Genomic DNA, 288,358 nt, shown 5'->3' with positions numbered 1-288,358 from the left:
TTCAGAGCAGGAAGAAAGCAGAGCGTGGGCCAAGTACAAGGGGAAAAATGGGAATAAAACCAGCTTTTCCCAGGGAGCGCAGAGCTTTGAAGGAGTAAAAATGTAATGTGCACTGGTAATGCTGTAGCCTGCAAGTTATAATATGGAGCAAATCCACAATACCCACAGTAGGAAGCTCAGCGCATTACGGTGGAATTAATGTACATTTCTGTGGTCAAAGCATGGGGCATGCTGAATAGCAGCTAAATCGTCTGGGAAGAGCCTGGCCAGACTCCCTGTATTCCTGTGGAGCTCTTGTTCTGACGGCTTGTCCTCTCCCTTCCGGCTCCAAGGAGCAGCAAAAGAAAAGCTTCCCAGCTCCTGCGCCCTGGGCAGGACGGATGTCCATCTTGGTCACGCCAGCTCTGTGCTTTGAGAGGCTGCTGTGTTCTCAGGTCACTGAGATTCCTCCTCTGCAGAGACCCTGACCTGAGGGCACTGAGTGGTGGTCAAAGGTGAGGAAGAAATAGCATCCTTTGTTTGCTGGCAGGCATTGTGTGGCTATTGTGTTCAGTGCTCATAGCTGTGACTGGTATTCAAAGAAGTCACCGCAGGTGTCACTACCTGGGACAGCCTCCCAAAGTATCTGTAGCTCTCTGCTGCACAGAGAGGAGAGATGATGCTGGGAGAAAATTTTATATAATATAGTATTTCTGATCATAGCAATCTGTCCGTGCCTGCTGTGAAGTGTGCAGGAGAGGTGCCACAGGGATGTCTGCAACCTGCACAGGGGATGGGCACCCCTTCCCTGCGGGGTCCGTGCAGTAAACTGAGTTTGCGATACAGTAGGAATAAATTAAATCGGAGAAGATGTTGCCTTTGGGTTATTGGGATACATAGGAAGGAGGAAAAAAGGTTAATTTCAAGTAGGATACCGGGAGTACAGTGATGAGTTTCTGTACTACGGAGCACTCATGGATTTCTGTGCTGCCTCTCCGGCCCCAAACTAGCGGCTCTGTTGTGTCGATAGGTGGTGCAAGTTTGCTACGGCTTCTGGAGAGCTGGAGCAGCTTTTCAAAGATTGCAGTCCATGTGAGGCTACAGGGATTGGAGAAGGAAAAGCTGAGCCCTGTGCCAGCTGAAAGTAAAAGCTAAATCTTAAATATAATGGCTCTCAATATCTAGCTAGTACCAAAACAACAGAGGCAGTGTCCTGTCATGTGTGTCACATCCATGGGCACTCGAGGTTGTGCCCAGGAGGTGGCATTTAGAGAGGTTGTGTTGCAGAGGGATGCCCCAGGGTAATGACCAGGTCGGTGAGAGCCCCGGGTTTGCTGCAAGAGGGGTGAGCTGTGCTCGCTCAAAATGAGCTCTGGAGAAAACAGGGGAGGACAGCAAAGCAATCAGACTGTTGGTCTCCATGTTCTGCATGCCATTAAATGGTTATGACGGAAAGTGAAAACCTTGCCCATGCTGAACAGAAGTGACAAAGCCCCTGGTGTCAGCTAAAGGAGCTATGACTGCTAAAAATAAAGGAAAAAGAGGATTTAAACCAAAGCTGGGTGTCTAAGAAGTCCTTGCATGCTGAATGTACAATAGCATAGTTTGCCAATCAGACTGTAAATGTATCCTTTAAGGTTTGTGAATGGTTGTGTTGCCAGTTGGGGAAATCTGGTATAAATCAGAGGCAGAATTAATAGTGTGCAGGAGCACAAGGCCATCAGGATCTCCACTGCCAGAGGAACTCTGTCCTAGTGTTTCCAGTGGTTAACTGTGTGGTTGTGGAGTCTAAATTTATTATATGGAGGTATTTGGCTTAGCTTTTTCTTCCAAAGAGGTCCCTATGGGTAGTTGTTAGTAGGTCCACCCAACAGAAGAAATTAATGCTTATAGGCACCCCAATGTAAGGAGACTATGAAGCTGAGGAGCAAGAAACTTAAGTGGTGCAGTCTGGCTGCGGGAATATTTTCTATGAGGGTTTGTTTCCGTGCCTTTTAGCTGGCAGTCACCCTGTCCTAGCTGTCCAGGGAATGACGATTTCTCTTTGCTGCAGCTTTCAAAGTTTTTAGCTGCGTCTGTTTCACATTGAAGCAAAAACTATTTTGGACTGTTTTCATCAAAGTGGAAACATCTGGTTTGGGTGTAAAAATAGCCAGGTGTGTGGTGTTCTCAAGGCAGAGCACATTTTGCTTCTGCTTGTCGTGTTCTGCAAGAGCATTAGGTGCAACCACTAGCTTCCCCCATGGTCACTGTGGCACTGATTGGCTGAACCCATAGTGTGTGTGTGTGCCTGCTTGCCCCCTGTCCAGCCTTCCTGCCTGCTCTCCTGAGCAGTTTTAACTGAAAGCAGTATATCTGCAAGCAGAAGTGCTTTCTGGAAAAGCAGTGTGCTTCAGGAATATGTCACTTGGTTAAACAGGTCTCAAGCAGCAAGAACATTGCTTGTGGTAGAAGTGGAGATAATGGGGTTTGGACAGCTTTTCTACTATGCTATTACTTTGCCAGGTTTGTGGATTAATCAAGGCCTTCCTCAGGTTGGAAGAGAAAAGTTAAGGTAGATCTGGTATTTCTGCCATTTGTTCTCTCCCTTCCCAGCTTCCCTCCCTGCGCAGCACAGTGTTGAAGTCAAGCCACAGGAAAAAGTGGCAGTGATCTCCAGTCACTGTAGCCAAGGAGCAGACCTTGCCCTGGTCCCCAGCTTCTCTGCTGGCTCTGGCCCACCACACAACCTGCTCTGCCAAGCAGGAGGGGTCTCTTCACTTTATATTGTGTGATTCTCCGGTTGCCGATTTCGGGGGTTCACTTTCCAGTGAAACACAGAGTGCACTGAGATCTCTTGCTAATAATCCTTGATTAATGTGGTCATACTGTTCTTGTTAAAGGCTGTCGCTGGACAGGATTAAGGAAGAAAGACCTGTGAGAAGCAGGATTGGTTCTGAGCTATCTTCTTGTATCTTTTAATCTTTCATGTGCTACTGCCTGATGTTTTCAAGTCTTCCTTTTGAAATGGCAGATAGAAACATATTACTGCTGTCTAGAACCTGTAATCTTCAAATGAAAATAAGCTTTTCTTGCAAAAGTAGGCTGCTTTTTCAGATGCTTTCAGAAATGCTGATGTTGTGCCTTGGTTGATCTGGCTAATTAAAAATGAGCTTCTGTCAGTCAAAACTATTACTATAATCGTAATGGCAAAAATGCAAAGTGCAGCTCTGGTAAATCAGTGTTAGAAATGTGCCTTATTTATTCTGTCTGATTCACTCAGTGAGAACTGAAATTTTTGTGAGTTTTGATATTCACAGACTCTTCTGTTACAAATTTTACCCTTTTAATTCCTGTTGTCTGCTTAGATGACGAAGTGTTTATTCAAAATGCTTTATTACCTACTTAAAGTTCGTGAAGGGTGTGGCCTCAAGGTTTCTGCTGGTCTGAGTCCAGCTGGGTTTGAGTCTCCTCTTCCTTCTCCTCCCCCTTGTACTGACTGCACCCTGTCCCCCTGGGAACACCTTGCTTTAGCAGACACTACATTCTGCTCCATGTAAAAATGGGCAGAACTGAGCACACAGTCCAAGGTTTTCTATCCTGCTGTCGGTCCCTGAGTTATGACATTCCCCAGGGTTTGTTTGCTGTCCTAGATGTTCAGAAAACTCACCCTGATGATGCTGAATCCTACTCTGAAGAGGCCCATCTCACTGGCTATGACAGCCTGAGAAGGCTCCCTGATTAAGCACGTATGGACAGGAAAGTATTTTTACTCCCTCACATCCTTTGTAGTGTATTTGGCTTTTAAAAATCTATTTCTGCACCAAATAGATGAGTAGTTACAGTGAAAGATGTTCCGAGTATACAGTTTGACTTAGAAGTGCACACATGAAATGCTTATAAAGATACCTGATTGTCAAGGTTTGAAGGTTATAAGCATGCAGTGTTACAAGCATGCGGGATGATGTTAGATCTGCCCCGGCTTTGTTTTCAGCAAAGACACAAACCAAAGCACCAAAGCAAACCTGCCTTTATATATTGAATCTCTCAAATGTCATTACAAAGACTCCAGGTGCCTTAATGATTAATTAGACTCAAAATGGCAAATATGACCGCCTAGCAGCAAAAACTAATTATAAGCAAATAGTGAATTAAATTCAACCCGAGGTAACTCAAAAGATCACAAAGCAGCTCAAGGATTTTAAGAAGTATTTCTTATCCATCCCCCCCTCCCGCCCACCAAATGCAAGGAGCTTGACCTTCCTCAAAGCAGCCTTGTATAGAAAGACTCTGACTTTCCCTTCTTTTCCTGTATTTGCTAACCCCCAGTATCTCTCTTTGTCACTTAAACTTTCCAGTGGTGAAGTCCTCCTGCTTCTGTCTGACCCGAGCTCCTTCCCCTGCTGACTCCTGTTATCTCTGGCTCAGCCGTTCCTGTCCCTCCCATCATTTTGAAATAATACTCTTTTGTTCTGCCTGTGCGCATGTTCTTGCATCCCACAGTCCAATAGCACTTTCCTGGTTCCTCAGCTACTGCCTCATCCCTCTTTTCCATTCTTGCCTTAGGCGTTTCTCCTGCCTGTCTGCAACCCCACTGAACTGTGAGCTAAAAATCCCCACCTGGGAAGATGCAACTGGGGCAATTTAATAGCAGGCCTGAATGCATCAGGACAGGCTACCTCAGGTTCAATACCTTTTCCCAGGTGTTGTAAAAGTCAGTCCTCCCTATTACTTTCACTGTTCTTCAGATTTAGTTTGACACTAAATCTGCATGGTGGCACCAGTTTACTTCAGGAGGTCCTACTTTAGCCTGTGTCCGTGTGGGAGACCTGGAAGTTTGCAGGGATCTGTGACAAGGAAGAGCTGACATCGATTCTGGACACATTTGCAGCAGACCCTCTTGCCTTCCCAAGGTGGAGGCCTCAAAGAAAGTGTCTGCTAGGATATTCCAGTGCTCTTACACTCCTAATTACGTTCTCATGACTAAATAATAAGCTGCCTTTTGCTCAGGTCTGCTTGTAGCATCTTCCTCTTTTCTGCTTCTGACGCGCAGGCTTTCCCTTTAATGTAGCAGCTGTTCAGCTCCTCTCCGAGTGATGGGTTTGAAATACCTGCAGACAAGCAGAGGCTCTTTCAAATTCCTTTTGAAATACACCTGGAAATTGCAAATTCAGTTCTCAGATGGAAAGCTGAACTGCCTGCCACCTGAGGGGAGAAGCCAGGCACGTGCTTCCTGCACAAACACGCAAGTGGCATGGATAGGAAACACAGCCTCTATGTTTAAAGACCTCTCCCCTTCACAATTCACCCCTCTTCCATTGCAAGGCAGTCTCATGATGGTCAGTATTTTCCTCAGGCCTCAAGATTCCAGTCTTGTGATCAGATTGCTTTCATCAAATAAAATTGGCCTGAAAGCCTGGGGGTGTTCAATGGGGGTGGGCATCTGGCTTGAAAACCACAAGGCAAAGATACATAACCCCTCATTATAAAGCTTTTTGGCTTTAGAGGCCATGATTTCTTTGGAGGAAACCAGAGTGATAATATTGGAGTGCTATTGGCAACTACTCCCAGCTGTCTTTTATTTTTAAGGTGGCACATGAAGGAATGTTTTCCCCTGGATTTGCCTCTTTGAGATATAGCTCAAGGTGAAAAGGACCATTCTAAAAAGTCTTTTTGTTTTGTATGACTTCTACATTTTAAATACTGGGGGGTTTTTTTAGACTGGAAGGCATGGATTTTTAGCCAAGCTGTTTTGGCCAGGGCTGTTGACTCATGCACATTGAGAAGAGTTCACCTTGGTTAAAGTGTGCTACCAGTGAAGGTGGAAGGCAGCCTTTTATCTTTCTGGTCATGGTCATGTGTGTGCTGAAGTAATTTTTCCTTTGGATGATGTAAGCACACAAGGAACAAATTAAAACACATCATCCTTTGTGCTCTGTTGGGTCCCCTCAAGACTTGATTTTTTGATAGTAAGAAAAGAGAATGTGTCCAAGTGAGGGGAAAAAATATACCAGTATATAGCAGCCCTAAGTTAGGATGAAAAATGCATAGAAAAAGCACCCTTTATTTCTCTCAGGTCCTGCAGCAAAGCTGGGAATGATCTGCCTTATCTAAGGTAAAAATAAGATTTACTTTTAAAACAAGTTTCTAGAGTGTTTAAATTAAAAAATAAAATTCAACCGAGTTACAAAACAAATCACACACTGGTTACCTTTATCATCTATTTAATGAAAACTGAAAGAAATCTATGGCCAAAGTAAAAGGCTAAGGTCTAGCAGAATTCTGGCAATAAATTTGGGAGCTCCGAAATCTTGAGAACTGTGTATTTGGATCATGCTTTCATCTAGTGACAAAAAGAAAGATAAATCTCCAGAGTCACCTTCCTAACCCTTTGCTGTATGTGATACATTTGTCTTTCTAATGCATACTGCGAATTCACCTGACTCACATCTATGCACAAATAAACATTATAATGAGAAGGAATTACTGCTGCCACCAGTGGATGTGGCTGGCTGGCTGCCAGGGAGTTCACTGATTGCTGGGGAGATGCCAGTGCTTATGAAAAACGAGTATTCTTTCAAATCACAAAATTGTTTTTGATTGAGGGTGAATTATGAATAGCCGCTGTCTCTGCCATGGCCAAATAAGTTTACTTGGAAATCAGTGCTCGGGGCTCTGATTGGCAAATGGCTCCACAGCTATTGATGTTTTTGGGCCTAATTTTCTGGTGTGCAGAGCGCTGCCAGTTGGGACCACGCTTGCACAAAGTGGGTCTGGTCCTCAAAACCCTTTGCTGGTGACTGGCTGCTCATCTCTGGACTGTCTGATGGCCCTTCCTGAGCTGGCTCCTGCTGCTAATGAGAAGTGGGAAAAAACCTTTGGTCTGGAGGATGTCTAGGAAGAGTCTGTATTTCCTTTAGTTGGTCCTGATACCTTCTCCCCTTCCCCACGTGTGATCCTGCCTCCGTTTGGCTGTTTTACTGTGGTCTACTGTAGTTTGGTTAGGCTCGCTTTGCCCTCCTGTGGCTGACAGCAGATATTCAAGAGGTCTGTACGGTGGCTGCTCCGGGGAGACTGAGCCCTGCCATCAGGCTGGACTTACCCACAAGCCAACCCTTCTGCTCAAAGCAGCTCCTTGATGATGGTGCTCAGTGTTTAGGACTTGTTTTTAAGGGCAAACTCAAATGTCTTATCATTGCCTATATTGTTTTGAACATCTCTGACTGGACTAGCTAATAGATATGTCCGGTTTAGGATTTATTTATTCACCCTGAAATACAACCAAAATTTTAAAAAGAGAAGTGCACTGCTGGTTCTTCTTTGTCTGGATCCAAATAATTATAACTTCATACAAAAGAATTCACAGTAACAAAAGCTTTTTTGGTAAGAGATGAAGCATTCAAAATCACTTCCTGAAATATATAATTAATAAAAATTTAAAATAATATTCATATTATTAGCCTCCTGCAGAACTGTTGCATCTTCAGACCTGTGGCTACTTCAGCCTGTTGGCGTTGATTCCTTTGTTGGTCTATTTTCAGCTCCCGATTTGTTTTCAGAAGGTACTAAAATATGTATAGGGAGGGCTAAGACTGGGGAAATGTTTACTGGCTCTGTGCATTGTTGCCTTCTCAGGCACTGCAGAGACAGGCTGTGTCAGCAGCGTGCAGGGTGGCCTGGGCAGATGTGTGGCAGTGCAGCACCTTGTGTGCTGGCACGTGGCTCTCCCCACCTGTCTCACACAGGCATGGGGGGCCATCTCCTGTCTCAGGTGGAGCAGCTGGGGCTGCAGGATGGTGTTTGACTTCATTCTGAGAAACTGGAGGTGTCACGTGTGACAGTGGGAAATGGCTTCCGAATTTAGAGCTGTTGCATGTCAAGGTGACTTTACTCACTGGAAGGGGATTTTTTCTCATTGTCAGGTAGGATTTTTAAAGTGAAGACAAAACCCCCCATGTTTTAATAGTTGTGAAGAGAAAATTACTGAAATAAGGGAAGCTGTTGATGTTTGCATCTGCCCTAGGAGGGCTCAGCAGGTACTCACTGGCTGTGTTTCCAGTTTCAGCATGGTTCATGGATATCCTTGGGATATTTTGATTTCTAGGTGGAGAAATGAGAGGACAGCATAAACACACATAAAATAAAGCTTTCTTAAGAAATACATCTTTACTATACTATAAATGGGTTTGTAATTAACTTGTACTTCATTTAAAATAGCTGAAATCTAAGTAGCTTAGGTCAGGTAAGGGTTTTTATTCTCTGGTACATGTGTGGTTCCCTATAGATCTCTTAACTGTTTGTAAGGTTTATGAAGATGAATGAGGGAAAGGAGAGCAAACTTGATGCTGTATGAATTGCAGCCCTCTAAAATAAACCACCTGAGATAAACTCAGTAGACTAAGGAAAGCCAACTGATAATCCAAGGAAAACCAGTCATTAAAGCAAGCGGGAGCTCTTCCTTTTCCTGCTGTGGACATGCTGCTACCCTGGGTAAGCTGGCCCAACGCATGTGCTCCATAGTAATAGGGTAACATTTTTAGTGAGTCCCTTTCTCCTATTTTTGAGCATTAATTAATATTGCAAGCATCTGTTACTGGCTGTGCATCCTCCTGGCTAAATTCCCAAAATGTGCTCTTACAGTTTGTGGAGGATGAACTCTGGGAAAAATTGGGAATTCCAGTTTGAAGCATGTGTTTGATGCATTTTGCGTCAAAAAAAGTACGAAGAGTTTGGGTGTAAAATTGATTTTTCCTGTTCTACTAGAAGAGTAGGTAACAAATTCTTATCCCTCTTAGAGCATAGTTGTCCTGTCCCTAAGCTCTGAAAAATCCAGCATTCTTTCAGAGAGACAGTAACAAAATCTCTCCATTTGATGCTAGAACACTGTTCCTTTTTTTGCACCTCCATTAATTAAAGAGGCTGTTGAGGATTCTGCACCACAGTCTGTTGCAGCCAGAAGTCCAGGTGCAGGAGCTGGTGCATTCAGATGGTGAGGTGTCAGTCCCTTGACTGTGGCAATGATTCCACACGGCTTACCCAGAGATGTGTGCTGTGCGTTGGGAGATATGTCCCTGCCTGCAGCCATGAAATTGCCAAAGCAGGGCTGGGACCCGAATGTGATTATAATGTGAGTCAGAATGTAATTACGAATGCAGGAGGGGATGTGGGAGTGCAAACTCTTGTTTGATATGGTAAAATCTTCAGTGTGCTGTAGTTCTCAGCCTGAAGTTCTGCACCTATTGAAGATTTCTAAAGTTAGAGCTTTGGAGTTGCTTTAATGTGAAATATTTATTTTTACATTACAAAGAAAATAATGGTTTGGGGGAAAAAAAATCTAGGGAAAGTGTTCACAAAACACCAAGATTAGGACTGTGAAAAATTGCATAGAAAATTGCTTTCAGGTCGACATTTCAGAGCCAAAGTGGCATGAGTTCTCAGATGTGACAAGCAATCATCATCTCTTCTTAGATGCTCCAGGAGCTGCTGAGTGCTCAGTGTGTGTTTGAAAATGAGGCCACTGATTTAGGCTTCTGTGTAGGGACTTAATGGCCTGATCTGAGGCATCCGCTTCAGAAAGTTCTGACTGGATTCGCATAAACCCTTCAAGTCAGAATATACAATTTTGTATTTCCTGTGGCCAGTCGGAGACTTAACTCCAGGTTTACATTTCATATGTCGAGATTGTTTATAGCCCCGGGAGGGAGGGAGGTATTTTAAGCAGCGCTGTTCGGAGGACTGGTTAGTCTCTTAAAACTGCCTGGTGTTTCCATTCCTGCAGGCAGAGGGTAGCAGAAAGCTGAGTGGATGCTTGATGTGACTTGGGGAGGCTTGACTCAGCAACGCCCTCACTTCCACCCTTGCCAGAGAACAGAACTGGAGCCTCAGTGCTGCAAGGGTCTGGTCTCACCACCTCGGCCAGCTACAAGTACGTCATTCCTAGCGGAGGTTTGTCCAACGTGCTTTAACTAGCAGCTGATGATGGTGGCTCCTCAGCCTCCCCAAGCAATCTCACTAGAGCTTCGTGGTGGCTGCGGCTAAAGAGCATCCCCTCACCTCTTCTGATGTTCACTCTAACTCTCACTACTGACATCTTAAGTCATTACTTTTCCCCCTTGCTTTTGGGAGGTAATACCTAGATGATTCCTTCCTAGTTTTGGAAGGTTCTCCTTGTACCTGACAGCTAGTTATGTTTTCATTCAATCTGCACTTCGTGCAGGATGGCTGAAAGAATTATAACAAATGCATCATTGTCATAGTTTCTGTTCCTTTGATACTCTTGGCTCTCTCCATCTGGCCTGTAGCTCTGTAAGGGCAGTATTTCAGCCAAGGGCTAAGGACTGTTGGCTCTTCTGTTATTTTTGCTCCATAGGGATTTCTTACAGATACTGCATTTTATGATCTAAATCTTTTTGAATTAATATAACTTTGACACATCTTAAAGATTCCTTACAAACATCCCAGAAACATTCCTGTGCCGTTGCCTTGCCCTCATTTCACACAGGTGCTTATCTTTACTAAATGTAGACCACTGCATTTTTCTTCACTGGATTACATTTTTAAAACTATTTGTTCTTCTGCTTTATCAAAATCATGTTCGTTCTGTTGTCAAATTTCCTTAAAGCTTTTGTCATCTGCAGGATTAGTAAGCATGCTCTTCTCCATCATCCAGATTATTTGTGAAAGTGTTCAAGTCACCCAAGACAGATCATCATGGAAAATATCCTTTCAATTTAACAGTGAACCACTGATGTTGCTTTCTGAGAACAGAATTTCTTCCGTAGTCTAGGTCGTGTTTCCTCCTTTTTTTTAATGATTATGTCTGCAAAGAAAGCCTTCCTGAAGGCAAAATATGTATCATCACCCCTATTTTAAAAAGAAGCACCAGATGATCATGGATACTCATGCAAGTTTTGTCCAGTCCTACTATACGATCCTGTTAAAGCAGGGACAAACTTGATGGACAGGCCAAGGAGGAAGAAATGGGCACAGGGGAATTTCCTTTCCATATTTATTTTCCTCTGAGCTCTCTGGGATCTGGATGACCCGAGCTTAGACAGGTTCCTTCGGTGTGGTCCTGCGCTGCCTCCTGGCCAGGCTGCCTGCACACACCCCCCGCACGGACGTGCTGGCTGGACATGCTCTCGCTTCGCCCTGCCAGCCCTGACCTCCCGAACAAGGGCTGGCCCTCGGGAGCACAGCACCACAGCACCAGCTTTAATTGCTTTCAACCAGGGCTTGAGGTGCAGCCAGAAAACGAACCAGCTCTGAAAGCTACTGTCTCAGCAGGGCTGTGTTGACAGGAGGCTTAATGAGGGGAATGCAGATGGGTGGATGGGTGCTGGAGAGCTGGTTTGTGCCCTTTTAGCGCCTGCCATGGTAAGAGGGGCTTCTGCCCTGCCAGACTGCAGCCTGAGGGAGACAGGGAGGGCTGAGGAAGAGATCCTGCGTGGAATGCAGCTGGGTGATCTGCCCTGGCCCCTCTCTGGGGTTGTGCCAGCCTGTAAGGGCAGCTGTTGTTGGGGAAGGCTTGGGCAATGGGAGCAAGCAGCCTGGTGCTGTGGAGATGTTCTCTCAAATTAGATTCTTTCCCCCGGTGAGCAAGAGGCCAATCCACACAGAGATTTGAGATACTTGATTTATTTGCAGTTCTGCACAGAAAGGGGAGCTGGGTGGCAGATCCCCAAAGCCAGCACAACTACCGAAACTTTTCACTATTTATACGCTTTAGCAAACAAAAGCCTCAATGTTCATTGGCTACAACTTACCTAGTTCTCTTATTAATTAGTATTATATCTTCCATTGGTTCATTAATCTCTTGCTTCCCATGCTAATTGGTCCATATGCTCAGTCTTTCTCTTCTTTTGGCTTGGGGCATTTTTTGGGTGAGTGGCCATGAGTTGGTGGTTGTGATGTGTCCCTGCAAGAACTACCTTTTAGGCAGCTGGAGCTGATTCAGCCCAGTTCTGTGGTGGCTTTTTTATTTTCATCCTTATCTTAGGGGTTCTGCCAGATGTCCTTGTGGCCTGTAAATTCTGCATTTTTTGTGTGCACTATCAAGGATACATCCTTCTTCCCAAGCTTTGGTAACCTCTGCCTGGGTCGGAGATCATTGAAACATGTGAAGCCCTAAACCTTAACAGGGCAATTCTGCCCACAAGTAATTTGTCTTTCTAACACTTGGGCATCACCCAGAGCTTGCCTGCTAGCTGCTGTCTCACAGAGATTATATCTCCCTTCTTGTTGATTGGGCTTGAAAGTATACAAAGCTCAAACAACAAAGAACATTCTTGAGAAAGCTTTTACATATTCCACGCTTTGCAACAGAGCGGCCGTGTTTGGGCTCCCATCGCTGTGGGGACAGAGCGAGTGCCGGTCCTGAGGCACAGCCGTGGCTGCCACCCCTCAATGTCACGGTGTGGGGAGCTTGCGTTTGAGCAGGCTGGCTTCTGCCGGAGTCCGTGGGCTCAGGAGGAGAGATGGCAGTGCTGGCCAGCCTGGAGCTGGGCGAGGAGTGGCCTCATGGGGGCCAGGCTATCCCAGGTGTGGGAGCTGGGCACTGCCTGCCTGCAAAATGGCTGCACCAGGACTTTGTGCTGCTGGGCATGCAATAAATATTCTTTAAAAAAGACGCATGCACTGGACATACTGTAACTTTAAGCACAAGATCTTGTGGAAGGAAAATACAGCTTTTGCGTGAACACACACTGACTCATGCTAAATTTTGCGGGTCCAGAAAATTCCTGTCCTGAGGCGTTTGCAGCCTGAGCTGTCCTGAGGAGATAGCACTGACCCGCCCTCAGCTGGGGTGAACTGTGGGTTTTCCCAGAGCATTTCCAAACCACGTTCCCTGTCGGATAAGCAACCTTGAAGATCTATAATGTCAGAGGAAGGGGAAATCCTGTGAACTGAGCCCCACCTATATGCAGAACAGAAAATGCGTCTGTGTGTCCTTGGGTTTCGCCTGTGCTACGCGGCATCCTACATAAATTAGTGATGAATCATAACACAGTGACAAACTCCAGTCCCCGCCACTACCTCTCTTCCCTTCCTTATCTTCTGGCTGCTGCCTTGCTTTGTGCTAAGCAGGTCACCAGACCATAATAGTTCAGTAATTCTTGCATAGATGACTTGAAAGTATGGGCTGGGGAAGGAAAAAAAACCCCAGTGCTAAGTATTAAAAACATGTCATAACTCTGGTGCTGTAATAAGGAGATATTTCATACCGTAAATGTTAGTCACTGCTAATGGGATGCATCATATATAAATAACAGTCCCATCTGGTTAAATATTTTCCACTGGAAGGGAATTCCCAACTACACACTTTTTCCTGAAGCAGACACTGTCTCCTGCTTTGGCCTGATGCTTAGCCATGCAGGCATGCAGTGCAGTGATATTAGGTAGTGAGGCATGTTAAGCCTTTAGTACCACAGTCTTATCTTAATTGAAATTCATAACACTCTGACACTTTGATGGGGAGGGGAGGAGAAGACAGAGCTGTGACTTAAAACACCTGTGTATGTGAGGCATATAGAGAAAGTTGATTTCTTATAGTTTCATCCTGTGGGGTATGATACAAGCTAAGCTGGAGAAAATGCTAGTTGTTTCATCTCCCGAGGCACCCGAGTTACCTTTGTGTTATGGGAGGGCAGATTTTCAGTTGAATTGAAGTGCAATAGTGGAACTAGCAATAATAATAATTCTTGCTTTTGTATTGTTTCAGTAAGTGGTGCTAAGGACCTGTTCCTTGGTGCCCTCTCCAGTGCTTTCAGGGTGAGTTAGATGGATCTGACATTCACAGCTTGTTAATCACCAGAACCCCAGGTAAAAATAACTGGATACTTTAAGTGCTGTAACATTTTCAATTGAAATTCAATAGCACCCTGGATGTTTTTCTTAGCTCTTGTACTGTCTGTACATTGTAGGAGTTTCATCATCACAACATAAACGTATCTGCAGCCACATTGAGATGGAGTAGGAAATGGGGGGGAGGAGGTTTGAAGCTGCCACAATGTTTTTTTGTTAAGTTTGGCAATTTCATTTCAAACCGTTTTATTTGTCTTATTGTGAGTGGGTAAAAAATGTCCTTGAGAGTGGTTCAAGCCATACAAAAAGATGCTGTGCTGCAAGGAGCATTATGGACTTCAGAGCCTCATACCACTCCTTTTTTCAGGAAAGGACAAATGACATGTACCTCTTGTGTGTTTACTCTTAGATGCTGTTCCTGTTTTGACATCAGGGACACAGTTGCATTCATGCGATGTTTTCATTTTGAATTGATGTTCTCATACCAAGAAGAATGTGCTTTGGAAACAGTGAATTTCAGAGGGTGGGATTGCTGTAGATCAAAGGACTGTAATATTGAAGAAGAGGAAGATGGTCTTTAATATGTTTTTGTTAAACAATATTTTTGACACTAAAGTAAAAAATTGCATAGTCTGATTTCTGCCATTTGTATTCAGGGTGCTCTTGTCCCTAAACAGAACAAAGCCCAGATAAAATAGGAAGGCTCTGTGCCCTTTCTTCTGGGGAGCAGCTAAGAAATCTCAATGGCTGTCGTAAGTTTTTTTAATGTTAGCTGGGGTCACAGAGCATTGTTTGTCAGGTGATATTCTCATTGTCATAGATGTGATAAGCACCTGCCAGAATCCGACTGGCATCCAGCTCACGGACCCAGATTAAACAGAGAGGGATTTGTTGTTAAATGCTTGTTGGAGTTCCCACCTGGAAATTCAGGACAATTAAACCAAACTACCTGATGCCTAATAAGCTAATTTTCCTCCCTTGCAAACACAAATCAATTGTCTTAACAAGCAATACATTATTAAAGAGAATTAAGTTCCCCTAGCTGGTGCTGCTTTCTGCCCATATTACCCCAGACAGCAGATGCTTGTCTTTGGTTTTGCCACAGATGCAGCATTTTTGCTTGCCTGAAGCCCCCAGAGTACCCATAAATGCTGATTATCATCTGGTGGGAGATGCTGCTGCCTCAGGTGCTCACCACTGTGGGCGAAGGATGCCTGATCAGAGCCCTATTTGTCTGAATTAGGGAAATTCATGATCTCCTGGCCTTTTTTGGGTCTCTACTAGCGACCCCTTCATATTGCGTAGCTTCCTTTACACAAAGTGTTAGGACAGGATTCCTAATAAGAGTTGACTTGGAGCTCTAAAGCACTGGAAAATACTGCAGGCCTTGTCCATGCATGGTTTATTGCATTCCTTACATTGATACTGTGTGACATAAATTTGTTCCTGGACATGCAAACTCTGTCCTTGTGCTAGCTCTAGGTAGCGTGTATATTGCAGGGAGCGATTTACATGTCAGGCACATCTTTGAATCACAGAGCACCCCAATATTGATAGTTCCAGGTTTTAATGTTGCTGTGACAGTTTGCTGAAAACAGATGCATGTATCCTCACGAACACTGATACATGAAAACTCTGCTGTAAGCTGAGGAAAGGGTCCAATTTATTTTTGCTTTGTGTTCGTGCCTTTTGGCGTCATGAGCAGCACTGCTGGCCACAACTAATGTCACAGAGTCCATGGCTAACGAGCAGGAAAGAAAAATCAGTGTTTTCACAGCCTTGTAATGCCCTATTTATTTATGTAATAGATTGAATGTCATGTAAAGTTTGAATCTGCACTTAGCTTTTCTCAGCTCCCTTGATCTGTCTCACAGCTGCGGTAGATGGTTCTCTCAGCTGCTGCCGCTGCCTCTCTAATCTGCACTTTGGTTCTGTAGGCATTTCTTATCTGCTGGCTGTGGTCTGTTTGACATGTCCAGCTATGAAAGGAAAAACAGACTGTTGAGAACTCGTGTGATAATACTTCTGCCTCGGTACAAAGGAACTTTATGTTCTTTGCAAACTTGCCATATGCATGTAAAGCAGCGCGTCTTAAAAAATTCTTACAAGCACCAAGTTATTCAATGCCAGTGTTACCCCAATTCATTTTGTGCTTGATTTTCAGTGGGTATGAGCTGATGTATCAGCGGAGCTGTATGTGCTTTTCGAGAAAAATTCAGAGCTGCAGAGTTCCTGGAGCTTTATGATGACCTGGTTTTACTAAATCTGCTCCTGATGATTAATCTTTTTGCCTGTCTGTATCACAAGGGCTGTCCCTGGAGACAAAACTCTGGGGTCAGAAGCCCCACTGGACAATGTGGGAGCCAGATGAGTGAACACAGGCAGTGGCTTAGTGAAAGAACTGCCCAGGGTGGTGCTGCCTCCCCGCAGCTGGTACAGGCTGGGGTGGGTTACAGCGTGTGCTGTGCCATAGCCAGGCTAAAGTTCATCCTGAGCAACAGCGTTGGCTCTGTGACATGGCCCTGGCACTGGAGCCTCGTGTAACTCAGGGGAAGCTTGTGTGTTGTGAGGCACATCTGTGCACCAACCCTCTCTCCACAGTGCAGAATCTGTCTTACCTAGGCTCGTGCTGTTTTTTAGTACATAAGTTTATTTTACTATGTGTGCAAATCACGGTCATTTAAAAATTAAAATTACATATGCAGGCTTAAAATTTGTCTTCTTTGGTCTGCTTCTAGTTCCATTTGGGAAGCCAGCCACCAATGCCCACTCTGACTGCCATTTTGTCCTCTGACCTGAAAAAGCCGGTGTAAAAGAAAATAAGCTGCCTCTGCTTGCCTCCTACTTTCCTGTGGTCTCAATGACAGAAACCTGCTCCTTCAGTGGCATAAGGCTATGGGTAAGTGTGTTGCTGGAGCTGTGATATACGTAACCAGCTGTTCATCTTCTCTAAGTAGGGAAGAAAGTCACCCAGAGGAGCAATGGTTGTCCCTGAGGCAGCAGCTGATGTGGATTTATGAGCCTGTAGCAGACATAATCAACCTATTTTGTTTTCCCAAAGCAGGAAGTGAAGCTCTCCTGTGGGAACAGACCTTCTTTACCCTTGAGCAAAATAGATCTTGCTTCCTGGGTGATTCTGTTCGATGGGAGCCAAAAGCTGGGTGTTGTGTCGCTTCAGCTGTGGGAAGCTTATTTACCTGCTTGTGGAACAAGAGCTGCTGAGGATGCTTGGGGCTTTATATCACCTGGCAGGTATCACCGTCTATCCTAAACCTTTGGAAATAGCTTTCTAATGGATGCTTGCCTGCCTGGGGAAAAGCCAGTACTCATCCTTGCTTTCTCACTGCTTTAGGCTCCAGTTAGTGCCAGTCTTTCTGAAACACTTTTGTTTGGTCACCTCAGCAATGACCTGAGTAGACAGCAATGCCCAGGTACAGCTAATGCTGTTGAACCTGGGGCTGGTTAGAGAGAGAGAGAGAGAGCGCACATCAAATCTATGGCAAACAGTGCACAAGTGAGCTGTGCTGTTTCCTACTCTGGTGCTTTCTCCTTTGAATTGTTTGAGGGCAGGGCAGACTGAGCGACCAGGGCCAGGGGCAAGCCAGGGCTCAGGGAAGTGTGCGTTCCTAACTGTGGCTCTTGAGAGGGAAATCTTCTCCTTTACCTCTCCTGAGACTGGGGAACACAGGAACTCTTCTGAGAGCAGCGCCGTCTGTGCCTCTGATTGTTTGGATCATCGCTTATCGCTGTGAGGCAAGTGCCTGGATGCAATCCTCCCGGGGGAAACCTGGTGTTGTTTCCACTATTTACTCTTTATTGTGGTAGTATCTAAGAGCCACAGTCACAGTTCAGAGCCCCCTTGTGCAGGGAATTGATTATGAGCAGGACTGGGATGAAAGGCGACAGTTCCTCAGGGACTGGCTGAAGTTTGGTATTTTTCTCAAATTTTATGGAAAAACACATTTGTTCTTAGATGAGTGGTGGAGCTGTTGGTATTTATGGCCAATCTGAGCAATATAACCCCTTTCAGCATTTTCCTTCATGATGTGAGCAGCAGAAGGCTGAGACCTGGGAAAAGGAGTCTGTAAGCCAAATTCCAAAAGTGTTGTTGAATTCAGGTGGCACGTTTTGGTGGCAAGTTCTGGCGTTTTTAGGCAGTACCAGTGTTTTCAGAAAAATCTGAGGCAAAAAACAGGTTTGAGAAGATGTAGGAGTCATCTTCAAGGGGGAGACTGTTTGCTATCTGTTAGAAGATCTGGTAAGAATGTGTTTAAACATTTGCATGGTGCAGAGTAAGGAAGCTGGTAAATGCCTGTGGAAACTTTCATTGTTTTCTGTTAAGTGTGACCTTTACTTACCCTCCTTTTTCTATTTTATTTTGTTGGCTGAGTTTGGATTTGTTTTTGTTTTTAAATCAAAAGAACTCCCTGGGAATTGCTGTAGATCTTCTTCAAAATTCCTTTGTAAAACACTGGATATTTTGCTTGTCTAATTCATGTTGAGAAGTAGTGTAGCCCACAGGAAGCACCATTAATTTTCATGAGCCAATCAGCTTTAGTAAGGCTATTAGTTGAGATTATTAGGTGAGAGTTTGTGCAATATTGAAAGTGCCAAGCTTTTACCAAATTTTACATCGATTTTTCCAACTGTCATATTTTTTGACAAGTGTTTTAATTGTTTACTGGAAAAGGAAATGAGTGTTCATGTTCCTTCTTTTGCTGCCTCTCTGTTTTAGAGAGAGGAGTAATTAATTATCTTACAGATAGAAAACAATTAAAGTGTTGTTTCCTTCATGACTGCATGATAATGGAGTAACAAAACGGCGCCTCAGACCCGTAGCTCTTACCAGAGTTCTTGGGAGGGAGATGAGTACTGTGTGCAGCTGAGCTGGCACCAGAAATGTCTCATTTCTTGTGTGCTGGGGGTGATTGAAATCTCCCTGCAAGCTACTCTATTAAATATGCTTATGCACTACTGAAAAAGATGCAGGCGGTGGAAGAAAATACCACTGCAAGCACACCCTGAATATAGTAATACTTAATTTGTAGGCAGAGCTTCACTTACCTGGCTGAGAGCCAGTTTTTTATGATACAGGCATCAGTGTTTGTTTAATGTGTCCCTTATCAAATCCCAAAGCTAATATTTGCATTAGTCCTCTATGAAGATAAACAGGAACTGTTTGAGTCAGAATTAAGATATTGTGTATCATACTCCTCAGAGCTGTATCTGGGTACTTTACCTTGAATCCAAAGAAATGTCCTGTGGATGTGTATTCACTCTGTGTTCAGAGCAGGCTCCCTTTAAAGCTAGTTTATGTAGTTAAAGTATTTGGGGAGGGCATAGCAATGAGGGAGATCTTGGTTTTCATCAAATGCAAAGCATTCTGGAGTTGGTTTGAATCCATCAACTGCCTTCCAGGTCAAGCTTTTAGTCCTGAAGGTAGTAAAGAGATGGTATTTTGAAGAAACTCGAACAGGACTCCTGTATTCCTGCAAAGAGAAGTTCTGCAATCCCAGCCTGGCTGTGCAGGGAAATCTGGTTCATGTTTATCTCCTCTGCTACACAGCACAGGCAGAGCTTACACAGCCCCCCTTGCTTTCAGCGCATTCATTCCAAAACTGCATCCATGTATACAAAAGTAGAATTAATCTCCCCATACAAACTCAGATTTGAAGACAAGCAGCAACATGAGGACTCTTATTTGACTGGTCAGGGTAAAGGTAAATAAGTGGATGGTAAAACAAATGATTCCTGGATGCTGTTGCTGATCCATGTCAGGACCCCACCTTCCCCATTACCGCCCCTTCAAAAAAACCAGGTGGGTGGCTGCAGCACCACTCTGTAAAAGCCTATGAAAAACCATCTGGTACTGCAAATCATGGTGGTAATGGTAGTGAAACGTGGATAGGGGGGAAAAAGAGTGAGGAACTTAGAAGACAGAGTCACAGCAATGCAACTGGGCAAAGGAACAACAACAAATGATCACTGTATTAAAATAATATGTAGTATGTTTTTCTTCACCAGGCAGTATTCATGTAGTATTCAAAGCTGAACAGGAAAATCTGAAAATATCGTGATGCTATGGAAGGAAGATTCTTGTGCAAAAAGAAATTTGTAGTAATGAGGAAAAATAGCATTTCATACTAAGGGCAAGTTTAACTATTGAGATAAGAACAATAGCAACTGTTAATGCTTATAATCATGAACATTTGAGGTTTTCAGATTCTTGCCATCTCACCACATGCTTTGTCAAGCTAAGTGCTGGGAGGAAGCAACGTAGCTGGAACTTGCTAGAATGCATTAGGTGGAGAAGAGGAAACCTTGTTTCCTGACAAATAACTTTTTCAGCTAATGCTTTTCTTGCAGTTTTTGGCCAGCTGCACTGTTGAGTGAAAATAATATTTGGAGAAAGACAGCAGAATGCAATGAATAATATACAACCTTAAAGAATAAATTGTCTCCATCCCAGTGGGGATACAGGAGTAGGCTAAAGTCTCTTCATTACCTACATAAAGTAATTATTCTGTGGATCTCGGGAATGTCAGAAAAACATCTTTCCGTTTCTTCCACCTCAGGCCCCTGTGTTCCTGTGGATGGCAGAGCCACAGCAGGAGAGCTGCTGCTGGTGATAAACGTGACTGTGAGCTTTGCTCAGGGCCCCAGAGGATGGGGCTGTGTGCCACGGAGGGGCAGGCACATGCCTTGCTACTGAGCCCACAGGCAATATTTCATGTGACTTTCCCTGGAGGATTTAGGCTAGAAGAAAACCCCTGCAGAGTTTAGCTGATCCCTCCCTTACTCATATTAAGCCTTGTACAAAGAAATGAGAGCAGACACCAAGTGCTGATTGTAGGGTGATGATTAGGATCTACAAAACCAAAATAATGTTTCAGTTTGCTCTAGTAGGATGGCATCAGAGAGGGATTTTTGCCACGCTTTCTGCTATAACAAGCAAATCAGCTGAGTTCTGAGTAGACATTTTTACCTCTGGCTTCAGTACTTACTACATTTACCAGATTTCTTTGTTCTATTTTAAATTATAGTCTGAAGATTCATTTTAGTCCAATACTTGGGGTAGATGAGGCATTAACCAAGCAACAGTGGATTAACACCCCCTGCAACTGCATTGTTCGTGCAGGCAAAACTCCCTGTCTGCATTGCCTAGGAGTATTGCAGAGGCAGAGATGATCTCACCCTGTCTGCATTTTGAGCTGACCAGGCACCATATGGATGCAGTTAGTGCAGTGCCCTAATGAGAGACGTGGCATATTAGCTTGGGGCAACATCTGACATTTACCATGTCTTCCAGTTGGCTTGAAGCATGGGCAGAGTGAGCTGGTGTCTGCCTCAGTGTGAACATTGCCTCTGCCTGAAAAATATTGCGCAAAACTGGGCGTGAAAGACTTGCAAAGTGATTTTGTGAAATCGTTATAAAGTGAAACACTCTCAGTAATATGAAATTACTCCTATTAGAGCTGCAGCTTGAGTAGGTTATATATGATCAAGAAGACCAATTCAAGTTCTCTTGTCCCTGATTTTCTATAAACACTGATTTTGTTAGTCTTCCAATGCTGGCATAGATTTTGACTGCTGTTACATTGTGCAAAAGGGAACTGTCTGAAATAGTTTCATTTTCAGGCTGGATGCTGAATACTGAGATAGCATAGGTACTTTTAAAAAATATCAGGAGGAAAACTTTTGGGGGTCTTTGTCTTTACTAGTTTATAGAATGAGGTATAAGTGTGCAGATGTCTTCAAAATTAAGGAGACCTGGATGCCAAATATTTTTTGTAGGGTTTAGAACATTAAACATTATATTAAATAGTAAGGATGGATATGAAGGTGAGCATATAGAGGTATCTTCCCCTTCCTCTCTTCTGTAGAAGAAGACTTTCAGGCACTGAAATTTGACAGCAGCAAACAAATAGGTGTGAGAAGACATTTTCCACTTGAAGATTAGAACCCTAATCCAGGTTTTTCCTTCTGTTGTTTCCAAAGCTTGTCATTGTTTTGTCCCCATGTCTTCTTCTGCACAGGAAATGATCCATGTATGGCAATTATGAAATCCCCTGTATCTGTTAACCTGCATCCTGTAAGCCATTAACAAGAATTCATAGTACAGCCTTCCATTTTATGAGAGAGTTATATAGCAAACTGAGAGTTTCTGAAAAAGTACAATAAAATGTTGGGCAACAACCTAGGAGATGTTAGGAGTGGAGCAGGAGAGAGCAGCTGCTTTATTTTTTGAGGAATGCAAGGTAGGAAGGGGACTTGGGCAGGTCTGTTCTGGAGTTGGAGCAGAACCTGGCTTCCACTGTGTGAAGTGGCAGCACTAAATAAAGAAACTGAGGAAAGCCAGAAAGAACAAGCTGTTTCTCAGCAGATACGTGAGAATGGAGCAACTCCCATGGGAGGCCAACCATGAAGGAAAAATGGCCCAGCCAGCATGGCTGCCTCATATCTTAATATAGCCCAGCTTCTTGGCAAAGCTAGGGGGTGAGGCCTGGTGGAGGAGGAGAGCTGGGTTTCCTTTCCCAAAAACCTGTTTGCAATAGGAAAGAAATCCCACTGGCTGTGTTACAGTGACGCATTGGGATTCAGCGATCTGCCAGTGAAATCCAGCTGTTGGGGGTGCATTCCTCAGTGCTTCCAGCACATCCTGCCTGCCCCTTGTCTGCAGGAGGTCTGTACTCAGTGGGGAATTACCTAAATGTCTGGACATGGGGAGACCCCATCCTGCTGTTTGCAGCACCTCTCCTCTTCCCCCTGACCTCTCTCCCCCAAGCCTTGGAAGCAAGTAGACATGGCAAACGTGGTCTGGGAGCTTGCACTGCAGGCCTGACACGGTGCTATCAACATCATGGGTTTCTGCAGGCTCAGGCTGAGCTATTTTGATGTGTGTAAGATGTTGCATTTGCCTATTCCAGACTAACTTTTCTCATCCAAAACAAAAAACAAAAATGCTAAGCAAAATAAAAATGATTGACCACATTGCACAGTAAAAATCACTTCTAGACCTAATCCTGGGCATTGCCTCTGCAATACATTTTGGCAGGTAGAGAGATGATAAATATTGAGCTCTTTGCTCTGTTGCTGTCTCTTACATGGCAGCTGTCCCACAGTAATTTCTGATTCCCTACTCTCTCTTCCATCCTTTTGAACAATAGACCTTATTGATCCTTGTTTTTCCTTTTTCCCATTTTTGTTGGTGCTTCTTGGTTCTGTCCCAGCCTTTGTTCTGGGCACTCTGCTGGTGTTTCTCAGTAGCCTTTCAGCTCCTTCCTCCAGTTCCCCACCCTTCCTAGCGACTCCTTCCCTCACACATTCCCTTCTCTCATGCACACCCCACTGTTCATTTCTTATCCACATTTTCCTACTTCTTCCTCCTCCTACACACTTCTTGTTTAATGCCTCTCTCCACTTCTGGCTGCACGTCAACTATTGTACCATTAAGAAGTACTGAGAACTAATTAAAAAAAAAAATCTGTGGTGCATTGTTTTTTAGGACTAGATTTGTAGGATCCTATGAGTCTATTTCCTTTTTAGCAAAAGAATATACAGCCACTTCAAAATCCATCAAAACCTTTCCAGGTTTTCACCTTATTTGAAACTGCTTGTCATATATATTACATATCTATGACATACATAATGTTTAATAGCTACAGCATAACGTGATCTCGTTTCAATTGCGATCTCTGTGCTGTTCAGCCTAACCCAGGAGTGCATATATTTCCATGTCCTGCAGTTTTATTTCCTTTGAAGAGTTGGTCAGTGACATAGGTATTCTTCTAAAGAGCTTATGCCTGAATATGCCAAAAGAAACCTCCTTCTTTTCAATTTTACTCGTGACCTATTTACACAGGTCTTGAATGACATATCACCCTTCAGCTCTCAGTCATAACCTGCTCTCTGACTTTCAATCTCCAGCTATTGCCAGCAGTAGGATGGTGAGCCTTGCAGGGAAATGAAGGTTACTTAGAAGTAGCCACACAGTGCTTACAGCTTTCACTGTGGCCGTGTGGAAGTGACAATTGACTGCAAATCTAGGCAACTTCCATGTGTTCATATAATTTGTTTACCACTCTTCAGATGTTCTCAGTGTCCCTTCCTCCATGTCTCTGGCAGCGCTGTGTTGAGTTGCAGTGATTCAGGGACCAGGCAGCTGGTTAATGCAACTCATGTTGCCACCCTCACGGGGCTCGTTTGCCTACAGGCATGTCAGAAGGAACAAGTAATATAAGGGTATATATAACTGTAGCTGGCAGCATACTGAAAAGATGCTGAAACTCCCTTGCAATGACTAGTGTAGGACATCAGGAGCTAAGTAGCTGAGGAATAAGATAAATTTTCTTTAACAGTGCTGTGTTTCTGTAGTTAGGCTGTGCTTGGTACTTGATCTAAACGAGTATGTGTATGTGGTGTGCAGTGTCGACATCCCTCATGTGCTATTTGTTCCTAACACTGTCTTGCACATTTCCAGTATCCATCACAGTTCACATCACCTGCACTTCTACACAGCTCAAGCCTGATGGGAAGGAGTAAAGAAGGCAAAGCCAGAGTCTCCTCACTGCAGATAATGGCATAGAGGTTACAGTGACTTTCTGCTCCCTATGTTCAGAAATTTGAAGGTTCAGGGTGTTTTTCCATAAACCTTCAGGGAGGAGTAGAGGAGCCTGTAGTGTGATTGATGCTATATTAGTTGATGTTCTGCTCTTTCACGGTGTGCCTGCACAAGCCTGAGCCTGCATGTGCAGCTTCGTACTGGAAAGGCCAAGAGCAAACCACGTGTCCCTTCTGTTGGTGCAGTCTGGGCTTGGTTTAGCTGCTGGGCATCACACTGCGGAGCAGGGACAGATGCAAGCTTGTTCTGTCTCTCCACTGTGGTTTATGGCTGTTGACTGAATGTGTGTGTCCTTGAATTTGCTAATTGTGTTTTTCTAATTATTCTCCTGCAACAGGCACTACAGGTTTCCTGAGCACTTTGCACCAGTACACAGCAGACTGCGTAGTAAGGGAAATGTAGGACAACCACACACACACACAAAGTCATGTAATCTCTTGTGATGAACCAATGTGATTATCTGCTGAGATATTCTGGGGAGCTGTATGGATAAGTTGTTCCAAAGCCAGATTTTCACTGAAGGGAGTAAAGGTATCACCATTATTACTGAATTTGGACAGTGTATTGCAGCTGTGTTCTGAAGGAGAGGAAATGTTGGAGATTTTAAACCCATTGACTGCCAGAGGAGCGCAATGCTAGTGTGCAACATTGCTGCCACCCAGAATAATACTGTTTCCAGTTTGGATCAATTCCAGCTCTCAGACCCCAATTTACTAACCATGGTGGGAAGGACATGAGTTTTCTTTTAGAAGGTCAGTATTATTTAAGGTTATTGAAAGTGAGTAAACCTGTTCCACCTTTATTAAGAAAATATTGCTGTGGAGTTTTTAGGAGCCACACAGTTATAATGAATAATGAATATATGATACTTTGTGTGGTGTTTAGCTCAGCCTGAGAGAGAGAAAATAATGGAAGTCTCTTCTTTCTGCCTGGGTGTTAAAATGAAGGAAAATCAAAGCTGTTATACCAGAGCTATATATCAGCTAACGTATTTTAGGAACTGTGGAATGATCATAATTACAAAAAAGTCCTCCAGAGAGAAATTATGAGTCATAGTTTATGTTCTCTTTAGTGTTGCTATGGAAAAAGAGGTTATTGCCAATGGTCATACAGCAATATTAATCTCTGATCTGAAAGAAAAATAAATAACAATCTCTTGCTTAACTCAAAGCAGATTTATTCTCAGTTACTGCAGCACACTCCATTAAAGGAGATAACCATGTAAGAAAAATTAAAGATGACATTGATTATCAGTTCTCAACATGCAGTTAGGGAGAGTTCCTTATGGGAATTAGTGTGCACTTCAGACTCCTGCAAATGACTTGGTGGAGTGAGAGGAAGGGGAAAAAGGCATTTTGATCAAAATGAGGGCAGGAAAGATCAGCCACCAATGACAGCTGCAAGTATGCTGATTAAAATTTCTTTATGCATGCAGTTAGACTCAGCCCGGGGTGGATGCTGGTTCAAATGTAAATCCTGAAACAAAACCCTGGCAACGGGCAGTTTGGAGTGGTGGAAAGCGGTTCTCAGCCTTTTTCCGTTTATTTGGGAAAGCCAGGGCCGTGAGTCAGGGAGCGGTGGATACTTGGGTGCTGAGTCAGCACCTCCAGGGCTCTGCCAGTTGTTCCCTGCCCCTTGTTTCCTTGCCGAGGCAAAACCCTGACTAATACCAGGGCCAAACAGCTGCGTGCTTGCTTCGCTTTGCTATGGGTGAATCTTTCCCTCTGCCTGCAGGAAGACGATGTGACACCTTCCCCTTGACACCCAGAGTGGGTGTGTGTCTTAGTGGGTCACAGTAAAACTTTTCCACCTGCGTGACGTTTCCAGGAGTTGTAGCTACACCCACTCCCTCACAGGCAGAGCCCGACAGCAAAGACCTTGCAGTCAGAACTTAGCTTGACATTTTGCTCACAATGCACCCTGCAAAGCAGGGCAGAGCCTTCCTTTCTGCCACACCGCTGCATCTGCTGTGCTGATGGCAGGAAAACTTTTTGTTCGGGTGATGAGCTAAGCAGATAGGATAGGGGAGATACACGGATCTCATGTCCTGCATCTGTGCACACAGCTTACTGATGATCACAGGAGCTGTACGTGTGGCCCAAAATCATTGTACGGCTCAAAGGGTCTTTTGAGCCAGATGAAGGCTTTTCACTGACTTTCAGGGTTGGACTGGCCCCTTGTGAACAGTTTGACCTCTAACAAATTGCCATTACTTCACTAATTCTTCTGAGCTTACCTCTTTTTTAAGTGTGTGACTATCAGTCATCAGTTGTGTGGCTGTTTGGCATTACAACCTACAACAAAGGGTTTTCACTGCATCAGTGTAAAGGGCTATCAGGTGTATTTTACCTTCTGATCCTTTTCTTCTCTGCTTTCTTCTGTCTGTTAAAGAGACAGAACACACTTCAGTCAGGCCTGTGTGATGGCTTTCACTACACTCTCTTATTTAACAGTGAAATGGTCCAGAAAACCCGTATCTGTGCCTTTTCACAGAGGAGCCGGCTCGTGGATTAGCACGTGGGGGTCAACGGGATGCTCTTTGCTCTTTCCCCTAAAAGGGGACAGAAATGTCAGCTGGTTTTCTGTCATTGAAAATGGAGTATCAGCAGCTGCTGAGTGCTGCTAGTTTAAATATTTATACCATAAGGGCTTTATCACACCCTTTTTCTTTGTGCAAAGCTCCCACCGATTCCGGTGGAGGTCAAACTCTGAATCTGTGCAGCAGCTCACAGGTCAGGTGTTCAAAGGAATAATGGTACAAGTGGAGCTCACTGTTACTGTGTCAGGAAGTGTAAACAAGCAGTTTTTAAAAACAGTAATTATGTAGGCAAACCTGTCAGCACAATCGTGGAATACTCGTGCATATGCTTGACATCTGCCAGCCTGACAAGATCCAGGCACATACTTGAGATACTTGAAAGAATACAGTGCTGCTGGTCCCACAGTCTGTCTCCTCCCTCAAACAGTAAGTTCTGCAGGCTGATGTTTTCAGTCAGGCCTTGAGAATGGAAGGCAAGGGGAAGAAACAGCTTGGGGGACATCTTGAGAGGCTGAGCTTGCTTCCTCCTCTGGTTTATAAAACAGCACAAGAGCAGACATTCACAACTTGAGTAAACATTTTCCTCTCGTGTAAAGCATGCTTTCTTTTGTTTCTTAGGATTACAGACCCACCTGTCCCTGCAAATGTGCAATTGTGATGGAGAAAACATTTAATTCTTGTCCTGCAACTGATGGCCGTGTGCGTGCCATATTCTGAAGTGGGTATTTGAGTTAATTCTCCCAGATGCTCAGTATCTGCATTTCCAATGGTTTTACTGGATAGCATTGTAATGCTCTTAGAACAGTGTGCATGGGATTCATTTCAGCATCTCTAAAACTGGATAAAGCACGGCCAGGGGTATTGTTTGAATTAAAGCTTAGCAGGACAAACAAACCAGCATATCCGAAAGCAAAATGTAAACATGATGCTGGGGCTCCTGGTTAGCACTTGGTGACTGTGGGAGGTTGACAGCTGCTACATAAAGGTTAGAAGTGCTTTCTTTGGTCTGTCAGTAAAATTAAGCCTGCTAAAGACTATGTGGCACTCCAGAAGACACGAGTTTATCTGTGTGCATAAACAGAACACAGACTTCAATATAAATATGCTTTCAGGACTATTTAGAGTATTAGGAGTATGCCGCAGTCCAATAAAAAGATGCAGATTGAGCCAGCAGATTTTGGAAAGTGCCTGAGTACATTTAGATGGGCTAGAAATCTGACAAGTATCTGGAAAGTAAAGCACTGGTGTTTGCATTGCTAAATAACAGCACAGGATGAGAAAGAAAATGGTATAGGTACAACAGGGACATGAACTGAAGTAATAAACACTTGACCTTTAAATTTCATCTTTGCCAGCTTCTCAGACTGCTTCTCCCAAAGACTGACATGGCTGTGTTTTATATTATGCTTTTATTTGTCATATTCATAGTTAGTTACAAGTAAAAATTATTGAAATCCATTGTAGTTAATACAAAATAAAAATATAGCTGCACGAGTTATGCCATGATTTTTCTTAGAAACAGTATCTTCTATATGATACCATGCACTTAAGAGCTTAACTCTTAATAGTACTCGCCTACACTAAGCTCTGACTAACTAACTTCCAGTGTGATTTGCTGGTTACAGATATTATCCCTGTGGAGTAATACCTGTTAATTATTTCATAATGGTACTTCTGCTGTAGCTTTTATTTCCCCTGTAATTTGTGATTCTAAACACAAAAGGAAGCAACCTTTTAGTGCAATGTTAAGTATCAGTAGAATTTATATATATATATAAAAAAATAAAAATAACCCACTGCATAAACAACCAAGGATGTAAGGGAACTGTTGTGGGTATTGTACTTCCCTTTCCTCCCTTGCCCCTTACCTTTGTTAAGTGACAGGAATGAACATTCATAGTGAACAAACTACCTTGTAACCTCTCATTTTCAATTAATTTTGAAAAATTACAGACTACTAATTTTGAGAGCAGGTAGGTGACTTTGATCAAAGTTATTAGCAGAGAACCAAATCCTGTGGCTTTGCAGGCGCATACTTACGTAAACTCATCCCTGCCATGAAGTTCAATGCACAACACATTGTTCCCTTTGGACATGCCTGAAAGAGTATTTCACCTTTTTAAAGAAATTGTCCTTACATCCCTGTAATTATCTAACTCTGTGTAGATATAGCTCTATATATGAAATAATCTGTAAAAAGATAAATTATGCTATTTGCAAAATACTCTGAGATACAAAGTTGTGCAGGTGCAAAGTTTGATAGTATATTGCTATAAAGACTATGAATTAATTTGTGTTATCTGAGTATATATACTTTAAGCTGGGAGTATAGATTGAATATTGTGGGGGGTTATTTTTGCTTTTTTTACATTTCATAGCATTTCATATTTTCTTCAGGCTACCTTTATGTTCCTATGAAACACCTATTTTTTCCTTTTCAATTTCTGAACCCTTAAAGGTGCAGTAACTGATCACACATTCATGCTTGTCATTAATGTATTTCCATAACTCTGTTAGATTGAAAAATACCTTTCCCTCCCCGCCCCCCCAACCTAAACACAGTCATTTCTTCTAAATGAATAGCAAGTGACTAATGGCAAAAATCTTTCCCCCACTGAAATGGATGGAACTGAGTTTTCAGCTTCGCCCTCTAACTGCTCTGCTCTTTTAGTCCTACAGCGCTGTGGAGCAAAGCCCCAAACAAACTATACATGTGTGCAGAGTTACTGAGGCTGTTATTATTCATGGAGCATGGCAAGGCAACTGAGATCAAATGTTCTCATTGGTATTCCTACATTTACATACAGAACTACTCACAGTGCTGTGAAATGCTGGGGGAAGAAAAGACAACAGAAATGCTTGGGTGTCTTGACTACTCTCCATGCATTCCTCTGACCTAAGAAAGCCAGCTGACCAGCTTGCTTCTACCAGACGTACTCTCTTCCTGCTAGTCTCTTACACCAGTTGGCAGCATCTCTAAAATTCATGACCACCAGTGACTTGGCCTAAACCAGAGCACGCTGCAGCCTAAGTCATTGACCTTGTCCACTCTGCATTCCAACACGGTGCAATAAATTATCACTGCAGAGCAAAGGATGAAAGAGGCTTAGTCGCTTTTCCTGCCTGTGCAGCTGAAACCAGTTCCTTGCCTAAGGAAAACCGTGCGTGTCTGGCAGGCGAAGGAGGGCTTGGGACGCTTACGCGGTTTGGTCCACCTGCAGGACGGCTGCTTGGGTCGTTTCTTCATCAGACTGTTCCATTTCCCCACCAACTGGGTTGTTTCTCTCATCGTACAGTTTCTGGCTAGAAACTTCTAGAGGCATCCCGTACTCTTCATCATCTTCCACAATGGATAGCTCAATATTGTTGTTTATCATGGCCTTCCCTTCCACTTTGGCCTCCTTCTCTAGAGAGTCGACAGCTGCTTTGCCCTCCTCGGTCAGGGAGGTGCTGGGTGTCATATCTGAGTGCATGTCGGTGAAGGACATTTCATCCTCGTTCTCAGCCTGCTCGTTGCTTGCAGTTTCTGATGGTCTGTCCTCAGCTTCTGCAGGGCTTTCTCCTTCACGGCCTTTCTTTGTGCTGAATGTGAGGGGAGAAACTTTGAAACCCGAGCCCTTTGAAGAGGAGGATTTCTGGTGATGCACAGTAAGTGATTTCTTGATCTTTTCTCTCCGTTCAGGTGACACAATCTTTGTGCTGATCTTGTTCATCTTCTTCTCAATATTTTGGCGGGAAAATGCTTTTTTGAGGCTGTCCACCTTCTTGAGGCTGGATCTTTTAAGTTTCTCAGCTCTTGATTCTTCTGTTTTCTCCTCTGCACTGTCATCCAAGTCATCTCCCTCATGAAACATTTCATCATCTGAACCCAACTCCACTGTGTGTAAGGTTTCTTCCAGTGTTTTGTTCTCATCCACAGGCTCCTCTTTTCCTTCTGTAATGCTGGGAATGGGCTCTTTTGCGAAAACACTGGCAGGGATCTCATTTTCCTCCTGAAAGAATTGACAATATTTGAGTTTCATAGTTCACAGGACACAAATTTAATAAACAAAGCACAACCCTGAACAATTATTTCTTTCCCCCCCAATGATGAGATGAATGTTTATTGTTTTATTCAATACACTTAACCAGTAACAAAGCACTCAAAGACCACTGAACCATTATCTGGTAAAGTTTAAGACTTATGAGCTGTCAGCTGTAAGACTACTCTTTCAAAGTGACTTGGAATGTATGCAGAATGGAAATCCTGTTCTTTGTCATTTATTTTAGATACTCTTGAATGAGAGTCTAGCTGTTAGGTTGTACAGCTGGGGAGAAAGCAGAGTGTGGTGGGGAGGGAGGTTGTACTGCAGACCACTGTGCAGACCTCCAGAAGGCACAGAACCCCACAGAGCTCTCAGTTTCTCGAGCCAAAGACTGAGAATATCCCTGCAGAGGTGTTGGTTGCAGCTGGGAAGTACCTCAAATGGCAAATGCAGTTAGCACTTCCGCCGTATTCCTGGAAAATGTATATTGCTGTTAAAAACGGATTGTTGATGTTGAGAAACCATGCAGTTCATGATGGTTAGAGTATATCCTGTTTTACAGCTATACAGAAAAAAAACCCTAATAAATTTGGTTGGTAAATATTAAAATGTGGACAGGACAACTCCTTGAAATGTAAGAATAAAAATTCATGGTATACAAAAATAAAAAGACATTATACTGCATAGAAAAGAGGAGCTTCTAGCTAAAAGGAAAAGTATTGCTTTTTAGAAACAAAACCAAGAAAGGACACAGAAAGAAAGAAGGTATCTGAAAACAAAACAGGCTGAGCAAGGGCAAAAGCTGCAGGTCGTAACGAGGGATGTCTGTGACCACTGAGCGCAGAAGCTCTGCAACCCCGAGCAGCTCAGAGGCAGCACAATGAACATTCTGTTCTGTGGGAGGTTTTGCAGGCATCTACCCCTGCAAAGAAAATGAGGCTCCTTGCACACTCCCTTCTCCTCTCAGCACTTTGAACCTTAAATCTGCATAGTCTCTATTAATTACCTTTTTTATCACTTCCAGACAGAGTACATGCAATTGCACTTCCTCACATGCATTGGAAGGATTTTCCTTTCCCTCCTCCCTCCATATTTATCTTAAGATACAAAAAAGCAGTAAGTGCTGAGTGAAATGGTTTTAATAGTCTCAGATCTGTCCCTAGTGGGCCTGAGTGCACAGTTAAGGGGAAAAAAGGCCACATACACTTCCAAGTTCATGCTCATTATTTCAGGACTGAGCATACAGTTGTGATCACTGCAGAGAATAGTGCCTTGGGTTAAATTTGCTGTCGAGGCTGTTGTATGTGGTTGTTGTTTAGCCTGGAGAAGAGGAGGCTCAGGGCTGACCTTATTGTTCTCTACAACTCCCTGAAAGGAGGTTGTGGCCAGGTGAGGGTCAGGCTCTTCTCCCAGGCAACCAGTGATAGGACAAGAGGACACTTAAACTGTGTGTCAGGGAGGTTGAGGTTGGACATTAGGAAGAATTTCTTCACAGGAAGAGTGATTAGACACTGGAATGGGCTGCCCAGGAAGGTGGTGGAGTCACTGTCCCTGGAGGTGCTTAAGAGAAGACTGGACATGACACTTAGTGCCATGATCTGGTTGACACGGTGGTGTTGGGTCATAGGCTGGACTCAATGATCTCAAGGGGTCATTTCCAACCTAATTGTTTCTGTTATTCTGTGATTCTATTAAAAACAAGGGCTACTTTGTAGCCCTCCTGGAACTCAAGAATATGCCATATAGAAGGGCAGAATAATTTTATACTGTGTCTATACAGTGATTCAGGTATGCTGGTTAATATCCCTTGAGGATATAAAAATGGAAAGTATAAAAGAAATGGATGCTGGTTTGACAGTTTGTATATGCTTTATTCCTACGGTTTCTGCACACCTTTCTGGCCCAGTGGCCTCAGTCAGATACACTGCCACAAAGCTTTACAAGCCCTCTGCCTGCAGTGAACATTTCATAAAGCCCACACTCTTCTCCTGACTCCTGTAATGTTGTTGCAACTATCAGCAACAGTGACCAAGATAACAAAACAAAGGAAACCTGCACCAGCTTTAAGTGAAACCAACTATTAACTGCTGTACAAATATTTGTATTTTCTCTCCACTGCAGTTAATGAAATGTGGATTACATGAGTGGGTGCAGCATTGAATTATTCCCCAGAGCATGAGAACTCAGTATAAAGCACAGTTTTCATGTCTAGTTAATTCTTTCCAAACCTAGGTAATCACACACAGTTTTAGACATCTGAACTTTCAGGTCTAAGTGCCTGAATGGTATAGAAAATTCTGATTTTAATGAGTAGCGAGGTGGGTTGTTACTTTTTAAGTATTTTATCTAGGAAAGTGGTGTCATATGAGTTTGATCACAGCACAGTGTGAGCCAGAGATGGGTCTGAGAGGTCCTTCTCAAGGTCAGTTTAGCTCTGGCTGCAGTATTCATATTAAACTGAAGTACTGCATGCAATCCCTAGAAGAATGTAGACATAGATTTGATTTCAATTTTTATCAAATTTCTGAGTAGAAGAGAGATTGTCAAACTACTCATATTTAGAAAGAAAAAAAACCACCTCCAAACAAAAATATACTGCATATAATAATGAGCTAAGGATTCAATTAAAAGCACGTCCTTGGTGGTGTTTGGCTATCAGGCAGTACTGGCATTCAAGTGATCACCCCTCTGTCTAAGCTTCCTGCATGGTTCTGGAAAACATCAGCCTCTGGGCATCTATTTGTGTGCTTATAAAATGGGAATGACACGCTTTCCTATGTCATGTTTCCGAAAGACCTCAGGATTACAGGAACTATTAAAATACAAATGAAAATAAATTAAGTAAAATGCTTTGAAAACACGAGGGTGGTATAGCAGGAATGCTCTGTGGTGGAGCAGACATTTCTATTTCAAACATGGTTAGTGATCACACATTTTAAGTGGGCTATTGATAACTTTTTGGTCTTACAAGTTTATATGACAGCTATATTTTGTTTTGATACATTTTTAAGCAGTCTGCTATTTCATTTAGGAAGACTAGAACAATACACTGAAAAATACCAGCTGCTACAAACTGCATAACTATTTTCCATGCCAAAAGAAGTAAAACTTTGATCTTTTCTTCTTGATCTAATCTAAAATTCTAAGAAAGCAATACATCTTTGTATTTTCCACATCTGAGTTCAAAAACACCCCTTGCATTTTTTTCTCAGATGGGCTTGACTGTAGGTAGCTAGCTCCTCTGAATTTTATTTTTCCATGTAGGAGATGAATAGAATAGGGGAAGTTCTGTGCATAAAACAGCTCTTGCTAACACTAGTAATACTTGCATAGTTAAAATCAGTGCCTTCCTTGTGGCTTTGATCAGCCATTCTTCATAACTTTCTGTAGGTCGTAATTTCATCCTTATCTTTTACAAAAAAGGAATAAGACCTGTAACAGTGTACTACCAAACTGGGTGGCCTGAGTGAACAGGCAGTTAATTTACTGAAGACCTGCTGAATCTCTGATGCTGCAGGAGGGAAATCAATCTGCTTTGGTTTGGTTTTTTGTTACATTTGCTGTATGAGGCCATGACCTTCAAGAAGGAGAGATGGCATTTTCCCAGTCCAGGCTCCTCTTGTACGTTGCTGTTATATGCCTAAATGATCACTAGCCTAAAACTTGCTTTGCTACACAAAATAGGTAAAAACATGACAAATCCTTCTGAAGCCAGCTCCAGCTCCACCTACTTTCCTTTCTCACAAATACATGCTCTTCAGACTTGGATGTCACCGTGGGGAGGGAGGGCAGGGAGCAGGAAAGTGCCACCCACCCATTTGCCCGTCCTGTGCAGGCTGGGGCGGTGACTGCGCCGTCCCCCTGACCTCCCCCAGCACAGCTGGTCCAAGTCCAAAGAGCTGTGGGAGGTATTTTTGTCATTAATATAAGAGTATTCTCTCTGCAAGGCTCCAGTGGGAACTACAGCATTATTGACTTGTAATTCTTCTGGTTCCCTCACTCGTTTGTTTTTGAGTTTGAAGTTGCTTTTTCAAAGATTACTGCAGTGATCCATACAAGAAGATACAATCAAATGGCTAATTTTCTGTGCCCTCCTCTTGCTTCATTTTAGGATGAAGGATTTACCAACAGCAGCATCTGAAAGAGACTTGAATATTAGTGTGCTTGACCCCAAGCTGCAATTCTGACTTATTTTATCTGTCCTATTTGCATGACATTTAACCAGTAAACATGACATTTAATTGAAAAATTAAACATGAGCCTTTTTTTATCTTCCATTTTGCTCTTGCAGCTAAAAAAGCAAACAAAACCCCCACCAAACCAGAACCAAAAAGCTGGTCATGGGGCAAGAACAAAATAGAGGGGAACAATGCCAAAGCTTAACAAGGATTTTTGAAACAGTCACTTCAGTGTTTTGCTGAATTGCTGTGTCATTTAGAACAACTTTTGCATCCCCAAATTCTTGGAATGGAGCTCCCTTAAAATATGCCACCAATTAAAGAAATATATGCAGACATTCTAGAGAGAGAAAACTAAGAGCATTTTAATGGAAAATATGTAAATAACTGAACTTTTCTAAACACAGTTCATTCTCAGTGCATATGCAGGGGGAAAGCTGGTGCTGGCGAGTGGCAGCACAATTTCATAAAATGCAGAGCTAGAGCTCAGTCGTGTGTTTTGGCTATGCTCAGTGCTCCCACCAAGTATTAGGGAGTTTAGGGTATGTGGTGAAAGCAGAACTGAATCACAAATGTGAATTATTGTTTTCATATTGAGCTGTCTCCCTAAGCTGGAGAAGCTGGTTCTAATGAGAAACATGCTCCCTGAAGTTTGGCATTGCTTTTTTCAGTGGAAAAGAAGGATCCCCCAGCTGAAGAGGAGTCTCATACATCCAGGTTTCCCTTTGTTTTCACAGAAATCTGGCGTCAATATGGCTTCATTACTGTGACTTCTCCTTCCTGCAATTGTTTTTCCATGGATTCCTGTGCAAGGCAGGACAGAAACCCAGCCAGCCTGCTGTTTTTTCCCTTGTACAATTATCCTAGCAAGGCACTGGCCCTGCTGACTACCAGATTGTCCCTCCTCCAGCCTGAAAGAAGATCCTGCTGGGAGATTTCAAGGAGGTGGGCATGCAGGTACAGCCTGGGCACAGCCTGTGTGGGCACAGCCTGGCCACCCCTCTGGCTGCAGCCACTTCTCAGTGGAAAATCCCAGCTCCTGCCAAACTCCACTGGAGAAAGCCCTGGGTGCTGCCTGCCCCAGTCACCTTCTCATGCCCCCAAGGAGCTCTGATGACCATCCCGGCTTTCCAGACAGCCATGCCGCCATTTAACTGCAGGCCCCTGCCAGGAGCAATTCCCAGCTGACAGCTGATTTTTTTTTTTTTAGTGAATTTTTAACTGCAGTTTTTCTTTTTTAAGTTTTGTGTTCCTGATCTGCATAGGCTTGGGACTGGTTAAGTTCATCATCCTGCACTGTGATGACATATTTTCTGGTGAGAGATGGGAACAGAGTCAACTAAATCCCTGTAAAAGCTGTGGAGAACAGACCTGCTGTCCAAAGGCACCAGCCCAGTGACAGGCAGTGGATTTTGTTTATCTGTTGTATGGGGACATGGAGCTGCATTGTTTGCTTTTGGTTTGTGCAGTGTTAAGGAAAGGTTCAGAGGTTTAAACAGGCCTTAGCTTTACAACACTATTTAGTGCCAGGAAATGAGCCAGCAGGACACTGCTTTACCCCTCAAACTTGGTGATTTTCACTGTTGCTTTCACCCAGTCCCTGCAAATTACTGCCAGTGGAAGATCCCTGCCCGAGGTAATGTCAACTGTCCTGCACACAAAGAGCTCTGTTTGTCTTTCCTTTCTGCATTATGTCATCCTAAAATAGTAAATATTGAGTTCTCTGGAGGAAGACGCTTGTTGCAACAGCGTCATGCTCAGAGGTATGAGCAATGTTAAAAATTACCTTCCCCCAGGCCTTGCTGATGCACCCACCCCACAGGACGTTTTCTAGGTCTAGGTCTGAGCCTGGAGGCAGGAGCCAGTCATTATCTAACAGGGCCTGGGAGATGGCACTGTTTTGACATACAGTAATGGATCTTAAATTACTTGCAGAACTGCAGAGAACATGTGTCTTTTAATTTACCCAGTCTCTGGAATAATTTCCACATTCCTTCTCGGGTGGAAACATGCCGCAGCTCCTCCTCTTCTGGCCTGACAAGCCTGGACTGTAATTTGGGACAACAATAAGCAGGGAGGTGGGGGCTTCCTTTCTGGGGGAATTGCCTGTGCACTAACCAGGCCTGCTAGCTTTTTAGAATCAAGTACCACTCTCTTATTTTGGGATGGTTTAAATAGGAAGAAACCCCAACAACCCAAGGAGCAGAGTTAGTGGCTGACAGAGGTAACGCCCAGCTGCCAAGTTCAGCATGAGGCACTGGTGAAGTGCCCGAGCTGTGACTACCCCAGCCCAGCATTTGCTCTCCTGCCCTCCCCTCAGTGATTTGTGGAGGCCTGTATTTTTTTAAATATGTGAAAGTCACGTCCTGTGTTTAGTTAAAGCTCACGGCGTGTTCTAGCCAGACCATTGCTTAAAAAGGGGAAAATATGCAAACTGCTGCTATCACTGGATGGACTCCCGGCAAGCTGCGTTTTTAAGCTCAATTTTCAGCTCATCCCTGAATGGGCCAAATCCGCCCTGCAGAGCGAAGCAGGGCATGAGGAGACAGGGAGCTGCAGCCCTGCCCCTCTCCTGCGTCCCAGGGCAGATGCAGTGGCAGTTTTTAGGGACATTTCTACTGCAGTTTTGCAAAATGGACTCTTTCCTCAAGTTTGCCAAGAGTTTGGAAAAACACAAGGGCCCTTCAAGTTTACTTAAAAAAACCCCCAAAACACACAGTGGAGCAAACCTTTCCCCACATATGCTAGTTAGTAAAATATGGCTCTTTCCCCTTGTTTGCAGAGAATAAAAGGTGGCAGTTTTCTCAGGCATGCTAAGAGTTAGCAAAACAAGGTCTCTTTCCTCAGGTTCACTAGGAGTTAAAAGACACCTTTATCTCTAAGATTGCAGGAGTTAAGGAGGGCTCTTTCCCAACGTTTGCTAAAAGTTTCAAAAAAAAAAAAAAAAAAAGGCTTTTCCCTCAAGTTTGCAAGAGTAAAAAAGAAAGACAGCTCTTTTCCTAGGTTTCCTAAAAGTTAGAAAACATGTTTTCCCCACGTCCACCGAGAGGCAAAGTGGGCGTTACTCCTGAATTTGCTAAAAGTAAAAGAGGGCACTTTCCCCAAGCTTAAGAGTTAGCAAAAGACTACTCTTTCCCCAAGTTTGCTAAGGTGAAAAGGTTTTTCTTCCACATTTGCCAAGTTAGCAAAGAGGTATCTCTGGTTTCCAAGTTTGCTAAGAGTTAGTAACCAGCGAGCTCTTCTCCCGAGTTCGCGAGGAGTTAGCAGCAAGGTGCTGTTCCCTCGGCGTCGGGAGCAGGCTCGGGTGGCCGGGAGAGGGTGGTGCGCAGGGCTCTCACCTGGAAGATGAGCACCTTGAAGCGGTCCCGGCGGAGCAGCTGGGCGTGGTGCTGCTCCAGGCGCCGCACCTGGTCGCACTGCCTGTCCAGGCGCTCCCGCACGGCGCGGGTGTTGGCGCACACCTTCCGCGACTTCTCCAGCAGCTTCTCCACCGCCTCCCCCGTGGCGCCGTGGCTGCGGCACAGCTTTACCAGGTCTCCCTGAATGCTCCGCACGGCCCCTTCCAAGCCCCGCTGCCTCTGATCCATCTGCCGCTGGTGGCCTTCCACCGCCTCCAGCATGGAGACCAGCTTCTCCAGCAGGGCCAGCACGGTCAGCGCGTTCACCTGCCCGCCGACCGCCTCCGCGGCCGGGAGCGGGGGCACCGCGCTGCCTCCCGCCGCCTCCCCCATGGCTGCCCCGGGACGGCACCGCGCTGCGGGGCCGCTATTAAGGGCTGCGCCTCCCCCCTCCCCCGGGGAGGTTTCGGGCAGAGCCCGGCCCCGGCCCGCCCCGGGCAGCAGGCTGTGACCGCCCCGGGACGGCGGTGCCTCTCCCCACCCCGTCTGGAGCAGCCGGCGGGGAATTCTCGCCCCGCGCTCGGCCAAACGCGCTCGTTGCCTCCTCGCAAGCATCAGTAGATGGCAGGAGATACCGCGGAATGCAGCCCCTCAGAAGGGGCTGGCGAAAGAAAGAGAAGGAAAATGTGTTGGTGATGGTCCGGGAGAGAGATTGTGGGTGTAGACTGTCGTATAATCTGGAGGCCTTAAATTAATAAGAATAATTAAAAGTGTTTAAATTATTGCTATAATTAATATCACAATTATAACAATTGTATATTGATATGCTTTTAAAAAGTAAATTACTGCTGTAATAAATACATCAATTATTACATTAATGACGTATTGATGTGCTCTGACAACATACAATGATATAGTATCAGTAAATTTATTATTATATTAGTATCCTGATGATGATTTATAATTGTCATAATAATTAACACACTTATAAAACATTCACACGTAATACATCAAATCTCCCATAACTCCTTCCACCAAGTGAACACCCCATGCAACACTAGACTGGGGTTTGGGGTTTTTTTTACTAATAATGTTCATGTTTTTCCTCCTCATTGTTATTATTGTTATTATTACAGGGCTTCTAAAAGTATTTTAGGTGATGATTATTCTATTCTATTCTATTCTATTCTATTCTATTCTATTCTATTCTATTCTATTCTATTCTATTCTTCTTGGTTTTGTTAGTAAAAAATTCCAAATAAAGAACAGTGTGGTGTTGCATGGGGTGCTTACTTGGTGGAAGGAGTGCCAGGAGCTTGGATTCACTGCTTGGGATGTGGAGGTTAGCTGGGCACTCTAGTTGTCCTGCCTGGATTCTCCTGTGTTTCTTCAGTAAGAAAGAATGATAAGGTTTAGCATAGCTGTTTTGGGGGAATAGTGATAAACTGGGTGTGGTGGCAAAGGCACTCTGTTCCCAAGCACCAAAAGGAGCTATGTGGCAGGAAGAAGTACCAAGCTGTTTATTTAGAATTAGTGCATAACTGTTCCCAGGACGGACCCAAAGCTGTTATCACCACAGAAAATGTTGCAAAGTTCCATGGACTTGGGTGGCTCATCCTGTACTGATGTTCTCAAGCAGTCAATGTCTGTCTTCTGTCCTTTACATTTGCTTGGAAACAGGACTTCTTGCTGCAACACAGATGTTTCTAATGCTTTGGTTTATAAAATTCTAATATTTGGGTAGCTGAAATATAACATTTTATAATATTTGGCCAAGTATACTTCATTATTTCCCTGCATCCTGCAGATTAAAAACAACTATTTGGAGTCCAAGTGACCATGATCCCTACCCTTTCCTTTGTACACAGAAAGAAAACAAAGCATTTTACCATGAAAAGGAATAAAAATTAATAACTGAAGAACCATGCAAATGAGTTACATGTTTCAAACACTGTGTGCTTGAGCCCCTGAATGTTCTGCAATGTTACCTTTTTTAGATCCTTGCTTTTTTTTTTTCCTCAGGCTGCAACTTCTATTCTTCAAGTTGTGGGAGCTTGAAAAATGCATTTGTGAGTGAGTTCACTTCAGAAAAAAAAATCACCGAGTCTGCCAGAGCTATCCACAGGGGAAACTATGCTGAGACTGTAAAATATGCAGGCTGAGAGGGGAGTGGACATATTTTAAATGCACAACCTAAACAAAACTGTTCTGTTTCCATGAGCTCTCCCTGGCAGCACTACCTGATACGCCCTTCCCTAGGAAGGACGTGTTTGTGTTTCCAGAGGGCTGCCAGTGTCTGCCCCTCTCAGCACAGGATCCTGCCCACCTTGCTTCCTCTCTCCCTCACTTCATTTTGGCTGGGGCCATGGAGCTGAGGCAAGGAGGAGGAATTTTTGCAGAGAGCAGTAGCTCACCTTGCCCTGGCAGGGAGCAACTAGTGTCCGTGCCCAGCTACATATCTTTCCTGTGGCAAAACATCTTTTTAATTTTGTAAATTAATTTTTTCTTCAGTTTTGCTGGGTTGTGTCGAAGCCTGAGGCAATGCTGTAGGGAAAGGAGGGGTGATGAGAACGGGAGAAAAGATGGCCCCAAACTGGTACCTCTCCCAGTCTGCTGCTAAATTCCAGCTGTGGGTTTTGACACCAGCTGTTAGCTCTGATTACCTGTCACTTTTGTAACAACACTGTCAGGTTGCTGGGCTGCCAGTGCTTGGAGGAATTGGAGAATTTTTATTCAGGTTTGTTTTTTTTTTAATTTTATCGATTAATTTGGCAGAGTAGTGGAGGAGGTTTTTTGCCAAGTTTCGATACAGATTTTACTGGTGAGAAACTTTCCAGAGGAAAACATTTTGCATTTATTTAGAAAGAAGAAGCATTAAAGAGATTAAATTTATCAGGGTCATCCGATGTAAGTCAAGAGTTCTTTTCATGTAAAATCAATATGTGTGAATTATACGGACAAAACTTGGAGGTTAACTCACTCATTACTCACGTGGTGCTCTGGATAATAAATGTTTGATGCTGGAGCATTACTGATAATTTATTAGGCATGGAGTAATAGGTAAAATAATATGGCAGGAAAGGATGGAGAAGGGAATTAATAGGGGAGGGAAGAACATCAGGGACCATACAGGTCATCATCATCTTACTGAATTTTGTGTCCAAGCTGCCAGTGACTTTAAAGAGAAGGTGTGAGGCCATCTAACTGCTAAGGTGAAGGGCTGGCTAATGGGAAGAGCTGTGGAGGGCGTGGGAGGAGAGCCCAGCATGGGAGGGCTGGTGCCTCGTGGGGGCTGTTGTCGGCTCCAGTCAGACAGGGGAGAAAAGAGAATATGGATGGGACATGGGTCAGGAGGAAGTGATGCTGCATCTAATGCACCAGGGCCAGCAGTGTCTGCACCCAGCGAGGGCTGAAGACATGAAATCTGGTTGCCTGTTGCTGAAGAGCTTCTCTGATGACTGGGTTACAGTGACATTTCCCTCCTGTCAGCCTGCTCCATCTGTCACAGTGACGCTTGTCGTGCCGTTGCCACCTCTGCCACTCAGCCAGGGCTGTTTGACACTGGTCAGAAGCTTCTGGGGAAAGGGAGGCTGGACTGGCTGGTTTGTTAAACGTGTGATGACTGAGTGGGGTTTGTGTTGTTAGGCAGGGAGACTAGCAATGTTGATGGGACTTATTCCAGTGGAAGGCATTTCCCCTCTCAGCACAGGTTGCTCCTTCCAGGGACACAGCCCAGAGAAATTAGTCCATGAACTAATGTTGCCTTTTGATGCTTTTTTAAAAAAAAAGTATTATGTTTGTTATGAGTCAGTCACAGTTTGTGTTGTGCTCTGAAAGCATTAGAGAAGAAATATAATGGGTTAGAGAAGCAGAGACTGATTTCCTGCATTGTTGTTGGCACCAAGCAGCCAGTCTGGGCAGGTACAACTCACCCAACCATGCTGATGGGTGCCAGTAACTGCAGTGGATTGTGGACAGGCTTTCCTTTAGCAGCAGTTACTAGCCCTTACATTTTGGGAAGGTATCAGTATCTCAGATGTGATGTAGTATTTTGTGTAGAGGAGCAAGCACTGAGCTGGGGAGGAGAAACCTCTCACTGCTCCACAGCTCCCGAGGCAAGGGATTCAACCCAGGAGGCTGCACACAGCCTGGCAGGTACATGGAATATTTAGCATGAGGTGAGCAAGGGGAATCCCACCACCCATGTACAAGGTGGGTTGGGATCTGGGCAGCATGTGGGCCCTGGGGCTTCTGCTGGAAGGGAGGGAGGTTGGTGAAACAGGAGCTGTAGAAGGAGGATGCAGCAGCATCCTTGGCACACCAGCAGTGAGAGCCTTTGAGAAGCAGAGAGAGACTCTGGGTGAGGCAGTGGTGGAAGAGGCTCTGGGAAGACACCAGCTCTCCTGCAGCACTGTCCCTGCGGTGTGCAGGGCAGCAGGGCGTTGGGCCCGCCCTGCAAGGGACCTGTTTGTCCCACGGCCACCCAGCCTGCTCCCTGCAGGAGGGAACCCCAGCGCCTGGCTCCCAGCTGGCACCTCTGTGCTCACAAGAGTAACTGTCTTTGGAGAGCCAATATGCAAGAACGGGAAATTTGGAGAGTCGCTGCTGGGAGAAATTTTAATATTTGGGGAAAGAGAGAGATGTAGCTGTCTGACAGGAAATGTATCAGCATAGAAGATCATGAAACTGCAATTTTGCTCTCTTGTGCAAATGGTATCCAGCAGAACTTAATATGCAATGAAGAAATCCACTTCCACTTTATCGGCCAGACTAAATCAAGTTGTGCACAGGAGACTTCCTTTTGCTGTGTGCCAAATAGTAATGATTCTTTGCATACTTGCAGACAAGGGAAAAAAATAAGCCACATAAAAATACCATATGTGCCAGGCATTTTCTGTGTATTTCCTCAGACCTTCGAGGAGCACAATAATAAACTACTTGCTTTTTTTTTTTTTTTCCCTTTGAAAAGCAAATTAAGTTTTGTGAAGGGGGGAAAATAGTTTCCTTAGCTTCAGATAAAAGAGAATATTTCAGCTGCTCAGTTGGACTTTTCTGCAGCTCGGACAAAAGCGAGGTCAGGACACCAGCAGTTACAAATTGAAGAGCATATGGCCGCTCAGCCCGGACCTGCCAGTGCATTGTATTCCTCTAGCGGATATGTGGGGCACGGAGCAGGAGGAGCAGCTCCATTAAAAAATGATACAGAGGTGATATTAAAAGGATGTGAAAAATGGCAGGATCTGCAGGTTGGCCCGTGGTTACCTACAGGGAACAAGCTCTGCTTTTGGAGCAGAGAACCGGCTTCGTCCTCGACACCTGCTCCCTCAGCCAAGCCTTTGTGGTGGCTGTGAGGATCTGCAAGGTCGCAGAGACCAGGCAGCTGGAGCTTCAGGGAAGGGGTTTTGTTGTTTTTGGTAAAAGCCCTTTCCAAATGGAAGATGGGCTTTTAGGAAGTGTGATTGAAATGCTCACCAATGTTTTAACTTCCTTCAAAAGTGCTATGTTCATTGGAAGAAAATGCTATTTGTTTTTCCCAGTTTCAGATCAGAAGCTATATATGGAAACAGAGGTACTTTTCCCTTTCATTTTTGGATATTTCTGGAAAAAGGGGACATAGTTTTCAGTGAAAGGCAGGATAACCTGTCTTCTTTTTCTTTCCATCTTCAATAAAAGAGAGTAAAAATGAGAAAGCTTTTAATAACTTGAAACTGAATACATACCGATGCTTTCTTCTAGGATGCTTTTCATTACAATGTGTTCTCAATGATTTATTGTTTTCTGAAATTTCTTGAGGAACATTTAAGAAAACAACCTTCTTCAAAAGGACAAGAATGGGCTGCTCCTGTGAAGACTGACAGAATGTTCTCCATAGAGTGTTGCTCTATGGAGATTACTTGAGGTGATGCCTCTGTAGCAGAAGGGAGATTTTCTAGCAGTAAATAAGGGATTATGATGAGTATTGTGCTTAAAAGGAATTGTGCCTTTATCCACAATTTTTATTGTTGCTAAAAAGCTGAAAGAACAGATTTCCCTACTTTGTAATCAGGTTGTTTGGAATAAGATGATAATGAAATAACATTTAAAGGAAGAAAATAGAGCATTAATTATGCGGAAAGCAGGTGAACAGAGATCTGTTTTCTGCAGATAACTGGGGAGACTTGAGTCACTTTTGGCCTGCAGACACACCATCATTCATATCCTTTGAATCTTTTATTTGAGAGGAGCTATAATGGACTTGGAATCTAGAGAGTGTCTTTCCTTCATTGCTGAGGCATCTGTCATGTTGTGCCATGCGGCTTCATGTTGTTCTGATGACATGGCTGAAGATAACAGTGCAGTGCAAAGCCAAGCATGACAAATATGACATGGCATGTCCAAAACAATACTAGCTTTTAGTAGATCAGTTATCCTTTAAAAGCTAGTATTTAGGTTTGTCCTCAGATAATTCAATAGCTCCCATCTCTGGTAGGAATGATGTCAACCTGAGTTACTGTTTGTGACGAGCAGTGCTGATGGGACATGATGGCATGAAAAGGATGAAAGAGCAGCAGGCTCTGGGTGCACATCCCAGAGCTCAATCCTGAGTACCTGGTCAGGGCCAGGTTCACGGGACTGGGCATGACAACAGTGAGAAAGAGTCGGACAGGATCTGTCACAGGCCAGCTGGCCTCAGTGACAATGACAGCCTCTGCCCACCACAGCACTTTGGGTTTTAATTTATCCTTTTACAGAGGTCACCAGTAGCATGCCTATATTAAGGTAGTGAAAGAAGAAGGAAAGAAGTGAAACTCCCCAAAAATATGGAAAATTGTGTGAACTGGTTAAATGAGGAACTAAAATAAAATTATTAAAACCCAAAGTTGGACGTAAATCTTGCCCAGCCAGTTTGTCATGCAAGCTGCATCAGTGTGACCTGACAGGGCTCCGGGGAGAAGCCAGCCCCAGCTCCCTGGGAGAGACAGGGTCAGAGACCCTCCAAAAAGTGGAGTGCATCCTGGACCTCCAGTGTTACTTCCTCTTCACAGAGGAATATTTTGAAACCTGTTTATTCTTATATGTGAAAAGCAGAAATCTAGACTGGAAGAATCTGAGGTATTTGACAGTATCTTCTCTCTTGTTCTCCCTCTCTCTAACCTGCACTCTCCCCTTGCTGGCTTTTATATGCCCTATGCATACTACTGTCTGTTCATGATACTAGTTACTTTCAGTGATTGAAAAGACTTACCAACTTAGTTATAAAAAAAATTGCATATTTCTCAGAGCCCCTGTTGAGATTAGAAGAAGAAAAAGAAGGTTAAATCAGATACTGAGCATCCATGGTGCACAGTATTAATAGCTTATTTATTACTTGACAGGCATTAAGCATTTTTATTCTGAAGTATTGAATAAGCAGAAAGTCATCTACATAGGACACGGCTAAAATGTCAGGCTGCAAATGAGTTTGTTTACGCAGCAAGCACTGAGGGTTTCACACTTGCTCTCTTGCGTGCTGCCGTGCTCTGGGTTACAGGCGGTGAACCCGCTTTCAAATCACAGCCACGAGTGGCCTGAACTTGGTTTTTAACCCAAGCACAGTTCACCAGGAGTTATTTACATGTGCTGGCTGCAGAACTGAACCCGTGGTGCTGCTCAGGGTTTCAGATGACCGCTTGCTGGTGCCCTGCAGCAGCCTGTAACCCACCCCAGAGCTGTGAACCTCCTCCTCTGCCATCTGAGAGAATCTCCCATTGCCTGCACCAGGTGCACCCGGAGGCTGCTGCAGCCCTTGAACGGGTGTATGTATGTCTTGGTTTTATATTAGCTCATGGGTCTTTAACTACTAAAGCCTGACTCTGTCCGCTGGCTCCAGGCTGTCTTGCCAGCCTTTCTGGAGTTCTCTCAGACAATTCATTGCAGCCACATAAAGGTTATTCCTGCTGTGAGAAAGGATGGTGAAGGGGTTGCAGTGGGTGCACCCTGCTACTCTTGATCCTTTGCCACAGTCCATTCTGTTTTGCAGTGTTGGATGTGTTTGAGCAAGCTCGTGGAAGAGGATTCTGTTCTCTGGGTGGCAGGGAAGCTGGTGGGGTAGCCTATCATCCAGGCTGGCCTCTTGCTGTGCATCAAATCAGCCCTGAGATCTCTGATTACACTGCCAACGCAAAGATCAATTAGTCCCTGCCATGCAGGGTACCCCAAGGAGCAGCCCAGTGCCCTGCAAACTGGTCTGGACCTGCAGAGCATTTCCTGTCTGCCATCAAGGAGCTATCAAAGAGTAATGACCTTGTTGCTAGTATGCAGCTGAGATGGATGTGAAACCATGACCCAGATGTGTAAGACTCTGTCCCATAATTACTCCTCCAAACCAAGCAGCTGCTGGGCCATTGCTTTTCAACTGGCTCTCACCTTGATCTCATACTCACATGGTGCTACTTGAATCATTTCACTAAAAATTCTCTTAAGTGACGCACAAATAAATCTGTGGCAACTGTACTTATCCCTGTCTGCACAATGCCAGCTGCAGGCAGGTCCCCGGGTCCCCCAGCTTCCCCCGTGAGTGGAGATTCATCTCTTCTGCTCTTCATCTCTTAGAAAGGGAGGACAGGGGGAGCTTGGGGATTTAGGGCACAGGAAGAGTACATGGGAATCTCACATACCTTAGAGTTTTCCTCAGCATAGGATTTTGATTTTTGGTAATGCAAACCTATTGTAAAGGCACCTCATCTCTCAAAAAAGCAACCCAAAACAAACACCAAAGTATTTTTCTCTCTGACAATCTTCTGACAGCATTGCAGATTGCTGAAAGAAGGGTTGAGAAAATCAATCTTCATCCGGGAAGGGCTTTTTCTCCTAGCATGCTTTTTCCGTGGAATCTCCCTTTCCAGATTCTTCATTGCCTGCCAGGAGCAGTAGGCACAAATCCAATACTGAATGGGAGCAAGGAACGCCATAGCAGGGGAAAGCTGTAATCGAAGAAATAAAGCAGCATGTTTTTGCTTTTGGTGGTTTTCTTTTCCTTAGATAAACTCCCTTTCATAAAACATATAGGCCCCCCCCAATAAATATTTTTTTCCATTGGCATTTTGCTTTAATAAAATTTGTCCTAAAAAGTACAGAAGAACAAAACAAGCCTGGTCCCTCACTGCCAAACATGTTTGCCCAACCTCAGAGCTTCACTAATAACTCTGTTTCTTAGCACTAGACATCACAGCAACTATTCTACAGTGTACTATACAGTGCTACAGTGGGTTGGTTTGTTTGTTTCTGAGTTAAGGCAAGCACGGGGTTAGGGCAAGCAAGATGCTTTTAACCTTCATGCACAGATAGAAAAAAGCTGGCTGCTCTAAATGAGCTACATGTAAATCCAAGGACTAATATGAACGGGGATCCTGGCTTCTGTAGTTGACTTGAGTTGAAAAGTACCATCTAACTGACTCAGAAAAATATCTTGTCCTCTTGGACAACACCCAGCTGAATGGGAGGTAAATTTAATGCTAAATTCTGCATTAAAACACAGCACTCTTTCCATCCTCTCTTTTTTCTTTTTAATGCTGATAAATATTTTTCCCCTGTTTATCATCACATCAATCAACGGCTTTGTGTAGTGTGACAGCACGTAGTTCAAGGGAGCAAGCAGCATTCTTTAAAGCTGTGTATTTTCCCAGATTCAACATCGTTGTGCCAGACAGCAGGGCTGCACCTTCTGATGCTCTAATGAGCTTTGAGAGGACCAGGCAGACAGAACAGAGTGTTGCTCTCCACCTGAATCCTCTCTACGTCATTTGCCGGATCCGCATTTGTGAGAGTCCTGTGTCCATGAGAACTCTCCATCTTGAGATGTAAGAGTGTGGGTGTTAATAAAAAGGAAGTGGTTTAAAAATAAAAAAGAGGAAAAAACCCCCTGCTTCTGGCCAAGTTGCACTCAAGGTATGTGCCATAGGGATGATGCAGGATGTTTGCAGTGAGTTGTTGGATGATTTGAGAAAAGCAGATCCAGACTAAAAAAAAAAAATTAAAAAAAAAAAAAAATCAAATTTTCTTCACTTTATACCTTCAGCAAATCATTTCACATCTTCTCCTGTTACTAAATATGGTAATATTTAAAGTATTAAGAGCTGATCATAGGAGCATATGAAGTAGAAGTTTGTGGGAGGTTAAAGAAGTCTTTTGAAGTCCAACTTCCCGAATAATCTTCCTCTTGCAAAAAATTGATTGCCTTTCAAACAACCCTGTTCAGGATGCGTTTGCTGATCGTCATCCCGCGGGCTCACACCCTGTAATGGACCTTCCCTGCCGCTGTCGCTCGGAGCGCGGTGCTTCTGGGCCGGGCAGGCTCCGGGGCTGTGCCCCGTGTGCCGGGGCGGTGTCCCAGCTCCGCCTCACCCCCTCTCCTGACATCAGCTCCTGTCCCTCCTCTCCTGCTGCTTTTAAAGGACAGCTAAAGTATTTCAAGGGCTGAAATCCCCATCTCACTGAAATTGCTCTCAACTGGCTGATTTCCTTTGCCTTGCAACTGGAAATTAATTAGGAAAAGGTTAATTCTGAGCCTTCCAGAACTTACTCTCCAATATTATTCAGACCGTGGTTATTTTCCCTTTCTCCCTCTTTCTTCTGTCTCTCCTGTAAGACTGGCTTTTTAGGATTAGTCGGTTTCTGATCTTGGCATTTTTGTCTGTTGCCTTGCACATCTCTATTTAACAGCATATTACCGGTGTCACTTCATGTGCAATCCATGTAATTATTTTTTAGGTTTGAAGGGTTTTTGCTTTTAAAGGGCAAACAACAGTTTTCAGCAGTCTTTCCAGGTGCATTAAGACACGTGGGAATTTCCAAACACAGTGGGAGGAGAAGTTTCACCATCAGCAGTGTCTAGAAGTGCTAGCTGGTGTCCCTTGACACTTTCTTTGTGGAGGATGATGGTTGTCTGCAGAGGCTTTTCAGCAGCTAATTTTAAGAGCAGCTTAAATAAATCTCTCCTTTAGTTACAAAGAGAGAATACCAGGTAGGGACAAAATGTCTAAAATCTATTGTGTGTGCCCTTCTGGAAAAATTCAAGGTGAGAAAACCAAGTTTGAGAAAACGTCAAGGCCTCTTTCAAAATATTTATTTCTGGATCCAGGGTTTTCTTTCCTCATCAAAAGTATTTACCAAATTCAGCATGATGTCACCAGTTGACCAGATCAGTCTTAGATGTCACCAAAGGCTATTTGCTGTCCCCAAATTCTGTCCAGCAAAATCAGGGGCAGTGATGTGTTCTTCCTTTGCAAATCCTTGTCCTGCAGTGTTAGTATTATTAATTTTCTTTGTGCCAGGAGCACTGGGGAGCAGTGTGGTGCAGTTAGTGGTGCTCAGTTAGGGGCAGGACACCAAACCCTGGCTGATGGCCAGAGCATCGTTGCTGTCACAAAACATCTTCTGACATATTTGCTCTTTGTGAGCTGCTGTCTTTCTGCCACTCCCTTCAGAGAACGACTGCAAAAAAGGCCACAGAAATGGGGATAATCCATGTTTGAGACTCTTCTGGTGGGACCAGAGGTTTCACATAGGAGGGTAGTCCTATTGGACTGGTGAAGGATAGTGCTGTGTGACACTGTTGGTTTTGCTGCTTCACCCTGCTATGATTGACATGTTTTGTCATCAGGATTTGTTGATATGCCCAAGAAAAAAAAAATCTCATCTAGAAACACTAAACACATACATGGAGCAACCAAAGGTATGGGGACATGGGAGAGCAGGTGAAACCAGTGAGAGGATCATATCTAGCACTTGTGGGGGCTTTGGGGGTTCCAGTGACTCACAGGGAGGTGATGCTGTTTCCAGTGATGTGGGTGAATGTGATGATGTGGAAGTTGTGGCAGTGTAACACAGAGTACCTGTGTAATAGGTGACATACAAATACATTCTGCATCCATTAGACCAGCCTTTAATGATCTGCCGTGTAAAGCACACAACTCTCCCCCAGCCCTCTAGTCCCTGGAGTCCTCACAAGGGTGAGATGAGGACATGGTCAAGAGGTTCCTTCACTCTCTTCCTATTTTTGACAGGAGAGGGTTGGAAGTACTTCAGCTTGGTTGCTGAACTCCTGGTTTTGAGCTTACTATTTCTTAGTATTCTTGTTTTTTCTTACTTTATTCAAATACTAATTACAACGTCAGTATACCCCAATTTTAATACTGACTAAACATGTACCATTTGTGAAGACATGGGAGGAAGAGAGAGGGGAGACGAGGTCCCCCTTGCTGTTACTGCACAAAGCAGGGTGGGCCATCCAGTGCAGCATTTGTCCACCCCAAAGTCCCCAGGCTGCCCTTCCCCAGTGTTGATCCATTGGCATTGATGGAAGAGGGCCTGCAGGTGACTGCTAGAAGGCAGCAGCAGTGCATGTTCATCAGGGCAGCCCTGCTGAGGGACACAGCGTGCTGAGGGACACAACCTTCCTCTGCTATTGACCGCAGCCAGGGGCCAGGAGCTGGGCTGGCTGGACCTTTCATGTGCCCTGGTGTGAGGGGCCCTGTGTTCCTCGTGTGGCCTCTGGCACAGCAGCTGTGGCTGCCTCAGCAGGTGGTGTGTGTTGAGATGAAGAAATTCGGCTCCCTGGGGGAGAAATGGCATTGATCACTTGCAGCCAGGCGTTTAAGTGCCATTTGGTAGAAGAAGTGCATTTAAAAAATAATATTTTTGAAACAACAGAGGTGTAGATATTGTATTCCTGTCCTCCAAGGATGATTTTTCTCCTAACTTTGAGGAGAGCAGGGCCAACCCACACAGCTGTCCTACAGGCATGGCCCCAGCTCCACGTGCTCTCTGCAGCACGCCCTAAATGCCACTCACCCTCTTCTGAAATTACTTTTTCACTTTTAGGCATGGGATTGTTTTTTGACCTTCAGGCTTCCACCTCCAGCACAACAAGACTTGTCGGCTTCTGGGACATGGGCTGTAGACAGCTCCAAGCTGAAAGGCTGCCCACTTGTCTTTTGATCTCGTGCTAGGCTGTCCTTCGGGTTAGGGCTGGGCTCCAGCAACTGCAGCACAGGCAAACCAAGTGATGGCTGGGGTTTGCAGAGACCACAGGGCTCTTGTTGATGAGCAGGCTCGGTAAGAGCGGTCCTACACGAACCTGAAAGGCAAGGGGATAAATCTAACCTCCGGGGGTTAATTTCTTTATGCTATTTCCAACCAACATTGTTTCCTCACTCTCTTTGTGCTGCCTGTGATTTTAATGCTGCCTGCCTGCAGTCTCAGGGATAATTGCCCAGAAGCAGAGAGGGTGTGAAATAAAGGCGAAAAGAGGAGATCTGAGCCCTCCAGCCTTTGTTGGTGGAGGGCACAGCGGTCGGTGTGTGTGAGCTATGAAAAAGCACTGCAGATCAGCGCCGAGCACGCTCACCCTCGCCCTCCTGACCATTCCTCTGTGGGGGTTTCCTCCGCAGCAGCCCTTGCGGTGAACGCCGGTGTTGTTTTTAACATCGGTGGGGTCTCTGTCATTGTGGCAGTCCCGCATGGGCCCTGCTTCTCCAAATCGCTGGGGCAGGCTGGCCCCCGCCGGCCCTGCCAGCTCCATCAGCCTAATTGGGGCTCCCGGCAGGGCTCTGCTGCGTGGAGCAGCTGGTGCAGACGGGGCATCCTCGGCAGCAGTCGCTGCTCTTAATGAGTTTGTTGCTGTTTCATTAATGAGTGAATGGCTGGGATTTCATTTTCCCCCTGTACTGGTTTTCCAGACCCCTTCTTGAGAAAGCAGACCAAATTCAGACAAAAGCGACACTACAGTTTTCTAGATTAAGTTACTTCCATTGTTTTCTTTCTGATTTCCTCTAAACCAGAGCAGAGTCTCTGAAGGTATCAAAATTGATACTTTTTGCATATACAGTGCTACTGCATTTGAAACTATTTGCCCCTATTAACTAACATTAACATATCTTTAAAAGTCATGGTTATTCCTGATTGAGTATTATCACATATTTCTAGGGAGAATTTGGATTTTGAGGAGGGGAGGGCTTTATGCTCCCAGAACCTAATACACACAAACCCCACCACCTGAACTACATGTGTTTCTTTGAATGCATTTTCCACAGACTTCTGCAAGGTCTGTTGTGAAGGGAGCAGTAGCCAGAGACTGGCTTCATGCACCACAAATGTCAGGAAGTCAATCTAGGGCAGCAAAATATTTCCCTCCTTGGAAAGTGGGGATGCTTTCCTTCCCAGCCCTGGAGAGGCACACATGGCACAGCCAAGAGAGGGGTGAGCAAACTGCTGAGCTGGGCTGCAGAGCAAGGGCGACCTGCAGTCCCAGGGAGCCTGGGGTCTCATGGGATTAGCCTGCTTATCTGCTTTTCTGGCTTTCAGTTAGGATTTAGTTAAGAATTTCCTGCATCTGCATCAGCAAGAAGAAATGGCTGTTCCCGGGATTCGGAAAGGTCAGCAATAGGCCAAAGATATTTAAGCACAGAGTTGGAGAATTTTAAGGAATGGAAATGCATAGGCTGGAGCCAAATCCTAAAAGTAGGTCCTTGGCATAAGGAAGGAATCTTCTAGCAAGGACTGCCTTGCTGTGTCTCTGTGCGCTTGTAAGCAGCAGGAGATGTTCCCGCTCCATTTTGTGCTGGCTGTTTGTCCCTCCACACCAAACCTGCAGCAAAGCTCCCACGGGCTCGGGTGCTCCCAGATCTCACTGGGTGCGTGGCATTTGGGAGACCATCCTCTCCATGCTGCAGAGCTCAGGGCCCTGACTTTTGCCACCCCATCTGTGCTTTGCCCACCAGCCAGCATCTGGTAGGTGCTTGCTCTGAAGCATTACTCCTCTGCAGGCAGAAAAAGCCCCTCAGATTAATGGTCTGCCTAAAAGCTAAAGAGAAAAAAAAAAAAAGAGAAATAATTTTAAGTATCACATTAAAATGCCACTCCACATCTGAAAGGATCCATTAAAACTTTTATAGAGCTTTTTACAATTGTTTCCCCTCTTTTATATTTTGTTCTGATTCAGGCACTTCTCTCTTATAATTCTCCTATGTAATAAACATTTTCGCCTCAGTTGGCTCTGCTGTAAGAGGGAGGGACTATTTTTGGTGCAGAGGAAAATGTGGGGCTTTTGATAGAATAGTTTTTGTTTCCAAAATCTCCATTTGCAAGGATCCAGCCTGGGCAGGAGCCTTGGGCTAGCTCCCTGTGTGTGTTCCTGCACAATCTTTCTTAAAAATGTTGTATTTTTTTAAGGGATTTGGAGAATGCACCTAGGCTTCACCCTCTGGTTCTTCTCTTTCTTAGAAGGAAAGGTTTCTAGGGTCCAGCAGAAATCCCTGAAAACATTCAAGGCCAGGCTGGACTGGCCTCTGAGGAGTCTGGTCTAGTTGAGGATGTTCCTGCTCATTGCAGGGGGTTCAACTAGATGACCTTTAAAAGGTCCCTTCCAACTCAAACCATTCTATGACTCTATGACTGGGCTAATTGGGCAGGTGGCTCCCTCCTCAGGACTGTGGGCAAAAAATAGAGCTTTCACCTGCTTAGCCTTTGTAATTACTTTTAAAAATATTTTAATTCCTAAGTGCTGGAGGGGTGTTGACACAGGCCCTGCTGTCTGCAGGGGAAGCCAGGAGCTGCAGGCCGTGTCCTGCACCCTGCCCAGCCTGTCCCCTCTCTCTGGGCTGGGGACATGCTCACTGTCCCACCTGCCTGCCCAGGGCAGAGCAGCCTCTCCTGGTGAAACCTGCTTCTCATGGCACACTGTGCATGGGGAACTGGTGGTGCCAATGTGTTACTCGGAAAATAATTTTAAGACCTCAAATTTAGATTAGGCTCAAGTGTGCCCATAGGAAAAAGCCAGCAGCTTACCAGGTTAGTCACAAACAATCCCAGGGAGCAAGTTGTGCCATGTATTGCCCTTTCCTTGCCTTGCCTTTCCTCCTTCTCCTGTGTCCATGACATTGCAGATCCTGCCAGATGAAATCCCACTCGCTGCTTCCCCGTACTTCCTGACTGGGGGAATTGACAGTGTATTATTTAACCCTTCATCTTGTCTCTAGTCCATGGTCCTACCCTTTACATGGAGATGCATTTTTTGAATGTTAAATGCTTGAAACAAAGCATCTCAGTGCACTGGGAAGAGTGTGGCCACCCCAGTGGGCATTTCTAAGGACCAATAAGGGTTTAACATCAGCATTGCCAAGCTCCTTGCAGGGCTCCTCTTCTCTCTGTACTGCCTTGTTGCTGTACCTGCTGCTCGGGTTTTCCTGCCCTTCCTCTGCCTGCTTGGCATCAGCACACCCAAGCCTTGCAGAGGGCTGACTTCAGGAATGCAAATAATGTTCCCTGTGCATCCAAACCATGTTTCTAAAAACCTTTTCGTCTTGTTCCTTGTTGCCCTGGAGGATAATTACTTCAAAGAGAAGCCCTGTTGCCTGGTATTTCAGTTTATCTCATTACCATTGTGTTTGCCAAGCCAGCCAGCTTTGCCAAAAACAGAATCAAGGTTGCTGGCAGTGCTGGCTGGCTCACATCTTCACCCTCTCTGCTGGCGGAGATGCTAATTTCCCCTTGATTGCAAACCCTGCATTCATCTTTTGTGAGTAAGCCGTGCCTACAGTCACGGCATAATGGCTTTAAAAAACTTGGGCTCAAGCCTGTGGGCCCCTCTGCTTGGGCCATCCAAGACAGGGCTAATGGATGCTGTTACATTATTTACTTGCCAGTCTTTTATCCCAGGGTGGCAGCTGGCTGGCACCCACCGCTGGCTGAGGGCAGGCAGGAGCGTCACGGTGGAGAGCTGCTTGGCAGGCAGAGTGCCCAGGGGAGGAACTGGAGGAGGCACAGCAGGATGGATGGATGGATGGATGGATGGACAGACAGTGGGTGGGCGCAGGAATGCACGCGCCACTCAAAGGTCATTTGTCACAGCAGGGGCTGGTCGCAAGAAAAGAGACGAGAGCTGACAGCTTCTGGCTCTAGGGGCTTCCCTGGGCTTCAGGAAGACTGGAAGAGCCTCAGGATATCCTCACGATGGTTTTAATATAATCTGATTTCCCTCTTGTCATCTTGAGTTGATTGCAACAAACTGTGTGTAAATTTTTTAAAAGTCTCCAGTGCAGAATGCTGAGCTGGCAGTAGCACAGCACAACCTGAGCAGCTCATGCTCATGCTGACTTGGGTTGTCATTGCCAACAAGATCAGAATAGGACAATAAGCTTTGGGTTGCTGCTTAAAGTCAGTTTAATGGCTGAGGATTGTTTGATTGTTTTTAAGATCCCTAAAATGAAACACATCTCAGAGGGAAAAAAAAAAAGAAAAAAAAGAAAAAAAAGAAAAAAGAAAATTAAAAACTCCTGGCTCTATTAAGCAGGTGTGAGCAGCACTTGCAGGGATAGGTGAGAGCGGTGGACAGCCACATCCCTGGGCTTTACATTCCTGTTTAGGATAAACCTGCCCCAAGCAATGCTATGGCTGTTGCTAAGCAACAAGTGATGCTTGCTATAGCCAATATTGCCCTCTTAAAGGTACGTTTGCAAGGAGCAATCTACTGTGTGCATGAAATTAATTTGCAGATGTATGGATTTGTATTAGTTAGTGGCAATAAACTTTGGCAATGCTTCAGCGTGGTGTTCAAATGGAATACAATGTGGCATGAAGATATTGTGCAGCAAAAGCATTAAGCCCTCCCCTTTAATTAACTGGAACTTAAAGCTGGGATATCTTACTCACCAAAATAAATTAACAGTAAATCAGGTTACAGAATAAATTAACAAATTAAATTGGGTTAGTTGGAAAGTTTAAAAACGAGAAGCATCTGTGAGCTGCTTGCCTGACAAATACAGTTACAAAACCTTGAGCTGGAAGGGAAGACTCACAAAGAAACATGTAACTGTCCCAGTGCTGTTTGATTTCCAGTCTTTATCAGCAAAAGACTGGACCTGCTCTAAACATGGATTAAAACTCAGTCACGGTATAACACTGACCAAAGTCAAAGCACCCACACCAAGAAAGGCTTTTGGCTTCTTGTCTTCTTCTGGTTTTGTGAATAGTTGCCAGAAATTTGCAGACGATAGAGCTCTTTTCATGGGACGTCACAAACTCCCTTTTTCATTTTCTTAAGCATCTTTTCCTTCACTTGCTTTTCCCCGCCAGCCAGCACCTCACTTTATCTCCTGGAGCTGAAAAAGATTATCCCACCCCTTGCTTGCTCCCCAGGAACATACCCCTGGTCCTACCTGTGGATGCAGTGGCTCTCCTCACCCCTTAACCTTGGCCAGCACAGTGACTTTGGACATGCACAAAGCCATTTGCAAGGCCTGGGCTGAGGTGCTGCTGGCTCTCAGGGCCTCCAGGAGGGACTGGAGTGCTGGTCTTGCCATGCCACAGAACTTGCCTGTGCTCCTTCAGTCACCCTGGGCTCGCTCTGCTGCCACGACAAGGCTTAGGAAACTCTAATCTGACGGCAGCGGTGCAAAGGGGAACTGTGGCAAGGTATTTTAACTGCATTACTTTCAGGTGGTTGCCACATCTTTTCTAATTAATATAAAATCATCTTAGGACTCCTGAAATGAATATTTGGTATAATAGACTCAGAAAGTGATGAAAATGTTTTCATTAAATAGTGAGAGAGGGAGAGAGACCCTGCAAGGCATAGCATTTTATCTCAGCTCTCTAATAACATTAATAAACTCTTTAATCTTTGTCACGTTTATGACTTAATGGCAATCCTTAAAGACATGGCAGACAAGTTAGAGCTGCCAGGTTCCTTTAACCTATAAGCATTCATATTCTTTGCAGTATTTTGATTAAGTGGAAAATTCCTCTGCAACGGCCTTTATTCTCCTTGTAAATCTGTGCTCTGCACTCATGTGAGAGGCGGAGGATGCTCAGGTGGGACCTGGTCATATTGTGGGATGGGGGTATCACCAGGGGCCAGGTGAGTGCTGGGGGTACTTAGTGTCAGCCCTGGTATGAGCAGCCCTGGCTGTTCCCCTTCTCCCACCCGGGCACTGACCTGGCGCTGCTGATGGAGTTTGCTCCGTCGCTCACCTGGGGGACTTCAGCTCTCCTCTCTCCTCTCCATGAAAACTGTGTTTAGAGTGACTGAGGGCTGGCTGTGTGGTGTGCCCTCCTCTCCCTCTGGGCCAAAGAGCACTGAGAATCCCCACCCCTGTGCCTTTGCTCACACACACGGGGCTGTGGCAGTCTGGTTTTGCACAAGCGATATTTGCTAAGAAACAGCATTGAGAGAGCGTCATTTGGTTGCAAGCTCAACACTCCAGTTGTGGGTGCTGAGAGCTGCCAAGCCCAGACTTCACTCTGCCCCAGTGTGCCATAGTATGCGTGTGGTCCAAAGAGGCAGATATCCAGGGGGAAAATAGTATGGATCATGTAATTAGGGAGCTGCACAACAAGACAGGCACAGCTGGGGGCTCACTCCAGCCTTGGGATTTTCCTTTTTATTTTCCCAGCAATCTGGCATTTTCTGACCATCAAGCTTCTGACTATAAAAGCTAATTAATATTCCTTTAATATAAGGTTTTTGCATTTAATCTCCCTTATTTATTTTGTTTTGTTTTGTTAATGTTACATGAAAGTGCAGCCTTTTTTTCCTCTGTTGGTGGGATTTGGACCCAGAACATCCATTTCTGCAGCTGCCACCCCACTGTTTCCAGCTGGAAGTAGAGGGATGCTCCAAGGGTCATCAGTGGCAGCTTGGTCCCCCTGGGGACCCTGCACCTTTGGGAGGGCTGTGGCAGCCACATCCCTTCCCCTGAGGCATCTGCAGTGCCCAAACCCAAAGATCTCCACATGGTACAGGTGTTCTTTCATCCAGATTTGGTTCACTGTTATCTGCTGCACACACAAGTACCAGCTCGGTAAATTCACTCTTGTAAATGATAAGCTGAAGCCTCTTTAATTGTTTCTCAGTCACATGCCAGCAATAAAATGAAAAATCACCATTAACCCCCTCTTTTATTTGCATAATTTTGATGCTGTCAAAAAAAAAGACAATACTCACGTAGCATAAGGAGAATTTTTAAATAGAAGCATTACATTTTAAAACCCTAATAAAGATAAAAGCAAAATAAACACTGGAACTTGGATTTAGAGAATGAGAGAAGAAAGATTAGGCTGTGCTGGTGAAGTAATGAAGGTAGTGGCTGGTAACCATTTTCAATAGCACATTAATGCTGAATTACTTTGGAATTTGCGCAGGAGTCGAGATGACATCCACATAAACACCAAATGAATTCCAAATGATTGGTATTATCATAAAGAGCACCAAATGAATTAATAATGATGGAACACTTAAACTAAAATGTTATCTTCTCTAATCTGTTTTCTCTTTTACGCACTGCGCAATTCATTTTTAGCCAACTATGACCCTTTCTTTCATTTGTCTTTACATTTAAAAATGTATATATTTATTTTTGCGTGGATGTTCTGCTCCTGCACTGTTTGAAGTGGGACTTGGACTAGTCTGTCTTCACAACAGTTTTGTGTTGGCATCAGAAAATTTAGGCGATGGATGGGAAGACATCTGGACACGAGACTTATCGCTGGGAAAATGACTATGACTAATAAGAACAATAATAATAACGATTCCCTCTTGATGGTCCCACATGTGCACAGACCTCAGGGCACTCTGAACAGCGTTTAATAAGCTAAATGGCTCACGTTACTGCAAGGCAATATGTCTCGCCCCCCCATGGAGAAGCCCAACAGGAGAGGAAGCCTGAGCTCTCAGTCTGTGTAGATGAGCCTAAAAAGATCAGTAAACAGGAAGCTGGGGCTGGTTTTAGGTGTCCCAGGGAGGACCTGAGCCCCAGCACTGTTGCTACACGAGTGTGTGGCTCTTTGGGGTTCCCCCATCCCTGTCACATGGGGGCTCCTTGGCACAGCCTGGGCAGGGGACACCAGCACAGATCGCTGTCTGTGGGCAGTGCTGGCCCTGGTCACTGCAGGTCCCTCCCCACAGCCGGGCTGGGTGTGCACACTGACATATTAGCAGTCAAATGACATTTAGAGAGAACAAGTCTCACTCTCTCCTGCAGGCCAAGTAAATATCATTAGTAATGATATTAAATCTCAAATTGTGCTCCTGCACTATGGCAACCACTCAGCAATTTGCTATTGCAGCTTGTTCCTAACAATTACTTTCATAGACTTTATTTCTTAGAAAACTATTATTGACCATAATCCTCCACATGGCATGCCATGAAAAGAAATAGTATTAATAATAAATAAATTTTAAAAAAAGTCACCCCAGCTTTCAGAGTGAGGGTGCAATGCTGCCATGAGGCTGGCATGGCAGGTTTTGGTTTTGTTAGGAAGGTGGCAGAGCTGGGAGCTGCACAGGGAGCTGGGCAGGGCACAGCTCCTCTGGCCTCTTATTCTTTGTGGCTTTGATGCAGCACGTGCTGCAGGGCAGTCAGCTTGCTCTTCTCTACAGTAACCATCACACAAATATAATTTTGTTTTTCTATATAAAATGATATTTTTGTGTGTGTGTGTATTTATTACATGTGTGAGTATGCAGGTATATCCATGTGTGTATATGAGTGTGTATATAGGGCACACGTGTGTATACACACACGTAGGTGCATATATGTGTCCATGTATGCATTTATAGATCCCAACGTGTCCATATCCGTGTGTACACACACACAGAGCCCCTGAGCTCTTGGCTGCTCCCCACTGCAGCAGCGCTGGCTGGGCTGTGGCACTGGCAGGCCGCTGGCCCAACACACGTGCTACGCTTCTGTGACAGAAGCAACATATAATTATATTACAAATTAACTTGCAAATGCTGGTGGTGATGTACTCCACCAAAAAAAAAAAAAAAAAAAAAAAAAAAAAAAAAAAAAATCATCGGTTTCATCTTCTCTCGTGTCTTGTAGCTGGTCCCTCCAGCATGGTCTGCATCTGTCAGGATCCATGCCCTGGGAGCACTAATCATTTTTATTAACCATTAAACAAGAAGATCTTTTTTAATTTGAAAATGTAAAACATGCAGGAAGCACTATCTATAGCCGCTAATTCAGGTCACATTACACGGCTCTCGCTCACCCCTGTGCTCATCCCTGCTCTGCTGAAAGCTCCGCCGTAGAACCAGCGCTGCCGTCGGGGCTGATGGGCTGTCGCCGCGTTTGCATTTAGAGGCCGGATCTTACCCTGAATAATTACACTTCTTTTCTGAGTGACCCCATGTAAACCAAGCCCCTTTTAAAGCTTCTCTCATGGCAAGTTTATGAGGTGTTAACTACATTTTCTTAACATCTTTCACCTTCCGATGGTTTTGACTTCACGGTTGGGCGGTGAGCCCCGCAAAGCGAGGCGGAGGTGGCGGTGGCCGCGGTCACTTCGGTGTCCATGGGGCTGGGGCACTGCTGGGATGACACCCCGCCGCGCTGGCCCATGGCTCCCACAGCCCGGGGAATATCAAATGGAAGAGGGACTGACACAAGGCTCCTCCCTGGGTGTCCGTGCTCCCTGAACTGAGCAAAATGGGCCTCCCATTTTATTGACAAAGCGGTGGTGGCGGGTGCCACCTCGTTAGCATTATAGAGCAGATTCCTCACATGCTTTTTTTATTCTGCAGCTTGGCTGCTGCTGTGTGAGACTGCGGAATATTTTACTGCCTTGTGGCTCGCATTCAATACGGCAAATAAAAAAAAAAAAAACGAGGAAAAGTTGACAAAAATCCTGCCTTTTTTTTTTTCTTTCTTTTTACATGCATCTCTGTTTTTAACAGCCCTCCTGCTGTGACAAAACTGTTAATTAAACTGAAACTAAAATAAAGTAAGCCCACCTAATATGACAAACATTTGAAGGCAAAGCATCAGTCCAAGGGCTGGCAGGGTAGGAGCTGCTGTGCCCGTTCCTTCTGCCCCTCCTGCCCCCCTGCCCCTCCTGCTTGCAGGTGCCAGCAGAGGCTGCATTGGTGGCACTGTCAGGGGGCAGCACCCCAGGTGCCGTGTGGCAGGGGTGGCAAAAAAAAGAGAGATTTTTGGCTTCCATGTCAGACAGAGCACAGTGTAAGAGGCTGTGGCCCGTTGAGACCAGAAATATAGAAAAAATATTAATATTATTAATATTATTATTAATAATAATTTTAAATTACTCTAAAAGCTTAATGTGTAATGGCGCAGTGTTTCTTCATTTCCCTTCCAGTTTAGTTGAGGTTGTTGAATAATCTGGAAAAGCCCCCCCAGCAGCACTAGACACCCTCAGCTTGCCTTAAAACAAACCTGTGGGGGCTGTAGACGCCTTACAAGCAGAGCCGCAGCCTGGCCATGCACCCATAAATTAAAGAAAGGGCCAGGCTGGCTGAGGCACAGTGCCAGCTTTGATGTGCAGTAATGAACTTCGCTTTTAATTCGGGGTTGTAACTTCCATGCCGACGCAAAACTGGGAGCTGGGAAAAGCTGCATGCATAATCAGGGGTGAAAGCAAGGATGCGGCGTGCGATGTGTCTGATGTTGGATGAGAAGGAAGATAGCCTTTAATCATTTTGTTTTCAAAGAAGCTTTAGAAAGCTCTTTGAAGATGAGGCTTTTTTGAGGACTGCTTCTGGAAAATAGGAGGCAGCGATAGACGGCACCCACATCCACCTGCCCGCTCGGTTAACCTGTGCACGGGACACACCCGGGCATCCCTGGCACCAGCACAGGTTCCCCACAGCCGGCACCCAGAGAACTCTTGCAAAGCTGAGCTGCCCAGAGCTGCCCATGCTGGTGACATCCTGATGGAGGAGGAACTGCCCCAGTGTCTTTGCTGTTGAGGTGATCCCCATTCCTCAGTGTGCAGAGCAAGACAAGCAGTTAGAATAGGGTGTGCAGCCTCCCTTCATTAATTATAATATACTTGTAATGATAATGTTCCGTAAATCATGTCTCATTATCTTTGGATGAAAGGAAATGATAATGAACACCTGATCAGACTTTATTTTAAGGAGAAGCATCATGATGGTGAGGCGTGGGGCTGTGCCTGTCCTCTAATACAGCATTTGGGGTGGGGAAAGGTGAGATGTGTGTCACACACCCCTCCACAACGCCCACCACTGCAATCCATCAGGGTGGTAGCTACAGGTGACAGATCCAGCCCAGCATCCGAAGGCACAAAGGTGTTGGACAGCATCTGCCTATCCCAGGTGGGGGAGGGTGAGGGGCTCTGCCAATAGCATGCCTGGCTGTATTTTGAGGACTGAGGTCAGGATGCTGTTGTGATAAATGCATCATATACAAAATAAGGACATGGTTTCTTGCTCCAGAAATCTTACAGGCTGTTCCTTAAGGAATGGGTGTACCAACAGTCCTATTTTTACCTCTTCTTACCTTTTATACTTTTGGTATGGCTTGTGGTAAAACAACAGCCAGGCCAGCAAGTGACTGCAGGCAGCTGGGTAATGTCTGCTGCCCCAAAGCAATCACATTGAGTGTGGTATTACTGGTCTTTTCAGTGGTTTTTGTACATTCACTCATTTAGTGTGGTTTTTAAAGTAGGTGAGCGCTGGTAGTTGAGATTATTTACAGTTGCTATAGTGCCATGACAAAAAACCAGCCAAAATGGATGAATTACTGCCCTCCCCAAGGACTGAGTCGATCTCCATGGGCATCATGAGGGACCTTGCTCATGCTGCTGCAATTGTGCACTGAAAAGAGGACAAACAGCAACACATTTTCACCCCTCTGTGTGACTCCAGGTGGAGGAGCTGGGCTTTGCCTTGGTGCATGGCACAATCCCCACGGCTGTGGCTTTGCCTGGCCGGGTCCTTATGTGACCAGTCCACCTCCCTGCATCTTCTGTTAAACTGCACAGAGATTGCCATGTCTCGAGTTCTGGCCAGCATAGGGATCTAACAAACACGCACTTTCCAGACCCTTCCGAAAAGGAAAAAGCAACCCCAAATCCACATCTCCAAATTTGCTGCTGCATTTTGTACAATTTCTGCAAATGTCTTTGGTAGAAATCTCTGTTTCTGTACGTACAACCTGAGGACACCATTACTGTCAGAAGGTGTGCCCATGCCAGCATGTTGAAGGTTAAATTTTAAACACCTAAAGAGGTGGGACCTGCCCCCTGTGTGTTAAAACGAAAACTCCTTTCCCCTCTCTGCCCTCCTATCTGCAGCAGGTATTTAAGCACTGGCCTTGTTGGGGAGGTGTGAGGCTTTGTGACAGGCCCTGCCGCTGGGGATGCAGCTAATGACACCTGGCAAACGCAGGCTGTTTGGGGATTAAATGTGCCACTGCTCGGTAAAAGCCAGGCTCATAATGTCGGGAAGTTTGGAGACAGCGTGTCGGACTCCTGTTTTCACTCTTGTCCTATTTTTGTCCAGGCCAAACCTTGCCTTTTTTAATTAGGTTTACTGCTCTAGCTACATGATGATGTGTATGTGCTAACGTTTGTTTTTGTATCTAACGTAAGCGACCGAAATAAACAATCCAGACCTGATAGTCCCAGTGGGGGGACTGACATTTGGAATTGGCTTAAAATATGCGTTTTTGACACTTGTTAGACTCCAACACTTCTCCCAGGAAGCACAAAGCACGGGAAGGTGTCTGCAGGGTAGGGCTACGTTTGCCTCCTTCAGCCTAATCCTCAACCTGCTGCTGAAGTGCTCCTCAGAGGAGCTCGCTGCTGTCGCTGTGTCAGGTGTAGCAATGGAGGGGTCTGAGGGGGGAACATTGTAATGCCACTGGGGCATGAATTACCAGAGCTTGCAAAGTCTCCCTGGAGGGCATCTTGTGCCACCAAAACTGTGCAGCGCTGCTGTGCCTGGGCTGCGCTCCCTATCAGACCACCACTGCTGAGCCTGAGCGTGGGACACAAATCCAGCAAGGACTGGGACAGAGAGGAGTATTTTCCAGTGGGTTTGAGCATGGAAACATCCCTGTGGTGTAGTCAGCCAGGATCACACCTGCTCGCAGCCTCTGCTGTGCACTCCTGCCCCACACCATCACTCTTCCCATCTGAAAACAAGGCTCCAAGATTGGAGAGCTGGGGCGAGGGCTGAGGAGCAAGGGGGTGGCTGTACAGCCCCCTCTCCTTCTGCCTCGGCCCAGCCTACGGCTCCAGGAAGCAGAAGGTCCCTGCAAGGCCAGCACCGGAGAGCTGCCCTGTGCCAGAGAGCTGCCCTGTGCAATCATCTGCCCCTCTGCCTGTGCAAGCACCACACTCCCACTCCCATCAATCAGCACAGACCAGGTGTCTGGAAGCATCTCTTGCCAATCACCTTTTATTACCTTTAAAAAGCCAAGAAACCCAGAACAAGACAAAAACTGAGACCGTGTGAACATCATGCAATGGATTCACTTCAAAGCAGGCTGGAGTAGGGAGGGGGAAGACCAAAAGTCGTGTTAGAGTAGACGTATCGCTGCACCCGTGTCTGAAGGCCAGACTGGGTGGGCTGTCACTGGTGGGGTTGGTGGTGACTGTTGTGAGTGACCAGACGGATGCTGAAGTAGGAAATGGAAACACACTCATGAGACATCATCCCAGGTAAGCCCAGGTCTTACTCTGACATGGTGATGACAGTGAAAAATACTCCTAACTCTTGTCTTGGGTATGTTCTGCCTGGGCAAAGTCTCTTTGGAGAGGAGCAGCACAGGGACTGCTGCTACAAGGGCTCTTTAGCTCAGTTGTGCTACTCACTGGGACTAGAGCTGGGGCACTCAATTAGTGGAGTGGATGTTATGCAGCAGCAGTGATGTTACCCCACTCTGCCCTTCAGTCTCGCTCTGCTGTCTTCAAAATTCATAGCACAAACTAGAGCAGAATTACCTTCTCGAAAGGGTGTGTTTTGGAGAGTTTCAGCTATCATGGAAATAACTCTGCATCTTGTCCATCATGTGGATGTGACAAAACACATGCCCTTATTTTCCTGAGGTATAGCCAACATTTGGGTTCATTACATTTAATGGAGTAGGGTCACCCATAAAGTTATTCATAAGGTATTTTCTGAGTGGTTTTCACCTTCTCTTAGAAAAAGTAAATTATATCAGCATGTTCACGAGGTACAAATGGGACTGGCATTTCAGCTGTTATTATGTTATTAACTTTTTTAACCTAGTAATTTTCAATCAAGAGTGAGAAGCAATTTTCACTCACTCCAGTGACCAGAGTTGGAGATTCTGCGAAGTGTTCTCGTAGGGTTCACCTTGACAGACACCTAATTCCATCCCAAATGGAAACATTACCCCCGACACTCTCATTGCGGTTACCGAGAATTTCCATTTCCCCTTCGGTTAGGATTTAATTTAGAAGGCAAAGACTTCCTAAACTACGGGAGAGTAAAGATAGATGGTATGGGAGAAGAAGGCTGATGAAATGTAGTTGACTCCGGATCTGAAATATTTTATCCCTCCTCAATGTAGGTTAAATTATTCTTCACCTTTCCCACATCCATAATTGTCGCTGATCTTGGACCAACTCAAAACCCTACTACTGAGTTCAGTAGACTCAAAATTGCCACTAGAACTGGAAAAAGAAAAAAAAAGAGATTTGTTAGTGTCCATATACAATATCCCAAGACTATACACAGCTATGAGATACAGCAAATTTAAGAAAGGCAATTTTTTTCTCATCACTGAGTATTTATTATATATAACAAATACATGAAAAAGAAAAAACTATATTGTGTGATATAAATAGTTTATTTACATTACAGAAAAACATCAAGACAATGTATACTATTTCAAATATATCCATACATAATCAAATATAGCTGTAGTACATGTTCTCATTGGTGTAGATTACCACAAATGCAAGGCAACATGTGTAGATCTTGTCTTAATCTTTTGTCTATAATACTGTATTTTGTAGTCCAAGCTCTCTGCAGTTAGTTTTGCCATTGTGGAAACATGCGCTCTTTAAATTAACCTTGTCGATGCTCTTGTTGTGTTGTCTGAACTGTAGTGCCCTGTGTTTTGCTTCTGTCTGTGGATTCTGTTGCTCCTGGGACATTTCCTGGAAAAGAGAGTTGTGAGAATACACGGCTCTTAGCAACACATCTGCTGAAGAGGTGGCGGGGGCAGCAGGGATGCGAGGGCGAGAGGTGCATCCTCCAGCCCTCAGCGTGCTTCCTCCTCAATGAAATGGACTGTGCAAGCTAATGGCAATGGCATCACAAAAAAAGCCACAACCCCCCCAAAACATACTGTGAACAAAATTATGGCAAGGGAGACTTTCAGATTCCTGAACACTGGCCACTCTTGCTGCATCACAAGGGTCCCAACTGCACCACATTGCTCAGCTTTAAATAATGCGTTTATTTTGAGCGAGGCACAGGTGGAAGACCCAGGACGGTCTCATGCTCACCTGGTCAGCGTCCCAGGTCTGTGATGTGTTTACAAAGTGGCTGCAGGGGCTGCCTTTCCAAGGCCCTAAGTGTCTGCAGTCCCTCTTAGCCTCCATGGAAATGCTCCATGCTTCAGCCCATGAGCAAACAGCTACTTTACTTAGAGGTGCCTGCACCATGCCATGGCTGCTTGGCTTGGTGTGGAAAGCAACTGTGCTGGAAAGCCCCAAATCTGAGATCTCTTTGGACAGCTGCAGAGGCTGTCCTCAGGACCTATGGTGCTCCTCAGTGAGAGCACATTTCAATCTTTCACCTGCAGCAACACCAGCTGTGGGGATGCCACATTTCCCCCTAATGGAAAGCTAATGGTGTGTTTCTGGTTCCCTCCCATGGAAAGGCACCCTCAGGCAGAAAGCACGGAGAAGTTTAATCCCGGGTGGAGGCCACAGGAAGTCCTAAGCAGCTGGAAGCCAAGGGTGGTTATGGTAGAAACTGGGCAGCTGCACAACAGAGACTGAAACACCCTCTTGGAGTGCCACAAGAAGAGGCCTCAGAGTACTCCAGACCATGCTGATATGGAAAAACATTCCCTTTGTATGGGGCTGGCTTGTTCTTCTGTTACAGGAGGGCTTCCAGCAACACCGTGTGAAACCCTATGGGTTACGCACCTTCTCAGTGCAGTGGGAGCTTAAAGCACTTGCCTGAAGCTCTGTGTCAAATAACTAAGAGCACAACAGAGTGAAATAGATTTTTATTGACCCCTTAAAGTAAAAAAGGTCATTTTCCCCCCCGTTGAATGGAAGTGATGTTATAATTTTGTGACGTCAACTGAAAGGCTAAACAAGAGCCTAAGAACTTGGGAAGCATTTAAAAAAATGCTGGAATACAATTATGTAAGCGTCTAGCAAAATATGGGTCAGACTGTCCTGACTTGCCTCACTTTTAAGCCACCAGGACCACCCCCTCATGAGAAGCTGTATGGCTGTGGGCTATATTTTGCCTCGTTCCTTCCTGGGAAGCAGTGAAGTAGGCTGCTATCATTACTCCAGGAAAAACCAGCCTGTGTCTCCTGTGCTCTTAGGGGTCACGGCAGAGCTTTCATTACAGAACTAAGGCAGACTTTAGCTGGTCTGTGATCTCATGACAAACTCATTATTCCCTTCGAGTTCCCTGAAAAGGCGCTCAAACTTTGGGAGTGAGTCAGGGAGCTGTTGTTAGCAAACACAGGGCTGATTCACTGCTGGCGTGCCATGTGCACCAAGCGCTTCCTGCCCGCTGTCCCCGCGCGGCCTCTCCTGCCCGGCCGGCCAGGGATGCACAGCAGGGCCCCGTGGGCTCTGCAGGACACGGCCAGGGACACCTCCACGAGCTGAGACAGCCCCACCAACGCCCGCGGCCACACAGTGCAGCCCAGCTTCCAGGTCCTGCCGAGCCTCCAGCATCAGGAGTTACAACCCTGCTTTGCCCCAGTGCTCAGCCATGCGAAGCAGGATTAGGGAACCAGGGCACAGTGGGCACAACCAGACTGATTTTCTATGAAACACGGAGGAGCCAGGTGGCTGGGGGATGATCAGGATGGTCAGCAATCCCATGGTGGACACTAACTGCTCCAGCTGGAAGCAAGGAGATGAACAGGCACTTTCTTCAAACCAACACTGACAGTATCTATGCAGTCGCTTACTTCAAGGTCGAGAGAAATCAATTCAAGTGTAGAGATTACTCCAATTAAGATGATGAAAAAGCATCTTTGAACCAAAAATGCCCATGTTTCAACTGTACATTACCAATGTCTGGGAGCTTGGGAAGGCCCCAGGGCCCAGCACCAACACCGCGGCTGCTTACATGCAGTGCAATTGCATTTACAGGTGGGCCGTGTCTGAAGTGCAGCAGGGATTCTTAAGAGGGGCACTGGCATTTAACCAGCTTTTTAGACTTAATCATCTGCTAAAACGGAGTGATAGGTTTTCCTTGGTCCTCAACTCTTTAATCACAAGTCCTTTGTAGTGCACTGTGTGGGGGATGCATTCACTTCCGAACACAGCAGTTACATCGATGTAAACCAAGTACTGGAGCACAGGCTGCCCTCCCTCTCTCCCTCCACTGAAGCTTTGCTCAAAAGCTCGAGTTACTCACAATGTGATTCATAGCAGGTAAAACACGTTATGCATTCATTTTTAATCAAGTTATTTCTTCACATAAATAAGCTGCTGTGACTAAACATTAGGGAAGCACTAGAAATGCAAAGCTGTAAAGAAAACTGCTGAGAATCATTATAACACTAGGCCATATCTATATTATTTGCCATCCTCCTTCACTTTTATCACTGCTTCCTTTTTTGCCTTATCTCCAAGCTAGAAGTCCTTGGGTAGACTGTGCCTCACTGTTTCACCTCCTGGCCTCTGGTTCTCTACTCCTCCACCCCAGAAGCTTATTCCCATTGCTGGCACTAGTGATGAGTAGTCAAGCAGCCGACCTCTTCCAGGAACTGAGTCAGTAAAACCTCAATCATCACTTCTGTTGGTTTCATTTTCAGCTGAGTCCATCCCCTGACTGCGTTGTTTGCGTGGCTAAAGAAATGGTAATGGTGGCAACAGAGCATTGGAGGGACAAGTGCCCAGGAGGCAGAGGAAGGGGCAAACCTCAGCTGTCAGCAGCCCATTTATTCAATTAAAGTGTCTGTGCAACAATGGCCCTAAAAGCAATGGAGGGTACCCCCACAGATTTGCACCACTTGTACAGGTAAGATTTTAAGAGCAACAATAGTAATGATAGCTGGAAGATTACAGTGGTAGTTTTGTGCAGCTCAAATGAACACAGTGCACCAAACTCACTTGATAAATTAATTAGGTGAAGTTGCACTGAAATGAGCAGCAAAGAATTTGGCCGCAGTGGCCTCTGAGTAAAGTTTCCCTTCTTTCTCCCAGGAACTTGGCAAGGTGTTTTCAGCACTTTCAAGAACTCAGGGTGTGGAGTTCAAACCAGTACAGTCAGGTTCTCCAAAGCAGACAACTTCATAAACTCAATTGCTTATGCATATGCTGCCACAACACTCCCTTGTCATGAGGATTTCTCTTAGGCCACTTAAGAGCACCCTTTTGCAAATGTATCTCAAATCATTATGCTGGGATGGAGGATGCTCTGCAGTAATTACATGCATTACAGAAAAAAGTCAAAAGATCATAAATTGACTTGGTTACTAAGTGTGGGGGAAAAGGTACTGTCTCTGTATGAAAACAGTGTGATGGGTAATTTGCATTACAGCACCAGATCACTCAGAGCTCCCTGTCTTCATTCTTCAGAATAAAGTACTTTGCTCACTGCATCAAGGTGACAAAACCAGTCACTTCACAAAACAATACCCATTTGTTCCATTATCAGCTACTTCACCACCTTCTTTCCTCATTACATGCTATATTTTTGGTCCTTTGAATTACCTCTGTGAATACCACCTCCTGTAATCTCCTGACTCATTCCGTAGCTGCCATTCAGGTGATGAACTCAGTTTGGCCAAAATAGGTTTTGTTTTGTGCCTTTAGGCCAGAGAAGGATTTATGAATTTTTTTTTTCTGTCTTTTCCAGGAACAAATGCTCTACACTTGTTTTCCCACCAAGTAGTGCAACATAGGGACTGAAATAAAGTAGATTTTATTTTATATGGAGGTATGATACCTGGCCTTTTTTTTTTTTTTATTTTAAAAAGAAAATAATTTGTAAAAGAGTGATTTATTGGTGCTGCTAGCTGACTTAATTTAACCTTGTGATTTCTAAGAGAAGCCCGTAGATGTTTGACATGGGGTAAGTTCATTTCAGAATTTACCCCAAGCTCTCCCAGAGACAGTAACACAGTCAAGTGGGGGAGTAGAGCAACACATGGAGGGGAAGGATTGCATTTACCCCTCTCATTCTGAACTACCCTGGGGCTGTCTTTTCCATTCACACAACCCTCTGCTCCTCACTAAAGAAAAAAACCCCAAGTACATCATATATGGAAGACCCTAAAACATGTGCAGTGCCTTTGAACATGCACTCAAGCCTAATGAAATCATTTAATCAGCAGGGTTGCAAACAGGCTTAAAAGTTTGTCTGCTTTGCCTGATTAGGACTAAGGGAATGGGCCCTTAAGGAAACCAGATGGAGATATGATTAGTTTTATTAAGTGTTGATCCAGCTGCTGTATTTATATTCCCCTTATTTATATGAACAATATTTGTCCAAGCATCTGAATACAAAATAGAGAACTTCGCTTGCTGTAGGCACTGTTGCTCCCTAAGTTTGATTAAGATGGAAGTAAAAATTCAGTCATAATAACGAAGGAGCACTGGCTGGCTGGACCAGATGATATGTTGTGTTTGTTGGTGAATTAAATAGCATTTGTTATCAGTAGTGTCACTGCAGAAATCGGTATAATCAGCGCACATTGCAGGAAAAACAAAAGTCTTTTCTCTTTCTACTGTAAAGTACCAGAGATACTGACCTTGTAATACAGAGGACTACAACACAGATGATAGCAATCTGGATAGTTCCAATCACAGCTGCTATTAAGACATACTGAAATCGTACTGGACCTGGAACCACATATAAAACGCTGTAGTCCTTTTTTTCACAGTGTTGTCCAGTATAGCCGGCATCACATCTGAAACAAAACATATTTTTTTCTCGTTATACCTGCTGCTTTCAAGGAATGCTGGGAAAATTGTATCTGGAAAAAAATTAGTGGCTGAAGCATAAGCTTATGTGTTTTTTTTTTTTGTTTTCCAGAATGGACTCCCACAGAGAGAGTACCAGTGAGTGCTCAACTTCTCAGAGGGAAGACTTCTGGTCCTCAGTGTCACCAAGGTCTGTGAGAGTGAACAACACTGTGAGAGTGCCAGGAGGTGCCCAGGGGACCGAGACATAACTGGCTTCAAGTGGAACTAGTTGCACGTTGTGATGAGAACTCATTTAGTTCCTTGCACAACATACTTTAGACTTCTCCCTTTCTTTGGGGAGGTGGGGGAGGGTGAAAAGCCCTCGAGTTGTGGTTCCTTATGCAGATTACCCCTAAGGAGGTGATAAGCAATCATCCAGGCTCCATATGAAATGTGATTAGATGCTCCTGAAAGTGGATACATCATTTACATTTCATCTGGTTGCTATAAAAAACCCCTCTATTGATGCTGCAGCCATCCACCCCGATCCTGCTTGTTGCACTGCTCACCAGTTCCCATCCTGCAGCCTGACATCTCCACTCTGCTCTGTGACTTTGGGGCCAAGCAGTGTTTTTACAGTTTCAGCCCTTGTCCTGTTTCCCCTTAATTGGCCAAGCAAGATATGAAAATCCAGGTCAGTGGCAGCAGCAACTGTCAGGGACTGAGACAGACGGCCTGGGTTCCTCTCATGTGTGTTAGTGGAGCACTAATCCTGATAGGTTAAGCCTTGAGCTTCCTCCCTTTTCTTCTGCACTCCCACAGCTGCCAGCACCTTGAGGAAAGGACATTTTCCAGCTGAATGGAGCACCTAAAATGCAGCAGCTGCAAAGAGCAAAACGTGCCCTGGCTGTTTGTGTGAGCCCGGAGAAGCTGGCTTAAGGTTCTGCCCTGGGGAGAAAGTCTGTTCTCTATCTTTGTGCTCCCATTCCAGTGTCCCAGGAAATGGTGCTTCACGTGTAATAGTCCTTTTCCAGCCACCTGGCCACTGTGTGGACTTCAGAAGTAATATCTGCACCTGTGCAGGGAGGCATTCACTGTGGGAGCACTACAGTGCTTTCACTAGATCCCTCCTGTCTGCCCAAACCTCCTCCAAAATCACCCCCCCGCTGAAGCAGCCACCTCTGCCCCAGCCAGCTGCCCCACAAGCATCACTCCTGCCACAGCAGGGACACATCCTCTCCCTCAGGCTGAGGAGGGTACCTAGCGTGGTCTGAGCGCTTTGTGAAGGGCTTTTAAAAACACATCTAAATAGAACTGGAGCTTACTGGATGGCTTTACAGTCAATTAACATTGTTCATAACTCAATAACACTTTTGGGACTTCGTTGAATAATTTAAGTCTGATGGATTTTGTAGCACAAAGGGCCATGGTTGCCATTATTTTCCACAGCTGATCTAGACAAAATGTTTCTGTAAGTCAGTATTTCCCTGTGTGTAGCCTTCCCTTGCTGGTAGGAGAAGGGTTACCTGCAAGACGGTTCCAGCATGTTTGTGGAGTGCTCACACTTGCCATGCATGCAGAAGCCATTGTAATGCTCTGGACAAGGGATGTAGATCCCTCTTGCACTTTCTTCCAGTTTGTTTGCATTCTCTGTGAACACAGGTGAAGGGAACGTTAACCGGGCCACGTAAGATAAGGTGAAATGATGGGAAGAACTCAACATATGAAAGAAAGGAAAATCAGAAGAACAAGATGTGAAAGATGTTGTTCATGGGAAGCAAGAGTAAGGGTTTGCCCCTTCAAACAGGTTGGTTGATGTGAAGATTTGCAAGGTTTTATCTCATTCTTTTATAATTCCTGTCAAGTTGCAGCAAATGAGATACCAGAGAAAATAACGTGACTATTCAAAAACTTATGACAGAATAGCACAGGCAAAATACCTGATTAATTCTGCTATACTTTATGGACTGTCTCCTCAAACTGAGACAAGGTTAGGAGAGAGACTCTAAACATTTGCATGTAATACACATTACAGTACTTTAGGTCATTCAACAGAACATATACAGAAAGATAATTTTATGGCTGAAGTAGAGCGGGAGTCCAGAGCTGAAGTTTAGCATCAGTGCTGTGTGCCCGTGCCCCAAAGCCCAGTGGCCTCCTCCACATCCCACAGCATCCAGCACTTTAAACTAGTTTGACTTTCTGCAGCAGTTAAAGAGTCACTGAGACTGCATGGAGGCTTCATTTAGTTTTGAAACAGGTATGTGCTCAACTTCACAGGATGAAGCAGAGTGTCACCACCATGAACTCACATGAATTTTGTAGGCCACCAAGGTATTAATTAATCTGGGTAATTTTGGCAAATTCTTCCACTTAACCAATACTTATGATACCTCAAATGGTAACCCTCCTTTTTCTGTGACAGTATCTTCTAGTCATGATTAATTAAAAACAGAAGAAAGAAATCTTGTGATGGATGTCTGAGGAAATGTAGTTTGCACACAAATAAGTTGAAGCATTTTTATCTTCCAAAGGAAGTCCCCCAGTGTTATAAAACAATTGCAATTTGTGTTCTGCCTCCAAGCCAGCCATGCCGGCAGCAGGCATGCTTAGGTATTATCCCACCTCTGGGAAAAGTGTGTGCAGCAGATCCAAGAGTCAGATTTTCATAATGAATTTCTTTTCTGTCGCTGCTGTCCAAGGAGAGTTGTAAGAGTCTCTAACCACTTGCACTAATACAGTTGGTTATATTGTCCTTATGTGGAAACAGGCGAGGACCAGCTCCCAGCAAATGAGAATGACAGGCAACCTCTACATCCCTGCTGACAGCATTAGCTTCTCTTTCATCCTTAGGATTTTCACTATGGATCCCTATTGCATCTTTTCAAATGCACGTATGCTGAACACAAGCCCGTGTGCCTCCCCCTGTTCCCTGATTACATTGGGATACCTGGAGGCTGGGGGAGGCTCTTATGGACCATGCAGTGCAGAAGCATCAGGGGCAGGGAGAATTCCTGGGCTGGGGGCTGACAGCTGTCTCTGGGACAGCACAGACAGGATGTGCTGACAGGAGGCAGGTTAGAGGTATGGTATAACCTCCTTTGACAGCTTGCCCAGGAATTGGTGCTATCAGAAAGTGTGGGAACACAAGGTCCATTTGGTCTGGCACTAAACATTTTTGGCTGCCTATCATCCTCTAAGTGAGACACTGGCTACCAACACATGAAATATATACACAGAGTTATCACCCCACCAGGACTCCATGCATGTTCCTTTATGCCCCTGGCAATCCTCCCAGACAGAATAAACGTGTGTGATGTGTCAGCTATCCGTGGACTTGCTCATGGCACACACACAGATCCCGATGTGCTCAGGACTTGTGGGACTCCATACCCATATAGTGACCACCTATGCACTGTGCCTGATGGATTCTGGCTGTGCTGGACCTCTGCTATGGCCCACATTCAAATCTATTTCTGTCCAGGAAACTGCAGCGAGAAATATGGGATCCTTATTAATACACATTTTTTTCTGTTGTGGAGAACATAATGCCATTTCCTTCAAATCCTCCATTACCAAAGGAAATTTGCTTCCTCTCTGAAGAACAGGAGACTGCTCTGTGTGCACACACCCATGTGTGTGTTTATCTCTGATTGTTCCTTCTCAGGTACTGAGGTATCTCTGCCATGTCTGTGCACCACCACTCAGTGCAAGAATCCCTCCTCTCTCAGATCAGCCAGCAGTGTGGTTAAAACAGTACGAAATCATTTGTGTGGTTTTTTTTTGTTTTTTTTTTAAAGGCACACTTCAAGATGGAGGAGAATTGTAACTTTCAGAACAGACTAATCTAGGACTTGAAAGGGGGACCAGGACCTATCTGGACGTGCAGATGCTCTCACTGTGTGTAGGCTGTAGGCCTAGCAATCATGTGGGTAGAAACCATGTTTTCTTTAACAAGGTCTCTAGCACACTTTAAAGTAAATCTAGGATCATGCAGAACTTGTAATTACACCTCTAAGCATAATGTTGTGATGGAAAATGCTTTACTGAATCTAAAATGAGACGGCCCAAGCTTTGCTAGCATTTGTAGGATAAACACTTCATAGGGTAAACACTTCATACAGGAACACTTGTCACCTGGCTCAGAAGAGCCCACAAAACTTAGACACAAATTATCTGTATCTCTATCTCATTTTGACTGATGACTCCTCTGAAAGAGTCAGGGATTTAATATAAAGGCAGAGAGGGGGAAAAGCTCATATTTAGTTTGATCTGCCGTTTTGGTTACTCAAAATACAGACCACAATAAAAACATCATTTCATTCAGACTGAGAAGTTCTCCCTCTCAGCACATTTTGAACGCACACAAAATATTTCCCTGCCTCAAACCAGGTTATTTTTCCCATTACAAAACCCATCTTTTCAGAGCCAATGTAGAGACCCAAACACCCAGGCATGCTTTGAAAAGTCCGTTCATGTTAAAACTGACTGCTCCCATTTCTGGAAGGACGTGAGCACCATTCAGCAATCCAGCTGTTGATGAGATACCAAGCCTTATGAACGCATCACAGGGTTTACATCACCATGAAACAAGAACTATAAATTGATTCTAAAAATAAAACCATGTTGAGGTTATAAAGCAAACAAGAACTGTACATATCTTAAAAAATTAAACCTGAATTAAATAAATTAAGACTTCCACCCTTATTATAACTTTGGATTATTTATAAATTCAGTATTGGATGCAATTGCACTAATCAAACTGCAGTATCACTATACTAAGGAGCCCCTCTACCACACCCACCTCACACCTGCAGAGAGCAAAGCTAAATACAGAGTAACCCACTTTTTTCCAAGCACAGCAGATCTGTATGCATAAAGCAATGACAAAGACCAAATTCAAAGTTACTCAGGTTTCAGTAATGTTAAATTCAGTAGCTGCTCTTCACACACTAGACTTACTGCATTGTTATTGGCAACAATGTGGGAAAGTTTTATTTGTGTCAGAAGGACAGACTTGTACCTCTTTGTGATGGACAGGATTTGAGGCAGAAGCCAGCTGTAAAGACTAGAGGTAAAAATTGGACTGACTGGGTCAGTCTCTCCTATCTCTGGACAAAAGAAATTCCTGCCATGTTTCTCAAAATGCTTGTCCTTTTCATTTCAAAAAAGAAATACACCCTCACCCTCCAGAACAATTGTATTCAGAAATCTTGAGGCGCTTTTCTGATCGAAAAAGTCACTTTGATGAAGCCAACATCTTTTGCATTTCTGCAGCATTTTTTGCATCTTTAGCCTAACATGACATTTCATATTGTTCGCATCTCTTGTTAGTGCCAGCACATGACATGATAGCCTATCAAATAAGACACACTAGTCAAAACACATTATTTTTAAGTGTGTGGAGGCCAGATGCTACTTTGTGTAGCCTGAAACAGTTTATCATCTCTCTTACTGGAAAAAATCTCCCAGCTGAACTCTTGTTCTCCAACCTCTCTGTGGATGGCAGGGAGATGCTGAGATGATGAGCTATTTCTCTGGGATAAACTGGATCCTAAAAAGATATCCAGTGTGACTGACCACCCACACAGTGATCTTGCATTTCTTGATGGATTGTCTTCTGAAATGTTCAATAAATTATTTAAAGCCATCTTGTCTAAATTAATATCTGTGCCTGTTCCTGTCTTTCATTAAGAAGGAGCAGAAGAATTATTTCAAATATATCTTGTATCATTCTGAATTTCATTTCTAGTTTGGCTACATGGCTTTCCTTCAGTCTTCGGAAGTTGAATGTACACCCTTCAGATCCTCAAGTAACTGTATCAGTGAAAGCAGATATCTGGAACAGTCTGCCTGGTTGCAGGATGTGACTCTGCAAGTGATGAAAACAAAGCAGCCAGACTCTTCTCTGGGCAGCCCTCACTGGTCCCCAGCTCCCATCTGAGCTAATGTGGAGCTTCTGTTCCACAACCAAACATGTGCAGTAGTGCTGCTGACAAAGGAATAAATCCATTAGTGCCCTTGATGAGGATTATATGAAGTACTGTCTGGAGTGCCCAGAAAATTCTTTCCAGACATAAGGTCCTACAATCCACTTTAGAGGAATTAAAATAAAAATCTAGGCAAAAATAGGATTCTTGCATCCAAGAATTGACTGCCAGGCACTTAACAATTAGTTCTGCAGGGCTGATAATTCTGTCATTCTTCATGTGTGAATTGGTGAGACTTTCTAGGTGATTTCAAGCAAGCAAAGTAGAGAGCCACAGCCTGTAAATTCTGATATTAGCATTTTAGCTGATGTACAGCAGGTAATGTGGGAGCTTTGGAAATAATAACTATTAGGCTATGCCCATATGAGAAAATATTGGCTTGTGTACAGTGTTAACACCTAGTGTAAAGTCATCCCTAGACCAAGGGAAGTCCTGAAAATCCATATATACACATATATTTCATCAAATAAGGGATGAGACAGTGAATGATGTGCAGCAGAAGCTATTTTGACACCTATCTCGTTGGAAAAAGTGGTTAAGGAGAATTGACTTACATAATAATTTAATCTTTTAATACTGCTGAGGTCAGTCAAACTTGCAGACGGAAGCTCTTGCTGATATTGAAGTAGTGACTCCTCACACACCACATTATCAGAGGACATATGAAGGGAAAAAGGGTTTCTTGGATCAGATGTATGTCTTTAACCTTCTCAGCCCCTTTTGGAAGCATACCCCCCTCACTCCTTTCACCTCCCTGCTGGCTCTCCCAAAGAGATGCTGTGGAGCATAGCATTAGAAACTTTCTTAAGAAAGCTCTTCTGCTCTGGGTGAAAGATGCTTCATGTGCAATTCTTGCTTGAAATCAAAACAAACATCTAGAGAGTATCCACCTGTGGAGCAAAGGCAGGGATGCCCTGCCTTTTGGGAAAGAGCTTCAGCTGATTGACTACAGGTGGGAATCTGAACCCTGTGCATAAGCCTAGGGATAGTTTATGTTACTCATCTTCAGTCTTCACAGAGTCAGCAACTGCTGCTCTTTTGATGTAAAACAGAACTTTCTCAGGCCACAAACATCTGCAGGAGTGGTTCAAAGGCCCAGGAGGAGGATGGTAATGGTGCTGTTCTCTCCAAAAGTGCAGAATTGCTTTAGCAGGTTTGCTGGTACTTCCCCCCCTCTTCAATAGCATCCAACAGTAAATGAGGTCCCACAGCAACTTAGGGATGAAGTCCTTAGGCAGGCTTCCTAATCACTTGTAATGAAGAACTGCCATGATAAATCCCAGTTCAGACCCAGCTCTGATGAGAGAAAAGAGATTCCTCCTGGGTCTTTGCTGACCAGCTCCAAGGCAGAGCATCCTTGGCAAACCTGCCCTGCTGCACGGCCACACTGTGCTGCTGCCAGCTGCTCAGGGCAGCCTGGGGAGCACCTTCACCCCGCATGTTCCCTCCCCTGAAACCTTGCTTTTACAATTATAGAGCGCCTCTTAACAACAAAGAAAATGTGTGCAAGCAGCTTGCCTGAAAATCACTGTTTGGGTGGGCGTTGAGTGAGAATTCCGAAGGAAGTGCTTGCTGCTGCTCAAGAGGGAGCTCACCAGCCCACTCTCCCTGAGAGCAAGTGGAAAATGAGACACCAAATGTCAGCTGAAAACGTCTGGCACCACTATGCTGCAGCCTGAGCCTAAATTCCTCCTGCAGCCACTCCAAGTACAAACTTGAAGCTAGTTTTTCTACATCAACTGCACAAAAAATACCCTTCCCATATTAGCTGCTTCACCAAGGGGAAAAAAAGAGATGGAACATGGTGAAATAAATTACATTCACTTCTTTTCTCAGGCACAAAATAGGCTTGCTGAACACAGTAATTTATTAATTTTAAATGTCCCTATGCAAATCAGTTCCCTGGAATAAGATAAAATCCACTTTCCTTTTTAAAAATAATCTAGGGCTTTTTATGTTTGAGATGATGGCAAGATGTCCTAGTGCACTTTGAAAAAAAATACTGTGCTCTGTCTTTGCAGCAATGCATCGTAATTATTCAGCCTGCTGCCATAATTAATAATAGAAACCAATGAATTAAGACACTAATAATCCCCAGATGTTCAAATGGAGAACTAAATACTTTCAGCTTGTCAGCATATATATGGGGGCTATGCTATATATGTTAAAGCTGTTGCTGAACTTTGGAAATCAAGAAGCACTTTTTTTTACAACATCTGTGAATATATCTTCCCTCTTTGAGAAAACTGATTGAAATCAAGCAACTTGTTAATCATTTTCCTGCATACATAACAAGACTGTCTACTCAAAACTAAACAGGACTGTTTTTCTTATTTTTTTTCCCCTTGTTTTCACAGTATCTGTTGTCCCCTTGAATTCACACATGCCTTACCCTAGAGATTGTACAGGCTCCTCAAAGCAAGGCTCCTGCACACACAAGGAGGTGCTACCAAGTAGTTACTGCAACACAAGGTGCAATACAACCCAAAATTGCACAGTGATGCAAGTACATGGCAGCAGCCATTGCTCGCACTTCTGAATGGGAACACCCAGCAATATAAGCTAAACTGAAAGGGGAAAAACCTCACAGGAGCTAATGTGTTGTTCCAAAGCAGCATTTTCTCCATGTCCAGGTGCTCGCATTAGACTCAACTCCCCCCTGGGGTGATTGTTTCATTCAGGGAGGTAAGGCAGGCTGCAGCCTCCCCTTGTCCAGCCTCCTCTGCTTCCCTGCCACCCCGTTTCATCCTCTCAGCCTGACTGAGGCCACCCCTAAAAGCAGAAGTCACTGCTCCTGGATGCTGCTCTCCACAGCTGATTCCAGGACATCAAGAGGAGGATGCTGCACTGAGCTCTCCCTCCAGCAGCTCCACAGAGCAGCTCACCCCACGTGCCAGCAGCACCTGCCACTTCCCAGGCCAGCAGACTGGCGAGGTCTCTGGCTCCTCGTGCTGTCTCTGTGTCAGCTGTCCCCAAGCCATCTCTCCATAGTTTTGTGGATGAAATAACACATAGCTCTTTAAGGCAGCCACTACGGGGGCCAGTCTTGAGGGCTGCAGTCATTCCTAGGGTTGTGATTTAATGATGTGGGGCTGTACTGTGGATTTATCAAAGCCCTGGGTAAAGAGGCCCTTACAATTTGTGCTGCCTTCTTTTGTGTCAGGATTGAATAAATCTGTGCTAACTCCATTCTTAGAATAGATTAAATCCCTCTTTGTGCTAACTCAGCTACTCTTTGTTTTTGGCAAGCTGCTGACGTTCCCTTCACTTAGATTCTCCTGCCTAAGAGAGATGCCACCAGCCCTGTGGGAGCAGCATCCTCCCCCTTCAGAATCCAGCAGTGTAAAGAAATAAAGTCATAGTTTATCTCCTTGCATATGATCTCCTTAGGCAGCTCATGACAGAGCCCTTAGAGGATGAGTTAACCTTATTATTATTGTAATTCTGTGTTGAAAAAGAGTTGATGTCAGTTTAGAGATTTGTGAGGTTCCCTCCAATTAGGCTGCGTGCCTGAAGGCAGAGGGGCGAGTGCTGGATCCATCACACGCGCACTGTGCGAGCGGAGCGGGTGTCACCCTCTGTGAGAAATTCCTCCCAACAGCTGAGCCAAAGGCTTGTTTTCTCTCCCATCCACCTCTCCTCCAGCTACTCATTAGTGCTGGTGCTGGAAGGGGTAAAAAATGGACAGGAACAACCAGATCAGGGCTCCTCTATGTCCTCCCCTGTGAAAAAGTACGCTTGAGAATTTCAATTTACTGTTTAATACCAGATTAAATAGAGATGGAAATACCACCCCAGTATGTGGATGTTAGCAGCACAAGATGCTTCTTTATACAACCAAATGGTGTCTACTTCAGAGAAAGCAGGCATGGATCTGCAGAGGAGGCAGAGAGTGGCTAGGAGGGACACTGCCAGAGGAACATATCTGTGTGCAGCACTATCTTTTGGGGCACAGGAGACAAACCACCATCCCTACACTGCACAGCCCCAGCAGTGCACACACATGATTCTCACTAACCAGCAGCTCTTCACAACCCTTCCCAGCCTAGCACAGCAGTGACACAGCAATATTAGTTAACTTAGTTAAGTGATGATAAAGGAACAAAACTCCCCGAACTTGACCAAGTGGCGTCCTGCTGTTTCTGCTTTGTGTGCTACTATGCAATTTCTATATCAAAGCAGCCTGGCTAGTGCAGCACTCCAGAGCAGCTTATTTATATGTAGATGTGGCTATATGACATTTCCAAATGCCATACATTTGCATATGAAGGTTCCACTTTTTTTTCCCCACTTCAAGTAAACAGAGTGCTTCGATTCCAAAGCAGTGCTTTCACTCACTTGGAGCTGACTGAGAACCATCCTCCTTAAGCAGCTTAAAAAACCCCTGAAACATCTAATTTTCACAATTCGGCAACCTTGGCTATCAGTAGTGTCTCTGGGTGGGTCTTGTGATTTATAGCTGTACCTTTGATACCAAACCAAGCTCGGAGAGCAGAACTGCAAGACCTTAAGATTTCATATGAAATGGCTACAGCTAATCTGCAATACCAATCAATATTTGCAAATAGGCTCCGGACATATGATGGAAGCTTGTGGTCATCCTAAAAAAGCCTGTGGGTCACATTCATTATAGCTATGAAGATGGTATTGATTTTTGTCACTGATGCTCCACTTGAAAACAAGAGCAGGAGCATGTTGCAGGAGCCGCTGAGGAGCTCCGAAACTGCAGACCTAACACAAAACCACAACCTTATGTAACACCAGGAAAGCCAAGTGGACATTATATATTCAGCTTTCTTGTCAAGGGAAGATAAGGCTGAAGCAGATGGTATGTGGGCAAAGTTTCAACCTGAATACATTGCCTTCTAAAAACCAACAGTGCTATGAAAACAGCCCAATTTTGTGGCATGAGGCTGATGAACATGTTACCTGCACATTAAAGAGCTGCCTGATGCCAGGCCTTGAGGTATGTGCTACAGAGGAGCTGGAAGAGTTTCCCGTTAGCAACGTGTGCATGGAAAAACACGGCTCTCAGCACTTCTCCTGTACCACCTTGCATGTGCAGTATGAATTATGCATAACACACAGACAGCCCCATCCTCGTGCACATTGGAGCTGGGATGCACAGCCAGGGTGTGCGCTGAGGGAAGCAGCCCTTTGGCATCCATTACCAGGCGGTGTGGGAGGGCTGGTGGGCGGCAGCGTGGATGGTGGTCACCAGACATCAGCTCTCCTCCTCTCCCATAGCTCAGCCCTGCTCCCTGGCTGAGCTCCCTGCTCCCTCCACATCCCCCTGGGCTGGGAAACACCGAGGTGAGGGTGAGCCGCTCCTGTGAGCCCTGAGGCTCTGTCTGCTCTCAGAAGACCATGAGAGGCACTTCCTGACTGTGACATCAGGCACAACAACTCCCAGGAGTCACCCTCACTGTGTCTCAGCTTATGGAGTTTCATCCACCCTCCACTGCATTTCCAGAGCACCTCATCCTCCACTGCCAACTAGTAGATAGCATCAACTATGACAAATGGGATGACGTGCCAGAAAGCTGATAAATACTTTTGATATGGCTCTAAAAATAGTGAAGGGATATTTGTATCCTTCTGACATTTTTGAAAAGTAGATGGATATGCATGACCTAAGTTTTAAGACGGGTGTCAGGAATATTGATGTGTGGAGGGAGCAGGATCGTTTGGCTGGCGTTGCCCCAGGGGACAGTCGCATGACTAATGATGTCTCCATCTCCCAGCTGAGGGTGTACTTGGAAGGGGCTCAAGCAGAAAGATAGGAGCCGATCCAGAAATAAAACAGGATTCATCCTGTCTACCTAGGCCATATCTTTTCCTCCATGGGGATGATGAAATGGGAGAAAGGGGGTGCAAGTGCTCTCAGAGCAGCCTTGCTGTGCCCTAAGTTATGCCCTCGCAATTCCTGCCAGGTTAACTCCTGTACTATGTATGATTGAGCCTGATGTGTTCCCGGGATCACAGCTGTAAATTTAATCTGGTATTTCTAGCCCCCCTCTGGAAATGTGGAAGTCAAATACAGTTTCTTCCTCTTCCCTCCAGTCTACAGAACAATACAGACTCCAAAGCTCTCCAATTTGCACATCCAATCCCAGATGTCCTGAGGTTTCCCCTTCTTTGGCACCTATGCAGGTGGGCTCCAGGAATTTAAGTACTGGTGCAACTAGCAGCGCTTCCAGATTTTAAGGACTACACTGATAGAAATCGCTTTTAAGCAATTAAACTGCAGATTAACAAAGCATGCTTCCAGTTTGAATGGAGATACATTTACAACCTGTATCCACCTGATCGTACCCAGAGAACAGGCACGTCTTACATAACACAGAGCTGCATTTTCCATCCATCCTTGCCCCTTCAGCTATGTGTGTAGCTTTTACCGGCAGAACGATCAGCCAGGCAATCAATGAAACAAAGCAGGAACTTCCTTTTGAGAAACTGCCGCACATTAAAAGCACACCCTAATCCAATTACCAGGCTGCCCCCTAATTTCCAGTAGGAACTCCAGGTCTGAATAGATTGTTTTCCACAGAGAAGCAGTGTTTGAAAAGGTCTCTGACTTAATATTTATGTCTGCCAGCATGGCATTATGAGACTTTACTTTCTGGTTGCACACTTCAAACAAACTAAAAAAATTACAACTGAAAGCAAGTATGAATAGCAAAATTGTCAGAGAGGTTTGAAGGAAGGCACGGCAATGAAAAGGTTACCCAAGGTACGTGACAGCGCGGACAAGTAGGTCAGGGATGTCATTTTGGCTACAAGGCGTTTCCTTCAGTCCTTTTGATAATCTGAGGGTTTTACAGTCATAGTTTTGCACTGATTTTATATTCAGTTTTGATTACTAAAAGCAGTCCTTCTTTTTCCTTTTTTTTGGGGCACATGTTGGCAAGATGCTGCCAAGCTGAAGTGTGACACCCATTTGGCTCCCTTCCCTCCTTTCTTTTTTTCCAAGGTAGCATCTGTGCTTGTAAAAACATGCTCCCTGAGAGGATTCATCCAGGAAACTAAAGAAAGAGCTGCAGAATTTGGGGGGGAGTGTGTGTGAGAAAATAGGAGACTGAAATAAAAATACTTGACTCCTATATGTGGTATTTTTGTACACTTCCTGAATCACATGCCTGGCAAATCCCCTGTGAATATCCTGGATATTTTAGTTGCCAGAGCATGACCCTGAATGGCTGTGACTACTCAGAGATATGTCTGCTGTTAGCTAAAAGCATGGTTTCAGCCATACTTTTCACTGTTTTGTTCAGGCTATTCAGAAAAGTTTTGTTATGCTCAGAAACATTTTATTGGCATGTTGCAAACTCGTGATCACTCCTCCGTACAAATCAAATGCTACACTTGCTGAGGGATGAATCCTGCGTGGCTTGATGCTATTTTTACTCACCCCTCTGCCCTGAGTCCTGCATTGTAAAACTGTGATGGCAATGGGTTCACACAGCCTACAACCTTGCTTTTTGTATCAGTCCAGCTGTATTGTTAAAATCTTTTGTGGCTGCTCAGAGGGTTGGCTTTAAGCAGACTATATGTTTGAAATTCCTACCTGGAAAACAGGAGCATACCAAGCAGTGTGCTTGCTTTCCCATGCCTGGAGCTGGAGAGATATCCCTTACTACTCCCAATTTTAAGTGTAGGAGAAAATGGTAAAACAATATAAAATGCCACTGCAGCAAAACCTGCTACATTCCTTTACCTATTTTACCAAAGATACACTTTCCAATCTGTCATGAAACCCCGCGATGGACAGACAGAGCCAATACCTTTCCGTGCTCTTGGGTTTGCATCAAAAGGGTACAATGTCACCACACAATTTAAGCTTTTTGCCTATTACTCCAGTGCCAAAGGTCTATCTGGCAGTAGCTGACCTCTGAGCTGCAGAGAGGAGCCCACCCAAGGCTGCAGAACACACTTAGTGCCTCTCACAGCCTGAGGGGCTGCGAAAGACCCCTCCAGGGCACACTCACGCTGAAGACACCGCTGTGGAGCTGTCCCTCTCCTTGTCTGCTGACTGCAAACTCTTCCACAAGCACAGTGTCCTTGAGCTGACTTCCCCACGGACCCAGCCCAGACTCTGCCTGCTGAAATATGCCAACAGCAGACTGGGTCTGGTTGCCTATCTCCCACCAAACCCTTCCATGCAGACCCATGGCTCTCCCTGTGTGATGGGACAGAAAGCAAGCACAGAGCTCGCCCTGCAATTTCCTTCTATAAAGAGTGGAACAGCTTCTCTACGCCACAGAGGTCCTGGGAGTCATCACCAGTCACACAGCTCATTTTGAAGCACAGACAGAAAAGTCTATTAAGAACATCTTTTTTTTTTTTTTTATAAATGAATACCTGCGTTTACTATTTTTATACACCTGTTATTATTGTCTTACAGCAGTGCCACAGAAGTGAGCTATAAAGATGGCATTTGTGAAAATAAAGGGTTTGGTATTTTAACTCTGCACTCACTTCTAGAGCGAATATTGAAAGCGGGAGAAGCTGCATGGAAAAGAAAGGGCAATTCTGGGAAATGGAAAATTTACTAAGAATAAAAATGGACAAAAAAGCCATACAGAGAAATCTCAAAGCCATTAAACTCAATGGCCATTCTCCCACTACTTTCAGCAAGGCTGGAATTTTACCTACTGCCTCTTTAAATCTTATTGACTCTTATAACAGTATTTTAAACCAAACAGCTGACATCCTGCTGCCCAGCCAAGGCCTTTTAAATCACTGAAATGCAGGATGGAAAAAAATCTGCAGTGCCAGATGTGTCTAAAAACAGTCACAGTTCTTGTTGAGGCAATCTGTAGAGGAAAATGTTTAGCATTTATCATGCCTGACAAAACACTAATAGTTTATCAGTTTTGATATTATAGACTAATAACAAGCTTTTCCATGGCTACTTCATTTGCAGAGCTACACTACTGTTACTTGATTTTAGAACAGTGCTTTTCATTTAATCCTTTTCCATCCTAGCTGGATGGAAGTACACTTCCATTATTAAATGAAATTGTAAGCTAAATACTCTAGGGAAGGGGTGTTTTTGATGTATACCTGACACAGCTTTGAACCACAGATAAAATAAGAGGAAGACTAAAACCACAGGGAGAGTTTTAATTTTTTTTCCCCCTGAAAAATATTTTGCCATTATGTAATGCTGTCTAAAATGGCTAAGGCTTGTGGTAGCAGCAGTAGGCAAAGCAGTGCATTTTGATTCAGTGTTGATTATATTCTGACATGCACTGCCACGGGTACTCTAATAGCACATTTTGTTTACAGCCGTTGTATTTCCAAGAAGAGAGTTTCACAGCTCATGGGTACAAGGTAATATGACAGCCCAAGTGTGTAAGAAGTCACCTTTCTAGGCAGGTAAATGTTGCTTTTCAAACCTGAGTTATTAAGAGCACTTCTGCTTGCTCGGTGATACAGAGGTGCTCCTTAAACTGCCAAGGCTGGGTTTATCCTGAATGCAGAGCAATGTTTCTATGGACAGAAGTATGGGAGAAGGCAAAGCTTATATTCAAAATGCTGCATCTCATGCTAAAATTCATACTTTCTCTAAACCTTTTCCATTTTCCTTCAGAAACAAGTTTCTGTCGCTCATGGTTTCATACACTAAATGTTAATATGAAAAGAATACTTGTGTTGCATTGCTTGAAAAATCAGTGCACAGTGTGGCTTTTAGCAGGTGTGTTCAATGGAAAAGGTAAATACACCCTTTAGCAGGTGTATTCAATTTAGCAGGTGTATTCAATGGAAAGAAGTGGAACCATCAGCCAAGTGAAACTCTTGAGGCAAAATATTTGTCTGTGTTTACTTTCTTTACTCAAATCTACTAAACCAGGCAAAATTTGCCCCTTGTCTCCATCTAACCTAATTCTGAAGGTCTATTAAAAATAAATACACAGTTCCTTCTTTTCCTCCCCAACCATATTTCCTTTAATTCCACCAGATGTGTTTATACTCCTGAATCCAGGTGAAAGCCTTTGTTATCTTAAGGCTCAGGTTACCACTGCACGTGTCTAAGTGATCAAATTATCTCGTGTTTGTATTGCAATTTGACATGATGATACTCCTTCTACAAAAGAGGATGTTTCAGTCAGCTCTAAGTAGCAACTTTCCTCACGGTTACAACTTACTTATTACAACTGTCATATGCTTTCATCTCATGGTATTTTGATATCTAACATTTCATAAAGAATGCCAAAACATCCCATGAAACAAAATTCTGAGGAAATTCAGTTCTATGAATATTTCAAAATAAATTTTTTTTAACATTTCAGACTAGATCAAACACAAATATTTAAATGTTGATGTTTCCTGAAAATGGATAGTCTAGCATCTCATTATACTTTTAACTCTCAAATCCTTGGAAAGGTTCTGTAATTCCTAACAGAAAATTTACAGAAACTAGGCCTAAAACAGAGCTGCTGGGCATAAAAATACACTGTGGTACTCCTTAATATCTATCAACTAATTCAAATTAGTGTAGTGGATGGCAAGCAGCTGCTGTGCACCATCTTGAACAGTATCCTTCAAGGATGACTCTTGAGATATCAAAGTGCCTGGAGCCAAAGGAAGGATGGAACCAAGGGTGAGGAAAATTCCTCCCCAAATCCAGAAAACAGGATTAATTTTCCACCCTAGTCCTTGGGGAAGATTTATAGAGTCTTGTCTCAGTTCCCTTTTTTTTTTTTTTTTTTTACTTTCTTTTCTTGTAGGGGAAGCAGGGGAGTTGAGAAAGGCAAGAAGATGCTATCAAGAGGGAAACGCCTTCAGGGTGTCAGAATGCCAAAGACAGTTGGTATCTACCATCCTCCTGGCACTGGATGAAGTGCTGGGGATTACAGACTGGTACCTAGAACAGCAGCACAGCTGATACGGTGTGAAACACAGGCACCACAGCAGAGTCCCCCAGGAGTCACATGTGCCACCACCCTGCGTCACCCTAAGTGTCAGATTGTTGGCCCTACAGAGGAACCTGGCTGCACAGTCCTTCTAGATCCCAAAGGGAGAAGGACTTAAGCTTCCCTGTGACTTCTGGTGTGCAGTAGGTCTGGGGCTGTCTGCAGTAAATTTAGGTACAGATCTGTGAAGCCACTTTGTGGCCTGCATTGTTAGATGGAGTTCATACTGAACTCTCCTCTTTAACGCTGATCTACCTCAAAGGAGGGGCCTGAAAAGTGGCAAAGACGCAGTATTAACTAGGTGCTACAACGTGATTTAGTCAGATATAAAAAGACTTTTTTGGGTAACTGTAAACCCTTTCACAGTGGTGGGGGCTGCAGCCAGGAATTACGGTGCATATTCCATATATCCATGGCAGATGAACACTGGCTATAGATCATGTTGCTTCATTCCCATAAACCTCTGAAAACAAAGGTTAGCAAAAACAAGTTTTGGGAGTTGCTTTAACTAGAGCATGACAACTAGCATGATTACAAACCATAAAAGTGATTTTCCAAGGGTCCCTACCCTTGCAATTAGAGGTCCTTTTTAAGCAGTAGGTATCCGGTTAAAGACAGCTTGAGAAATCAGGCACAATTCAGCTTGGGCTGAGTTTTGGGGATCACACTTTTATGTGTGAGCAGGAAGGTGTCTTTCTTTTCTGCCAGCTTTACCTGCTTTTGAGCTTACCCATTCCTCTGATCAAAACACAGATACAGAGCAGAGGACCAAAAGGATCAGCAAGTACTGAAAGGTTCAGGTTTGCTCGTGAAGATGGGTTCTTGTGCTCCAAATAACACCAAACTTATGTAAATGAAACGTTATGTGTTTATGGACTGGGACACAAATGGAAGAATCTGTAGAAATGCCTACATGAACTCAGGTCTGCTCATCTCTATTGCACTTAGAATTTCTGTTTTTATCCATAACCTTTAAGAGAACAAAATGTTACAGAAGACTGCTAACATGACAGCAGAAGGGGAAAACCAACAAGTAAGGCACACAGTCTTGGGCAAGCAGAAGAAGTGTTTGGAGCAAGTTTCATAAATTTCTCACAGTTCTGATGGAAATCCCAGATGAAAAAATATACTTGGATTACAACTTCCACCCTCACCCCATATCTTAAGGAAGCTTTACACCTGAATTCATTTCCAGGAGTTAAATGCTTCAGGGATGCTGACAACTGTAAAACAGCCTGGTCTGATTTTGTATCTTTTAGGCTGCCCATGCCAATGCTGGTGTTGCAAGTTGGAACTTGTTTTTCCCGTTTGTTTCCTACAGATCAAATTCTTAGCCTGGATTTACTGAACTTTCAGGCTACCAAGCTTTAATGCAAATCAAATGGCTTTCTTTATAATGTTCACTCGCAACAATACTGAATTTGTTTATTATGGGAAGAAAGCACAAACAAATTCTGCAACTTTTGATTCACATTCATTAGTGACTGAATTAAGGGCTAAGCTTTAGAGGCACAAATGGAAATGTTCTTCCTCCTTGAGCTACATCATTCTACGTAAAGAGATGTCTAGCAGTTCACCTGAGACCTAATTTAAGTTTTAATGCTAACAATTACAGGTTCCATGAACATGACACTGGGAAATCATAAGTAATGAAAAGGCACAATTTATCTCATTATAAAACCACAAACCCCCCAGAAATCCAAAATAACCAAGGCACATTTTACCAAGCTTAGTGCATGCAATTCAAAGTTAGAAGAGAACTCCCATAAAAAGTGAGGTATTCTCTTGAGGCTGGCAGATTAAATGAGCAATATTTCTCTCTCCCTCTTGCTTGTTTTTAAAATCTCCATAAGCCTGTTTTTATTTTGCATGCTCCTCAGGAAGAGACTGTTAGGAGTAAGCGCTGTTAAATCACATGGCACAGTGCTCTGGAGTGCTGCAGCTTCCTTCCTGGCAGGGGGCTTGTTTGTGAGGCTATTATGTGACCCCTACAACAGTGTCTGTCTCCCATTCAAAAAAAAATTATGTCGATTTCAGCAAGATAGGGCCAAGCAGGATCTGAAGGTAAAATTCAGAGGGTTCTACAGAAGAAAAGCACTTGGGGTAGCCTGTGCTGCAGTGCCCATTGCAAGACAACTGCATTATTGCCCCAGTCTTTCCTATTTTAGAAATAAAGCATCCAGCCTTCCTCATGAAAAATGCTGGAGTGGGACTTTCCACACTCCACCTTTTACAGCCCTGGAGTTAAAAAGAAGCAGCTGCAAATTTTCATTTCAAAAACACCCAGGACAAGTGGAGTGTGTGAGGGCCAAGAGAGTCATTGGGACTGACTCTGTTGGCTACTCAGACTTGAGTTCAGAATTAGCTGGCAGTAAGATTTATTGACTTACCAGGTGGTATCTATCTCTGCCTTTTAGATTTTCTTCTGTATATCAAAAACACTGGAGGAGATGCAAGGCAGCAGAAGGGCTGGAGACCATCAGGCTACCAGAACACAGTAATCTATCTCTTGTGTTTGAGAGATAGAATTCTCAGAAGAATCTAGGCTCTTTTTTCTCCTGTGTTTTGCAGAGCTCATCTACCACCTTTTGAGGACCTTAAATATATTTTCATAAAACCTTGCAAACAAATGCAGATAGCAATTTGTAAATGCAAATACAATTCAAGCAACATTTAAAAGCTTCCCATTTAAAAAAAAACTGTACTAATTGTACCATTCTTGTTCGTCCACAGGTCAGTGTGTGTGTGTCTGTGTGCGTGTGACCGCAGGTGGAGGCCGTAGCTAGAAAGCATTCATACTGCCACACAGCTGTCAAAATATTAAAATCTAGTTTTTTTCAATTTTAAAGTGGTTTGATGGAATAGCAGGAACGCTTTCTATATAATCTATTTGTTTAGTGTGACAAACTCTGACTCCAAGTCTGAGGAATCGAAAGCCAAGCAAATCTGCATATGCAAGGATGTAATTTCCCCCACATTCTTACAACGCGGCAGATGAGAAATAGTTTCTCTCTAGCCGTGATGGTTGCACAGTGTTCAGCTTTGTGTCTCACTTGCTAATTCCATTAAGAAGAAAGGAAAGCCTGGTTTACAAAGGCATAGCAAAAATGCACCATAGTTTATATCCCATAGCTAAGCTCCGGGGCTTTATTATTCTTCAGCAGTTGAGCAAATGGCTGACATAGTAGTAGACACAAAATTTAATTTAAATGGACAATGTCAAGTGGTTTAGACTCCAAACTGAACCTACTTTGAAAATATTATGATAGGGAGAAGGAATCTAGTCTGAAGTTCTCATATTTTAGTCCAGGGGGGAAAAGAAAATTAGAAAACAGTCACTATAGAAATTCAGCACTGCTGTTCTGATTCCTGGCCACTCTCCAGGCCTGTTACACACAACGAAGATGGCTGTGACTGAATTGCGTTTATTTTGGAGTCCAAGACTCCTGGACTTTTGAGGAGACTCATTGAAGAGTCCGAGACTCTCCTTTATCCTTGTAATGTGTGATGGCTCTCATGGCCCTCATCCCACAGCCATGTCCCAGCCAAGGGAAGATGATGTGTTGACACAGATGGATTTTGCCGTTTTTGGTGGAGCTCTGAGTTTGCTTGGGCAACACAGCCATCTGCCGGATTACTCGCCCAAGCACCCCTGGGAGTGCCAGGACAGCCCTGGTGCCAGAAAGCGGTCTGAAAAAGATCCAAGACTGTCATGTATGTTTGAAATCCCATGGGAACCCAGGAGGGTGAGCAGGGAACAGAGCAGCCATGTGAAGACGTGCAGCATTTTGTGCTCATTATCGGTTCCGGGCACAGAAACAGCTCTGGCAAGACAGGCCAAGACACTGCCTGCAGGAGAGTTTACTGCCACTGAGAACCCAAAAATACAGCTCCAACTGACCACTCGAGGATGCACATTTTTCACCAGAGGAGACTATTTGGGCTGAAAATGCCTCCTTCCCTCTTCCATCAGCTTCTCTGCGCTGCTGGCATTCAGCTGCTGAGACTTGATCTAATCAATGCTCATATGGGGAGGTTTGTCTGGCCTGGAAGATGATATTATGGAATAGGTCTATCAAATTTGTCAGTGTCTTCACTGACAATTTTCATGAATATATAACACTGAAATATGGCACATCCATACTGGCTTATTCCTTATAGTGCTCAAAATGGCTTGGAAAAAAACCTCTGTAATTTGATAATGAGAAAGGATAAAATCATTAGGGGGATAATTGCTAATATCCAGATCTTAAGAAGAGAATATAAATATTGAAGAATATAAATAAATAGGCAAGTGGATTAACAAGATGAGAACTCCTTGATTGCCTGGACTCTGAATTCCAAAATGCCACCAAAACAGCCTTATTTATGCATATAATGGGGAAATTCAAGAAAACATCGATCACAGGACTTTCAGCTCAGACACTACATTCTAAAACATACATTACACTTAAAATGCTCAAAAATGCTCTTTCATGGAAATTGCAAGGTAAAGCGTATTTCTATTGGATTTGAGGGAAAAATCGCACCCATTCATTTATTCACTAAAACCAAATCTCACCACACAAACTTGATCAAGGTCAACAGTCTGCCATTTGTTGAGGAGAGTGAAAATCTCCCCAAGTCTGATAAATACCTTGGGGTTTCAGAAAAAGAAGAGGCCAGAACCGCACAGAGGCACAAATGCACACGTGTGCAGACACCGTGCTGACGTGGATGGCACAGGCAGCCAGGGCAAGGGCGGACTGGTGACCCTGGAGAGGCGGGACAGGGTCAGAGAAGGGCCTCCTACAGCTCACTCTTCTCAGGTTTGCTTTGTTGAAAAAGGGGTACTGCTTTTTGGGGGCCTCTGATATTAGTCAGGCATTTACAGTGCTGGCATAAATCTTGCCTGTGTAAAGCAAGAGCCCTTAAGAACCGAAGCGATGCAAACCTAAGGCAAAGATTTACCCCCCAAAGGAACGAGTACCCTCAGCTTTGCAAACGGAAAGATTCTGCATTGCTGGTGAGTATCAGCAGGCTTGCCAGAACAGGAGGGAGCAGAGATGCTGATTGAACAGACGGTTTGAATAGTTTGGTATGGAAAAACTCAGCTGGGTGTTGGGACTTGTGGCTGTTCGCAGAGCTGCCGCTTTCCCGGGCCCCCATGATGGGCGTGCGGGGGTGGTTATGGAAAAACCCGCACTGCTCAGCCACCACAGTCCCTGCAAAGAGCATTTGGCACAGCTGCATTGGCGTAATTGACAACATCAATTATGCCCACTGCTATATTCTCCCCTGGGAAAGTCTGTCCATACAAGTCAATGTTTTTAAAAGCGTGTGGTGTTCACGGTCTCGGTGATTTTTAGTGCCATTAAATGGTAGAGAACAAAGGTATTCTCTAGAAAGCCGCAGGCTCAGGGAAATTGCTTCAGAGGCTGAGGAACTCTTGCTTTTCCCATGGTTAGGAACATTTCCTGTCTGAGGAGATGAGAAGGTGGGAAGAAAGTAGCACATGCCACATTCTTATAACAGCCTTCACCATCAAATGTTTCTGCAGCTGAAAGAACATGAGGATGGCACAGAGTTTCCTGTGTGGCAAATGCATGAATGTTCACTGAGCCTCAGTTATACTGCTGTCTTCCTTTTCCCTGATTAATTCTGAAAGGCTGGAGTTGTTGCAGCTTTTTGATACAGCAGTCCCTTTCCTGACGGGGTTATGCCACAAACATTTGGGGACACTGGAGGAATGTAGATTGCCCCGCATGAACTAGCAATTTCACCCTACATACTGTTACTGTACGTAAAAAAGAAAACATAAAGCCAGAGCAATAGTTAGGTACACACAAAAAAGACATCAGCTGGCACAGGTGACTGTGGCTGAGGTTCAGTCAATGGACAGTACCTGATGAGACCCGCCCAGATGACACAGTCACCACCCTTGAGAAGCCCACTGGGGCCTGAGCCACACCAGAAGCCCCAAGAAGTGGCTTTCTAAGGTGCAATGATGGTGTCTTCCTATGCCAGAGGTACCTACTGGACTTCACTGCTGATTCAGGATACCTCCATCACTCCCATGGCTGTAGGGAAGGGAGGTGCCCTGTCTCCTTTCCACAGGTCTCTGTCATCTCTCACTGGACCATCTATTCCCACACTCCTTCTGATCTCTTAGCGCTTGGAGACCATCTCCACTACAGGCCTGCTCTTCTGTGCCATGGTTCTGCTCTCCCTGCCCAGTAACCCAGTTCCCTCCTGAGTTCCCTCCTTGGCTCCCAATCCCTGACAACCTTTTGCTGCAATCAATTTTCTTCATCCCACCTCTCCTCTTGAGTGTGGGCTGAAATATCATCTCTCTCCCGAGCAACAGCTGTTCTCGTCCTCCTGCTCACTTGAGCTCAAGGTGCCTTCTGTGCTCCTCTTCCTCCATGACCCATGACGTGGCTTTCTCTTGTCACCACTGCGATCTCCTCCTCATCCCTAATCCCCAACCTGCCTTTCCTCCCTTCTTGTTACAACTCAGTTGCTTCATGCTTAACTGTGCTGTCTCCTCTCTAGCTGACGTGGGTCACTGCCATCCTAAAGCAAATCCACCAGACAGCAGCAGCAGCATAGGACAGGCTGCACACTGAAAATGGGCTCCAGGCCTTCATCTTGGCTTGGGGAAGCCAGCACTCTCAGCTCTCCAGCAAGAAAGAGAAGGGATTTAATATAACATTACTTGGCCTTGTTTCTAACTTAAAATAAGTAATTTTGGCCTACTTGGCCCTATCTCCTGCCCGTCACCAGATACCACCTCAGCCTTTCGAGCATTTTAAGAAAACTGGCTACTTCCTCCCACAAAAAGCTGAGGGTAATCAGGAGTTTGGAGGAAAGACACTGAAGACTGTTTTCTCTTTGCATGTCCCTGTCTTCACCAGTGAAGGGCTCCTTGACAGTAGGAAATACTTGGACCATGGCTCACCCTTGATCTTTTAGAAATTCATCCCAGCATTTTCTTTCCATGGCAACTTCTACCCTCCCTGCTTCATGCTGCAGCAACCCCTAACACCTCGCACTGTTCTGCCTCACTGAGACATCATTTATTCAGAGCTCTATGTTTTAATCAGAGCTCTATGTTTCAATCATCATGCACTGTTTTAAGTAGGAACAGAACAATTGTTTCTAAGGCTGGGTACCCCACTGTCACAGGGATGGCACAGAGGACCCTCACAGAAGATGACCAGCTGAATTAATTACTGCCTCAGGACTCTCGCAGCAAGAAGTGTTAACACCTGTGAAACCGTCAACTAGATTTCACCCAAGCCATGCAGCTCAGGCAAACCCAGGGATCCACACCTACTCTCTCCAAACACTTTAAAACCACAGAAATATCATGAAACTGAAGCAATGAATGCATCACCTGACCCATTTTCACCAGACCTTCCCAGAGGGTTTCATTCTCAGTGTGAGCTGTGAACATTTGCATGCACGTGTGCGCGCACACACACATTCAATTTCTAAATCAATCCTCCCAGGCAAAGGGTGTAAAAAATGTCTCCCAAACCTCACTAGTATTTACATGTTTTTAATTTCAAGTGCCATATAGGGCTATTCAGCCATTATATTTTACTGTAGCTTCTAAATAAATTAAACCCATTTATCATTTAAACCCCTCGCACTTTAAGAACCTGATTAACTTCATAGTTAAACACCGACAGGTAATATCTATTATGGCAGTGTTTCATGGTATCCCAACAGTGCTATGCACTGGATTTTCATGTCCTTAAACCTGTATATCATGACAAAAATATGCACAATCTAGTGCACTGATTCTATAATTTTCAATAATGTCTCCTAATTCTGGCAAATAATTTACAGTACTTATTTCCTCTGTCAGAACAGGTGTTTTATGGCCAGAGTATCTGTAGGTTGACAAAAATAGAAGCAGCCCATTTATTAAGAAGAGAGTTTGTAGCAAAAGAAAGAGTAATGAAAATACAGTGTTTTCTTAAAGTAAACCAGGAAAACCATACTAGAAGATGAGGACACTTCAACTTAGCAAATGAAGGAGAAAAGAGACTTACACATATCCTGTGAATTGTGATTCTCACAGAATAGGAACCGTACCTGCATAATCTGTTCTTGCATAATGCCCATCTTCTGACTTTGTAGTTGTTGTGGTATTGTCTGTGTGAAAAGAAATGTGTTGAGTTGCCTGGGGAGCCTGGACTCGATACAGCCAAGCCCTGGCCGCAGTGCCCAGGCAGAGCTAACTTCACTTGCACACACATCATCTCTGCTGGCTGCAAGGCTCTCCCAGGCCTGCCAGGTGAAAACAGCAGGATCTTTTTTCTAACAATATGTGGTAACAGATTGCAGTTGGGATAAATATATCAGTCTGAAGCAGGAGTTGTCATTTCTGCTCTACTTGAAGTAATCGGGGAGTTTTAATATGTACCCTGAAATGAACTGCCACTTAGGGTGGTTAACTTTAAAGAGCTAGGAATAAACTGGAATGTGTTTAATACACCTGTATACTATGGCCTTGTAAGTAGATGTACTGAGGATTTATGGGTCAGAAGCTAAGGAAAAAAGCTATTGAGAGTCTGAGCCTCAGTAGACACTTTATTTACAGGAGCTATTTAAAGGCAAATTTTCTTCATTTTTATTTTAGAGAAAAACAGGGTTTTTAAAGTCAGCTCAAGGGTTACAGGTGTAGTAGCTCAAGAGCTGGGCACAGAGAAGCATTGTATTTATGGGGAAAGAGGGAAAGCCTTGAGCCACGATTCGAAAACTTCTTTCTAGGCACCTTGGGCATCCTGGGGCTCAGTGCAGGTCACTCAAAGAACCAGCCCAAGCACTGCGTTTGGGAGCACATCTTTGGGGAGTCTCCCGAGACTGCCTCATGATGCTCCAGTTAAGGGAGCACCAAAAAATCCACCCTGGGTGGCAAAATGTATCTGAGGGGCATTCCTGCTGTCTGGCTCCAACTGCTGCCTGGAAGACAGAGCTCTGGGCAAGCTGCTCTGGGTGGAGACTGGTGACTGATGCTGAAACCAGAGCAGGGCTGGGCAGTCCCCTGCTGCTGCTGCTGTGGGCAGGCCAAGGGCAGGGTTAGGAGTGGTGCCCTCCTCACGCGTCACTGCATCTGCACCATGGAGGGCTCTGCCTCTCCGCACAGCCTGTGCTCTACAGTATAAACTGCAATGTAACAATTGCCAAGTAAGAACCCAGCCCTGGTTCTTTTTTTTCTCCCTGAACAAAAACTGAAAACATTCTTTGAAATGAGTTTTGTTATGAGAGTTACCTTGACATCGACCCAAAGACATGACTTCAATTTTCTCCTGTTTCTGGCATGATGCCTCTTTGATTTGACATGCATTATCATAAGATTTCCCATCGGAAGCACAAAGAGGATTGAAGTTGGTTTGAGAACAGTCAATGTTGCACACACACCTGAAACGATACAGAAAGAGAAAAAAGAAGAGGCTAATATGAGAAACTTTTTTCATGACATCATAAATACATCTCAGAAATGTGTTTGTATTATCCTGACTGTACAATGCAAATCAATATAAGGAAAGTGGAAAGTTCTGTTGAGAGGTCATTTGTATTTCTCAATGGAAATGAGATGTGGGGAGAGGGAAGAGGCACATAAAAGCAAGCAAAAAGAAAGATAAAAGAAGTGTGTTTTACATGGAGAACTGTGCCACAGCATTACCACTTGTAATCTCTTGTAAACCAAAGAGATACGCAGATAAAGCAAGCCGCTGAGCCTTCCTGCAAACTAAGGGAGCCACAAAATTCTCCTCTGTTCAGGAGCTGTCCATTGTATGTAACAACATATAAATGTGGGTTTATATTGATTTATGATTTGATTCTGAAAATAATTACAGGGACTAGAGGCACTCTGACTGTAACAGAAGATGTGATACTGAAGCCTCACTTCACCTCCCTGGAATAAAACCACCTGCCAAGACGAAGACTGAAGCAGGGATGTGACCACACTCTCTCTGTGCCTCAGGCTGGTGGGATCTCCCCAGCTCCTGGACACAGAGAGGCTACTCACTATTAAAACCAGCAGAGTGCTGTTTTAGGGAAGACGTTGTGCACAAGCACTTTCTGAAGCACTTGGATAACTCAGCAACCAAAAAGCCTTACCCAGGTGTTACTCAGGAAGGTCAGTGCCCACTGCTGGCTGGGTGTCGTGCTCTGTGCAGGGTGAAGGCTCCCACGTCCAAGAGCACAGTGTGGGCACATGCAGGCAGGGCAGTGGTAGCCCTGTTCTCAGATTGCTTAGGGCCACCTCCAGAGACCACAGCTTGTGAACTCCTGGGCTGCCCTGAGATGTGAACCAGCGCACAGGGAGGGATTCACTTCCGAAGTCTGCTCTGGATCTGAACTAATGCACTAATGTGGACAAGTACTGATCCCAGCAAGCCTTGCCATTGCTTCTAAGATGGAGAAACCTAATTATTTCCATCAACAGCAGGCTGCAGACTCTTTTCTTTAGGTTTCTCCTATTTCATTATCATTAGCAATGTCAGACACCCTTGGGCATCAGCAGAGCATAGGCACGCTAATCGTCTGTCCCCCAACTGTGCCGTGTAACAGACAGCTCAGCCTCAGCAAACCCAACGTGATCTTGCTTGGGGACAAAGCCAGAGGTCTAACCTGGCAGCTGCTCCAGCTCTTCTGAGCACATAATTGTGCACATGCTGCTATCTAAACTCTTCCCGGCTCCTTCTGACATTCAGGCAAAGTAATGCAATTGATGCTCTATCTCCAGCCCACCGGTTGTGCTGAACCTCACGGCGCCAGCTCCACAGCTCTCCCTTTGGAAAGCTAACTAATGGAAATGTCAAGCCTCTAGCCTCGCTGCTTGATTTAAGAAAGTGTTTAAAAGTCAGTCCACCTCCCATTTTCAGCAGACATCTGGACACCTTTGACTACTGGAGGTGTAGAGGGATATACACAAAACTTTGGTGGAAAGAGGAAGAAGGAAATTAGAGTGTGGGTCAAATCCCTCTATCACCCCGTCTGGCCTCTGGCGTCCAGGAATGTGACCAGGGTGATGGGAGACAGTGGAACCAGTAGTTGTGCTCTTTCAGAATTTTTTTTTACACTGGGTAGGTCTATTTACCCCAAATGTTCACAAAACACAGGAATCTTCAGTTCAAAAAGAGGCCAGTGGTGAAAAGCTGTGGTTATAAATTAAATTACATGATTTCATAACCCGAAGAAAAGCGTCTAGCTCCCTGTGTGTAGCAATTTCCCCGCACTGATAAACATACAGAATATAAGAAAAAAACTCCAGCACATTTCCTAAGAATCTCCTTATCAGCAGAATAAGAATGTTCTGCTCCACTGAAATATTAACCATCATCATTTCTTTCCGCAGCCATTTCCAGCTTCCCACCTTAGTCAAACTCACTTCATTAGGAAACATTTACTGCTCAAGTAATAGCAATTCTTTCCACGTAGCTCCACCATTTGCATTTCAGATGGGACACAATCAGCCATATGCTCCCTTTTTTTGTAATAAACCAGTTAAGAAACAGCTTCACTTCTCTACATTTTGCTACAAAAAATGAGTGAAGGTTAATATATATTATGTCTCAAGTCAAGAGAAAATTAAGCCAACAGGAAAATTACAACCAAAGGGTGCTCTTTAGGGGAAATCTTAGCAACTTTGGATGCAATTTCAAAAATACCTAGGGGATGCAGGAACCTATGCTCAGAGTTAGACGCTTTAGAGACATATTTTTAAAGGTGTTTAAATGCTTAAGGATGCATGCAAACACTTTGTGTGGGATTTTTGGTATCTCTGAGACCTATCTCCCACTGATTTCAAAGAGCTTCCGAGCCCACCAGGCATTTATTTACATCTTTTGATACCTTCCAAAACACAAAGATCCAAAATTACTTTCCTGACCTGTTCCAGCAGAAGTGAGAACTAATGTTTTTCTGAACCCCATTTTAAAATCTCTACTGCAAGACCAGCCTTTCTTTCCAAGCAAACCTCTGCAGCAGCCACACAAAGAGGACGCGCCACGTGAGCACCACAAACCACACGCGGCTTGTGCTGGGGTCAGATCGCTCGTGTGCCAGGGAGAGCAGAAAGGGACACCCCCAGGATGACACCGTATGCTCCAGAGCCTTATAGGATCTCCTGTGTGAAGCCTGATTCTCAGGGCCAACTAGATGGATGCTGAAAAAACACCAAACTTGTTGCCCCAATCTCCTTGCTGCAAGGATCTGTGCGTCATCCACCCCTTGCACAGTTTTCAGCAGACAACTTCTAGCTTGCTTCTGCAGTTTATTACTGCTTTTGCACTTATCTACTCAAATCCTACTTTAAGGCTGCACAATTAAGTTGACATCAAATATAATGTCAGGAAATGTGAAAGGTAGGACTCCATCAGGAAGATTAATGTGCCTGTGTTGCTGACTCTTTAATTTCTAGTGCTCCTCTTATCAGGGAAAATGACGGTATTCAAACACATTTTTTCAAACTGGAGGAAGAAACAGTCTGCCATTTGGACCACTCCACCAAATTCCAGAAGGGCAAATTGCAGGGAAAGAGGTGAGGCATGTACTCCAAACGTGTGTGCCTAGGCAAATGCAGCCTCTGAGAATGCCTCAGACTTGAGTGGGATCCACCAGTGAGGTAATAAATACATAATGAACAGCACTTAATACATTTGATTGAATGAAATGCTGTAAAGGTGCCTTCACTTTTTGAAGCATTATAAAATGCAGAAGTGGGACTCTCTTGTATTAAACAAGAACCACCCTGTGACATCCCCGCTTGGCCCCGCAGTGCATGTTAGGCAAGAGTACCAACGGTGTTCAAGACTTCAGCTCTTGGGGGACACAGAAGTCCCCTACCCTGAAGAGAGCCTTCCCTGACACCTGTCATGCACAGGGCTGGCAGCACCCATCCCACTGCCATGCGTGTGTCCAATGGGTTAGCTGGCTGCCTGCAGCTTCCCAGTCCCTGAGGCACTCCAGGAGGCCTCGAATTTTGAGTAATTTGACCATTTGACCACGTTAACATCCTGCCTATGACTTCTGATTATAGTTCTACCAATAAATCTATTTGGTTTCTGTGTTCCCAAGTGTAGCACTGAAGAAAGCCTGGCAATAGAAAGGCTGACTCAGTGTTCCTGGGGCTCAAGATACCGTGGGAAGGTCAATGAGGTCTCCTAGGGGGGTCACAGGATGAAACTGTACCCAAGAACATATACAAAATGCATGTGTAGGATTTAACCATGCCTTCTGCAGTCAGAAACAGAGCTTTAAAAGCCTCTGTGAGGAAGGTGAGCCTCCAAGACGTCAGCAGACACCCCAGTTGCTCTGACAAAGGAAGAAATGGTGGTCCACAGGCCCTGCACATCTTCAAGTAATGGGCTCACACACTAATTGATTAAAATTTGGGCTGCTACTATAAACAATCATTAAACAAGGCTCATTTTCTTATGTCCTTTCTTCCAGGTCATTGTGATAGTCTCCAATGAATTCCCTTTATTTTATAGGCTTTATTTTATTCCATTTCATTTCATGTGATGATAATCTTGGAGGAACTGAACATCCAGCAATCTGTGTGGTTACTTTGGGGATTGTGGAAGCAAAAAACACCAAAGCAAACTAAAAAGACTGTCCAAGGGGCAAGCCTGGGCACCTCCTGAGGGGATTTTGGGCTAACTCCCCATGGTGCATTTTGCAGCACTGCTTGATGACTTTGCTGGACCCTGTCATAGGAATGTCACACCCGGGATGAACCAGACGGTGTCTGCAGGAAGAGGTGCAGCTCTGCAGATAAGATGCAGGAGAGGCCCAGGAGGACGCCTGGGGGAGAGCTGGCAGAACTGAGCTTAGCCTGAGGCAGGTGAGATGCTGACAGGCACCTCCTTGTGGGCTGTGTGTTGCTGCACTCCGGTCTGTGAGCTTTGGGAGCTTCTGTCAAGGGAGGAACTGCAAAGAGGGTGCTCAACAGCACAAAGGAACCCACGGGCATTTTGGGAGTGATCATCACTATTTCACCTGTTTAACATGCTTCTCCCCTCCCCAGAGAAATGAGAGAAAAGCACAAAGAACTCCTTTCCAGCCCAGATCCTGAAGAAATGCTGCCCAGCCCTCAGTCTGGTCTATGTGCCAGCAGTGGTGGTGATGGGCTGCACCAGGCTGCTTGGCCAAGCTGGAACAGCCAACTGGGCTTTCTGTTGAATCAGTCTCCATAAAAATTAATGGGGTCAATAAACCAGGCACAGGTGAGTGCACAGTCTCGTAAGTCCCTACACTTCTGCAAATAACATATGGTATTATTTTCTGGGCACAGAGAATACCTTTGCCTGCAGAGAGCAAGATACTGAAGAGAGGAGTCACGGCTATGAAGAACTGTCCCTGGAAGGAGGAACTGCATTTTAAGGAGGAGTCTCAATAAAATGAGAGAATGCTTCTTTGCCCATGAAAGGTAGGGGAATGCTGTAATTCTATTTCCTTAGTTCATGAACAGAATATAATCATTAGTGACACAGTGATGACAAAAAGAAACGCACTCCATGCTTTATCTTTACTCCTATAAGAACAACTATTGGGTCTTTGTTTCCAGCAATGTATTACTGAAAAATAATTAAAAAAAAAATGACTATGCAATATCTGCACGTAGTATGAGGAAGGTTTCCCACGTAGCTCTGATGGGAAGCAACGAGGATAAATGAGACAATGCTTCCAAAAGAGCGGTTTCACTGGGAACAGATGCAGGCACATTTCTGTCATTGTGAGATGCCAATGGCAGTTCTTCCCCATTCAGCGTCTTTTAATTAGCCCTCTGCTGTTTGGAAACCTGAGAGCATTGTTGGTACTACCTCTGTTTATTAAAGATTCATATTTAGACTTTGCTGGCCATGGGTCATTTGCTTTTTGGAACCAGAGCAACAGAAAATTGTGCCTGAGATATCTGAATGAGAAGTACTTAATGAAATGACTAACGTCTTCAGCCAAGTGTCTAGTTGATTACAGGGCCCAAACAGCAGAACAGCAATAAATCTGCCACAAAGAGAATTGTCAGTCAAGAAAAAAGGCATAAAACCAAAGAGACAGGGAAGCAAGAGCTAAAAATGTGAAAATGCAAATCTAGTGTTATTTTTACTAGTCAGAGCTCATATGCTAATTTGGTCAAGTGTGAGATCCCACCATGTCTCAGAGAGCACTATTTTACAGGGAAGGTGAAGTTCCATTCTGCAGTCATTTTAAACGTTATACACTTTCTCCAGGAAAAAAAGAAATAAAAAAAGCAATGAAAAACCCAACAACATTTTGCAGCATAAAAATGCCCAAAGCCTTTCCTTTGCCACAAAACAGTGTATACATAAAAACACAGTTGTACATTTATGATATTTCCACCAGAGACATTTCTTATCTTCCTCTGCTCTGACTAGAAAGTGGTGATCAGAAACTCAAATTTTTGGATGTCAGCATAGTCCTCTGCAAGCCCCCTGCCCCTCCGAGTACGACAATAAGTGCCCATTTAAAGCAAACCTGGCAGTATACGGCTGCATAAAGAGCCTGGCAATCAGTCCCAAATGCCTTCTCTATCATTTGGATTCCTGCAAGGTTTTTCTTTCTGGTACACAGGGCATCTTTGTTGACACTACCAGCAGGCAAGCTGAAATGAAGCCAGGCTTAACATTACGCCTTGACACTGGAACAGGCATTGTAGCACGGTTCAGCTGTGTGTCAGGAGGCTGGTGGGAGATCTCATGTACCCAGGCAGCTTTGGGGGTGTTTAATGCCTCAACACACCATGCAGAGACACTTGAACAAGCCCTAGGCAGGGACTGGGCAAGGTGAGCCTCTGGGAGCTCAGGTAGCCTGTTCAGACTAGCATCACACCTTGTTCAAACACACAGCCTGTGATAGCCCTTCACTGGCAAGCAGTGACAGCCACCTCTGTACCCACCTCAGCACACCACCCACCCACAAAGCCACCCGCACACACGGGCAGCTAAACTGGATTGCTCCGGGGGGCTTGGACACACCTCTGTTTTGACGTGAGTGTCAAAAGGACCCCATAAATCCGAGCTTCTGCCGCTGCCCCTCAGCCCATTTCCAAGCCCACCAGTGAGCTCTACAGTGATCTCAGACAGCCCTACAGCAGCAATGGCCTGGCATCTTTACACCCCTTTAACAGAGAGTTAAACAGGATGTTTCAAAGTCCTGACACCCTCAAGGCAGGGTCAACAGAGACTTTTGGTAGTCTGGCCAAACTCAGGTACCCCACGGTGGTCTCTGCAGCACGTGGAACACAGCCCAAGAGGATGGCACCCAACGGATGACAAAACTGCCTGGCATCATTGCCTGCTTTGGCATGCACTGAACATCAGGTATGCTGACATACATATATATCAAATATATTCATCATGCACACTGGCACACAGTGTTTTACACTTTCTATGAATCATACCCTACAACCTGTCTGTGCTTGCCAGGAGACTGAAATCCTATCACTGCACTCTTAAGAACATCATTAAGAGGCTTAAAGAATAGAGACTCGGCGTGTCTCCTTCAAAACAAATTTTGCTGTAATTTTTGAGGTTGATGCAAAACTTTAGCTGCAGTGCAGAACAATAAACAATACATATTTTATAATGGCAGCACAAAAATAGCATGCAGTATTTCTTTTCTGGGCCTGCTAGTGCTTCTCTTCTGCTTTAAGATCACAAGAGAAGAAAAGCATGGCTTATTTCGAGTGCCTTCCATTCACTGGTTGTTATTTATTTATTTATTTATCTAATTTATTTTTCCTTTTTGTCCTTTGTAGCCCTGCTTCTGCACTAAGGGCTTTAGCATGTCTACTTTGCGCGGTGGCTTCCCTGGGATATTTTACCTCTATCAACTGTTCAAATGTTTATCTTCACCAGGAGTAAAAGGAGAAAAGCTTGATTCCCTCAGGGTGATGCAATGTTTCTGCATGGCATTTCAATAGCATCCTGTTATTCAAACAATTAGAAATCACAGAGACCATGCACAGAATTATCAGCATACTGCATGGAGATTTTTATTATTATGTAGTGCATAATGAAAATGATTTGAAGGACCCCAAAGCATCATAACAGAAGGAAGCACTGAATAATCAGGTGATTTTTTTTTTTTTTACTGCAAGAGCCCAAAATATTGTTTACTGGACATATGTCAAGCTAAAATGCGCTAAAGTGGTGAATATATTTACTGATGGCCTTCCTTGCATACCAAATTCACTACTCTAGGAGTGTAGCTGGAGACAGAGCCAGGAGCCTGGGCTACAGCTGCCACGCTGCTGCTGCTGCATAGCAGGGACTGACTGGCAGTGCTTAAAAATACACACGGATTTGTCAGAGCACGTTTTTCATGGCAGCTTGGGGAAGATGTTTCAAAACCATGGACTGCTCCTGGAGACACCTTGCTGTACCGCCATGAGGAGAGTCCCTGGGCACTGGCTGCTTCCCAGAGCTCAGTGAGGAGCTTGTCTCATGCTCCTCCAGTTTTCAAGAAGTCATCCTGGAGACTGCAGCTCATGAAAAATGCTTTAATCTGCAGTGCAGGACAATGCAACTTGAGTCCTAATTCCCCTTTAATTTTTGACCTGTACCTTTTTTTACTAAATTTTTGACAAAAAATATAACAAACTTCTCCTTTGCTTCCTTCTTACAATTCCCAGCACCAATTATAGTACAACCTTCACCTAGCTTCCCAATGCCTCTGGTGCCCTCAACAGTACATTGAGTTGTATGCTAACAACTTCAGAGCAAAACAAATGTCTCTTTTTTTTTTTCCTGTCCTTCTAAATATAATTTCTATTTAGAAAGTAATAAGTTGTATAAAGCAATCTTTGCTACACTGGACACTTTAAAGCCAAACAGAGAATCACAAGGCTGATGACTGGGTTTGAAGAGTCATGGAAAAACCCTCCTGCTAGCTGTGTGACCAGAGAAGAAAATTCTAATTCTGTGCACATGCCAGTTCAAGTGTCTGCAGGTATCTAATGGGTGAAGTTTATTTCAAACTCATAGAATAAAATACATGCCCTTTTATGGTTTGCCTACCACTGGTGTCCTTCACGTCTCTGTGGTCTGTGCTAAAACAAAGCTTTGCTGAGTCTTTGCGTAAACATGTGAGGCTGTCCTTCATGAACGGTTTATTGCTGTGCGCCTCAGACTGCTGATATTGTTCACTCCTATCTTGAAGCCAGCAGAAGAACGAAAATTGTTTCCACAAATCCCAGAGCTTCACCCCAGACTGAACAACCAGTGGGAATATTGCAATGTCCAGTGGGAAGCATGGGACACTTAACTAGCTGCAGGTCCTGGCATGGACCTGCCATGCAGGAAGGATCCTTCTGCTCATAAAAAACTGCAGCACTTTCTGGGACCAATGGCAAATTTCTGCTAAAACCTTTGTTAACAACACTAGAAGTTATTCCTGAAAGTGGAAAGTGGACTGATTTATCAGTGAAAGTAAAGGGATGATGGCTTTTTGGCTAGCAGAGACCAGTGTGCTGCTAGCCCCCTCCCTTCCAGCACATGAGCCATCCGCTGCTGGTGGGGAAGGGAAGTGGGGACCTTTCTAAAATGAGTGAAAACGGTGGTAAAGAAATTCCTCAATGTAAAGTCTGCCTCCACATGTGCAAACCCAGACCAGCTCTCCCCACAAACCTCTCTGCATCCTTAAACATGTGTGCCTCCCGCTTCCTCACAGATTCACGGGTACTCTGAGGTGTAAGAGACCCGCAAAGATCGTCTTCAGTAAACAGCCCACGCAGGGGTTGGACCCACAGCCTTGGTGCTGTTAGCACCAGGCTCTAACTGGGGATAGCTGCCTGATGCAGCACCATCTGAACTGGCCACACACTCCAGGCTACCCTGCTTGGTCAGCTGCCTTCAATGACAAAACAAAATCCAGTCTAGCTATTTAATGAAATTTTGGCGGGATACTTCCAGGCTTTCCTTCACTCATTGTTGGCACGTCCTGCACAGAAATAAGGCAGGATAACCTCATGTTATCCTGCCCAGCAGTGAAATGAGATCTCAGCCCCCCGGTATGAGCCTGGGACCCAAGCAAATCACTGCATTTGCAATAAGGAGGGTGCAGTAGTAACCCTCTTTTCCTCAAAGCATCCAGGTCTGTAGGTGAAAGCTGCTGTACAAAACTAGGCATTAGTGCTGGCTGGGGATCTGCCTCTTCTCTTGCTGCCTCATGCTGACCACAGTGGCTGCCTGCTTTTGGGATCAAGCCCCAAGGGACAGTCCACTGCCAGGGAAAGGAAGACAGACAAATGACTGCAATGTGCCATCCCAAGGACATGTCCTTGCCAGCAAACTAATGGGATGAGAATAATCTTCTTCAGGTCTGGGACACAGATCAGTGGAATGCATCTGCAGCTCCTTGAAAGGAGCAAGTGCTGTGCACTGGTCAGGACAGATGTCCCCGGGGCACCTGTGCTGTTCCACAGGAGAGAGCTCTGTTACAAAATGGGCAGGCTGAGACATAGCAATTAAATCTGTACGTCTGGGGACATCTCACACAGGCTTTTAGCTGCAGCCTGCACGCAGGAAGGGACTGGGGCAGAAGATGGGCTCTGTGAAGAAGGGACACCTGCCACTTGGCAGGGGCTGTGAGAGCTGAGGTCAGCCCTGTGCGTCAGCTCCTATTGAGTTTTCCTCAGGCTCATATTTAATGCATGGGATGTATTTTTAATGGTTTAGATGTGTGAACAAACCGTGGCCTTGATGTTCCTACATGGGTGTGTGAAGGAGCCTTCGACCTTCTGCAATGGATGCAGTTCTATTTTAATAGTTAACATAAAGTGGGATGGAAGAGATGAAGCATTCTATTAAGACATTTGATAATAAATTGGTAAGTGCTTTCCCAGTGTTTTACATAGTTATTCTCTCTGCTGATCTATTTAGCCAACACATGTAATTCTGAGCTACAAAGTTGTATTCCTGCTTTCGTAAACATACTTACATAAAACTCAATAACAACACAGTCTATTTATTGCTAAAACGCTAGTAGGAAATTGGAAAAGGTATAAATACAATTCATTGCTGGTGATCTCCTCCCCCCTGAAGGCACTGTCGGGCTCCAAATCTTGCTCAGTTCACAGCATCATAAAACCGAAGCAATAAATGTCACTCCTTTCTTGATTGCGCATTAGGCCAATCGGCTTTTTATTGCCACTAAATAGGCCGTCAGGAAGGCACCGCTCGCTTTACTGCTAGGGGATGACTTTGGCTAAATGGGGGGCCAGGGAGGGAGAAAGCTTACTTTTAAATAACAAGGCTAAGAGAAAACGGGGAAAAAGAAGGTGCAAAAGCACGTTGCCCTGCAAGGCCTTTGCACTTGCTCTTTCACGCTGTAATGCCTTGATGTACGCAGACGATTACGTGTCAATGTACATTAATATCTGATGTGCATTACCATATTATCATCCCTTATGTGCACTTTCACAGCCTGGTGAGCCCAGGCTCTCCCAGCCACAGGGTTACACAACCAACGTCACTGTGGGGGTACAAACTCAGTCTCGCACAGCTCTGGGGAGCACCAGCGCACAGCTCTGCCCTTGCAGGGCCCAAAGGGACCCTCCTGAGTCCCTCTCACAAAGCAGCAGGAGCTGGGCATGATCTTTACAACACTCTGTATTACAGCAAGAACACAAAACAGTGTGCCAAAACCATTCCTTCCAGTGCAAATAAAGCCATGTGCTCAGAAGGCTAGGACACTTTCCTACCCAGGACTGAAAACCACCAGAGAGTAAAAAAAAAAAAACCCAGACCCTGGGTTCATTTGCTGACTTGCTGAACTGTGCACATGGAATGGTTCTCTCCACCATGCTGTCACATGTATGTGTTGTATGCTGACATTGCCTGAAAAGACAGGGGGATGCTGCTGCTGTCCCACACAACGCTGAGCCACACATGTGCACCCTTGAAACAGGTACGGGTCGGTGTTAACGCAGTCCCACAGCCACACCACCTCGATGCTGCCGCCGCGCCACATCCTCCAGCTGCCCCGTCACATAAACGTTTAATTCAGCTGTTCATGCTGGATGAGCCTTTCCAGCCTCCCAGCAGGCAGAAGGAAGGCAGGAGAGGATAACCTCCCTCCCACCCTTGGGTAGTGTTCCCAAAACCCTCCCCGAGCCCCTGAATGTTGGCAGCCACTGCAGTTCCTCCCCACTCTCCAGCAAACAGTCGACTGGACTAGCTGCAAGTCAGCTTTACATTTCCTCCCTGCTTCCACAGTCCTCTGTCCCTCCAGCCTTCTCTGCCATGACCACCCATCCCTCCATGCCTCCTGTCCACACACTGCATAGACGCATCTTGGCCATGGAAACCTAACAGGAAAATTGGTCTATGTTGAGCCACGCTTTTAAAATTATTGGAGCTTTTTTCCCCCAACTCTAATGTTGACTGACTCCTAATTGCAAAGACAAATGATGACCGTGTCTCTTACAAGCCTTCCTATCCCTGAATTTCAGAATAATTTGTGCCTTGCTCCTACAAGAGCATGGCACGGTAAGACATGAAAACCCCCCAAAATCTCAGACGCTATTTTTGGCTTTTGACAAATCAATATTTCCTCTGAAGCAATTGAAGCAGTCAGTAAGGCAAATTCTGCTTTTATCATCACAATTTCCAAGTTATTCCTTTGCACTGTGTGACTGACAGAGCATTCACACTCCAACTGAGTTTGTTCTCCCTTCTACCAGCAAAAGGCTCCACAGGCTACTGAGAAGTTACTCCATAGTTATCAAACTGGGAGAGAACTTTTGTTTCACTGAAGTCAGTGGGATAACTTTCATTGACTTCCCTAAGTTGGAAGTTCACCTTCTGAACTGAAAACCAAGTTTGGGCGAGCATCTGAAAAGAGGAGCTTAAGGAAAAAAAAAATCTGTAAGCTTTATGACTGTATAGAGTATTATTCCCTGGACACACAGCAGGTTTTGCTGTAATTGCAAAAGATAAAAAATGCCTTTTTTATTACAAAACCAAATGTTAGGGATTCTAGTTTTTTGGATAAGAGATGGATGTGTCATATGGGGTCCTTAAAAACCCAGTTGGGTGAGTAGTACAGATGGAATACAATGTGGGTTTGCATTTATCTGAGAACATTTAGACCCATGATATATAGTCTACACGACAGACTTCCTCGATGTATAGAGAAAATATAGCCAATTTCTTTGTGTAGGCTGAATTATTTACCAGAGTGTTCCAAAGTGTACTGGTAATAAAACACTATGAAGTATAAGTAACTCCAGACAATCTTGGCTTATGTTAAAACAAGTTTCTTTTCTTTTTTTTTTTTTAAAGAATGTTATTAAGAAAATAAATCCTGAGAATCTGGAAAGGCAGGACTTACTCAAATGAACGTAAGCCTCTGAAGGATTGTGTTGACTCAATGGGTAGAAAGGTCAAAGTCTCCCAACCATCATCCTAAAGGAGTTGGGAATCAGTCTCACTTCAAAATTAAATAGCCTATTTTGGCACAGGATGAAGGATGCAGAGATGGTAAAGTGATTCTGTGAAACTCACCTGACTGGGAAAAATGGCTGGTTTTAACTAAACCCAAATAATATATATATATATAGAGAGAGAGAGAGAGTAAAACAACTTCACCAGATGGCCAAACAAGCCATCATTTTTCCAAGCTTTAACTTTCTAGCATGGCCACTAGTAGTGCAATCAGTTTAGAAACACAAAGTGCTCATTCCTTCATCCTCGTCTGGAGAACTGGACCACAAGCTTTTCTTGGAGCTGCTGAAGATAAAGCTGTTTTTTCCACACCTTTCCTGGCTCCTTCTGCAGACTCCTGAGAAAGAGGAAACCCACTTACTTTTGGATTGACTTAGGGTCTTTTTGAAGTCTGCGGGGATCTTTCCCTGTTTATGGTTGGGTACAAAGTCACTTTTACACCTAGGCCAGTTTAGGTTGGAATTGCCCTCTGAAAGAGTCCTACAGTATCTCAGCAGCTTGACAGAGAGAAACCTGACAGGAACCGTGGCATTTGTGCAATGCTTACCTGGGGATCTTATATCCTGACCCTAACATGATGTCTAGACACTGGTTTCTAATGAGCCAAATCTTTCACCTAAGCTGGAGCTGCTGCAACATTGTTCTTGTTTGTGCTGTGGACAGCAACTCAAGCTACAATTTTGTATTTTGCTAGTTTTCCCACTTTTGTGTCCGTTCATGTGGCATTTTTTTTCCAAGTCCCAAATGGAGAAACAGGGCTGGGTTGTCTGTTCAGCTCTCATACTCCAGGCAGCAGGATCTGGCTGACCAGCCTCCTATAAAAGCCTCCAACCTGGCCCTTTCTCAGAGAAGGCTTTGTAATTAAAACATAACATACAGACAGGTAGGCGTCATCTCGCTTTTTCTAATATTCCTCATGTTTTGTCTTTCATGGCAAACCCTTCATTGACTAATTTCCAGTTGCTCAGGCTACACTTTTTCCAGTATTGCTGACTCCTAGCCCTGCACAGTGTCTCTACACTTACCTCAACATGTCATCTCAACAGTTTCCCTGGAAGTCAGCGGCTTTCCTTTTATTTCAAAATCTTTTAACCATAGCACGTGCACCAAATGAAACATTACCAGTTAACAGAGACAGCAGTGGGCTCATTTCTGGGCAGGCACTGGAGGTAGCTCTGCTATCAGGTTGAGGCTAAGATAAGTGATACGGGTGTGAGAAGGTGCAACCTGCTTGGTCATCTGCTGCTGTGCAGTGCAGAGATTGTGCTGCAGTGCCTTTACTTCCCTCTGCAAACCCTTTCCTGGACTCTTACTAGACATGACTACTGAGCTCCATGTGAAGATTTATGCAGCAGCATCTTCACTTCATGCCTTAGGTATGATCTCAAGTTAAAGAGAGAAATTCAAGTTTTTGCAGAATTGTGTATTTTTAAGGATTTGATTCCATTCCTCTGTTTATTTGAAGCACAAGTCCAATGTGTATGTTTAAGTGTTATGCCTAGGTATGAGCAAAGATCTACTTTTTCTCTAGAAGAGAAAGAAAAGCAGCAGAAAACAGCAATGTATCTACTGTATAATGCTTGGGACATTGCAGATGTTAAAGCAGCTCATTGTTTCTGCATCTGGAACAAGTAGGTCACACATAGTTATTATACACACTGCTGAACACGAAGCAGCCAATACCCGTGTAATGTATGTGAGACTTCAAACTACCTTTTAGTACTTTTATAGCAGTACAGCATCTTGTTTGCAAATCCTCTGCTTGAGAGCAACTGATGGAAGGGGGAAGAGACTCAAAGCTGACTGACCTAATTGCTGTGTGGATCGAGAAGCTGGCAAAATCATTAGTTTCTTTTGCATGTTTTCTTTCTATACTATAATAAAGATAAATATTGATTGTTAGGGCAGTATGGATTGCAGGGGTCGCTGCAGATGGCAGCTGCATGATTTGCACAGATACATCCCATGTACAGAGCCACTTATTTGCATGAGAATGCAGTTTCACCCTCCTCGTGCTGCTGACTGTTCGCTTGCCTTATAGGAGCATTTACCCACACTAAATGCACCGGTGATTAGCAGTAAAATATGAAATGAGGGACTGAAATGGTTCATCTTCGTAATATCTTTTGTATGTGTATGTGCCTGCCTGCTGCGGGTAAGTGGAGTTTATTGTCCCAGCCGTGTGGACAGAAGCACAGGACACAGGGGACCTGCTGTAATTATGCTGCAGTGTCACCACCTCACCCGGGAATGCCGCCCAGCTGCACAGCACTGGGGCCAGCGCTCCTTCCTTCCCCACCGACCCACACACTGAACAAGCCAAGCTCCTTCCTCCAAGCTCCCAGCCTGGGGTCATCAGTGTCCTTGCAGAAGGGCTTCAGCATCTTCTCCTGAGCTGAACCTGCCCAGTGGGATCCTTGTGCACTCACAAGGAAGGAAAAGGCCCCTCCAATGTGGGCCAGGCTCATGAGGAGGGAGGAAAGTTGCCTACCATGACTATGGTGTCTATTGCAGAGCATGACATCTCACACCCAGCCAAGAAGGAGTCCTTGGGGTGAGTGGGACCATGTTGCAGGAAGCAGCAGGGGCATTTAGACCCCTTTTGTCACTGACCCCACTTTTTTGTCACAACCCTCAAGTGACCCGTCTCAGGGTTAGGCAACCTCCTCCCAGGGAACTGCTGCCTCTCTCCTCCACCTGCAGCCTCCCACAGGGAGAAAGGGCCAGGCAGAGGAGCACTCTGGAGGTGGCCTCCTCACCTCCTTGGACACTGCTAGGCTGCAGGGGAAGCACTCTGAGAGCACACCACACACCTCTGTGTGTCTGCCTTCCAGCTAGCAACCTGCATCTTACTGTGGGCAGTGCTGCACTTCCACACTGCTGCTGGCTGACCTGCTGATACTGGAATTCAAAGCGAAAGTATGCATATTTAACCCCAATTCATCATCTTGATTTTGATTAACTCTGCAAGTCAGAGGTTTGCAGGATTTAATCTTGTTTTAAGAAAATACTCCTGTCCTCTCCATTGTCAGCATTTTCCAACAGGAAACTCAACCAAAGGATCTTTCTTATTATATATCTCCTGCCACTTTGGACATATTGGTGGACCTCTGAAATAGCTGCCCAGTATTTATCCAAACCACAGCTTGTCCAGTGTAGGGAGTGCTCTTATTTCCTCAGTGGCCCATAAGGAGGAGATTAATGCTGGAACCCAGGTTTCTTACGTGGTTCTGCACTGACACTAAGCCACTCCAGCAGAGAGCAGGCACTCCACTTGGTGAGCACTATTTATGTACAGAGAGTGTTTCATAGAGGCTTTTTGGAAGATCTGAGCAATACACCACTGTTCAAAATGTTACGCCTCATTCTTCAATTCCTTTTAAGTGTATCTCTCGGGGTGTTATGTTGAGTAGCCCCGTCTTACAAAATCAATTATTCCTTAGCCAGCTCAGAAATAAAACCCAAAGCAAGCAACACCGAATGTCTGATTTACCAATAGATTGCAACCCCGTGCTAAAGAGCGCAGCCACTGCCCTGCTTTAAATATTCATGAAGCCCACTGGTGCAAAATGCATTAAAGGTGGGAATAATGCCAGTAATACACGATCCTCTTAGTGACAAGAAGCTTTCACATATTAAAGCAGCAAGATGTTAAAGACTTTCAAGTGAACAGTCTTTGTTTTTAACTTAGAGAAAGAGATTCACTAATGGAATGCCAAATTGCATTCACTCTCATGCTACTTGACTGCAGAATAGGATAATAACACATGTGTGCTTCTGCATGCCATGGAAAACCTGTTATTACAGAGGTTTCTTTCCTGCCTTTTCTCTGTACTTTCTAGAAAATGTTCACACAAATCTTCCCCCTTCAAGTAATCTTCTGGGTGCCAATCCCCCATTAGAATCCCAGGAGTCTAGCCATTAACAGATTCGTTTAACGCAAATAAAGAGATTTAAAAATAAAGGTGACACAGTACAATAGCACAATTTAAATGAGTGACAACTGGCAATGAATAACCAAAAAAAAAAAAAGGGACAAAAAAAATTAAACCAGAGATAACGGTCCACAAAATATAGACTGTGACAACGCAGAATAATGTCAATTGTCACTGTAAATCATCAGCAGCCCAACCACATCTGCTATCACACCTGTGCTCTCTTTTCTGATCTGCTCTGGCACCCTAGAAATAGAAGGCGAATAGCCAGCCTCACATTTCCAGCTCCCTGAAGTCTGGCACTGCTACCAGCCTGCATTCCTCTCAACCTGGAGTGGATCAGGCACTCACCCTGCACCCTCAAACTGTTCCTGACTGATAGGGATTCGCTGCTGGTGCTGGGATTATCATCCTGCAGTAACAGTCCCAGGACCACCAGGGACCCTGTTTGGATTTTACAAACCTCATCAGTCAGGTGAGATAGGTAAAGGAGCCCTGCTTACATCTGATACCCAATCCACAGAAAAATAGTGATTAAATAATAAACTGGCATTTCTTGTCAAGGAGGGTGGGGCAATATGCATCTCTGGTGCCAAACATGAAAATTCAATTAACATATATTTGAAAGAGGGATCTAGAACCTCTGTACATAGTGCACTTTTATTCTAGAAATAAGAATAGTGAAAAGCTGACATGCAGAAGGCTCATTGTTTAGAAAGATGCTTATCCAAGGCTAATCAGGGGGCAAAGACAGGAAAACAGGGCTCTGTTACAGCACATGAGGTTGCTTACTTCAAAGCAGAACCTTAACAGGCTTTACATGGTCTCTGTACTTCAGGTTGGCAATCGGCTTTCCTGCCTCCTAACAGTTTGTCTGGGAGCATCTTCCCAGCACCAGCCCTTCCCTGCTTCCTGCCCCGAGAAGCACCTTCCCCTGCAGAAAGAGTGCCAGTCAGTAAAGACAGAGCACCTCAGCTCCTGCCATCATTATGCTGCTCTGTAAAAGCCAAGTTGTTTCAAAGGGGAGGAATTAGATTGTGCAAAAGCTGCAGTGGGAACACTGGGGTAAGTTGGATCAGGCAGTTTTACCAAGCTATTTCTGGAAAAAAATAAACACTGCTACTCAGTGCTTATGATTAATAATGTTATCTTGTAGCTAATTTTATTCCTTGCCCCTCTCTTCTCCTGCCTTCCAATTTGGAAGCACACTTAATTATGAAAACATGAGCACCAGACTGTGAATTTTGATATATTAATTTCACCACGGTTTTGTTTCTACACTGCGCCACCAAAGCTCTCAAGGACAACCAGTCAAGGAGACAATGAAAATCATAACACCTGGGGTAATTTTCTTAAGCAAAGTCAACATTAGGCAATTTCTTACTCACAAATTTCATTACATTACTGAAACCTATAACCATGATGCACCTTGCTCCTGTTTTTCAACACCACAATTTCCTTAGATGACTGGAGCCAGAGCAAGGACTTGGTGGTTTGTTTTCTTGGGGCTTTTTAAGAACTAGAACTGGAGATTACTGATTACTAAGAGGCTGGCAAGACAAGACCAAAATGAACACAGTGGATAACCATGACCATATTCCTGAGCTTCTTCACTGAACAGAAGAACTGTTCCTAATTCCAAGCCTGGCCAAGGGTGCAGGGATTCCTTGCCTGGGCGGGGTCACAGCTGCCCAACACTGGGCCCAGCTCTCACATTCACCATTCATTTATTGACTCCTCTCTGCTCCATTCTCATTCTCCACGTTAGAGCTCTGTTTTATTGACCTCACTGTTTTATTGACATCTCACTGCCTGGTCTGTGCATCCATTCTTTAGCTACCACTAGCCCATAGCTCCAGAAGCACCTTCCAGACAACAGCTCTAATGTTTGCATGGTTATTTTGTTGTCTCTCAAAATCTGGTTTAATTACTTAGAGGGAAACATGAGGCATGGCATCAGGGCAGTGTTAGAAATATAGCTCTGTGAATAGTGACCTTTTTGATCTATTGGCTGTTCCAAAATCACAATGAAATTATTAGCTCACAGTTGGCTTAATATAAGTTTCCATATTTCCTAGGCAAAATGAAAAATAAAAGTCTGAGTTGATAGAATTACTTCCCCGCAGCTTATGTAATTAAAGTTTAAAATAGCAAAAAAATCTGAATAATTTTGTAACCCCTTTTAAAAAAATAAAAATTAAAAACATTTCCATTGAGAAAATGTCTAAACGTATACTCTCATTTTTTCAAGCAATTGAGGGCAAGGTTTTCAACTTCAGCAAGCTAGGGAAAAGAGAGACAGATTTCCCAGCACTTCTAATGCCACACATGAATTAACATGATGATAATACTAATGATACTTTTTAACTGGAAAAGCTTTAGGTCAATTATTTTTCCCAATTCTATTTTTACTGAAGTATGAAGCTGTAAAACCCCAGATGGAATAACATAAGTTATAATGGCAACAAAATGGATAACTGTGTTTCTAAACTTGGTCTAAACTATGCATGTTCCAAAATTATAAACCAGAGTGTTCTACACATTTTTTTCAGAGTAATAACCACCTCAGTTACTTTGAGATGAAGCTCTGGGTGCAGAAAATTGAGTATCTAACATTTGTAATGCTTTCTAAACCACAGTACCTTTAAATAATACAACATTCATTAAAATAGAAGAGTAGAGCAAATTACTGTACCAAACATCCTCTGCATCTTCGTCACACTCTGCCCCAAACTGGCAAATGTCACAGGTCGATGTCTCTTTTTGATTGGTTTCACCTGAGCCTTCATTGACTGTTTGATGGAAAGCAGAAGAATGTACATTAGTAAAGACAGCACTGTAGCAAAGCACTTCTCTCTCTCTAGAAAAATCTATTCACTGCATCAGCTTAATGTGCTGCTCACAAAGCCGACGGCTGGCCAACAGTGCTCCTGAGCGGGCCAACGCAGAGATTTCCATGCTGGCCTGTGATAAATCCCCTCAATTACAGAGCTAAAAGGAAAACCAGAGAAAAACCCTTCCTTTTCTCTCTCCCCTTATACAATGACCCCTTCAAGCTGCAGCCCAGGAAGGTCATGTCCCCACTGAGCCTCACTGCTTTGTTCCCTGGGAAAATAATGGAGGGGCACTGATAGCATCGCATGCTGCGTCGTGTCCTTACCCATGAAGGCCTTGAGATGGCCCCAAGGGGATGCTTTCCTCGAAAATGTTTTGAAATTACCTGCCATGTGGTGCAATCTAGTCCACTCCAAAGGCAAAACATTTTTCTCTGCAGAAGCACAGCTATGAGCCCCAAGGACTAGTTATCTCTGGCAGGAAAGATTTAGTGCTGTCCAGAGGAGAGGACAATCTCCAGCACAGGTTAAATTTGAAACCTGGGAAAGTCAATGCTGATGTCTGCAATTGTGTAAGGTTTGTACCTGGCCCTTAAGTCAAAAATAAGAAGGGTCTAAAGGGAAAATAAAAATATGGGTGTAAGAGGACTGAGAAAAAATACTGATGGCTGAGTATTGAAAGACGGAAAGAGACCACTAAGGTAGGCACCAAGAAGAGGGTTTGTTAAAAGACCCAAAGGAAACATTATCTATGTTTCTACTGAAGTGTATGAACACCCCTTGATATCTTTTGAAAGACACCACTCTCCAGCAAGACACTGTACCTAGCGATATCATTCTGCCAGTTGCAGAGTTATTAAACCAACGCAGACTTTAAGCATCAATCTGCTCTGACTGATGTTGTTATCTGCACTAACAGCCTCTGCAGTGTCATCTCTCTTGCACTTGGAGTCAGCACCGTGGTGCAGGCTTCTGCACACCTGGGTGCAGGGTTCTGCACACCTGGGTGCAACCCACCAAAGCTGGTGCACACGTTGACGTGTGTTGGTAGCCCCAGTGACATCCACTGGACAAATTATCTGCCTGATGTACATCCAGGTGGTTACCAGAGGCTTTTGTGTCAGAGTGTTCTGACTTTGAATAAGCTGCTTTTATTATTTACTCAAAAAAGGACAAGAATCCCAGACTTTCACAAAGCTGTTCAAGGAGAAAGGGCTTTTGCCCCTTGAAGAGCAAGTGTGACTCCAATGCCTGTTTTTCAACAAACTTGTTTCCCTATCCTGGACAAGTTATGTCTCTGCCATGCTTCCCACTATGTGATAACAGGAATAATATAATTTCCTACCAAGAGAGAATGTGGAAACAAGTATATTAAAATATTGTGATATACTTAGATACTACAGTGACAGAAATCACAGAAATACCAAAGGTAGATGACTTATCTAAAATGCGTTTTTCCTAAGCCTTAATATAGTCGAAGGAAGTGTTGGTATTTTTAGGTATGGACTATGCTGCATTAATTTCCTATCAGTCATGCTTGAATTTAGACTATATTAAACTGAAAAAAAATCACCTATGAAAAGCATTCTGATTATCTGATTATGCCAAGAGGAAAAAAAAAGAGAGTTTTGCTCTATTTGTACTAACTTGCTCACCTTTATATCCTTAAAATTCATGTAACAAAAACCGAAGGGGAAACCAGGAAAAACACACTCTAGATTTTTGTTCTACTGCATCGTCAGGCTTTACAGGGAGGGTCTGAGCTGTGGTTTTTCTGTCTCCTAAAATGACTGAGAAACTCTGTAGGCTCACATGTTATAAAAGCCAATGTACAATGGGGGACAAGGTGTCCAAGCACCACATCCTCACACCAGCAGCATCTCCAAGTGCTGCCTGTGTGAGTCTGGCCCCACATCACCGCGCCACTCATGACCCTCCCCACCTCCCTGCAGCTGCACCCATGCCTGCAATGTTGCATTTGCATTTTAAATATAGAAATCTCTTTTATTGAGGAGATAACTTTGACAGCCAGCTGTGGCAGGGGATTTCCAGTGGTTAAGATACTACGCAGGGCATGTAATGAGTGACGAGGGGACCTATGGGCAGAAGACTTCTTACAACAGCCAAGCATTCCTCACCTATCGGAAATATGACAATTGCTCCAGTTCAGGAGGGTGAGAATGTATACTTTATGGAATGGAGCTTTAATTTCTTTATTTTGTTATCCTGCAAATCGCTTCCCATGCATTTCCTTTTAATTTAAAACATATGCCCTGCTTTCTTCCTCCCTGTAATGTTTCTATTCGTAACTGTCCAGCACGTGTCGTTTGACCGGGGACCTCACACGGCTCTACATCACAGAATAAGTGAAACTGCTACTTAAGCCATTAAAAAAGGCCTTTGAAAGACTGAGCACGTTGAAGAGAAGTAACTGATTTAGAGAAGATCATCCACACTACGGCACATTGCAGTTCTGAATATCTACTTGAAATAGGTCACTCCTTCATATTTTTCTGAAGAAGCTCTGTGACCAGCTTTCCATAGTCAATGTGCATGTTGTCATTAAATGTGCAAATGTGCAGCAGTCCTTACTAAAAAAGACAGCTGTTCATCTGTTTATGCTTTCTGTTGTCAGTAACACAGATAATATTATTCTTTACATTTCTTAAAGGTGTGTTTTCTCTCCCTACACAAACATACCCACTGGCATATGCACCCACACGCAGAACTGACACACACAGGGCTTGTTTTCTCCATGCTGTGCAGATAAGTGCTTTGATAAATCAGACATCTTACAACGAGTTATTTTCCCAATATATCCTGCTGCTTTCTAGCTTGAGGACTAGTGGATACTTATTTTCTAAGGTGACTCTTTTTTCCTTTTTTCCCCTCACTGCACTTGCTGATTTGCACTTCTTTCCTAACCCAACTGAAAAAAATTGTTAGCAAAAATAATCTAGCTTCTGGATTCCTCTTCTACAAAGGAGAATGATTCTTCTCCTCATGCATGTTAGGTAGTTCTCATATTGGCAACTGTTGAGGTTTTAACAGCAAGGCCCTGCAGGGACATAGTAGGGCTCCAGGGAGGTTAATCACTGAAGCCCACCACTTACTACTCACACAACTGAGAAGTGTTAAGCTGCAAAATTCTTATTTGTATTAGCAAGATTATCAACTTTGAGAGTCCAAAGAAATGTGCTAACAAGGTTTAGGAGGTCACTAACATTATCTGAAAGTCACTTCAGAGACTACGTCAATCTCCCAAGCAATATAAATTCTCAGCTGTGAAGGCACTACACACAATTTACAGAGTCAATGGACTGTGGTAACCACAACAGCTCCTGTTTTAATCGTTTGGTCCATCTCTGGCATTCTCACAGCACTCAGATCAGATAACTGTGATTTCAAGAATATCTGTATTGTTTGCAGCTCCCGCAAGAAAGAAACCATTTCTGAGGCATTTTACTCTGTTTCCCTAGCTGAAAAAAACCAGATTGAAAGTATCATTGCTAGATTGGTCTGACCCTGTGCTTATTTCCTGTAACATCAGGAGAAACTAAAAGCCCAAAACTGCCCACTTCCACTGTAAACATCTCTAGTTTCTCTTTACACTTAATCTCTTTGATTCAAGTCTCCTGCAGGTGCTGCAACCCCAAAAAATCATGCTAGGACTTTACCCACATAGCTTCCCAGACTCATGCTCTATTAGGAGTTGAATTGGTGGTTTAGAGGTTTTAAAACATGTACATCAAAATCTCTGTGCTAGAGCTTCTGAATAACCCTTTATCAGTGTCTTGAGAAGGTGCTTGATGAGTGGCAAAGCCAGGATGGAAATAAATTCCTTGCAATTTCCAGAAAAGCAGCTCCAGTGGGATGGTTAGGAATATGCACAGCATCTTGTCTGATACACAAAGGGCCACAGGGGACACAGGGCATGCACCTTGCCCCACAGCCCAGACTGTGAAGAGGAAATGGGAGAGGAAAGAGCAGCTGATGAACCACGAGAGTGAGAGACAATCAGGTGGCAACACTGGCCAGACACAGATCTCTGAATCTCTCTTTGCTAACACGCCTCTGAAGGTAACAGGGCAAACTCAAGAAAGCCTCAGCTAAGTTTTCACATAGCTTTGTAGGACTATTATAATAACCCTTATTCAATATATTTCAACTACACTAGAGAACAGAACAAAGAAACAATATAAAACATCACCACACACTTGACTATACAAAATATGACTATAATGAATTATGAATTATGACTACTCTGATGTAGTCTTCCTTTGATCGATGTGATCAGACACGTGCTCATCACAACCCCTGATTCTGACTTGACTCCTCATGGTGGGATACCTTTGGTACTGTTGAAAGAAAAACTTCAAAAAAGGCTTGCTCTAGCTCATCCTAACAGGATACATGCTTGTTTTCAGCTATAAAAATCTAGGTAATAACAAAAATCACATGGAGATGAGAGTTGATGGCCATTTTTGTACTGTGGAATGAAAGACAATGTGCAAATTAAAATGTAGTGGAGGAGGATGCTCTTCAGAACAGCTGAGGTGATCTTGCCACATGCTTCAGTCGTAACAGGAGTGCTCTGGGCAGGTGAGAAGGTGAGTGGATGAAGTGAGAAAGCTCTAAGCAAGCAGGGCAGAGAAGCCAGCAGAATTTACTAAATGTGTGAGAACAAGCACTACCTGCACCTCTATCAGGCGGCTAACAACACCTCACAAACTGCACCAAAAAAAGCCCAGATCCTGCAAGCAACTTCACTCTAATCAATAAGCCTTTTTTTCCTGAAAGCATTAGCTCAGTGAAAACCTGCAAAGTGAGAAAAATGAAGGGTGCGAAGCAGGGGGTCAACTCGCCAATGACTCTGCCCTCGAAACCTGGCAGAGGCTCAGAACAGCATTACAGTCAAAATGAAAGGAAAATGGCCTACAGTATTGGTAATAAATTCAAACTCTGACGTGCCTTGCTCTGCTTTACTCCTGCTGGCTGGCTCCATCTCGGTAAATACAAATTTGCCCTCTCCCACACCCATAAACACTCTGGGGAAATACCTTATTGCAGGGGAAAACAGTGTCTCCACCCAGCTCAGGAGCCAACACAGAACTTCTTAAGGAGACCTGAAATACCCTCCTTCACACCAATGTGCCTTTGATGGTTTCTCCAGAGCACCACAGGTGATTCCTTGAAACCCCCTCTCTGCTATATGGCCAGGTGACTTAAACAGCACCGGGGTGTGCCAAACCCAGGCTGGCTGCCTGAGGAATCAGATCCCCTTTCTCAGGGTTTATACTGCCTCAGGTCCCATCTTTGGATACCTTGGCCATTCTCAGCCAAGTGCTGGAAAAGGTTAATGGGATGACTTTGGCATGATGCAAATACCTAGCAGGGTTTTGGAGGATGAACTAGATGCACCCAGCCAGCTCAGATTGCTGATAAAATGTGCTCTTATCTTATTGCTAAAGACCATGTAGATAGAGCCTGGCACTGCTTTGATGCCAGTCAGACTCCATTTGCAGTATTTTTCAGCTCTCGTATTTATATTGTGACTCTCAGATTGTATTTTTTTTTCTTAAAAATCATAACCAGTGGATTATCTCAGTGTATCAGGATCTTGGCTTCCACGTATACATTTGCTTTGAAAGGTATGTCTAAGCTTTAGAGCAGTGGAGAAAAAGCTTGTGAGTATAACAATACCAGGAACTCTCACATTTACAATTTTTAAAAGCTACTTTCATGGGGCTGATTCACGATTTTTCAGTCCAACGCTGAGCCAATGCTGGAAAGGAAAGCAGCACTTCTGGAGCAGCTCACCCTTGTGCACAGCCCCGTGGTGAGCTCACCCACACCTTGTGGGTGAAGGCTGTGCTTCTGCCTGGATACAGAGTCTCATCAGAGCAAGAAAACCGCCTGGGAATGCCCTGAGTTCGGGGAATAACTAGTACAAAAATTGTTTCACACTGTTACTAAGAACTGCTGCTCTGTCTTTACTTTGTACCTCTTGTCTTGCTTCCTTTCATGCCTTCCTTCTCTTTCTCTTGTCACTTCTTTCCTTTTCCCACCACCACCCCTGCTTTTCCAGCGGCACTTTCCCAAACCGAGGTCCCACCCGGAGCAGCTCTGGCAGCCCTGCAGATGGGGAGGTGCTGTTGTGAGGGGAGGGGTGGGCTCATGTGCACAGCTCAACATCGTGGAAACCTCAGAACCCTTCTCCAGCTGTCACCCAACGTGGGGGCTCGAGGGTCTGCCCTGGCGAGATGGGCAGCATTCCCACCCTCTAAACCTCACTTTTTGTGGCTAAAAGTGGAGGGGATGGGCATGGTTTCACAGGAGCAGCGCTGCTCCTCTGCATGTGTCTGCCTGCAGCTCTCTCCTTTCGGCAGGCGCAGCTGGAGGTCTCTCGCAGCACCCGTGTCTGAAGCCAGGCCATGACCTCTGCGGGGACTTGTCAGCATTTGTACCACCGTGGCCAGGAGGGAACGGATTCAATTCTTACTCAAAGTGTATTTATCCTAAATAAACACCACTTGCTTGTCGCTGTCTCATGCATATTCCTGCAGCTCCCACAGTGCATTTGATAAAAAATTAAACACGATTAGTTGAGGCCAGCTTCTCCTAGCGAATATCTCTAATGGCGTTACAAAAGGAATGGCTCATTGAATAAAACCCTATTGTAAGCTTTCTGAATGATGACAAGAAACAGCTGTGGTTACTGCACCATTGTGTGGTGCCCCTACAAAATTTGATGTTTGCCTGGTGTCTGTGGGCTGCCAGCACTGCAGATTTATGAAGGTGTACGATGACCAGCACTGACAGTATTTGCCAGCGTGAGGAAGAGTAGGCTCATTTAATTTTGCCAAGAGCTTCCCCTCATAAACAGCTTTGAGTAAAAAGCCAAATAGCACATGGGGACTATTCATCTCTGCCTTGCATTAATTTAAAGAGAAATCTCACTTCCTTGGAGGAGAATTTTCAAGAAATAGATACATCTTTTTGTAAAAACATGCCTGCAATGCTGCCAAAGCTTTTTTGGCATCAGTCCCTGCTTTTATGTATTTTAATATGCACAAAAGCACAAACAAAACAACCAAGTGGACATGGCCACAGCTGGGAGCATGCAATGCCACGGGTCACCAATCAAGGCCATTATTAAAGAGCCTGGAAAGAAATTACTGTAGCCCTAATTGCAAGGACTGGAAGATTTTTCAGGATCAAGGAGAAATAATAAAAGATGGTGTCTGATTCCTCTCTCAGGTTGACTTGCCTGGCCACACTGATCATTATGCCTCAGCACTGTGTCAAGGTAGGTAGGAAGCTGCAGTCCAGGAAAGTGCCCAATATCTTAATGCTTTTCTTATTTGTCAGAAAATGGCCATCACAGGTTACCCTGAAGCAGAGTCAAGTGTGAGCTGCTTCTGGCTGGCTGGTCCTCTGTGCCAGAAAGAAGCGGATCAGGCCAGGATGGAATTCCATAGATGGAATGTATGGACTCTATACGTGCTCTAACATGGCACTTGCAAATTCCGTCAAGAAACCCTGCATTAGATGTAGGTTCAGTTAGAGGAATACAAGGCAGCGCTGCCTTCCTCTGTAGGAGGAGATGCTACAGTTGGACATAAACCACAGAAATTACCCATCTGTGCTTTCCCTGACCTCTGCCAAGAATTCACATCCCACCTGAGGTTCTGAGCACTTTCATTCACTCCAGGCAGAGAGGAACTTGCATGTGAGTTTACAGAAATTCAGTGGAAAAAAAGATTCAAACCCATGGTTTCACAAAGCCTACAATAAGCAAGTCCCAAATGGGTGATGTGACTTTCCAGGGTTTTCCACACTGAAAGGGTGCTTTTGCCAGCTTCCTACCTGGTGGAAAGATTAACAGAAGTCTTAAATGTGAACCCTTACAGCTACTCATCTTTCAAGAAAGAGAATGAAAGGAACAAAGATAAAACCTAAAAGAGCTGTCTGGCATCCACGTGGTGACTACTTCAGTTTTATCTGAAGTAGTGATCTTTGTCACTTTGCTATTGATTTAAGCCTGTGTATCCTTTTGAATATTAGTATGGCTAGCAAGATAGCAACATCATACATAAAAATGTTCTTTATTCCAGAACAGATGAAACTCCCAGTGGTAAAAGAAGATTTAGGTATCTCTGAAGATTTCTTATCGCTGTGCAACATAACTCTCTAATGGTTCAGTGCCTTGGAGGGTCATCTGAGATCACTTATCACATAAATCAAATAGGTGGCAGGCTATAAGAATGGAAGCCTATAGCAATTTCATGTCTTTGCTTGCAGACATCAAATCTATCTTTTAGGCAGACTATAGAGGAGATAATATGCCACTCCATTTAAGCCACTGAAGAAGCCCAAATGTGGGTATTAACCAATCTTAGGAAGCTGCTCCTAGTCTCGGCTGCACCACAATTATCTTGGGAAATGATGGGTTTTAATGTGGACGGCAGACACTGGTCCTGGTTTTAATTTACACTAAAGCTTCTGTAAATCACTCTGGCAATGGAAGGGAGTGCCAGAGCAAGTGAAAGTCCAATTTGGTTTATGTCCCATTTACATAATCAGCAGTGGGTAAAGTGGATCCCCTGTAAAAATGACCTGGGTCTACCTTTCACTGGATTCAACAAGAGGAGCACAGCTTTCTTCTCCCTCTCCACTTTTCTTCCATGTAATACTCCTTCCTCTTGATTTCTGTGGTGTTAATGCAGGTTACACACACACATAACAGAGCTGAGGCTGCCCTGAGGCTCCAAAGCATCAAACAGATGTGTGCCAAACTCATTTTTAGTAGTGGGGTCTCAGAAGGGGGCCAAAACTGACAGTCAAAACCCATGTTCAGCCAGGCCGTAACCTCATGACTGCGCCGTGAGAGATGGCTCCTCAGCTGCCTCTTCCTCCACCAATCCAGTGGATCCCCAATTCCCTTTCACAGCTCCTACACCAGAATTTCATATTTCTGCAGCAGCACTCCCTGATCTGCAATTGCCACCACTGATGTGATCTTCTGAACTTTTACAACCAGGGCTCATCCCTGAGTCTGCTCCTTCCCCTGTGAGAATTCCCTTTAAAGACAAAGAGGAAAATGCATCTCAGAGATAATTGCAAAGACATCCCTGCTGACATATGTGAAGGTGTTTCTGCCTTCCCGAGGCTGTAGGTAGGTAGTCCTTGGGTCTCTGCTGCAGCTTGGGGTGCACAGGAGTGCTGGCACCTAAAGAACTTGCCAGAAGCTAAGACGAGGGCAGCTGCAAAGTCTCCAAGTCTTGCTGGAGGAGATACAATATTTATGCAACATAGATCCTATCTTTTACATAACCCTACTCTTCAACAAACATGAAAACATATGGCATCAGTTAATTGCATGAAAATATTTGGTAGTAAGACAATCTTTCGGGACAAATGGGAAAAAAACCCAATCAAGCCATGTTTTTCCCTTTTCTTCCCAATATTAGTGGGCAGGTTGAGGCAGTGCATGAGTGGCACCATTACTGGCTTAAAGCACTCCTTGGCTTATGGTTTATGCAGTGGAATAGTTGTGTCCACAGCACAAAAGCCATGAGAAACACTGGCAGCACTGCTGATAACCTAAGCAGAAAGGCAGGGCAGTTCATGAAGGAGTAGCACAGCCACTCCTGCAAGGGTGGCCAGGATTTAGGAGAAGGAGCCTCCATGCACCAGGTCTCTGAATAAACAGGGGATCTGATTTTGTGCTGTCACCCAGAATTTAAATGACTGGGAGAAAAAGCCTCCCAGACCTCCACCAACAGGACAAACAGGCTGAGTGTGACACTTCGAACTCAGCCTTGAGTTTGAAGCAGCAGGAAAGCGTGGATTGGACTCCATTCACACCAGAACAATGTTGCCCTTCTGAGTATAATTTTACAGACGTGTTTATGATATAGGGAGAGCCATATGGCACAAAAGGTTTAAACATTTAATCTCACTTAGCTTCAATACACTGCATATACAGAGAATTGGAAGCCCAGCAGGAAAATGCCAGATTTCATTCTCACTTAGTCATGATTAACCTTTATGAGCTTGCTCGGAGTTTTGTCACCTGTGAAGTCACTCGGGGCAGGCAGGCTGCAAAGGCCCTGCCTTGCTGCTTTGGCCAGGGGGCCACAGCTGCTGAGCTTCAGCTCTGCAAGAGCTCTGCTGCCCAAAATGGGGGCACTCCCCTGCCCCAAATGGCAGTGCATCCTGCCCCCACCTTCCCTGAGTACGCAAAGTGCAAAAGGGACTACAGGGAACAAATGACCTGGAGGGACTCTTGCCTTTCTCCTCCTGCAGCTGGGCCTCCTTGCATCGCTGAGTTGGGTCCAGTTGAGAGCAGCCTTACCCCAGCAGACAGGCACAAGGCAAACAGCTGATACACACCACACTTTGCAAATATGCTCTTTCTCATTAATACTGATTCCCACACACAAACACTTTAGCTATATTCACTGATTGCATTACCATTGCAGAAGTGTAATTAACAAATTAAAAGGGAGGACTGTGATTCAGTTTAATTTGGGGAAAATCTTTAAATAAATAAAATAAAAAAAAGGAGCCTGATGAGTCTGATGTCTGAGGATCGTTACCCTCTGCTATTTGCTTTAATTTCTTGGACATGCTCTAAGAGCAATGCTTTCCTCAAAACAAACATGTCCTGAGTATGCTGCAGTAGTGGCTACACGATACTTAGAGAAGCAACAATGACAAAAACCCCAAAGAAATGAAAAAATCCTGACAGATGCTGAACCAGATACAAGATTGCAAATGAAGGTGTATCATCATGGAGAGAGAAAGGGGGGAAATGCCAGCTGGAAGGTGGTCAGATGGATCTGAGCCTGACAGCTTATTCACTAAAACTTATGAAAAGAAACAAAGAACATGCACACCACCTGCCCACAAATATTTGTGGATGGAGGGAAGGCAGAAAACCCCCTCTACTTGCTGTCCAGATCCTTGCATGATAAAATAAAGCAGTTCCACCAAGTAAATCAGTATTTGTGAGAGCAGTCAAAACTCCTGAGCCAAAGTCAGTCTGAATTTCTCTCCGAACACCAACTGAGCACACCTGGAAGAATGGCTGTGAAATGATACATACTGCCCCTCACATTTCCTACAGAAAACACCTTTCAGGTGATCTAATATTATGAGAAACCATAATCATTAAGGATTGATCATGCTAATATAATTTTCTGGATGGCTTATTAACCTACTAAGACATGTTTTTCTCTACTTCCCTTCATTAGCGACAGCAATAATTAGGTAAGGACAGAGTAGCAAAATTGATCATATGCTACTGCCGAAGGGGACAGAGAATGTATCATGGACATTCAGCATAATGTTCTCCAAACTCGAGATGCATTAATTTTATTTAGTGCCACAGCTATTTTCTGCCTTTGATAGAAGGAATCCGTTAATGCAGATATTGCATAAAAGGAGCTTATTTTTCTCGTTTTCCAAAATGGAATTTTCTTTTTCCTTTAAAGTTCCTAGCACAAAATGAGATGAGACAGGAAAACATCCCCCTCTCAAGTCGTCCTCTCCTTATTTCAGTCTCCTCATGAAAGCAGCACTTTGAAAGCGGAGCAGCTGCAGAGCCCTGGCTGGGAAGCAAAGGAGTGAGTTATACTGTCCCCTCCCGGGCAATAACCCCAGAGCTCCGGCAGACCTGCAGCATGAACTTTCCCCCACCATCCCACTGACGTGGCAAGCGCCTGTAAACCCAAGAGTGACAAAGGCATCACAGCCATGGTGAATTTTTAGGTCTTTTTAAAAAATGTGAGCAACTGGCTTTCCCTGAGCTCTCCCCCATGTGAGCAAGAGGCAGCTTTCTGTAGATAAATGCATTATAGGGAGCTGACAAGGGTTGACTTTACAAACTTGGCACTCTGATGGCATCCTGTACGAACAGGGAAAGGGAGGATCTGCCAAAGCGAGAGCCAGACATAGCATAAAAAGCATCAACGCAGCATATTGACCTTATTTAAGTCCAAACAGCATAACACTAGAATACTTGATGCAAAAATGTCATAAATATTCTTTAGTCTACATGCACATTAATGTTTTCTTTAAATATGCAATTCACTTGATATCTGCAATCCTCCTTCTTCAGATGCAAAATCCAAAATAATGATTATATCAGTCATTGCTTAATACATTCAACTGTGGCCCTGATTTTCATGCATGAATGGTCATTTACATATCATTACCCATCATGCCATCCACTCAGATTTTTCTTTCTAAACAGAGTAATACATTTAAAGTTGTCATTTTTAAACAAAAATGCTTAAAAAAGGGACTTTCATTTCTCGTTATCTTATCTGTGCTCTTAGCAGCTAATAGACCGGAATATTAAAATGGAAAATTCTCAGTGTGTGTGACAACTGCCACAGTGAGAAGATCTCAGAGAAGAGGTAATTATCAAGGGATTTTTCTCAAATTTGGAAACACAGATAAATATGAACAGAAAAGCCGAAGCAAACCGACCAGAAGCAAAACAGTAATTATAGTACATTCTTCTATTTTCCTAACACAAGTCCTTGTTAGGGGCAAAGCTGGTTCCACGTTAGCAAAATCACTGTGGACATGAGGTGCAGTTAGAAGCTTTACATGAATAAATTACAGTTTTTCAATTAATTTTGCCCATGCTCACATAGAGGAAGGATTTTTCCCCGCCCCCCTCCTCCTGCTACTTTTAAAGTAATTTTCTGCTATGTTTAATTAGGAAATTTCTCTACAGAAGGGAATGTGATAGAAGATTAATTCTCTATTTTCTCACCCACTGTGTCAGTAGACTCAAGTGGACACTGTAAACCCCAGTTAAATACGACGAGGATGATCAAGCACGGAGCTCCTTTTGAGAGGTCGCGTCTGCAGACCGTGGATCTCATTTCAAAACAATAGAAATGAGTTAGGAAATGGTGTCTCTCCGTGGTGCAGCGCCACAGAGGAGCGATTCCAAGTGCTCTGTGGTGTGAGGGTTCACCATGCCAGCTGAGAGGGTTTGCTATCGTGGCTAATGACACCAAGCGACAAATGGCATTGCCACAACTGCTGATAGCTTGGGTCTGCTTCTCCCCTTCACCACTAATAACTATTCCTCCCATCCTATTTTACATCTTTTATGCCAAGTATGAAACAGCAGTTTAACAATAAATAATGAAATATTCGCTGGTGGGCAATATAGTAAAGTTTGTTGGTTTTTTTTTTTAAGGGGAGAGATAAAGGGTGCAAACTGTATTTGTTTTTAATGAACAATGAAGGGAATGAGCTATTTACCCTCAGGACATAAAACCCCATGAATGGTCTGTTGCTGCCAATGCTGACTAAATATCGGGTTAAAGCTTTTAAAAATTGAAATCCAAGGCAGAGTAAGAACAATTACTTAGAGGAAACTCAGACCCACAAGATGCAGAAACATGCAAGATACTACCCTTTGATGAAGAGGGTAAGCAGTTTTCTCAGAAGCTTTAGCAGTGAAGTGGCTGAACACCAAAACAGAGAAAGCACGAATGATTTAGAGGAGAAAACACAGACATATAGCCTAGTAGAGACCGAGAGCTTTGTGCATTGATTAACCAGGACCAGATTGTTATAATCCAATAGAAGTTGCCAGTACAAACCTCCTGGGGACAAGAAAGGTCAAAACAGGACAATTGGCAGAGAAAGTGAGTAATGCAGAAGAAATTTAGAAACTTCAATTCCAGTTTTATTCTGAGCTTAAAAAAAATAAATCAGTATTTTGGCTAGTCCAATGCCTATTTATTTCCTCACATTTTCACACATTTATAAGACATTCTTATCCCACTCTGTTTGATGCTACTCTGGTTTCATGTAGAGAAACGCTCCAGCAGAGCATTTAAGAAGGGACAGCCACCTTTGCAGAGTCCAAGGGGGAACTGCAAGGATGACAAGATCTAGAAAACACAGTTCTGTGGTGAGTTTAGGGGAATGGAAATTTTTTACTTTGGAGAAGACTGGAAGGAGACTACTCATCTGATATGAAAAGGAATGTAAAAAAGGCTGCTATAAAAAGAAGGATAATCAATTGTTCTCCACATCCATTATTCCTGAGACAAGAAATAATTGACATAATTTACAGCAAAGGAGATTTAAGTTAGGTATTAGGAGATTCTGTCCCCCCAACTTCTAATAATTACTGTGGGCTGGAACAGGCTGCAGTGAAATGAAGCCAGTGTGCTCAGAGGTGGCTTCCGAGACTGGTCCATGCAAGGTCTGAGTGAGGGACAGTCTAACTATAGCTGTTCCCATCAGACTTGAGCAGGATGGATGAGATGATCAGTTGAAGATACTTCCAGAACTATGTGCCTATGACTGCAGCTTTTCTGCAAGCCAGTGGATGGCTGGGGTCCACACTGGGCACAACTCAAATCTTTACTTGTACAAATTCCCACTGAAATCACGGGGCATCTTTTGGTAACATAATTAAAACATCTTCATGTCATCTGGGTGTGTGATGTCTGCTCACGAATGGGGCCAGTATATATTTCTGCATGATCTCTAAAAGTTTTTGACTTCTGCAAATTTGGAGGATTTGGTCACACCTAAGACCTTGCGGACAAGATTTCAGCTCATCTGATACTGAAGAGGTAGAGGAACCAACCACATCTTCTTCCTCTCTCAGGAGAGATGGTTATTTCCTTAGACACAGTGATTTGAATATATCTGTTCCAGCTGACCAAGATTTTGTTCCATTATAATAAAATACCTTTTAGAGAAAAGGCATAGATAGACCTCTTTAAAATGAAGACACTTAAAAAAAATTGTTAAATGGGCTGCAAAATCTACGTTAATACAAAAATACAGGTAATGCATTTCCCAGAGCAGTCAGCAATGAATTTCCAGTGTTAGCACTCAGCTCGTCACCCTCGCCAAAATGACACTACCTGTGGTGACTGCGCCCTGATGAGGAGGGCAGGAGGTGATGGTAAGAGTGAAGCTCCTAATGCTAGCTCCAAATCTGCAGCCAGGAAAGCTGGGAACCTCAGGGAGCCCTACTTTCAACCAGAGCAGCCTGTGGCTGACGGAATGCGTGTCAGGAGCCTCGGCGGCCCGTGCGAGAGACAAGAGCCACGCAGCGCAGAGGGCTTGCAGCCACCTTTGTTCTGCGTCCCCTGGGGCTGCACTTTCTGTACTGCACCTGCCAGAGGAACAGCACAAAGCCTGTCCCCTCTGCTCCTGTTTCCAAGCAGTGAGCAGCCCTTCCACAGCAAAGCCAGCCTCTGGTGGTTCCTCAGCCTCCAGTGCCCACTCCACACAGCTGCCCAGGGGCACACGGGGTGCGCTTTGCTCCCCTCCTTTTTCCTCTGACAGCAGCCAGGCCCAAGGCAGGATCCCAGTTTATTTGCACAGTGATAACACAGCCTTCCAGAAAGGAAATACAAAATAATGGATCGGGTGCAGGCACATCCATCTGTCATCTCAAATAAGCACACGGGTGCCATGTGAATGCCTGGTCACTCCTGTAATTACCTGTTAAAGCTGAATGGGCAATTTTCAGCCCGAAGTACATGAAATGCGTGAACATTTTAATGATGCACAGAACAATTAAGAATATTACATGCACGGTTCCTGATCACCTTGAGATTTTCTCACTACTTAGCGCTGGGGAAACTCAACCTCTATAACCCTGCGAGAGCAAGAGGGCACAGCTAGAATCAGGAAACAGTGAGCTGAATAAATTGCAGCAAGGCAGGCACTTTTTAAAATGCAACTTTTCCTTCCACAAACTCTTAGATAATGATGGAAAAAATGTCCGCAGTGAATTCTGATGAAAGAAAAAAAAAGAAAGGCAAGAATAATAAATGTGTCCCATGTGACAGGCAGGAAAAATGAAGGGTTTGATTCAGGTCCTGTTCTAATCAACGGGACTCTCTCCATTACCTCTGCTAACAATCCCACTAAACCCTTTATGTCTGGTTGAGTAGATAGAGCACAGAGCTAAGAAGCAAGAAAGCCTAGCCACTGAAATGGCAGCTAAGCACCACATAAGGCACCTGAACTCATCCTGCAGTGAAGCTGTGTGTATGAATACACACAGAGTACATACCCATGGTATCGATGCTATTTCAGCAGACAGAAAACCCCTTGTGCCTTCCCCCCAAACATGGGATGAGGGGATCTGGACCAAAAAATAAATCTGAGAGAAAGGCAGCCAGATTCTCCATGCATAGCCACACAATATAAACACAGCTAAGGAGTGCAATCCAATGTGTCCATACAGAGGCAGAAAAAAAGGACGTGGCCCAGTGTGGTAGGGAAAAGTCTTCAGTTATCACATATTAAGTATTTGCAATAGACGATGCAGTATTGTTCTTGCTCAAAACACTGTGCAAATTTGGCTTCAGGAAAACCCCTGAGGATAAATTCTACCTGGTATGTGCCAGACTAAAATGCAGGAACTGATGTGGCCCCAGACATATAGCACGATGAGGAAGGAGGATGTGCCTCCTAGTTCATGGATGGGAGGTCAGCTTTCAGCTCCTCTCAGGTGGGTGCCCATCAGACTTCAGGGGAGCAGAGCTGCCTCCTAACATGTTGGGACCAAGCCCTGCATGTTCACCATGAAAATGTCCTAGGACAAGATAATTAGCATATGGTAGATGTGGGTACGTTTCTTTTCAAAGCCTGTTCACAGCGAAAGAAGCGTAAACACCATCTAACCCAACCATTGCTTTCAAGTACCTTATTTTCACACCGAGTTGCTATAAACTATCCCCATAGAATTTTGTTGTAATTACATGCAGTAAAAGGAACAACCAGGTAATTACCTCAGGCTCCGCAATAACATTTCTACATTAAAATGTAAGTGCAAGGTGCATAGCTTGTATCCGTGTTTCAGCCATAGGAAAAACAGAAAACTGCTCATTCGAGGGGTTTAAAAAGCCCTCTGGCAGCTGCCAGTGGTCCGGTGCTGTCCCAGTTCAGGCTGCTTATAACCCCACTGACAGCACAGTTTTGAAAACAACCATGTGTGTCTCCAAGGGGTGTTTTATCCTCCTTGGGAGCTTGGCACCCTGAAGCATACACAGGCAAGCTTAAAAGAGTCCATTTACATGTGGAGAGAGGTAGTGGAGAAATCAGCTTTCTGACCCCAGTCCCTGAGCACGCCACGGGCTGGGATAAACGGGGGCTGCCAGCCCCTTGCACCGCTCTCAGGCAGGAACTGAGAACACCGGGGGGGAAGGTGGCAGTGGATTAGCCACATTTCACCTCCACAGGCTTGTCTTCCACGTTGAAGAATTTTCTGTCTTTCATTTAAGCCCTAAATAAAGCGCAAATAGCCTACGGGAGTAAACTTTACTCTCTACCTGTCAGAATAATTTCCTACCTAAATTAACTTGTGAATACACCTTAAAAAAAAACAGATGCATCTTCTCTGTAGCCTGATTATTTGCCTGCTTTATTTTCCAAATGCCTTTTTTAAGCTGCTTTCCCATTTTGGGTACAAGTAGAATCATGTTAATGGACTGACAGGGTGCAGAGCAAATGCAGGCTCGGACTTTACATGGTGTGTGTGATCTGGTTTATATACCTCCCCCAGGCATGACTCTTCCTTTAACAGTATGCACAGGGGCTCTGTGCCTGCCTAATGTCCTAGCGCCTGCATGTTTTGCAGACATACTGCAGTGAGCTCTTGCCATGGGGGTTGTGACTTTTCTCATCCTTTTGCATCAGAAGGGTCTACACAAACCACCACCACCCCCCCCCCCCCCCCAAGTCTGGCCTGGCTGAGTGGGTAGAGGAAGTTTAGGGATGCCCCATCACAAATCTCGGGAAGACACTTTAAAGAGCAAAAATGAAAGAAAAGGAGAAAAAGCATTGGTAAAATATCACTATTCAAAATGCCAGCAGCCCTGATGAGCTGCAGCCCTCCAGACAGAGGTGATTCATAAAAGACCCACCATCTGATAAAGCCTTCTCTCAGCTTATCAAAACTTGGTGTCTGCATCACATCTCTTATTCTGGGATTTCAAACAGGCAGCTCCAGGCGCTGGCTCCTCCTGCCCATTCCATGGCAGGTGGCAGCGTGGTTCCTGCAGCACCGCAGGAAGGCGGTGGCAAACCCCCACCGCCCACCACCAGCTCCGGCCTCCCTCCCAGCTCCAGGCAGCACCACCTTTCTGATCACATTGGTCAAACAAACCCGAAACAATTATCAGCTTTGATTTGTGCTCCGAGGTTTCTTTTGAATCTGAACGCCCACGGAGGCCAGCACAGGCTTTTGCATCACTGCCCAGAATCTGGACAGGCCAGAAAATCCCAGCTGTCCAAACCAGAGCTGGTGGCCCTTTCTTTCCTAAGATAACCGTGGTTGCAGGAAGTTCGCTAACGGCCTTGCTTTTTGGTAGAGCAGAACTCATCCTCTGCCCTCCAGCGTTTGGTGGGAGCATCAGCAGCACATCATGGACAGCTGCAGAAGTCAGGGGAGGGTAGCAGGAGTCCATCTGAGAGGATCCCAGCTGCACCACACAACCATCCACCAGATGCTCTGCCTCACTCCCAGTTACCACTTTACTAAGGAAAACACAGATCTCCTTTCCCAGTCTTATTATCACAGGTAGTTTAATCAAAGAGCTAATGAAGCAAGTGGTAAAAACACAGCCATGCATTGTGCTGGCTCCAAGAAAGATGCTTCAGAGGAACAGAAACCTCCAGTGACCTGACAGTTGGTGACTGAGCTGGCTGCAAAGCAGGCGACCCAGCTCTGCCAACACCGTGGACCACTTCCAGGAGCTAAGCCTGCAAAGAGCTCCAAGTGCCCACCGGCATATCCAAAACCCTGCAGCAGAGCACAAAGCATGGTTCTCTCTTATCTCAAAGAGCCTGGTATTTATCACTCTTAAATCAGGCACAGCCTTCTTCATCTCATCCCACCTTCTTGTCTGGATCTGGGTCCACTTTCTTCACTGTTTCCCATCTCAAGAGTCCTCACTGACAAGCACAACATCTGCTCCTGTAAGGTTTTGGTCTGCACATAAGGGATGGTTCTTCTCAAAGACCCCAAGCCAGCTTGCAAATTCCCACTTCTTTCTTAGTTCATGTATCTAAAATGGGATTATTTTATGGGGATCATCTCCCTAATGTCTGAGCAGCTTCATGGTCTTACACTGTGCCTCTCTGCTTCATTAATGCTGCTGTTTTCCTAACAATATTTCCGTACTAAAATGAAATTCACACACTTTGCATCCCATGAACATTAAAGACTTTTCAGGGAATAAATATAATTGCTCAGTGCATCAAGTATGATTGATCCCTCTGCATTTCCTGGTAATTACCCTCAAGAACAGTGTGCATTAGACACTCTCTGCTATCAGAAGTAGTGTCTAGGGACTTGTGGTCAGGTTTACTAAAATACCCCCCGCAGTACGTGACCTGTAAGACATATATACATATCCTACTTCAGTGGATTCCATTTTGCTCTTGGACTTGCATCCGGCTGAAGGAAAAACATCCATTAAGCTATTCTACACTACAATTATTTGAAACAAAGAAAAAAAAATACAGTCACTGAATTACAGAATGTTCTGAGTTGGAAAGGACCCACAAGGATCATCGAGCCCAACTCTTAAGTGAATGGCCCATACAGGGATCAAATGCACAACCTTGGTGTTATTAGCATCATGCTCTGACCATCTGAGCTAATCTCAGTGGTATATACAGCACTATGTTTTTCTGTCAGCTCCTACATTTTTTATTCCTCCCCTTTACAAAATACATTTACAAACAGAATTCCATACTTAGACTGGACTCTGGATATTAACATTTACAGACCATCTATTTTCCCTCTGGAAGCATAAGATTTTGTGCTGATTTTGGCTGAGGTACAGTTAATTTTCTTCACAGTGACTCACAGAGGGCTGTATTTTGGCTGGCTGGGGTTAAACCACTACAGGCCTTTCAATGGTTACTTTTTATTTACAATATAAATTAGCAGAAGTCACGCAGCATCAGAAGCTTCATCTCAGCCTGTGGTCACACATGCCTATGGGACAGGTACCTGTCTTTTCCTGGTTCTATCTGTAAGTACTGATTGTCACTGCCTCCCTGACAGGTCAGAACACGCTCTTACTGCTCTGAAGCAATCCCCTATTTAAATACTGATGCTGAAATATGCTCCTACTTACCAAGTAGTACTATTACTTTAAGTTTGGCTTTGAATCTTGTTATTTCTCATCCTTCTAAAACAGTGGCAAACCTAAGCATCTGAGTAAATGCTATCCCAAATAATTTGTGGTCTTTCACCACTGCCAAGGTAAAACAGTTCACCTGCTTTATGCTTGCTTCTCCAGTATTTGGTTCAGAACCCTTTCAAAGCCAATGAGGACATTAAGCAGTTGAAAAACATTACAGTCAGCTTCAAAAATCCTTGCCAGGGCCATAAACACCTTGTCTCTGTGAGCTACTCTTCTCTCTTGCTACCAGTATCCAAATGGATGGATCTAAATAGTCCAACTAGCTGAGCTCTAAATCACATCAAAGGTATCATTAACAAATGGAAAAAATGATACAGGTCATTCTTGGAGACATTCAATTTCCTGTAGCCTATCTGCATTCCTTCTTCACACTCTTTTGGCTTGAGATCCCTGAGACTTAATCAGAGTTCAGTGATTTATTTCCAGGGAGTCTTTGGTAACATTGTTCCCTTTTTTATTTATCTTCTGCAACCAGTCTGGTGCCAGCAGACATTCCCCAGCACTTATATAATATTTCAGGCATTCCCCAGCACCTGTATAATGTTTCAGTGTCCCCTGGTGTGTACTTTGCAAAAGGCCAAACGTCCTTGATGCTCCCCCTTTCCACGCTGCTCTGGCTGAGCAGCTGCCAGTCACCCTGTCTGTCCATGCTCTCCAGCTGGCCCATAAACCAGTCCTGAAATCCTGGACAGGCCTCATGACACCAGGGCTTTTTCCTTAATTGCTTCCACAAATTCTGAACATCACTATTGCCTCTTACTTTGGAGTTAGATGGGAAGGAGGGAACCACAACCTCTGCTGTCTACTCAGATCACAATACTGTTGCAATCTAGTTTTTCAAACCTTTTAAGTACACTTGAATTCATAGCAATTTTGTACCCTGCTCCACAGAAAAGGCTAAGGGGTGCAGATAATGCTTTCAGGCTATTACTAATACATTTTTATTCTCTCTAGATACTCTAGCATCCATCTTCATGCCTTAATTGGGTTTGGGATTTCAGGTGTTGAAATTATTGCTCTTAGGACTACGCAGCCATCCGCAATGCTAACCTCTCTGTTACTAGATGAAGAATCTGCTAGAAAAATTCAGAAGATAAATAAAGATGTCACCTGTTGATCACATGATAGCAAATCCCACCATTATTATACCAGAGATTAAGTGCCATGGACCCACACCAAAGAGGTCATCCTCTGATGAGCTGTCCTTTGAGCCCGAGGACATTTGTTCTGGTGGGATGATTACAGTAACCAAAATATAGCTACCACATTCTCCTTTACCTGTCACTTGCTCTCAAAGCTGTTGAATGCCCCAGAAGAACTCACCAATATCATCCTGGAAACATCTACTTCCCAGCACATGTTAACCTGCAGGAGCAGTCATGTGAGTCCTGAGCTAGAGAAAAAAGGTGACTTTGCACAGGAGAATAGTGGTTGCTGGATGCTGAAGGCAATGGAAGGGGACAGGATGGTTTTGATGGACATTTACGGTGTCTCATTAGCTCTTAGTCGCCCTTTTGAGTCCCTAGCATTCTTTTCCAATGTGTCAAATGCATGGAACATTTCCTAGAGAGAAAACCATTTTCCACATTTCACATGAGAGACCTAAGCAGGGAGTCTGTGCTGAGGCTGCCCACTGCATGGGCACTGCAGAGCTGTACATTCCCACTGCCCAGCCACGGCCTGGCAGACTTGGCCTCATCCTGGGGCCACAAACCTGGATTTTCTAACTTTACACATGCTGAGGGTAGGATCTGGGATTATGCACCATACGCCGTCCTTGTATAGGACCAGAACATGGCCACTCTCATCACAGTCTTTGGGAATAAGACTCTGAACTCAACTTGGCAGAAGCCCAGGCTAATGTTTTCACTGCCAGTCACTGTTCCTCTGGAAGCATCCCAGTATGGAGCAGAAGGCTTTGAAGAAGACAGGGCCTGCGGCGATGAAACAGGGTAGACATTCCAAAGACAGGTATGAAGAAATTACTATGGCAACACCACACGTCCTCGTCAGAGGTGGAAGAGCTGTTTCCAGTAGAGCAGGATGTTCCATAAGGTCTAATGTAAACTTGTCTTCACAGCTGGAGAATACCTGAGAAAAATAGCTGGGTGTGTAGATAACTACAAAGTCAGCCTGTACTGTCAGAACACGTGGAAAGCACAGGATAAAATGACAAAGAATACCAGGGCCTCCATCACCAGGCTTTGGAGGAGCAATGCTAACTACATCAACATTTGTGCCTGCCCAACTACATAAGACCACACATCTTCACCTGTTAAAACTGCCAACTCACTAAGTTCAACTATGAAGTTCATATTTCTATGACTTTTGCATTTCTAAGGGAGTCCAGAATACCACCAGCGATTTAATAAATTTATAGTAAGTACACCCAGGCCTACTGTAGTGACAATGTCTGGGTAGCAGTTCTGCATGCTCTGAATACAAGTGGATATTAAAAGAGCCAAGAGCAAGGGTTAATCTTGGTATTTAAAAAAAAAACAACAACACCTCTGCCTATGATTCCTTTCACAGACTTCAGTGTTTCATGAAGCAAGGCACGTAGTTGAGTAAATAATCCTTGTGGGCTCAATTTGAACCACTTGTAGAAATGAAGAAGGGTGGGTACAGTATTTCCTTGGCTAGGGAAGGAAAGTCATCACATTAAGGGAGGGGGTTGGCTCTGTGTGAATAAAACCCGGCTGCTACTGAATATATTGAAACATGATCTGAAATCAGATTTGCGGTCATGCTGCCAGGAGACTGAAGAGGTCAGCTGTTTGTTTTATAAACTGCCGATGTTTTCCCCTCTCCCTGCCTGCTCCAGCCTCACCAGAAAGCAGCATGATGGATGGGAGAAGGTCTCCCTGCTCCCAAAAACCCCTGCAACAGAGGCTGTGGGCAGGCTATTACCTCTGCCTGTCACTCCTGCCAGGACAAGGAACTACAAAATACGTTTGGTGCAAAGGGTCCCTGATTAGTGCCACATTCAGCACAAAGTCATCATTATCCTTGCTCCTTGGGCCATAATTGTTACACCCATGGCCCTCTAATGACATTTATAAGCTGTGTCTCAGATAATATAACACTGCCTGTTGAGTGGCAGTGCTCTGCAGGACAGGAGACAGGCCTGGCTGGAAAATGCCTGCCCTCTTTGGCAGGCAGCAGCTCTGCTGGGCTCCACGTAAGCCTAGAGAAAGATGCACTGCTCAGACAGATCAAGCACTGGGCAGGTTATCAGCCTAGGAAGAGGGGCCACAGGCTCTCAGTAGAAAAGGGAAAAAACTTCCCCAGTCTGAGCATGTGAAAGCCTGAAAACTTTCAGACTTTTTGGATGAAAGGTGGCTTTAAGCATCTCCCCTCTGAAGAGACTGGAAGAATAAGGACACTGTTGGAGCACTTGAGCTTTCTACTCTCAAGCTCGCCTAAATCCACAGGGAACATTGTGCTGCCTTTGGTCAGCATTGGATCAAGCCACAGATGCAAGCAAAAGCCATCCCAAGAGCAGAATTACCTGTGCTGGTGCAGTCTGCCTGCATCCCACAAGAAACAAATCAAGAAGTACAGAGAATTATCTGAAGGGAAAATAATGCTGAATTTACACTTGGGGAAAGCACAAAGCTTTGTCTTTATTACCTCTCTCCCTAGGTAAATTTTTTCTTTCCTCTTTCATGTTCACCCTTGAATTCTCTGCTTGCTTTCTGGGGACATGGGCAGGTTTTGACTCTCACAGTAGATACTACCAAAAGAAAAATAAACAGGTGATTTTCACCTTCAGGTGCCTGAAACTTCCTTTAATGTTTCATTACAAGTACATACAGTGGGCTGGCAGTGCACACAGTGCAACTTGAAAAGAACTGCGGGTTGAAGTATCTCACAGCAGAATATTACTGTGGATTTAGCACTAATTCCAGCTTTATTCCTTTCCTAATTCCTGTATCACATACCCTTATCTACAGAGATAAAGTCCCTTGAAGTGCAATTGCTTTGATGCATGGATGGAAGACTTTTGTCACAAAAATGTAAGATTTGCTTCGAAAACAATCATCACTATATTTAGACCACAGTCCACTCCAAACTCCCCTGACAGGTTTCAGTGCAAACAAGCAAAAGCTTCCCTTGGCTGCCTACAAAAGTCACACTTCAGACAAGCCTGTAGTGTACCAGGATTTTAACCTCTTGCAGTGCTGTGAGCACGGCCACGCGCTCTTAAAGCTAAAGCCATCACTACCAGCACAGTATTTGCACACCACGTAGCAAATTCCCCGAGTGCCTCAGAGTATCAGTGTCCCTGAAGGGCACACTATTGATCCATAGGTAGATTATGTTACTTGCTTGGCTTTGAAAGATTTGTGCTCCCTGCCTGGCATCCTTGCAGCAAAGAGCTGTGTTTAAGGCACGCTCTGCCCGGGCTTTCAGGAGCTCTTCAAGTCAAATCATAGTGGTGCAAGGCATAGATCGTTTGATGTCAAATCCTGTATGATTTTACAGCTGGCAACAAAGAAAATTTACATTTACAGCTGACAGCAACTTTCAGCCAGAAGTATTTCAAAGCACTTTAAGAACTATAATTCAAAACAAATAACGCTGAATTAAGATATTTCTGGGTTGAAATATAGAAAATATTGAACAGAACTACTCAGCAGCTTGGGGTAAAAGGTGAAGAATATGCCATCCAATCAAATTAGTGCAATGCAATTTTAGTTAGGCAGGATGCAATTACAAAAGCTGGAGTCTGGCCAAGCCACCAAGGTTAACTACTCTACTTTTTCTAAAAGTATCATGGGATTTTTGTAATGACCACAAGTTAATGATGTTGTGTCTGAAAGTCAGCACCTCTCCCCTTACAGTGGCCTTTACAATCATTTAACAGCAATGGCCCGATACCAGATCCAGTGAGAAAACCCCAAATTACCATTCCTACTACCTCAGAAATTTGCTTCTCTTAGAAAAATGGGTTTGGAAGGGATCCAGTGAGCCACTAGGTCCAGTTCTCTAGAATCACAAGAAAGTTCACATGTACTATCACATCTCTGATAGTGACTCAAGAAAGTTTGTTGCATCTTCAAAGTTTTGAACACCATAAACTTAGCACCTATCACAAAAAGAGCGACACACATAAATCAAAGAGGACTATCAGAAAATCATGCACGGCGAGCCAACTTAAATACGGGCATTAACACAACAGAAACTTTATGTTGTTTGTACCAATTTTCCTGTCCTCAGATATTAATATTGGTGTACAAATCTTCAGCTGAAAAAGGTGGCAAATAAATTATGTACACTTTTTAGTTTGCCACACATGCCTTTGGATTTATCTTGGTCAATCTATTTCTTTTAAATGATCTTTTACACCATACTCAGTCAAGAGGTGACCTGTGTTTTCAATTGCTTGCTAGACAAGTAATTAAAAATAAAATGCAGAAATTAGTTGTGATAACAAATGGAATGGAAAGACTAGAAATCCCAAAGGCCTTTATAATCTTCCATTCATGTCTTGAACATTGCCCATGCAGACCAAAACATCAGGTATCACTTGTTGGTGAACATATATAACATTCTCTTCTGCCAGATATAAAAACTGCACGTGTCAGTAAGCCCTAGGGTGTGATCTACCAAAATCAACAGAGGTTTTTAGGTTGATTTCTCTGTGCTCTGACCCTCACGTAGCAGATTACAACATCTTATCAGCTGCAGAACAGCATTTGCACAGCTGGTTGGCTCATGCCCCTCTGTTGAGTGTCGATCTGATTAGGTAAATGAGATATTATGACTGGATCTCTAGAAAGTTTCGGGCTACGCTTTTCTTGCACAGGATATTAGATAGAGAAATCATAATAGCCTGTGATTGCCTGGTCTCAAAAATAATGGTATTCTAAATCAAACAAAGGCAAAACAAATCCAGCTCAGAGAAGTTGGGGCAATTTCTCAGAGAGCATCTCTGCCAACCATGAAGATCTCTACTGCCATCAGTGAACTGAGCACCTATCCTAGAGGATCTATCTTGTTTTAATTCATTACATTATAAGAAAACCACACAATAGCTTCACTGTTATTTTTAACACCTAGCACACTGTACCATCATTTGCCAACAGTTATTTTTTCTTGGTGCCAACAATTAGCTTAGAGGCCTAGTGAGAACTTAATGAGACTGAGATTCACATCAAGTTTGCCAGAAAGCTCAGGTTCTGACATATTTTAAGGTTGCTGGTAGTCAGTTCTTTGAGTTCTCACTTCTTTAATTGTTTACAGGTGAAATGGCAAACCTGATTTTTGCTCTTATGCTAGCTGGAAGTGAGCATGTATTTGTGAGTATCTGGTGAGAATTTTTCATCTGGGATTTCATTTCCTGTAGATGAAAAAGCTATCTTCTGGTCCTAATACTCTGATCTTTATTTGATTAAAAGGATTCATTCTGATTTCTTTCCCTGTGATATTGCATAATATCACGGTGCCTTGTCTCTTTTGTGAGATGTCTTCAGAGGTCACTGCTTGGCCCTTCTCTGAGTCCTCACCTCAAAAGTACCACTGTAGGCACAGGGCTGATTTTGCTCAGTCTTGAAATATGCAAAGATGTTTAAGTATGCAGGCAATGCAGCCAAGCTATATTCAAAGGTCTCTTCTGTCATCTGAACTGAGAATCTAAAACCTGGCGTTAATATTAATCAAAACTGGTTTATGAATGTAAGCTTCTGCTGAAAACAGAGGGATGTGCATATTCTCTTAGCTTGGATCAAACCTTTGATGACTAAAATATTTTTCAGCTAGAGACACCAAACAGAAACAAAGAGACATCGAAGAAAGCGTAGTTGTTAGCACTGCCTTTTCTCTCAGCAAGGAGGGTTTTACAGCTGTGCATTTGGAGAAGGAAAAAACCCAAGCCCCACAACGTTTATGTACCTTGGTATGAGAGCAATAACTCAGTAATAACCCAGCACATAAAAAAGGAGCACACAAAAGGCTCCGGGTGAAACTCTCTGCTGTGCAGATTGCTTGTCTGCTTTGCTAGTTCCCCCTCCAGCTCTGTGCAAGGCCTGGGAGAGGGAACGGATCACACTCAGGCTCTGCCCATTAAAAGCAGCACTGACAGCTGTCTTCAGGCATTTGGCTCTCTGTGCTCAAACCCAGACCTGAACAAAGCAACCAAAGGCAGCACAGACACACCTAGCGTGCTTGGTGAATAGATGGATAAAAACGAAACCATAAGAAACTAAATTTCACTGAAAATTTAATGTTTCTCCAATAAAAAATGTCCTTCTTAACCCAAATGCAGCATTCAGTGCAAAAGTTTCTGCTTTCAACGAAAACCTTCAGGTTTTTTTTTGTGCAAGAACTCAAGCTTGTATTTTTATTTCAGTGACTCTAACTGTACATTACACAGTGGTGCAGGCTCACTGCAAACACCTGGCTGTTATAGGGCCTCTCCTCAGGGGCAGCAGACCCTGCCACAACACACTCATTCTGTGCTAAGAGCAGGTGAACGGGCATAAGCTGCAATTCACTGGGCATTTTTCTTCTATTAGAGATACCTGGATCCAATTCCGTGCTACATGTTATCCTAGTGTGGCAATGCCAGTAGGGCTTGCACTTCTGTATCCCTACAGACTGTGAAGATGAAGCAGTATTTACTATCTTAAAAAGAAAATAATTACACAAGTGTGAAGTACAGCAAGGCAGAAGAATAAGTCTTTGTATTTAGAAAATAAAAGTATCTGGGGACAGCTGAGAACCCATGTTCATTAAGAACATCAAATGTAAAACCAGTTTTTTTGTGACCAAGCCACTGGAATAATTTTTTTTAAATGAAAACCATACCAAAAGTCAAAGTGTAAGTGTAACTTTACATCTTGAAAATATTTTTCCTTTCCCCCCTTTTTTTTCTAAGCAATAGACTCTCACGTTTGTGGAAATCTTGCTTAGCAGAGCTTTCTAGGAATCACAGATTGTTCTGCTTCTGATTGTATCAGAAACATTTATTTTTTTTCTTCTTCTTAATGTTGGCATGAAAGCAGATGATCTAAACAGTGAAGTGGTTTTGGCAGCATGAGTTTTAAACCTCATCACAAACAAGAAATTTTTGTCACTGCACTTTTTTTCAGACATGTGGCTGGAATTGCTGTGGCCCATCCCCTCACGTCCTGAGCAGTCACTTGAAGAAGCTGAGGGGTGTGTACCTTACATTCATGTGTATAAAGTGAGATTAATATGACAAAATGTCAACTAAGCTTCCCAATACACGAACAGCATGCAAAAAGGAGCTGTCAGTTGGCTAAACAGTTCTTCAGACACCAACTTCAGGAAAAGCTAAGATTACAGAGAATTTAATAAATCCCAGGGATGTCTCACTTCCCCAGAGGAAAGAAACCACCTGCCCAAGCCCACCACTGAGCTCTTGCTGTCTTGCATCACACAGTGGGGATCTTCCTCCACCTGACATTTCTTGCTTCTAAAAGTTGTCTGCCTTAGCTGGGATTTGATTCCTTTCCATGCCATCTTACAGCCTAACTCTTGCACCTTGCAAATACACGCAAGACTCTCTGCCAGTAGAAACATTCTCAGAACAGTGTTTTGACCAGCCTTCCTCTTTCCAGGAGTGCAGTATTGCTTTAACATTACATCTCCTCCAGCAGCACGACACTTTTCCCTTGCTTCCCCCACCATGTGTTTGAATCCCTGGCACCTTCCTGATGTCCAGCCCATCCCTCTGGCTCTTTTAAACATTTCAAACCCATATATCCATTGCTTTCTTGCTTTTATAGAAGACCTATTAAGTCAATAAACATTCATGACACTTTCCTGACCATCATTTTCTGACATGAATCATACTCGAAAAGGGAGACAAAATCAGCATAAAAGGAAGAGGGAAGTTACTACGTTAAGGTGTGACCACAATCAATTTTTACAGCTTTGCCTGCATCCTGCAGTCTTTTTGCAATAACAGTCTCTGCTTACTCACCTTTCTGCTTGAAGAATTTGAACTCTCTGGGTCTTCTTTTTCAGCCAGAAGGATTTTAACACATTATGTATATTATCATAGAAAATAATAAAATAGTCATATAATACAGTCATCCAGACCAGTAGACAAGCCCCAACCTTTTCCAGGTGCTCCCAAAGAGCATTTCTTCTTTAACTCTGGACTGGGGTTTACATAATAATGCAAGCTCTGGTCCACAGACGTATTAGACACCACCATTTTAATGGGAGTTTAACAGTCTGATGCATTATTTGATTTCCAAATGCAGTCAGTGCCAGCCCATCATTAGATATCAAGGCAATAATGTGGCCCCAGGGAACACTTCTCCCTAGGCCCTAGTAATCACCATCGGCCCTTAAATTCATGCCAAAGTGTTAGTTCATTCAACATTTTGCTCTTTTTTGTTACAGCTTAAAGAGAAGAACAGAGGGTAATTTCATACACAAATGTACAAGAGATTTGGTGTTCATCTGGTGTGAAGAAGGTAATTTAAAAGCTCTTCTATTTAGGAAACCTAAATATAAGAAACTTTGGCCTTCATTTATTGAGATTCTGAATCAGGTCTGGAGACCAATAATAGTTCAGCTCACAAACCATAAAGAGATGCAAGCCCCACTAATTTCATGCTCCTTTAATCTGCTTTCATCAACTGTGTGGATTTTGTAAAAGCACTCAAAAATTAGATGTTACCATTTAGTAAAAGCATTGACTGATTTCTAAAGGGTTAGCTTGCAGCTACTGAAAACATTAGTGACACGGCAAATAATCCAGTGCTATGAGCTTCCCCGCACTACATGAGTTCAGCTCTAGCAACATAGATATAACTGTATGAAAGTTATTCCATGCTCTTAATAAAGAGAGAGATATAAAGCTTGGCCTGGATGTTGATCTGATTCCGATGAGGTTATAAATAAACTGTTGTAGTCCCCAAGACAAACAGTTTGGATGTGCTCAAACATCATATTCATTAACACAGATTGTATTTACACAAATGGAGAAAAAAAGGCACTAGTGAACAAGGCCATTGATTTCACTGTAACGAGCAACGCAAAGCAACTGAATGCTGTTAATCAACAGTGTGGGCAATATTGCTTTTACCACTTTTCTTATAAGTTTTTTTAACATGTATTTTCTTCATTTCTGTCATCATTGTTACAAATAATTGCATTAAGAATGCTGTTTCATCAAATTGTCTTACAACTGCAATAACCTTTCATGAAGATTTCTAGGGTAACAGTTACTGTGAGTATAGAGAGATCTGAGTTCTGAGGAAAAAAACCCCAAACATCTTAGTGCAAATGAAAACACATTGTGTACAGCAGGTCCTGGCGCTGTGCTGTGCAGTTACAGGGAGCATTAATGGAGAACAAGCCTCATGGCATCCAGCTCATCAACTATCATCAGTTTCTCGACTAGAAAAACCAACATCATCTCCATCGTTCTACTCCAAGTCAGCAAAATGCTGAAAAAGCTCCTGTGAGCGAGTCACAGATGCTGTTCATGTTACCCATCAGGAAGGATCTGTGAATAAATTTAGACCCCCTGCCACGTGTGACCCTATGCCTGACCTGCATTCCTTGCCTCCTTGGAGAGGAGAGACGCAGAAGGATAAGTTGCCACGAGCTGAAGTGGTAGATAGGCACTAATAAACTTGCTACACACCATCTGAGCATAAAACCCTCTCCAGAAAGTCAACAGGAAAGTCACCTGCAGCATCAACTTCCAGTGGCACCCGAGCATCCAGACTTTAGAGCCAAGCTTAGGTGGCAGCAGCAATGACCAGAACTCCCTTAGTCAGGAGAAACACTGCAGATATGGCAATGCCACAGGGGTAATGAGGCAGTGAGGGACAGACTGTGAGATCTGACGGCACCGTGAGAAAGGCGCAAAAGCTTAGAATTTCTGAGATGACATGTTTTCACCACCAGGAGAAACAAAAACTGTCATTGCTAATATTGGAGTGCTGTGCTAAGCTCTAGGTAGCCATGCTCAAGGAATTCTGATTTCTCAATCTAATTTCTGCAGATAAGGGGAAATAAAAATGGTGCACAAGACTGTGGCCTGTTTGACCTAAGACAGAGGCTGAGAAGAAGTGCAGTGGCTACTGCGGTTTGGAGATAGAGGACATGTGTCAGGAGGTGGAAAGAACTGGGATCAATGAGCCATTTGGTCTCTGCCACTTCGGTACGTAGCTACTCAGCTGACTCTCATCAGAGGAGATTTGGACTGTCAATTTGGACAACTTCTTTCCTGATAAGAAGATTCAAACCCAGGAATTACCATGAGATCCAACTATTCTGTTGGAATTTATAGGTTAAACTTCTCACCTCTCTGGAAAAAATTACAGCATTTTTGTAAGCTTTTAAAGCCTGCGATAACATCTTTCAAAATGGGGGAAAAATGAAGCACAAGAGAGAAGGAAATGCACATGGAAATATCATTCCTTACTGAAATCAATGGACACTGGATTTAATAACATTACACTGTATTTATCATGTCCCCTTCCCTCCTCCCGAATGGGGCCAGTGAAATTTTGACATGAACTCAGTGACACCCTGCTCTGATTACTGCATGATCTCTGCAAGATGAGATCCAGGCAGTGTTAATGTTTTCAAAGGAAATGCAAGGTGTTTAATAATTTCAACTCAAAGGCTTCTGCAAAAATTTAGTAGTATGTTCATTTTGATTACTTTGGTGTTCAGAGTAGACAGGCTCCAGTGATTTTATCACAGTCCCAGTATGGCTGAAACTCACTGGAAAGAAAAATCACCCATTTCACTGCTCCTTCGAGAATCAATTGGTAAAGCCCTTTATCAACAGAAAGCAGGGGGAGGTGAGCTAAAGCACTGCTTGTATTTGTTCAAAGTACAAAACGTGCAAGTCAGATCTAAGGGAAAATTATATGACAACTGGGTTAGAACTACACAAGGCCAACCTTTTCTGTACTGTCTAGAGATTCCTTGCTCATAACCTCGGGCTACTATCAGCACTGTGATGCCTGCAACAAAGTACTATGTGCATATCAGCACTTGATGAACTGAATGAATAAATGTTAAATCCCAAAGCATGATGTTCCTTGTGATCTCTGTTAAAAGCCTGCAACCCTTTAAAACAGAAGGCTTAGCTTCATAATCTCGGTGGCACCTAAATCATCATGAGAAATTAGCTCATTTTCCGTACACCGTGTTCTGCCAAGCAAAGTTATTTTTCCAAATACTTATGTAACTGTTCAAGGGGAAAGGCGAGACTGGAGCTAACCCCAAGTGTGCTCTGTGCTCAGCTCGGGCTGATGAGATGCCTTCTGCTAATTGGAGCAAGTTCCTCTTCAGGTTCCACCCTCCTTTGGCTCTTCATCTCTCTTGTACTCTCTTGTCAAAGTGCTGGCAGAGGCCCTGAGCAATAACAGCTCATCCACTGCTTGGGCAGTGCTGGAGCAACTGCCTTGTGCGGGCAACCTGCTGTTTATTCCCAGGGATCCATTCATGTCAAAGTGCTTTATCAAGGTTCAGACTCAAAGAACAGGAACAGCACATCTGTGTTCGGGGTCTGATCTGCAATTAAAAGATTTCTGTTGAGCTGGATATTTGGACCAAATCCTGGACCTGCCTTTCCATACTCTTCTCCATTTTAATCACAGGCTTTCTTTAGGCCTCTTTTGTGCTTTCACTCTTTGTAGTTACCTTGGATGGCTGTAAACTGGCTGAACAGGATAAAACACCTTCATACCCAGCACTGTTAAGAGGAGTGAGAAAGCAAAGCAGCATGGCTGCAGAGCAAGGGTTCAGCAAACAAGGACAAGCATTCAAACTGATGAGAGAGGACCCAGGAACCATGAATCCAGCTTAAAAAACGCTTTTCATCAAAAATAATAAATCTGAAGCACACTTTTCCCCCCTTTGGTTTCTAGATTGCATTTCCAGCTTGCTTTCTACCACAGAGGGGCAAGAGAAACTCCTCAAAAGCAATCAAAGAAATCTCAGATCTTCAACAAATCACATGTAGAGGATCCTAAGCTTGTGTATAAATTCAAAAGACCACAGAGCCCATGACGAAACCACAAAACTTGGTGGCAAGTGCCACCCCTTGCTATGCACAGTTGGGAAAGAAGCCATCTTCCCAAAGCATTTATTAACAGCTCTCTTGACAAAATATAGCTACACCTGGAGCCATTAAGCCAACATCAGCATTCCCAATGCTTTTAAGCATCTCCAGAGCAGGCCTCCAGAGACAGCCAGTCTGCGAGCCACGGAAGAGAAAACCAGCAGTGTGGAGATGGAGGTTTTCTCAGGCCCCAGGGACAAGATGTGTGGCAGCTCCCAACGGGTTTGATTTCCCTCATGCAGACCCAGAAGGAAGCCTGTACTTGGACTAGACCAGTCAGACTGAAAGCAAGTTCTGATTCTGGCATAAATCAAGAGGAGACAGCACAAGGCCTATGGGGAGCAAAGAAAAGATGGAATCAGGAAACCACAATTCATCATTTATCTTCCCAGTATCCTGCTAACAACGGAAACTTCCAAACTAATGACTATTTGAATGAGGCCTAACATGCAATGTATCATCCCTGAGCAGAGTACTGAAACATCAAATGCAGAGTTCTAAGATTAACAGGATGTTTACAAATAATTATTAGGAGGTGATTGCCTAATTTTGGTCTATGGTTTGGTGTATTTACATTCTCATATTCAAACATATCTGTACTTTGTAAAATTTACATATCTCTAGTTTGAGGCTTCCCATAGCAGTGTTATAAAAATGCTGATTTACTACTTATGCAGACACAGTACACATTTTACTGTGCTGCAAATGCAATTTGCCAAGCTGTTTCATTCCTCCCTTTGTAGTTGTATGATTAAATATTTTGATTTTCCTCTATTTATTTTGCTTAATAAACTTTCATGCATTTTGTTCAATAAATACTACAAAGTTTGGTTCTTGCTAAAAAAACATAATCTCAAAAAAGAAAACAAAATAGGTTTTCCCTATCAGTCTTTAGGTTTACCACTTGACTGAAATATTACCCCATATACTGTGAGAATAACTGTGCTGAGCATTCAGTTTTGACCAAGGAAGAGCATTAATGAACACCAATGCTTTCTACTTCACTGTAGGAAATACTTAGAAACCAAATTCCAGGTACAAAGAATAACAATTCTAAAAGCACAAGTCTGGGGTGGTTGTGGATGTTTTCTTACACACACCCAGAGATTTCTGTCTTCTCTGTTCTTGCATAAATCTTCCTCCATCAGCTGATTTGGTCAGATTTCTGAGAGATGAACTGCCTCTCTCAAAGCTCCTTCTATGATCTTAGTAAAACTATTATGCTTATTTATATCTCAGTTGCTTATCTGTAAAATGAAAAAAACTGTACTCTTCTCAGAGAGGAACTTAGCTTCATCACAAGAAGACATACACTGACTGCAAATACTGTAATATTCTTCTTTAAGCCATAATAATACTGACATTTCACTAGTGTTCTGGTTCTTCCCCTCTCAGAATTGTTAGAGCTAAAACCCAATGCTTCATACCATGTGCTGAAGTGCCAAGGAAGAGTATGATAAAAATATACAGATATGAAACAGCATCTAGAAATGATGAGTTTGATCTTTCAAAAGACAAATCACTAATCTCTGTCTCTAACAAGATATGAGATGATAAAGGTCATGCTGAGTAATGGACTAAGCTGATGGATCAGTCCAAAAGTTTCAAAACTGATGTTGCTACTCCTGCGCCATTGGGGAAAAGAAGCAATCCTTTGTGTGACCTGCAGCAGAGCGTTACAGGCACATTGGAGAGACCCTTTCGCTGTGCTTAACACAAGGGCAATTTTAAACTCACCCAAGGATGTGCAGACTGAAACGTGGCACAGTGGCATTTTAAATGCCACAAAATTATTCCATTTATTCTTTCAAAAGACACTTTCAGTCTGAAACTGGTAAAAGCTTTTTCACCTCCGCACATCTTTATGAGGATGATTAATGTGATTCAGTAGAAGTTGCCAGGTGACTGTGAAAGGACTTTTGGTCAACAGTAACTTGGATTAGCTGCTGACATGAAAAAGGAATTGCAGAGTAACACAGCTTTATTCAATTTGGGGCTTGCTAGTTTAGGACTTGATGTAAATCTGATCCACCACTGCCAGCAAATAAGAGAACCTCAGCAGACCACTACCAAAATCCCTGATTTACACCTTTTGTCCCCAATGGTGCAAGCATTTCATGGTAACTCCCATTGGGGTGATAACAGGTGTATGGCACTCTGCAGAGCTCTGCAAAGAGTGGACTTCCATTTCACAGGCTGACCTTTCTTCGATTTCTTTTGCTCAGGTGAACTGGGTGCTGCCTTGTAAAACCTAGCCCACGGTGCTTATCTCTACAATAAGGGCAGTAAAGATCTGTGGCCTCTCACAGCCACAGAAGCTGTTACAAAAATGCTGCACTTCACCTGCTGCTCTTTTACTTAGTCACCACTGAACTGGCTTGTCCATTGCTTTCAAGATCTTTGATGAAAGCCAATGTCCTAACACTAAAAAAGTCTGAGAAAACAGCCAAACCTTTTCCATTGAAGAGTTTATTCTTCTGTGTCTCCAGATGAACAAATGCTGTAAGATGTAGCTGAAAAAGTGTCTTGTTCTCTACTTTCCTTTCAGAAGCCACTTTAAGCTTATTCTGGGTTGAATTTGCAACTATGCTCTCAGGTAAAGATCAGGTTGTACTACACTGATCAGATTCAGCAGACTGCACTGACAAGGAGCAAGAGAAGGCAGAGAGAGGAGGAAGAGGAGAAGAGAAAATGAGGGTACACTTTTGGGGAAGTTGTGAAATGAGGCTACTTCACTCTTGTGTTTTCTCTGCCACCCAAGTGAGCTCATTAATGCGTGCAGAATTTGAGGGAGATTGATTGATTGCATAAGTGTCCAGAATGGACATGGTTATTGTCATTAATTCTAAATAAATACAGTATCATACAAACTGCATCTAAGGGGAACAAAAAAAGCTTTTGTCCCTCTCAGCAGTGAGGAAAATACTAAGCAAACAGTGTTAATTATAGAAGCAAAGGGATGGAGTCAGGCACAAAGCTTTTAGGTCACTGTCTCCATTCATAGAAGGGGGAAAGAGAAGAGGGTAAGGTACAATCTAACCTAATTATAGCTTTGTAAAAATTATTTTCAAGCCATTAACTGAGATTTGGCCTACTTAGATTTCAAACTTCTAGGGGCAGAGACTTATTCTCAGTACTTGCCTGTCTTGCAAAATGCAGACTGTGTCCCTGACCAGAGCTCCTGGACCCCAGTATATTAATCCTCCATGGCATGAAGGTGAGCCAGCCTTGACTGGACATGTGCCAGGAGCTGTGCCTGCTGCTGCAGGACCTCTGGACCTCTCCCTTGAAATTAGCAGCTGGCAAAATGTGGTTTTGAAATTTGTGAGCTATAGTGGAAAGAAGAGAGAAAGGCTCCTCAATCTAACACTCAAGTCCTCCCACGAAAGCACAGCTTCTCTGGCGTTAGCATAGGCAACCATCCTCTCCATGCAAAGATCAGCTGAACCAGAAGCCAGGCCAGGAAAAGCTTTTCCTGAGAACTCAGGGATATACTTACAGTCCTCCCTAAAATCAGTCATCCAGAATCTGGGTCAGTGTAAAAAAGAATTGGAAGGGTTACAAAGTTGAGTGGGAGAGGACCTCTCGGGGACTGATCCCAAGTATCTTTCAGGCTGAAAGTGCTGTTCACTGAGAATGAGCACATTCTTTTTGATTTTCTATTTCTTCCAGGTCAGTGCTGGCATAACCTGCTATCTGCAGAGACCCACTTATTGTCATGGTTCTGCTGTCATACATATGATACCTGCTCGTTTTGTTCAGGCCTTGGGTGTTGGAACCAAGAAAACACAGAAGTGATTCCATGGAGTGGGTGGGGGAAGGTTTGAGGAGATGTCTTGCCCGACTCTCTGACTGCAATGAAGAAAAACCTCGAAAATATAAGTGCCCCATTAAAGATCCTGAAACTGAAAGGCAATAACAGAACTGAAACACACTTTAAAACAAGCTGATTTAGAGTCATTCCTAATTTTAAAATGTGCTGTGAGGGACTGCACAGTGTAGAAATTCTGTGTTCTTGAATGGCCCACACCTCCCAGCACCCCGGCGATTACTTTTCAATTGCAGGTGAAGAAGCTCCACAATGCAATTTATAAGTCATCTCCAATCTGTGGAAAGCTCTGATATATTACAGGTAAAAGCACTTCGCTTCTTACACGGCAATCAGGAGGTGTCAGGAGTACAAGTGCTTGGCTCTACTGGTATTCAGCCTCATGCATAGGTTTGAAAAACACGTGCAGAAGAGCTGGCCAGAAGCATTATTTTTTAATTAAGAGGGAAAAAAAATCTTTACAAAGCACCTTAAACTGACAAGGTGAGGTGTGTGGAATGACCTAAGACAGACAGGCACTGATTGAAAGCCATTGAGGTAATTCCCAAAGTAATTAGATCTTTGGACAACAAAGTGATGAAACAGAACAAATGACCTTTTCTCATTCGCACACCAGCAGCTTATTTTTCTGATTTGTTCCACTCTCCAGGAACAGTATTTCTTTTAAATACTATCAGAAAAAAAAATATGGCTACGGCACTGGGCTAGGATGCAGAGTATCTGGATTCAGCGCCTGGCTCTGCTGCAGCTTTCCAGTATGACCTTGGGCACATCCATTAATCTCTTGCATCTCAGTTCTTTAGCAGTAAAATGGAAGGAGAGCTACTACTTTTTCCTTGCCCGCTTGCTTGTCTTCTCTGCGGAGCCCATAAGCGTTTTTAGAGCAGAGTTTCCTGGCATAACCACCTCTATAAATTTAGCAGAGGCCATGAAAGTCAAATGCTGTGCTAAAAGTCAGGCAGAGGGAGGCCAAAGGCAGCATTTGGAAGCACTCCCTGGTCCCTGTACTACCTGTACCTGTGTCTTGGCTGTATCTGGGACGTTCCCAGACTGCTCCCTGCCCAGTGCAGCACTGCCGGCGTGGGCAGGAGATGAGCCCCTGCTGCCCACTGACCTGCCCGCCACAGGAAACGCAGCAGCCATGCATTTGTGAGGCGGCTCCCATGACCTCAAAACCCCACTTGAAATACAGAACTTACTTTTAGAGCACAGGAGGAAGACAGATTTAAGCCTAAGCCACATGGCAACTTTTATGTAAGGCACCGCATCAGAGAATTACATGTTGGCCTTACAATGTTACTGTGAAAATGTACCTTTTTTGGCATCTAATCACCCGTTTGCTGCATGTGTGAGAGCAAATACATAAATATGCACCCAGGCAATGCCATGCAAGTTCTGCCTGCACATAATATGCAGATACCTATGTGTGCATGAATACACATCATTACACACCCACACATGATCACATTTCATCATAGAGAGCAATGTCAGAGTTGGTTTACCATCGGAATAAACATCCAGCTTGACACATTTTCCATGAGACCTCTGTGAATGCTGCATAATTACATTTTTGAGGATGTATTTTGCAAATGTGCCAGATAACGCCAGAAGCACAGCTTTGAGTTGACTGCATTTTTACTCCCACCAGTGTCCTTGCTATGACAGTTTTGATACAAACAGTGTGTATTAGATCATTAGTACAGAGACAACCCTCTCTCCCTGCCACGCTTTTGAAGCTCAGTCTGATGAATGGGAGCTTGCTACTTTTGTGTGGAGCTCGGCCAATATATCACAAAGCTGTGCCCAGGAAATGACACCTAGATTGCCTCTGACCACGCTGCTGGGGTGTTCCCCATCAGCAGAAACAAACACACAAAAACACACGCCCACAATCAATCAAGATATTATTTTCTAGAAGCATACAGAAGGTCACTTATTGACTAATAAGGCAGCCAATTATCCAGGGCCCATTAAGAAGTATGAGCACTCAAACCTTCACCTGCTCATGTGAGATTTCTCAGTCCCCCATTTGGATGCATTTGCAGTCCCGCTTAAAAAGGTGAAAAACGTCTAACTTATGGAAACGTGAAAAAATAATGGGTCTAAGATTTCTGTGAATGAACCAGGAATGAGGGAGGGCTTTTTAATTTTTGTTTGTTTATTTTTACTTTTAAACACAGACTATTTGAAAAGACAAAACTTGTAAAATCTCCCTGATCTGGAAGACCATGAAATGACCTGGAAGAGGTGACAGTAATTACAATCAGAAGTCATCCACTGATCCAGCCTTACGCTCTGCATCACCCTTCTGCTAATCAAGTGGCTGTATTGATCCCCTCTCCTTGGATGCTTTCCCTGTTACCCCAGGGCCCATGCAGTGCTCTACATATGGGCTGCAGCTTGAGCTTTCACAACTCCATTACAGCCAGGGATTGAATCTGATTTGGAACAGAGTGGGGCAGCCCTGCACCACAAATACAAAAATGTTTTAGCTCTCCTATAGTTAAATCTGCCCTCCAGAGATCACATGCTACTTCTATCACTGCTAGAGAAGCACAATAACTTTTTGATTTTCTCTTTCCATCAATCTCTGCATGACTCCCACAACTTTTGGATCAGATTTTAAAAGAATACTAATTCCCTACAAGCCTCATGAGAATAAGCGGCTTCATTCAGATGAGATACCCAGCCGGAGCTCCCACTGATGGAAAGGCTGTGCTGGAAATCATGCTGGATTAAGGACCTTTGGAGGAGAGAGTTGCTGTGAACCCAAACCACAGGAACTGGCTTTATACATTCTTCTGACCATGAAAGCATTCAGAAATCTGAATTTTGGCTATTTTTGCAAGAAGCAAAAAAGGAAGCTCTCCTTCCATCCATATTTATGGACTCTGTTATTTTTCATTCTTGTTCAAGATCAAATTCTGGCATAAACCGGCTCTTCTCTGTTGACTTTGCAATTACACACAATGCTCACACTGGGCTCTGCATTGACCCTGCTGATCCTCCTTGTCATTTCTTCCTGATGTGTTCCTGTGCAATCTCTCCTCTGAATACCACAGCAATGATCAGTTATCTCTTAGAATCAGTGACCGGTCTAAAAAGACTTATTCCAATTTTAATTAAAAAGACAATTATTACAGTCATATTTGAAATTCAGCTCTTTTAAAAAAAAAAACCAACAAAACAATCAACCAACCAACAAAATCCCCAACCACATCCAGTTTCTTTCCCTCTATACTAATAAAATTGAAAAATTCTGCTGGAAAATTCTAAAGATAATGTTGTATACTTAAATTTCAAGACACACTAAGTTTAGAACAAGATAATGCGGCATTTTAATTATGGTTTTTCTATTTATACATTTCCTATGTGGCACAAGCCCCTGTTAATGAAAGCATGTTTTAGAGTAGCTTCAACACCCAGCATTATTGCAAGTTTTTGAATGTGCCAGAAGCTTATCAGCTAAAATATGTTAATTTCTCTAATAGGGTAATGAAGTCTAAATGCTTTCAGGAAGACATTGCTATGATAATGGGTCTACTTAAAACACAACATTAGGAGAACCTTGATTACAGGTTGCTCAGTAGTTTCTGACTTCCTTAGGAACCAGAGTTTGTTCCATTGCTAATTTGCTGCAAGAGCTGCTGGGAAGGAAGCTCATTTCCATTTATTTAGTCAATCACCTTTGATGACAAAAGCAGAGTTAGACTCTTAGAAAAACTGCTAATACAACTGCATTATCAAGGCCTTAAAAGCGACTTAGAGCTGCAAAATCTTCGATGATGCAGCGAGTCCAGGGGAGCAAGTGGTTGGCATGGTGGTAGCACTTAGATAAGAAGCTGATGGACAGTCAGAATGAAGTGACAGGTTGGACAAGATGAGAAAAAGGCAGGGAAAGAGTTCTATGAAGTGATGAAGGTGGCAAGCCCAGTAAGGAACCACCTGGCCAAGGTCTGTGCACCTCTCTGGAACAAGCCTCTGCATTTCTACACGTGCAGTGCTTGGTAACTTGGGAAGTTCCCCATCAGAGCCTCAAGATGCTTGCGTTATCTGATATGGGAGGTCCTCTTGGCTTTATAAACCTGGTGACTTCCCAAGACTTGAGCCTTATCAACACGTGTTTCTTCCACCTTCAACACACACAGCCAGCCCTTGGTGCCAGCTTTTAAATTCTCCCATGTTTCAGACCCCTGGCAAGCAGGATAACACCACACAACTGGTGACCAGGAAGGTGCAGAAGCAGAGCTGTGGTATCAGATTTGTGTCCCTCAGCCAGCACCTCTACACAAAGCACCACCCATCAAAGCCCTGGACATCTCAACCCTGCACTTCCCCTTGCTTCCCTTCAGAGCTGCAGGATGCAACACTCCCACGTCCCTTCCCACGCCCATGCATTTATTGTACCACCAAGGCCTGTTCCCCTGAGCGCACCCTGGGTTTGCCAGGCTGCCAGTTGCCTGGCCTGACTACAAACACACACCTCTTTATTTCTCCACATATCCTCCCAGCTGCAGGACCAGGCCACTACAGGATCAGCCAAGACAGCAATGACTCAGCTTCTTGCTGGATGGGAGGACAGGTACGTGGTGTGTACCTTGTGTGTACGTGGAAGCATCTTGTCAAGCAGCAACCCATGCACAAGCCAGCAAGCTTATACTGAAAATTAGATAGAAACTGACTGAAAAAAGAAAAAGAGATACTTCTGTACTTAACAATGCATCACACCAAGCTCTGACCCCAGACATCACATCTGATTTCCATTATAGGAAAATCATGAAAGTCTGACCGTGTCGTACAAATACACTCCTTGAAAGGAAAAGGGCTTGATATTTGTCTCCATGTGTTCAGCTGCGACTATGCTCTCCCTCGTTGTGGAAACAAATGGTACTGTAAATCTAGCAGTATTGAGCTCAGTGTGATCTAAGTGAACTAAATAGTCTAGCTTGATATTTGCATTTTCTCTTTTATCAAAACAAATAGTAATCCACTCATTAAATCCAGTATTTCTGTAATTAATTTGCAGTCATTACGAATCACCTTTAATTGGATTAGCTATAATTACTATAAAATAATTTCCTGAAATCATGTTATATTTGTGGGATTTTTTTTTTTTAATTTTATTTTTAGAGATGTGAACTTAGCTGAACATAATGAGAGATGAGAAACGCTTCAGAGGTAAATATCAGAACCCCCTCTACTCTTATTTTTGCTAAACTCATCTGTGTATTGCCTCCTTCTGTCCCCAGTGTTGTACTTGAACTTGACAGACCCCAATTAGCCAAAACAGTGACTCACTGCTGCTCTTCCACCGCCTCAAAGGCCCCTGCTGCAGCTGGGGGGGTTCCTCAGGAGTCTGGTGCCCACCATGACTCTTCTTTCCTCCAGTGCCAGTCTGTCCCTGGCATTAATCACCTCCTTCTGACACAGAGGGATCAAAGCCACGTCTATGTTTTAAAAGCAGACAGGCATTTTCCTTGGCACAGCGTGACATGACTTTAAGGAGCCAACTCCTCTGAAACCTCACATTTTTGTAGCAAAACAAAATGTCTCAAGCCAGGGATCCACAAACTACTTACCATGCTCTGGAATAATCTCTGTATGAATAACAGACCCCTGGGCTGTCTGTGCTGTAGACAGTACCACGGTTTTGGTGTTCCACCCCACTTTTGGGAGGGGTTATTTCCCAGCCAAGGGTGCTTCAACTCTTCACCTCTTGGGTTATGCTCTTCCTCTGCTGACCTGTGCTAACACAGCTCCAGAGACTTCAGTCAACATTGGCTGAAGATGTGGAGCACACCTCACACAAAAGGGATGTTCTCATGCACTGTACATTATTTTACAGCTGCAGAAGCCACCTAGGCTTTCTCTGCTCATATTCTGAGATGAAATCAAATGTCGTGTAAGGAAGAAATCAAACATAAAGGGGGCAACGACCTATGGGCATAGCTGACCCTAGACAAATGGAATAAATTTGCTGGAAATACAGGGTTCTCATTCAAGACCTTTCATTCTTAAAATAAAATTACATGGCACATTGGCAGGAGTTCTGGCACTGATCTAACACCAGTCACAATTTCACATTTAATACATGCCGTAAAAATAGCACATTTGATTCACATGAGCATGTCACGTCACATAAATGTAGCACTGTGCTGCAAGTCACATTTTCTACCACTTATGTGAGAGTGCTGCCTTCCTCTCCCACACTCCAGCTCTCAAAGCTCCTTGTGAACAGAAGTCCAGTAAGGTTTAATCAGCCTGAGAAATCTCAAAACTCATTTTTTAAATAGGTGGAGTCAAACCAGCTGCTAAAGCACAAAACAAAGTCCTCTGGAAAAAAAAGAGGGAGTTCAACCAGGTGTTATAAAAAAAACAAACACCAAAACTCATAGATGATGCTCATTTCACACAACCTGATTCTACTTAAGGCCCTAGTGTTTCTATTTGACTAAGCCCTTAAACAAAACACAACTCTAGGGCTTTCAACAGCATCTCTTCTTCCACTGCTCTTGCACACATACCTCTGGCCTGATCTGTCTCCTCCTCCCCATTTTCCACAACAGACACTCGCTCCTTTTAAAAAGTGAATTCTTCCATAAGGAAGAGAAATGTGGGACTGACAACCACGATCCTTGCGGACCACTCCAACCACGTAGCTTCACACAGAGGTTTATCCTCCCCAGCTCCTCTGCTGTCCCTCCTCTGAGGCACTCCTGGCCCATGCCTGGCCCTCTGCTGAGGCCATGCACTGCAACAGTCGGCAGAGGACAAAGCCACGGGCACAGGAGCTGTTCCCTGCTGGGTGTTGTCCTGGAAGGGGCCGAGAAAACCGCCAGGCCAGCAAAAGGCAGGGCAGGACCTCGGCAGCCCACGGCGAGCTGAGCTGAGATTGCTGCGCTTGACAAAACAGCCGGATCAATATGTAAAGGAGAAAGAGGGTAGAGAAAGAGAATTTAGAATGAAATGTAACTTTCCTCAGTTTCTCTTTGGCTTCCATGGCCAATCATGGCATAAATGACGCAGAGCTCATATATTTAGAATCGTTGTTGAAGACGTTGCGGGGCCCAATTCATTTTGCTTACAGTTTATATACTTCTTGAAAATACGGTCTCTGACTTGATGCTCAGACATTAGGCAGACATTAAGTATGTTAATATTGCAGTTGTAATTACATGTTTTTTTCTTCTAATTTTGGAAGGATAATTCTTTGGAATAATTACATAGAGGGTGACTTAAGTTCTGGGAAATGGTTGAGTCACCAAGAGTCACATCTGCACTCACGCAGAAAGGCTCGTTGAAATCCTAAACATTTTTATCCCTTGTAATTATAAGAGCTGGGAAAAGCAAAAAGTTGGTTTATGCCTTTTAGGAGAAACACATGAAGTCTATTTGAAAGATGCTATAGGGATTTCCACTAATGGAAACAGTGTAGCTGCTGTGACCAGTTTCAGACTTTAGACATGCTGAAGATTTTCCACTTCACAATTAGAACAGTATTTTATGTTTATCCAGTACCTTCATACTTAGAGCACACAGCCAAACTACAAACAACAACATCTCTCAAATCTTGTAAGCTTCCCACACAGAACTCCCACCTAGAGCCAGAGATGAAATGGAAGAGGACATGCAATCCACTGGACACAGACAACTCCAGTTTGTAGTACAGTCACTGCATAATAGGACACTAAAATACTCCCAAAAGGACTGAAGAAGAAAATTACATACAACTGAAACTGCCATTTAAATGTCAGGCTTGCAGAATTCTAGCTCTGAAGCTGCTTATTTTGGAGCAACCAAGGACCCGTGAAAATACAAACAAATGAAAAGCAAATGGAACTTTTTGGTGTTCAAAAATGTGATTTTAAAACCTGAAAGTCTAACATTTTAACAAATTCATCACCTGCCAAAATAAGTTCAAGTGGACCTGCTGCACCTTGTTATCCTCTTTCCTTGCTCAGCTGTAATGCAGATTTATTTCTGCAGCCCAGGGTCTCTTAGTAGTGTTTGTGTGCTACCCGCAGGTCTGGAGTCCTCTATTCATTCACTTTATTTAAATAATAATACATATGTATAATCCTCCTTCCTTCTGTAACTGTTCTACTTGAAGAACCAATTAATTCTATTTGTTACTTCCTGGTGTATTATTTCCTCTCTACAAGCTGGAATCCCTTTAGGAACCCTATCTGCCCTTGACTACTGATTATTTCCTTGGCTTTTCAATCATCAGAGCTTCTTCCTGTGGATTTTAGAGCATTATTGTGATTGTCAATTTTAATAATGCAGGTTTCCATAGTCTCTGCCTGCTGCAGGCCTTTCAAAAAAAAAGAAAGAAAAAAGGGACAATCCTGCTTTCCATGGCTTTAAAAATAAATGAACCAATCATTTTGATTTTTTTAAAATATAAGTAACTTGTTCTTGCTTATTATATGCCCATATATTACATGATGCGTATGCAAACACTGACACTCACATAGCACTTCTCTCCTTCTTTTCTGGTCTAGGGAATAGCCACAAAATGCCTTCAGATTTAGAGAAAGCAAGCTTCCAAAAGAACAAAGCAGGAAAAGGATCATTAAAAATGATCCTTAAAAAGGATGGATGATCCTTAAAAATGGCTTGAAGGCCATTTAAATGCCTTTAAGCAGAAGGCACTAAACTCAGACCTTCTTTGAATCCTGACCCCCTTCAAGAATGGCACAAGTCATTGTATCTGCTGAAGTTACATCAGCTTTTTGTCATGACATGATAGATGAAAAACATTTCACGTATTCTCAGGAATTTATTTCTTTTGTAAGCATCTGACTGAATAATCCTTAAGTGCTTGAATAAATACTTAGAGGCAGACATTTCAGAAACAAAGGCACTTCCTGAGGCACCAGACTTCAGGAAGCAAAGTTTCAGATCACCTGTACTTCCTTCTGCAGTATTACATGATTAGGGGAAGCATTAAATGCCTACACACTGCCGTGGATGGTTTAATTTAGCTATCAGGCTTCAGGCAGAGCTATACCACCACCAGATTCACTCCTCCAGCTGCAGTCTTGGAAATTATAAATCTCCACCCAATGTCACTGGTCATCTCTACTTGCCTGCACCCAGACTGCTCCGGCATGGAGCGCAGAAAGGGTATCAAAACCCTTCCCTATTCATGCCTCCAGTTTCAGCAAGGGCTTCTGCTGATGGTTTTGATAGTTGAATTAACACCATACACAGAAACGACACTTCATCTTAATACTCTGCTCTGTACTGCTATCACCACCTGAAGTGGTGCTCTGGAGCTGAGAGCAGGAGAGGAGTCAATGGGAAGTTTCCTGGATGTTACCTTGGCGAAGCTCCACAGCACGTCTCCTGTCCTGCTGCCTGAGTGATGGCAAGGCGCCTACACAGTTTTTTAGAACTGCTCACTGCAGCAGTGCAAAATTAGGCGCAGATCTGAGCTTCCAGTTACATCTGTCTGTAAATAAACAGCGCATCTGCTCTCTGAGCTGCACAGGCACTGAGAGGCTGATGTTTGCGAGGTTATTCGGGACCAGCTGAGATGCAGCTCTGCCCCAGTTTTGTCCAAATAATGATTTCCAAATTAAACCCACCATAAGGCTGCTGATGAGAGCAAGCCAAAGCTCACAGCCGTACTGTATCTATGAGCTTTCAAATGCTGCCTTCCTTTTAGTTACTGATCAACATAAGCACAAGCTCATCTGCTTTGAAAGAAGCGCTATGAAAAAATACAACAAACCAGTTATGTCATGCTATGGGAATGTGCCACAGTCAGTCACCAAACAATTAGTAACAGAACTCAATAAAGATATAACTAGTAATGTCCTATTAGCACAGAAAGCAGTGCACAAAGAGCACGGGGAGGAAATGGACAAGCTGAAATGCTGGGAAAGAAAATGCTCTCAAGAGTAGCAGCGCTCCCCTAAAACAACATGTCTTTTACAAAGGAGTTGAAGCTGAGAGCAGCACACAGAAGCAAACAAGATAAGGGCCAGCACAGGGAAAGGTCCTCAGCATCCTGAAGGGTCTTGTGTTCAGCTTTCAGAATCCAAGGAAAACAGAACATCCAGTGAAATTGGTTTCACTCCAGCAAAGGGGATCGCTGTTGAACTCATTATCGTATCACCAGACCCCAGCATTTCGTTTATTCACAGCTGGTTCTCACATACAAACACATTTTTTATGAGACCATTCATGTTCACATTTACACTCCCATATTGCTGCACAAGCCAAGCATTTGTTGGTGGTTTTCAGCGAGCCATTTCCCACTAGGGTAGCTCAAGGATGAAGCTTCTTTCACCTTCTTTGGAAACAGCTGCTCCTGGCTATCTCCAGTGACATGATTTGGAAATACACTGACCCCAGCCTGATCCATGATGAATATGCACATAGAAACATAAAAATTGTGGGCATGCATTTACGCAGAATAATGCACACAAAATATGCATTAGGCTCCCTTGTAATGCTCATACCTACAAAAGGTTAAATAGCCTTCAGTGAGAGAGAGCTATTTAAATGGACCTTTTTATAACAGCAAACAATATTGCATCCTGGTTACCTTCTGACATGGCTTACTTCCAGTCAGCATTAAGGAAAATTACTACCTGATTTCAATTCATCTTGGTTCAATTTCATGCAAGCTTATTGTCTTCTAATTATCAACACAGCAATTTGATCTGCATCCCGATTAAGGCACTGCCCTGACTTCTAACACCAGAGCAACGCCTGTGGTGGTGTACTGATTTCTCAAGCAGTAAGCAGTTTGCTGTTGTCTCACATCCCCAAGGCACAAATAAGCAGATGCTGCATTAAAGCTTGTTTTACAAAACTGCTTCTGTTGTGGTATACATTTTTAATATACTGACTGCATTACAGCAAAAACTTCCAGGGCCAGTAAACTCCGACAAATTCATTAGCAAAACCAGCTTCTCAATTAAATCTAGCTGAAGACTAAATCTAGATGAAAATTATTGTCCAGCAGCAGCTGAAATGAGTGAAAAGGTTGATCATGTTTGCCCCACGTGAGCTAGGCTCAGTTTACCACCCCAGTTTTCTGAATGTCAGTTGGGATTGCTTCTCATCAAGGATGGGCTTCACTGACCTTTCTCTTCTTTTTCTCACAAGGATACTGTGGTTGGCTTAAAAGCTTGAATTTTTTTTACAAAATTGCAATTCTGAATGTAAAAGCAGAGGCACAGCTTTTCATAGTCAGAATGGTTTCTACGCAGAAGGCACTAGTAGGGAAATGTTTTGGAGCACGCCCTAACACACTTTCATTCAAGGGTAGGTTTAAAGGATCAGAAATTACACCACCTGTTTTTGAAAGACAAGCTAAAGGAAAAAGCAACATTTTCACTCTCTTTGGCTTATTTGCATTTCTTACCTACATTCTTCTCCCTCAGTTGACATTGTCAGCTGCAGGATGACAAGTGAAGAGCACCTCTGGAGTACTCTCTAGCTAATCCTCTACAATGCCTGTAAACTATACATCGAGGCGCTGGTTACAACAGGAGCTCTTAAAAAGCACGTATTTTGTCCTTCCTCCAAAGAGAGGGGAATCTTTGTTGAGCATTTTGATGAAACTCAAGCTAGGAGAGGATTATAATTCTGAAAGTATTTGTTTAATGGCAGTGTAATGTAAAACATACAAAAAATTAATCTGGCCAGCAGCAGACTAAGGTTTAGATAAATCATCTGGTGGCTGCCTCTGGTGAACGAGACATTTGTCGCAATGGTGTTTATGGCATAACTGGCTGCTATTGCCGAGAGCCATGTTCCAGCAGCCTTGTGTGACCGCCTACCTTAAAGGAAGAGAAGTTCTGTAACACAACCTGCAGGATTACTGTCTTTTATGAAACTCTCTGGCACTAAATCTTTCCAGACAATAACAGTGCAACCACAGCAAGAAGGATGAGAACAGAAGAGCTTTCCCTTCCTCACCACTGGTTATTTCTTCTGTGCTTCACTGTGTTCCCTCACCACCTCTCTTGGATGTATTCAGCATGTGTCCCAAAGGGTCACCAGGCCAGGGTGCTCTGCAGTGTCCCCTGCCTCTCCTGTTTATGTACAAACATGACCATGACAGTGCGCTTATTTTTGTCTCCACAAGGTGATGGCACCTTCACCACCATTCTTCCCCCTCATGGGAGGTAAGGAAGATGAGAACTGCTTATAAGCTCAGCTGAGACACCAAGGTGAACCAGTCCAACCCCTTATGAATAACGCTAAAAGTTGTACTAAGTCCTAAAAAACAAAAAGAATTTCACTGCCTGCCCCACTCCGAGACACTGCCATCTGCCAAGTGACATGACTAAATGAATTCTCCATGCCATTAATTTAAGACTGGAATTTGCTGGGATTTATACAGTGACACTTGTACCATACATGCTAGCACCTACTACCATTGTACAAGTAATTGGGCACTAATTTAACCTGACCTTAGCAACTTGTGCAGTCTGACAGCTCCCTGTGCAGTTTACTGCAGTCAGATCAGAGTCTGCTGGGGATCTTATGCTCCTTCTTCATCCCTCCAAATTAATAGCATTTCATCAGTTAGTTCTACAATGCCATTAAACACAGAAACAGCAGAGACAACTGAGGCCCTGATCCTGAAGGCACAGCACTTTTATGGGAAAGGAGAAAATGCAGATTATATGCCTAGCCACCACGTATTATCTAAAACAAATGGGGGTGCATATTCCTAATTATATAGATTGCACCAGTAATCTCTTCAAGAAGATACATCTTGTGTAATACGATGAAAGATTGATTGCTTGTGCCACCATTTTTTTCTGCCCCTAGCAGCTGTTTAATTCCCTAGTTAAGACAGAGCAAAATCCCTCCTTCCCATGAAGTTGAAAAGCAATCTAGCAGGAAAACCTAAAGATGAAGACAGGAAAATACGGTGAAGTAGCCTGGGGAATTCCCAGGGTACTATGTGTAGAGGTTTCTTCCCATTTGTTTATCAACTTTAAGCCTTCTTGTGTTCTGCATTTGTAATTGTTTGCAGATAACTGTAATGCTCTCAAAAGTTACTTCAGATATTCTTTCCAATACATAAATCACTGACAGATTTTCTCATCATTACTTCCAAATTAAGGGTACTTATTTGTCCACCCTAGCACTGGCTTGGGACTGTAACAAATCCTAGATTATTCTCAGTGTAGCTGATCTCTGTAAAACAGGTTTACCTTAACATAACTGCACATGGAAATCAAGAGGTTCTCTTTTAACCAACAAATGTAGCACAGGAGTTGAGATGGAAAGGAGGTACCTAAACCTCAGGTAGAGGGTAGATGGATAGGCACAAAGAAAACAGAAAATCCTGTGGAAGACTGCCCGGTACCAGCTCATGCCTGTTAAAACTGCTCTTTTCAAGTAAGAATGAATGCCTAAAACCCAAAACTTTTTACTTCATACGTATTATTGTCAATTCAAAAGTGGCTCATGGTAGTGTTTTCAAATAGAAAGGGAATCCAAGAAAATCTTCCTGACAATCGAAGGAAAATTTCAGACTAAAAGCAGCTGTTATGCAGCTAAGAGCATCCAGAAAAGGGTTCCTTATAGCAGAGGTGCTAGTGCGTGCTGCACCTTTGTATCCTGAGCCCATAAGTAACACTAATGGGTTCAGAGACAGATTTACTCTACTGGTTTTAAAAGAGTTCCTCTCTGTGTAAAATGCTCTCTTTTCAACAAAAACCCCAAAATTATTGCTGCTGCCTATAGACACTGCTTAGTCATTTGGCACCCTTACCTTTAGGAGATTGATGAAACGTTGAGATTGAGGGCCTCAGATCTAATGAAGCACATTTTTCCAGGATCCCACACCACAGGAAAATGCAACCTTCCCCTGTTGACACAATGGAACCTGGCCTGGCCCAAACACTACCACAGCAAGGGAACAGTCACCACCACAGGGGCAGGAGGAGAAAAACCCCAGGAGGAAACCAGAAAGAACTCCAACAGCAAGGATGGAGCCAGGCTCGGCACGGGCCTGATCCCTGACATCTCATGCTTTGACTGTGTAACTTGCTGGGTGCCCTCAGTTCCCCTCTCCTTTTGGGAAATACAAGGGGTGCAAAAGCAGCTATGGGCAGTATCCAAGGGAGCTGGGTCAGGAGGGGCTTGTGATGACAAAGGTGTCTGGGCAAGTGTCAGTTTTTCCATGCTGCTGTCTAGGTAGATCCCTGGCACACGGACAGCTCAGCCAGGCCATCTTATCCATGAGCTGTGCTGCCACAGTGTCATCTGCTGAGCCTCTCCAGTGCTGCCTGCAAAGGCTTCACAGGGCACTCCTCCTGCCAGCTTTTAAATGGCCCCTGCTGCTGTTCCTGTGCCACCTGAGGGAATGGCAGGACCCTGCCCCTGAAGTTCTGAGCCACTTTGCTGAGCTTTCATTTCCAGCACAGATACACAGGTGCATCATCACCACTGATCCCAGCATACCAGGTCCTGCGAAGAGAGACAGGACACCAGGACACTCCTTGCACAAATGGGGCAGGGGAGACTTGTCCATAGCCCATGGTGTCCTGTACTACAGGGCTGAGTGTCCAGCTGAGAGGGGACAGCACTGCTCTGCCATGCCACAGGACGCTGGAGGCAGGATCCAGGTGACAGCACCCAATACTCACCATGGCAGAGCTCACAGCTTTGCAAACACTCAAATGCTCCATTTCTCAGGGATTGCTATACAAGGGCAGGGGACTGTTCTGCACATTACTAGCAAAAGCTTTCAGAGAGCCAAGGAAGAAAGAAAAGACTAACAACATCTTTCAAAAATATTTGAGAGAACCTGTGCCAAAATCTCCTTGGATGTGTATCCATTACTAAGCACGAGAAGTGAATTGCTGCTGCCATGCAGAGGGTGCTGCGTGCTGGTCACGGTCTAAAAGCACTGATGCAGCAATAAAAACAGCTTAATTGCCAAGAAGCTTCCATATTAATAGCAGAATTTTTGGTCAGAAACACGTGAAAGCCTGTAGGCTTTGGAGCAGTAAAATAGAACTGGGGCCGTATGGTGGCAGAACAAAGTCTGCTGAAGAATTTTGTATTTTCTGCCTTTGATAGGGACTTTCCAGAGCTGTCAGCTGCGCTGCAGAATTAGAAACCTGACATTGCAGCAATCAGTTTTTAGATTTCAAGCTGTTCAAATGACTTGTCTCCAGGGAGGAATATGCAGCATGCAGGAATCAATAGTGGAACAGGTAAAGATCCAGTGTACAAGGGCAGCCGCCCCAACACCACACCACACCCCAGCCAGCCAGGCACATCTGCCAAAAAGAAGTCCTGGGAGAGGATGACAGGAAAACTTGCTCTCTCTCTGAATCAGTACCAGAGGGGTGCTTTAGACAATTCACTACATTTGTGAGATTGCAGCTTGATTATATTTGCTTCCACCTTACAGATTGATCTTCCACACGCCCTCAGTTCACACTACGCCAGTGCTCCGAGCCACTTGAAGAGATTATAAAAGAGCCTCTTTTATCATATCCTCACCTCTGAATGCGTTACAAGTGACACCGCTTAATTTTAGCCAATCTGAACAGCTAATTAGATGTAAACAGATTGAAAAATTGTATACATGGGACAACTCATTTTTCAAAAGGCCACTAATCTAAACAAACCTGAGTCCATCAATTCACTTCAACATTTGTCTAAATGAATTACAGCACAGACCTGTCCTGCACTGGCCTTGTGATTCATGTAAGAGGCTTCCTCCTCTTTTGATGAAAATTTCAAGCACTGTACAAAAGAATAAGCTATTTATTTATCAAGGCCCTATTATAACAAATATGAAGATGTCTCTCTGTCTGAGTCTAGTGGACAAGGTATATGAGCCAAAGCAATTCCAGCCTGCCCCAGTACCTTCTCTCTTGCCTCCCAATCACACACACACCACATCAAACACAGGGAAGCTCTCTGTAGTAACAGATAAAAATCAAATTCTATTTAATCATCATCAATACTGGTTGGAACTTCAGAGCTCTTTGGGTGTGATCCTCCCCTGGAGAAATGAGGAGGAAAAAAATCCTGGACAGATCCTCCAGAGACATCTGGTGATCCTCCTCCCCTTTAGGACTCCCTCCAAGCACCAGCTGGAGCAGACCAGTAAATACACTGGGAATCAGGGAAGCAGTGCAGGACAAAGAGAGGCCCAAAGGGGCCCGTCACAACTCAGATGAGATCAGGAGCTACTGAAGTTATCCAGTGCCTGGCAACATAGAGAAGTGTTAGGATGAAATGCACTGTAGTGTGGCCTATTTTTTAATACAGAGCAATTAGCAGAGCATTATGCATGAAGTTTTCCACTTGCTACTAAAGCCCACATTGCTTCCACTACCTGCAGATGTAAATGTACACAGTGAGATGGGAGAGGGCAGAGAAACACACTTGTGTGGATTCTGAAATGAGCAAACACACCCACATAATCAATCCCTTTCTGGACTGCTTAGCACAGCAATCCTGCTGAACAAAATAGGCTAAACTCTGCCTATTTCATGTGTAAACTAATTTATGGTACCTAGAACTAAGGGTCTGCTGAGCATGTTCTTCCATGTGACAGAGGCTCTGGACTTTCAAATTCATCCTCATTTGAGCAGAGCAATGCAGACATCCAAGGGTCAAAACCTCAAGCACTGCAGAATCCTACATAACTTTTAATCACTTACTTCATTGTGCTATTGCCTTCCTTTAAAAACACACATATAAACTTCACTCAGAGTTTGTCTAGCTTTAATTGCCCGCCCAGCATCTCATTAGACCTTTGTCTGTCAGCCTAAAGAGCCCTGCTGCTCGTTTGAGTTCCCCATGCTGGTACTTACTGATGGTGACCTAAGCAACCCCTTCCTTTCCTTTCCTTTCCCCTGACAAAGCCTAAGGCATCAAAGCTTTCAGGGCTGCATTTGCTCGGCAGCCACGCCCTTGACTGTACACGGCCTGCTTCCCCTCCTTCTCAGGCCTTTGGAGCTGCAGCCACCTCCTCTGGTAAAGGTGACATCCTTACTCCTGCTCAAGAGTCTGATTCGTAAACATACCAGTGGCCCTTTGCCGTGCTGCGTTTGCAGAGCACTCTCTACCAAAACTCAGCTTTCTTTGGAGCATCACTGTTCCCAGTGGCGTTTTCCCACTCACTTTCTGCTTTCTTGTCTTTGCTCTGTGGTTGAGGCTTTATGTTTGGCCACATTAAAGGACTTGTACCAGAGTACAAGTGGTGTAAATCAGAGCAGGTTGAAACAGTGAACCACTCATTTCTTACTTCCCCAGAGATACCTTTTGATACCTGATCAGTGAGAAAAGTATGTGCCCACCTAGGCCACTGCTAAAACAAACAAATAAATAAAGAGCATAAGGCTGATCGCTTTGCTGTCCATCTAACAATGATAAATCCACTTGTAATTACATCCTGAAAGGCAGCTTTTACTCCGCTAATTGCATACCACGTCAATTTTGCATGATTCTTGTTCCTTAATCATAGTGTCATGTAGCAGCATGCCAAATGCTTCACCGACATCCACGTACACTATATCAACCAAACTTGTAGCTTCATAAATAACATTTCAATTAGTTGACAGAATCTATTACATCAGCTCATATTGCTCAGCATTAATTCTCATTTATTTCTTTATTGAGCAGGTCTGGGACTGCATGCCCTGTTCTACCTCAATCAATGTCAGATTGGCAGGCCTATAAATATCTGACGTTTTCCCCCCCTTTACTCTTTTTAATACCTACACATGTACATTCTCTCAGACCTTTAGAACTTTCCCATGTTCTTGGGTTTACGAATAACCAACATTAAAATTCCTCAACTAGCTTTCTTTACACTGCTACCTGCAAGATATATGGGGCTGCAGGGGTAAAAAGAGACCTGCTTTGGTATCTGCTTTTTTAATGGGCTTAAATAGGCACCATCATTATCTAACTCTCATGCAGGTAGAACAAATGGGATCAAGAAGTCCAAGGCATTAAAAAATTCACCTGAAATAACATGGAATGGTTTTGACTCTTCTTCCCTGAGTTGTGGTATTTTCGTACCTCAGTTTAGAGATCTCCCTACTGTCAAACACTTTGGGCTTCTATTCAAGAATTCTCCTGAGCAACAAGCAAAGTGTTTATTTTAAATTAGAAACTAAGCATTTTCTACAAAGCTGTTAAAAAACCTGGGCTAAAAGACTTGTGGCAACATCTTAAGAACTGGTAATGCTCTCCCATAAAATTCTAACTCATCTGGATTTGATTATGAGCTGCTCTGGATTCCTGGGCTTGCACCACACTCATTAAGCTTGTCCTCTGTGTGTGTGCATTTACATAAAGTAGGTGGCTGTCTCCAGTTTGCTAAGTCTCTAGGAATCAGTTGTGCCCTTCCTGCAGATAAGCTCCCACTGACTTCAAAAATAGCAGGCAAAATTTCTGGTTTCATTTCCCAGTCTCTGAAAGGAAAGAAAACGTCTTAGACAAAAGGGAATTTAAACATCCAGTGCAGAATGTATTAAATTTGCCAGATGCAGCTGAGGTCTGAAATGCAGGAGTCACAGAAAGCAAATACATGAACCTTTAGAGAGACTTGGCAGTTCTCATCCCATTTGTTATTTTTTAAGATCTCATGAGAGCATCTAACAAAATCCCGTGTCACACCAAAACTGGTTCAAAGCGAGTGCACAGTGAATCAGCTTCTTCAATCACTAAACCTCAGAATATATAATGACGAGATGCATAAGGATCTGAAGTGGTTCTGGTCAGTCCCAGGCTGCCTCAGATCCCACTTGTGCAAAACATCCACATTCAGAAGGAAAATTCAAAAGTCAATGGCATTTAAGCATGTGATAGAAATGAGCCACGTGCTTGAACACGTGCTCTTGCCCCATGAAATAAGGTGTTTGTAGAAAGCTTGGAAGAGCCATTTGAAAGTTAAAACCAATTTCTTTTCTCTGTGGAAGAAATCCCTGCATAAAAAAGCAGAACAGTGGGCTAGATTTGCCTCTCACAGTCATCATGGCTAATCTCTAGTGACTCCACAGTTGTCACAAGGAAAATTAATCCAGGTTTACAGAGATGTAGCAGACAAATCTAGACCATGACATCTCTCTCTTGCTGTGTTTACAAGAACAGACCAATAAATGAATATTTGTGATCGAGCGCTCCCTTTTTAATCTGTTTGCTGGAGTATCATAGGATTTGTTTGATGATTTCATGACTTAGTTATTCATGGATTTACAGATTGCGCGATTAGACAGCACATTTTGGATTTTTTTTTCTCTGTTTCTATGCAGAGAAGCAGTTTTGACTTCTAAAGCAAAACCAGGGCATCCTCAGTATTTTTTGATGTAGGTGAGCATCTTCCATTCATAGAATCCCTGTGTAGCTCTGAACTACTTACACAAAGTGCCAAAAACCTAAAGGATTGCATAATGCAGGAAAGAGGCTATGAATGAACGTCATTCATACTTCTCGCCTACAGAAGTCTGGGGATCTTCATGGCATCTTCTATTCATTTTCTCCAGTTTTGCATGAATGGCTGAAAACGGGCCACAACTCTTTCACTACCCGGCAGCTGTTCCCCGTGGCATTCCTCAGTGTCGACAGCCTGCTTGATGGGACCAGGAACACAGCAAGGACTTCTGCCCATCAATAACACAGCAAGCACAGGTACAGAATGCACCACTTTTCATTGGGTCTTTGCATTCTAGCTTCAGGAGCAGCACGCAAAACACAGGAAGAACCCAGGCAACTAAATCCAAACCCAACATCTTCCAGGGCTGGTACATTATCTATAACCCTGGAGAGCTTCTAGGAGATACGGGGATTTGCTCAAACATCTCAGCCTAGCAGGGTCAATGAGCTCAGTACTTAGCTCAAATGAGAGCCTAAGAGAAATCCAAAAACTGGTATCCTGGTCATCTCCATACCTTCCTAGGATTTTCTGAAACTGCTACTGCACCCTATCCAGCACAAAATGCCCCGGGCAGGGGTCTAGAAGTCAGGCACTTGTGAACGCCCAAGTGCTTCTCTTCTAGTCAACAAAAACATATGGGAACTTCATCCTTTCCTGATTTTTAAAGGCCACAAAGAGACATGAACTGCCTTTCCCTGACCTAACTCTTATATAGGTCAGATGAGCACCAGCCCTGAACTGGAAGTCATGTAATCATGTTAGGACAGCGAAGAGCCTGAGCTAATAAACCCGGCCTTTCAAAGAGCTTATTGGTTTGGGCTCAGTGCCATGCTGAGGTTAACAAGGTAAAAACCCGTTTAACAAAGGAGACATATTTGACCATCCACAGTTAGGTCAATCATTTAAGATTTAAACATTCCCTCCAGAGGTATTTACCCAGTCAGTGCACGCTGCTTACAGTTGATTCTGGACATTCTGATGCTTCTTTAAATTATATCTCCCAAATCAAATTAGGGTAGAAGAAGCTTTCCTATTTCCTTACTGCAGTTGACAATTGCACATGGGGTCAGCAAATATTCTAAATTCACATGAGAGAAGCTTGAATCACCTATTAAACCCAGGAAAAGCATCTGTAGCTCAAAATATGAACACCTTTCCAAGGTTAAACTAGAACAGCCAGAGTATTCTCCGGTATATTGGGAACATGTGTGTATGTGTGTGTTTATCAGCACTGCATTTTATACAGTGTTTCATTCAAACCAATATACACTCCAGGTTTTATGGTGTATTTTGGCTCAAGTGTGATTGCTAGGACAGTGTTTACAGCAATATTCACCGTGTTCTGCATAGGCCTGCCCATCAATCAACACTGTAATAAAACAGAAAGGGAAATCACTGGAAAAGCAGCAGAGCTGCTGAATTCAAGTAAGCCATACAAAAACAGCATGGAGACAAATGCAAATGCAGCTGGGTCAAAGTAGCCATTTACCTGTTGATTAAAGGAAAAAAAAAAGTATATACACGCTGCATTACGGTTTGCCTTAAAAAAAATAACATAGGCTTCAAAGTGTTAATTTTTTCCTCCCTATTTTCTCTGGGTTAGTGTCTCAAGATGACTGCTGCTCCATACAGATTTATAATATGTATGTGTTTATTCACACATCTCTAAGTCAACAGGAAAGGCAGACCAGAATACCAAATCTATCATTAAATCTACATGTTGGCACCTACAAAGAGCTGCAGGACTTCATTTTTTTTCCAGCTAAGATTGAAAGAACGAACAAACAAACAAGCCACGCTCATCCTTAAAATACACACACAAAGCAAGAGAGGCAGAGAGAGGCGGAAAAGAAGGTGGCTTGTAAGGTTGTCGGTTTTCAGGTTTGTCTAACAGATCAGGAATAAATTTAAGAGCAGTATAATCTCTGAATCTTTCTGGATGTCATATGGGTTTGCTGACAAACATTGGGGTTCAAAAGCCCCAGCACTGGCTTGGCTCTGAAGCAGCATGTGCTATTCCCAATTCAGACACTGAAGCGTGATGCAGCTTCCAGCCCTTGCCCAGCTTGGATATCCAGACTGCTTCACAGTTTTTATTTCTCTCCCTCTCTGTGAAGAAGTGCCTCACAGTGTCAGGGTGTACCATGCCGGAGTCCTAATCTTAGAATTAGCATCTAGATGCTACTGTAAAATAAATGGTGATGATGGTATTGATGAATTATCACTCGTTTGGTTGGTTTATTTTAATTTTGCTTTATTCTAGATCATAAAGAATTAACATAAATTCAAACTAGGATAAGATCTGTGTACCTAGGACCCCATAGAATTCCCACTGAAGTCATCAGGACTTGAACGGAAATTGAAGGAGATTCTGAAACTAATTCAAGGTAGGTGCTTATGCACTGCCATGGAGGGGGTCACAGCAACACCCAGCGTGACGGTCACCCCCAGTGAATCCATCAGACTGTGAATGAAAGCCAGTCAACAGAGCTGGGAGTGCAGACAATGCAGGGAGGGCAAAGAAGTGCTCAGTGTGAAAATGAAACCAAGGAGAGATGTTCTTAGCCCATTAAGAGCTATAATGAAATACAGCATCTTGAGTTTGTTGCTGTTAGAAGGAAGCCAGGAAACGAGCAAGAATTCATTATAAAGCTGCTCAAGACCAAAACATGAATCATTGGGTTCTAAAAAAACCCAGTTGTCTAGAGAACGGCATAGATGAAAATGAATGGAATCTCTTTAAATTACTCTCTGTATAAAGTCTTTCACATCCATCCTTTCTGGCTTTCTGATTAGTATCTTTCTGGGATGTGGGTTTTTAAATAATTCCACACCATACTCCCAGCTTCTGCAATCAAAACACTGAAATGGCTCTTGATTCTGCATTTTTCATCTTCATTTACAGGGAAAAATGTCTTCTGCAGTAAGAAACTCGAACACCTACTGTCCTACCCATCTACTGGGTATCCCCAAAAGTGTATGCTGAAGGGTCAGTAATCAAATGAGATTAAGATGTCCTCATCACTTTACAAATAAGGGGACTTTTATATGTTATTGCTGCATAGAAGAGGATTAAAATCACCTCTGGAAAGCCTCAAGATCAGTAAAATGCTGAAAAGCTGGGACCTCTCTGATGTCAGCATCCCTGATAGGAGAGCAAAAAACCCCAAATCCTACACAGTAAATTGAGAAGACTTCCCTGCAAACCCAGATGGGAAACACAGCCTCTGGCTGTTTTGTTCATGCTCTGACCAGTGTCCTGAGAAAAGGAGGCTTGTATGACCACACGGTGTGCTTATCTGCATCTGTCCCTTGCACCAACCCCTTTCCAGCTCTTCTGAGCCCTTCAGCAATTATAGCTTCATGTGAAAAGCTCCACTGAAGGAGCAGCAGTATTGGGAGCTGAACTGGTGTCAGTCATGGGGGAAACCACCTGGAAAGTTGCCATGTTTTAAGAACCAGAAAAACACAACTTGAATTAATTTGTTACTGGATGTGTACCTCATCAGACCAAAGAAATCCAACCAAGAGATACAAGCCTGTTGAAAACTTGGTTCCCTTATCTCCCAGCTGGCTGGCCAGCAGGGTCCCTGTGGCAGGAGTTCTGATAAGAAAGATGCTGCACTGGTTACTCTGTTAACTGAGACCGCTTGGAGAAGCACAAGAAAGAAAGAATTTTCAGGAAAAATCAGAAACACAAGATTGCCTAAGACCTCAGGCTTCTTATGGGAACATGCCCCACTCATGACTGCTGGAGTGGATTTTACAAGGCTTACTGTGATGACATCCAAAATTTATTACAGCTTTTACAACAAGACCATGTCTAGTAAAGAGAGATGTAGTGACAGTATTTACTTGCCTGGATTTAGCTTCTTTGGCTTCTTAGGGCACATAAATATACTTTTGTACTTCAAGAAAAGCCATAGCTGCCTACTAAATCTTGAATAATACAAGGCAGCTTTGTAGACCTTTAAACACATGTCCCAACTTGGTTCCGTCTCATTCACAAATCTGCTTCCTTACTGCCTGCGCAATCAGCCCCAAGGCCCTGCTCTGCTCATCTTCTGCCGACCTTAACTTCTAAAATGAAACTGTTTGGAAATCATGCTTTTTAACTCCTATGCTTTCTGAGAATGGAATTCATTACCTTCAGAAAGTGGCCAAGTTTGTTTTCCCACCTCCTCAGTTATCAAACAAAGTGAAAACCTTATCTGTCTTCCTTGATATGTGCGTGATGAATTTTGTACAACTTCATTCGAAAACCAATTTATTGACCATTGGTGTGTAAATCCTATCATACATATAAATCAAATTGTAAATTTCTGATAAGCACTGAAAAAGGTATTTTTCTGGTGTAATGGTTTAAAAAGACAATTTACAAGGACATCAGAGTAAAATAGGAATAGCTGGAAAAAACTAGCAATATTTCATGTTGCAGTTTTTGGGGAGCCAGACTTGAAGCATCTTGAAGTGTCCTGAGTTCCAGAAAACAGCCTGAGTCTGATGTCAGAAAATCAGCCCCCTTGAAGTGCCTCATGCTCATGTTGTTGACCTTTTCACAGGTAAAAATAATATGTTCCATACACATTGTGCTTGCTGATATCCTGGTTACCAAAATTAAACAAGGACTAGGGGATACTTTGCCAAGTAACGTGACTGCATTTGAAAAACCTGAACCCAACCAGGAGCAGCCACAAAACTGGGTCAGGGCCCAGCCCTGCTGTCTGTGTCATGCCAAAAGCTGGCTCAGCTGCTGGTGGCTGCCCCAGGCAGAGGAGCCCAGCAGCCTCCCCGCCTGATGCTGGCCTTGCCCTTGCCCTGCCATGGGGCTCCTTGAGCTTATCAGGGAGCTGGGGCAGAATGAAGGGAACTCTCAAGGACAACCTTCCCCAGGTACCCAGACTAGCCCTGGCCCTCCCAGGGAAGCCTGACCTACAAGCCCTAAAAGTCACACTCCCTACCCTGAGGCAGGGCACTACCCAGACGCAACACTTGTGCTTCCAAGAAGGACTGCTGTCAGGCAAGCAAATCCATTAATGACTGCAGCAAGAAATAAAAAAAATAAACCCAAAATAAACCCCAACTTAAATGCTAGTTTACCTACATTTTACAGTATTCCCCATATGCCACAAAGGGCTCAGGCTATTTCCACATTCAGTTTTGCTGTTGCTGTTCTTATAAAAACACATTCTTCTTTCCCTGTGACATTTCTTCGTATCTTTGAAAGAATGCTCTCTGCTACCACAAAATATTTGGCTTGAATCCTCCAGTGAGGAGGAGCCAAGGGTTTGGCTCATGTTTTAAAAACAAAAGAAATATTACCCTAAACATAAAACAAATGAGTGCAACTGTAACAGTAGATGGAGATAGAGCTCCTAGCACAACCTATGAATAATTCCAAGTCCTATTAGAAGTAACACAGCTTTCTGAATTTCCCTAGAAAACAGCATGTCATGATTAGGTTCCAGCTTGACTGAAATGCAAAATACCACTTTTTTCAAAGACAGAGCTGAACGAAAGACAATATGTAGTGCAACAACTAAATTGCAAAGCATATTCACTCAGAATCCGAAATTGTGGAAGACAATGTGTGTACACAAAAGTACAGAGATATTAAAAGAGGGCTCTTACCTCCGTCCCCAGATCCTGAGCCAGCATCTGAAAAAAGAACAGAAAGAAATTTACATTCATGTGCTCCAGTATGTCCTGTGAGCATGCAAAGCAAGGCTTCAGTGAAGTGTACTACAGTGTACCTCGTGTTAGATGGCATCCCTGGGTAAATTATAGAGATCTAATCTGAATGTAATTCACTCAAGCCATCTTTCTCGTGTTTCCGTTTCTTTTTTTTTCTTCAAAGTCTCTGTATCAGATGAAAATAACGTAAGCCATAGAATACTGCAATGTCCTTAGCAATCTCTAATTTGTTTTGTTGTATTCAGACTGATATATCTTTGTTATCAACAGTTGTGCAAAGTTATTCCACTTGGTCAATACCAAATCCTCACCAAGGAAATATTTTAAAATCCATTTGTTTGAGAAGACACCAATTGTAAATTCATATCATTATCTTTAGAAAACAGTGACATCAGATCATAACTAGCTGGAATAAACCATTAAATTACTATTATTCAAAGTCATCAGATAAATTATTAAAATGCCATTTTTCTCAAGGTTGTTGCTGAGTTTCAAAACTGTTGCTGAGTGCTTTCTTTTTCCTCTGCTCGACATTTTGTTGCCTGGAATGATGAGAGTCACAAACTTAGAAAGCGCAACATCACAAAATTGCCAAGCCCAGAGCTTCAGTAAGAAACTTTGTAAGCAAGGCAAAGCACGGAAATGCACTCATGTAGGGTTACCAAAAATAACACCAAAGAGTAGTTTCTTCTGCAGGGAAGGGAGGGTGGCTGCCATCCTATCCTTCCCCTTAGTGCAACAGTTATGCCTTTATCAGCATCACGATTAAGCGAAAGAGTTTGGAAAAGCTGCTTTGGGATCAAAGTACCCTATGAACTGTTAGATCTCATTTACTGACAGCAAGGTCTGGTGGATCTGAACTTGCACATGCCATCACTGCTCAAAACTAAGAAAGAAAAAGAAAATCTTTGCTAAATAATTTGTTGCAAGAATTGCTTCAAATGGTAGATTTATCCAGCAAGGCTGCGAAGGACAGATGCAAAAGGTGGCTGAAAAGGGGAATAGAAATAATGGTGTTTTCCCAGCGACCATGTCCTGAATTTTCCCGATCTCATCTTTTGTCCTGATGCTCCTTCCCAAATGAACTGCTGAGGAAAGAGGAAAGAAAGGTGTCTGCATTGCAGAGCCCTCATGGCTCTGGGAAGTGCTGCTTTTCCAGGTGTGACAGATCTCCCCAGCACGGAAGAAGAAATGAACATCTGCTCTCGCCTGCCTGCCACAGTGAGCAACCACGTTCTCTGGCTCCCTGGAGGAAAAGGACCTCGTGTTTCGCCTCCTGCCCCACCCTTCAGTGCCCAGACCCCTGCCAGGCATGGCCACAAGGGCTGCTCACTGCCACTTCTCCCAGAAGCCCAGGTCTCTTCTGGGGGTTCTTGAGCACCCTCTCTCTCTGCCCCATCCCACAGGGAAAACCTAAGGAAAACAGCTGCTCCCCTCTCAACTGAACTCCTCCTTGAAAGAAGGAAAAAGAGGCCAAAGACCTTGATCAAGACTTCAGGAAAACTTTTTTTTCCCCCCCCTTCTCTGTTTCTGAAATCCACAATGTATTTCAAAGGAACGCTGCCAACACAGTCATTGCCAGCAGGCAAACAAGTTTCAGAAAAGTTGTAGCAATGTGCAGAAATTATCCCTTTAATCAAAACGTTTGAACCCAGAAAAGACCAGTTGCTGTGCTGAGAGAATTTACTAAGTTGAACAAATCCTACACCACAGTAGGTTTTGTCAGCCTGAACTCCATTTAATACCAATTTATGGACAAAAAAATTGCAGCATATGTTTTTTTCTTCTTGAAAATTGTCAGGTAACAGCTTCAGAGAAGAACAACATTTCCAGGGAAAGGAGTTTATTTTCTCTCAGGTGTATGAAACGTGAAATTACTGAACTGAAAAAAGTTTGTCTAATGTACTTTTTATTGACTCCTCCATCCTCAGCCAAGAAAAAATTCTGCTTTAAGTTTAAAGAACTCTCTCAAGAACAAAGGCTTACTCCTGCTCTTTTCAAGTCAACTTCACTGCCCACCTCTAACAGATACTGAGCACAAAAGAAAAACATCAAGAACTCCTGCACATAAGCAACTCGGTTTTCCTGACATATTTTGCTCATTCACCTTTCTACCTGTTCCATAAAAGCTGAGATATAAACAGCTCACGAGGCTCAGAGTTAAGCAAAGCTGCCTTATATGCCAGTCAGTTTTCACAAGGTGGCACAGACCTGTTTGTTTTGTGTGCTTTGGACTAAATCTTCAGCTGGTGTAAATTGGGAGGACTCATTACAACCAGTGGTCTGGTTCCTGTACCAGCTAGGAATCTGGCCCTATAAGGTTAAAGAAAAACCTAAGAAACTGGATTGCAGGCAATAATGCTCCAGTTCTCTCCAGATTATGGAGAGGTTTGTGGTAATCCAGATGCCCATTTATCAGACATCTGCTCACTTAATCTGTTACCAGTTCACTTGCCATAACAGCTCAGAAGTGTACGCAGGGCACAGGATGATCAGGAGCACAAGATACAAATTAAAAAAGAAATCTACTTCTGTGCTGAACTCTTCCGAACAGTGCCAGGGGTACAGTGTATCATGGACTGTGAGCCTATACTAAGTTACTTTAAAGGGAATGATGGCAGCGACTTCTCATGCCCCAAACTGCAAAGAATTAACCCGTAATGAATCCAAAGCAAGAATTCAAATGGCCATCCACAGGCCATTTTCCTGGAGGGCATGGCAAGGTGGGCAGGCAGCCTGGAGTGAGTTATACGTACCAGTGGCACACGATCCCTCGGACACCAGCAGGATTTCACTCTGCTGCTTGCAGGCAGCCTGTTTCAAGTAGCACTCATTCTGGTAGGTGTCACCATTGGAGCCACACACGGGCACGTAGTCATTGTTACACTGATGGGAAAGGACAGAGAGCAGCAGCGTTAGTCACACAAGCAGGGGGCATGGCGCCCATTCAGGTGTCCCCACACACACGCCCTGCTCCTTCCCAGCATTAAAACCCTAGGAAAACAACTGAGAGGGAAACACTGACAATCCTGTCCTCACCTTTACAGCCACTAAGAGAGAGAGAGGGAGGGGTATTTTTAAAAAGAAACATCAGACTTGAAGAGATTAGGGGAAAGGTAGTCTGAACGCGCAAAGTGTTCAGTAAGTACCCCAGAGAGGTCTCTCACTGCCAGCAGGAGCAGGGGGCATTCCCAGGGAAGGAATATGGGCAAGGTGAATGACTCCTCACATCTGCAGTAACAGCTCCTGTGTTTCCATCGGACGGCTCCAGACAAATGGTCATGAACAGGCTCTCTCTATCCCTCCTCCTGCACACACACGCCCTCAGTGCTACAGAGGTCTGCACACACACAAGTGTGTGTCTAGCTATTTAAGTACTGATTGGACACAGGGAAATTATTTCTGAGACACCAACGATCAAAGTCCATCCCTCTTTCTGCACAGACATTCCCGTTCCTGGCAAGCTGCAGCTGGGATGCTCCACAAAGGTCCAAGCTCTCCCCACGGTGGCCAGTGGGCAGGGGCGGCAGCACTGCAGAGAGCTCAGCCAGTGCACAAGTTTCTCACACCACGCACCCCTACTTTGGCTCAAACTCCTGCTGAGCTCTGCTTGATTTCCTCTACCACTGGAAGACAGTTTTTCCCCTTCTCGTTCATTTAAAAAAATAACCATTTCATTTTATACTGGAAATTGGGCAACCTACCGGGTGCATTTATCACAAGATAATCATGCTTGGAGGCTTAGAAATACTTGGATGTGCCCTGTACATGGCAATTATACCAGGGATATGATTATCTCGTGATTACCCTACTCCTGGTATGCCTCATTGTTCAATTAGAACAAATGGAATTATCACAATTATTATTTACAAATGCTCACCTCTGCCTAAATCCAAGTAAAAATTTAGAAGAAATCGTACATCCTATTTAGCTGTATTATGCCACAAAGTCTGAGGTGTGTTTGTTGGGCACAATGTAAAACACAGAACTGAAATATCAGGGATATTAACGTCAAAAATGCTTTAAACTGAATGACTACAGAAGTGATTAACACAAACAATTGCATAGATTGCATTAATTGCAGGCCTCCACACAGAGCAGCTGCCAAGAAATTATTCATAGTTGGTCAGAGTGACATTTTGATTGGGCCAAAACAAATGACATTTTCCTTTTGCATTGTATTCTCTTAAATCTTCCCAAGCTGTTGCCCACCCCCAGCACCCTCTTCCCTCAGAACAAGGAAGAAAAACAGCAGCCACAACAGTAGAAATCCTCTCCTTCTGCTCCTCACAAAGGGCTCCATGCAGAGATTTTAAACTGTTGATTAAAAATGTTTCTAGGCTATTTTCACCATTATGTTCCAAATCTGAGCAATGTTTCAAGCATAAAATGCCAACTTCATCCAGAAGCTCAACGGCAATTGCTGGAGGCCGATCTGGAATACATAACCAGGACAATTAACACAATTGTGCTTATTTTTTAAAGCATGAAGCGTCAAATCATGCTTACTTTAGGTGTAATATCTGCTTGTCACCCAAGGATTTGTGAGGAATTTGGCCTGGAGTATCTCAACAGGCTTTGTTACATGCAGAAACAAGGTCGGAGTCTTTGCCCAAGAAATACAGCGGCAACTTCTGTGCCCGAGAAACATAAAGGCAACTCCTCTGCTGGTTTTGCCCAGAGCGGGGGACGATCTTTCACACTGACTCAGCTGCAGATCTGAAAGGCCAGACAGCCCCACATAAATGGTGAATTCCTGATCCACGGAAAGGAGTGCTACGAGCTAGGCTGGAACTTCTTCCAAAGCTTGGCAATTTTAAAATGCATTTGAGAGACACCAGAATCCCAGGAAGTATGAGTCCACTCTTCCCACCAGCACCTTTGAAAAACTAGCATTCAGATGGAAAAGGCAGGAGCCACAAGGAGCAAGGGAGGGTTATCTTCCAGATGGATCCTGTCTTGGCTTTGAGCTGGAAACTGTAGTGGAAGTTACCCAGGGAAGAAAACAAGACCACTGAGGAGAGGGTTGTGATGTTTGTCACCAGGTGGTTCCTAACCCACTACAGCTAGACTCTTGTACTTGCCCATGCTGAATCCTGTACTCACAGCTCATCACTATCACAAAGTACTTGCTGCTACTACTGGAGAATATCAGGTGTTGAATGTCAGTTTCCTCAGTCTAGAGACATGCTTTTGTCATTGGTTTAGGGGTCAATAGACCAGACCCTAGATGTAGGAATGATTCTTCATCCCCAAGTAAGGACTGATCAAGCCCTTAGGGAAATCCCTGTCAAAACTAAACCCAGCAGCACAGTGCCACACTGTCCACTTCTCTCTTATACATGCCAGTTTTTAAAATACAGCTGTAGAGCAGGGAAATAGATGCCATCCAATTCAGCCAAGTGTCAGGCAAAGGCTGCCTTCCTCAGCACCTGCAGCCTTGAGTGTCCACTGCCACAGCCAGGGACAAAGCAGCTTTGGGAGCCTTTGGGCCAGTACTGAGCACTGAAAGCAGGTGATTTGTTTCCTAAAGATAATGGTAACCTGTGTAACTCATCCTCCTGGTAACACCGTTAAAAGCTTGACCTTCTCCTACTTTCACGGATCAACTACTCCCAAAATGCCACCCAACTCTTGAACCAAGTAGCCCAAAAATATATTCCAGAAATATAACAAAGCTGGAAGTCAGAAAGGTGATGTTGCAGCTCCACAAACACTGAAGCATGTGGAAGATTCAACATGCATGAAAACAGGACTCCATCTTTCCATAAAAAACAGTGACTTGTCCACAGTCTTGTTGACTCAAGAGAAAAGACACTGATGGAAATAGCTGGAATATTTTTTTGATAAGCTCATGAAATGTAAGAGGGAAGAGCCCAGCTGCCAGACTGGTGGCTTTGGGCAAACAGGTACAGACCCCAGCAAGCCATGTCTCCAACCACATGCCTGCTGGCACAGCTCTACACCTTGTGTTGGACCCACTGAGCCTGAGGGAAGGGAGGGGTGGTGGTTTCCCTCACGCTCAGCCCTCCGGCTGGAGCCAGCACTGTGCCAGTGCCTTCTCTGCCTGCCAGAACCGAAGTCTGGGCTTGTCCTGCACAGGGGATGGGTCTGCATCTCCTGATCAGAGTGGGACATGGTGTTTCTCAATGAAATACATGTCCTGCTGTGAGGTGTCACAGCAGACTGTGACAAGAGAACCAGCCAATATGAACCTCTTTCTCAGCACATGCCTGCTGGCTCTCCAGTTGGAAGTCTAACTTGGATGTTCCAGAGAAGTCTGATCATATTCACCCCTTCAAATAAAAACAAATTCATTTTAACTCCACTTGGACAGACATGAAGCATCTGTGATTCTGGTTCGAACAAACCCAAAGACTGCAGAAGCTCTGCTCCCCACTTTTGTGTTCCTCAGCCCCTCAAGGCAAAGGCTGGCCAGCCCAGAACTCTTCATCAGTACAGAAGCAAAATGAGCTCTCCATCCTTGTCTATTCCCTCAAATTTCTGAAGAAAACAAAACACAGTTACAGTGATGAGGAGTCTGCTACTGATTTGCTCACTATCACCACAAAGAGTTGTCACTGAAATGGGAGCCCTGAATTCTGATGGGGGCCCCCTTACTCATGACATAAATTACCTGCGCAGCTCTGCCTCACTTAGCCAGCTTCAGACACCACACTAGAAATTAATTTTCTACTCCAGTGGCATATCTTTTTGGCTTGTCACACTGTCCACTGATGTTACAAGAGAAGCTAACATCCCCCCAAGCTCTGCCTGTATCAAAGTGCTCGAGTTTGACTACAGAAGCCCGGCATCACACCGCCCTGGGCAGCGCTGGCACAGCATCAGCCACAGGTAATTTGCCCTCCAAGGTCACAGTCAGCCCTGCGGCTCCACAGAGGGCTCACAGCAAGACAAAGAGCTCTGAGTGTTTACAGGGCCTGATCCAAAGGCCACTGAAACCAAAGATTGCTGTTGATTTCAACCTATTGCCCAGTGATTGGGCCCACAATTGCCTGACTCATTCTTTTGATCTTATTTACATATCCATATACCAACTACCTGATTTCCTTAAATCTGTTTCAACTTCCCCCTACAGAACTGCTAAACTCAGCATACTTGTAGTGTTCACCTCTCAAAGAGGGGACCACACAGCCTGGAGAGATTTACTTAGCTTCATTTACCCCAGATCACCAGGCATCAGCACCCTGCCTTGGAAAAACAGTGCTCCCAATGCCTTCTTCCCCGCCGACAGCAATATCTGAATTAGCACCCTCCAGGCTATGAGTTCACTGCTTTATGCCACATGGCAACATCACACAGGGACCAAAGACAAGACCCAAGCACTCTCAGTGGCTGCTCTAAGTTCCCAAGGCTCATGGCACAACATCTGCCCTGGCTTACCACCAGGCAATGGGACAAGTCACAGACGTTTCACTGCCTTACAGATTTTTCTTTGAAAGAGGAAACAGACCAGACCATAACCCTTATACCATTGCATATGCTGAGCCAAGGCAAATGCTCAGAACAGCATTCTCACACTGAAATTTTGATTGCACGCAAACTCCAAATAGAATAAAAGACTCCCATGGTCAATATGAATTCCCTTCCAACATGGGAAACACAAGCATTTTGGAACTACTGTCTTGCTCTCATTAGAGAAAATTCCTTCTTTGTTTAAAATGAAGGAAATTATCACTTGGGTTTTTTCTCCGAAGGCACATTTGGCTCCAGAAATATAAACGATACTTGCTATGCTTCAAAGTGAATAGTCTATCAAAGCTCAATATTAACATAATCATTACAGATGTGCACAATCTTGAGCTGTGCACTATTTGGCCTGCTCTACTGTAAACACTCAAATCAGCATTCTAAGTTTCACAACTGCACAAATCCACATTAAAATGCAGAGAAACGCTGGGGCGTAAACACACGTACAATCCTGTGCTGGTACATGCTTTAAACTCCTTTAATTTGTGCGGTTTCTATTCAGGTCATTATTTAAAGACCAGCTGTTTTGAGAGTTAGCTAAAACATTAAATGGAATCGTTCATAATGAAATCGTCGGACTTTGAGAATGGCTCAGGTTTAGATGTAGCTGCAAGAGAAAGAGAGAAGAAATAGAAGGAAAACCCCCTACTACTCAGTAATAGCTCTCCTAAAACTATATAAAACCTAAAGGAAGTTCATCATTTTGGAACAGAGGGATTGCTCCTTAATCTGATCAGCTGGGCAGATAAACAGGCAGAAGCATTGTCACTATGCAGCCCTTCCTGAAAATATTGCATAAGCACATTACAGATCCATTTCTTTAACTAGATCAGAACTCCGAACACAATAAGCCATGATCTGTATCAGAAATGAATTTAGAAAGGACTCTAAATCCTTGTTAAAAGGGCAGAGATGAAAAATCAGAAATGTACAACCTGGAACTGCAGACCAGAATGGACATTTAAAGCCACAGCGTCTGCATTTTCCCAGAGAAACTTATGTCTTCTTGACACCAGTTGGTTCTCCTGCCAGCTTTTATACACACTGCCAGGTTTTCCCTCTAACTTCTCTGCACATAGAGAAATAAATTGCCAAGTGATAGGTTATAAAGGGAGACCCTTGTTTTGTATTCTCATTAGTGAATTAGAGAACGAAATATCAATCTTCTTACCTTGAACTGACAGACACAAGTCACACTGTCTCCAATCCTTAAACACTCCCCATCAAATTTACAGGTATTGGTGTCGCAGAGAAAGAGATCATTTTCTCTGTCATCGTAACCTCAAATGTAAAGAGAGGAAAGAAAAAAGTCAGCTTTGGTCTAGCAAGAGGAACAATACGGAATAATGGCATTTTAATGCACATAGCACAACAACCTTGTTGATGAAGTGATAGAGTCCAGATTTTCTTTTGTCCTTCCCTGTCCTCAGCTTTTCACTTTTCCTCTTGCTTCTCCCTCAGTGTTTCTCTCAGTTCTTATTCCCCACTACCTCACCGACTTTTTTTTTCTATTTCACGGATTGGGTTTCCTCAAAAGTCACCCTGTAATTATGCTATTTCATGGCTCTGGGTTGGAAATGTCATTAGCTTATCCCTATCCGATCACAAATCTGTTGGACAAAAGTCCAAATTGGAATTTCTCCAGCCCATGACACAACAAAGCCCCCAATAATAAAGACAAACAGGCTGTGTGTTTTCTGCGATGGCCCACCTGATCCCAATGAAGATTGATGACCTCTAAGTTAACAGGAGAAGTGCCAGGTTCCCCACGAGCCGATGAGTGAACCGAGCTCTTTGCCTTCATATTCTCCGGGAAAAACCAACAGATCTGACTGAAGATTCAGTTCACGAATACAAGCATGAATTTCAGATTTCGCTAGCTGACTTCCCACTCCAACAGCGAGTGGCAAGACACTAAACAAAACAGCTATATCCGACTCCGAACCCATTAAGATCTGAATCCATTGATTTTTTAAAAAACATCCGAGTGCTCTTAACCATATCGCTACATGTTTAAAACGAAGAGCTCACAGCGCAAATTCCCCCCGATCTAACACGTCATGTGCGATGCACACAGTACCCCAAATAACGCTCTTCCCCTCAGAAGGCTACTACAGTCTAATTTCCCAGTTAATTTACGCACTGGAGAATGGCCAGCTCCTAACCTACAGAGGAAACCCGTTACAAAGGTCAGCCCGACTTTAAGGAACAGGCAGCGGGTTCCCGGTGTCGCGGCGCCCATACCCCGATCCGCTCTCCGTTCGGTGCGCACGGCAACAGCCGCCCGCAGGTTGCGCACACGCGGCGCCGTATCCCCGCGCCCCGCTCCCGCAGCCGAGCGCCCGTTCCAGCGCAGAGCCGGGGCTCTCTCTCTGCCCGGGGAGCCGCCCGCACCGGCGGAGGGCGCGGCTGCCGCGCCCGGCGCCGCGGAGTGAGGGGCAAGCGGGGCCCCGGGGGCTGCGGTCGCACCGGGAGCGGCGGCGAGCCCCGACGCCCGGGACTTTTAGCCTTCGCTGTTCCCGTGCATTCAACGGGACGTGGCATCACCCTCTGAAGTTGCCTCCCCAGGGCTCGTCCGCGCAACTCCGAGCGCCCGGCGGGGCACGGCGGGGCTGCCGGGACGCTCGGCGGGGACGGGCGCGGGGTGCTCCGGTGCTTACCGGAGCAGTTCCAGCCGGTGGGCGTCTGGCAGTCACTTAAGGAGGTAGGGAAGGCCGCCAGCTTGTCGGGGCGGGCGAGGACGAGCAGCACGGCGGGCAGCAGCAGCCAGCAGCAGCAGTCGCAGAGCGTCCAGCCGCCGCCGCCGCCGCACTGCCGGGGCGGGGAGGGCTCCCAGGGCACCATGACTTCTTAACTCAACTCTCCGGCGGCGGGCGTGCCCCCCGGGCGGCGCGGCGGGCGGCAGGGACGGGCGGCGGGGCCGCTGGGCATCCCGGGGCCCCGGCCGGCGGCGGCAGCGGGTCAGCGAGCGGCGGCCGGGCGCTACGCTGGGGCGAGCGGCGGAGCCCGGCGGGGCGGCGCGGGGGTGCGGGCGGCGGCGGGGCGGGGAGCGGCTGCCATAGGGGCCGGGCGGCGGGGAGCGGGGGAGGGCGCGGAGGGGCCGCCGCCGCGCAGCCGCCGCCGCCGCCGCCTGCCCCGCTCTGCCGCCCGCATCCCTCTGCGCGGGGGAAGCAGCAGGTCCCGGCCCGCCGCGTCACGTGCGCCGCCGCGCCGCCCCCATTGGCCGAGCGGGATGCGGGGCCCGGCGGGCGGGGCCGGCGGTGCCGCTGCGCCCCGCGGCAGCGCCCGGGGCAGGGCCGGGCCGGGCCGGGCCAGCGGGGCCGCGGGCAGCGCTGCGCACCCCTGCGCCCGGGGGCGCCGTCCCGCCGGCTGCGGGGATGCGCCGGCCCCGTCGGGGCGCGGGCCAGGCAGCGCCGCGCCTCTCCGCGCCTCTCCGCGCCCCTCCGCGCCCAGACATGTGCGCGTACGGCCCGGGCCGGCGCCGAGCCGCAGGTGGCAAGCGCGCCCGCGGGCAGGGACATCCGTGACACCCTCCGCGCACACACACCGCACACGCTCGGGCGCTGCTGAAGTTGCCAACCGCGCGCCCGGGTGCCGGTATTTAATCACGCGCGGATGCGACGTTAGGAAAATAAAACGCGGTCACGGCTGTAGGGTCTGGAGAGGGCAGAGGGCCGGAGAGGTGACATGGGGAAGAAACGAGCACTGCGGGGAAAACAGGGAGAAGAGAGAGAGGAAAGATCTTGCCCAGCTTCGGCAGGCAGCGGCCAAGGTTTTCTCGGGCTGCAGCACCATCCCCCCATCCCCGCCACGGAGCCGGAGGAAAATGCACCATCACGCTGGCACGGAGGGCTGCTCTGCCCCCCACACCTCAGGCACGCTGGCGGAGCGCAGCCCCGTAGCAGCATCCCGCCGCCTCCAGCCGGCGATGTACCACGGGGCTGCGGGAGCCGCCTCCCCGCTGCGCCCTGCGCCGCGGATCCTCCTCCCCTGCTCCTATCTGGGGCTTCAGTTTTAGGAGGCGGTTGCCAGGACGGTCGGTGGGGACTCCCCTCGCTCCCCGGGCGGCGGGAGCACAGGAGCAGTGTCCCCCTCACCCTCCCTCCGCGGTCGGTGTTGGGAGCCGCCGGCCCAGCCCCTGCCCCGGCCCCGCCGCAGGGCTCGGGGCGGCCCAAGTTCGCCCCCTCCTCCGCGCATCTCCGGGCCCGTCGCCGATCGGCGCCCGGGCGTAGCGAAGCCGACAGACACTCGCCAGGTAAATCAGACCCCTTGCCCCCCGACCGGCGCTTAACGTGCGGCCGTGCTGCCGGCGGGATGGGGCGGCCGGCGGCTTGGGAGACAAGGACGCGTTAGACTGGAGAATAATAAAAAAAGATCGGATCGATTTCTGCAGACGGCAGCAGGGGAGCGCTTTCTAAACACGGGCGCTGGACCCCGCGGCCGCCCGTGCCGGTGGGAGCAGCCGGCGGAGCAGCCGGGCCGGGCAGGACCGCGGGGAGGATGCCAGGCGTTCGGCAGGCGGGCTGGGCTGGGCTGGCTGCTCCTGCCCCTCCTCCGGCCCCTCCTCCGCCCATGGGGGCAGCTCGGCATCTCCGAGGGCTCCGGCAGCGCACGGCCGAGCCCCGAGAGTGGGCGCTGCAGGCGGGAATAGGGTACGGTTCCCTCTGGGCCTGGAGACCCCCGAATGTGTCCGAGGAGACTCTGCTGGAAATTTGCTGTTCCCGAAAGTATGACCTCCTTTTCGACCCCTAAGTTAAAGATTTAGAATTTGCTTCTTAAAAACGCTGGCTGACATGTTCAATGCATCCACGCTTTGATGAGTCCACACAAATCCTTGCACCAGTACTACTGCTTGTTATCCCTTCATACAGGGGCATGGTATGCGGGAGCCAAGGAATACTTCATGCTCCTTTAATTCCCGTCTAGCTTCTCTGTAAGATCTAAACCAGGTTTTCTTCTGCCTCCTTTCTCCCCTGTGCTTCTCTGTCTGCTCCCTGCTCTGCCCACCTGCTGCTATCTGTACTGACCTCTTCTGCCCACCTGTACTCCAGAAGCCTTTGCTACAATTAAAGGGTATCAATTTGCACATTCCAATGTGTTCTAAAACTCTGATGAAGATTCACACAAATCCGTGCCTACAATTTCCTATTTACTAACCAAGACCTAAGCAGAAAGAAAATACTAATTTTTACTGCCTGCTAGTGGTTGCACTGAATCTTATGCTTCATCTTCTGTGGGCTTACAGAGCATCTGCCAGCTGAGCACCTGGTGCCAGATAATTTTTTTTCCTTCATTTTATCTCCTTACTTCACTTTTTTATGCCATTTGGTTATTTCATATACTACCACATTCCTTTTATTCCCCTGTCCCCTCTTCCCTCTTCCTTTTTGTTTTAACTTTTTTTTTTTTTCTTTCTCATTTTCATTACTGCTTGCTAAAATTCAGCTTTCTGCTTGACAGATCACTGAGGTGCTTAAAAATCAAAAATGTCCTGGCTGGCCAGTTACCACAGTCACACATCCTCTCCAGGGGAATGTCCTTCTCTCCCTTCCTATCCTTCTGCTCCCCCCTTGTTTCTTCTTCCCACTTCCCTGCTTCTTCTGTGTGGTCTCACTTTTCTACATTCTCCTGGTTGCAATTAGCAAAGCCTGCAGTTTCTATTCCCTTCTTCTTCTTTTCCTCCACTCTCCTCCCTTCTTCCACCCCAACCTGCCTTCATTTCCACGTAGCTACAGGTCATAAAGGCACCACTGGCCTCATCTGTGGACCATTTTAGCCAGACCACACAGGGAATGAAACTGCTAGGTCAGTCTTTCCCAGACGAGCAGCCAGACCCTCTCTGACGTGTCCCTCCTGCCACAATAACTCACGCTCAAGATGATGCCACGAGTGTACCCAGCCTTCACAGAGTACCATTAAATCCAGCAGCAGAACCCGGCTCTGGCCCGTGTTGTCCCCAGAGTGCCGTATAACACTGCAGCCACCGAGCTTCAGGCTCACGGTGCTGACTAACAATCACCCTGCTTTATTTTCAGCCACTCACACAACAGGCACTGCTTGGAAACAACGAAGAAGCCCCTCTGTTTGTATGCTGGTTCTCAGACTTTGGGATGTGGAAGTTCAGAGGTCCTGTAATTGCCGCAACATGACACCTGAACTGTCTGCAGGGAAATCTCCTTACGGCACAGTAGAACAGTGTTTGCTCTGACTAGCACTGGTACTCTCCTTAAAAAGATTTTTGTTGTTGATATGAAAACTCTACTTATAAAAACATTTTTATAAGAGAAGAATACGCCTGTCTGTTCCAAAAGGGACGGCTAGGCCCGCAAGCCCCTTTTCTCAATTACGCTCTCTAGCAATTTTTTTTGAATTGTGGAGACTGAGATGCAATCATTTTTTCATGTAGTTCTTTGCTCCAAAGCATTCTACCCTCTTAATGCGACACCGCACACACCATCTCTCAGTAACACATTATTCCCAGCTATACTTCAACACTTAGGCTAGTTGACATCTACAGTCTTGTACTCCCTGATGTGCCCATCCCATCTCACCGCTGCACAAAATCCACTACTTGTAAACCATGCAGGCAGCGCTAGGCTGGTGTGAGGTACAAATTGTGACCAGCATCTCCTCACTGAAATACTGAGGGCATGCTATTGAGCTACCAGTGGGGTTCCTTGCAGCTACCTGTTTGACTCTAATGCCAGATGAGCAGCAAAAATAATCAACCTTCTTGGAAGAGCCCTTGTAGAAAGTGATGAGGGCAGGCTACATCGTGAGTGTTAGACCCATCTCTTGTAGAGCTTTACTGAGGCCTGCACAGTTTTGAGGTGCTTATGCTACAAGAAACAGGCCGATGAGAGGCTTCAAGGGCAGCTGATACTGGTGCAGATTTATCCAGTACACGTGGCCATGCCATGCGTACCCATGCTCGGAGATCAGCTCCCAGCTGTCAAGCAGCTGTTCGAGATGTTTCAGGCCCTCAAAGATCTCAAAGCGAGGGCAGGGCGTGTCCTGGCTCTGCACTGCACTCCTTGAGCTGGGACTGGGCAGCAGCAGCTGGCAGAGGAGGCCAGGGGCCAGACTGCACCTGATCCCAGTCCCACGTAGCCGTGTCTGTGAGTAATGCCTTCTGTTGCTGTGCTTGGCCAGGAGACGCTGTACTGGCGAGGAATTACGCAACCTCAGTTATTCACACTTGTGTTATATCTTGGCTGCGCTGCTCTTGGGAGGCTGCAGATTCCAAAAAGTTTCCCACAACTTGGGAGAAGCCAAATGGTACAAGATGAGTGTACCAAAACCTCCTCAAAAACACAAGCTCTGGGTACACAACACTCGTTCTCTTTCTTCTCTGTCCATCCAAAGACTATGAAGCTAAGTTCATGGATCCTTATCTTTAAAACACTTCATGGCCTGTTTCTGATGTCTCTGAAGGCCCTAGGAAGGCAACCTTGGCCAAGAATATCAGTGAAAAAAAGGTTTTTACAGTTCAGTTAATATTTACAAACAATGTTTTCATTGAATCCGCACTAAAAGTATGGGCTAATGCTCCACAGCTGCTAAGAACAAATCCCACCAAATGTACGAGGGACATTTGAGTTAGCCTCTTCCCTGCTGACACCACATCACAGCCTGTTTATGAAACACACATTGACAGAATTGAAAAAACCCCAACCAAACCCCACTCTGCACAATTCTTGAGAGACTGAGAGCTACACGTGTGTGAGCTACGCAAGCTACCGCCACTAGTTATAGTTCCTAAGGAAAAAAAAGTGAAAAAATCTATTTAGCCTACAACAGACTTGCCCAAACATGGTCCCAGCCAATCCTAAAGAGAATGGAGTGCGGGGATCCCCTATTTTCAATGGTAATGCCTCTTGACAAAAGCATGGGTCTGATTCAAAAGATCCCACCAGAAAAGGCTTGGAAGCCCACTTGCCAGTCAAAAGACCCAACGCAGAAGGAAAGGATGTTACCTATTCCAGCAAAGACCAGTGAAGGATACACAACCTGTATGCACTTGCTCTGTATGAAGCTGGAATTTCTCCCCTCACTGTGGAGAAACAATGCTTATTCCAGGTCTGTATATTTTCAGGCCTGCTTTGACCAAAAGTTGGCATACTTAGCCTAGACACGTGTTTCTGTCAGAAGTTTGTGAATCTCAAGCAGATTTTATGATCATCTATTTTTCATGTGTGCAGGAAAAGCACACATGGCTTCACTCGAATGCACAGGCAGTAGCTCTTTACCTACATGCAGTTTTACAGATTTTATACAGCTTTCAGCTACATCACATATCTCAATGCAAAGTATGCCACTCTTGGATATCACATGGATTTTTAATGCTCTGAGGGATCCTTTGGGTCTATAAACAACAAGTAGATTACATACATCTATATCATGACAGACTTTTTCTCCCCCTTGCTTGTGAGAGAAATATGGCTTGTTGTTCCCTGGAACTAGTATGGAATCCAAGTGCAATTCATATACACTTACGAGAAAAGAGTGCCACATTTTTCATTGTAATTAACTGCTTCAGAGCAAGACTTCTCATGTATAAAGATGAAGAAAGGTCTCAGCTTTGCCTGAAAGACAACTTGCCTTTCAGCAGTGTCTCACACTTTGAGTTTTGACTGAAACATTCCACTACTTTGGTGACCCGTTGTGCCAAAAAAGCTGTCTTGTGTTACTCTTTGCTTTCAACTGAATTTGCCAGCACATGCCAAGGGACAGAACAAAGTATTGCAATTTATACTGGAACACTATTTGGTGCTGTTCCACACATGAAATTGATGTCAGGAAAAAGTGCACAATGGGCATGGAAAACGCAAATAAATACTGTGATCCTTTTATCTTCAGTTTTAAATAGATGGATTGAAATGCATGGATCCTAAAGGTTTATGAACCTGTTTGTAGTCCATTCTGGAGTTTTAACGTTTCATGCAGCTTGTAGGAGGGGGTGTATTATTTATAAAAAGTCATGGTTATTCAGCAGTGTTTATTTCTGAAGAGCAACAAAACATCTTCAAGGGAGAAGAAGAAATTCATAACTCTGGTTTACTACCAGGGTTAGCCAACTTAACAGTCTTTTTTCATGATTAATTTACAAAGAACTTTACTCTTATGAGCACATTTGGAGCACTGGACATTTTGCTACCAGCAGTAGAAATCACCTCCATCTCTCAGGACAGGCAGCACTGCAAGGGATTCAATGGTTTGACAGCCTTTCAAAGAGCAGATAGAGAAAGAGGTGGATGGTGAGAACTTTACTGTTGTAGAGACACTTGAGCTTTATTTTTGCAGCTCTTTTCCCAGCACAGTATTGAATGGAAATTCAGAACCAGGGCCTGCAAGGAGAAAACCCAGAGCAGCTATTCACCGATATAATTTCTGTGTGACATGAGTTTCTTGGCCATGTGAACAATTTCTTCTGTCTGATGAAACGTAACATCCAATTTCTTGTTTTCATTTTCTATCTTTGGGCTCCTTTACCCAGAGTTGTTTTTAAGACAACGGGCCTGAAAGAATTATAATGTAAAAGTAAGTGCAGCCTTAGCACATCTTTGGTCTCTCTAGCTACTTTACCTCATTGGAATTGCAGTGATTGCTTTTCTTCCTAGCAGGTAATAAATCAGTTTCAATGGAAAAGAAAAACAACTCAGACATAAACCAGCATTTTCAAATGCTGTTTCTCTGTCAACTTTTAGCTTCACCCTCTATGAAAGTGGAGCTTGCAGAAGTTAAGTTCAGCTCACCTCAACTGACCACACAGGATCCTTCTACCTAGATACAATTCCTGCAAGCCACCAAGGGGAATTCATAGTTTAACTGAACAAATCCCAAGCAGTCTGACCTATCTGTCCTGTCTCTGCTTGGCAATACTGTCAACAGAAACACCTGAAACTGTGTCTGTCTGTAGAGCAGAGAGCCCAGCCACGGAGAGATGTAGCACTGCTCGTCACTGGAGCCATTTCTGGCTTGTCTCCAGCAGAGCCTTGAGGACAGGTGGATGGGACTGCTCAGGGATGACAGAGAGTGTCTCTGTGGTTAATAGCTCCCAATAGGTTTTATTTCCATGAATTTCCCACAAACCATGCAAACATATGGCAGCCAGGAGGACCTCTGGTCACAAGCTTCATGCTGTGTGAGAAGATAACTTTCCTAACCTTGGCACCTGCTAACATCATTTGATACTCCTACTTCTTGCATTATGAAACAATAAACAATCATTTTGTATTCAGCACCTTGTGCCAGCCCTTATCTGTAAGCTCTGCTCTGTGCCTCCTGATATATTGCTAAATCATTCTAACAGATAACATCCTGCCCATGCTTTCCTTTTGCGTAGGAATGGAGACCTGGCACCTGTGCCCCTACTCATGAGAGGCATCAATGGGCAGTGTCTGACCACTGCATGCATTGCCAGCATGAGTGTCCTGCCACAGTCCTGAGAGTGTCCCTGCTGTCCCGAGCACATGGCATGGGTACAGTGTGTGAGCCCAAAGACACTGCTACCCATTAAACACAAGGGTTTGGGATCTAAAGGGCACTTGTACACCCCAGGCAAATATAGGCATAAGTTCAACTGCTCTGTCGTGGTATCGTGCCAAAGTGTGACCAGAGTGGTGGTGTGGTTCTGTGTGGCACTCAGTGAGAGCCTGGTGGACAGCCTTCAGCTGGCCTGTCTCAGGTCAGAGAATGAAGGGTCATGGGAGCATTTCCAGTTGTCCTTGGGAACGGAGCATCAATGAAAATCAAGTATAACAGAAAAAGCTCTTGAAGGATTTGCATAAGAAGGATTTGCACCTGGATCAGAAGTCAAAATCCGTAGAAATTTTTGCATACACACACACACACACACACACACTCATACCCACACGCATGCACGAAACATGATGCTTTAGATATTATGAAATCAGATTCCACATCTGAGAAGGGAGAGGCCCAGAAGAGCTGCAGTTTTGTAAAACATCATTTGGCACTTTCTATCTCAGGATCTGAAAGGGGTGTTTTGGCAATACTGACATTGTACACAACAGACTACCAACAGCACGCACAGAGATGGTGTTCTAAGGGAAGCGAATACTGCTTCCCGTTTAATGTATGCCACCAATATTTCAGGTGGAGTAGTCAGGTAGAGTATCTTAGCAAGCCACACTAATCTCCTATCTGATTTCCAAGCTATCACACATGTATTTAACTTTACCTTAAATGAAACAAAACAGCAATGCAGTGAAATATTGTTGAAACTTGAAAACAGTTCACTCCATGTAATTAAATTTTAATTTAAAATGTCATTGCTTGTGTATGATAGAAACATTTTTTATGATCAGACAATTTCTAAATAATAGTTACCTTTATTTGAAGGCATATCAACTCCAAACAGTAAAAAATGCAAATGAAGATTCTTCACTAGCTAAAACACTGATGTCAAATTATATATATAAATAGTAACTTATTAAAAAAAAAACATTTGTCAAGTACATCAAGTAAAGCTCTGGAATAATACAGAGCTCGTGCTGCCTTAACCAGAAAGTTTAATAGCTTCCATTTAAAAAAAGAGGAATTAAAGGCAGAGTGCAGTCCTAAATACCACTCCCATCTACTCTGCAAATAGTGGCAGAGTAATTTTTCATTGGTCTGTGACACATGAACAGAAAGCATCCTGGGTATTTGCTGCCCAATACATGAGAAGTGGATTTTGGATCTAATATTGGGAGACCCAAACTGAAGGTGAGCAAAACACCTCTGCACTTGTGATATCCACAAAGTTACTCATCCCTCTCCACAGCCACCCAGCTGTGTTTTCCTCTGCTGGTGATCCGTGTCTTTGCTGACCCCACTCTGCTCCCGGACCCTGTGCAGTGAGGTTTCCAGGCACAGCGCACACCCTGCTTTCCTGCAGTCCCAGGCTGCTGGGAGAAGTGGGACCCTCTGGCACAAGTTGTCTTGGTTGAGTGTCTACCCTCCTCCTGCTGCAGCTCTGCTGGAGGATCTCCACCCCAGATGGGTGAGGATATGAGGATAGGACTGGCAAAGGCTTTGGCTTCCTATGGAAATGGCACACACTGCCCAGAACAGAGCCTTGCCACTTGTTTTTCCTTTACTTCCTAGAACTTGCCACAACTTTGGAGCAAGGCAATCTCCGTTAAATTCTGTGCAGGAGAAATACACAGCAATTATGAGAAGTTCTCTGCAGTCCCCTGTCCTGCATTAGCCACTGCCTCACTGCAGGATGCTGACAGGGCGTGGAGGAGTCTGGTGCAAGAAGGACTCCAAGAGATCCCCTGCAGGTAATTTATGAGTTTAGACTGCTCTAAATGGTTCTTATTCCCATCATAGCAGGAGGATGTAAAATCTGTGCTCTGCCAGCTCTGTAAAGCGAGCAGGGTGTGTGGATATGCAATAGGTTGATAACAGACAAGGTGCCAGTAGATGGCTCTCAAGATATGAGGCCTATGGCTTTCACAGGGCTGAGACACCTTCCCGGTTAGGGAGCAATGCTGCTGCTGCATGCCGGGAGCAAAGCAGCCCCTCCAACTGCACCTTGGGACAGGACAGGGATTGCATGGAACTGTGGCATCTTCTCCCCAGACATGCCTAAAAATAGCAAAGTTCTTAGCTTTGTTGTTTTTGATAACTCAAGGCAAAAATGCACTCCTCACTAAAGCATGCTTGAAATCTCCCTTTAATTCTTTAAGTGAGATTTAAGGGCTGTTTAAGTAGGCTGGGAAAAGCTGAGATTATGCTTCTGCAGTACCCCTGTTAGCGTGCAAGAAGAGGTACTGCCAGTCCCAGCGGGGTTATGTAGTTAATAAGTCAGATTTTCTTAACTAAACAGTTGAGCTATGTCTATTTAGAGTTGATTTTCTCAAGCATACATGAACTAACACCCCTAAGGGGAGGGGGTCCAGGAGGGATGCTCACAGTTAGAAATTCTACAGAGGATTGAAATGAATTTTTAGTACTGTGTAACTACAGTAGATAACATTTAATTGAAGAAGAGAGAAGAGAAGAGAAGAGAAGAGAAGAGAAGAGAAGAGAAGAGAAGAGAAGAGAAGAGAAGAGAAGAGAAGAGAAGAGAAGAGAAGAGAAGAGAAGGAGAAGAGATCTCATTCTCAATTTAGGCAGTGATTTATATCCCAAGTCTAAATTTTGTGAATTAAGTAAAGGTAGATAACAAAACCAGTTAAATTCTTTTAGCTATTCAATCCCTCCTAAAACAAGGAAGAGGATTTGTACGCCACAACTTTATTCACACACCTGGCCATTTAATATATAAACTCGAAATTCTGCTGGAAATGTTATTAAAATTTTAATTATATTTGATTTTATTGTTACTTTAAATGCAGTTTTTTCACAAAGCATGTCCTGAGGCCTTAGCCACTCAGCTGTGATATATTTTCCTGGTCAGCAACCCCAGTCTATATTTATTATACTCCTTCTGTTTCTTGGTTTCATGTCAGGGACAGCCAGAGTGATTTCTGACTAAATAATTAGCCAAGGGAACACCAGCTCTGTGTTTCCATACTCATTAGGTTAGCGAGAAAAGAAAACTAACTTTCATAATCTCTTTCCCTATAGGTACCTGGCAGTTTCCAGGAGCAAAGCAGGGAGAAAATGTAATTGCTAGAATCTCACACACTCATTAGACTAATGATACCTTTTTCTCTCAATCTTGCCCTATAAAGGCATCTGTAGAAGTGAAGGTGTAGAGCTGCTGCTTCCCATTATAATAGGAAGAAGAAATGCAGGCTTGTAGTATTTCAGCCCCATCAAGCAATAGTGTGAGCGTGTAGAATATTACAGTATTATGTAATATGGTAGAATAAGATAATAGCATAATACAGTATTGTTATACACAGTGTGCCCAAACCATTTCCAGCCACAAGCAAAATAAGGGTGAGGGCAGGGGACTTTTACTGGCACCAGCAAAGGTTAAGAGTCCTGAGTGACCTGCCTTCCGTGCCCTCCAGTGGAACAACACTTCCTAATTTCCAGCTCTGCTCCCGAGTTCATGCGTGTTCTTGTCTTTCCTCTTGCTTCCTCCCACTCCAATCCAACCACAGGCTACAGAGGGAATTTAAGGAAGGTAGCTGGGTAAGTTTTGTCAGGTAAGTTAGGTCTGCTACCTGTTTTGCATGAAGAGTATGTAGTATTTCAGACTATTTAAAAAAATAAAAAAGGATGAACTTTCACTGAGAAGTCGGGATGAGCTGAGCTGGGAACATACTGCTTTATTTGGTTTTATGAACCTGAACTCTTTACAGAAGATGAGTGTCACTCAATCTGTGATACTCTCCAAAGCCTTGTATGGAACTCTGCTCTCAGGTTTGAGAAGGAACTGTTGAATTTAAACTACGTTAATATAAATTACATCAGTGAACTGTAACCTTTCTGGTATTAATAGGGGTACCAGAAGCTGTATGAGTCATGTAAAAAAAGCTTCCATTCTCACACAAGGTCATAATTCCTCTTCCCCACCCCCCCCCCCCCCCATATTTCTCCCATATGAGGAAGTGGACGCTGGTATTAGCATTGGAAAGAAGTCGGCTAACATTCCAATCCCACTGAAATAAATGTGTGTTAGTTATTTTAGTTAGCTGGGTTTTTTTTCCCTCAGCTTTCATGACTAACATAGTTAGTCCTTGATTTACATGCTATTATCTGCCTATGAACTTTAGAGAATCTTGTGCTCATTTCTTTTTATTACGGCACTAGAAACTATTAAGGAAAAGCTCACCTTGAAGTGTAGAAGACAAGGTGGTGGTTCTGCAAATACAGGCTATCTAATGAATTCATGGCTTCCCCTACAGAACTGTTCTGGTAATGGTGATGAAAATTTTTTAAGATAAATTTGATAAAATGAATTTCACTTATTATGCTTCTCCTTTTATGGACCAGTGCCCTGATTCAATCTCCCACTCTGAACATCTGGTGTGCCTTAAAAAGATTCTTCCACGTGGAGCCTGGTTCCCGATTTCCTCAGCTATTATTTATTACATCGTTTGGGCTTTAGAAGGGATTGCTGAACCAGTGTGGATAATCTAAAAAATAAACTTAATCTAAAACTAATGCAAACTGTACAGCATAGGAGATTTAGAAAAGCCTACTAAGCAGTCAAGTAAAACCTTTCATTTATCTTGGTACTTCCTGAATCCACCTCTGAACAGATATGGGACCATGAGGGGAAAAAAAACCCAAGTACTTTTTGAGTGACCAGAAGGCAGAAATTCCTCACACACTTGAAAACAATTGTTTGAGCAATGTTTAGGGATCAGAGAGGTTTGAACTCCCTCACATTGCCCCCATCTCTGTTGCCAGGTGGCATCAGGAAGTTTCAGCCCTTGTTTTGAGAACAGTGTCTATTACCCACACTTAAGCCAAAGCATCTTTTTCAATTTAAATTATGGCTGCCTTAATAGCCTGCTGCCTGAAATGTTCTTTGATACTGAGGCAGAACGCTTTCCAACCATGCACAATCAAATCTGTGGGGCCTGTTAATGCTGTGTGCTGGCAAAGCCCCTATTTGGGAGATAGAAAGGTGATTAGCACCTTCCAAGCTCTGTCCAAATAGAAAGCTAAACCAATCTGGATTGGATGTGAACACTGCATACAAAATTCTTTAACATCACATGTCTCCAGAGTCGAGGTTAGTGCCAATGGCTTCAGCAAATGAAGCAAAATAATCCCAGATCCAAGGCTTTCAGGAGTGAGAAAGGCAGAACTATTGGTAGCAGCAGTGCTGCTCTCACACCGTTCGTTACACATTGTGAGGAAACGTGAACGCTCAGGAGCTCATGAACCCAGATGGAGGATTCTGAACATGTTCTTGCTGTAACAGAGACTAACTCTGCTCAGGGCCAGGTGACGTACTACGTGTGGTACCACAGACCTTCTGGCACTCTTGGGGATTTTCCACACCTCAAGCAGCGAGTTTTAGTTAGAACTATTAACTTTTTTTCCCAGAGAAGAGGGCTTCTCTTTTTTTGTGTCAATAATACTTATTTCAAGCACAGATTATTTGTGTATAATACTGGTTTCTTTTCTCTCAGGCTTAGCTGTTGTTAAGGGTTTGTGTTGCCATAACAGCGCATTTTTCTGTAATACTGATGGGGCAGATCCAGTCCAAACCCTCCTCCCCGTCACATTAATCTGTTCTAATATACATATGACATATCTGTCATTCAGAGAATGTAAAATGGCCCAGAAGATGTGGGGAGTAAGCTCTGGATTGCCTGGTCAGAGCCTCTTTACTTTTGTTACAAACGCATCTGGGTTATTTTGCTGAATCAAAATCAACCGTTTTCTTGTTTGACCTTCAAAAGCACTTTTAACCAACTTGGCACCTTGAAATATAGAGAAAACAGTTTCTTAGAAGCACTACTACCTTTCTATACAGTACCTAAAGACAACATGCCAGCACTTTATTGCAGAAATTTGTCCTGTGCTGGAAAGCAGCCCCAGTACAGATTTAAAAGACAAAGTCTCCCTGCCTGATTAGCAAAGCTGCCCAGGGCAGACCTGAGCTGCCCACCATGGCTCCCCCAAGGCACATTTGCTGGTTACAGCTGACCCAAAGAGGTGGGGAAGCTGTGGCTGGATCTAAGCTCAGGAGCGCTTCCCAAATCCGAGTTCAAATGTATTTCTGACTTCCCACTGCGGCAGGAATTGAGCATGTGGCCTGTCCCTCCCCTGTGCCAGGAGGTCCTGCAGCAAGCACGGCGTGAAGGCCACAAGGGCTGGTGCTGGTGTCTGGCTGGGTGCCCAGCCCAGCCACGATCAAGGGAAAGTGTGAGCCTGAGGAGCAGCGACAGAGCCAAGACTGCTCATCTAGAGAACCCCTACCCGTGAGAGATGGTGCTCCAGGGGCAAATGCTCAACGGCATTCTGCAAATGATATGTTTGCTAGAGACCCTCAAACGGCCTAGAAGTAAAATTTCTGGAAAATGTATGAAATTAAAACAAAATTACAGCACTGCTATAGATAGTGACAAAGCATGGAGATACATCAGCATTAAATAAATAGCCAGCTTGGGGTTCTCAACTGCAATTACCACATACTCTCTCTGCTAGTAATACCTAGGAGACCCATAGCACATTACAGAATTTTGTTAATTACTAAGTAAGTGAAGGAGAGAAAACAAATACGGTGACCAAAATGTATATTGTGTATTGATTTAGAGAACTGTAATTTAAAATTAATAATTTATCATTCCTCTTAATGGGCTACACGGTATTTTATAAAAAGTAATGAAACCTTTGGAATACAGAGGAAATCACTTCCCGCTCTGTCACTTCATCTATGCTGAGAAATGGGAAGGAGTGGTTTGTCTTCCTCTTGCCCTATTTATAAAATGTGTGGTTTGGCAAAGAGTAGATTAGCAAGGTTACAGATTTCTCTTTGCTGTTATTTATCATGCAACAGTGGACAAAATAGTAACTGGTGTGTGATGTTAAGAGAGTCTTCCCAGGTAATACCCTCCGGAAGCAACCACAGGAGCATTCAAAATGGTGACAATCATTGTCCCATCAGTTTCAGCAGTTCTAACCAGCAAAAGTTGCCTGGCTCATTGAATGATAATGAGATCATCTCTCTATTGCTCGAAAAGCTAAGTCACTTAGATCAGGACTTCCACAACTAAGAGAACACTGCAAGCTCTTAATGAAATCACAGTTGGTTCACATCTAACTAGAGGAACTACCACAACAAAACTAACTTGTCACGAGAAATTATTTAATCTGGCTGCAGCTGCAACCTTTGTTTTGAGTGCATGTGCCCATTTGGGCTAAATAATTTCCTACAACCTCACTGTGAAAACTTTAGGGGAAAAAAGCTTCATACAGAGCTTCAAACAAAACCAAGTACTAAGTTCTTATGTGTGCTTTCTTTATGGAGGTATTAATCATTTTCAGTTATTGCTCATTTTTAGTGCAGATAACTCCTGCTACATCCTCGCCGTTAGAGACGTGAAAAGCTTCACAGCACGGTGAGGAGGTCAGGTCCCAGCCTCCTTTCCAGTGGAAACAGGGCTTATGGGATTACATTGATTATGTGCATGCAACTCTTTTCTCCCTCATACATTATTTATTTAATTGGCCGCTTTCAGCCAAACTAGAGAATCACAGATTTCTCAAAAGTAATTAAATTCCTACAAGTTTCATTGAAGCAGACAAATAGGAAAAGGACAGAGACCCTAGACATGCTCTGAACTGAGCTCCTTTTTAATAGACACCAAAGGACCTCAAGAGGAGATTCAACTAATGATACCGACTACAAGTAAAATCTGTGTGAAACTCTGACCCGTGTAAAGGGTCTTTAGAGACAAATTAGACACCAGTAGACACAAATGTGGTGCTGATGAATCTGTGCCAGCTGCCATCAGCTGCTGCATACACCTTGCATTGGCGTGGATGCTCAATGTGTTGAAAGTGTAGTCCAAAGTTAGGACACTGTCCTAAAACTAGAAGAGACCTTAGTGCTCTGCCACACGCTTCTGTGTGATTATGGGTGAGGATTTGTATGATGATGCTAAAATGAGGATAATGTCTGTGGTCTCTATAAAGAAAGATGCAACAGATAGTAAGGCACTCACACAATGTGGGGACACAAAGAGGGAACCTCAAAGACAAAACCAAGATGCCTAACCATGGAGAAAATTAAGGCCTCCTTTTCTGACACTTATGCATAACTTGTCTTCTAGATTTTAGGCACATTATTTTTACATACCTTGTTTCTTGTAACTTTTTTTTTTTTTTCTGACCACCTACCCTCTGACGCCCTCTGTTTCCTTCCAAGTGATTCAAAATATGTAATCAGCCTGGGAAGCACTAGAGGAACTGCTCATAACTTCAGAATGAGGCCTTAGGAAGAGAGTCCAAAGCATCTGAAGAGGCAGCATTCCAGGATTGCTGGGATTTTCAGAGAACTGCTACTCTGCCTGCAGTTTGATTTACATCCTCTGTTGACTGCAATGATATACCCCAGTAACTTTTCTCTTGAGACTTAATTATAAAATTAGCATCCCAAATTTTAAAAATTTGGACTGGTCTCCAGACAAAAGCATCAGAAGTAGGAAAAACATATATATGTGGTAATCACCCATTAAGAGCCACAGACATAAGGAATGGCATCTAATCCACTAATCCCCAACAGCTGGAGAAAAGTCATTACTTGTGGACAAGCTAAGCCCCAGTGTCCTTTCAGAGCTACACTCACTTTCCATGCACTCTTTTTTCAGGGATGGAATACAATAACAGAACAGAGGTAGCCGTTCTGACGGGGCACACACATTACAAACTTACGTCTTCATAAGTATAGTGCACATGGTGGTTTGTTTTTCTTTCCCCCTCCCAATTAATTACTTAATTTTTCTTTAAAGCTCACATTTTTTTAATTGGTGGAAATTCTGTTCTACTTAGGATCATTTCACTTTCTCTTGATTTTTTTTGTGGTTCTCAAAGCATCTCCCTTTCTGGGGAAAAAAAACACCCACCAAAAGCAACAACCATAAAACCACAACACCCAAATCTGACATGTCAAATACTAGTGTAAAGTCACTTCTTTTATCTAGATGAGAAGAAAATTACCATTTCATATACAGTAGGCACTCTGGGACAAAACCAGAAACTAAGTGGCTTCCCACAGATCTCTTTATGCCTAGTCATGGGTCATTTTACTGTTGTGCAGAGGATGATGAAAGATAACAAAGACCCTCCCATACTGCCAGATCACTTTTCTTCTGCTTAAATGCATCCTCAATGATAGAACTACCCACAATCTCATCCCTAAGCAGGTCAACAGAATACAGAGATGGCAAATATCTAAGTGGCTCTTAGAAGAACTTCCCTGGTGTTATCCCTGGGAAACACTCTCTATTACACTGCCAAATTAATGAAGACCAAACCAGTGAAAAATTCTGGGTGACAAAACAAAGTACATCACCTAGCTCTAGATGGACCACTGAATGATCATTCCTCTGCTCACAAAGCTTGGTTCCAATTACACCTCTGAATTGCTCATTCCTTGAAGACATCTCGTGTAAATTGCTTTCTGAAAAGTGGCCACATCTTTCACAAAGTTTTGCAGATACAACAGCTGTTGTATATATGCTCACCCAAAAGCGAGAAGCGGTATTCTGCTTCTTCCCCATCTTGGAACATAAACTCACTTCTTTGCATCTACTGTGCAAGAAGAATTTGATTTTTTTTTGTTGATGTTGAATTTGGGGGGTTTTGCTTTGTTTTGTTCTATTTTGTTGGGTTTTTTTCTTTTTTTTTTTCCCTTTCCTGCTGGCTCCATTCCTTACACACAAACCTATGCCTGCAAATTACAAATGCTGTGTTGCTAAGTTCTGGCTTTATACCTAGAAAGCACTTCAAAATCCTGGCTGAGGTTGTGCTGAGTGCTCGGGGCTGTTTTGGTGGCAGCTGTTTTCTCTGAGTCAGCTGGAAACCAGCTCTTAGTTAGCTATCCTCTCCTTGGTTAGAGGATGCTCACTGGAGGCAATCTCTGGGCTTTGTGATTCATTTGCAGGAGCATTCTGGACAGATCCCACTTTTCCCAAATGCTGGAAGGCCACCTCTGCAAACAGCTGTGTGATTTGGAAAGGTGTGACAACATACTTGCTTTTGAAAGTTTGAGTAATCAATATAATGTGAATTTTGTTCAAAACTGTATGGGTCCAACCTAAATTTCAGCTATCAACAGGAATGTCTCAGCACACTTCACTGAGCTTTGAGTTAGATTGTGCTAAATACGGCATCTCTATTCTTCCAGCAGATGACGGCTGGAAACAAATTTCATCTGTGTGCAGAGAGATCAGAAAAACAAAATCTATACCCAACTCAAGCAATGAATAAGCTATATCTGAGTTAGCTATGTGGTTTGAGTCATCTGTCATTCAGTCTGGCTTGGTGTCAGTATCTCCTGACCTCAGTCAAATGATTCCGGCAGTCCCCTGAAGAACAGGGACAAAACAAAGCTCCAGTGCTTTGAAATAGCAAAACATGAGCTATTGGTTTGGAGCTTCTAGTAATATACAAGACACATGCAGTATCCATATTTGGAGTTAAATAAGGATGATATTTACTCTGAAATGAAGGGCTGACTTGGATCCTGGCCCTACAATAATAAATGGCAAAAAAACCCCCAACAACACCACTCCACTGATATTTCTTAAACTAAAACCTTAACAGGATTCTTTTTCCTATGAGAGACATGAAGAGGTATCTTTGCTCACATTACTTTAAGGCCTGTTTAATAAATCCGCATGAATTGCCAGTATATTTATCTGATTTGATTTTATGTGACGGGAAAAGGGGAAATAAATGTGTTTAACACAGAAAACCAATCACGCATCTAAAATGATGAGATTTGTCCCAGCCTTTGCTGTGATCATTTGATTCTGCATCCCCCCTGCCCCCAGTCTTGTGTTTCTGTGCCTCTGTTCTTTCCAGATTTTATCTGACCCTGAGACTCAGCTCCTGTCTCTGGAACAGAAATAGCACACCTAGGGTACTGCAGTCTGAGTAATGAAAAATGGCTATTAGTAGGCTATTAATTGTTGCAGGAAGAGAAAATTTTGAAATGTTCTAGCTGTATAGTAACTGCCATAAAGTGCTATACACAACCCAAATATATGCCTAGAAATGGACCTTTTCAGTTTTCCCCAGTTTCTCAGAGTTGTTTTTTCTGTTTTTCTTTAAATTCTCATCAGCCTGTATCACAGGAGGCATGCACAAATATAATCATACAATAAGCTATCTAAATATTTATAGTACCAGGAGACAAGGAGACATTTTAAACACTTAATTGCAGTAAAAAGCTGAATACAGGAGCCAACACATGAGCCATTCCCCAATTCTCCTTGGCTAAGGAGAGGGACAAATATTAATATAATGTAGGGCAAGCACAACACCTACAAAAACTGGATCGACTCTTCTCCCAGGGCACTGCCAATCAGCAATTCTTGATGGAAGATGTGAAACAGGAAAATATTTCTAAGAAGTTGTACATGGCCTTGGGGACAGGTCTGCCCCTTCCCTGGGCTCAGCCTCCACAACTGAGAAATGGGCTGGTGACCTGCTGTCCTCGCCCAATCTGCCCTCCCTGGTGTGGCACTTTAAAGCACTGCTCCCAGTACGGAGATGAGGCAAAGGAGGTGGGAGTGGAAGGGAGAGTTTTTTCTTGAAGCAAAAGGATTTTTCCAGTGATAGAAACCCACACGTTACAGATGGGTACATGCTCAGCTCCTGCCTGCTTTCAGAATGGTTTCTGCTCTCCGACACCTACTGTTGCTTTTTTCCTCTACATCAGCAGCAAGGATCGACTCTGTGCAAATGGGAATTATTCTGGAGAAAAAGCAGAAGTTGGAGTCCTTGCGAAGAGCAGCAAAACTACTTCTTAATGAATTGCCCTTGTGACCACAATCTGATACCACCCAAACACGGAACTAATGCTGCTCCTGTAAAGGTTACAGGATTTGTCTTGTCTCTTTTGAACCTTAGGCTGCTGTTTCATATTCTAATGGAAATTAAATAGCAATTACGTACAATTTAGACTACACATGAGGGACACAGGCTCAGCTTCCAGCTGAGCTGGGAAAATTTTAATTGTTTAGTTAGAAAAGCAATCTATTTGGAGGCGTGAGAAAGCAACTTCTGATTCTAGGTTAAAAGTCATCAGAGCAAGTTATGATCTTACAACTATTAATTTCCTAATTTAGATCGAGGAATAGCAACTGTAAGGAAAAGGCAGTGACTGTGAAGATTAGATCATTAGACCCACAGTCAGCAGAACTAATGTCCATTAACCTAAGTGGCAGCATTAACACCCTTCTTCCTGGCACCAAACCACTGCCTCCCCCTAATCTGCTTTTCTGGAAGAACACCTGGCTACAAGAGAGTGAGGCAATTCCAGGAAAAAAACACCAGACAAACTAGGCAGAAAGGCAGCATCCATGCTTATTAATCCAAATGGCTATGGGATTTTCCACTGTGATATGGAGTCCACCCATGATGGGTGCAAGGGGAGTGTGTCCTCTCCTTCCCACCAGACTGCTCAGGACACAAAGGATCCCAAAACCACTTTATTGGGAAACGACTGTGGGAAACGGCAGGGCAGAAGGAAGGAAAAGCACCAGTTCTCTGGCCAGCATCAATGTCACCTGCCACTTCTCTCCTGCCTGGTCAAGCCACCCAAAAACCTGACAGACAGCTTCCCGCAGAGACTGGCTGTGGTGCCACTGGCAACCACAGGACATTCATACACTGAAGTAAAAAAAGGACCAGCTGAGAAACTTCAAAGGCATTTTATTTTTATCATGATGAAAAAATGTCTTCATGTTCCAGTAATGAATGTGAACACACACACTTTAGGAAACTTTTAATAATATTTACTCCTTAGCTATTCTCATTTTCCAAAAGCGCCCCTTTCTGGGTCTGCCACCATCAGTTCTGTACAGTCCACAGTCAGTGAGGAATGTCATTTAAAAACTGCTAATGTGTAGGATTTAAATAGCATTTATGTGGCTGACAGATTCTGTCTTACTGTGCAGGAGGGAGTAACAAAAACCAACAATAAATTAGAAACTTGCAACAACAGTGAGATTTAACGAGAGCGCATTCACAGAGAGCTGCCGAGGGCAAATTAAACAAACCAGGATGGATTGCCATCTGTTTTGGGCAGTGTCACTTGGCAAGGGCCTAAGGCCAGAAGGGACTGGTGTTGTCTTTGCTGTCTAGGTCACCACACCATGCTGCCTCGGACAGGCTCGAGCCCTGGATTGAAACAAAATAGTCCCTTTCAACTTCCCCTCATGCCAAAGTACCACAAAGCAAATACATTTTGCATAACACTTGACAAGTTATCTGCCATATTAATCTGGTGATTTGCTCAGTTGAGTCTCCAGATTTATCTGTTCTCTTTTAATTGTGGTCATGATTCAGTCATCACATCCATTTTTGGTGATATCAGTGAAACTGCACCATGTTTATTCAGTAATATTCTCATTTTATTAAAAAGATAAGGAAGCAAATATAAAGTGAAAGCTATTAATAAACATTGGACTGACTTAGTACATCAAACCACTATGAGTACTCAAAATTTAAAAAAAAAATGTCAGTCACTGAATTAATGCAACTAAAGATCTGGGTTCTGTTTCCTAAGGTCTACACAAATCTGTTATAAAAAAGAAATACACAACCTCTGCTTTGAGGTAAAAATATTGGGTAACTGTTTCAACACCAATCACTAAATAGATTGCCTGGAAAGTTCAAAATTTTCGGTCCAAGATCATCATAAACCCTCTAAAACAGAATAAAACACACTGCCCCCCTTCAGCCCTTCCACAGTACTGACTGAACTGCCACTGATCTTCACTGCTAGGGTGAAGATCTGGGTGGTGAGAAGGGGCCTGGGCAGGTCTAGAGCAATGTGCTTTTACCATTCTGCAGAAAACTGCTGGAGGACATGAAGGTAAAGTGCTCTGTGTCCCCATCCACCTGAATGTCATGGGATCAAGCTGCGTTTTAGCTGCGAGGGAACTGAGTCTGTGGATCAGTGGTGCTGCTCAGACAGAGCAGTGGTGACTCTGGTCCCTCAGCTTCTGCGATGGGATAGTAAAGCTAGATCTTTCTGGTTCTTTCCTGAGTTCAGATGCAGAGAATACACGTTGCCTGGAGATTTCCATTTCCCACCCATCACGAAGAGGGCAGAGACATGAAAGTCTTCAGGATGATGTTATGTGACCTCTGAGGCCACGTTAGAATCCACCAACAGCACTAGCAGTGAGCTCCCTTTGGAGAGAAACTGCTGGAGCTCTTGACAACACCGCTCAATATGTACTCATATAGTCCACTGATGTAGAACTGTCAGGGCAATAAAAATAAGAATACTGTCTTCATTCTTTTCAGTTTCCCCAGCACAAATGTCATAACACCATACTCGTGCTTCTCTCCTAAATAGCAGCAAAGCTGTTCTATGTGTCAGAGCTTTTGTTTCTTACCAGAGAAGGGAAATTATTATATTGGGGTGATTACTTTTAGTCCTTGTTACTGCAGAGTTAAGGCACTGCCATGGGAAGAGAATATTGCTACAGGGAATATTATTTTTTTGGCCTTTTCTGGGCTTTGACCCACAAAAGTGAACATGAAGCCTTGACTAAATGCATATTTTCAAGGGACATGTGTGGTACCTCAGATCACATAGATACTGAGGTGAGAGGTGGCTCTGCACAGGAAAGTGAATCCACACCTAACTCCAGCAGGTTTGGACATGGGATCTTGATTTTGCTCTTTGTAGACGTAGACAACAGCCCCTTCATCCAGCTTTACTGACCTCCAGCTCTAAACCAGCCTGTGTCACATTGCCTAAAACCACAAAGGCTGAACAAAAATATATCAATAAACAGAGAATTGCACTCTTGCTGACTTTCAAGCCTCTAGAGAATATTTTAGTTATTTTGCAAACTTTTCTTCATATTCAAAAAGAAGTCCAGAGAAATACTTCCTTTAAACAAAAACAGCTTTTTACATAACCCTTAGATTCTTGAGCTCTGTCTAGAAAAATACATCCAAGTATCACAGGAGTCTGAAGAAAAGAAAATATGAGAAGTCAGAGCCAGCAACACTAGCATTTTAAATGAGAACATGAATTTCTCTGACATGTGGGGATAATCAAAGAAAAGAGAAGGTGAGGACTGTGCTCAGGGCAGACAAGGGCATTGGAAAGGGAGATGGACAAAGAATTTGGCAGAATTCAACTCACAGGCTGCCTCAGCTGAAGCAGATAAAACTTGCCTTTTTCTTAGAGATCTGTTGTTATGGTTTTAAAACTTTCTTTTTTTTTCCCCTCCAGCCTCCTGCCTATCTTTCTGCTGCAGATTTAAAGAAATAGGAGGCAGGTGCATTGTGAGATGAAGGACTGAAAAAAATGAAAAAAGCAGCAGCCCTTATCATTCTCTGCTCTCTTTCCCAAATCTATGAAGCAGGCTGTGAAGGAGCTGCTCTTTAGCCATCCGAAGAGAAAGCACCTGATGCAGCCTGTGCCGTGTCTGACGCCTCACAGGGAGAAGGGTCCTGCTGTCCCATTTCACAGGGCCACGGTGGGGAGCAAGTTCCTTCTCAGGCTCCGTGGCAGGGTGGGTAGGGGAGAAAGCTGGCAAGGGAGCCAGGGAACAGAGTGCCAAGAGAAGGGAAAAGGAAGCAGGAAAACTACCAAGACAGACAGAGTGGAGGAGGCTGGATGAGAATTCAAACAGTCACAGCCAAAACGCAAAGCTGAAGCTGAACACTATATTTAACACAACTGCTCAATTGAATGCTGCTGGAGAGCTCAAGTTTTGAAGGATCATAGAGTTAGGGAGTCACTTTAGGTTTAGTGCCTCTTCCCCACTCTGTTCATGACCTTCACTGCTCACATCCCATTCAGACGTAGGTAGGAACTTCCCCAGATGGCATCTTTGCACCTGGCATTTCCTGGAGCGGTCGTACATACCTAATAAACCCTTTCAAATATTATGTCTTGCTTAATTTAACACCACTGTCCTGATGTAAGTGAACGCTACGGAACACGTTTTGAAAACTACCTTAAATTTGGCTTCCATAAGAGCTGGGGAGCACTGAGGGTTTAGTAGCAATCTAAGCTCACTTTAAGGCACTGCTTGCAGAACCAAGTAGGATGGAGAAAGATCTTGAAGAAAAGTCAGGAAAGGGTAGTTATGTGGAATTCCTCTACTTTTCCTCATAGTTTCCTGATTTATGATCATTTCCAACAATTGTAAAGTAAGATAAATAATTAATATTACAACATAGACTGTTACAGTATGAATACATTCTGGTGGAGTTGCATGCAGCTTCAGCAAACTAGTCCATGTTGCCATCTTCATCCTTAGATTCGATAGCAAAATACTGATCAAACCTTATTTGATGCCAATATACTGATTGTCCTGGTGGAATCTATATTGTTGAATATGCATCTTCTTGGTCAAGTTAGATCACATGTCAGACAATACTAAAAGTTTCTGAAAGAGTTGCACAAGATTGCAGCAAAAGCCATCAAAATAAAGCAGCATGATAGCAAATACAGCAGTCTAAACAAGGGTTCAATGTTTAATACTGCACAATTTTGCATTTTGAGAGGCTGGCAAGGATTAAGCTTGAAGAATTGAAATAATTTATTTCATAGGTCTTTATTCAATCCACATAGCAAAAAACACTGTCTATTGTGGCCTCAAAACCATGACACAGATGAATTGCTTCATTCTGTTTCCACACAAGGAATGAATTGGATATTGTTTAATTAGGGAGAGATATTTTAAGATGCTATGAGATTGACTGGAATATTTCTGAGACTTTTCTAGTTTGCTGTTAGGACTGAAACACAACTGTGAATGTAACGAAAACAGAACCTGTTTCTTCCCCGGGAATTCACCATTATGGAAATTACTCTGTGTTACAGAACAATGTTCTTGTACTTATATGGCCTGAGCCAAAGTCCACTGAAGCTGGCACGTTTGGGACCAGACTTGGAATGACCTGTGTAAACGTCAGAACATCAGTGGATGTGCATCCCCTTATTCTGCTTGCTTTGGTGGAGCTGAGCCAGCTACCCCAGCTCAGAACACAGCCTTATCCACCTCAGGCAACAGGGCTGTGTGCTCAGAGCACAGACCAGCTCCACAGCAGAGGAGGAACCGGCACTTTCTGAGATGTGGCACAACTGTAATTAACAATTATCTTCAAGACTTAATTACACTTAATGCTCTCCTGTGACAGAGTGAGGTGGCAAGAGAGACTCCCATACCTGTTTGTCAATGGAAATACCAGAGCTAATAACAGCAGTCTCTAATAAATTCCATCTTGAACTTCAGAATATGACCAGCTGTCATCTCTTGTCCCTGCCAGGAGACAGGGTTGAGCTGAGGAGTGTGAACTCCCACTATTAACTATTGGACAAGGAAGTTGCCATGACGCAATTGTTTCTCCCCTTATGTCAGTTTTTGCCAAGGTTTCCAGAATACCAGGATCTCTTTTTCTGTGCAGTAACAAAGGTCTAGACTCTTTCTAGACCCTGCAGTAGCCACAACCCTACTGCTGGGCTGCAGGAGACCACACTGGCACCACACACATTTCAGGGTGAGAGGGTGGGCACAGAGTTCAATTCATGCTGCTTGTTTTCCATCCTGAAACACAAGGAAATGTGTCCAGGATGAATTCATCTGTCACTTAATGGAATGCCAGACCTAATTTCTTCTTCGAACAGCAAAATGAAACAAAGCCCTCCACTTAATATTGGGAAATACAAAAGGTTTAGATTGTAAAGCTGGGTAAGGCTCCTTTATTTGCAAATTCCACTGGATAGTCAAGAATAAAGCCGTTCTGAATTACCACAGAAAACAAGAGCTTTAGATCTACTTTGTGTCCACTCTATGAATGAGCCATAGGGAGGAAGCCAGGCACAGATCTGTGATGAACACCAAACCCCTCAGACCCACCCAGAACAGTGCTAGCAACATCCCAAAGACTATTGGGGTGCCAAAATATGAGTGCTTTAGAAATAGCAGGAACACATTCTTCAAGTATTTCAGCTGTTAAACAGTGTGCATTTTTGGAGTGAAAAAGCATTCATTAAAAGGAAAGATGCAGTTACTTGAGGGTTTGTGATCTGAATATAACAACAGGCAAAAAACAAACAGAGGGAGATAATGTTTGTGAACTCGTGTTCACAACCTTCTCCTTCACTGACCTCCCCTCCAAAGAGTACCCTCAGGTCTTGCCTGAACCTTTTCTTGAACAGTTACCTGTTCCAGAATTGAAGGGGCTGCAGCATTTTACCAAGTGATTCCCCCTCAGCCTGTTCCTCCCTGAGAGGGGGAAGAGAGCTACCTTTGGCCCTCATGCTAAAAGGACAAAGGGAAGGAGAGCACTGCAGGGCTATCACAAGAACTCAGTTGAGCTCAGCTAAGCCTAATATGGAGCACAGCCAGAAAGGTGTCTGAGGAGAAAGCTTGGACCAGCACATCCCTAATATTCCTCTTAAGTGGAGGTGTCCAGCAGATCCCTCCCCTTGTTTCCACACTGCATCTTGACTTGTACAGCCTTAAGGGACACTGTCTGAAGGTGGAGGTGTTTACGGACACATGGGGCACTGAACAGGGAACTGCCCTCCTGGAGGAGGCAACAGCCTCCAGCCACTGTGGTTTTTTGGCAAAGTGACTCAAAGAAGTGACAGGAACACCCACAGGTGTGGGATTCCCTGAAATTCCCACCACTGGACTGTGGAGGGTACCTGAATTCCCCAGTGTAGAACACTGGAGCCCCTAAAATGCAAACCCGCAGAAAGATGCCCAAGCTGGAGATGACCAGCACTTCTTACAAGAGAAGCCAGAAATCACAGATTTCCAGAGGCTGCAGGCTGTGTGCTCCACATGCAGAGGGAAGAAGAAAGAAATACAGTACCAATAATTTTCCTACTGCTTTTTTAGGAGTATCTGCAAAAGTGCTAGAAAAACTGCTTTCCCCATTCCAGTTAAATAAGACTAGCATTTTCTTCCTGTAATTTCTAGTAGAGTGCACATTTGGTTTCCTGTAAACTATAAATTCACAAAGACAAGCCCCACAAACCAGCACAAGTAGGAATTATCTCAAGATTTATGTGTGTATGACATTTTCAAAAAAATTCCTGCAAATCATTTCTACGGCAGGACATGTACATGCTGGCTGTGAGCAAGTAATCAGGAAACAACATTTCACATCCCTGGGCTGGCACTTGAGGTGGGGCCTGGAATAGAGCTGGGTGGAGAAAAGGGAACTTGAACACCTTGTAAATGCAGCAGAGCTCTCCATGTGAGACTAGACAGGAGAATTATGGAGGAAACAAGCCTTGTGGATTTGTTGGGATGTGAGGAAGAGCTGCTGCATTTGCTGAGACTTCTCTCCAGGAAGCTGCCTGGGTCTGTTCAGTTATGAGCTGCGCCAGTGAGGAAGGAGAATGCTGGACCTACAGCATATCCTCACTGTTCTCTTGCTGACATTTCTGGGCTGCATTCCTGGATCCCCTTCCTCATGGATTCTCCAGTTATTCCTCACTCCTCTCTCACAGTAACTTGTCCCCTGCAGTATGTAAGAAAAGAGCAGCTGCTGCTGGAAGTCACAAACAGATAACTGCTTCAGGATGCTCAAGCACCACCAGGAGAACTGAGATTTGAAGGGAATCCTCGTAGTGCTGTCGCTTACGTTTCACAAGAGCAAGCACAGCTCGTGGCTGTTTCTCTGAATACCAAGTTGATTGTAAATTCATGATTCTTGTCGTTTCAGGAAATTGTCATCACCTACTCAAAATCTGCAAAACTTTAAATGCATTTTTAGTGGGCTCAGAGAGAATTAAGCATAATTTTGTGACAAGAGTAATTAAAAGCTCGCTATCAATCCAGTTTTACTCTTAGTGGAAGGAGTCAGAAGCATAAAACCAGGCATCAGCCCGCAGTGAGTCTGCTGAGAAAGGAGGAGAAAGTATTCCTCCTTTTGTCAGAGTAAACCAGATTTCAAACTCAACCTGAGTAAAGCAAATCTCCAGTCACTGTGGAAAAACATAGCTGAAAAGCCAGCAATTAGCCCAAACAGAATGCAAAGGCTGGTTGTGTTTTTTGTACTAGGGTTGCAAATTCACATTTTTAAACTCAAGGGGCTTTGCACCCATCTCACAACAGCCTAACCAGTGGTGTCACAATGGCCACAGTGGCCATAACTTAAACCCAGGATTTAAAAGAACAAAAATCAACTTCTCCAAGCACAGGGACTGCCCGATCTCTTTCAAGCTAGGATGAATAATACAGATATGTTTAAATTTGAAATACTCTTCTTGTGAGCTTTATCTTCCAGCAGCAAATGCCTATCCTTTTTCCCCAGCTGAGCCAAGATATTCCTGAATATTTTATAACTAAAAATCTTTTTCTCTTTGCCCTCCTATGTAGATTCTCACACCCTGCAGCCCAGCATGACAAGTTCTTCTCTTTGAAATATTGAGCCACTTTTGGTGGGTCTTGTCAATCCTTTACACATATTTTAATTGAATATTTCAAAGCGGAGTGAGATCAGAGCACTGTGCCTGGGTGGGCACTCTCTGCTCACCTCCAGCTGAAGTGATCAGATCCCTCGCCTCTTTGGACTGAGAGGATGATGGATGTCACAGCCTAATGGGTGAAAAGTGGCAATGAGGGAGCTTGAAACAGAGTAGATAAAGCATGCTAAATTTAGCGCTGTTTGTTTTCAAGAATGGGTTTGAACTTTAACTCACACAAAAATTTCACTCTTCTGTGACATCCTTGCTCCTGAGCTAGGGCCACAAAATACAATATCACTCTATTATTAATAGCAAGATTCATTGTTTTTTTTTCTCTCCATGTCTCCAAGTGTGGATGCCTGGATCATATAGGCAGATATGGCATCCAGGTCTGCTCTAGATGCAGTGTAGTAGCTGCATCCAGCCTAAGTTCTTTCCAAAGAAAATTAATGGGAAACACTGGAGACTTGGTGTTATTAATATAAGAGTCAAACCAATGGATATGTAAGCTTCCATGCTGATATAATATTTAAATGTTAGATAGAATCTGAACAACTACTAAAGGACTATTACATTTCTCAAGGAGATTATTCTTCTGGATAAATTAGAAGACAGCATAAAATAGGATCTCCTGTACTTCAATTAGGTTTCTTTGCTTACATGAAAAGCAGCCTTTTTAGAGGGAAGGACTGCAGAAGAAATGGCTGTCTGAACCCAAAAACTCCCACCAAGACATTCTGAATATTGGTGACCATCAGCTCCAGTAGCATCAGGCCACAGGTAGAGAACTAAGAGAGGCTGCCATGAGAAAATGTCCTGAAACTGAGTACAAGCCGAAGGGGAAAAGGAGGACAGTATTTTCTTGAAAGCAAGACAGTTAAGGAAATACTGGTAAGATATTTTGAGGTGGGAATTATTTTTTCTTTTTTTTTCTTTAAATCATCAGTTTGTTTTAGCTAGCAATGACACTGTGAAATTAATTCTCTGTGTTGTCCCAGACAGGATCCCCTGCAATTCCTTGATAAACTCCTATCTCATGCTCATTTCTTCATCAATTTAGAGTCTTTACTTCCCATTAGAACTAGTTGTTTATGGTTGACAAATAGTATCTGTATTTTCCTTGCTAAAATGATCATGGGGATAAAACTTCCATTTTTATATTCACAAATAAAGCTGAAAAATTGTATGGCTTTTGGCATAAACAGGAACGTAACAAGATTTCTTTTCAAATATTTTTCCTCCCTTAAATTCTCTATTGTGGTATTTTGGATCCAACGCCCAAACATTCAGCATAATTAATTAAGCTTTTTATTTTCAAGAGTATTTTAGTGGGATTTGCCAGAAAATGTTTGGGAAATGGCTATGCATTTAATAATACGTGCATTGGCTACTGTTCCAGCACTCTGTAGGAGTGGATAGCCACAATAATCATAAAAACTCAGTTATGACTGGGAACTGTGTCCCTGTTACGTAAACACAGCTTAAAACCAAGAGATGAATTTTGCATTACTCCAAATGATAAATAACATATCAGAGTGAGAACCCAGTTACAGGTGAAATTTGCCCAGATTGTGAAGGGTAGAGTGAGTCATTTTGGTCATCAAAAGGCTGGAGTAATGGATGGAAAAGCAAAGAGTAAACATGTAGAGGAGCTGATGGAGGAAGCCTGAGGACTGAAAGTACAGGCTTCCGAGACCAGAAGTGCACTCCAGAAAATGTCCTGTGCTGAAATAGCCTCCAGCAGGTCTCTACTCTTCACAATGATCTGGGTGCAACCTCTATCTCATAAACATTCGCTTTTATATTTGCTTTCTTCCTTACGTGTTTATTCCATTGGCAGAGTCACCGAAAATTAGGCTAATAAAACAGGCTTCAAACCCAAAGAGAAAATGCAAGGTGGCTTCACACTACGGCCACTAAACCATTTCTTTTGGTACCCAGGGTATCTAGGTTGGAGCTCACTCAAGAGTCTGAGTGCTGCACTGGGCCTGGCAGCTCAAAAAGCCTTTACTCGTCATCACTATGAGCTGGGTCTGCCTCCAAAAAATCTGTTTGCATAGGAGCTGTTGTGTTGTAGCCTTACTACTACAGCCATGTCAATAGCAAAGGGAAAATAATGAATCTGGTCATTCTGCTTACGGAGGTTTCCAATCAATGAAGACGTTTGGGTTACTGGTTTACCAGCTCTTGGGCCCGTTTAAGGTTTCATTTCCTGGGCCTCAGCAGAGAAGAAATCTGCACTGCTAATGGAGTACAAGAGCATTGTCTGAAGTTGCTTAGAAAGGAAATCCAAGATGCACGCAGCCCTGACCACAACTCTTCCCTCTGTTACTTAAGGCATGATAAACTAATAATTAAAAATCTGAGATCCTTCAAGTACCATATGTGTTTTTTCAAACAGCTTCACTTTATATGATTCTTTAATCAAATGTGCAGGAAAGCAGCACAATGAAGGCTGACATGTTTCTGCAGTAGTAAAGGGGGGATCATATTGAGTTTTGATGCAAGCATATGCAGCCCTTGTAGACTGCAGCCTGACACTGATAATTGTTTTGCCCCACGAGTTTGCAACCGTTGGGATAGACTCTACTAGCAAGATACCCTACAAAATATGGGCCTGACCCCATGCTTCCTGGAGTTAATTGGATTTTTTTCTATGACACTGGCAGAGATGATTTTAAGCCCCTAGAGCAGAAACTGGCTTGCAATTGTCCATTTTCTCTCATTATTCACAGAAAAGAAATTCTACTGTGGCTTTTCAAAGATGATAGCTGACTGTTAAATTCATGCTTTTATTTTGCTTAAGGAGAATGAATATCTTTCAAATAAAATGTCCTTTTTTTTTCCTTTTAGCAGAGTTCTGGCACATGTTTTCAGGGTCAAGATCTAATAATAGCCCTTACAAAACCCCCACAGTTGTGACATTCATGCTTTGGTGCAGCAAACAATGAGACTGTAATGATAATGATGATTGTGTTTATTTTTGATTCTGGGCAAATATCCATTCTCCATCCAGTCCCATTGTGGAAAGGCCTGAGCCATGACCTCCAGCAGGATCAGCTGACACAGTTCCACTCGGCCCAAATTTGCAACAATCTGCTGAAATATGGCAATCTTAATTTTTTTCTATGCTTTTCTCACTGCTGAAGAGATTGCCAGTAAGAAATGCTACCTTTAATTTATGCTAAAATATTTCAGCTAAAGTTAAACCAAAATAATGGGTGCTAATGATGCACTTGAGATCCTCCCACTGCAGACACACCTGGTGTCTGTTAGAGATCCTTCACCTACCCAGTGGAGATTTGCCTTCAAAAACACAAACACACCTGTCTGCCAGCACTCTCACATCCTCTAGCTGCCCTACTGCCCCATTTTAAGGGAGACCATCTGCATCTAGGGTCTAAAGAGGTGATTTTAACTTCTTCTGTAATGTATTTCCCTGTTGCCACTAAGCTGAGGTCATACTGCACACTGGGGATGAAAGTAAAACAAAGGATGAGAGTAGGAGGGAGAAAGGGAAATGGGGGAGAGAAAGGAGGGAACTTAAAAAGATCTTAGGTATGTGACAGATTTCTTCCAAGTAATTCTGAATTTGTAAAAAAAGCCAAAGTATTTGAATATCTTTTGATTGATAGTTCAATATATTGATAGTTCAATAAATTTTGAATAGATAGTTGCATATATTTTTTGAATGCTGAGGTAATAACAAAAAGAAAGGATTGGCAACTGCCTTGGAAGTATATTGCTTGAAGTTAATATTTGAATATTTTAAAGAATTATTTTGCAGCTCAGCAGTCCAGCAGAGCCCTTCTTTAAAGCAGTCCTATTCTATGTATGTTTACTTAAGAGAATTGAAGTGATTCTCTTCCTTACCTAATTTCTTGTTTTCCCCTCCTTCTTTCATTAACAGACTTTGATTTAATAGTTTTTGTTGGAGACATAGTTCATCATTGTACCAAAGATGGTAGCATCCAGCAATTTACCTGTCAACCTCTTCTCAATACACAAGCAATTTTTCATAGAAGAGAGGAACTTACTGGAGCAGTGGTCTATTCTTATGGCATATGGACCTATTAGTGTAGTAAATTTATCATTATACATGACATAAAAGATGCATTACCATCCATTAAGTTCAGGTAGAAGCAAACCATTGGATGCCTACCACTGGGTCTCTTGCACACCACAATATCCTTTCCAGTAATGCCTGTGTGGTCATTGAGGAGAGTTTCCCTTCTAAATGGTACCCTACAATTAAATGTGCAGGGCTTTCAAATGCAAGCCAGCTGTAAGATATTGGCATCAACATTTACTACTGTGTAATGAGGTGCAGCCAGTTAAAAGTGCATAAATTATTACTTGTTTTATACGGACAGGAAGCCTGATTTTGCATTTATCTTCTGCACCACCTTCCACATCCCTCAGATATAAACTGAAAAAACCCTCATTATCTTTTTTTCCTTTTGTGTTTTAACGCAGCAGTGCCAGGCAGGGAGGCGAAATCTTCAGTCCTGTGCTTCTACAGCAGAGGAACAGGACCCCCAGGCAAAAAGCCACCATGCCCCAGAAGCACAAAAGGAGCCCCCAGAGCTTTGCTCATAGTCTCAAACCCCCTCTATTTCCAATTAAATGATCTAAATAGCAAAATTACTTTGTGCTGTCACAAACTATGTTGCTGCCCTAAGAGAAGCACGATTTGATCTAAATTTACACCTGTAGCTGACTAGTTACAGGAAGATCATTTGTTTATTGAGTTTTGCCTGTTTTCATTCTAATAATGCTCTTTGGCAAACCTAGATGTCTTTTTCTTTTTTTTCATTCTGTCTCCAAGAAGTAAGGCCCAAGACAGGATTGGAAAGGTCATTCTCCCTTTCCTTTTCTCTTCTTCTCCACAGTGAGAAATGTTCCAAGATAAACACACCCCTCTACCCATTGTACTTGGCCTGAATTCACCCATTGAGGTCTTTGGGGTTTCACACTAAAACTTCAACAAGAGCAAGAAACACACAGAAGTGAAGAACATTTTCATTTAAAGGGTGATAAAATTTATCACAAATTCTCAAGACTGATCTATAAAGATTGAGAGCTTTCTTCAAGCAATCTGTACTGTTGGGTCATTTTACAGATATTGCCACTACCTTAAAAAAAGGGAAAAGAAAACCCAAACCAAAACCAAAAACAGTAAGGGAGGAAAAAAAACCAAACAAGGAAAGGGTAGAGGAGGACTAATTTTACAGGGTGATGAAATTGAGGACACCAAGAACAAACACCTAAATCTTACAGTATTTGATCAAACTTCTGCATGCCTCCTTCCCTCCTCAGGGGAAAAAAAAAAGAGGCAATTATACTCCAAACTGATAATGATGGTAAAGTTCCAGGAAGTAGCACATGCAGCACTGAGCAGTTTTCTTTAATTATTTGTTGTATTCAAAGGCAAAAATTATACTTAGATACACTGCTTCAGTGTTGTCTACTGGAGAAAAGGCTTTTACTGAGCAAGGTAAGAAAGCAAGGAGGGAGAAAGTAACCAATATTATTTAAAACGTTCATATTAAGAAAAGATAGTGTTTGGTGGACTTTTCTACTTGAACATCATTGAAGAAAAAAAACTTCTAACAATATTAACAGTTAAGAATCAATTGTCAATCCCTCAGTCAGTGCAGAAGAGACGCACAGATCAGATACACAAATTGTGGGCCCTCATCACACATCTGCAGTGCCGCAGCCTTAAGACTTTGCAAGGTTTTTTTAGCAGTGATATGGTGCCTTTTAGCTTGAGCAGAGCACACGCAGAGGGGTGCCTTGGAGGAGTACGGAGCTGCCTCGGGTGTGTTCAGGATCGGTAAAGGAGGTCCCATGGAGTGATCACTTAGCAGAGAAACACATAACAGCCCTCTCGCAGCGTTTGCGCTGTTGGCAACCATTACAAACCAATTATTTCCTTTGGTCTCTTAAAAGGGAGAAGAATATAGGCTTCCTAAGGACTGCCATCACCCTGGAATGGCATCACATCATTGCTTCAAAGGGAGCTGTGCCGAACGTGAGGAGACACTGTCTGACCTGCCCTCCCACCGCTGAGCAAGCCCACGAGCTATGGCTACAGGAATGCAAACTGCTCCCCAGGTGCTTTCTCTTATAAACTGGTGAAGGCAGGGGAAAATTCTCTGAAACCTCAAAGACCTCAATTCAAATGTGCTTGCAGAAGCATCTTTTTATCTATGAAATGCTTTTGGACTCCAATTAAGCAAAGTACAGAAAGGGATGGAATGGCCCTGAATAACCTTTGCACAAGATATTGCTTGTACGCCAAGTGCACAAAAAGCCATGTAAGTTATTTAAACCTATATTTTTTTGTCCATTTGCAGCAACAGCTACCACTCCATGCTGTGTATCAGTGGGCTGACTTGTCAGTGGCTGAAGCCTGCTATTAGCCAATGAGTAACAGGGCTTCACGCCCTCAGACCTTAGGAAGGATTAGCTTTCACTGTGAAATACAGACATATTGGCAACACATGCATTTTGGAACATTACTGGAACACTCTGGTTCACTCCTAAAGTATCGATTCTTTACATTTTCCCACAGTGGCAGGCCCTGCAGGGAATATTCAGCATTAAGTGTAATTATTTTCTTTTATGGAGTCTGTCTCAGGCTCTAGATGTCTGTTCATAGTTTATGTTTTAAGAGCAATACACACAGATTGCAACAGGTATTGATGTACACTCAAGTTCCAAAGTACTGTCACTTCAGACAACACTTCGAAACCATCCTTATCCCAAACAGCATCTCTGCTGGGGAGGACCAAGTTTTAAGCCTGCTGTACCCAACTTCACCCGAATAACAGAGAGAACATTTCAGACTAAGGAAAACTGAACACTAGGATGCCTTGAAATCTGAAACAAATGGAATAAAATGATAATGCTAAAAAAATAGAGGAATATAATGCCTCATTGCACTAACCATGAGACTGCATTTACTGACTTTAGGAGTACAAGCCCCTAAATGGCAGCTACACACAGTTTTACCACCAGGGAGCTCATCAGGAAAATGTTCCTAAAGTCAGACCCTAGTGCACTGAGCTGGTATTGCTCATTCTCAACACAATCCATCAAACACAGGCGTACCCTTGATTCGTCATTACTTACTGCTGTTCTGCCCCCCTCAGCTGTTCGTTTCCTTCTATTATGAAAGCAAATAATATCACCCTGAAGACTTTTTTGGTCTTCTATGCCTGGCTCCATCATTCAAGATATTGGATGGAGAGTCACTTCCTATGCAGGGATGAAAAAGGTGGACTCTTGGAGCCTGTGTGGCTGCATGGTCCTGTTGGGGGGCAGCACCCTTCCCTGTACATGTTCTGCTGCGCTCTGCACGCCAGGAAACACAGTCTGGCCTCAGGCACATCCGTTCACACCTACAAGCCACGGAAAGAGAAAACCCTCAAAACTTCTCCTGAGTCCCTGGCTGTCCATGCCATGCCTTTCCTCCATCTTCCTCTCCCCTTTGTGGGAGCAATTTGCCCTCCTTGCCCATCTCACTGCTGTGGGATAAGTTTCTTGGGCTATTGCGGCAAGTCACTTCAGCACAGGTCCTACCATCCTTCTCCCCAGCTTAGTATATTTAGGTACTTAGAGGTATGATCACTTGGATTTTCAGCTCCACACCTTTGACTAAATTCGACAACCCAGTGAGGTATCTGCCTGTAATTTCTAGCACAGGCTAGAAATAATATATCATAAATATATGAAAATACATTTGAGTAAAAATACTCTTCTTTCCCGTTCTGCATTTCATTTTTCAACTGTATGTTGAGAACGGTGTTGTCCTTCAAGAGGGCACGTGAGAGGCATGTGGGTACAGCAGCAGAAAGGCTGGCAAGAGGTGGCCAGGAATCCTAGCAGAGGACACAGTACAATGATCTCCTAGGCCAGGGGGCTGTGTACACTTTTGTAATTACCATATTTTACCTCTACTCCTGTGAAGTGTCTTAGATGGCAGTCCCTGGTACTCATTACCAGACTGTGTCTAACCTAAAGCACTCTGGGTTGAAACCTTATTTTAAAAATCAAACAACAAAATACTTGGAATTCAACATCATATATTACTCCAAATAAGAAACCAACACGAGTGCTCTGCACCTTGCAGGGAAGGAGGGCCAGAGAGATACTTCATCCATTTGTTTAGAGCACTAAATATCAGTCAGAGTTAAGGATTTATGACTGGGTCCATCACAGTCCGTTCCCGCAGGTACTTTCTAATTTGTTTGACCAAGAAGGACCAGCTATTGTAACAAGGATTGCCCCTGTCAGCACTGCTCAAGGCAGTTAAACAGAAGATGTTATCACTGGGGAAGAAAAGCTGGCCCTTTATTTTTATGGATGGGAGAAGCAGCTTGTTACCATAGCAATGTTGCATTTTCGCATGTGGAAGCTGCAGCTGAAAGGGGCAAGCAACCTCTAAACTTTAGCAGTGATGACTGTGGGACAAAATAGAGGGCAAAATATTTGCTTTTCTGTTGCAACAACATTTGCAATTGGAGGGAAAAATGCTTAAGGTATCTTGTGTGTGTTTACGCCAGTGTTTTGCCTCACTCTTGCAAGCATACACCTCATCTTGGTGTTGATTAGATAGACATTTTAGTGCTGCTCACATCACCTGTCTTCATTATCCACAATGTTAAGTGGACATGGGGAAGAAAATGAACGTGTAAAACTTATTACTGTGAGCTAATTAGCAGAGGTTTTTACATTTATTTAAATATAGATATTTAAAAGCTTCCCTCTGGGAGAAAGGAAAACATTCCCCAGAGTGGCCTTGCATTTTAAGACCTAAAAAGCAGTATGCACTTGTGCAGGCACGCAGATATTGAACATGAACATGAGAAGTCCTCATCAGTTTCGCAGGCATTGAAGCACCAGGCGAAGCACCATCCCTTAGGAAGGCTCATTTGCCCAATTACAAGAGGGAATTTTGCCCAGTAAGGTGAGGGGAGCATCAGCAAGCATGCTAAGATAGAATCCTTCTAGCCAGACAGTTACTGTAACTCAGTGCAATGAATTGTACCAAAATCATCATCACCAGCACTCTGCTTTCACTGTGCTAAACACAGAAATCAGACAAAAATAGGAGGGTGGGCACCCAGGAGCATTAACTCACAGCTTGTTGCTTGCCAAACAGAGAGCAGTACTTAACACTGTCTCCTGGAGCAATGTGCTTGAGACTGCTGTTCATAATGAGCAGGCTCAGTTTGTTCAAAGTGGGAAAAACCAGAGTATTTTGGTACAGAGTTCTGTGATTCAGAATGCAAGCAGGATAACTGATGGAAGCAATAGAGGAAGGGAAGAGAGAAGTAAGGATGGTACAAGAAGTTCTTTCACTATGGTCTAAGAAAGAGCTTATACCACAAAGACTTAGATGTCTTTTAAAGCTTTCTCTTTTGAATAAGTATTTAAAATATTATTAATACTTCAACCACTTTCATGGTTCTTATTAAATTTCTAGCTAGAATGAAATCTTGTGGCACTGCCTTTCATAGCATAGCACACATCTTATGAAAGACTCATTGCCATCCAACCTTCAGTTACCACTTTCCAGTTTAACTGGATTTAACAAAGATTCCTGTGTTCTCTCAGTCGCTTAAAGGGGGGTGGGGGGTGGGGGGGCGGAATCCGCAGGCAGCTTTTTTCTTTGCTTCCTCTCTTTACACTCTATCCAAAAGAAATCAAAACTTCCAGACACAAAAAGTTAAGATTTTTTTTTCCCTTTTTAAAGAAAGCTGGTCCAAGCCAAACAGGATTGCTTGAAATGTTGGTCATGAAAATCTCTTGCATAGTGAATTATCCATCTGCGAGCTTGGAACAGAATGCAGGCTTCTTACTTGGACTTGTGTTGGTATTTAATGTTCTTTCCAATACACCATTCATGAAATCCATGGATATAGATGATCCCAGTTATTCTGTTTCTTTTAGCACATCTGTCTTGGAAAGTCACGCCACATCTTTACCAAGGGGTGTGCAGAAGGGCAGTGATGGACCTACAGTGAGCTTAGGCCCCATGTTCTTATCTGCAGCTATCACACAGCAGTGGACAAACAGTCAATTATGCAACTGCTGACAGTGTGTTTGATGATTTTCCATTTCTCTTCATCTCCAAAATACGTATCCTAAGAAAACAGCACTGTGGGTTCAGCAGTGCTTCTCATGCCTTTGCAGGAAGTGGGAGCCATGCCACTGATTTCAGCGAGAACAGAGATGGATCCAAAGGCAGAGCTGGATGAGACTAAGCTCCCACATTTCTGTGGGCCTTAATTTCCAGCTGTTCTCTCATCATTACTTTCCCCCTTCTCCTCCCTGACTCGCCCTCACTGTTCCTCCTAGAGACAGGGTAATTGAGGTTTTGCCCAAAGGAGCTAATAATAGCAAGGCTGCTTTAATTGTGATTTTAAAAAAGAGACTGTTTCCTTTTTGAGGGAAAATGTCCAACTAATGGCTGTTTCTCTTCACCTTCAAGTAAACAGAAGCCAATAGTTTTCTAACATGCTTCGATTAGAAAAAATTATCAGAAAAGAAACATTTAGGGCAGTGCTTGAATAGCTTCAGGAAAGGACAACCCATATCTCAACTCATTTGCAAGATGCATCTCAGCATGCTCATGACATGAGAAAATAACCCTAAAGGTGCACAGGGCACCTAAGCAGTACTTGGCAAGTTACTAGTCTTTCTGATGACTCTGGGCAAATTTTAGTATGAAGTGACATTATGTTTCTGTGCCTACATCCACTGAACTTATCTGGTCTTGGGACCATCAGTGATTTACTGAAGAGAACCTGAAGACTACAAGTCACCTCTGAAAAGCCACAGCACTCCTATAAGGGAGCAGCTGTACTGTCACTATCACGTATCCCCTTGCCTCTCCATCACTTTCACTGTGCTAGAGAACAGCTTATTTAAGAACATCACACTGTGCACCAATTAATCTGAAACAAAGGAAGATGGCATTGAAATCAAGTTGGCAGAAAATTTAATTCTCCACTTTCCTTGGAGCCTAAAATAAATGGGTTGTATGACAGACATGGAAGGATAAATGGGAGATGAGACGAATGTACGGGTAGCATTCTTTGATCCACTTTTGAAAAGACAGTTTTGCCACATGTCTGCTGTAGGAAGACAGAGATAAAGGACATTCTCATAAATAAAGTCCTGGAGGCTATTCCACTGCCCTCCCACACAGTACACCTGCTTTTCGTCATGTATCCCATCAGATAGTTCTCATTTCTTAGGCTGTTTTGCATTTCCATATGTCTTCAGAATACTTTTCTACTACTTAAAAAACAAACAACAGCCATAACAAAGCCATCAAGAGTTTTGCTAGTTGTCATGGCATTTCTTCACACACACATGCACAAAGACTCAAACCCTTTCTCCTCCCCTTAAAGCACAGCAGATTAATTTAGTTTGCCTCCATATCTGCAGAACAGCATTGCCATGACAAAAATTTAAATGTCAGGAAGAATTCAGTACTGTATTAGAAAATGAGACATCTGCTATGGTAGGCCCTGGCAAGGAGTGAGGTTCTCTAATTGAAATGCCCAACCTCTAGTGGGTTTCTACTCAATAAACATCCTCATTGTTGGTGAAATTGTTACAGACAGAAGCTTCCAAGTTAGAGAAGCCAGCAATAAGCCTTGCTTCTGTACACAGAGAAAAAAAATCTGGGCCTCATACATACAAGTTCATAGGATGAGGACAATGAGGGAGACAAGCAAAGACAACTGTGTTTATTCAGAGAGAATGGATGAACCTCATTCCTCTCCTGAAAACTATTTCCATTTCCAATATGGATGTTGGCTGAGTGGTTAGATCAGAAGTGTGCTGTAGCTAACAGCTACTTGAGCTTTATAGTTCTGTTTCCCTCATCAGGACTCTAGTACCTTTTTGTTGCAAATCTAATCCTCAGCAATAATATTCTTTAGTGACCCAAAGTCTAAAATAGAGTTTTCCTCTAAAATACTGGTCCACAACTTTTACATTTGATATGTTATCACTGGGAAAGTCTACTGTTGGTTTCACTGAAATACCTAAACAACCTTGCATTTTTTTCTTTTCTGTATTACAGTTTGTTACTTCTAATTTTAAAGAGTGTTACCTGTCCTATTCTTCCTTTTACAATAAATGTAGTGTCACGCCAAATAAAGTCTTATTTAAGAATGATGTGGAGTCACGGAAAACTAAAATCAGAGAAATGTTGACTCTCCCAACCAGCAGCGAACACACACAAGCTGCAGCACGTCGCAAGTGAAGCGAGCTGCACTGCACACAAAAGCAACAAAAAATAGGCAACCTGGGAATGGCACGAAGAATCCACTGAAGCAGGAGACAAAACTACAGAACTGCTCTATGCACACAAAGGCTTGCACTTGCACAATTCACCAGTGAAACAAAAAGCGTGTTGGGATGCAGCAGTTCAGAGATGTGACTCGTGAGCGCCCAGGGCTAATTCTAAAAGGAAGGTTGCAGATGGAGGATAAGCAAAGCACTTGCTCTTTGACAGAGATCACGTAACTGTTTCCAATGAAATAGAATAAACGTTACCTGACATCAAAAGCTTAGTTCTGATCAAAACTCACCCGTGAAAGGAGGCAACAGCAGTGGAACAAGTTATTCTCCATATGCACTTTAAATAGGGAGATGAACCAAAAGGGGAAAGTCACTTTACATAAAAATGCAGTTTTACCACCCTACTTAAAAAGCGCAGCAGCAGAATTGGATCATACTTTGTCATCACTGACACTTCAAATGTCCTTTTATTTCTTTGTAATCTCTTTCCCGATCGTGTTTGCCTCATGCAGACAGACAAGAAGGGAAACTTGCTCCTGCATTCTGAGTACTTAAAGACCCGTTTCCCTTAAAAGAGAGGAAGTGCTTTTTGAGTACAAGCTGAGATACAGATCTCAGATTAGAGAACCTATTTGTTACTCTGATATAAACTTGTTTCTCAGTGGTTTTATGCTCCTAATATCACCTTCTGTTCAGTTTAATGATCTTTTTACTCAGTCAGTTATTTTGTTTTACTACTTAATTTGTGCTTAATCACATATCATTTTATGATTAGCAATATTACTACAAGAAGAATGCTTCACATTTCTATGGCTCTGTTAATTCTGGAACGTTTTTAAAAGTCCCATGAACACCCACCCCGTGTGACCCAGATTTTTGCTGATGAAGCAACTAACGTATAAAAGGGTAGAAAAGAAAAAACCGAAAATTTGAGTTTCTTGCTATGAGCCATGCAATTACCACAGGATTATTCCCACTTCATTGTCTTGTCTTGCATTGTCTTGTCTTGCAGCGTCTATGAATACATTTAATTTACAATCACGTTCTGGTTGCGGGTTAGGGCTTAGGGCTTACAATAGAGGAAAAAAGCTCAGAAATACCTTTAACTGAAGTTGCTTCACAGGGAACTTCACAAGCAGTTCACACCATTTTTTTAGATGTTACATTTTAATGGCCAGCTATGTCCTTCTGATTTAACTTAAGGGAAGATACACGAGGTGACAGCAATGCTTCCAACACACTGCCTGTACAAAAGACCCTGTTAAGCAATTGCCCATCACCGAGGAAGCTTTGACAAGGTGAGTGCCCCTCCACAACCTTAAACACCACAGAGTTTTAAGTCTGAAATCCCTTCTATTTTGCAAGATCCTTTTACAACCCATGGCAGATACTCAAATTCAGAAAGAAAGAGAAGCAGCACATTGATATAAATTATCAAGTACTTAAAATTGTATTTTAGAGCATGAACAAGGATGTTGAACCGAGGTGGCACAAAGAACTTTAGCATTTCCAAACAAATTAGACCTTAACTTTGTCATCTTTAAGTTCTTCAAACACCACCTTTTAAATTACAGTCACTTAGAGACCACACTGGACATGGAGACCCTCAAAACTGTCACATCCCATGATCTGCAGGCAGCAATGAGAAATGTAAGTTACTGATGCATTCACAAATCCAAAGAGCAAAGTTCAGGATTCAGACCAACTATTTCCTGGCCTTCAGAAATTCTTCATTTAAGGGTAAGTTTGGTCTTCTGGTTATTTTGCAGTTATTATCTTGGTTTTACCTAGCTACTCGTAGAAAATGGGGCAAAACTTCATTTAACTTCATGGTATCCACAAAGGGCCGTAACTTGAGACTTATGAGACCACCTACTTCTGCTTCTATTGTTTACCTTTAAGTAAAACAAGCCCTGCAAAGAACTTTTAAATTGCTCCTACCAAGTCTAGACTTAAAGGTTCTCTACCTTTCTATGCTTTCTTCCTATTGCAACCTAAACTTAGCAATTCTCCCATCATGTTGTTCTCTGCTCCACAGCTATGACTGTTAGCATTTAGTAACTTGCTGTGCCTGGAATGTAGGATTCTCCCAACAGTTTCCTCTTTCAAGGTCTCCCAAATTATCTACTAGACCTTTACTGGATTTGTTTTCTTAGAAAACCAGGGTTTTAGCCTATATTCTATAAACATATTCATGCTTTTGCAGCACTCCAATTTATCACCCTTAAATAACTTCCTATAAATGTATAGCAAGGTACATAGCAATTATTTTAACATCTAGACACACATAGAGGAGGACAGGTATAAAGAGATGGTTAAAATAAGAGGTGTGCTTGGAGGTCAGAACTGTAGAATCTAGACAGCATGAATATAAAACATAAGCACAGGGATAATAGAAAAAAATATCAAGACCTACAGAGACGTCTTGGTAAATGTCAGTGCAGAATTTGACCTTTTGGTATCTATCATATATTCACCTGTCTTTGTTTGGGACCGGTATCTCCAATGTCATTTTGCATTGCCTTGCAAATCCTCTGATGCCTGTTTAGAAATGTTGTACTGGGGGGATCCAAGAAATAAGACAGACAACTTCGGCAACTACAGGGACAAAAGTCGCATCTCCAAGTGTCTCAGAACCTAAAAATTGCTGTCCTTCTGCATCCAAGGTGTTGTGTGAGCATTACCTACAATTATATTTCATGCTTTTGAACATGGGGATCCACATTGTTTGGATTCAGGTGGAAAGGAATGCACTTAGCCACGGCACCTGTGAACTTCCATTGACTTCAATGCCTGAACAGACAGGTTTTTGGCAAAAATAGGTTGTTGTCAGCTACTCAAAAAAGTGCCCCTTTTTTTAGATTTTTTTTGAACTAGCAGTACACTGACAGTGATCCTGAGGCAATCTTGGGCACTGAACCCTGCCCTGGCCTCTATCCTCTACCCTTAACACCAAAACTGACACACACCAGGGAGGGCCCAGCATGGAAAGGGATGCCTCATTAGCCTTGCAACTTTTCACCTGGTAACTGGAGGAAGAGGATGTGAGAAGAAGACTAAAAGTGAAGTTATTCTATTAACAAAAGTGGGACCCAGAGGACCTGGATGTGCTCTGATGTTGTGACAGAGTACCGAAACACTGGAGTCACCAAGGTCCAGACAGATTTTACACGATCCCCTTGACAGAGCAGGTGCTATTCAGACAAGCACTCAGATGGCACCATGTTCTCACCCACAATTACCAAGCTTATCCCATCAAATGGAGGCCCACATCCAAGGCATGTATTTGGGACTACATGACAATTCAAGTGTGTATTCCAGAGAGCTCAGATTCTCTGCAAAGCACCAGAGCTGCAGTCCAGCTGTGTTTCTGGACTGAAAGGATTTCACCATCCCATTTTTTGCTTTGGCACTGAGTTTTATAGGGGCATACTGAACTGTATAACAAAGCAACACTGACTGGTAGATGTTTCCTAAAGCAGATTTTTTTAAAATTAAGAGTTATTAAAAACCCCTCCTCTCTTTTTTAAGAGAAAAGAACATGACCTTCTGACACTGATGACTAGAATAGCACACACAAAAGTGCTGTTGATTGCCCCATCTGCAAGTGGGTCCTGTATAAACAGAAGGGTAACATTTCCAGAGAAGCTCAAATCCATTTTCCACGGAGGTATAGAAACACATTCTTTTTGTTTTCTGTTCAAGGGAGTGGAGAAAGGTCTGAAGGAGACAGAAGCTGGTACAGATATGATCAGCTGAAGCTAATCTTGTCTCCAAATGAGCAAGTTGCTTGATCAGTGCTCTAAGTGCTCTGTTATTGATGCTGAAAGAGGCACCGCTCCTGGAAACCAAGCAAGTACTGCACTACTTCACTGAGCCAGGGCCTCTGGGCACACTTTTTTGAAACCCTCTGAAGGGTGTGGGTTTAGTTTTTGGGGGTTTGGTTGGCTTTTGCTTGCTTTTGCTTTATGTTGTTGGTTTGTTTTTAGTTTTTTTTATTTCCCTCCCTCCAAAACAAGACATTCCACCTATAAGGTCTGTATGTGGAAAGTGGAAGTCTTTTCTCTTTTCAAAACATCTGTGATTCAGATCCATATTTGCAATTTGAATTTTTCATCTAGTTAACATCAAGCAATGAAGAGATGCCTAGAAAAGTTGCTGGTTATAAATTATAGCACCTCAATAACAAAAACACTGGAATATTGAAAACCCAATAATAAATTTATTTCCTTTCATTTTAACAAACCCCAGGATTTCAATTTTGAAAATAAAATCTTGTAAGAAAATGAATTCAAACCTCCCATAAAATTCCAAAGACCAGCAAACATGAGAAATATGGAGAGACAGAAGCACTGAACAGACAGCATGGTTTGTTCTGTTCAGTCTGCCCAGTATCTGCAGCCCTTCCTCCTTTCTGGTTTCGACTAAGTTTACTAAACTTTGTTTCTTTGCTCAATTTTCCTTTTCTCTGCAGCTTGAATGTGTTTTACCTTTCTCAAGAGATGATTTCCACAGGCTGTGGCTCAGGTCCCGTGGCTGGCTGGCAGTGTCACCTCCTTGCCCCTCAGGACTACAACTATTGATTTATCTGCTACTGAAAGTCTGTAAAAAACAAACCTGCTTTATTCAAACACCCTGAAAAAGCCAGATGTGAATACACATATATTCAGGAATCTGAGGAAGGTGTGGAGGGAGATGATCAAACATGCCAGCTACTTTTTTGGCAGTTAACAATTTTGGTCAGCTCCAGCTGCTGTACATCTTGCTGCAATCCATCTGCAATCGATAGATTACCTGGCAGCAGGCACCCCTGGGATGCACTGGTCAATACACACGTGCAAGGAGTGCTTTCTTTCAGAGCTAACTGTGGATAAATTCCTGCTGTCCACATCCACCTCGGCACCCTCTAACAACTGCCCTTTATTCAGAGCCCCTAGGCCTGACTATTTGAGAGGTCTATTTATGGCACACTGACACCAATCCTCCACCGCCCCCCAGAAAGACCTCACATGTGCTTGGCTTATATCACTTGGACATAAACAACCAAGTCAGAGAAAATAAAGTGCCTTCAAATATATTTAGGTTATTTTTCAACTTGTAAAAACAAGTGGGATGTATCCAGTCTTCAAAACTATTCATATTTAGAAATTTACCCCACTCTCCAGAGGGATGGAACAGTTAACTCAGTACAATCTGCATCCTCATACCAACATTTAGGTTAAAAACTACTAGTGGTCACCTATCCCTTGACACAATTTCACATTATTTTATGGGAAAGAAATGGTATGTTATGATAAAGAAAACCTGAATATATCCTTCTCAGCTTGTACATTTACCTTCCTCTAAGACTTTGGTAAAGGACCTCCGATCCTGTTTGCTACTTTTCCATCACAGCTTTGCACTGACTTGTCCGAAGGACCAAGAATATTTGATTAAATTTCTTCATTAAGTAACTTCTGCTTGAAAAAATATTAACTCTGAGTTTCCTTCCTGGTTCAGACCATATCTCCTCTGCTCCTATATTCATGGACCATCTTTGGTTACTGACTTCCAGAACCAGTGTGGTGCTGCACCCTCCCAAATGACATACCTTAGTCGTGGTTTTATAACAGCAGTTTTCTGAGGCTATAAATGGAAATGCAGAAGAAGCCACAACAAGTAATTTCAGGAATTTGAGCCAAAATATGAATGTTTCAGGCAAACGTGTGGAAGAGATGATTGCTCCCTATGTGCAAAGCCTTTCCTACTTTGTAAAAATCAGTTTGTTTGGCTGCTGTCACTCTCCTGGCCCACCCGAGCCAGGGTGTGCTCAGTCTGCACTGATGGCATCCACTGCCACAGCCTTTTTTGACACTGCTTTTGGAGCTCCAACAGGAATGTCCACACTCAGGCTGCCAGAAATTTCCTGATGGTAATTAGTCAAACAAAAAGAGCAAATTCTTGGTTCCTGATGCCCAGCCCAAGGACATCCTCCCTCCCCCAGACTCCAAGATACTCTCTGTCAGAAGGGGCATTTCAGAGTGTTTTGCACAGATCAGAGCACTTGCTTCCCTGACTCCCTCTGATTTCTCCCCTCTGTCCCTTCCTTCCCTGTATTGCAAGGCAGAGAAAAGCATCTGCCTCTAGGATAGCTCAGGACCTAACAGTAGCCCCATTCTTGCCTTTCTGGCAAGGAAGGAGAGTTAGGTGCTTCAACAACATGTCACGCATGGGGAGTGGGAGGGGGGAAGGGATGAAAGAAGGCAGCAATTTCTGACAACATGTGCCATTTGGGTGCCTGTCTAACACTAATTTCAAGACAGAATAATAAAAATTTACCACTAACACAATTTATTATCTATTTTCATTTCAGGATCTTAAAAATAGAGCAGACAAATCATAATACATGATGTCCCCAGTGATTTCTATTCCCTAATTGCACAGATAACTTGCTTGATTAGTGCTGTGCTTTGTACAACAGGACTAGCTGGAACACAGCGAGTCTATTTACTTCAGAAGTGCTCTGGATATGATTAGCAGGAGTGCATAAATGTACATTAGTGCATATTAATGCAGCAACTAATCTAGACTGTGGACAGAAACAATACATATTGTATTTTTCCACCCAGTATGTTTCTATTTGAAAATTCCTTCCACAACAAGTGCCTCTGAGGTACTTACTTTAATTTTCCAGTTGCAATTTGTAATTACCTTAGATTGATATGTCTGTTTTTCTAAATAAATTGCTTTACTGGCAAAAATATGCCCTCTTTGTAAGCAGATTATATCTAGTGCCTCACAGCACACGTAACTTCTTTCTCATTGGGAAAGGAGGGTTTGGACTCCTTGCTGCCAGGAGTTTTTTTAATTTTGTTTTTAAATACATCAAGGACGTTTTCTGTCCAGAAACAAAGCTGCCCTCTAAATGATGGGGATGGTTCTGACATCCATCTTCTAAGGATATTTGCATTTTTGGGACTTCCACTGTGCTCTCTGCAGCAGAGAGAAGTAGCTTTTGTACACAAAAACTGGCACCAGAAGAAAGCGATGGTTTGCAACTCTGTTGTCAAATGGTACACTTTTTGTGACCTTTTCTATGACACACAAGCTAATTACTCACCATGACAAATATTTACCATGCAATGTAGGAAATACAATAAATAATATTTCTAATACAATGGGAAAGTCATTAAATACCAGAAAATGGAGAGGAAGTTCAGCCCTTTTGTCTGTCGTGCCTTCAGGCCCCTACACAGCACTACAGCTGAACTACAATCCACAGGATACCAACCACCACTTGCCAGAAGAGGGGCACCCCTCAGCAGGACAAAGAACACACTGCTGATGAATTCATGTTCCTGAGCCATGGATAGCATGATTCTTTCAAGAGGGATGAAAACTAAACCTCATTCCAGGACCTTATTTTCAGGCTTTGCAGAGATAGACTGATTTCAGTAGCACGTTTCACTTTACATTTGAAAGAGCACTGCCCTCCTCAAGTCTTGGAGGTCATGCCCTCATCCCCAAGTTCCTTTCACCATTATCTGTTGTCAATAGAAGAGTCAATGATTGTTTTAAAGTTATTTATCTTTTTCATGTAAGTCTCTGTAAGTGTTTCCATGTTTTTCATACTGCCCAGAGAGCTCTTGGCCATGCTATAGTGACATTTGGTGATTGACAGTTAGCACTGGGATCACTTCCAATAGAATTTTCTATATAAACATACAGGGATTGAACAATCTTCTGTTCAAAAAACAAAAAAAGACAATTTAAACCCCCAAATATAAATCCCAAGAAAAGGACAAGATGGGCTTAGTAGTTGCTGACTGTACAAACTAGACAGGCAAGCTGCCTTCCTTACCTCACCTCAGAAGGAATGTGCTCACCCTTCTTATGCTGACATCACAGAATATCCTGGGCTGGAAGGGACTCAACTAGGATCAAAGTTCAGATCCTGGTTCTGCACAGAACAGCTCCAAAAATCCACCTCTTCCTAATATCCAGCCTAACCCTCCCCTGACACAGCTCCAGGCCGTTCCCTTGGGGCCTGTCACTGGTCACCACAGAGAAGAGCTCAGTGCCTGCCCCTGTGCTTTCCCTCGTGAGGAAGTTGGAGACTGGGATGAGGTCCCCCCTCAGCTGTAGCAAGCACACACTTACTACAACCACTTGTATTCCTCCTAACCTGGCTTCAGTGAGACGTACTGTACTGTAAATTCACAGATATTTGCTCCTTGTCTCTTGCTAACCAAGTTTCACTGCTGGCAGCCAAAAGGATGATGCCCAGATTTCATGAGATCTGGAGCGTGGCAGATTCCTGTTCTGCTGGGTATCTGACCGTGTCGATCTGCAGCCTTGCCAACACTCAGCAGGGCAATTTCATGAAGGTAAACACCAATACCAGATCACCAGAAGGTGATTGATCACAGAGACTGTGCGCCGTGTGCATCGTGTGTCACGGTGCCAAGGCAATACAGGAAAGGATGGTCACGACAGCTGAGAGGAAGGAGGGCACTGTGGAAAGGAATTGTCTTCAGAACAGTGCAGCTGGCCATGCTGATGCTTTGGAGGCTGCGACACACTTCAGGCGAGCCTACAGCTCAGCACAAAGAGCAGGCTGGAAAAAGAAGCATCCAGCAGTTTGTTTAACTGTAACCAGAAGAAAATGTCTCACCCTCTGCCTTCAGAACTGGGTAGTTAGATTAGAGCCTAGGAAATTGCACAGCTTTTCTGATGGGATGCTACTCTGCAGTATCTATCATTTCGTTTTCAATTTCTTTCCAAGAGTTATGGGTCAATGGCTAGAGTCAAATATAACCACTTCCTCATGCTTATGGTAATTACTAACTCCCACTTTATCACAGTGCCTTTTATCTGAAGTATCCCAAAGCATTTTACAAATTCAGCAACACATCAACGTTGGACCTGATCCAAAGCGCATTAGGGTTAATGAAGTTAATATACAATGCATTATATGCATGTAAACATTTCATAAATTGCTTGCAATAGCATAATTACAGTTGAGGGCATCCAAACAGCCTTAACTCTGCCCTATAGTGATGGAAACAATAAAAAAGAACAACTGGATGAGTCTTCCAAAAACAAGCTGCATTTTTTTGCAGCTAATTCAAGCAAGGACCATATTTAAGTACTTAAATAATAATTCATGTGTACTGTTGGCAAAGGACTGGGTTTAGGTTATGTGTGCCACTTAGGTGAACACTCCCATTCTTGTGATTTTTACAGTTTGACTGTCAGGCTGAATTTCCCAGATTGAATGCAATTTATCAGATAGATTTTGAAAGAAATTATTAGGGTAGAAGAGATGACAAATGCTAGTTCAGTTTTAACACCGTATTTATCTAACTAGTGATCAAAATGAGCCTAGGCACATCAGTGTGCCATCTTGACACCTTCCAGAACACTTGCTAATGCATACTGCCCCAGGGAGTCTTTAAATTGAAGGTGTACTAGGAAAAATATCAACCTCTGCTTCACACCTTTTTTAATGCTCTTTCCTTAAGTAGTCTCAAATGTCTACAGTTTGAAAAAAGACACAAGTTGGATGGACACTTCACCCGACCAAGTGCAGCAACAGCGCTGGGAATCACATGTTTTCAAAAAAAGACACTGAGCTTTACACCAAGACTTTCAGAGTGCTCAAGGTAGCAAACCTACAGATCCATTTCAGCCATCCTTATGACATCATATATCCTAACAAAGGCCCACATTGAAATACCTCTTGTCTACCCTAAGGTGGGGCTGGGGTTTTAAATGTGGACACCAGTTATTTAAAGTTGCTATAAATAGTAATTGCAATTTGAAGCTTGAATAGCTTGAAGTCCATAATTATGAACACTTGTCTGCTATTTGGAATTTGGCTCCCTCTCTCTTAGTGACTTTGCTGGACTTTTGCTGAGTAAACGACCTACCAAGTATTGTCCAGTGTGGATTTGTGTTTTCCTCAGCACTACAAGGAAGAGAAGATTGAGAAGAACTAAAAGAGCTGAGGGATAAATGACATTTAATAAACCAAAGCACTCCCTTAAGTCTGCTCTGGGAGACAAAGGGACAGCACTTTAGAGCACTGTGTTATGATCAGTGCAGGAATCATTCCCCACACTCGGTGTCTGCTCCTAAAGTGCTTCCACTAGAACAACACAATTCCCATCCTTCTTCCCAGTAATTCACCCAGAGTATACCTCAATTCACATGGGAGGGATCACAGCGAAATTGCAGTGCTTGTGAGGCACATTGGGTTGGCAGCCTCGGATGCCAATGCAAACGCCTGTTCAGCAGAGACTCTCAAAACAGGTATAAAACAATGCAAGCAGATCCCATTTCCTCTACAGAAAGAGCTCAGCTCTGGAAAAGCTTTCCTTCTGCCTTGGATCAGGGTCCCCAGGGACAGAACAGCTTTTCTGCCAACTGAAGCACAAACTCATGCTGTCTAACCCAGCATGCTTTTTGTGATAACTAGACTTGGAGCATCTACCCATTGCACAGTGACAACTTCCAGCAGCAGCAGCAGTAACCTTCAGCCACTCAGATGTCTGTTCTGAAGATACAGAACATTATCTTGTTACAGAACAATTACAACATTTCATTTATCTGGAAAACATCACAGTTCTTCAGTTTTGAATGGAAAATGTTTTCGCAACAAAACTCTTTTCTGTGTCAAAGCAGAAAGTTTGTACAAAACCATTCCTGCTCAGATTTGCATTGATTTAATAACTATATGTTGTCCCATCACTTACTAAAATTTTTAAAGTAATAACTTAGGGCAGTTTAATAAAGACTATGAAAAAATTCCCTTAACTTCAAACACTGCAGAAATTTATAGAAACTGTGTGAAGGTGAAAGGGATAAGAGAAGTCTTTTCACCATGCAGATGGAGGAAGGGGGCCCCAGACAGGCTGTGCAGTTTCCACACTTGAAAGTTTTCAAGGTCTGCCTGGTTAATGCCCTGAGCAGCCTTGTCTCACATCTAACACTGCTTGGAGCAGGTTGGAGTACCGGGTCCCTTTGAAGCTGAATTATCCCACGATCCTGTGGAAGTAATTGTCTGACATAAACATAAGACAAAATAACTTCAAAGTTAGTATGGGATTATCAAAGTATTTGATAACAAGTGCATTTGAGCTGGAAAAAATCTCCCTCTGCTTTTCAAGCACAGAAGGCCAAAGACCTGACCAATAAGGGCAAAAATAATGATACAAGCTAGCCTTTTGCCATGGGATTATCTCAACTCAGATGTTCACAACATAATTAAAGATCTTTATAATGGACACATTAATGAACTACTCAACAATTCCTTTCTAAATTTAAAGACTTAACAGTTGTACAGCTTCTACCAGATATAGGCAACATCAGCAAAACAGATCTGAATCAGTGGGGTCCTGAAGGGATCAGGTTTGATGCAATTCAATAACGAGGCATGTATAGCTGGAAACACTTGTGAAAGTGCTGAGCACACAAAGATTATTTCGGCAGTAAGATGAAGAAGTGAGTAGGTAAACTGGTGATAGTACAATGACCTGGTAAACTGGCAATAATCCAAGAATATGTTTAATACAACCATATGGAAAAAAATCCTGGCTGGAACTATGAAATGAGTTAGAGTGTTTAAGGATCAGAGTTAACTTGTTCAAGAGGAGCTCAAGCACATAAGTGGGGCTTATGTCCTCTTGAGTGGCATGCAAGGGAAATATATTTCTAAATATTGCATTCCAGTTTAGCCATATTTCAGGAATATGGAAATAACAGTAAATCATAAAAGTCAGTGACAAAAAACCCAACAAACCCTAGGATATTTTAATTACATTGCCCAGTTATTTAATTAATTCAAATTTTAGTGGCAAAATTTTAGGATTTTTATGTTTGCTGTTCATAAAAGCCACAAATAAAGAGCTCTCAAAGCACACAACAGAGGAAGGGTCTTCCAATCAGGTAGGCAAAGAAATAACAGGAGCCAGTGATTGGTCTAACAGCAGCTTCAATTCTTGGGAACCACATTACAACAAAAACCTCCAAGTCCCTAGAACACTCTAAAAGCAAACAAATACAACAGTGGCTGTCACTTTGCATTGATGCTCATTTAAAAATAATTTTGTAAGAGGCACCTGGTGTAATTCTGAATGCAGATAACACAGGTGTGCGTGTTTAGGACTCACTGCAGTTGTGCACCCACCATGCCAAGAACCAGCAACTCTCAAATAGAAGGGATCCATATCAGTAGTTTTCAACTGGCAGCCAAACTCTGCTTTACCTTCCTCTATTTGTGATTCTAAACATCTAGAATATTCAGAAGCCATAACCTCATTTTAACATTTCCACTCTTACTTCAATGGGGCTGTGACATACAGCACATAGGATATAAGTGTTAGGAGCAGGCATCTAATTCCCTCTGCCAAAGGCAGGAAAAATTTGGATTGCCTTGAATACTTGGCATTGTGAGTGTGCACAAACCTGAAAGAGCATAATTAAGATGAACATTGGCCTGTTAAGTCTTTTCTTAAATGGTGCTAGTCATGGAGGAGAAAAAAAGAACCGCAGAATAAAAAAGTGATTAGAAGCATTAAATCTGGTCATTTGGCTTAAATCCCACCCTGAGTCACAGTGTAGTAGGAAATACAGACACTTGATCTCTTTTTCCTCCTCTGTCCTTTCCTTTCCCAGTGAACTAAGTGTTATGCCACCCTCTGTCACCCTTCCTGTTGTGCCACTTTTCTGCAGACTGGCTTTTTTACTCTGGTTATGTCATTATCTGCCTTTCAGATCATATTATCATACCACCCCAAAAATTTCTATTTAACGAGGGCCAGCTACTTTGTGTAAGCATTTTGAGCAGATGACTTTATAGCCACTTTCCTTGCTGCATTATAGCTTCCCAAAGCTAAGAACATGTTTCCATTTTTCAATTAATTAGAGCAATCAGATGTAAAACAGTTTTAGAAAGTGACTGATCAGCAGGCTATTTGGTGGGTCTTTTAGTTGGTTGGGTTGTTTGAGAGTGGGTTGTTTTTTGGGGGGTTTTGTTGTTTTAAAATGAAGCTGTTTGTCAGTATTCTCATTATAAACTTCTCAAAACCAAACCTCTCCTTTTTGTTCAAAATAAAAAATATTAGCAATGCAGTCTAGCCAAGATTACAGCTCAAAATATCTATTTATCCAATAAATTCACTTATTTAATTTTTTCCCAAGCCACCAAGCCTTCAGAGCATTGTTAACAATCTAAACTCTGTGGTGCATCCTTTCATTTTCAGTGGCACTAGAGGCAAAACAAATTAAACGCTGACCTAACATCTTTGCTAAATGGCCACCAGAAATCTCCACAGCAGCTGGAGCGTGGGAAATAGGGCTGTGGAGAAGCAATATGATATTTTAGTATTGCAGGAGAGCGAGAGCACTTCCTTGCCAACTGGGTCAAAACAACCCACAAGGAATGGGGTGTTCTAAACCTCATAGTTCTGTCAATTTATACCATGACCCAAATACAGAACATTGCAGGAAAAAAGCGCTTCCTGGCCACACCACTTGACAGCTACTTACAAGGAGGACAAATTTACTGCATTTGAGGCAGGTGGTGCCAGTCCATCTTTGTGGGCAGTGGTGTGACCTGGCCTTGCCCGCCCTGGCATGCCAGGGGAGGGAGATCCGTCTCACCCCCGCCCAGGTATCACTCAGGCTGAGCAGTTCAGCAGGTGTTTTTGGTCACATTAAAGGCTTGCAAATGGTGCTGCTAATTGAATTACAAATTAACTCATTATCAGATACAGTAAGTAATTTCTTTAAATTAAGTGGAGATTAATTAGAATAGCTGGGCAGAACAACTGAAGCAAAATGGTCCCACCCCCGCCATCAACACCTAAACCTGTCAAATTATTCTAATCTGACCAAAATTGATTTGGGATTATCAAGCACATCTGTCAAACTAAAATCAAAATCCTTCAAAACCTAAGTGATTCTCCTAATATTAAAACTTAGGTATTGGACACCTATTACACTTGAGAATATCCTCAAAAATAAAGAGCTGTTTACCAATGTTTCTTGAAAGAATGGATTCAAACATGCATTCAGGTGTTTATGAAGGGCACACTTAATTGCTGCTTTAGTAGATTAAAAATCACAATAGAAACCAGCCCCTATTATCCTTTGAAACTTTATTACTTCTGAAATAGTTATTAGTACCAAAGTACTATTCCCTGATAGCTAATAATTAAACTGAGCTTTCCTCAGGTTGTACAAATACATTCATGGTCACCACCAGTGACACTGCAGCTTTCAAGGTTATCCTTCATAGCATGACACTGTGTCTATCTGTGGAACAGGATGAGACAATAAAAGTGCTAAAAAAAATCCCAAACCCAATATTTTTTGGAACAGAACATTCGGATACAGTAATTTTTAAAATCTGCCCCTAAAGGAGGAAAAAATGGTCAAGCATTATAAATCATTATTAGCAACTGTAACATTAAGGACAAAGCCAATTTAGAAACAATCCATCAACTGATCAAGAATTTTCTTTCTCCTCCCATATGTATAAGCAGTGCCACATGAAATCACCCAAAGCCTTACAAATAGCATTTCCACCTGCTGAAAATTAATCCATTAAAGTCTTTTCATGTGAGCCACAATAAAGTACATCATGATAAACTGTATTTTAATTGGAGACTATGAGAAGGAAATTAATTCCACCAATAACCTTCTGTGATAAGGAGACACACAGATAATTTGATGCCAGCTTGTAACTCTAACTTCCCAAGGAAAACTGGGATTCGAAACACCATCATTTATAATCCCAGAAAAGGATGCAGTAGGGTGGGCCTGAGAAACATACGACAAGCAAGTAAAATATTAATTAACACCTCGAAATACTGGCTCTCCAGCAATGAACAATAACCCAGAGGACTGGGAGGCACAAGAGGGTGGTAAAAAGCAACAGCCCTTCCCAGACGGGCTCAATTTTCTGTACAGTGACCAACACAGAGCTGACAACGAAACAGACACCATCAAAAAATTACTGGAAAAAATTGTGCCCCCTGCAAGGACCTTCCCACACACCCCTGTTGCAAGCCCAGAACTCCCTATGGGGAGTGCTGAGCACCCAGAGACTCTTTGGAAAAATTACAGGGAAAGGAAGGCAGGTCAGGATTCTGATATCCCCTGGGTTCTCGTGCCAGGTTATGAAATTAATTTTATTCAAACAGCATACCCAGAAGCTGAAAAAACATTTAAATCACATTTTATATTAAACAATCACAGGAGAACAAATTTGACTGAAGAACTGGGTGACAAATGATGAAAAACTTGTTTCTTTCCCTTTTAGTGCAAATTAAAACGGTATGGAAACATGACAACTGCCACGTCTGGTCTGTGGGGATACAGCCACATCATAGCAAGCCCCCTGTGGCCTCCTTATCATTTTGGAACTGGAAACATTTAAGGACGACATTCACCATCACTGACAAACCTGCTTATTCTCATCCCCACACCTAAAATGAATGTGTGTTACAATGTAGGAGTAGCAAGGATAAAGTAGATAAATTGGAGTCCAACAGCAGGAATCCTCACTTCTGGAAAGGAATGAGCAAAGAAGGGGGTTAGAGGAGTTAAAAATGCTAACTGTAAGGCAATTAAAATTCTCTATAAAACTATCCATGGTATCATATTAGAAAGCAGACCATTATCACAGCCACTAGAAGAGGTACCATAAATTAACCAAATGACACACTAAAAAGCTTAAACTTAAAATCTGCTAATCCCCTTAGACTCAGTCTCTAACAATTTTGCAAGAGGAGCTGGAGCTCCTTTTGACAGAAACAGTAAATCATCCCCTCAAGCAGCATATCTTCCTGCAAAATAGGTGTGTAGGAAACTATATCTGTCCCAGTCAGTTCAGAACAGTGTTTTAGAGCAGCTTATGATTATAATTTAGAAGAACTTTTTCCCCATTTAAAAATTCTATCCATTTTAACGTTAAATCCAGAGATAAATTGGACACTTAGAGACATTAGAGGCTTTTTCAGTAGATGTTCTAGACATTTTGCTACCTTTCATGTTATTCTAGAGGCTAGTTAAGCTCATTGTTTGAAGTCCAAAAGCTTTTGGAAATTGATGTCTACGGCTAAGCTTAAATCTTTAAACACTTTTCAAAAGCAAGATTCATTCAGAGAGCCAAACAGTCTTAGCAGTCAGCCTTTTCAACAGGACCTATTTGCAAAGATGGATCTAAAATAGATTACTTTATCTGGCTGTTCCAATGAAAGTAATTTTCAAAAAAAAATTCTCTAATCCATCAGTCTGTTGTAGTCACAGAAAGTAGCAGTTGCTAATTTGTCCTTCATACAGCTGCAAATGCAGTGAAGATCTTAAATTCTTAATCTCAGTGGGGTGAGAGGTAAAGAAGGGAAATGCAGATGTGAAATACTGAACTCATTTATTTGGACAGTGGATGAAGCAACAGTGATACGTTTATTGATTTGCTGCTCCACTAATTAACATAGTGCTTTCAGTCTTCAAGTTTTCATCAAAAGACTGAGCTGTTTAAGACAGCATTTGCAAAGTCACTTCTCAGAGATGCCACCTTAAACCGGAGCGAAAGCTCTGTAATTTCTGGTTTTAATTGGTAATGAACAGGCCAATTCTCTGAAGACTCCAATCCATGTACTCGGACACGCAGGCTTGTGCACAACAATGTAAAAAGCAAGCCAAAATAAAACGTTGCATATTTGTTTCTAAGTAGCAAACACATTGGAACAGGATCCCAGCGTGGAAAACACTTCCCGTTATGAACATGGACACATCAGACCTGCACCCCTCCTCAGACACCTCCCTCCCCCTCTATGATGCACCCTTGCATGACTAGCAAGTTAACAAATACTTCCTTCGAAGTATGAGAGAGGAAGTAAAAAACGGGGTGCCAGAAATTAAGAACACATTTCCATTAAATTCTACCATGCTTAACAAGGGGGCAGCTCATTAATTTCCTGAGATCTGCTTGCTCATAGCCACAACAAACAACTACAGCTCGAACAGCAGCAATGGAGAGACAATGCTCTTCACGGTATTTTCATGTCTCCTGGCATCAAGCCTGTGTTTATTAACGCAAGCTTTTTTTTTTTTTAATGACCTTTCCACAAGCAGCACCTCAGAAGGCAGAAGATGAGTGATTATGGTCTTCATGAGCCTGAAGTCCAGCTTGTTTTCTTAACTCCTGACTTTTCTCAGCAATTTCTTAGAAAATTCTCTTTCATTCAGAATATCAACACATATCCCTGACCTTTGTTCCTTGCTATGTACAGATAGTTAACCCACCAAAACAGTAGTTTTACACCATGAAAGAAGAAAACAAGACTACTGCCTGGGAATTAATCTACTCCCTGGATGGCAGAACACACAGTCTCAGTTAACAGCCCCACAAAAGGCTTCCGATAATATTGTCTCATTGCCAGCATTAAGTCATGATAGAGGTCTTCCCCTTACAGACACATCTACAGAAGCAGGGCTCAGGGCCCTTGCAAAACTTGGAGGGTGAGGACAAAAGCAAAGAGCTTTCCTTTCCCTTCCCCCTATTTCAAGGAAAGAAAGGGGCAAAAAGGATAATAAATCCACTGGGCTCTGAAGAATGTGCTGCCCATGGAGTGGTGTGAAGCCCAGGGTTTTCTAAACTCGACGCCTGCTTGAAGGATGCATGTCACTGCTCTTAAACAAACAACCCTGGCACGGGGCCCTTGGCCCACGGACTGCTGGAGGTAGGGGTGGTCCCCTTGTGGAGAATTCTTCCTCTGGTTTCTGTCTCTCCCTTTTTTTTTTTTTTTTTCCCATTATTTCTGGCAACTGAGAGAGCTAGAGGACCTGGATGTACAGAGGTACTTTAACACCTCAGTGGATACTCACCTAGTACTGCTGCTTGGGTACAAGACCGAGGAGCAAACCCAGTCACCCTGGACTACATCACAATTTGCTCCAAAAGACACCACAGAAAATGATTAGGAACCTTGTGCTAAGTGGCACATATTTTAATTCCAGGTAAGCCTCTTCCACAGGAGTGTGGAACTGCTATTCATGCCCAATACAGCTCAAATGAACTATATAAGTTGAGCTTTTTCCCAATACATTTTATTCATATTTTCCTTATATTAACAGCAAAATGAAAACTTTTCCTTATGTGCCAAGAAGCCCATTTGCAACTAATTAATTCTCAGGGTTTTTATGCTGGTCTGTCTACTTACAACTTTACTTTTCAAAAGAATAAAATACAACTTCTTTGATTGAAACAATATGCAGAGCCTTATCACTAAGAGTAGCAATACAGTGATGTTGTGACAAGATGGACTATAAGGGTATTTATTAAAGTTGCAACCTGAAGCAGGATGAACACGTGTCAATATTATAAGAAGAAAATGAAGAAAAAAGCATGTGGGAGAAAAAAACAAATCACAGGGATAAAACAAAATAGTTGTGACCACACATTGGGATTCTACAATAGTCTCAAATACAGCAACCACACAAGAACCAGTCAACAAAATGATCATATGTTCCATTTATGTGTATCTACATTGTAATCAGAAAAAATCTTGCAAATCTTATCTAGAAAGAACTCAAGGAATCCCTTTGTCCCTCATCCTGCTGGAGTCAGCAGTATTTCCAAGGGAGTGGATGGGGGAGGAAGAGGTAACTGCTTTTATAACCACCAAGATTTCTTAACGAATGAACAGTGACGAGTGGATTTCTTCTCTGTCCATTTTACTTTCCAGATAGCAGATTTAAAAATGGCACCAAAAAAAAAAAATCTCCAGACACTTGAGAATTACAGAGCCTGTTCAAGCCTCTGAACACACTGGTTTAGGAAGAGATGCCTGCAAGCAGCAGCTTCAGAGTGACATGACTGAAGATCTTGGTGGATGCAGAGGAGCGGTGTCCTGGTGCTAGCTTGGAAACCAAAGCTTTACTTGGTCGACCAAACTTTAGTAAACATAGGTGTGAATTTATACCCTGGGACAAACTGATTTTGACCCATCTCCACTTTGGATCAACTTTAATCCACAAAGTAGCCATCTGTGTCCAAAAGGCCACTCACCAAAACTTTCACAAACACTAGAGGACAAATTGTCCTCCAGGGAGCGAATCTTCTACCCCATATGCCTCATTGTTTGCCTCAATGACCCACACCTCACACTGGAACCCACCAGAATTTTTAGGTAAGGGACTTCTTTCGCCTGCAGTGCTGAAGGAACCTGGATGCTGATCATGCCTATTCACGCAATACTCACCAAACAGAAGCCATCCAACAAGCCTGGGCTGTAAAGCAGCTTTAAATTAAACAGTCGAAAAAACTTTCTTCTGTTGGGGAATTAGGGAAAAACTCCATGCTACAGCCTCCCAGAAGCAGGCACCTATAGAATCTCCTAAGAACACAACCAGCTGCCTAATGTAAAAGATTTATTTTCCTGGCTAGCAGCACAGTTGCATTTCAGGATATGACTGCGTGAAGATGTCAACTATTTGTTTGTCTGTCTAGCAGATGTGTTCCTCAAGTGTAAACGTATCAGTGGCCATGCCAAAAAGAAAATTATTTTCCCCCTTCCCAAGTCCTGTTAGTTTTACAGAGCCAACACAACAGCAGGCAAGCCAGATTTGAGTCCCCTCACACAACAAGGAGAGCTGTTTGCTAGGCTGTATTTTGTCGCACCTGCACAAGCACACTGAAAAGGCAGGTGTAAACAGAAGCTGTAATTTGTCCTGCTGGTGCTGATGCATGGGAAGGCAAAAAACCCAGCTTGAGCCAGAGCCTCAGTTGAATGCACAAGGCTGCCAGGTAGAAAAACAAAAGCATCTTTTCAGTCCCAACCTGCACGTATTTATATGAAAATCACTAAGGCACAATAAACATGGAACCCCAAAAAGAAAGTTTTTTTCCAGTCAATTTTCAGAGGAGAGCTGCAATTTCTATAATGAACATGCATTAAACCCTCCATAAAAAAGTTAATTAAGAAAATGAGTTTGTTTTTTCTAATCAAAGTAAGTATTTTGCTTTTTAAAAATACAGTATGTACAGTAAATATGGTTTGGCAAGAAAGGCTTGTTGCAGAGCTCTATTGGTATAGATAAGGGAGTTCTTTTCCAGTGCAGCTTATAAGAAATTTAGACACTCTATGCATGGAAATAAAATATGAAGAAAAAAAAAAAGCAGCACATGAAACACCACAAGATCATAAAAATAAAGCAGAACAGAGACGTGCAGAAATGGCACGAAACCCTTGGAAAAAAGAAAGGTCAGATATTTGCTATTAAAATGGATAACTAAAGTGGATTCTTCCCCCATCCCACATTACAGATAGTTTCAGTAGAAGCAGAGGACTCCACAGTGTTTCCATTGGTACTTTGGAAAAAGAGGTCTTTAAAGAACTGAAGGTTTCCTCTTTCAGTCACGCAGATCAAGAGGGAGACTTTTGATACCACATTCAAGCAATTCTGTATTGATAGTTTCCAAATTTTCTCTAACTTATCCAAGAAAAGAAATAATGACAGTGCCCTGAAACAGAAGGCAGTAAATAAGGCTGTCACAGAGGTGACAAAGAAAAATATTGAACAAGGTTGAGAGAAAAACATGTGTATGGTTTGACATAGACACAACTTATATGGAAGAATAGCTACAGATTAAAAGGGTCTTAGCTGCGAGCAGAGAAAGAACAGGAGGAGGAATTCAAAGAAAAAGATCTTGTACTGTTAAGAGAGGAGAAATACAGAGTAAATCTCTAAAATGGGAAAAAAAAGGTCCTAAGCTTTACTGGAGTTCATAGTTAGAACAGAAAGTGCAAGTTTTGCCAAAGAAGACAAAAAACCCTTTGGGGTCCTGCAGACTTGGTGCCAAGCCCAGAGAAGGAAATGGAGCCACAGCCCACCACTGAGGCTCCTGGTCATCAACAGTAGTGGATAACTTCCCAAGGGATGGCTGAGAAACCCCTCACCTGTGGGCAGCCAGCACTTGTGCTCTGCAGCACAAGTAACGAGATCCTTGAAAAGATGGCAGCTGCAATAGTTGTGACAGTCTCTCTATCAATACCTCCTTCCCCAGCTGCAAGTAAAACTGGTTTCTAGCCTTCTTAACAGCTAAAGATTAAGTTTACCTCAGCTATGGTAACGGTGGGGTGGATTCATCAGGGTAGAAGTTTGTTGGGACCAACATTCTGTTCCCAAAACTAAATTTTTTTTCTTTTTATGACCACTTGAGGAAGCAAAATGAGCCAACAGCCTGCAAACATGATAAACTAAGAGTATGGAAAGACACTTATTTTCATAGCACCCAGAAAATGAGACATCCTCACCTGTAGCTCAAAGAGCCCCTTTGACTAACACCCCCCAGACAGGCACCACTCAAGTGACGAAACCCCAGCCCGAGAGCACAACACACACCGCGCCCAGAAGAGCACATCACAAAGAACCCTGAAGAGCAGACTGGAGCATACCCCTCGGACAGGGCTCAGAGTCATTCCTGTACCTCCAGAGCTCCCTCTTGACACTTATATCTCCAAAAACCCGTCACAGAGGCAGCACACAGACACCCACGTGCTCCTTTTCTCTTTGGTTTATTGTGCAACACTCCAAACCAAGGAGAGTGAGCAGAGCAGGGCCTCAGCTAACACCAGGCAGGGAGACACACACTCCCCACTAAACTGGAAATATCAGTGTAACTTGATTTAGCTATATCACTTCACAAAGCACAAATTTTCTTACTAGTTGTCAGGTGACTAAGAAGGAGCTCTAGTTTGCTCTCATTCAATGTCTTTTTCTTTCACAGTCAAGAAGCCAAACCTGCCTTGTACTGCCTGAGAGCTGCCTGCTCCCAGGGCCCAGCCAGCCCACCTGAGGCTGATTTAGAGCCTTGACCACGGCACAGAACCGGTGGGGCAGGTGGAGGCTGTGTGGGTAACTCAGCTTCAAAAGGGAACTTTGTAGGCAAAACTCTCATTGCTCGTTCCAGGGTGGAAAGGGGAAATAATTCTCTCTTAATTTAGCTGTTTTCCTACCCTTACCCTTACTCTCATCCCTTTCCAACTTTATCTCTTAACCTGCTTTTCTTTTTACATCAAGCACTTATATAGCTCCAATTTCCTGAAAAGGAATAAGCTTAAATGAAAACCTAAAGTCACATTTTAGACCTAAGTGAAAACATGGTTTACTCTGGTAAATTAAAACCTGTATGCAGGAATTGTCGGTATTTTACCAATTGTCTTTCACAAAACATTGTCTGAAAGGAACATTTGCTCGTGAGCTGATGGGAAAACCTTCTCATCAATGTGCTCTGCTTAACAAGTCACGGCAGCTCCTGCTGGACCAGAGCAGGAATCCAACTTGGCCACATCACCAGCACTGCTCAGTGACAGGCATTAGCAGGTGCTTTGGGGAACAAGAACAGGAACAAGAACTTATGAAATCACCTTTCCCTATGCAGAGGTTGCAATCCTTACCAGATAGAAGAGCATTTTCCATGGTCGGTCTCTCACAAAGGTGTTTTAGGATGTTTGTGGGAGCCTTTGTGTGCCAGGGCCTCTTCAGATGTGTATTTGAGCTTCTTTCCATATGTTAAGGTCCTAACAGAAATGTCTCTGCAAACAAGATATTTCTTATACAAGTGTTCATAGCAAGTCATAAGTAATACTAATTTGATTTAAAAAGAAGTGTTCAGGTCTTTCTGCATGTAGTGTCTCTGTAAATGCAGGCTGACTGACTCCCCTGCAGGGAGGCACCTGAAGCATCACTGAATTGTTTGGAAAATTAAAAGAACAGGAAAAACTTAGGCTGATTTCCAAACAGGCAAGTTCAGTCCACAGATGGGGGGCATGTGAAGCCTTTCTACTAGAACTCTCCCCTCTCACACATGCCTGATCTCAATGCTGGGGTAATTAATTCTCATGTCCTCTCAACACATCTTCCCCCTCATTACCAAGACTGTGATGACACTGCATGGTGCCTTGTCTAGTCTATTAAAATGCAGATTACGTGGCAGAAAGACCTTCAGCACCCAGAACTGTCAGTCCAGCACATTTCAGCTCCTGCTGGTGCTGTTGGAGTCTCCCATATGTAGGGAGCTGAATGTCTGAGCAGGGATCTGTGGCATAGATATCAGGACATCGTAGTCTTTAGCCACTGCTGGCACACAAGCAAATAGAGAGACATTTTTCTTCAGTCTGTTCTTTGCTATCCTGAAGACAAAGCATCTTTACTCTCTCTTCAAGAAACTCACCATGTGCTTCACTGGAGGAAAAAAGTCAGGAATAATTAAAGAAGACATGTGCTGTCCGAACTTCTGACAGAAGCTTCTTTGATAAATAATTCATCTTAAAAATCTTGAGAGGTATGAATGAGATGGCAAACGAGGTGCTCCTCTCGAGCACACAGGCCTTCCCAGGTGACCTCCCCTGGCACAAGCAGCTCATAATACCCTGGGGGGGGCACAAAGAGAAAATAATTTCAACAAATTTGTCAATGAAGCTGTCAAGTACAGGCATATGCTATAATCAGGTACTTGAATATTTCACAGAAGACACTACTGTGCAATTCATAAAGTATCAGATAGCTTCCCACAATGAATTCAGGGAAGACAAGGGAAAACATCAAGCTCAGCTCTCACCATCAGAACTGAAAAGCACATTAACAAGAGTTTGCACAGTGTGTGTCCTTCATGCAGGATTGCAGTGACAAATGTCCATGCAGTTACAAACTACACGACATTACACCATTTAGACCTCAGGGAGCATCCTGCCAAGTTTCTGTCCATCATTTATTTTTAGATCTGGTGGTGTGCACACTTTGAGTGCTCTTAGCCGAAGGTCACATCCAGTGAAGCTTCAGCAACAAGCCATTTTCCATCTCTGGCTTTGAATTGTTTGATTTAAAATAGTTTGTTATACTTCTGTTCAGGGCATGTGTCCATGATAATCAGAAGGGAGCTGAGTCTTCCAGCAATGCTATTCTTTAGCTTTCTCCAGCATTTACTCTTATACACATGAACTGAAACAACTGCAGTAAAAATTTTGCTCTTTTTAACCTTACATCATTCTTCCTTGGCTCTCCTGACCCCTGTGCTAAGGATGTTTATGACAAATGTATAAAAACCTACTTTATCTAGTCTTACAGTTAACAAGTAACATTAAATAGTCTTCATAATGGTAAAACATACAACTAACATTTTAACAGAACCAATCTTTTTAAGTCAGGGGCATTAACTGAAGGGCATCTCTGGACAAGAATATACAGATCAAAAAAAGTGCATGTAATATACACATAAATTATGTATACATATTTGGACTAGATTAGCCTATGTGAAAATCCTTAAGGAGAGAGGATTGAAAAGGCACATTTCTTTGTTGAGGGTACTTGAGATGCTCTTGTGCAAAAAAGGTATTTCAAAGAGGTATTATTATGTGGCAGGCACTGCATTAATGTGAGGCTCAGCTCAGCTCTGGGCAGCGTAAGGACTCCCACACGGTTTGAATTTGACAAATTCAAAACAGCAGTAGGGTGGTTCATCAGGAAATGTGAGATGGATAAGCAGAAAGTATTTGAGTACAGCCTGCAGTGAGCAACTCCATACTTTGAGATCTCAAAAAAGTTTTCAAAGGTTTTTTTTCCCCATTTGTGTGTTATATGGGTCAATTACTTTAAACTTTGGATATTTTCCCATCTACTTGCCAACCACCACTTACTTAACATATTGATTTTTTTTGTCTCAGTTAATCAGAGATCTTCTGTCAGGCTCTTATGATGTCTAGCTGACCCTGCCAAAGGAAAACCCCATGCTGATCCTCTTAGATTGCCATTACTTTACTGAGGGGGAAATATTTTTATATCTGATTTTACCTTCTTTCCATTTCTGACACAAGAGAAGTCACAAGCTGAATAAAACTTACCTAAATCCATCCTACAAAGGCAAGAGCAAGGCTGTGTAAGATTAGTCACAACCATATTTAATTAGGACCCATTTTGGATAATAAAACTGAATTAAAAGAAGGGAGAAAGGAAAAAATCCAACCCTTACTCAGTTCTACACAGAAGATGTTACATACATGAGTATGTGTCAAAGTTACTCTAAGGACTATTTTTGACTTGGAAATAGGTGTTGCTTAATAGAGACTTTACAGTTTATGAAAGAAAAGTATGTAAAGACACAGACATTTTCCTGTCTCATGTTTGTACATTTCTGTTATTTAGGCTGAGAAAACAAGCACGACATTTGTGCTGCAGAAGTATTTAACACTTTACACATTGCGAAGAGGGAAAAAAGTTTTACAAGTTCTGTTGCAAGAGCCTCCAGCACAGCTGCTCTTGTCTCCCTTCAGTAAGATCCCAAGAATCCTTTAGATGAGTGTTAAGCCTGGGAAGCCCTAAGGTGCACCTGGACAGTAACCACTCTTCTGCTGCTTTCAGCTTCTCTTGATTACATGTAGTGCACCTCATCCACAACTTTCCACACTTTTGATAGAAGGCCACAGTCCAGCTACAATTTACTTTTATTTATTGGCTGGCCTGGCCCATCAGTAAGGTCACATTACACAGAGATGAGCCCCCTGCTAAACAGCAGGTGATTACACACAGTCAGTGATCAAAGTTAATGCTAAGGAAAAGTTCAAGGCTGTTAACGAGGCCACAACTAAGAAGCCTTTTATTGAACAACTTCTAATATTCTGAGGATTTTTTTTTTTTTATGAGACCAGATAACCAAACTTACAAGGGCACCACAAAACTATTACTGGGTGCCATTTAAATCTTGTAATTTTGCTGACACCCATTGTTTGAAGAAAAAAATAAGGCTAAATCTGGTCACATTAAAAAAAAAGCAGATTTTTGTTCGCAAGTCAATCCACAGAAGACCTGAAGCAAATAATTTAGAAAAACTTTTAAAGAATGGAGGGTCACAGCTACCCTTCCACAAAAATAACTCATGCAATTTATGGTCTCCCAATACTATGTTGTATCTGTGATCCAGACAGGGAGAAATCTAATTTATGTGGACATCCACATCTTGAAATAACAATCTTGAAAATAAGAAGGAAATGTATTTTCCCAAAATAAATTAAGCGAAAAAAGTCCACTTCTCTTATGACCACGATGAGACTGGTTTTACACAGTTTATGTAGGATTTTTGTTGGGTGAAAGAGGATATTCTAAGCTAAAATACAATTATTTTTACCAAAAAACATACTCTTGTGCCCTTACAAGAATGTACCATAAACTGAGGAGCTGAATTCGATAGACATTATTGAGCAAATAACTTTTTCCTCCAGAGAATATCATATTATGTGTCCTATACAATGCAATACAATTCATTGCACAATGCATTTTCACAGAAATACCTCGCTATTCACAGAAGTTATGTAATACCAAAGCATCCTATTGTGGAGTGCTTCAATGAGAGGGAAGTGGTGTAAATGCAGGCAGATTAAAAACTGAGCTACAAAACTTTGTATGGTAGCACTGAGGGTGCTGGGCTCAAGCTGGGAGCTGGAAATGAACAGAAACTCTCCTACTGCAGAAGGCACAAGGAATCCAAACTTTCCCAATGCATCTCTAAAGTGGATGTGAGACAGAGAAGTGCAGAGCCTGGCAGGATGAGGGGGAACTACTGCAAAGAGCAGAGAGTGGAGAAGAGAATCACACAATCATTTGGGTTGGAAAAGACCTCCAAGGTCATCGAGTCCAACCTGTGACCCAACACCACCTTGTCAACCAGACCAGAGCGCTGCGTGCCACATCCAGTCATTCCTTGAACCCTTCCAGGGAGAGTGTCTCCAGCATCAACCTGGGCAGCCCATTCTAATGCTTGAAAACCCTTTCCAAGAAGAAAATCTTCCTGATGTCCAGCCTGATGATGTCCCCTGGCACAGCTGAAGGCTGTCCTCTCTTCCTGTCACTGGCTGCCTGGCAGAAGAGCCTGACCCCGCCTGGCTACAACTTCCATTCAGGGAGTTACAGAGAGTGATAAGGTCTCCCCTGAGCCTCTTTTTCTCTAAACACCCCCAGCTTCCTCAGCTGTTCCTCGCAGGACTTACTTTAAATGGTCACTGCACCCATCAATATTGGGAGCACAAAAAATTACAGACATGTTAATTCCACTATGCACCTGCAATGGTAATTGCAATGATGCTTCTGGTTCTTACACAAAATTGGTTTGGAACTTAGGATGAATTTTATTTTGTTGTTGTGGTTTCGGTTTTTTTTTCTTCTGAGCTGAAATGAAAGCAAGATTTCCTGAAAAAAATGAAGCTCTGACTTTTGTCCATCTCAAGAGACAGTGTTAAGGCTCAAGAATCAATTGCAGGAACTAAGGCATGGCATAGTATCAGCAGCTCAGAGGAGAGGATGTGTAGTTTTATGGCTGATCATGAACCACGGGACACTCACTGATTTGCTGTTGACTCCAGAATTGTTCTAAAGACAAATGGAGTGTAATAGCACATCACACCATGATTGCATGTTGATGCCATTTCCTGAAGTGATGTGATGACACTGTGGTAGCACCATTAACCCATCTGTCACTTTCTGCATTTGTCTCAATCAAACTGACAGGAGCATTGTATAAATATGACTTTGGGCAATGCAAACCCGGCGTTACGGACCTGACACAGAAAAAGGCAGCTGGTATTGAGAGGAGGGACTGACACGACACAGACATATGTTTGAAAGGAGGACTCTTGCTAGAGGACATTTAAATAAAAGATTTGTCATTCCTCTCAAGCAATTTGAGATTATTGCTAAGGCACCCTAAAGATTGCTGTGACTTTTTGACAACCTGCCTGCACATCTTATACAGAGCATCACACTAAGCATCAGGAATAGCAAATCCTTGGAGGAACAGAGACATCCATTTAACTTTAGGCACACCTGAAAATACTGCTGCTGCACTGGTAGGTTTAGAAATACTCTTCAGGACTCTCAGGAACAATGTTTCAATAGTACTGTTGCCTATCTCTTGGCCAAAATTTCCATTACCATTAACTGAAATTCCGGTGGATTGAGGATTATAAGGCTTGGTTTGAACATGGCAATACAGATCAGAACCAGCCTTCTCTTTCATATTTATTTAAAAAGATAGAAGTCTCATTTATATGCATTTTCTCTTTTCTTTATGGCATGATATAGCTTTACCATATAACTGAATCTCCAAAAATGCAAAAAGCGCTATTGTAACATTATCTTCTTCTTTTCTTAGCTAAATAAAGATATAAATATCCAATTACTGTAGAAAAATGAAATAATAATTAAATGTCTGCAAAATTTTCTCCTTCTTGCCTTCCCTTTTATCCTAATGCATTCAAGTGCTCATGGAACACAATTTTTCTGCTGCCTTCTAACAGATTTTGGTCTGTTAAAGTGTCATCCATCTTGGAATGTAAATAATGAATAAGTACAGAACAGCTTCTAGAAGTGAAGAAAAATAGAGAACATTTTCTGGAGCCCAAAAAATTCTACAGAATGCCTGCTAGGACATCGATATTTAGAACTAGTATGCATAAATAGATAATAATGAAAACTAGTATTTGAAAGAGCTGAAGACTACTGACAGACTTAAGACTGAAAACCAATAGAAATCATACTGCAATGCACTCAATGAGAATTGCTCTGCTTTCCAAATATTGCTTCACTAATAAAAGGACTAGAAGTGTTAAATTCTAGAACATTTAAGGGTAGAGCAGATAAAAAAGCCTGCAGGTGTTTAATAATTACCAGCTAGGGGCTAGCAATAGGAACTGAAAGTCACAGGGTACACAGTGATACTGCCTTGGGGATGCATTTTCCCCCCCAGCCTCTAATGCCCCTCAGTGTCCCAAAGTTACCTCTCTCCTTGGGAAAAAAACCCCAACCCAATGTTAATTTCTCTATTCCTTGCTATCCACTTTTTTATTCCCAACACTGAGCCTCTTTATTTGTTGATTTTGTTGCCCAAGTAACACTTGATCAGGATCAGTTCCATGACCCTGGTGACAATGAGTCCACCCCAAACACCATGGCCAGCACAAAGAAGTGCGCAGCCGCTGAGGCCATCCCCGACATCACACTCACCTCTGCCAGACTATTTATTTCCAGATCCAGACTGCTGCCTTGTCACGGCTGAATGTACAGGGCAAGGGGGAATCAAGCTACTGAAGTAGGAGCAAATGGAAGTGCATAGGCAGAGGGAATCTCCAGCTTGCACTGACACCAAAAATGTATTTCTGCCAGGGCCTTTGGTGTTGTTTCTCCCAGAAGTGCAGAGCAGAAAGAACAAATTGAGGAGGTCTTGTGAAAGCTCACCTGTTTTCCTATTATATCAATTCCCTAAAAATGTTATTACCTCTCCCGAAAGCCTTGTCTAACAAATAATATGCTTTATCTGCCAAGTTTTCTTTTTTTTTGTCTCTATTTTTTTTTTTTTTTGATTCCTCAATCATCCAGGGATAAAGGAACGGCAACTGTATTTATTTTATTTCCCTAAGTGTAATCTCTCTCCCCAGCAGATGTGACAATTTACTGCCAAAGTAAGTTCATCACACAATTAGTGGTGTGAAAGGAAAGCCTATTGTGTACCATAATGGTTTTTCTCGCCATTAGCAGTTAATAATTACCGACACCGGCTTCAGGGCAGGCTCTTCATCCCCATCTCTCTGCAGCTCCGACAGAGCTGTTCTGAGAGCCCCAGGGACACGGGCAGGAGAAGAAGCTTCCTGATGGGTCCTGATAAAGCCAGGGCTTTACCTCCCCCAGACGCATCTGCTGAGGTGGCCTGCACGGCTGTGTCCGCGTTGGCATCAGCTCCCTGAAGTCGCTTGACTCATCTGATGCAGGCACATTTCTTCCCTACTGGTGGTATTTGGGATGAGCCCGTGCTTTATGGTCACAGTAATGACTTTCCTATAAACTTTTATCGTATTCTATAATACCATTTCATAAATATTACTAGCACAATACTTAGTTGAACATTTTATTTGAAAGCCTATAAAGTAATAATAAAGGTTGTCAAAACTGGACCTTTAAACTACACAACGTATTTTCATACAAATCACATTCTAGTAACTGACCCTGCCTCGCTCTTTTGTTGCATTCAGCACTTCCTGTGACAGGTACACTGGGTCCCCAGTGAACAACTGTCTCTGCTACCATTGCTAACTTTTCTGCCTTTAAAAAATTGTTTCTATTTTGAGGTGGTTGGGTTTTTGGGGTTTGTTGGGTTTTTTTTGGAATGGGGTTGAGGGTTATTTTTTTCCCTGAGAAATCACAGAGATTGTTGTTTTCTGGTAAAACTACAACAAAGAGCTAAAATAAACCCAAGAGAACTCCCAAAAGGGTCAATACATCAGAAATTTATGAAGAGCCAGCTAAGAGTGTAAAGTTAATGAGCTTCTATTGAAGCCTGTTAAACCACCATGTACAGGCTTCTCATCTGGGAGTAAGGCAGCCTTCAAACTACATTAACCTAAGAGTACTTTGCCCCAAACAAAGGCATGCACACTGTACTTTAAAGGCTTTTATTTATGCCCATTAGCTTTACTTGAGCTATTTGCATTTTCCTGCTCTTCTCCAGGCAAGTTCTCAAATTGCTGCTTCTCTAAACCACCTCCCACCCAAAGCGGCAGCTTTTCTTTTCCAACCAGAGGGCCACGGTTATCCCTAAACCTTCATCATTAATTCACTCCACCTGTCGATCAGTGATTTCAACAGGGGATGGGGCAGTCACCCTGGGAGCCTGCCACACCCAGGTCCCTTCCCTGAATTGTACCAGAGTGGGTGCTCTCTTTCTGCTGCTGCAGTGAGAAATAAGACACATGGTTTTGATATCTGATTCAGATGCATTAGGTGGGTGTACAAATAGCACATCTTTTGGGACACGCTGGGGAGCCAAGAGAAGAAGAAAGCACTAATGAGATTATTCAGTGAGAAGGGTTGAGTGCCTTGGTTGATGCCTCAGGATAGCTGATAAGAACTCTACATTGCCCAATTTAGAAATGAGTAATATTCAGGAAGCATTATTGACACAACAGGAAATAATTTCTGTAAAATATAGGTAGTTTTTTTAATGCTTGAAAATACATGGTCAGTGGGAGGCAGATGCTGGCTACAAAGATGTCTGAATTCACAACAAGCAGCTTGACACAGCCACGTAACTGGCAAATCTCTGGGCAGCTCTCACTCCTCTCACAGATGCATCATAATTTCTCAGACTAACTTTGGCTACATCATAGTCATACATGAACTTCTTGGATGTTTTTTTGCTGCTTCTGACTGGTGCCTCCACTCCTTGCAGGACTTTCAGCCTACATGACTACATGTCACCTTTCCTTGGGAATGTAGTTGCAGATCTCAATGCTGTCCCTTTTCACTCACCATGAACCACCACTCCTACCCAGTACAGCTGGCATGCTTATCCAGCTCTTATCCCTGCACCTGGGCCCTGCTAGGACCATGGATTGCCCTGCCAGCTGGGGAGAGGCAGTGCACAAGCAATGTGGTCCAAAGGTACATGTGCGTTTATGCCCATCCCAGGCCTAAACCCTCCCTGCCAGCAAGCCTATGAGAACATTTTGTGGTCTGCCAACAGAGACTACAGAGAAAGTTCATAAAATTGCTGTATTGGTTGTCATTATAATGGATTGTGTGATATCACAGGTGACTGATCATTTTCCTCTGATCAAGATAACTGTTGTGCTGAGTGGATGTGAGAAAAGAGCCTCCCAAATTGTGTCTACCTTTCATCCATCTCCCAATCCTCTCTGTGTGCTCAGAAAATGCATTGCAGCTAGTGAGCAGGGAACAGTTAATCCCCTCACTTTGTAGTGGTTCAGGCCAAATCCACCCTTATGCCCTGTATCACCTTCCCTAAAGCAGTTGCACCCACACCAGAGCTGTCTTCACCAGCTGTCTCTCTCCGGTCCCTGTGCTTTGCCTGCCAAGCTGGTAATACACCGTGTTCACAAAAAAAGCTGGAAGATATGGAACAGGATTGAGGAATAACATTTCATCAAGAAGATTCATTCATCCTAGGCTATTTAGGATCTGAAATTGGCACCAGCGATCCCTCAAAAGATAGATTGCCGAGCTGCAGAAAACAGGGTGGAAAAAAATTTGAGAGGTCATCTAATCTACCCCATCTCCAAAGGGCCATCTGTGGCACATTTGTCCAGCCTGTTCTCAAAACCTTTCAAAGACCAAGTGCCTGTGATCGATCTCTCGGGGAGTTTTCAGAGTGACAATCCCCAGGACGTGGAAAGAGGCATCTCTGGCTCCTTCCTGGCAGCGCAGCTGCACTGCACAGCTCCCACTCGTGTCTCCACAGGCTGTGAAGCGCTATCTGGCACTGGGGGAAAGCTGGCTGCTACATTTCCCAATGCCAGCATCGTACAAAAGCAAAAAATCCCCCTTTGGAGCAAATCCTCTCACAAACACAAGCACTCAGAAGATTTTTTTTCTGGCTCCCAAGAGAGTTGCTGCTGAGCCTGGAGCATATTGTACCATGTGGGAGGATTTCGCCCCAATCCTTTCCATCCTAAGCTTCCTCATAATTTCTGTGTCAATTTCAATACATCAAATTAGGGATTTCTAGCAAAGCTGGGTGGAAGAAAAAGCACTAAGTCACACTTTTTTGAACAAAGAGTTACTGGCCAAGAGTTATGCATTAAGTATCGTCTTTTTAAAATTTCATTTTGTAGGTTCTTCCTCCCTCACACCAGCCCACCAGTGCCTGAAAAAGGAACCTCCATACTTTTTCCAGTCTTTGCACACCGCCTTATTATCTGCACAGTTCCATTTGGATATTTAAAAACAAGGCTGCAGCCACTTCCAGCTGATTTTTCCATAAAAGCAAATTGCTGTTTAATGTTTTCAGTCTTCTCGCTCTGCAGTGCATCAGATATTGACTAGGCTGCTTTTTGCTAATCTGAGCACTAAACTTAATTGTCACTCAGAAGTAAATTCTTCTGTAACACTTCCTTCCCCTTCTGTCATCCTGGGTTTCTCACCAAATTGAATTAGCTCGTACATGGTGATTTGTTTCTTTTAAATGATGCTGATCAAAAAGAAATCCCAGTCTGGCAGCATGCGACTTAGCAATGGCAAACAAAGAGTAGCTGTAATCTTCTGAACGTGAACTTTAATAGGAGTGAGGAACAGAAGCATTTTCCCCCCTTATTGCTCTCAGTTGGGTTTTGTTTTGTTGGTTATATATATTTATGTTTGTAAAAGGCTGCACGCTACATTTCCATCATAGCCTTCACTTCTAAAGCAGCAGAAAGAATCTCCTTGCAGACTCTCCACTATTAATTGTTTATAAAGCATCTATCTGAAGGAAACGCTTACAATGGTATCTCAGCAAACATTTCATATTATTTATATCTGTAAGTGCTCTAGGAAGTTCGTATGAGCCTACTTCATACCTACCAGTACTGTACTGCCTCGGGACTTAGTGCAGTAGGCATACATTTTAACGTTATATAAGATCAATTTTTTATGCCACTGAAGTGGATTGGCTTTGTAATTAAATTTATTTTCCGTTGTCTTTTTTAATTGTTAATCTACAATGCTACTTTTCTTACATTTGCATCTGGAAGCTGAAGTATTATTGAGTATTATAATATGGTATGGAAGAGCTATGTTAAAATATATTTTCTAAGAAAACTAAACACCCATAATTTATGGGTAATTACGTAAAATATTTTATAATCAAAAGGGCTCGAGAGAGAAGGAATTCTCCATCTCCTGAATTTTTATCTGTTGATGGAAAGAGAATTCATTAAGGCAGAAATAATATCCATAAGTAAGGAATAGATGTGTCTCTATCTCTTCCGAGTGTGAGCACAGAATATCATATGAACTCACTTATATTAAAAGAACAGGAGATGTGATGGCTACATTATGCATGAACCTGGTGTAGTTTGCTCCTTTAGACTTTGTCAGCTTACTTGTGCTTTTTCATTCCTCTTGCAGCAGAGATCAGAGAGCAACAGATTCCCTTGGCAGGGGAGCTAAATTGGATAATGATATATTAAGGGTAATAGGAAAGGGGAAGGGAAGAAGAAGGGTTTTCACCCAACAGCCTCCAAAGATCATTAATGGGAAGTTAACACTGCAAATGCCAGTTTGCTTTCCCAATTTTATTTTTTTAAGTGTGCCAATGGAGCAAAAAACACAAGAAAATCTCTGGGGTCAGTGAATAGATTTCCCTGCCAGGTAGGAATCATTCCCAAGAAAATGTTTACTACTCTCATATTTTGTTACCTTAGAATGTCTCAAGAAATATTTCACTTGAAACAGCAAAAATTGTATTCTGCTCTGATGAAATGTATCTTTTTAATATTTATATCTCCCCAAGTGATGATCTCCCCACATCAGGGACAGGATGGTAGGTACATAAACTGCTGCCAGCTCCTTTACTTTTCAACTCAGGAAAGCATTCTTATTCAGAGCAGCACTTAAGTAAATGTTTAAGTGCTTTCTTGAATTTGAACCAAAATTGTCACTCTCTAGGTGATATATATTTGGCTTTTTAAAACTTTATAATTTTTTTCCCTAGTCTTCTTCCAGTTTGTTTTTTTTTTTTTTTTTTTTCTGAGACTCCTCATTTTTTTCTTATCAGCACTCTGGTGATTGTGTTTCCAGAACCAAAGGAATGGTGGTCACCACTCTCACATCCACCCACTTTATTAAAAACTTCAAAATTCAATTAAATCCCTTCTTGCTTTTAGCCAAAAATCAGGCCAGTATGAGAAAGAGCATGACTTTGAAACATCTCTTACTGATACATTTCATCTTCTAAAACTATATAAATTAAATTAATGAGAAACCCTTTTTCTCCTTAGGGTTATGTAAAGATATGGAGAGTTGAAGCAAGAACAACTTTTACAAGTCTTCTTCTTGGTATTTAGAGTTCAGAAATTCTGACTTTTAGCATCCAAGCAACTTTTCCAAAGTGCATTCCTTGGCAGAGGCAAGAATCTCAAAATTTTCCAGCATTCTAAAGATATAACTTACAAAGACACAGTATTAGATCCTCAAAAGGAGGAAGTCACCGGCATGTTCAATGCTTTGGGAAACCTGTCTCAAGCATGACAATCAGCAGGCTAATGGTGCACTGTTCATTTTCAGACTGGAACCAGGCTCCCTGTGTGTCTCCAGCTGCTACGTTTGTCTGACTGCAGCATTAGAAAGAACTGTGTAACTGCAGTGCAGATGTGTCTTCAATACATGGGTTATTCACCAGCCCCCAACATGCAGCTTCTATGACGCTATATGGAAATTGTTAAGGATTATATATAAAGATACTAATTACTAACAGCACCTGCTGAGGTCCTATGACCAAACCCCACTTGCAACAAGGTTTTCAGAAAGGTTTCACCATCTAATTACACACAGGCTTCTGTATGTAAGCAGTAATCATTGCTGAGAAAAGGAGATGAGGATTCTCTGTTGACTTCCCAACTGCTGTTCCCAGTGCTGGTCAGGTTTGAAGCAACACACACCAAAGTTTTCTATTCAATAGAGAATCCATGTGAAATTAACACAGCCCACAAAAATAACCCAAACTCTCCCTTCAGAAATAATACCTTGGGGAATGAGGATTGGACACTTCAAATCAATCTGACCTGCACGAGTAAGTGTCTTTTTTGATAGTAATAGGGTGTCTAGTCTCTCATTTCAGCTGTGGATGTTCTGGAGAACATTGAGCTCATAAATCTGTAATACACGTGCAGGCTGCATTTGAAGTTTCATGGGGAGAAAGAAAATGACCAAATTGGGAATTTTTGTGCTTCAAACAAAATCAAAGCACACATGTGCTGTGCATGTCTGCATGGAGAGGGCGAGCTGGGCATCAAACACCAGGTAAGAGGCCGGTATAGATGCTGTAACACGTTTAACCATCATACATCAGCCTGAATTCAGTCTGGGGCTGGCTGGCACACAGAAAATGAGAGATGATGGACACTACACCCTTGCCTCTGCCAGGGGCAGAAGGAACAACCTTCCCCTGAAGTTCCCCTGTGAAACAGAGAGGATACTCTGGGGGGTGGGGAAAGGAGAGGATGTGAGTAATGGACAGGCTCCAGAAGGCCACCATGCAAAGCTGATCCAGCCTCCCACATGCCTTAGAACCAGTGCCACCAGGAAAGCACATAAAGTATCAGTAATTAGAGATTGCCTTCCAAGAGGCACCAAAACACCCATTTACCACCCAGACAATTTGTCTAGAGTTTGCTGCCTAGCAGGAGCTCACATTCACTGAGCCTGGTGAGAGCTACAGAGCATCATCTGCTACTCCATGTAGGGTCTCATGATATTGCAACAAGACAGCTCAAAACCCAAAAGAGATAAGGTGTTTCTCAGATCAATGCTAAAAGGATCAGGAGCAGAGATAATGGTTCCCTCTACTCGTCCAATCAAGACAAGTGGTGCAGTAGATTCTCTAGGGGAAAAGGATGCCATCCAGAGGGATCTGGACAGGCTTGAGGAGTGCATCATGCAAACCTCCTACTTTTCAACAAGTCCAAGTGCAAGGTCCTGCATCTGGGTCCTGCACTGGGGACAATCCCCAATATCAGTACAGACTAGAGCATGAACGGATTGAGAGCTTTTGTTTAAACCTAAAAAAAAAGGTGATAAGATCTTGTTTCAGTAGGGATTGCCAAATAAATTACTTGTGTGTAACTGAAAAAAAAGAAAGGCAGCATGAAGTATATTCTATGTCTAAATAAAGATAGCAGCTCAGAGTAGGATCCACTCATAATGAGTAAGAACCATAAAATTTTCAGTGTTTCTGACTGGAAAATTTGTTAAAATAGTGGTACACAGTTCCTAATTACAATGATTATACAAAATAGTATAATAAATCCTATTAGACAAAAAAGTTCTGTTTTTGAAATCCAATTTAGTAGTGAATAAGAAAAGTGATCTTTTGTCTCTAACAACTTGGGGGAAATAAACTGGATTTTAATTAGAAAGAACTATGATGAAATTAAAGCTAAAGGAAGAACAAGGCCTTAACAAAACTAGCTGAAGTGTTTAAAAAAAAAGTGTTTCCACTTTTTAATTGTAAATTGAATTAAGGAGTACATAGTTATTATATAAGGAAGATAGTTACAGGAAAATATTCAGCTGGAGAAGTGCTTTAGAAGTCAGCTGGGATATATTCTTCAGGTTTTCATTTATTCCATGGAAAGCATCCACAGTTGCCTGTGTGTTTGTGCAGGACTGATCCATTCCTGAGCTCAGCACGGGCAGCTGCTGACGAACACCTCCTTCACCGTCTGTGCCACATCTCATGGTCCCCAGCCTCCTGCCCCTGCCCTGCCGACAGGGGATCAGGAGATAAAGTTGGCTGGAAGAAGGGGATGTGTGTTTTCCACAGGAGATGTGACAAGTGGGGTGGGGTGGAACCAGAGGAAGTTCAGCAGGCTGAAACAGCCATCAGGTGATATTTTGGCAAGAAGCTCCGTCAAGAAAAGATCCCGGAAAGGAAAGGCACTCCGTGTGGCCACAGTGCCTGCCCAGCAGTGTGGGCTGGCTGGGGGGGTGGCAGCCAGGCAGGGATGCTCGTTTGTGTGTGCACAGGCCTGCAGAGCACAAATTCATAAAGAGCCAGTCACGGGCTCTTCCCCAAGAGCACATGGCACGGTTGGAGCCTTGCAGAGGAACAGGGTGAGAGGGAGATGAAAAAAGAGAAAAAAAAAAAAATGGAAAGACTGAAGAAGAAAAACAGCCTGTGGAGCAGAAACATTTTTGGCTAGAAAGAAGGAAGACTCCTTGCTGACAAGCAATTCATAGAGCCATAGAAAGGCCTGGGTTGGAAGGGACCTTAAAGATCATCCAGTTCCAACCTCCAATTCCTCTCCTGTGTCACTTCTTCCCCTTCCACAGAAATCATGGATGGCAAGTATTCTCCAGCTGGACATCAGACTCCCCCTTTTGCAGTTTCTTTACCTTCATTAGCCACAAAAGCAGATTCTCTACTGCCTTAATTCACAAAGGTTTTAACAAGCCAGGCCTAAAGAGAAAAGGCAGGGAGAACATCATCTCAGGCTTACCAAGCTGCGGGTGTGCAGTCCGCTCACTCATCCTTTCCCAGTTCCATGCTGCTCTCTATCTGATAAACTTTGCTTTGTGGAGGAGATAAGAAAATCAGAGAAATAAATCTCTCAGAAGAGAAGCTGAGCACACTGTCTTCTGCAGGCACCAACTTGTAAGTATTCACACTCTAAGCCTAAATATTTGCCTCTCCATAATGGCATCTTAGGCCAATTCACAAAGCCAGGGGACCAGCTCCTGTTTCATTACACAGGGTGTCCTTCCCTTTCTCACCATACTCTCTCCAGACTGTATTGATTTGGACAACACAATTAGTACTGACTCAGATTAAATACAGTCTCAAAACCCACTTTTTTTGTCACAAAGGCACACTGAAGGCCCTCATGATTTGTACTGTGGAAGCATAAAAATAGAAAAGAAAATTCTGCAAAAAGGTATGGAAATTTTATAGTTCTATGTGAATCAAACATGAACCTGAAGCAAAGTCCTTGGGCATCTGATAATGTGTACAGTAATTTCCAGAAATATAGAAATAATTGATTTATGTTGTTTCAGAGAAGGGTCCTTGGAGCAAGGACCATTTACCTTTAGGGATTCAGAACTGCTTAGTCAGACAACCAAGTGGAAGCAGAAGTCACATTTAAACTCTGTACCCAGTAATTAAAATCTGGAGCTACATTTTCTTATACCTTTTAACTTATTAGGGATAAAAAACCCCACAACAACAAAAAAGGCCAAACCCAGCAAAAAAACCCCAACAAACCAACAAAACTGACATAAAACAAAACTGAAAAAACACAAAAGACCACACGTTCCCCAAACCCCATGGAGCTAAAAGTATTTTTTCTCCCTTGCATGGGTGGGAGCTCCCCACCTTATGGATTTACTGACTCTAATATTTTACCACAAATGCCTATTGACAAATAATAGGCCTTTTTCTGAGAGCTCTGTCCTGTTATCTGTTTTTCTATTGCCATCCTGACAGGATTATGTGTGCCCTTTAGCTTTGTTTCTGCTAAAATATAAAGACCTCTGGAGAGCAGGGCTCCCCTGGAAGCAGCAGTCACTGTCGGTTCTGGCGTTCTTGCATGGATGATTTCTGCCATCAAACACAAACTCTGGCCAAAAACAGCCTCCACAAAAATGAAGACTAGCCACAAAAATGACACCTTCTAGCAGGAATGACATGTACTTAGCACTGCAGCCCGGCCTGCCAAGCCTCTGGTGCTGGGAGCTCAGCTAGCAGGTTTGCCTGCGCTACCAGCACGGGCATTTTTCCTGTCAGGATTTTACTGCTTTCCCAGCTGAAGTGTACAAATGGTTTTCTGCTTTTCCTTCATTACAAGTCAGCCTGTTTTAATTTGTGCAATTCTGATTTTTTGTCAGTGGCTTGTCATCACATTGTCTTCAGAATAATTGAGAAACATTAATGAAACACAAAAATGTGCTAGTTTGTGAAAATAATAAGCATTTTACTTAGAAGGAAGGGAGTACATTTATACTGGTAGTGATGCAGACAGACATCAGTCGTATTCTACCTACCACCTCACCCAAACTGTGGTCTCCCTGCCTTAAAGAGGAATGGGAGAATCACCATCAGATTCTTAAAACATGTCCAAAGACATATTTTCACCTCCTCTGATGGGCCTTTCTCCATTTAACCTCTTGTTCAGCCATTCAGGAAGAAGCACTAGTGCAACCTTGCAGAGAGTTTATAAGTTCTGGCCCAGGGACATCAGTGTGCTGTGTATGTCTGAAGAAATAGCTGGAGAACATTTAAGTGTTGTTCTTGCTTAATTAGAGCTCAGTTAAAAAAAAATGCATAGAGAAAAGAAGGAAAAGGCTGTAACAACTACCCAGACAGGCTAGCAGATGGGAAAGAACAGAGCCTCTACAAGGTCATACAGAGCAGGTGGCTGCTTGTTTATAGACTCCTATTTTCAGGAGAATATGTATTTTACAGTGTGAATTATGGAATATCCCCTAGTTATTTGCTGCTTGTTTAGAGACTCCTATTTTCAGGAGAATATGTATTTTGAAGTGTGAATTATGGAATATCCCCTAGTTATTATAAAGGAGAACTGGAACAGCTCATCTCCTCTTATTGTGTTTCATAGGGGAACCTGTGCTTGGGTTTTAAATAGGAAATGATTCCTTCAAGTTTCTGTATTCCTTAAGAGGAGCTTAAAAGAAAGGCCTGTGACTCCCAAGCCTGGAAATCTCCCAGAACTGTTAACACCACTGTGCTGTTGGCCTTCCCCATGTCTCAGACCCACACGCATCCACTGTCAGAAACCAAGCTATTACAAACCGGAGTTTCACGAACCTAAAGGCAAAGTCTTTTAATCAGAGTTCAAAATTCATTAAGTACACAGATTAATTCCTTATGAGTGTTAAAATCAGTACACCACTAAGGACTTGAGCAGAACAACCTATATTGCCACTAGTATAAATTTTTATTATTTTGAGGCCAAAACAAATACTTAGGTCTATTTACCTCTTCCATAGCACAGCTAGCTGAACTGCCCCTAGGAATCCTCCACCAGGGATGAATCCAGCAGAACTTGTTTCAGTGCAGCTTGAAAAATTACTTCATGAAAGTTAAAGCACCCTGATCTCAGTGATCAATCCAAATCCTGCTCAAATGCCAATTGTTTTGACACAGACCAATCTTTTTTCTCTGAGAGCCAGCACAGAACCTTGAAATGTTGCAGTATTTGCTAGTATAACAAGGAAATTATTGCACAGGTAATGTCCATGATGAACAAAGGCAGACTGTAGCTGCCAGATCACCGCATTTCTCTAACGCACATCGATACAACAATCAATAGGTTATTTTGCAATTTTCCTAATAAAATATTTAATGCACAACCAATACAGAAAAAAACTTAACTAGACACTAAACTGAGCTGCCAAAAGTAAAGAAAAACACTGGACATGTGCAACATAATTGTTTGTGTGTTGCTGCTGGTATTCACAGAATGGAGCTCCACTACCTGAACGCAGCAGTCCTCCCTTGTCCTTCAGTGACTTAGAGCCAAGTCCTTGGTTTCTCAAAATATTTATTATTCAAAGCCTCCATATCCAAATACTGTTGAGAAAATTAAGACAGCAAGGCTACAAAACCAGGATCTAGTCCACTGAGGTCCAAGATCTGTATAGGAACAGAAAGTTCCTTATAGCCACTCTAAAAAGAGACTCTTTCCCTTTCATCAGCCCTTTTTTCAGTTCTGACCACCCCCAAAATGGCATTTCCTATCCAGAGGCATTTCAGAGCCTGCTTTATCTTCTCATTCATATTGTCTTACTCCACCCCCTTTAAGATTATCACTCATCTCTGGCTCCCTTTAAGTGTAAATCCTCCCGGCTGACATAAACCCACACATCTTCACTGAAATCAGAGAGCCTTAATCAGTTTAATCAGATGAGGAACTTATGCTTTCTGCCTGCTTCTTCTGCTTTGTCCACTTAATTCATGCCTTTTAAAGGGATGGATCCACCCTGTTTCCTTTCATCCTATTTCTTAAGGAGCTTCCTGGTATATCTGGTAACTGCTAGTTTTTCATCTACATCAAAACCTCTTCTCCAAAGTCTGTTAATTTCCTTCAATCCTCTATTCCAGTAATATTCCAACAAAAATATTCTGAATTACATAATCAATTTCTCTATTTTTAAATTTTGCTATATTAATAAATTATCATAAATGCATTGTAGGAATTATATGTATAAAAGTTTCCTTTTAAGCAAAATACACAAATAGAATATAGTCTACATTGAATATTTCCTTTTAGAGGTATTGGAGGAAGGAGAAAGGCTGCTTTTCTTAATGTGGGTGGTAGGACTGAAAGAAAATGAGAACTTCTCCAATCTGTTAGAAAAACTTGTTTGCTATCCTGAATGAACACCCATGCTACCAGCAGTTATTTTTACCTAGCCCATCGTTTTACAGCTGGGAGAGGATAACAAAATCTACTGAGAATTTGGGGTTTGGGAGACAGTGGCTCCATGCAATAACGTTTCAATACCCTGCATCCTACATGACTGATCATGGAATACAAATGATACGCTTGTCTGTGGCTCTGTCAGAGGTAGAATGCCAGCCTCTCAAATCAGCACGCTGCAGAACACTTTTACCACCAGGAGCAAATTTAGTTGCACATGCTGGTGCACCCTGGGCGGGGAGCCAAGAGAGCGTCCCCCGCCACACACACACAGTCGAGTCAGGAAGTGTGGCATTCACACATGGCTTAGTGCTGCATCTGGAAACACGCCCCAAAAACTCATGCTGGGCACCAGCTCTGAAATACTTTTAGAAGTAGTTTCTGGAAATGCTGTTGTTTCAGTAAATAGTGTGAATTGAGCACTGTTATTTCCTAAACCACAGGAAATGGTGCCTTTTTAAAGCTTGGAGCTTAAACTGGCACAACTACTTTACACAAAGATCATATTTTTAAGGATTGGGGGGGGGTTTGCCTAAATTTTTCAAGGCACAGCAAGTACTTCATTATGATGAAGGGTCTCTGTATCAGGAACCACACAGTCATAAAAAATAAAACCTCTGGAAGTTATTTCAGTATGCTGTGTTCTTCAGCTGGTGTCAAACGTTTGCAGACTGTGGATTCAAAATTTGACCTACCAGAAAAACTAGCAGAGGTCAAAGTTTTTATTCACACAGCCCCAGTGAGCAGTGGCTAGCACAGCAAGGCAAGTTAGGCAGGGATAAGTACAAGGATAAAAAGTAGTTCTCTCTCTCTCTTCTCTGTCTGCCTGGAGGGAACGAAGACACCTACTTTTGCAGCTCCGATGTTCAAATCCTTTTTGCTTTCATGTGGTTACTGTGAATGTTCTCTGGAGTATTAAATGAAAGGAAGGCATTACAGTTTTTAACTTTGATGCCCTATTAAGATGAATATGCACCTAATGAGCTGAGAAATTACTGTTGCTGCTTTTTTTTTGTGCTGCTGTACAAGAGTAGCTAATCAGGACAGGGGCATGCTCTTTGTGTTCTTAACCCAACAGCACTGAAAGTTAGAGGATCATACTCAAACATATGTTTAATGCAGCAACAATAAAGGCAATAAAAGCTTCTTCTATGAAAGGAGGACTAAAAGGGCATTTATCTTTTTTTTTTTAATTATTATTTTAAGAGCTACAGTAACTATCTCTTGCAGTTCAGATTTTTTTGGCATAAAACTTTAGGGATATTATTTGTAAACCAGCTATACTAATCAAAATTGTAAACACTTAAATGTCTTAAGACAAACAGCAACAAAAATAATCATCACAACTGAAACTACTGATTATTCTGGGAGAAAAAAAAAAGGCAGTTTTAGGTTAATAGCAACATTTGACCTCTATCAAAGCTCCTTAATGCAGTGAGTTAATCCTGTTGGAGTTCGAAATGTGTCCTTGTTTCTCAGGTCAGGCTCCCTAAGAATGAAGCTGTATCTAGTGACAACATGAGAAGATAAAGCCAATTATATTCCAGCATTATTGACTAATATTTCCTACTTGTCAACTGGAGTGTGGCAAGCCTTATTCATACTGTGATAGGTGATCATGGATACGAATCTCTGTTTCCCCCTAAGGGAAATCTGCAACAAACAGTTGACAGAGCAACAAGCAATTTTGAAAGTAACAAATTAAAAATCTAGTAAATATGATGCAAAGAAAGAACGTGGGAATTTAAGAATTTTTTAGTGCCTAAAACAAAACACAAGTTTTCTTTCCTTTCAAAGATACCTTAGTGGGAAGGTGCTGCTGAAGTAATGAAGAGAGCACCACCATGCTGACACCTTGCAAAGGTTCATGTCCTGGAAAGTTTCAGTCCCCTGTGAGCCCCACAAATGTTTTATCAGATAACTTTACTCAGGTGGTGAAAGGTTTGTGGGCCTGAGCTCAGTAACAGCTCTGAAGTCTTGCACAGCTGAAAAGCAGAAATTTGAGTATCTCCAGCTCCTTTGGCAGGTGTAATAGTCCAGGAGCTCTCTGAACCAAACCTTTAGAATGGTTACACTACATTCTTGTAAAGAAACCACAGGGAAGTAGGTTCCCTCTTCCCTCTACTCTTGCAAGCATTTGTTTCCAGTGCTTAAAAAAGGCAAGATGGTGTTTTCTTGGGAGTTTTTTTGTGTTTTAGACAAAAAGGTGTTGCTTTTCTTATGTACCACATTTAGCCTATGGTAGAGGTGACATAAGAAACACTCTCCTAAAGTCTCCTTTTTAAAAAATCACCAAAGTCCCAGAAGATCTGGTAACCTTATAGGGAAAATAAGAGTAAGGATGATTCATCCCTGGTTCTCTTTGATGCTTTTTGCCTTCTAGAAGATGCACTCCAACATTTTGCAAGAGTATTTTCCCTTTGATATAAGTATTACTGCAAAATGTGATCCAGGGGATTATGTTGTTAGGTAGTACTTGGCCCCTAGCTCTTCACTTACATTTGTGTCAGCCCTGTACTTGCTGTTTGAATTTTGGCCAGCCTCAGTAAGGACTCTGGCACGGGACTGCCCCTCTGTACACGTAGCCACAGCACATCCTCGTGGTGCATTTGCTTGGAGAGGGAGTTTGAAGAACATTATTTTAACCCAGGTGCCTGGAAACACAGCACCCTGATCTCTCCTTTGACACAGCAAAGGAGCAAAGCAAGCTCTGCTCTTTCTGGGCTCCTGAATTCCCCTCACACTGACTTCTGCTGCTACAGCAGCAAACAAAAGGAATCCCACAGGGAATCTGAACAGAGGGAACGATTTTCTAGAGAGAAAATGTCACACAGAAGGGAGGGGAGAGGAGGAAGTATTTTAGGGTTGTATTTAAGATGTGATTCCACTTTGAAGGCAAGACCTGATAGAATCTAACTTTCCCACAAGTAATTTGCATTCTCTGTGCACTCAGTTACATCAACTGGCTTCACAGGAAAAATTAAGAGTGATTACTACTTAATTATCATGAGATCTGTGCAGCCAGAGATCAGCAGTAATCCCACCTGATACATCAAAAATTCCAATTAGGACTAAAGGGTCAGGAATGATTTTTAAGGGGAAATATAATAATAATAAAAAGAAGCAGGTGCATTTCAGACAGTAAAAATCTTATTTTTTGGGATTAACTCACCTCTCTTCCTTTTCCCATTTAATGGGAAAGTAGAATGGTGAAGAAAGCAATAGAAAAAGGAAAGAGAATCTCAAGCTTGAGGTTCTTCAGGATGTACTTAGACACAGTAAGTTTCAAGCGAAAACCAGGGAATTTTCACAACAGTTTATCGTTCATCTAAGCACATATTATTTTAATACAACATTTTGGTGAGCATAAATTTAGGTTGCAGCATGCATGGCTGCTGAGGAGCGCGCCACAGTCACGGCTGTAATCTGCTTCACAGAGGTATTGATACAGGTGGCAGAGGAAAAGAGAGCAAAACTCTATTTTACCCCAATTTACTGGCCTACCATGGAGAAGGAGAATGGGAAAAGGAGCACTTTATTCAGAAAATAAGTAAAATACCTGTGAAAGTCACAAGATAAGGAGACAAGCTCTAGAGCCTACATCAACCACTTCCAAACCCATTCTTCTGAGTTATAGCATGCTTTATAAATCAGCTTGAGACTTATTAAGTTGTTTAAGAATGTGAAAGAAGAAACAACAGGCTTTGAAGCAAACGGATTTATTTTACATCATCGGTGTTATGAACTCAGGAAGGCTGGTTTGCTGCTGGGAATTTAAGAAAGCCTGCTCTGTAGTAGCCAGCACGGGGGAATTCAGCGAGCGCAATTCAATAAACAAATCCAGTGGAACGCGGCTATTTTGCCATCGTGCTCCACCACGATGAGCCAGAAGGTCTGCTTTCCTCACACCACTTTGCAGCGGACGTTAGAGCAGAGGCGCTGCCGCGAGCACCTGTGTTCATGTGCAGTGATTCCGCTAAGTACCTCGCTGAGAGAGGCCTTCAGGGGCCACGAGCACTCTGCTCTCCCCAGTGGCTCACTACAAACCATCTCCTGCCCCACAGCACACGGCTGGAAGCTAAAAGAAAAAATGAATACGGCAGTAATTTCTTTGCAACAGTGATTTGACACCCAGCTGATGGAAGGAGCTAACCATGTGACCTCTACACCTTGGGTTCTGCTAAAAGAGATTCTCTCAAAGTACCCACGGGGTTATGGATTCCTGCTAATAGCAGCAATAGGATGGATGATAAAATTATGGCGGTGTAGAAATGCTCTCTCAATTAATTTCCCATCATGTTAAGGCCATTATCAGTGGATGTCATCTGGCAAAATGGAAAAGGAAAACACAAACCCAGAAGCCTTCAATACCTCTGAAAGTTTCACTCACTTAGCACATGATATAATTGCAGGGTAGAGCAGCCTCTTGAAATAGTTTACCTTCAAATAGAGCTGTAATGGTATTGATTTAAAACATTGACAGGCAGAGCTGCTTAAAACACATAAACATAGATGGAATTAAAAAAGAAACAAGTACACAGCCCAGAAGGGAGGCAGGCAGAGATTCATCTCTCCCCTCGCAAAAAATGGGTTAATTCAAGATTTCTAGATGTCAACCAGAGCCTTTTTGCACCAGTTTTCCACACAAAGCTCACAGACCGTTGTTTTACAGATCTTTATATCATACCATGTTGTACAATGCAGCTATTTCTCTAAAGGAGCTGTTTCTAAATACAGGTCTCCTTAGCTGTTATCTGCAGTTTTTCAGGGGGAAGATGAGAGAGTTTTGAAAGGTTTGGATGGAAGAAACACAACGTAACCTCTGTGGAAGGGCTTTCACTTACATATTCACACACAGACATAGGCACACGCATGTTCTTATATATGAAGGTATGTATGCATTTATGTGTGCATGTATATTTATATATATGTAAATGCACAGCCGTACATGGTAATTAACTGGAACCTATTCTTATTTTGACAAAATGAAGACTCTGTAAGAGAATAAAACAGGCAGACTCTGCTCTCTTTTCTTCACAGGCTGTCTCCCCCTTGCTTGCTACCTGCCAGTTTTGTCACTGCCTTCCCAATGCAGACATGGCCGTGTATCAGCACGGAGCAGAGATCTTGGGATGCTGCAGGCACAGCTGAGCCAAACATATATGAAAAGATCACTGGTGTAGGGAAGGTTCCTTCTGTGTGTCGATCTGGAGATATGATTTCCCCTACTATAATTAAGGTACAAGACATATGATTAAGAATTAAAACTCAGCCTAAGAGAAACTGTGTGTGCCAGGAAGAAGTGAGCAGAAGAACATTTACAGTAAGACAGGCAGCAAGAAAGCAAGGAGCCCAAGCCAGCTGGAAGGGTTAGAGACTTTCTTTAACATACCCAAAGAAAAATGTACACCCATAAGCGAGAAAGAGGACAGAATCCTCTGGGCTGTATTTTTGTCTCTCCACTTCTGAAAATGTACAGGTTATATCAGGGAGGCATTTGCATTTACAATGCAATTGAAACAGTCTTCTGGATATGCACATGCAACTATTCATTGGTACAAAGCATCCAAGTCAATTCTTATTATAAAAGTCAAAATTCCTTTCAGCTGTGAGAGGAACTGGTAAAAGCCCTAACATTGAAGGGAAAACTTCTAGGCTGATGCACATGAAAATGTCTCACAGAGTGCCTCAGACTATGGTCCCATGGCTTGGTTTCAGCTGAATACTGCAAAGAGCGCTCTGTGATCCTGTGAAGAGATGACTGACTCACATTATCACCCCAGCAGAGTTTACAGCCTGCTGGGATCACTACTGCTCCCCTCCCCTTTCCATACTGTCTCAGCAATCTAGATGGCATTGACCCTTGAAAGAGGAGTTTTTACTAACCCAGAGCATTCAGACATAGACATGTTAGGGAATCACCACAGAGGCAAATCCAACAGGGAGGCGCTTCTAGCAGCAGCTGCAATAGGGCAGGACACAGTTGACATTCTGAGCGTGAGGATGTCTTCCAGCATGGTTCAGAAAGCATTACCAAAGATGACTGAACTCTAATTCCAGATTTCATAGCTCTGAATAAAAACAGGTGCCCAAATGAAGGAATGCCCTTTAGCAATGGTTACTACTGCAAATAAGTCACAAACTGAATTCTACATCAAAATTCAATAGTTACATCGATTTACTTTTTTCCCCCCTCCAGCATTACAAGAAACAGCTCTAAGCACAGCTGGCATCTCAAGAAACTTCAGGCAGAGAAAAGCATTGCTCTGTTTGTAGAGATCACCAAATAACTTAAAAATCAGGAGAAAATACTTTTGGAAACAAGTGCTTCTCAGCTGGCTGAGGTAGCAATTGTTGCCATTATTGACAGCTCAGAAACATAGGACACAATTTCTTCCTTTATGCCTGTTTCCACTCCCCAAAACAAAGCAACTGGGAAAGGGCTTTGACTGACACCCCTGAGACTCAGGCTCCTTCGCTCAGTGTGGTCCTGGCCTGGCCCTACCACTGCATTTGCCTCATTCCAGTCTACACCTGCCTGAAGGAATTGCACAACGGCAGCAAAATAGATCTTAACCTTATTCCACAGGCAGCTTCCTTGTTTCAGCTGCCAGCATCCATAGTACCACTGCATTAAGGACTATTTGTTCTCATTTAAATGGGCTGCTTTACAAAGCAAAATGGAGAAATGTAGACTTTATGTCTACATCAGGGGCATCTTCAGCTTTGAAGACTGTGTAAGTCTTTTAAGCATCTCTGGATGTCAGCCATGTGAGATGTAAGTGGACATCTAGGGCATGTTAATAGTTTTATTTAAAAAAAAATGTAACCCTGAACAGAAAAAGCAGCTCTTTCTTCCTTAAATGAAACCTACAAGAGCAAAGGCATTCAGCTACAGATACAGCTTGGAATCACTGATAGTAGGGGTGGGAAACCCCACACTTTCACCTTCAAAACCCCCTCTGGCCATCATGTCAAGCAGAAAGAAGATGCAGTGAAATTTTCCCAGCAGTAGTGGATCATCACTATGCTCCTTGCCATAGCAATTGATGTTTAATTCCAGCTTTTTGAAAGTTAGATCACTGGAAATGCCTACAGCTGCTCTGTATCTGCTTCACTTCAATACCTCTCTCGTTTGGGAACCTGCCTTTGTAGGTGGTTATGTAACTTCATTTTAATCCTCATTAAAAACCACATACCACTGAACTCCTCTCCGCCCTGATGACTTGCATATCCCTTTGTTTCATGGGGCAATTTCAACCACTCCCAATAGCCTCAGTTTTGACTGATATTCTTCCTCTATCTAGATTCTGTGAAGAAAGTGATGGCACTGACTTTTTTTTTTTTTTTTGACTGGATAGGACTTTGGCTTGAGATAGAGCTGCAAGGATCAATCACATGAGCGCATGGCTTCCCCCAGCTCTGCTGCAGCCAGAGGATCTGGAGAACATCAGTCTGTGCTGTTATTGTAATAAAACACCCCAGGATTTCTGTTAAATTAAAAGTGGAAGGTTTTGACATTTCATCCCAAAAACTCAGAATGTAACAGAATCAGAATTTGGTGCCCAAGCCAAAACACATAACATCATTTCAATTTAGCCTTCACTGAATGGTCAAAGCCAGCCAAAATACAAAAAAAAAAAAAAAAAAAAAAAAACCAGCTAAAGGTACAATAAGAATTTTAATAAGGGCCGACTCCAGCCCACTCAGTCCTTGCTGTGGAACTGGCAGCTTTGTTACATCCTCATGAGATGGGTGAGGCACAGAATTATACAAATTCCTTATAGAGTTTGACAAGTCCATTACACCTATGATGCCTTTAACCTTGTACTACTTTATTGTACTGAACTTATGTCAAAATAAATATTCCAGAATAATTGCCTGATAATGTTTGATTGCTGTGGCAACCCTGCAGAAGACACAGTACTGAGATGCTCCTCCAGCTCCTGGAAAACAGTACTTCTCTCTGCCGTGAGGAGGAGATCGAGGAGCCAAATTAACTAGAAGCTGATGATGACATTTTCCCAAAATTAAACTGAATTTTTTTTAATGACTAATAGCTGAAATAACTTTTGATCTGCTAATTTTTAATTATTGCTTGCTTCTGTGTTCCAGTCCTGATGGGGAATGGAAACAAAGAGTACAAAACAGCAGGAGACATTACCTCTGTTTCTGCTCTTCTTTAGGGACAGAAATTACTCAAATTTTCCAGTGGCCACCTTCTAATGCTCCTTTTTCAGCTTCCTGGACCAAAAAAGTGTTTAATTTGTGAAGCAGCTGTATCCATTTGCTGCACAGTGCCTTTCAGCCTGGGTGGCAGACTGGGGTGGTTCAGATGGGTTTGGATGACACTGCCATCACAAGTACAATCTGGGTATGATAAGAATAACAAAGCCCTGAGTAAGATAAGAGTAGCAGTAGCTATTGCGGTGTTTGCCAAGAGCTGCTAAAAGGTGGATCTGTGGGAGGGCTGTTTAAAAAGCAAGAGGCATAGGCAGGTAGTTATAAAGTGAGCTGTCTGCTACCACAGATGATTTCCTAATCATCGGGAGTCACTGCCATGCACTGCGGATTGCTTATTTTAGACAGGAGGAAGAGTTACTCACTCTCTCCACATCTCTAATTTCTTTAATTAGCAGCAGAATAACCAAGAAAATGCCAAACTTGAGTCTCTGGCACACCAAACTTTAGTCCTTATGTGATCTCAAACTTTTTTTTCTCCCTAATATCCTGAGTAATTGAAGTAGGATAAACCTAACCATAAGCCCACAGACATGCCCTTAATATTAAACACCATAATACATACAATGTACAAATAAGATCACATGTTCTATGTTGCATAAACGTTCATGGTTTAAATACTTGAAGTGGTAAAACATGATAACAATTTCCCTGAAAAAGACAGATTCAATAAAAAATTGGTACCAAATGGAGAATCTTGTTTGAAGAAATTCAGTGAAATTAAAGAGTGGTAAAGGAATATTTCAGCCCTAGTTACTTTTTAAGATCTTGGTACACTGTTTTATAATGATATTGTCATTCAAAACCAAAGACCTCAAAGCCCCGTGTGCATCACAGAAGTGCAGGATTTGAAAGACCTGTATTGTTTTGAGGCAGGGAAATATTAAAATCCTCTACATACAAAAGGTAACACCACACAAAGATAGAAGAGAGAAGACAAAATCCAAGCTGGAGTCTAACTTTCCTAGGTGCTTCTGAGGAATCCCATGTCCAGCCCCACACGATTTATTCAAGTCAGAGGAAGAGAACAAAGAGCAAACAGAGAGTCGCCCTGAATCCCAAGCCTCTGCTCCAATTATTGACCCATGCTCTCCTTCAGCACCACTTCCTGTCACACAGTTTAACCAATTTTTAAGCCTTGATTAAAAAATAAATAAAACAATAATAATACAAAATCTTTAAACCATTTGTCCCCAACCTTCCCATATTACATCTAACAAACATCAAGGCAGAACCCGTATTTTTGTATTATCTGAATGTGCAGTGATGTTTTCACATCTCTCAGACTGGGTCACTGCTGGATTCCACTTTCTGTATAAAAATCAGAGCCAAAGGCAAGCAACTGGTACTGCACCTACCAGTCCTGGATCTTATAACCCTTAAATAATTTGCCTGGTAATCCTGAAGTGTATAAAAACAGGATTTAGTGCAGCAACAAGATATGAAATAAGCATCTGTATTCAGACGTGAAATGCTTCAATTTGCCATATATCTCCCAGTTCCTAAGCACGTGCCTTGCCAAAGGCCTTTCTGATTAATAGCTTGGAATCCCCTTCCATGGCTCCAGGGAAAGGGGAGTGGATGTACTAATCTGTTATCCACCTGTCTTTGTGTTATGTCATACAACACTTACTTTATCCAGGAAGATTCATCACCATTGACACCATAATAATCACAGCTTAAATTGCATACCAATGAACTCCCAGTGCTAGCCCTAACTCAGTCTGGTAACTAGAGCTGAATCAGATTTGTCCATCAAAAGCTAACCAGGAAATCTCTAATTATTTCCTAAATAAAACTAAAGAATTATTAATTCAAAATGAACCTAAACACCTAGATTAAAAATAACCAGTTAAAAAGAAAAAAACCCCTTTCTGCTATGCAACTAAGCACAGTAAATACAAATAAACAAAATCTATTCATCCTTCACAAACAAATGCACTTTTATATAAACTATCAATATGTCTATTTTTAGTAAGACATAAGCTTAGTCCTGCTTACATCAGGGCAGAATCAGATCTGCCACGAGTCCAGTGAAAGACGATGTAAAAGAATAATAATTGTGACAAGGGTTACACCTTAAGGACCAGCTAGAGTTTGAATTAAAGCAAGCCTAGACTCCGGGATATGTTAGATTGTATAAAAGACTCCAAACATGTCTTTGTTGTATGGGAACAAGGGGGAGGTTATTCCACAGCACCTGAGATCTCTTTGTCCACTCCCAAAGGGAGAAGAAATCTCTGCAGTTATGAGGTCCTTTCTGTTATAAGGAGAAACCTTTGAAGAAGTGACTTCCAGTGACACACGTTTCAGGACTGAAAAATCTTAGATTCACGTGCCTTTCATTCATTTGTGGGTAAGCTCTGGCTGCCTTAGGTTTCTGAAAGGAAACAGACTGACAACACAGAACTAAACTACAATATTTCCTGTTATTTTAAACATTTTACTTTAAAGAAAGGACTTTTGCATATTTAGAAGAATGTAGCAGTGCAGGTGGCTGCAGCTACTCTTTGTCCTGAGAAGAACTCAGACAACCAGCTGTAGTGGTTAGCGACCCAAGTTTAGCATGTAACATTGCAGTCATGGTGAGAACCCATGATTCCCTTGTTTTGTCTTTTGCATGTTTTCCCCTGATTAGTTAATACTTTGTCTCCCTGCGTTATGTATGAAGTTATGTATGTTCATTTTCCTTCTTTAATATGTATTAGTTTTAGAAAGTTCCTTGTTCCTCGACGCCCCATTGGATCCTTCCCTGAGTCCCTCCTATGTGTTGTTCCCATTGGTTCCCTTCCTGTCAATCCCACCTGCTTGTCTCTATCCCATTGGCTCAGATCCCTTTCCCCACCTATTCTGTACCCACTATAAGATCCCTGGACCCTCCCAGCAATTGGCCTTTTCGTCCCTGTCTTTTCATGGGAATAAGCCTGTGTGGAACACATATGGAGAGTCCCCTGTCTTTTCTTCTTTGCCTTTGCCTGCGTGCCTGCTGAACAGCGACAGAAGGATACAGCCCCTTTGGGTGAGGAGCTCTGCCCCTTTTTCATTGTGTGTTGGGCACTGAGTGCTGCCTTCCAGAGGGGTTTCAGCGCTGACCTCCGGGCTTCTTTGTGTTGGCACACGAGGGGTAAAACCCCCTTCTGCTAGCTCCCAGTGGCTGAAAAACCCTCCAGAAGAATATTTGTGCCACAACCAATTTCCATTGCTGCAGGAATGTATCTGTTCATGTTCAAATCAAGCTGCATAATTGGCAGCTTTCGACCATTTTTTACCTGAGAAAAATTCCCCTAATACACACGTGGGCTAGCGGAGAAAGTATCCCATCTGCTGACTGGCTCTGCAGGCATCTGGTGAGTCTTGTCTTTTCCTGTTCTTAACAAGCTGTAGAAGCTGGCATAGCCAGCGGGATGAAAGGTAATGTTAGTGCTCACAGAAATCCTCCTATGTTCTTCCTCAGTCACCTTTAGTGCAGGCAATGAGCACACCTGTCCTGCAGCCTTGTCACCGGAGGTGAATTCTCTCTAGCTGGAGATCCTCTCTACTGTTGCGGTGCGTGTGGCGGTGGCCACTGTAGTAGAGCATTCGAGGACTGGTGGACAGGCCTCCAGAACACTGAGGTCTAATCCTCATCCCTTGGTTACGACGAGTTCCCATGTTCCTAGTTGTTCTTAGTTTACATGTTTTAAGTTTATTGGCTTTGGAGTTCTCCACTTAGTTTTATGTATAAGCTCATGTTTATGCATTTCCCTTAATTGCCTGGGTATTAGTTCTGGAAAGTTCTCATTTCTTCGATGCCCCATTGGTCTACTCATGTAATTCCCTCCCCTAAGTTATCCCCATTGGTTATTCCTCTATTATCTCCTCCTCCTCAGTCGATCTCCATTGGTTGTTTCCCTTTGCTCCACCCCCGTATAAAATACTGTGTTCTCCCTTGTCCCTGGACTCTCCACCTGCAATAAACCAGATGGAACCTACACAAAGATTCCTCTCTCATCCTTTGCCTCTGCCGACACTTTTACACCCCCTTTGTTTGGGGCTTGCTCCTTGCGAAGGAGCCAGCTAGCAAGGAGCCAGCTGCAAGCTGCAGCTGACACCAAGGACATCTGCAGCTGGATGCTGTGCTGCCTCGGGCAGCCCCAACAGTGTCTATCTACAAGTTCAGTTTGGCAAAAAGGACATCCTGACTTCATTCAAACATACATTAGGAGTCCTGTAGAACAACAATCTACCAAGAAAGGCCACCAAGGGTATTAAGTTCTTTCTGATCAGTTTGGGACCTTTGAGAAGGTTTAACCTCCTCTTTTCTTCTTTGAGCATTATTGTCACTGATGAAAGTATCAAAACTGCATTATTTGGATGGAGCTCCACCTTAGAGTGATCTTCCAGACTAACCACCAGCAGCAGGCTCATTGTACATTTGAGAAAGAACATGTGGAACTTGCACTTCAAGAGATGAACTTGTTTCCTGGAGTTTGATCTCAATAATCAGTGTGCACTAAGAGACTGTCAGAAGTCCTGGGTGCAGCTTTTTATTTGGAAGCAGCAGGTGAAACTTCCCACTGAAATGAGAGGCCTGACTTCAACAGAAAAACTATGTTCATGACTCTGAAATAAGCCTTCTTCCTTGGTCCACTGAAACCAGTTTTCAGCAGCTGCAAAAGAAGCGAGCACTAAAACCAGTTGCTGCAATTTTTTATCAAGTTTTTGTTATGTGAATGATGTTTTTAGGTGGTATCTCCAGCTAGGGAAAAAGTGATTTAAAGCTTTATTAGGTAAAAGATATACCATCATATCATTGATGTTTTGACAAATTTTAGATATTCTAAAGATACTCTTGAGATTCTGGGAAACACTCAATGCTCAGGAGACAAGTGAAATAAATGGAGCTAATCAATAAATAGACGGAAAATAACTCGGTGTGGTATGAGCAGAAAATCTTCCAGCACCTTCTATGTTCCTGATTACCAGTGGGCTAGAAATATCTCAATATCAGACTTGTTCACTAGGACTACACACATCCATTGGCATCTGACACTCAAATTCCTGGTGAAGATCAAATGTATGGCATGTGTCTCTACTTGAAAACATCCCATTCCTTAAAGAGATATTTATATCCATGCCTGCATTTGCTATGGCATTAAGAAGAGATTTAAAAAAAAAGAATAAAAGAGTGCCAAAATACTGTGTCCTCTCTCTCTCTCCCCCCAGCCTAGCCAGCACATAAACGTGGTACAAGTTGCATGCACACCATGTATTGATGCTGGTGTTCCTCAGCACACAGGAGTTCTGGCTGCTGAACTACACCCGAGTGTCTATCCTGGACCAGGTTGCTTCAAGTAGTCCCACGCCAAGGTCAAAAAGATCACTGCTCTCAAAGCATGTGGTTTTCTCCCTCATACGAACAGAAATCACTGTATCTGTGATAAAAACTGGGGGGGAGTGAGGGAAGAAGTCACAAGAAAGATATTTTTGCTCTAGAAGTAAATTTCTGGTTTGTAGTAATATTCCACTATAAAATGCATGAAAATTTGGATTCTGAATTAATTTACTGTTCTAATATTTGACTTCCTTCTAGACAAGTAAATTAACATTAATAATGTATACATGTGCTGGTGACTTTATGCCCAAAATGGCACTGTGGGTACTATTCTGAAGCTTTCATCTGTAGATGTCTGTACTTGTAGTACAGCAATAACATCATTATGTCAAAAATGTCATACTGGGAACAAATAGTAGAATCTAGATCAGGAGAACTTTCATTTATTTTGCTGCACTTGTGGACAGAGGAACTTTCTTCCAAAGTAGCAATAGTTCAGCAAACAGTCCACTTAATGACAAGTCAGAGGTCTAAATTCATATTTTCTCTGAGATGGACCAAAGATTTGAACCTGCTCCTCCTTAACCTACCACATATCCCCAGGAAAAAAGCTCCCTAAAGCAGGTCTGCTTCTGCATCATACTGACTTTAACTAAAGCTAGAAAGGAATACTGCATTGTCCAAACCCTCCTGGTTGGTTTACAGGAACCATTTCCCATCCCATTCTCTTTTTTGGGGGCAGGATACCCCTTCAAGTTAACTCAGGGCTAATATGTCTTACCTATAGTTATATCCAGTGTATACTCATAAACTGACTCCTTAGTAAGAGGTATTTCCTTTACCTGAAGACGTCACTTTGCCTATCATAGCTCAAGTGATTACTTCTGATTATATTTTCAGGAGTAACCTGAAAAAAAATTGTTACATTTTCCATCCAGGGTATGGTGTAGTTACTTGCCTTCGGTCTGTTTTTTATAGGATCACAGAAGTACTTAGAGCAATTAGAGAGATTATTTGATGTCTTTCTGTTACAGAGGCTGTCAAGTCTAGCCCTTTCTAGCAGAAAGAAAACATCCCCATAATCCATAAAACATACAAAGATCTGTGTTCTGGTTGAGTTTTTTGAACTCTGTTCCTGTGTGTGGTTTATAATCTCTCAACTCGTATTAGTCACCTGGGCCTGAACAAACATTTTGCAGTGTTTCATCATCAAGTCCAAGACAAAACTATCAACAGGACATATTGCTTGTTCTGTACACATTCACATCACACTTGAGTTTTAGTATTGCAACAGTGGAATATCATGTTTGCTTGACAACAGGGATCCTAGGAATTCATTTGGAACATAGCAGCTCCACCTAAGTAGAACAGCATCACTTGATGTGGAACATTATTGCCAGTTATGTTAAAAGAACAGAGTAAATGCCCTTAGAATGAAAGGAAAGTGCATGTTACCGCCTCTCATGAAACATTTATCAGTAAATGTGATACGTGCAGGGAGGCTGCTCAGATCCTGTTTGCCTTTTTGGACACACTTCTCAAAAACCAGCACAGTTCACAAAAGCACTTACTCAGAGTTTTCCAGGTGAGGGGTTTGGTTACATCCTCCTGCAGCAAAGCACAAGGCTGTGCCAGTGGTGTTCTCCTCACCCCGGATCCTTCCCCTGCACCACCCCAAGAGAGATGGACACTGCTACTCATTTCAGAGAGAAGAACAGATCTGGGCACATGTCAGACCACCACTACATGGGAGGGCCGATTTTTTGCCACCTAATGAGAAGCTGCAGCATAGGGCTGTAAGATCTTTAGTGAGAAAGATGCAATCTGTATTTAGAAGCAAAGAGATACCAACTGAACTGAAAGTCCTCCCCCACGTTCTAAAGAGAAACTTCATCACTTTTCCCTTTTCAGAGCTTCCTGCTCACAGTTAAGTTTGCCACCACAAACAGGTAGCCCCTTTCCTTGTCCAGCATCTCACTGCTGCCCTGAAGGTAGATAAAGTCTTGTCTGCCACTCTGCAAAGACTCAGTTTGGGAAAAGTAGTGCCAGTAATAGGACATAGGTTTGCTGAGAAGCAGCCGCATTAACCTAAAGAGATTTCCTGGGAGTTTTCCTTCTAACCAAATAGTCCTAGACATATGCCAGGATGTAGACAAGGACTTGTAAGTTATTTCTTCTCTGTGTCCTTAAGTGGTCTGTTTAGCTGGTAAATGCTATAGCACTCATTTCACAGCATGGGGATTTTTGTCTGCAC

At 43.3% G+C, this 288,358-nt stretch overlaps 3 protein-coding genes and 2 long non-coding RNA genes across 5 annotated transcripts; 3 read left to right on the top strand and 2 right to left on the bottom strand.

Moving 5' to 3' along the window:
- The first annotated feature begins 13,301 nt into the window (after window positions 1-13,301).
- On the top strand, window positions 13,302-36,278 carry LOC120410265. Its single transcript, XR_005602285.1, has 3 exons — window positions 13,302-13,779; window positions 16,500-16,660; window positions 35,862-36,278. It is a non-coding gene; the product is annotated as an uncharacterized LOC120410265 (long non-coding RNA).
- On the bottom strand, window positions 28,312-38,884 carry CAVIN2 (caveolae associated protein 2). Its single transcript, XM_010406544.3, has 2 exons — window positions 38,463-38,884; window positions 28,312-30,913 (listed from the first exon to the last, which is right to left on the bottom strand). Exons 1-2 carry the CDS (start codon window positions 38,853-38,855, stop codon window positions 30,119-30,121), a joined length of 1,188 nt encoding a protein of 395 aa, XP_010404846.1. The 5' UTR covers window positions 38,856-38,884; the 3' UTR covers window positions 28,312-30,118.
- Window positions 38,885-64,616: 25,732 nt separating this feature from the next.
- TMEFF2 (transmembrane protein with EGF like and two follistatin like domains 2) lies at window positions 64,617-190,294 on the bottom strand. The gene is made up of 11 exons (XM_039555123.1): window positions 189,851-190,294; window positions 188,362-188,471; window positions 182,456-182,585; window positions 179,637-179,663; window positions 117,345-117,441; window positions 97,508-97,656; window positions 96,328-96,387; window positions 72,860-72,983; window positions 71,180-71,338; window positions 66,288-66,374; window positions 64,617-65,885 (listed from the first exon to the last, which is right to left on the bottom strand). Exons 1-11 carry the CDS (start codon window positions 190,032-190,034, stop codon window positions 65,789-65,791), a joined length of 1,224 nt encoding a protein of 407 aa, XP_039411057.1. The 5' UTR covers window positions 190,035-190,294; the 3' UTR covers window positions 64,617-65,788.
- On the top strand, window positions 69,176-72,866 carry LOC120410289. The gene is made up of 3 exons (XR_005602348.1): window positions 69,176-69,444; window positions 70,285-70,365; window positions 71,464-72,866. It is a non-coding gene; the product is annotated as an uncharacterized LOC120410289 (long non-coding RNA).
- A 467-nt stretch (window positions 190,295-190,761) lies between the features above and the next one.
- On the top strand, window positions 190,762-200,225 carry LOC120410330 (formin-like protein 18). The gene is made up of 3 exons (XM_039555558.1): window positions 190,762-191,445; window positions 199,302-199,480; window positions 200,189-200,225. Exons 1-2 carry the CDS (start codon window positions 190,878-190,880, stop codon window positions 199,337-199,339), a joined length of 606 nt encoding a protein of 201 aa, XP_039411492.1. The 5' UTR covers window positions 190,762-190,877; the 3' UTR covers window positions 199,340-199,480; window positions 200,189-200,225.
- The last annotated feature ends 88,133 nt before the right edge of the window (window positions 200,226-288,358 follow it).

This window comes from Corvus cornix, chromosome 7 (assembly GCF_000738735.6).
Source record: "Corvus cornix cornix isolate S_Up_H32 chromosome 7, ASM73873v5, whole genome shotgun sequence".
In the NCBI taxonomy this organism is placed as follows: Eukaryota; Metazoa; Chordata; class Aves; order Passeriformes; family Corvidae; genus Corvus; species Corvus cornix.
The sequence above is the reverse complement of the archived record's forward strand: the minus strand, read 5'-3'. Positions and strand labels throughout refer to the sequence as shown.

What these genes read in the sequence shown, in the direction of transcription:
- CAVIN2 (XM_010406544.3), bottom strand. Translation starts at nt 38,855, where the DNA reads ATGGGGGAGGCGGCGGGAGGCAGCGCGGTGCCCCCGCTCCCGGCCGCG. An exon ending in TCAAGGTGCTCATCTTCCAG is followed by an intron (nt 30,914 to 38,462) that starts GTGAGAGCCCTG and finishes CAATTCTTTCAG; the next exon opens with GAGGAAAATGAGATCCCTGC.
- LOC120410330 (XM_039555558.1), top strand. Translation starts at nt 190,878, where the DNA reads ATGGGGAAGAAACGAGCACTGCGGGGAAAACAGGGAGAAGAGAGAGAG. An exon ending in AGCCGACAGACACTCGCCAG is followed by an intron (nt 191,446 to 199,301) that starts GTAAATCAGACC and finishes TTTACTTCCTAG; the next exon opens with AACTTGCCACAACTTTGGAG.
- TMEFF2 (XM_039555123.1), bottom strand. Translation starts at nt 190,034, where the DNA reads ATGGTGCCCTGGGAGCCCTCCCCGCCCCGGCAGTGCGGCGGCGGCGGC. An exon ending in CTTGTGTCTGTCAGTTCAAG is followed by an intron (nt 182,586 to 188,361) that starts GTAAGAAGATTG and finishes CTTTCCCATCAG; the next exon opens with TGTAACAATGACTACGTGCC. An exon ending in GAAGATGCAGAGGATGTTTG is followed by an intron (nt 97,657 to 117,344) that starts GTACAGTAATTT and finishes GTATCGTTTCAG; the next exon opens with GTGTGTGTGCAACATTGACT.